General features: G+C 44.3%; 1 protein-coding gene, 1 long non-coding RNA gene and 1 pseudogene across 6 annotated transcripts; 2 read left to right on the top strand and 1 right to left on the bottom strand.

Moving 5' to 3' along the window:
- Window positions 1-55,373: 55,373 nt before the first annotated feature.
- AMOTL1 (angiomotin like 1) lies at window positions 55,374-287,668 on the bottom strand. Of its 5 annotated transcripts, none has more exons than XM_029602369.1 (12): window positions 286,883-287,668; window positions 189,235-190,144; window positions 173,354-173,633; window positions 146,040-146,184; window positions 144,239-144,328; window positions 100,521-100,666; window positions 90,316-90,465; window positions 86,289-86,479; window positions 80,999-81,124; window positions 76,693-76,946; window positions 69,052-69,324; window positions 55,374-58,172 (listed from the first exon to the last, which is right to left on the bottom strand). In XM_029602369.1, the coding sequence occupies exons 2-12, from the start codon at window positions 190,083-190,085 to the stop codon at window positions 58,066-58,068; spliced, it is 2,613 nt and encodes an 870-aa protein (XP_029458229.1). In that variant the 5' UTR covers window positions 190,086-190,144; window positions 286,883-287,668; the 3' UTR covers window positions 55,374-58,065. The 5 variants fall into 5 exon arrangements, with proteins under 5 accessions (XP_029458229.1, XP_029458227.1, XP_029458226.1 ...); XM_029602367.1 differs by lacking the exon at window positions 286,883-287,668 and adding an exon at window positions 262,583-262,719; XM_029602366.1 differs by lacking the exon at window positions 286,883-287,668 and adding an exon at window positions 260,732-261,125.
- On the top strand, window positions 193,049-193,168 carry LOC115093146 (annotated as a pseudogene).
- LOC115091966 lies at window positions 261,198-261,906 on the top strand. The gene is made up of 2 exons (XR_003856859.1): window positions 261,198-261,313; window positions 261,778-261,906. It is a non-coding gene; the product is annotated as an uncharacterized LOC115091966 (long non-coding RNA).
- Window positions 287,669-288,358: the final 690 nt, after the last annotated feature.

Here is a 288,358-nt window from a genome sequence, read left to right as displayed (position 1 = left end):
TGTGGGAGAGAGCCGAATAATCCTCTGAGCCAGCCAAAATGACTAAAAATGCAGTGCGGAAAATATCTCAAAATATTTATCCATTTATGGACTGCAGGAATTTTGTAGAATAGAGACCTATATCTAAATTTACCTGTGGTTAAACTATTAACTACTCAGCTGATGTCCATAAAGTATATTGCCTACTTAGTAATCCACCAAAAAGATACCATGGTACTATACATTATTTTCATGATGCGCTACAGTCAAAAGGAATCTTAAAAAGGTTATTTAAAACATGTTCCATCTATAAATCAATGAAATATCATTTTCTTTTTATTTCAGATGTATGAAGTAGGCATTTTATTTGAATAAGAACATAAGAATTGCCAAATGGATTAAATCAAAGGTCTATCTAACCCAGCACTAACAAGTGCATTAGACATAGGACAATTTGTAGTCATGGTTTAGGGACAACTTATTTATTTATTTATTTATTTTAAGTTTTTCTATACCGGCATTCGCGATAAATATCGCATCATGTCGGTTTACAATTAACAAGTAGATAGGGAACAAAAAGGCAATAAATAACATTGATCTAAGTAATAATAATAAAATAATAGTAATGGTAGTAAAAAACATTAAACAAGAGAAGGCTATGGAATGCAGTTACAATAAAACAAGGGAGTAATATAACTTGGATCAGAGAAAAGAAGCAGGGGTTTAAATATAGATAACATATATGCCAGTCAATGTGCTTATAGCGTTGAAGAATTGCCCTTATGAGGTAGGGATATTAATTACTATGATTAAGGCAATTAACTTGAACCCAAAGTGACACTCCTGAGTGAGTGGAATTGTCCAGTGGGCTAAGAACTGAGGAGCACATGGTTCAAATCCTGCTTCTTCAGCTGATGCTTTTACTTCAGCTTCAGTTGCAAGCTTAGGGGGTCATTTACTAAAGCTTTTCTCCCATGCTGTGGCTATTGGGAAGAAAGCTTAGTAAATAAGGCCCTTAGATTGTAAGCTCTCTGGAGTAGGGGACTACCAACTGTATCTGAGTGTAACTTACCTTGAGCTTGGGTTTGTAAATGTGAGTAATTAAATCTAAAATTCAAGTAGTCCAGGGGTAGCCAATGCTGGTCCTCAAGAGCCACAAACAGGCTGGGTTTTCAGCATATCCACAAAGAATATGCATGATGTATGTTTGCATACAATGAGGGCAGTGCATGCAAATCTATCTCATGCATATTCATTGTGTATATCCTGAAAACCAGACAGACCTGTTTGTGGCTTTTGAGGACCGGAGTTGATCACCCCTGAAATAGTCTATAGTAGTATGAGGGATGTTTGATCTATCTTCCATACATTTGTCTAATCTTTTTTTTAACTGAGTTATGCTATTTGCCTCCACAATGTCCAATGGCAATGAGCTCCACAGGCTATGTGCAGAGTAAAAGAGTGTTCATTGAATGTACTTGGAAATGTAGGCAAACAGAACATTCACAAAGGAGTGGTCACAGAAAAATGACAAATGACACTTGGTTCCCTGCTCGCTCTTTGAAAATGATCTCTTCCAGACTTATTGTGGGACCAAAGAATCTCTTGCCTGAACTAAATGTTTCCTATTATTCTTATAAAACAGGATGGTCACTTACAGAGCCAAATACATGTACATTAAACACTAGGGATGTGAATTGGATGCCCAATCGTTCCCGCTTTCGGGATCGTCTGGCCGTGGGAAAAACGTGGATCCCCGTTTTTTGTTTAGTGAAAAATCGTTTTTCGGGTTAGTATGCACTAACTCATGTTAGCACGCGCTAACAAAAATAGCAAAAAGTAACAAAAATAACAAAAATAAACGGTTTTTTGTTAGCAAGCGCTAACCCGAAAAACGATTTTTACGAAAATTTGGGGGGAAAAGTCTTTTTTTACCTGATATATTAACGAATTTAGAAATATTGTACGATATTTCAATTCGTCAGAAAAATGATTCACATCCCTATTAAACACTAATCATCTTTCATAGGCCAAGTGTGTAGGAAGTCGGATGACTTCTGGCCTTCTTGTAGTAGCAACTCATTATTGAAAACATATCCCGTGATCATGTCTGTGCAACACCACTCTTGTGGTCATGCCATGAACATCACATAATGTTCCTTAATGTCTAAATGATGCTCAGAGTAAGGCTACCTATCTCCACTCCCCCTACCCAAATATGTACCTCTCCATGAAGATCCCCCTCACCTTCCCAACCTAAGACAAGATCCCCTTTAAACTCCTCCCACCCCCCAAAAAAGCAACACAAGTTGTAGCCCGATGGGCGCTAACATAATACAAATAATGTTATGCTATTGGAATCTTTTACCATTGGGTTTCTATGTCCCTAGACCAGAAAACCCAGAATAATAAATGACAGCAGAGAATGACTAAGAATTAATAATATGCTTTTATTCACCGTCTTACATGAGACTTATAAACTTAGCTATCATGGAGCAGAAACCAATACATGTGGAAATATTCTCGCCATCAGACGTCTGCATGTGCTGCCTTGAATGGCCAGTTCTGGGATACCGTCACCAGCTTGTGATGCCTTGCTTCTGGGTCTTTTTCAGTTAATTAGTCCATCGGGTTTTTGTCCTCTTTCTTTCTTGATTTGTTTGTTCTCTAACATTTTATACCCAGCTTTACACCAGAAGTTACAGTTTGTTAAATTGAGTAAAACTAAATGCACATTTATATAATGATACTGGTTAGTGATTAGTTTTTCTCTAGATGTGAGAAATGTACCTATGGTCTGATTTTCATTATCTATTGGAATGTCTTTGTGCTTTATGCTTAGTTGTCTCTGTCAACATCATATCATTAGCCGGGCTCTTAATTTGATTGACTCTGTCTTCGCCACAAGGTTTATGGTATACAGAATGTATTTGAATTAAATTATTTATATTCTCATGTTTTAGAAACTAGGTCAGTGAGAATTCATGTAGCTGTTTCTTCTCTTTCATCAGTTTTCCAAGGCTATCGAAGCAGCTTTTGTTTTTCTAGATGCTTTTGCTGCTTCTTAGTTGGTTCCATAAAGCTATCCATTTAGCTGCAAAGCTATCAAGCTGTTAGAATAGTCTATTAGCAGAGTGTAGCCAATGGCTCTGGTCTACAATATCCCCTTCCCTATACTAATGGCAATCTCTCATCCTACCAATCCATAATTGTGTGTTTATTGGGGTGGGAGTGTGGAATAACTTGGGTTGGATTAGGGGGGTTGGAGGCTATCTGGGGAGTAATTGTGTTGGGCTGGAAGAATATGGCCATCAGTAGGAGGGCTCTTGGTTTGGGTTGGGTAATCTGCCATTGGGGGGGATGCTTGTATATAGTTGGAGTGATTGGAGGAGTTGGGGGACCAGCCATCAGGGGGTTCATATGTTTGGGTAGGGAGGAATTGGAAGGCCGGGGGACTCTTTCTCCATGCTAACCTAACCAATCCTTCACTTTGGACCAGTTAGTGGAGGGGGGTATATCCAAAAAATAATTACAGAGTATATATGTTGAAAGGGTCGTGATCATTTTAATAAGGTCCTTTGTTACATTAGATATTAAAGCCTGATATATGATGCACAATAAAACCAGCAGGTAATGTGCATTATCATGTCGGTTATAATGCACCTTGATATATCGGCCCTTAAATTCTAGGAACATGTAAAATAGTTGATGTGTCCTATCTGTGTATGGATAGTCTAGGTACAGAGGTAGGCACTCTGGTCCTTGAGTGCACTACCTGGTTGGGTTTTCAGGATATTTGCAATGAATATTCTTGAGATACAATTGAGGCAGTGCATACAATTGCATGTCATAAATATTTAGTGTAGTTATCTTGAAAACTCAATCGATTTGCCAACCCCTGGTGTAAGATTACAGATTAAAATATTATAAAATGTATTTATGTTGCATTTGTTCCTGTTTTTGCTTTTTATTGAAAATGATTAATTATACTTCAGAAAGAATATTTTTGAAATAGAAATGATATTGGCATATATATAAAATCAATAAGGCAGAAAAAGAAAACAATTATACCCTCCAATCATTTTGTCACCATAGAGAGGAAAGAAAAACTACTATGCCAATGTCCTAATTAGCTCACAATTAGGGATCCCAAATATGTTAAAAAAAATAGGCAAGAATAAATAAAAAGGAAATTACTACACAAACAAAAATTGTAATGGCTGAGAAGTCTGCATGGCGCAAACAGTCTAGTAATGAGATCAAATAACATATCACTATTACATATATATACCAATATATAATATTGCTGTGCTCAGATTGAGTATCTGCGGGCTGCTTATGTCAACAAGGACCCAAAGAACTTTATGAGTACTAAAGATTTATTACAGTTCAGACAATTTGCAACTTACAATAATAGATAATATGGTATAGCCCAAACCACTCAGGTGTGCACTAGACCCTATGCCTCGCTACCCATAGAAAAGGTTCTCTCTTACTCACTCGGCTGAATCCTCTCACTATGGCCACGAGCAGAGGGTCTGCTGGTGGTCTGGTTCAGGAACTGGTCTGCTCTCTGTTGCTGCTGCTCCTAGTGATGACGAGGCTGATGCTTCCTATTTATTCTCCTTTTATAAAAGGCCGGAGCCATGACTGAGTGACAGAGTTTTTGGGCATGGGTCCTATCTCATAGGCCCAAACCTGATATTGGGGTTATGACTCTAGTCTGTATCTTCTCTGGTTTTTGCTACCTGAACAGCTTACTTGGCCAGACTTATGGTCATATTAAGTGGTATCCCAGACCTTTTACACATGGCTCCTGGGCATTGGTCATTTGTTTTCAGCTAGAGGCAGTTTTCTCAGGTGTTTGTGAAATTTCTAAAATTGTTTGTACAGAGAGGCCTTACATAAGTTTTTAAAAAAATTTCTTTTGCAAAAACTTGTTTATGGGACAGAGGTTGACCATCTTCTTCACTTAGGACCATTCAGTCGGCTAAGCTGTCCGGGAGCTGAGTCTCCTTCACTCTACTTCTTTTTATCCTATAGCTCTAACATCCACCCAAGCTCTAACTATAAAAGCATATAATATGCAACCCCACAAACAGAGATACAAACAGCTAAGAACTTACACCCCGAGACGAATCTACCCTGCCATTAATAAAGGATCTCAGGTGTAATGGGTGATAAAAGACATACCTAATATCCTGCTATCTAACAAGGTGACCACCCTGGCTGCCAGCCAAGGGGGAGGAGGGTGCCACACCACCCTTTTGAGTCAGTCTGTGACTCTGCAAGCACAAGAACCTGAACGGGAAGTGGGATGCCAAAGGCAACCCTTGCCCGGGGCACTGTCCTGTCCAGCAACTGCCCCGCATGGCACCAAGTTCTCTTTTCCCAAATTTGCATTTCTACGATCATCCTCAAATAAAGGCTTCAAATCTATATCTATAGCATTGTACCGAGCAAGGCACCTCAGTTGAGTGGTAATAAAGTGTTTTCTGTTTGCCCTGACTTGATGAAAGGCACGTGGTTTTCTTTGCACTGAGTTTATTAAATTAGTCCAGTCAAAAGGTGGCACTTACAGCTCATTTGTTGAACCCTGTTTCTTTTTCCTTCATTGTAACTCTCCTCTGATGAACAGCTTCCTTGCATGGCTGTCTTGGAATTTTATTTTAAAGATTTATATTTTTATGACAATTAATTAATTTTACCAATCGTTTAATACAAAGCTTGAGTCATAGGTACAGTATCTTTTACTAGGTTTGCACTTGTTTTCAGAGTGCTCGGCACAAAAAGTTGACTAACGAGGAGCACAGAACAGAACACAATGGGGCAGATTTTTAAAAAGTACGCCTGCGCATACTTTTGTTCGCGCGACCGGCGCAAACAAGAGTACACTGGATTTTAATAGATACGCGCGTAGCCGTGCGTATCTTTTAAAATCTGGGGTCGGCGCGCACAAGGCTGCGCAAAATCAGCATCCTGCGCGCGCCGAGCCGTGCAGCCTGCCTCCGTTCCCTCCGAGGCCGCTCTGAAATCGGAGTGGCCCCGGCGGGAACTTTCCTTCCACACCCCCCACCTTTGTTTGAAAAGTACTTGCATGCGCCGGCCGCGCTATTCCCTGGCCCGGGAGCAGTTTCAAAGGCCTCGGCCACGCCCCTGAAACGCCCCCAGGCCAGAACCACGCCCTCGGCTCCGCCCCCGGATGACGTGCCACCGCAACACACACACCCAGCACGCCCCCAACACGCCCCCCAGGAAAGCCCTGGGACTCTAGCGTCCCGGGGCTTGCGTGCGGCGCCGAGCCTATTCAACATAGGCTCGGCGCGTGCAGGGGGAACGGTTTTCGGGGGGTACGCGCGTATCCCTTTGAAAATCTGCCCCTGTGGGTGTGGTAGCCCAATAAAGGTTGATTTCAATTGAGCTGGAAACCCAAAGAAGCAGGAGAAAACTACAATCGGGTAAAAAAAAAAAAATGCAATGCAATTAAAAAAAATCAGTAATTATAATTGCAGGGGTCCCCTAACTCCCTCATAACAAACCTTGGTTATAATAAAGTCGTGATCCCTACTGTGACACTTAAAAGACTAGTTGGGCATCTCTCTTTTCAGTCCTTGACAGCTGTTTAACCTTGGGGTTTTTTCTCTTAAAATAGGACATTGTGAATGTTCAGTAAGGCAGTTCAAGGTGTACACTTTCCAGCACACTCGCTGACAGTGCAAGACTCGCAGCATATCCACGTGACCCAGCTTCAGAAGGGATTTTATCCAGGCCTGGTTTTTGATCTTACATCCTAGTGCACTTTACTAATTACAACCCTGCTTCTTCCATTGAAAATCAGCACCAGGAATGGGGGATGTATGGAAAAAAAAAAAAATCCAGGGCTGGCTTCAAGCTTCCTACCAGAAACAGGGCCACTAGGAAGCTTTGCTTTTTATAGTATTCTGCTTAACTGCTTGTGCATTTGTGGAAATCTTGAACCAGTATCTTGTATTTGAGGTCTGAACCTCTTATTTCTACTTCAGACATTGCTATGTGTCTTCCACACTAGTCCGTTCCCTTCACATTAGACAGCGTGCATTTAGGCTCCGGTTTAGAGGCTGACAGGGAGACTGTAGGCCGTGGCCTTTCCCTTCTGCTTCGAGGTCCTCCAGCTGTCGTACAGGAAGCTCTGAATTCCGGGTGGGTCATCAGCTGCTCTCGAGATGTGCTGCAAAGAGCTGACTGATTTTCCAGGTAATGCAAAAAGCATGTGTGTGTATATCTGGCATTCTTTAGCCATAAATGGGGCGCTACACGACGTGTCTGGTCATTAGAGGAAAGCAAACGACTTAGGAGCCGCTTTGCTTTTCTTTTTATTTCAATGGTTTCCTACTTGTTGGAAATCAATCAGGGAAGGAGAACCTGTGCACCACCCAAAACAATGGCTCAAAGAATTTCTAAGTTGAATCATTTCGCACCGCACTTTCCAGGCCAGCAATGCAGTAGCTCTGATACTTCTGTCAATTATTTGCTGGCAGGGGAAGCATAAGGTCAGGTCTCCTAGCTATTGTCTTAAGGGGGGGCACTAGTGCACTTCCTGGAACTGGAATCTCTGCAGCTCACACTCAAGGCCTGAAATTCTTTCTGCATGATGTCTGCGAAAGGCTGAAGTTCAGGTTACTCTAAAGCAGTACTTAACATATTGTAGCTGAAAATATATATACAGTATATACATTTTTTGGCTGTGCCACTTAGCAAGGCATCCTCTTGGAAGACTGAAAATATCCCCATAGTGAAAATTAATGGCAAAAGACAGACCCGCCGTTTTCTGCCCTGGCTTACGCGTTCTTTCTGAACACAATTGATGCACAAAGCTCAGGATAACCTACAGCAGTGCTTCTCATCCTGGACCTCAGAGCACATCTAACCGGTCAGGTTTTCAGGATATCCACAATGAATTTGCTAAGATAGGTTTGCATGTACTGTTTCCATTGTATGCAAATCTATCTCATGCATATTCATTGTGGATATCTTGAAAACCTGACCAGCTAGGTGTGCCCCGAGGACTGGGTCGAGAAGCACTGACCTATGGGGCCAATGAAGATTATAAGGTTAGGAGGCAAGAGAATGGATTGAGGGGAAAGAGATGATAGCCAGACATGCTGTGGACTAGTTTTTTTTTGGTATCTTCCCAAAACTTCTCTCCTTCCTTCCAAAAAGCACATAGGGATGCAGATTCTTGGTTTCCTCCACAGAGGATTCCTGTCCATCCTAGCACTGACCACAGGGATTTTTATTCAGAGACACAAAAGGATAGATCTAGAAAAGAATAAGCCATGAAAGCAAACTAGAACTTTCTTAACTTGGAGATGAGGATGGATAGGCAACCCCATCTTAAGAAAGCAGACAAGCTGTTCCTGGGTCTAGGGAGGTACTGGGCAGGTTGCAGCCTATCGGCATGCTTCTCTCAGCTGCTTTGATGGTTGGTTCCAGAAGTCACCGCAACCCACCCTGCATGCCTCGACCAGCTGGTCAGGTACTGGGGTGGGTTCCAGGTCTCTCTTTATATCCTATGGCTCCACAACATTTTCTCTTCCTGATGCAAACCACTACTAACACCAAGTTCACTTTCCCCATTCCCTACATTCTTTATGTCACCTGCTATTCTGTCATCTGCACTGTCTACTGCTTTTGAAAAGTTTCCTTCCTCTCATCCAGTCATTTCCACTTTCCCTGACAGCATTCTCATCCTCGTCACTGGCGTCAAACCTCTACCTCTCTTCTACGTAGTCCCCCTGTTCCTCTTCTACTCTCGTCTGGGGATAACAATCCCAATCCTGGCCTTCCAAGGCAACTTTCACCCCATCAGAGCATGTCAAACCATTATCCCTCCAATCTTATCACTATTCCCCCCTTCTCCCTCCCTCTTTTCTCATGCTCTCTGTGGAATATCCACTCTATTTCCAACAAACTTGCCTCTATTGAAATATGTTTATTAAATTAAATTAACAAGAAAGTGCTTAGAATAGTCCGTCTTACAAATTCATAGCAGAGATCAGGAACAGTTCTTATGTTCTTAGAAGGTAATCGATCCATGAGTAACCCTCTCCTTCCCTCCAACACTCTCTCCCCCTCCCCAACCTTTGTTCCCATCCAAACCAAAATAAACCATTTAAAAAAATTACGATCAGCAAAATACAGTATCCTTCTACGTTTTGGCTGAAACTACCACGAAGAATGTGGTAACAAATAAAAATAGAGAAATAACATATATAGCAACCGTTTACCATTCACAGACTAGAAAGTCACATTGTTGTACAGTCCTTATGAAGAGAAAGATAATCAGTAAATGGACGCCATATTTGCTGAAGACGGGCTCATTTTTTCGCCGTTTCTTCCCAAACTGAAGTAGTCTCCAATAAATAAATGTCTGTGAATGATACCTTCCATACCGAAGGCTGCATCCAATAATGTAAAAGCAAACGTAGAGCAACTAAGCATCCTTTCATGAGCAGCAGATCAGTGGTATCAAAAAGCAGGCCCAAAAAGCAAAAAGCTGGGGACCAAGAGGGTGTGGAAACCTACAGAAGGGGGAGAGCAGCAGTCCAACACCACCACCACCACGGCCTATTGTGTGAGGCGTATAGGAGAAAAGTTAACCACCATGATAGAGAGCAGCAACTGAAGCAGTTCTCAGCAGAAAGCTATATCTCAGTCAAGGCAAGGAGGTGAAGAGTATGAGAGAGAAAGAGTTATGGGGGTCACATAACATGATGTTCCAGTGACGACATAGTCCTTGGGGATGTGTGAATGGGAGCCTGCCTGGAAGAGACAGAGGTGTGTGAATGGGAACCTGCCTAGGGGGGATATGATATGTGTGTGTGTGTGTGTGTGTGTTTGTTTTGGAATGGGAGTCTGCCTGGCAGGGATATGTGTTTGTGTGTGGGTGTGTGAATGGCAGTGTGCCTGGGGGGATATGTGTATGTATGTGTGAATGGGAACCTGCCTGGGGAGGATGGTGTGTGTGTGTGTGTGTGTGTATGTGTCAATGAGAGCCTGCCTGGGGGATGTGTGTGTATGTGTGAATAGGAGCCTGCCTGGGGGGGAGGGGGGCATGTATGTGTGTGAATGGGAGCCTTCCTGGGGGTGAAAAATTTGTGCCACCCCCACTAATCCATGACAAGCTCAGTGTAACTTGAAATCAAAAGTTTACAGGTATGGGAAACAAGTGATTTTTCCCTTCTTGTTTTAATTATTAGGTGTTTGATGTGTCTGCTGTTTTGAAATATTTTAATGCTCTGGAAATTTCTAAATCATATTATATGAGTTCTTAATTATTAGATGTTATTCTATTTGTATCTGTTTGGCAATATTCTTTATAATAGTATTTATTTATTTATTTATTTATTATTTTTGTTATACCGAGTTTCATGATAGGGATCACATCAACCCGGTTTACAAATAACAATGTGTGCAAAGTATAGCGTAACTTAATAAATATTTCCAATACAAATTTGAACTTTAAATACAGAGTATGGTTTATTAAATACAGAGTATGGTTTATTATGATTGATTTATATTTCTTGATTTTTTGTTTGATGATTTATGAGGACTGATGATGTTTCTGGTTTCCCATTGCTTCATTTCATATAGAATCTAGGTTGTTACAGTTTCCAGTCCAGTTTCTGTCTACTAATTTCTATTTGTATTGTATGGTCTCGTTATTCTGTATTTGGTGAGGGTCTGTCTGTATTCTGCATGTGTAAATAGGGTGAGGTATTCTGCTAGCATGTATAGTTTCTGTGTAGGAATTTAGAGCAGACTGGTTTGTTCTGCTTTCCTAATTGGAGGTGTTTTAGGCCCTAGTGTAATATTTGCCTTTTCATAGACAGGGTTGTTCCTGTTTTGAGTGCTTGCAGTTAGTACTCTTTTGGTATGGGAATTTACTATGTTGTTGTCATTCCGTTTACTAAAGGCTATCCAAGGGTCAAACCTACACCTAACACATGTTACAACAGGCCTAATACCATATGGGTTCCAAGCATCTACTTTTTGCAGGGTTTTCTGGTCTCACATACATAAAGCATCCTCCCTATCTCACATACACACCACACACACACACACACGGAAGCACCCTCCCTGTCTCACGTACACCACACACACACACAAGCACACTCTCTGTCTCACATACACGAAGCATCCTCCCTGTCTCACATACACACCACACACACACACACACACACACACACAAATACACACACACATCGGCCTCCAGCTGGCCTGGTTTCCGGCGGCAGCAGCTCTGATCTACAGCCCCACCAGCCTGGTCTCGGGTGGCAGCAGCCAGCAGCTCCAATTCTCGGCCCCACCGGCCTGGTCTCTGGCAGCAGTGACTAGCGGCTCCGATCTTCGGCCCTGCCAGCTACGGGTAGCACGCAACACACCTGCCAGTGCGGGTGACACACCGGTTGAGAATCACTGTGCTACACCCATATAATCCCTCTTCTCAAGTCACTACATTGGCTCCCTATTCATTCCCGTACACAGTTCAAGTTCTTCTTACTCACCTACAAGAGCCTTCACTCTGCAGCTCCTCAGTACCTCTCCTCTCTTATCTCTCTCTACTCCTTTCCTCATGCATTTCACTCTGCAGACATGTCACTCCTATCTATGCCCTTCTCCTCTACCGCCAATTCCCTACTCACTGCTTTCCACCTGGCTGCACCATGTGCTTGAAATAGACTTCATGAATTGGTGTGTCATGCTTCCTCTCTTGCCTTATTTAAATCCAATTTAAAAATCCACCTTCTTTAAGCTGCTTTTAAATCTTATCCTGACTGTCCAGCTTACAAGCTTCATTGATTTTTAGCCATTTTCTTAATAAATGAAATTCCAAAAGTCTCTTTTCCATTGTATGTTTGTCTTGATTAGATTGTAAGCTCTACTGAGAAGGGACTATTTCTTACCTGTTTTTGTACAGCGCTGCGAACATCGAGCAGAGCTATAGAAGTGTTAAGCCCGCTTTGAAAATGATCCCAACAAAACTATACACACATAATTACACCTGCTGTTTGGCTTTTGTAGTTTTGCTGAGAGAATTAATGTGCATCAAAATGTATGCACATAAATCCCAACCCTGCCCAGACTCTACCCATTGAAGCAGCTTTCCCTTATGTGCATATAAGTATGCGAGTATCGGTCGTGTGTTTTGTGTGTGCTATATCTTCTAAATCCCCACCAAGAGACACTGCCCAAGTTTAGGCACTGCTTGCTGGGTTACAAAGCCAAGAGATCTGGGAAACACTGGATGAACTGTGATATTTTATTCATCCAGTGATGGAAAGACAATGCCCCAGGGTCTTTAAGATCTGATGTCATCTCATTCCTGAGCTCTTTTATTGCTTCAGAATGTTGTTTACTATACTGAAATCTAGTTCTCACTTGTCTGTAAGGCCCTGACGCCAGGTACAGCTTTCAGAATAGACAACACATCCCTTGTTCTGCATTATTTTGTAGGAATGGAATCGTCATCGTGTCACATCTGAAGCAGGGGACCTATGTGATCTGAAAAGTTCAAGTTCTGTGCCACAGCATCTTTTCCTGCTGGTCCAGTCAAAGGTTTCACCACCTTCAGTGATTGCAATTTATCATAACAGAGCGAGAACCAAAACCCAGAACACTTCCTAAGAGACACTGGTAACAGTTTCAAAAGTTCATGTCTTCTTATACATTCATTTTAATACTGCAATGTGCCTTAACATTAAAATTAAAATTTTGCTATGTTTATTTATTTATTTATTTTTTCCAAAATAATTTTTATTGACAGGAAGATGATACACCTTCACAGGGATCACAGTATAACAGAACTCAATTAAGAAACAGTGTACAGTACAAACCGTGCGCCAAAACTAACAATACAGCAAGTGATCCCACTTTAAGGCATTTGAATTATGAATGCTTATGAAAGATGCATGGAAAGTCAGTAGCTAATATTGAAACCTTCATTATTGCTACTGCTCACAAGTTTCAAACTTGTATCAATGTTACTATCCCTTTGTGTGCCTGCTCTCATGTATCCTGTCTATGTATGTGTATTTTTCAACATAGTGACCAAAGGGTGCGTCGTGTTGAAATGGACATGTATGTCTATGTCAGGGGAAAGGTGAGTAAGAACTTGACTAAGGACTAAGAACCAATGTCAGGAAGTATTTCTTCACGGAAAGGGTGGTGGATGCCTGGAATGCCCTTCCGGAGGAAGTGGTGAAGTCTAAAACTGTGAACGACTTCAAAGGGGCGTGGGATAAACACTGTGGATCCATCAAGTCTAGAGGGCGTGAATAAAGTGGAGGCAGCAAAACACTGCACGGAGCGGTAGTAGCCACAGAGGCATTCACGGAGCAGGATGCCTGTGGCCAGTAGTTAGTGTTCCACCTTCACGGAGCGGAAGGATGGAGGGCTGCTATCTCCAACAAAACAATAAAAAAACAAACAAAAAAATAAAAACAGGGGTGGGTAAGAGTATGGGGCAAGGGGGTGGCCTGCTTGTTACAGCGGTTGCTACCCCTATTGAGCTGGATGTCACTTGGATGCAGATACGGAGCTGCTCTCTAAATTGGTGGTGGAGTGGAGGGGAATTAGGGCTGGAGGGTACTGGAAGCCAATAGTAACAGGTGGGAGAGAGAAAAAGGGAAAAAAAATGGATAAAGTGCGTAGCTTGCTGGGCAGACTTGATGGGCCGTTTGGTCTTCTTCTGCCGTCATTTCTATGTTTCTATGAAAGTACCAGTGGGGTTTGAACCAGCAATAAACAGGAGATGAAGAACTGGATCCTTAAGTAACAGAAACTAATAAGGGAACTGGAAATAAGCAGGGCCAAGATCATAAGAGACCAAGAAGGGAGAAGATTGCTACTTCCTCCAGAGGATCAGATTGGCCAGAGCTAGGCTAAAAGGATTGCTGGGAACAGGAAGCTGTTCACAACAACCAGAAGGCTACCCAAGCTCCTTTGTGAAGTGAACTTTCTCCTCCTTGTCTCAAGCTTCAGCTGCAGCTTCAAGTTCATGTTCTGGCTTCAGTCCTGCCTAGCTTCGATTCCTGCTCTGAGCTCCAGCTGCAGTTTCCAGTCCCAGTTCCTGCCTTGCTTCCAGCCTGGCCTTTCTCTAGGCTGAAGGTCCAGTTCCTGTGTCAAGCTCCAGCTCCAGTTTCCTGGACCAGTGTGTCTAGCTCCCATTCCCAGTGCCAAGCTTCCAAGCCCTGTTCCATGTCTCCAGTTCCAGTCACCAGCTTGGAGAATCAGTTCCAGTCACTGCTCCAAGCTTCCACTTCAGGCTCCTGCTTGGAGCTTCTGCTCCAGTCTTTGGGGCGGATTTTAAAAGGGTTACGCGCATAAGTTACGTGCGTAACCCTTAAAAAAAAAAACCCTTCGCGCGCCAAGCCTATTTTGCTTAGGCTCGGCGGTGCGCGCAAGCTCCAGGACGCGCGTAAGTCCTGGGGCTTTGCTAGAGGGGCGTGTCGGGGGTCGTGTCAGGGGGCGTGTCGGGGGCGGCACGATGTTCGGGGCATTCCGGGGGGCGTTCTGGGGGGCATGGTGCCGGCCCGGGGGCATTATGGGGGGCGTGGTCGAGGCCTCCGGACCAGCCCCCAGGTCGGGTGATGGCGTGCGCGAGTTACGCCTGCCTTGAGCAGGCGTAACTTTTGTGATAAAGGTAGGGGGGGTTTAGATAGGGCTGGGGGGTGGGTTAGGGAGGGGAAGGGAGGGGAAGGTGGGGGGAGGCGGAAGGAAAATTCCCTCTGAGGCCGCTCCCATTTCGGAGAGGCCTCGGAGGGAACGGGCAGCACACGCAGGGCTCGGCGCATGCAAGATGAACAAATGTGCACCCCCTTGCACGTGCCGACCCCGGATTTTAAAAGATACGCACGGCTATGCGCATATCTATTGAAATCCGGCGTACTTTTGTTTGCACCTGGTGCGCGAACAAAAGTACACGCTCGTGCTTTTTTTTTTTAAATGTACCCCTTTGTGCCAGCTCCTGCTCTGCATTCCAGTTCCAGCTCCAAGTCCCGTCTCCAGCTTCACATGCAAGCTTCAGACATCAACTCCTGTTCCGAGTTCTGGTTTCAGTTCCAGTCCTAGCTTCCAGCCTCAGCATGCTGGGACTCCTCCACCCCCAAACTCCTACCTGTGAGTACTGATGTGACTAGGGAACCTAACAGTTTGTTGTGAGCATCTTTCTACCCCCAGCACTGACTTGGAAAGTCCTGGTCCAGTACAGGTCATGGATATCCTGCACGGTCAATTCACAGCACTAGCTGCAGAAAACCATGCATTGAGAGAGCAAGTTGAAAATTATGAACTCCAGCAGTTTTCTGCCTCAGTCTTGGCAAGCAAACCCTTGACCTTATACTTATCTGAATGTTTTATGACCAGGAAAAGAATAGATATGTACCTCAAATTGTTCTTCTCCAAAGACAGGATTTAAGTAGAGTCTCCCCTACATGATATGTATTGAAGCACATTACCTGTATGCATTATTTCATTCACCTACTCAATTGTGGAGGTATGGAGCATCACCATCTACGTTTTGGAATACTTTATTTTGTTCATTTCCAAATTCTGATCAAGCAAAGATAGGCTTTACCTCAGAAGCTATCTTCATTCATTTTATGCACTACCAGCTGCTAGGCGGTGTATTCAAGAGCAGAATCACATCAGAAGAGATCAATTGTGGGAGGAGGATCTGACTGACCTTTGTGAGCCAAAAATACAGCTAAGAGGAGCTAAACTTTTTCATAAGTTGAGAGATAAAATATATGCAAGAGAATCATTTACCCATAGGTCAGAAAAGTTTACATAATAGAAAAACACAACACCTCTAATGGCTGTTTAACCAATGTATCATTGGAATTCTGCTTTCCAAATGGCGAAACACTAGTTAGAAGAAGTTGAAACACCATCACAACTCTCCAGTGATGCAGATGCAATACGTCAAAATCTGCCAGGGTCAGGCGGGCATGTGTTCCAACAAGGATTGTTTCGATAGACAATGCCAGCAAGCAAGAAATGTTTTATTAAATTTTGCAATAGAGCTGTTATATAAATCAAGAAGATTCACATGAGGAGGGTTATTAATTCAGGACCAGTACCTTAGAAGGCTTTGAAGAACAATTTAAATTATTTAATTAGATTTTATTTGCAAAAGAAAATAAGAAGAAAAAATTGGTTGCTATAAACAGAGCAAAGCGGTACTTGTCTTTTCCTTGAGTTCTAACCAAAAGCAGTTATTACCCACTTAAAGCAGTACCGGACATCAGATTTCGGCATAAAATATTGAATCCCTATTGTTTGTTTGTTTATATTGTCTATAGGAGGATTCACTATAGAGGCTTGTTTTTTTTTTTTATAGTGTTCCAAATACACGTGACAAATCAGGCCTGTTCAGCTTGGAGAGGAGATGACTGAAAGGGAATATGATTGAGGTTAATGAAATCGTGAGTGGTGTACAAGTTAATAGCAAATAGTTATTTACATTTTCAAATAATACCAGGACTAAGGGGCACTCCATGAAACTAACTGGTAGCAAATTTAAAATAAATTTAAGAAGTATTTTTTTCAGTCAATGTATAACATAAGATGAATTTGTTGCTGGAGGATTTGGTCAAAGCCAGCAAAACAGCTGCATTTGAAAAAGGGTTTGGACAAGTTTTTGGAGAACAGATCCATTAACAATCATTAGCCAGGTAGACAGGGCTGGTGTGACCATTAGGTGTACTAATGGTCACACCATTATGGATTATGGAACCCGCATGTGAGCGGGTTCCATAATCCATAATGGTGTGACCATTATGGCTAGTTGGGTTGGGTCGGACTGGGTGAGAGAAAGAGAGACAGAGAATGACGTGATGATGACATCATGATGACATCACCGCCTAGGGTAGCTGGATACCCTTGCATTGGCACTGCAGGCAGACTTGGGTATTGCCACTTCCTGTTTCTGGGAAAGACCAACAGAGAACAGATTTCTCCATTGCAATCTGCAGGTACTTCCAAGCCACCTGGATTGGTTACTGTTGGAAAGAGGATGATTTGCTCGATTGGTTTGACCCTATATGGACTTCTTATGTAAATTTCAGTTTGTGTAATACCATTGCTGTAAGCAAGTAGCATTACATGTCAAAATGCTTTTTTCTAATTAGAGCTTTAGTAGGCTGTGATACCTTTTATTGGATCAACAAGAAAGATGAGCTTTTGAGACCCCAAAAGTTCCCTTCTCAAATGTGGCTTCAAGGATGGAAGAAGAAAGCTTATATAGCTAGAGAAAGTTGTGGGTTAGAAATTTTTGACTCAGGATATATATCAGGGGTAGGCAATTCCGGTCTTCAAGGGCCACCAACCAATTAGGTTTTCAGGATATCCCTAATGAATATGCATGACCCATATTTGAATATAATTGAGGCAGTGTGCATAGAAATCTATCACATGCATATTCATTAGGGATATCCTGAAAACTTGCTTGGTTGGTGGCCCTTGAGGACAAAACTTGCCCACCCCTGACCTAACAGTATCATTTTAAAGCTCTAGTGGACCCTGGGCAAAGCATAAACTAGTAGCCCCCCTCCCTTGTTTACCCTAGCTTTTAAGAAAATACCATCCATTTTGATAAATTACATTTATTAGTAATAACAAATTAAGGAAATAAAGAAAACTATATTGAAAAAATGGTTGTATTATTATTTCAATATACACTTCATATTTTATTGTTTATTATTATACTGACAATTTTTTTTGTTCTGGTCTTGCAAACTCATCTGTGTTATTGATGAAGTTGATGAGTTTCAAAATATCATTATAAATTGATAGTAAAAACAAAACATTAAAATGTTGTTCTTGCATTCTAGAACATAATATAAGCTCTCAGCTATTAGAAGAATAGATTTTCCCTATGAAGTGTTACTGTTAATAAATTTTACCAATTCTCTCAACACATACCTCTTCCCAGTAGTGAGGCCAAAGAAATACTCTGCCTCTCTGTTTTTGGTGTGTTTAATAATAATAATTTTTCTCTGAAGACAGAAGGGAAGGATTAGCGTATAAAGAAAATAAAGAAAAATATGAATTAGATATTCTGATCTCAATTGAAAAAATAGTCACAACTTTATAAAAGTATGAAGTTTTATTTGAAATAAACTGGCAATAAGTGATGAAATTACATTTAAATTTTCATCAATATATGATTCATTATTAGTCAGTAAGCAAATAGGACATCTCACATATGTTATTTATTTCCTTTTCAATTCTAAGAATTATATTTATTCTATACATTATCTGAAAAGTAAACTTTTATACAACTTTTTCTGAAATTCATTAATTGCTCTAACCCAGGGGTGCTCAAACCTGTCCTACAGGCCCCCACCCCAGCCAGTTGGCTTTTTAGGATATCTCTAATGAATATGCATGAGATTTATTTGCATGTACCTATCAGCTTTAGAATCCTTCATAAGTCTCTCACTATCATTCACAAAACCATCCACAATCAGCACTCGCTCGAGCTAAAAATCCTGCTACGACTCCACACCTCAAAAAGACCAGTTAGAACTGCTTATAAAGAAACCCTACACATCCCCATCCCCATCCCCCCCCTCCAAATCCATTCTTCACACCTCCACTAGGGAACGTGCCTTCTCTGCGGCTGGGCCATCCCTTTGGAACACCTTGCCTCCTGACCTACGCCAGGAACATTGCCCACTGACCTTTAAAAAAAAGCTAAAGACATGGCTGTTCAAACAAGCCTATCCTTAACCATCTAATCGGTAACGTTATATTCCTCACTCGATATTTTATTTTGTTCCACATGTTTATTTTGTATATACTATTGTTATAACGAATTTCATTCATCTGTTCCTCTTACTGTTGGGATTCCATATATTTGTACTGTTAGTCAACCGTTCTTCTCTCCTTACTCTCTTCCAGCCTCCAAGTTCCAGTAACCCTCGTTCATGGTAACTCACCTCTTCCCTTAACTCTATCAGTAGCTCTCTAGCTACGATTAGTGTTAATGTTAAATATCCCATGTTTGATGTAAACCGATGTGATAGGACTTGTGTCATGAATGTCAGTATGCAAATATTTCTCATGCATATTCATTAGGGATATCCTGAAAACCCAAGTGGCTAGGGGGTTCCATAGGATCAGTTTGAGAACCTTTGCTAAAACCCATAAAGAATTTGATTATGTTCTTAAATGTTTTCTGCAATTGTTTCTTCTTGGAAATCAATTACTGAATGAAGAACCTTACAGGAAAGTATGGTTTGTTATATTTTCTTATATTAGTTCACTTAATAAGTAAAACTAAGTAACTTAGGATTTCCCTTTTCTCTGTGCATATGTATAACCACTTTAAGTCATAAGTATTTTGTATTCAGTTGTGAGGGTACAGCTCACAATTTGCAATCTTTTGGGAGAGGCGGTTGATAAATCTGAAAATGAATAAATAAACAAAATAAGTTTATAGCTGGGGTGCATAGGCCTGCTTTGTCTTCAGGTTCTTCCTCCTCCGAGCTGATCTATCTTTCTGTTCTGCCTGGAAGAAACCTAATATGCTACCTTTAAATAAATCATTAAGAGAAGCTAACTGCTCTTTCACAAAATTTATCTTCCACAAAATTATATCACAGTGCGTTCCCTCAGTCCACTAGATACCTTGCTTGTGTAGAAACAAAAAGGTACAAAACCTGTTTCCCTATATAATGTTGTGAATGCTAAGAGTGTGCAGGTAAAATGTATTAGTTTAATAAACCAGTCTCCAGTCTTTCTTTTTATTATGTCTGTATAGCTATTTTCTAGAAGAACTTGCCCGTTAGTGATAGAATTTCCAATAGTTTCCTTTGCATCACAAGCATTTCCGAGCTGTCAGTATTAAAACTATTAGAGTTCCACTCAGTCTCTCAGGCCCTCACTGTGTCCCAGCAATCTATCACATTGAGAGCTTTCGATTCACTACCAGCATTCAGCCTGTCACTTTCTGACGGTTCCGTTTGGTCGAGCAGAAGTTTATTTTGGGCCTGAAATTTGTAGTCTCACACAGGCTTCAGGAATCTCAGGAGATTTTAAGTCTCTCAAAACTGTTCTTTCACACTTTGATCCCTAACTAGAGCCATTTGCCTTTACATTCCACATTTCCAATGCGTTTTATCTTAACTACCTCCTTTCCTGTGAATATTTTACTACCTTGTCCTTTTCCAGAGAAGCTTTGTTTGTTTTTCAATTTCCATTCCACACTCATTCATTCGGTCACACAAACTGGTGTTTAGCACCTTAACAATTTCCTGTCACAGTCTTTCTGTCAGTAAGGTTTGTATCTCAGTTATTTCTGTGTGTAACTTGAAATTTAAGCACAGTGAAGCAGCAGCTTGTTCACATGGCTTCTGTATCCTTCTGTCTCCAGTCTTCTGTCCCATTTGTCAAATCTGCCTCTTTACCATAGATCTGGTGCTAGCTGACTTAAAAGAAATAGTGTAACAATCACAAATAATATATAAATAAACCACCTAGTGTTTCCCAAAAAATAATCTAACCCACACAGGCACTTTGTTAATATATTTTATGAGTGAAAAAGCCAGTTCATATGGATAATCTTACTGGCTCGAAGAGGCAACTATACATTTCAGTCATGGTTTGGCATAAAAAAACCTCCCATATTGTGAACTTACAAACATCAGTTGTAGTCTTTCATGAATATAATCCACAAGTGATACAAAAAATAAACATTTCTACATTAATAAATCACACTTAAAGTTTGCTAAACAAATCTAAGTTCCCCAACAAAGGTCCTTTGTTCTGCCTAACTCAGGCCTCCTCCAGGAGACCACTAATCGGGACACAATTTTATGCAATACTGAAAACATGATTACTTATCTTCAAAATGCCTCATATATAAGCTTTGTTTTCCGACTTGATCTTAAGAGGCTCCAAATGTCGTCTTAGCATTCTGAAAAACATAAACAGCATAATTATATTATAGGGAGTCTTCCCAGGAAATAATAAAACATCATAAACGTTATCTGGCAAATGAACCCCTTTTTATTCATTTGAATAGCCAGAAGCCACTCTCATCTTCTACACCTTTTAAAAATTCAAATTACTTTCCATAAAACTGCCCATCCCTCCTATCATTCAGGGAGTGATACTGACATCAATCTGATCAGAAAATATGTTAATCAAAAAAAGACCCGCCATCCCAAATCCTGATTTAAACCTCATGGAGACAAATTCTGCCAGGATATATAAATGTTTGTTCACGTTTTTGTACTCTTAATGAAATATCACCCAACTTAAATTAACTTGTTGAATGATCTAGCAGATGATTATTTTGTTGCCAATGTTCCACTAAAGAGGACTCTATTTTATTTCTGCCTATGCAGCTCCTGTGCTTAATGTTTCGTTTTTCTGATAGCGCAATTGTTTGCCCAATATAATGTAAGCCTTTTCACGTGGACATAGTACAACGTGTATGATGCGGTTTGTGCTACAGTCAAACCTGCCAGGTAATTCATAAGAAAACTTTAGTATAGGATGTACTGTTATTGCACACTGAACAAGATTGGCAGTGATAATGTCCTTTAATGATGGAGGAATAGGGTGACCACCTGCCCAGTTTTGGACTGGACATCCCGGTTTTGCAGCCTGTTGTACAGTGTTCGGTCACAAGGGTAACCGGACACTGTAAAACCCGGTCAGGCAAGGCCAGGGGCCAGTCGGTGGTGGCAGCCAGGCAGCGCTCCAATCACCTGCCTGTTTTCAGGGCTCGGTTTGACTCTTCTCCTCCTCCTCCGCCTCTCCCACAGCTGGGCCGCATTTGTTGCTACTTCACGCTGTCCTCCTGGGAGTGGGGCAGAGGAAGAGGAGAGTGGAACAGAGCCCCAAACATAGGCAGGCAGAACCTGCCTAGGAAAATAAAGTCAATGCTGGATTTGAAATGGAAAAGTGTCCGGTCCTGCTCCAAGGACAAGTTGGCAACCCTATGGAGGAATCTGCCTTACCAGAAGGAAGTATTGAAGGAACCAAAATGTCAATCAAATTTATGCCTTTTTATAGGCGAATAAAGGACAATTTTTACAAATCTTATAACCAGAGAAAAACATTCCAATGTCGCATCATTATAGCTTTAATTGATTCTATTCCAGCCATGTTTGAAAGAGCACACACCAATCTATCTGATGTGGATGCTTTTTGAGATTTCAATAAGAAATCAGGGTTGGCATATATAAAGCCCATTTATTCTCCAATTTAATACAGTGAATTAAATGAGAAATGTATCTCTCAGATATAATGCCTGGATCTTGAATTCTAATGATGTGCATAATCACTGTAATCTCAAAAAACTGTCCTACCAGGATATTTTTACGTATATGTAATGAGTGATGGCTGGAAAATCATAGCAACCAATTTCTATCAGCATCCTTGCTGAAAATGGCACTATTGAAGTACTCATTTGAGTTATAATATTAATATATCAAAAAAAATAAAATCTTAATCTGATGATTCTGTATTGAAAACTACAAGTTAACATCTAGGGTGTTAATCCATAGCATAAGTTTCTGTAACCTGTATTGATCACTAGTCCAAATGAAGAACATGTCATCTATAAATCTTTTCCACATTTTGATGTAACTCCAATATCTTGATATATAAATATGTAACTCTTCAAAATGAGATACATAGAGGTACACTATGGAAGAAACCATAGCAGAGCCCGTCGTGGTTCCTTTTGTCTGTTGGTAAAATGATTCTCCAAATTTAAAGTAATTTTGCATTAGTGCCACTGTAGTCAACTTACAAATCCAATTTTTGTGTGGTTCAATAATGGATGTAAATTGCAAATTATTACAAATTACACCAATAGCCTTCATTTAGGGCATGTTGGTGTATAATGTTGCTATATCAGCTGTCACTAGTGTTCAGGAAGGGTCAAAATTAGTCATGGCATCCAGTAACATGATAAAATGTGCTGAATCTTGACTTCTGAAATATTGTGGGATACGGGTGGCTGTAAAAATGTGTCCACATATTTGGACAATGGCTCTAAAATTGAATCAATGCCAGCCATTACTGGGCACCCCGAAGGGGCTAGTAAAGATTTGTGCAAGAGATAGTTTCAACTATAAAATCCTTCATTTTTCTCATTTATATCTCCTTAACACACCTAATAAAGACATAAAGACAATGAATAACATTTTTTAAGCATCTTAAAAGGAAATCAAATCCACTTAAAAACCTTTTAGGAGCAGTTTGTCTCCAGAGTATCCTTCCACCCGACGCCCCTGTCAACAATTGACCTTAAGGCTCATGTTATGCTAAACAGCTCCCCTTCTGATCTTCAAATTAATAATTTGCCAGGGGAATGAAATACACAGTGGAACCTTGGTGCTGTTCTGGTTTCCTAGGGGATCCTTTAAATTGCCACACTCCCTTGTGAGATGACCCAATGCTGGCTAAATAAACTCTTTCCTAATAACAAGGTTAATAAAACGAGGTTAATAAAACGGAAAATGTCATAATGCCTCTATATCGCTCCATGGTGAGACCGCACCTTGAATACTGTGTACAATTCTGGTTGCCGCATCTCAAAAAAAAAAGATATAGTTGCGATGGAGAAGGTACAGAGAAGGGCAACAAAATTGATAAAGGGGATAGAACAGCTCCCCTATGAGGAAAGGCTGAAGAGGTTAGGGCTGTTCAGGTTGGAGAAGAGATGGCTGAGGGGAGATATGATAGAGGTCTTTAAGATCATGAGAGGTCCTGAACAAGTAGATGTGACTCGGTTATTTACACTTTCGAATAATAGAAGGACTAGGGGGCACTCCATGAAGTTAGCAAGTAGCACATTTAAGACTAATCAGAGAAAATACTTTTTCACTCAACGCACAATAAAGCTCTGGAATTTGTTGCCAGAGGATGTGGTTAGTGCAGTTAGTGAGGCTGGGTTCAAAAAAGGTTTGGATAAGTTCTTGGAGGAGAAGTCCATTAAAAGCTATTAATCAATTTTACTTAGGAAATAGCCACTGCTATTAATTGCATCAGTAGCATGGGATCTTCTTAGTGTTTGGATAATTGCCAGGTTCTTGTGGCCTGGTTTGGCCTCTGTTGGAAACAGGATGCTAGGCTTGATGGACCGTTGATCTGACTTAGCATGGCAATTTCTTATGTTCTTATGAGGTTAGGGCTGTTCAGCTTGGAGAAGAGAAGGCTGAGAGGGGATGTGATAAAGGTCTTTAAAATCATGAGAGATCTAAAATGGGTAGGTGTGAATCAGTTATTTACTCTTTCGGATAATAGAAGGACTAGGGGGCACTCCATGAAGTTAGGAAGTAGCACATTTAAGACTAATCAGAGAAAATACTTTTTCACTCAATGCATAATTAAGCTCTGGAATTTATTGTCAGAGGATGTGGTTAGTGCAGTTAGTGTAGCTGGGTTTGGATACTTTCTTGGAGGAAAAGTCCATTAACTGCTATTAATCAAGTTTATTTAGAAAATAACCACTGCTATGACTGGCATCAGTAGCATGGGATCTTCTTGGTGTTTGGGTACTTGCCAGGTACTTGTAGCCTGGATTGGCAACTGCTGGAAACAGGATGCTGGGCTAGATGGACCCTTGGTCTGACCCAGTATGGCAATTTCTTATGTTCTTAATTATATGATGATAGGCACTTGCCCAAGATTCCCTGCCAATTATACTGGCTCCCATTTATTTTAATTTAATCCCCTGCAATGATCCCGGTGGTGCTACAACCCAGTGCTACTTATGGGTTCACGGCATCCCCTGATGCCATCACCACTTAGAGCTTGCCAGAAAGTGGTGGCAGCGGAAGCTGTGATAGTGGCAGCCTCTTCAGCCCTGCTCCTGCTCCTTTTTCCCTGGCTGGCCTAAGGTTTGCTCTGACAGAGGGAGATAGAAGTCAGAACTCTCACCGCTGCTTCCTGCCTGCACACGGCTTCCCTCTTCACTGGCTTGCTGTCAGTCCCTCAGGCCGTTGCCAAAAACAAGTAAAAATAAAAAATAAAAATAGCTTTGAGGCTTCTCTTCAGGGTCCATGGCAGCCCTGTTTGAACTGTCCCCATGGCTCTGGGTGAAGCTGGGGCTCTGACAGCTCTTTTCACAACCCGCCATGTGCCAGCCTCTGCTTCTTAAAAAAAACAAAAACAAAGCAGCAAGGGCATAAGGCACCATGGGGCAAAATTGCCCCCACTAACTAGGTAAAACAAAAAATGCATTTATTTATCCATTGATTACAATAATCATATCAACCAATGATGCACCATAGTATGAATTACAGGCCCAAATATCAAAAACCTTTCCAGTGGTTTACTATTAATTTTATCAATATAGTGAGCTATGATAATCAGTTGTTCAACATCACTTGTGTCAGGTGAGGAATTCACAGATACTGAAAACTATTTTGTGGCAGGCACTAGGCAGTGTGTGATACAAATATGCTAGGAATATCTCTTTCCCTGCCAGAGCATGCGAGCGCATGGCGAGGTGAAACTGGCAAGTGTGGTATCTTGTACAGGGCCTGCATGGCACCAGGCCATCCGACTCTATCAATACCTCATGACTGCTGCATACCACCCTCTCTGCTATCCCTGACTTCTGTATGATGTTTGCTGACACATGTTAACTCCAAGCTTTTATGCCCTTTGGTGTGCGGCAGGCAGGCAGGAATGCAGCAGGCAGTCTGTGAAGTATGTTTCATGGTATTCAAGCCTCGCATAGACCGGATTTCTCTGGAGTGGATTCAGGAATTTTGTAACAGATTCATTCAAGAGCATGTGCAGGGCTGATGTACGGAGCTAGGTTACAGGAACATCAGAAATCTCATGCAGGCTCCCCTTCCCCCTGTATTTCTAATTGTACTGAAAACTACAGCACTCTACTTTTTCTTCACTTGGGAACAGGGCTCAATTTGAGGGGAGAACAGCACCAGATGGAGTTCCTGAACTTTGTTTCAGACTTAAGAGACAGAGCAGCAGGAGTGTTTTGCTCCAGCCCCTCCCATCCGGATAGTGTGCAGGGAAGAGGAGGTGAGGGGGTGAATCTGGAGCAGACAGAGCAGAGAGCAATCGCTTTGCTTCCGAATCCAGCACCCCTTCCCATACCCCCCACCCCCCCACCCTGTTGTTGTCCCCTCACCTCCTCCAAAGGACACAAAAAATGGTTAAATTTGCACAAGTTTGAAAGTTGTGAGCAGTAGGGACAAGTGTCAAGGTTTAATCCTGGCCTTGGTGAATAGTCGAGTAGAACTGGTAGTGTAATTCAGTTCTGGCTCCTCCTTGGAAATGGAGCAGAGCCACTAGTGGAATGGATCATTTCTGTCCCTCCTCCCCCCCTCCAGGAAGCAAAGCAGAGCAATGAGTGTCTGAGCCAGGCCCGGATTTTGGCACAGGCAACATAAGCAACTGCCTCCAGCACAAAAGTTTGATAGGCCTCAAAGTGTCGCTGCTGCTGCTGCCACCATGCCAGCATCCAGGCCTGCAGTTTCTGTGCTCCTTCTTCATTCAGGCCGCAGTATTGAGCAAAATTCATGCAGGGCCGGAGTCAGCGTGCATGTGCTCACAAGTCCTCTCGCACTGGCTTCCTGTTACCCGAGAAACCTGGGCAAGAGGCGAGGCCTGTGAGCAGCATGGACTGGCTTCAACCCTGCACTGATTTTTGCTCAACACTGCAGCCTAGCTGAAGAAGGAGCACAGGGGATGCAGGTCCTAAGGTGAGGGCAGACGCGACACGGGAGAGGCAACGATCTGGTCAGGGGCCTTCATGCCTTCCAATGATTGCTGGCTGTAAGGAGGTACTTCCCTCCCCCTCCCAATGATTTCTGGGGGAAAAGGTAGACATCCATCCCTGTCACACCCTCTGATGATTTCTTGGCGGGGGGGGGGGGGGGTGTGTGTGTGTTATACATCCAATCCCCACACCCCCAATACATTTTGGTGGGGGACTTATCCCTCCCATTTTCTGATGAGTTTTGGTAGGGGATTCCCACCCTTTCCCAGTGCTTATGGGCACCCAAATTTTAAATCAGGCCCTGGTTGGAGCTGCAGACCCTGAGATGTGGCAGCCACATGACTTTGATTTTTGCATGTTTTCCCAGCACAGTTGAGGCTGTGAGGGAGAATGGCCAACGTTGAAGATAAATTGGGTAAATGCCTGTCAGTCCTCATTGTATCTGCCACTACTGGTTGTTGGTTTACTGGCCTGCTGCTTATCATGCTAACTTCCTATGTCCCATCCTGTCTGACCTTGATGACCACAATGGGGAAGGGGGAAGGAGCAAGAACCTGTGGCCACACCACCTTGAATGTGCCCGATCTTCTCTGATCTTGAAAGAGCATGAGATAACATGGGAGAGAGAGAGATAGTGATGGAAGAGAGGGAAAGGAGAGTGAGGGTGGGAGGAGAGGCAAGAGATTGAGTGAGAGGATAAAGGGGAGACGAGTGAGTGAGGGGATGGAGAGGACAAAAAGAGTAATAAAATAGATCAGAAGGGCTGTGGGAAGTGTGAAGGAGAGGAGGAGAGTAAGTGAACGAGGGAATCAAAGGTGCTGTGTAGTGTGAGTGAAGGGATTGGAGGGATTGAGGGGTGAGTGAGATGATCACAGTTGGGAGGGTCAGTCTGCGAGTGAAGTGATTGTAGGATCAGAGAATAAGGGAAAGGGTGAGTGAGGATAGCACGCCGTGCTGTTCCCTTCCTTCTTCCCCTAAGGAGGCAAAGAGTAGGCTGTGCTTTTGAATTCTAGGCCCCTCCAGTCTAAAGTAAAAGTAAAGTGAGTAAAGGGTGCGGTGCACACAAACCTGCTTTTAATCCCCAAGGCAGAGGACAGCCTGCTGGTTTTGGCTCTAAATGGAGGCCCGAACTGTATTGGCTAAGGAGGGAGAGGAGGAGTGTTGCTGGAGAAGGTCATTTTCGAATGTGTTGGTGGAGATGGCTCAGGAACTACCAGGGATTACAAGTGAAAACAAGCACCAGTAGAGAATTCATGGGAGGCAGTGAGGATCCCCAGAGCAAAGATGAGGAGGAGGAGGGAGGGTAGAAAGAAAGAGCCTCTCTCTCTCTCTACCCTCTTCTTCCTCCTTCTTACCCAAGAAATGGTCCATCCCCAGTCCCTACCAGTGCGCATTAAATGGCTGGGTGTTGAGCACTTGGGGGAGGGGGACTGGGGATGGAGGATCACTGAGATAAGGAGGAAGAGAAAGAGTATATTAGTGCATGTATGTGTGCGTGTGAGAGAGAGAGAGAGAGAGGAACATCACAAAATGCCCTAGCCTCATCTCTTCTAACAGATCATAATTAGCCCTGCTCTGTCTCTCCCTCTTCTCTCTCCCCCACCTCTGGTTCCATAGCTTCACTTCTTTTTTCTCTACAAGCTAAGTTAAGTATGAGAGGTATGTTTAGGTGAACCAATACCAGGGTGCAGAGTCCACCTATGATAGTATCTGGACTATCATAGGTGGATGATGAAGGATTCAAGTGCTAAAAGCTAAGTTGATTTTATATGCATAAATACTAAAAATCTTAAAAATATGAACACAGAATGCACAAAACTGAGTCCATTGTGACCGATGATTAAAGAGAAGGCAAAGAAGGCTGCTATTCTGGCCGGTAGTGCCTATTATGAATGGTCACTAAATAACATCAACTTGTATGAGAAGGATTTGTTGATTTACTGTTGGTATTCCTTATATCCTCTAGTGTGTGACACAGTGGTAAAATTGATATCTATAAATCTGTGCCACATGATTATGTATCTTTTGAAAGGACAGATGTCTAAACAGTTCTTTTCAAAGCCCCCCCTATATAGATTGGCTAATTCGGGGGCCATTGTGACCCCCATTGCAGTACCTTTGACCTTCTTGTAGAATTGATCAATGAATGTGAAAAAAATTTCTTTCAATGCAAACCTCGCCAATTCACAAAAAAATGATGTGGGTTCTCTTGACTGTCCTTCTCATCTCTCATATGTATCCTTAATTATCTGAAGGTCACTATCCTGAATACGCTCATGTATAAGGTGATACCATCAATGGTAACCGTACACAAATTTATAAAGGATTCCTGATAAAATTCCAACTTCAAATTTATGGGGTAGATTTTCAAAGGGTTACGCGCGTAATATACACGCGTAACCCCGAAAACCTACCCCTGCGCGTGCTGAGCCTATTTTGCATAGGCTCGGTGGCACGCACAAGCCCCGGGACGCATGTATATCCCGAGGCTTTGAAAAAGGGGCTGTCCGGGGGTGGGGCTGGGGAAGCGGTCCGGGGGCGATCCGGGGGCAGTCCCGAGTCCTCCGGCACAGCGGCTGTGCTGGGGGATGGTGCGCCGGCAGCCGGCTGGTGAGCGCAAGATACGCCTGCAAGAGGCAGGTGTAAAAAATAAAATAAGGTAGGAGGGATTTAGGTAGGGCTGGGGGGTGGGTTAGATAGGGGAAGGAGGGAAATGGGGGGAAGGATGTCACTCGAAAACGAGCTTTCTCGGTAGCGGGACCCATTCTGTGGAACTCCCTCCCCAACCCTCTTCGTTCAATTTCAAATTCTTCTCATTTCAAAAAATCACTCAAAACACATCTGTTTCAACTAGCATTTAAAACATTTACTCAAGACCAAACATAAACTCTTTTCCACCATCTCATTTACAGCCCTTATCACTCTAATTCATATCTCCTCCCTCCTTCCCTATTTTTTCCCTATTTTTCCCCTATTTTTTCTTCCATTTACCTTATTTTTAGTTTTGTACCTATCCTCTCTTTCCCCTCCATCCCATAACAATAGCAAGTCCCACGGCAACAATTTTATTCTATTTTTATTTACTTTAGTAGATATTTGATTTATTTCTAGCTAGAATTTGTTCCAGCTATTAATTAATTTTATGTATTTTTAATTTTTATTTATTTTTATCGTTTCTTTATAATTTTTATTTTCTATTTTTAATTTTTCCAATGTAAACCACTTTGACAAAACCGATTTTATAAAGTGGTATATAAATACTTTTAAATAAATAAATAAATAAATAAATAAATAAAGCCATCGGGGCTCCCCTATAGCTCGACACGCGCAAGGTGCACAAGTGTGCACCCCCTTGCGCGCACTGACCCTGGATTTTATAACATGCGTGCGGCAGCGCGTGCATGTTATAAAATCGGGTGTACATTTGTGCGCACCGGGTATCGCGCAGAAATGTACCCCGCGCATGTAGGATTAAAAATAGGCCCTTATGTCTTTTGAATCCTTGATATACCACAGTAAACTTGGAACAAATTGACACAGGAACTCGGAACAAATGTGAACAAGGGAGAGAGCCACGTGAAGATACAATTGACCTACTCAGAGGATTTTGCAAGGATATATGCTCCTTTGGTAGGACATAAAAACCGGCGTTACCAGTTGATCCACTTGTAGAAACTGATATTCTTTCAATGTGATCCAACCCATTTGAAATGCGTCGAATAGAATGTCAAAAATCTGTCTTCTTAAACTCTACATAAGGTCTTCTTCAAGAAGTAGATAAAACTCTTCATCCCAAAATTGTCATTTACATACAATTCTTTATTCATTACTACTATAGATCCACTCTTGTCTGCAGGTTTCACTATAATACTGTAGTCCTGCTGGAGGTCTTTCGATGCCGATTTTTCTTCGGATGTTAAATTATGAATGGGATCATGTCTTCCTTGTTTGCGCAATTTATCATTTTTCATTTCTGTTTGTACTTCTTATAATCTTCACCCTTTTTGATATAATCAATTATTACTTTTTTGGCAGCAGGTTCCTGTTTTGTGACATTCTGGCACAACATGCACACTAACATGTCACAATGGCTCCCGATATAGCCCTTCTATATGAGTCTGCTTATGAGACTAAATATGTATATACATCAAACTCTGCAGCTAGAATCCTTACAAATACGAATAAAAGAGATCACATCACCCCCATTCTCAAACTCCTCCATTGGCTTCCAATTAAGCAAAGGATTCTTTATAAAGTGCTCACAGTAATTCATAAATCAATTCACAATATCTCCCCACTTCACCTAAGCACCCAACTACGTCCTCACTCTTCAGCTAGACCCATCAGAGGAGCATATAAAGGCACACTCCATGTACCCTCAACAAAATCCTCGCTTCAGAAACGTGCCATATCTACTGCTGGCCCCATTCAATGGAACGCGCTCCCGCCAGATATCCGTCTAGAGATCTGCCACTCTACATTCAAAAAGAAACTTAAAACCTGGCTCTTTAAACAAGCTTTTACAGGACCATAAGCACTTTTTTCCCCTACAGCCAGCAAGAGTTCCTCACCATCGCATTCCCCAGGTTCTATACTACTACTCGACTCTGTATCCAATCTCTTGCTGCAGGACTCATGTGACATTTACTGTTTTGCTTTTATGTTTTTGTTTTTGTTTATACTGCTCAATGAGACTTGTTAGCCAATATGTTTACATTACAATGTTAATTTTGATCTAGTTTACCCTGTTCCAAGTTCCATAACCTTGTTCTATGTAATGCCTCTAGGCAAAAATTTATGTTCTGTTTCAATGTAAACCGATGTGATCTGTATTTCATACAGGAACACCGGTATAAAAAAATCTAAAAAATAAAATAAATAAATGTTTTTGGGATCAGATCCCTTTATGGTTGTGTTTTATTGATGATGTGTTTCTGCTATGGAGGGATTCCCATGAGACTTTCCTTGAGTTTTTTAATCTCTTAAATTCTTGGGATGCTAATCTTAAATTTATATTCACTGTGGATAGGAATCGGATTTCTTTTATGGATATGTCAGTGTCAGTTTGTTACAATGAAAGCCAATTTTCCATGACTCTGTAAACAAAGCCGATGGATAGAAATTATCTGCTTCATTTTGATAGTGTTCATCCAAAACATTTAGTGGCCAATATTCCAGCAGGTCAGTTTTTTCAGCTGTATCGTATCTGGTCTATGGTGGCTGAATATAAATTAAAAGTTATATTGGTGCAGAGGAAATTTTTGGAGCATGGGTTTCCAGGTGAGTGATTTGTCATGCATACAAATGGGCTTTATATATCAATCGGGACTTATTGTTTATTAAGAAGGTAAAGACTACATCTGATCACCTGGTTTGTGTCTTATCTCATACTGAACAAACCTCTCAAGTTGTCCAGATTATTAAATGTCATTGGCATTTGGTTCAAACGCACAATATGTTTTCTAAACATGTACCATTGTTTGCCTTTAAAAGAACACGTAATCTAGGGGACCAATTGGTGTCCTCACAGTTTGTTGAGGTCCATGGGGTTGACACACAAATTGGACATCAGGTTTGTGGTCAATGTAGGGTTAGTCCATTGGTCTTGTCTTTACGTACCTTTACATATCTTGTAAAAGGCAAATGTTATGTATTGTGATCTAATACTACTTGCTTGTCTTCTCAAGTTGTTTATATAATAAAGTGTCCGTATCGTCTCCTCTATGTTGGTAAGACTATGAGGCTAGTTAAAACTAAGATAATAGAATACTGTAGTGCTATCCTCTGTAATCAAATAGAAGCCCTTTTGACAGCACATTGGCTGAAATGGAACCTTGTAGAAGATATTTGTTTTTTCGTTTTGCACCAGATAAGGAATTCTAGTGTAGGTAACCTCGATCGCCTCCTAATCAAGAGTGAGCAGAGATGGATCTTTAAACTAAATTCATTAATGCCCTATGGATTAAATAATCAGGTGGAATGGAACATGTTTCTTTGATTTAAGTGTTTTTCTGAGCTCATATGCGGTGCATTCTTTGAAGTGGCAGAATTATTGTGTGATATGTATGTTTTGAATGATGTGTATGTATTTTGGTTCCAGTTAGTGGGATGTGGGATGGTGTTTGATATTGGAATTACAATGCTGTTTGTCTGAATGGGTTGCTTTGAATGGTGGATATGTGTTTTGATTGGTTGGTTCTGTTTGGGGATGTGTCTGAGAATTTGATTGGTTAGCTTGAGAACTTTGGTTAAGAAAGAATTTGATTGCTTAGTTTGAGTAGTCTAATTCTAGGATTTTAGATGGCATCCCCCATCAGTCTTATGGGTATAATCATTTGGATAGTGCAGTTCATCTGTATCTTAATATTTCTTGAGATGATGATGTAGTATTTTCTTTGATGGTATCACTTATTTGTTGGGTATGTAAGGCCATTTTACTATATATTGGGGGTTTTTTGTGTGTGTGTGTTTATTTTCTGGGGAAGGGTTGTTTTTCACTCAATGTTTGTTTTATTTTTGTGATGAATCTGCAGGACCCATACAATGACAAGAAAAGCTGCTGCTTTAGAGTTTGAACCCCTGAAGCTGTGATATCAGCAAAACATGTTGGGTATTTTATAAATGTTTTTGGATTAAAGGCATTTTAATGAGACTGATGAACTGTAAAGTTCTTCATTGCAACTGATGTTTTCACTTGTGAATCTGGTCAGCCTGTTTGAGAAAACATTGGTTCCCTTATGTGGGGAGAAGTGTGCAGCACTTTTAGACATAAAGGCTTCAGTATTTGAACAGCTTTCTTCAGTGGAGCAGATGATTCACAACATTGTCTAAAGACTGCTGGCTCTGTCTTTTGTATCTGGTGGATGAATTTCTAAAAATGTCTTTTTTTTTATTTGTAAGTTTGTGTTTTGTGCTGTTCTTGTCTTGTGTTGATTATGTTGTGTGGACCCTAGTCTTATATGATAGGTTAGTTTGGTCTGGAGCTTTGCTTATATTAAAAGTGTTGAAAAATATGTTGATTTGAAGTTAGAAAGTATAAGATGGTACTTATGATCTCACCTGGAATTGTAAATTTGTGGAATAAATTGTTTAGGATTTATAGTTGAGATGTTTAGAATTTTTTTTAAATAAATTGATGTTTTGCATTTCCCTCGGTTGTGTATAACATGCATACTTCCAGAATATACTGAACAAATGTTTTCTGATACTTATTAGTAACATGCCCTTCATTCATTTTGGTGTCAGTTTGTGGCCCACTCAGCCGCACAGTGTACTGGCGTCGATCTGGTGCTATAAGGATCAGAGTAGAAGACTTTTCAAGTCGATAGCTGTTAAATAGTCTTAATTGAGCTTTTCAGAACCTAGCTTAAGCACACTGCATGCATGCAGCCAAAAAGAAGACGCATTTGTAAACAACAGCACAATTGTGAAACGGGAACCTCTGCATGTTTATCTTATTTTCCCTTTGTCAGGTTGTAAGGTTTGGGACGTTGTGCAAGATTATCCTGTAGGAAAACTACAAAACAAAACCCCATGTACTAACCATCCTAGTATGGCCCTACAAGAATGAACATGACTGTGTCCCTTTAATAAATGCAGCAAGAAGCATTATGAAACACGGCAAGTCAATATCTATTGTGTGAGCAAACGAATCTCTGCAGGCCAATGAGTAGAATTGTTTGATGCCCGGTTTTCTAAAGATATTTAACCTCGATGCTAGGATTCCCTCACTCCCAGAAAGACAAGAAAAAATACCAAGGAAAATACATTTCCGGAACAAAAACCTGACCATTCTTTTTTTAATTGGTAAAAAAAAAAAAAAAAAAGTTCTAATATTGAGGAAACTGTGAATAAAAGGCTAGGACCTTTTTAAAATTCTTTTGATAGTACCTATGAGGCCAATATTCAAATACCTAGAAAATGGATAGCCTATCCGCTAAAGTTAGCCAGATAAATTATCTGGGATATTCGGTGGGATAAATGTCCCACCGAATATCCCTGATTAAAGTTCTCTGGCTAAATTTAACCACAAAAATTAAAACTTAACCAGCTATTTTTTAATATTGCCAGTTAGATATAAAGTTTTCCAGCTATGGTTAGACAGATAACTTTTGTCTTAACCTGCTATATTCAAAATAATATAGCTGGTTAAGTGGTGAGCTACAGGCTTGTATAAAAAAACAATAATTGTCAGGTCTAGGGCCCTATCACAGCCCTCCCCCCGCCATGCTTCAAAAGTTCGGCCCTGCATGACTGAACCTGCAGCCTCTCCACCCCAAACTCTTCTAGGGAAAAATATAAAGAACCCTGCTTTCCCTCTTCTGGGTCAAGCAAATTTAAAAAAAAAAAAATAGTCTCAAGAGCTCCTCGTATCCCTCCCAAAATTCTCAATACCTTCAAGCAGTAAGATCTTCAGCCTGGATTGCAGTAGCACTTCTGGTATCGCTAGGGGAAATATTCTGGAAGCCCCTTCATATTTGGCTAAATCTTAGCCAGATAATGACTTATCTCGCTAACTTTTAGCTGGATAAGAAAGGGGAATATTCAAAACTAGCCTTTTAGACAGATAACTTGTGAGTTATCCCTCTAAATGGCTTTGAATATGGACCTCTGAAAATCCTTTTGATCTAGCCCACAATATCTGAATGATGACTTGAAACAATGTTTTCCAACCAGAGTGTTAGGGTACTACCAGGATGTGACCTTGGTCCTCCCAACTCCTGCTGAGACTAAAGATGTTGCAGCTCTGAAATCTGTGCCTTTGCGCTGGGAGTTCCCACTCTATGGAATTCTTTAACAGAAGAGATGGGACTCAGTACATATTACATGCAGTTCAGAAAACCATGTAAAACCTGTTTTGTTTTGTTTTTAATAATTCATTTTTGACACCCGCTGATGAGTTTTTGATTTTTTAATTTTTGCTATTGTGTTTAATAGTTGGTCTTAGTTGGTTCTATTTGTCCATTACGAGGCCCTTCTTCAAAGCGGTTTGTCCGGTTATCTACCCAGAGATTTAAATTTCCATCCTTCTAGCTGCCTACATTTTACCCCGATAGATCATTACCCAGATAAAATTTAGCTGGATTAATTGAGGGCATTTTGGGACAAAGTTATCCAGATAACTCATTCTGATAACTCTGATAATTCTGATATTCAGAGTTATCCAGCTACATTATCTGGCTAAGTCGGCTCATGCCTCAGAGCAGTCCGAAAAGTATTGGGGTACCTGAACCCAGATAACTTGAACCCTACTGTATATTCAAAATATTGCTGATTAACTAAAAAACCCTTGCAGGCCAGAAGGTCTGCAAACCCCCTATCATTAAAAATATTTTAGAATATCTACATGCTGGATTGTGTAGCCAGAAAAAAGGGGTGGGTTTGGTGTGTTTTGGATTTTCACCATTCATTTTGTTGTTTTTGTGAAATCTTTCGGGGGGTTAATTTTGTAACATCATACAAGTTAATTGGCAAATATGCACTTGAGTTACATCAATTTTTCAAGAGGAGTTATGTGCGTAAATCAGCTTTGAAAATAATCCCACCAAATCTGCCCACACAAGATACACCTGCTAAAATGTTTCCCAATTCCTGGGAAAAATCTACATTCATACATTTGAAAGGTATGAACCTCACCCTGGTGAACACCTCTGCTCAGTTCAGGTAAACTTACATGCGTAAAGGACATCTGAGCATGAGTTTACCCACATATCAGGTGAGCAATTTTGTAAAAGGCTATTTCTGCAAGAAATACCTGTGGAAATGCCTTTGAAATTTACCCCTCCCTATAAGGTGAATTTTCAAAGGTGTACAGCACATAAAAATAGCATATACACGCATATCTGCTATTTTATAAACACTGAGGGGTAGATTTTTTAAAAAAGCGCGTTCGCGTACTTTTGTTTGCACACCAGGCGCAAACAAAAGTACGCTGGATTTTATAAGATACGCGCGTAGCCGCGCGTATCTTCTAAAATCCTGGATCGGCGCGCGCAAGGCTGCCGATTTTGGGCAGCCGGCGCGCACCGAGCCGCGCAGCCTGTCTCCGTTCCGGGACCTACGCGCGTCCCGGGGTTCTGTGCGCGCCGGCGGCCTATGGAAAATAGGCGCGGCGGCGCGCAAGGCCCTGCTCGCGTAAATCCGGGCGGATTTACGCGAGCAGGGCTTTGAAAATCCACCCGTGAGAGTATGTGCGTTATTTCAGTTTCATGCATGCATTTTACAGAGAAATAAAGGGGCAGTCTAGGCAAATTCTGGGGCAGGGCTCAGAAGTACACCCAGTTGATGCTGTTTTGAAAGAGAAATATGTTTACACATTATCAGACTTTTTTGTACAATTGTACACCTGCAGATTGACTCACTAAAGTGAAATTGGACATGTCTATTGTCTGCAGTTTTTGTGTGGGAAGTCTGGGTGAACTGGTGTTGGTTCAGGGTGAATGACTGGGTGAACTGGTAGAGGTATCGGTGAACTGGTGATTCCAAGTGCACGTGTACTTTATCAATTACCCAGTGTAATTCACACAGTGTCGCAATTATTTTGTGCGTAAACTAAATGTTTATAAACTGGGAGGAGAAAGTATGCATTTTCTCCCATTGGAAATATTTGCACATGCTTTTGGAGAAAATACACTCAGGGCCGGATTTTCAGAGATACGCGCGGGCGTAGATTTGTGCGCGCAACCCGGTGTGCACAAATCTACTCCCGTTTTTATAACAAGCATGCACTGCTGCATGCATGTTATAAAGTCCAGGGTCGGTGCAAGCAAGGTGGTGCACACTTGTGCACCTTGCGCGTGCCGAGCCCTAGGGGAACCCTGATGGCTTTCCCTGTTCCTTTCCGCCCCCCACCTTTCCCTCCCTTCCTCGCCCCCCAGCCCTACCTACCCCCCCGCCCCCGACTTTTGTTTTTAAAGTTGCGCCTGCCTCCGAGCAGGCGTAGGTTGTGCGCGCCGGCTGAGTGCTGGCGCGCGATCCCCCGGCCTAGAGGCCCTATAGAGGCCTCTGGCCTCGCCCCCGCCCCTTATTTCAAGCCCCGTGACATGCGCACGTTGCCGGGCCAATGCAAAATAAGCTTGGCGCGCATAACCCCCCTGCGTCCGTAAATCCAGCTGGATTTAAGCGCGCAGGGCTTTTAAAATCTGCCCCTCAGTATTTTATAAATGGGGCAGCTCCTGCCACAGTTTATATAATACCAGCATTAATCCCTGCACATCCACTTACGTGTGCAAATGCTGTACCGTGGATAGGTTTGAAAGTTGGGCAACCCTGTGGATGCTGAAATATCTGGTCCTTCACAAATAATAAATATATCTTTACAAAGCACTGCTTCCTCAGTCAGGTAATCCAGAGCATGGGAAAGTTCAGATGTGATGGAATGAGTTTTAAAAAGTGCTAAATGCATTTCAATCCTGCAACATGGAGAGCAGAGACGCTCTTCCCGCTCCCCTAGAACTCTCCCTCTTTAACACTTTACAAAAAACAGTACAACTTTCTTGGGTTAATAAAGGCCGCAGTTTATTTAATCAGAACCCGAGCCCGATAATTTAACATAATATCAAAACACCCCCATTTCCCCCCACACAAACCAATAGCCCCCCACCATGCCGCCAGTGGTAGGGCTAATCATTGTCCATCACTCGACTTACCCCACCTCGTCCCAGCGAGGGTAAGCACGCGGCCTTGAGCATCGATCCCCCTCTTGCTCATCGGCCATCTCGTGTAGCAGCCCCCAAAATACACGAGATTCCCCCCCTCCCCCCAATTCCCCTTTACAGTAAATAAACAACACGTAATAACATTGGGCTCAGGTTTACCACCACCGACTGTGACAAATTTTAAAACCAACACAATAACAAGATGATTAGATACGCCATACACACATATACTGCCATAGGGAGGGCGGGAGGAAAAAAAGACGCCGCCGCTGCCTTAGCCTGCCTGGACCGTCTGGGCGCAAAACACACAGAACAACGGTTAGCCCAGCAGCAGCACCCAATCCCAGGTGAGCACTTCAAAATGCCCCACTGCCATTGGGTGCCGCCGCGGGGGCGCCCCTTACCCCCTCCCCCCCCCCCCCCGTGTCCCTCCCGCTCCCATCTCGCTCTTCTCCTGTTGCTATCGGTGGTGCACAATGAGCATGCACCGCCTTAATTTACCTTGAAATATCTGATGAAGGCTTTTATCCATTAATTACCCCTAGCATACTCTGGTAATACACAGGCAAGTTAGACAGGTACAATTGGGTCTGTTTATTATTATTAAGATTTTAATCTGTTTGTTTAATTTTTGTTTGTTTAGTCTAGGCATTGTATTACTTTTTGTACTGTTTGTAATTGACTGTGTTTTTATTATGTATGTAATTCTTGTTTCCCACTAAGATCTGTGGATTAGTGGGTTACAAATTTGTAAAGTAAATAAGTAAATAAATAAAACCTTTGGCTGACTGACAAAAACAATATTAGCTGCAGGGTTCTTCTCCTACACACAAGTATGTACAAATATCCATCCAGCTGCACAAAAGTTGCACACCATCCATGCTGTACAACCATCAGCAGAATTTCAGTACTTTACAGCCAGTTACAGATGTCACCTGGATTGAACACAATCCAGTTCCACAAATAGAGTGAGGCATACACACAGACACATCTACCAGTCACGGGAAAATGCAGGAACACAGTTCCACTTGTTTCCTGATTAATGGTAAGCTGACCTGCCAGTAAGTGCTTTGCAGGAGCTTTGCCAGTTCACTGCTTTGCTTTTGAATAAACAATGTTCTTTTAATTGACACCAAAAAAACAATTCTGAATTTTTTTCAAACTCTTTATTAAAACAAGTATGCAGGCATACAATGAGATACAAAAATTATTAAAAAAAAAAAAAGCAGCATTAGATCAAGCTAGTAAATGTTCTGACAAAATCAAACCTTACGTTTACAATATTCAAGGTAAGGGCTCCAGGTCTGTTCGAATTTAAATAGATTATTGTTCAAATCATGGCATAACATTTCAATATCAGCAATTTCCCACACCTGATGACTCCAGTAATCCAAAGAGGGGTTCATTTTCCAGAAGGAAGCAATGGTAAATCTAGTGGCCAGTAACAGCTATCCCAGAAAAGCTCTAAATGTAACCGGCACAAAGAAGCCCAACCAATAACACAATAAGCCCAATTTGGGACTCAGAAAATTTGGGTATCCAAGAATGTTAGCAATTTTCTGAGGACTAGGGACCAAAAGTGTTGAGTAGCTTGGCAATACCACCACATGTGAATATATGACCCTCTTTCAGCACAGCCCCTCTAGCAGGCTTCGCTTGAGCCTGGAAAAATTGTGGCAAAATATACAGGTGTTCTGTAAGTTCTGTGTAATAGCCGAATCATCAGTGCAACTCGCCTAGCACAAATTGTACTGCGATGGGCCAAAACCCAGATGGATTTCCAACCAGAAACAGACCCAGGTCTGTGTTCCAAGCATCCACCAAGGACTGGGAGGTGGCCAACCCAAATTTACCTACCAAAGTACTATGATAAATTAAGGCAACACCCCGCATGTGTGTGCTTTGGGGTCCCTAATAAACTTCTCCATGCCTGTTAGGGATCACAGGGGGCTTTCAATATCAAATCAACATCTCAACGCCTGGCATAACTGCAAATATTGAGCTCGTGACTCAGGGCTGTTGCAAAATCTTCCACTAAGGTCTGGAAGTCCTCATCCCATAATTCAGCTAAAGTTATTAACCCCTGCCTTCTCCAGTCTTTGAAAACTGGGGAGAAAGTACAGGCGGATAGAATAGAATTACCATATGTGGGGGAAATAGGAGACAACTCTTCTGTAGCTAGCCCCAGAAATCTTTTAACCTACCTCCAAACCTGTAATGTATGTGCCAAGATTGGGCTTCGCCTACAAACCCTGCGACATTATGGTAGGTCCAAATGCAAAAAAGGAAGCATGGCCGGAGCAATATTATTAGCCTGTTCACGTTCCATAGACAGCCAAGAGTTATGCGGGCCACAGATCCACACCTGCAGACAAAGCTGTCTGGATGCCCAGTAACAGATATGTAACTTAAGTAAGCCTACCCTACTTTGCTGTTTGGACACCCAATTCCTCAATGTAATTCTGGCTAGTTTATAATTCCATATGAATTTCCCCATTAAGCTATGTAGATCAGAGAACATTTGTTGAGAAATATCATAGAGAACATGTTGGAAAAGGTACAAACGTTTTGGCAGAACATTCATCTTTAAAAGATTAATTATACCCAAGAGATAGGAAGGTCAGCCCACATCTGGAGCTGCACCTTAATTTTACCAATAAGCCCAGCATAATTCTTAAAGAAAAAATCTTTAACATTTCTAGAGAGGTAAATCCCCACGTAAATAAATCCTTCTTTAACCACTCTAAAGTTAGAGAAGCAGTCCAGGATGGGCATTCTGGGAACAACCAGAGGATGTGGTGAAAGCTATTAGTGTAGTTGCATTTAAAAGATTTGGACAAGTTCCTGGAGGAATAGCCCATAAACCATTATGAAGGTGGAGTTGCAGAAATCCATTGCTTATCTTTGGAATAAGCATCTTGGTATCTAAATATCACTTGGGATCCTGCCAAATACTTGTGATCTGGATTTGGAACAGTTGGAAACAGGATACTGGACTTGATGGATCTCTGGTCTGACCCAGTATGGCAAGTTGGAGAAATCACTTACCAGATAATTTCATTTTCCTTAGTGTAGACAGATGGACTCAGTACAAGTGGGTTTATGCTCCACTGCCAACAGATGGAGATGGAGCAAGCTGACATCACAGTAAATTTAACCCTGCAGTGACCCCAACCTGCCAGTATTCTCTTCAAAAGCACTGTGGACAGACTAGCAAAAAACTCGATTAAAAACATGATTAAAAACAGATAATTAGAACAGTACTCAACCAACCTTAAGCACTGAACTCACATAAGATTCTAGGTACCCCAAGCTAGGGACTAGATGAACACTTACCAGTAATCCCTTGGGACCCAGAGCTCCACAAGAGGACTATTGACACACGCATGCGGTAGCCGAGGGAAGGAAGCTGAGTCCATTTATCTACACTAAGGAAAATGAAATTATCAGGTAAGTAATTTCTTTATTTCCTAGTGCGTAGACAGATGGACTCAGGAAAAGTGGGATGTAAGAACATAAGAAAATACCATACTGGGTCAGACCAAGGGTCCATCAAGCCCAGCATCCTGCTTCCAACAGTGGCCAATCCAGGCCACAAGAACCTGGCAAGTACCCAAAAACTAAGTCTATTCCATGTTACCATTGCTAATGGCAGTGGCTATTCTCTAGGTGAACTTAATAGCAGGTAATGGACTTCTCCTCCAAGAACTTATCCAATCCTTTTTTAAACACAGCTATACTAACTGCACTAACCACATCCTCTGGCAACAAATTCCAGAGTTTAATTGTGCGTTGAGAAAAAAGAACTTTCTCCGATTAGTTTTAAATGTGCCCCATGCTAACTTCATGGAGTGCCCCCTAGTACCAAAGTTACTCCCCAACAGAGTGGGAGGTTGCCGCGGTCTAGTCAACACCACACATGCAAAGACTGCATCCTCCCGGGCCTGCACCTTCAGATGATAAAACCTGTAAAATGTGTGTAAGGAGGACCACGTCGCAGCTCGGCAGATATCAACGGGAGACAACAGACTATCCTCCATTCATGACACTGCCTGAGCCATAGTGGAATAAGCCCTAACCTGAGTAGGCAACGGCTTTCCAGCATCCACATATGTGGCCATGACCACCTCCTTAATCCAATGAGCTATGGTAGCCTGAGAAGCCAGAGCACCCTGCTTACTCCCACCATGGAGAACAAACAGGTGATCCGTCTTTCGAAAAGACTCAGAGACCTCCAGATACTGCACGACAAGACACCTAACATCCAAGGAGTGCAAAAGATGAAACACTTCTGCATTCCCGCCCTTATCCAGGGATGGCAAGGAGATGGACTGATTCAAATGAAAGTCCAAGACTACCTTGGGCAAGAAGGATGGACAGTACGCAACTGTAATGCCCCCAGAGTCACCCGAAGGAATGGCTCCCAGAAAGACAAGGCCTGCAGCTCAGAAATCTGACACGCAGAACATATAACCACCAGGAACACAGTCTTCAAAGTCAACAACTGTAAGGAAAAGCTATGCAGTGGTCAGAACATAGGGCTTGCCAAAAAGTCCAGCACCGAATTAAGACTCCACAATGGAACCAGTAACTTCAAGGGAGGCCTAAGGTGCTTCACTCCCTTCAAAAAACAGGCCACATCAAGATGAGATGACAAGGAAACACCATTCACCAGGCCTCTGAAACAGGCAAGAGCCGCAATCCGTACCTTCAAGGAATTAAGGGCCAAGCCTTTATTCGATCCAACCTGCAAAAAAACCAGAATAGGAGAGAGAGATCTTAACTGAATGAGGAAGAACACCCCGCTCCTCACATCAGCCTCAAAAACTCTCCAAACACGCACATAAGCCAAGGAAATGGAGAACTTGTGAATGTGGAGTAAAGTGGCAATCACCGCAGAGGAATAAGCACACTGTAATAGGCGAGCCCTCTCAAGGGCCAAACCATAAGACAGAATTTAGTCAGCTCCTTGTGAAGAACCAGTCCCTGCTGAAGCAGATCCATGTGTGGCGGCAGGCATCATTGGAAATCCGCATACCACGGATACCTGGGCCAGTCCGGTGCCACCAGGAGTACTAGCCCTCTGTGGCCTTCGATCTTGCAAATTATCCTGCCCAGCAAGGGCCATGGAGGAAAACCATAAAGCAATTTGTCTACCGGCCAGACCTATATGAGAGCTTCTATTCTCATGGACCACAGATCTCTTCTGCAACTGTAGAAGTGAGGAACCTACACATTTCGAGAAGTCACCAGCAGGTCTAGGAACATAAGGCGCCAGCAATCCACAATCAGTTGAAATGCCTCGACTGACAACACCACTATCCTGGGTCCAGACTCTCCCCGCAGAGAAAGTCCACTCTTACGTTGTCTTTTCCTGCAATGTGAGAGGCTGAGATCATCTGCAGATTACCTTCCAACCATTTCATCAGCTGATCTATTTCCTACAACATTTGCTGGCTCTTGGTTCCTCCCTGGCAATTGATATAGGCCACTGTCGTCGCATTGTCCAACATCATGTGAAACACTTGATTCCGTAGCCTGTGGCTGAACTGCAAGCATGCCAGCCGTACCACCCGGGCCTCCAGGCAATTGATGTTCCAGTGGGACTCTTCGACATTCCAGTGCTCCTGAGCCATTAACTCCAGACAGTGAGCCCGTGAACCATGGAGTTTCGCATCTGACATGAGTGCCAACCAGGCCAGAAAGGACAAGGGAACTCCTTTATCAGATGATCCTCCTGCAACCACCATTGGAGGCAGGAGCAGATTTCCATCAGCAAGTGGCGCCAAACCGCATAATGCTGAGACTGCGGATTCCAACAAGATAGTAGAGAGCACTGAAGAGGACAAATATGCACCCTTGCCCACAGCACCACTTTCAGGGTAGCTGACATTAAGCTAAGTACCTCTAGGTAGGACCACACTGTCGGGCATATAGGGTTCATCAACTGACACACTTGAGATATCAATCTTTGAATCTGAACTTATGGTAGGAAAACTCTGTTTTGTCTCATGTCGAACCAGACCCCCAGGTACTCCAACGACTGGGATGGTTGAAGATTGCTCTTGGTCATGTTCACCACCCAACTGAGCTCCTGCAATAAGGAAATCACCTTGTGTGTCACCAGGCAGCTCTCTTCCTGAAACATGGCTTGAATCAGCCTGTCATCCAAATACGGGTGCACCAGGATTCCTTCTTTTCATAAGGCTGCCACTATCACCACCATAATCTTGGAAAATGTTCTGAGAGCAGTGGCTAGACAAAAGGCAGCACCCGAAACTAATAATGGTGCCCCAACATTGCAAAGCGTAGAAAGTGTTGGTGTTCCATCAGATGGGAATATGAAGGTAAGCCTCTGACAGATCCAAGGAGGTCAGAAATTCCCCCGACTGCACCAACATTATTTCAGAGCTTAAGGTATCCATTTGAAAATGAGTCACCTTCAAGTGACAGTTGACCTCTTGAGATCCAAGATGGGATGAAAGGAGCCCTCCTTCTTGGGCATAACAAAATAAATGGAATATTGCCCCAAACTTTCTTGACAGGCACCGGAATATCAGCCTTTGAAGTGTGGACTCCACTGAAGCCTTTGAAGTGTGAACTCCACTGCCTGCCTCTTCTGCAGGGAAGTGGCAAGGGGACACCTTGAACATGTGCCGAGGAATACTGTGAAATTCCAGTGCAAACCCTTTGCATATCACCTCCAGGACCCACTGGTCTGACGTGATCTCGACCCACCTTCGATAAAAGAAAGAGAGATGTCCTCCTATTTCCTGTTCTGGAAGATGGTTTGGCAAACCTTCTTTGAGAAGCTCGGGAAGGTCCACCATCCGAACCTGCTCCTCTCTTAGGCTGCCGGGGATGAAAGAACTGAAACCTACTGAAAGGCCGAGTCCGCTGAAAGGACATTAGGGATGAAAATGCCTGGAACCCAGGAAATGACTCCTCATACCAAAGGGGTGCTATAACTGTTTCGTATCCTCCGGCAACTGAAGCACCGAAGACTCGCCCACTTACTGGCCAGTTTCTCCAACTTGCTCCCAAACAAGAGTGAGCCTTTAAAGGGCATCTTGGTAAGACTGGATTTAGAAGCTGTGTCAGCTGACCAATGTCACAACCAGAGTTGATTACCTGGCCACTATCACTGAATCCACTCCTCTAGCCAAGGTCCGGACCAAATCACAGCCTACATGTACTAAAAAGGTGGCAGCAGGCTCTTTAACCACTCTGGAATTCCCTCCAGACTCATCAATCTCCTGAGAGAGAAGAAGACAAGATCTCGCCACTACCTTAAAGGCTTGCTTAAGATTAGCCTCAATCCTTCTATCATGTACGCCCTCAAGGCTGCTCTCCTCCCTCTACAGGGATAGTCATCCACTTAGACAGAGCACATACCAGAGCATCCACTTTTGGAAAATGCAAACGCTCACTCATTAAAATTTGCCTCTGTGGCATCCCATTCCAGATCAATCAATTCCTGGATGGCATCCATCACTGGGAAATAACAAGAGGCTTTACATAAGAAAACCAAAATGGGATTCTTCCTCAGGTATGACATAGCATCTGAACCAGAAGCACCCAGCTGTTTCAAGGTCTGGGAAATCAGGGCCAGCAGTTCATCCTTATGAAAGAGCCACAACATGGTTTGATACAGTTCCAGCTCTGAAGGAAATCTCCATTTTCCAGGGAATCTGGATCCATTTCATCATCAGTGCATTCTAGATTCCTGTTGGGAACACGTTCAGGGAGCCAAGGCGAGCCCCAGCAGTTAAGCATAGGACTGGAAGAGGGAGGAGCCACTGGCTGAGGTTCCGACTAGACGGAAATGGGGGAAGCGGAGGACTGCACTTGAAGAAAGGCTTGTAAGCCTTGAAAAAATTCCACCCAAGAAAAAGAAGCCGGATTCAGATCAAGCCCAGAAGGAACTGGAGCTGGTCCCACAGAATTGCCCTTGCCAGTGGAAGAGCCAGTCAAGAGAGAAACAAGATCTGGCGTCCCCCGAATCAAGGCCTTGACTAAATGCACAACAGAATATTTATAGGAGGGAATTCCATGTGTGATGAGGAAGAGTATAGCGGTGGGGGTACAGTACCATCTACCCTGCCAAACTGAACAGACAATGTAATGTTAAGAGAGATTAGGGAAGCTAACAAGTTTGGCAGTACAGTTATAATGGGAGATTTCAATTACCCCACTATTTACTGAGTAAATGTCATATCAGGACATGCTAGGGAGGTAAAGTTTCTAGATGAAATAAATGACTGCTTCATGGAGCAGTTGGTCCAAGAACGATCAAGAGGGAGAGCCATTTTAGACCTAATTCTTAGCAGAATGCAGGATTTAGTGCAAGAAGTAATGGTGGTAGGGCTGCTCGACAACAATGATCACAGTGCGATCAAATTTGACTTGATGACTGGAGGCAAGGCATTACATAAATCTGCATCGCTAGCATTAAACTTTCAAAAGGGAGCCTTTGATAAAATGAGAAAAATAGAAAAAAAACCTGAAAGGTGCAGCCTCAAGGGTTAAGTGTTTACATCAGGCATGATCATTGTTTAAAAATACCATCTTGGAAGCCCAGACAGATGTATTCCACACATTAAAAAAAAGTGGAACGCCAAATGACTGCTGACATGGTTAAAAGGTGAGGTGAAAGAGGTTATTTTAGCTAAAAGAACTTCTTTCAAAAAGAAAATGAGAAAAAGCATAAACACTGGCAAGTTAGATTTAAAACATTGATAAGGTGGGCTGAAAGAGAATTTGGAAAGAATCGGGGGGGGGGGGGGGGGGTGTACTCCTTGAAGTTAGCAGTTAGCAAGTAGCACATTTGAAAAATATGGGAGCAAGGTTTTTTTCATTCAACACAGAATTAAGCTCTGACATTCATTGCTGGAAGATGTGGTTAAGGCAGTTAGCGTAGTCTTAGGGAATAGTCACTACTTATCACTGCATGATAGCAGCATGAGATCTTGCCAAATACTTCTGTCCTGGATTGGCCACTATTGAAACAGGACACTGGGCTTGATGGACCCTTGGTCTGACACAGTATGGCAGTTCTTATGTTCTTAAACATTGTTTTAATGCTTTTTATTTCTAGGCTACAAGGCAACAAAAGGAGAATATTTTAGAAGGGAGTGTAGACTTTCTATAGCCACTGTATATTTAGACAAACATTTGCACACACACATAGTTACTGCATAGCTATATGTAGTTGAGCGTATACAATATATATTGGAGTTTCCCAGCTGGTGTGCTGCCAGCCATGCACAAATATGCCACACGTTTTGAAAAGTCATATGTCTACCAACATTTTGAACTGTACACACTCTTTGTACACACAAGGAAGAAAGTTGCTAAATCAAGAAATTCTAAGTCACCTGATACCAAGGGTTTTAGCAGAAATATTTGTATTGTCCAACGCTATGGGTGAAGTAATGTAGCCAAAATGTAACTTCACAGAAATACAGAAATTTATTAACCCAATGGACAAATATTATAACTAAAGAGATTTTGTACGCCCACATCAATTGACATGAATGAAGCATCATCAAAACCAAGATTTAGGAAAGTTAGCGTGATGTGGGATCTATTTATTCCTTCTGCGATGGAATTTTCCAGTGATGGCTTTAACATTAACTTCCCAAACTAGGCGGCCAATTTAATACAGTGTGCTCAGCCTAGCGCACTGCTTGACGTGTGGTTGGATGTGTGTTTTGGATGCACTAGAATAACTCTTGATGCAATAATGGAGTTAGCACATCCAAAACGCACATCTAAACCAGTGCGTAGCTAATAGCATTCATCACACGTAAATGCCATGTAGATGAAGCTATTAGCTAGCTATTATCCCCGATGCAAAAATCCACTGTGTGCCGAACGTGCATCTTTTAATGCGCAAAAATTAATGTCAGCCATGAAGCTGGCACTAAGTCTTGACGCGCGTCAAGCCTCAACAAAAAAGCAAAAAATACTGCTTTTCTGTGGTTCCTCTGACTTAATATCATTGTAATACTGAGTAGGAGGAACCACAGAAAGCAGTATCATGGAAAAAAAAAAAGTCTTGATGGCAGTCAGGTTAGGAAAACAGATGCTCAATTTACGAGCGTCTGTTTTTCTAACCCACACACAGCCACATCTCCTGCGTGTCTGATGCCATGGATGTGCTAGGGATGCACAATTTATCCCTAGCGTGTCCATTTTAATGCGGCAGCTCATTAAAATATGCCTTTGTGTGTCCAAGAGATGTGGCTGGGTGTGTGTGAAAAAAAATGGGCACTCAATATGAGCGCCTATTTTACTGCGCAGCTTATTGCATCGGCCCCTAGGTATGACTCACACTTTGAAGACAAAGGTTGATGAAGTGCTATTAAACATGTTCTGGTTAATGCTGCCAGATCAAGATCCAGCAATGTCAGACTACGCTGTCTCCAGTATTTATAATGTACTCATGCTAGATACATTTTTAAGCCTGACATATATCAAGAGCAAACAAGGAGAGCACCCAAGGTTGATGGCACAAGAGTCAAGAGCAGCACTATTAACATCATCAATCCACATGGAATGACTTTGCATCAGGACAAGCTCAGATTCTTTATTCAAAAGGTATTTTTGAAGAAAAAATGGTATTAATCAGAGTGTGCTGTGCAAATTTTGGGATTAATCTAAGTGTGCACTGGACCAGAAAATGTAACATCTCTTGAGTTTATGAAATAGTGATGTAGGGTCACAGGATTTCTCTCTTTCAGCTGTGTACGTGCAGAGCAAAACAGCAGAACGCTAAACTTCTTCTGCCACCAATCAAAAAGAGCAGAGAAACTCCTGGCATTTTCCCACTTGTGACTTTTAAAAGAAATCTGCAGCGCATCTTATGGGAAACCCTGTTTATAGTTCCTGTCATTTTTAAAATGCTTTCATTGTTCTGCCTCTGTCCTGGCTGGCCCTGCATCCCATATCATCAGTGCAGTTCTTTTCCTCCTCTATACTCCATTAAGGATTGCGTACACTTTAAAATATGTAATGCAACAAAGGCAGCAAAGAACCCTTTGAGGCTGCAAGATGCACATTGAGCTATATTATGTTCTCAAAGGGCATAAACTGTGAGTTTTGTAATGCAAAGCTTCTAGCACTTAAATACAAAGATTCACTGTGGTGAATGCTGCTTTGTTGAATTGAAATGCAAAACTCCCCCATAAATAAAGAACATTTATACAGACACAGGCTTATCTACTATGTATGAGTGTATATATTCATTATATATCATACATACATATACACACACACACACACATACATATGTATGCACACAAACACATAGACTCAGATTTCTAATTAGACAATGTAGACAGTTGCCTAGGGGTGCCACTGGAAAAGGATTACCTTCTCCTCTATCATGGCAGCACCTTCTTTTTTTTTTTTTTTTTTTTTTTTACTAAGCGCTGTTCAGCCTGAGAATCCCATCAAACCTGCCTCCTTCAAAGTGCAGGTGTGGGCCAGAGGCATTTGGAGCACTATAGAATCACTGCTGGTCCACTCGTGTACGTTTAAGGGGCACATCTGACATAAGAACATAAGAACATGCCATACTGGGTCAGACCAAGGGTCCATCAAGCCCAGCATCCTGTTTCCAACAGTGGCCAATCCAGGCCATAAGAACCTGGCAAGTACCCAAAAACTAAGTCTATTCCATGTTACCATTGCTAGTAATAGCAGTGGCTATTTTCTAAGTCAACTTAATTAATAGCAGGTTATGGACTTCTCCTCCAAGACGGGATGCTACTACGCAGGCTGAGAGCCCGAGCAGCACTTGAGAGAAACCAGGCCACCCCAACGTGGCACTGCGTCCTTGAAGAGGACCTCCGTCCCTCCGGACCTCCCTCCCTCCCCCCACGCATGCCAACGGGTGCTGAGGAGGTAAAGATAGGCCTTGCACACACCACCTTTCAAATGAGTGCAGAAACTGAAGACTATTGATTGTTTCTCAGATGTTGTCAAGTGTCTCTTTTATTTGTGATTTTCCACTGGGACCCAAATAGTGATGAAACATTCATAGACAGCTGACTCATGGCTATCCGTAATTGTGCCTTTCAACTTTTTGTCAGCCAAATAAAATGTAGCAAAGTGTTTAAAACACTGGTGAAATGAAAAACCAAAATCCACTCCCCCCCCCCCCCCCCCAAATAAAAGCTGCAATAAGGAAGTGTCAAAATGTGAAACTCCTTACATTGCTTCACGCTAGGCGCTCTGGAAATGAATTAGAACGTAAAATAAATATTTGCTTTTAAACCTGAACTTCAGTGCTTAAGAGAAAGTGAGAAGCAGGTTGAAACGTGTAGCGTTCCCTGCTCTCTGAGGAGAAAGGACAGAGGGAAATGATTGCTGATGAAGAAAAATAAATGAACTTGAGGGAGCATGGCCATTACCTTGTGCTACAATCACACGTGTCGCGGAACCAACAAACAAGTTACAATTATTTTCACAAGTTGGTTAACAAAAAGAAATGCATTTTGTTTAGCCCTGATGTCATCGAGGACGTACAGTATTATACCTCAGTATCTGCCCATTGGAATAATAGGGTTTCACCCACAACTTAGTATCGGGCATTACTGTGATATTTATGGTTCAAAGGAAAGAATGGGGGGAACATTGGAAAGGTAAAACCTGATATATTTTGTGTTTCAAATTTGTTTATTAAAGTTTTGCAAAAGAAAATTACAGACAAGAAATGAAAAGGTATGCAGAGCATTGGTGTGCTCTTTCCAATGTCTGCCCTGCACAAACTGTACAACCTCCCCCAGTGAGAGCTCCCTGCCCCACGTTCCCTGTGCACATCTCTACAAAATGAATCCCCGCTCGGGGGAACATTATTAATCATTGAGAATTAGGGTTCTGGCCTGAGGCGAAAACGCCTCAGGCCAGAACCATACAAGCAAGACAGTTCGTCTACGTCTCAATGAAGTCAGCTTTTCCATAGATTTCTCGTTAACACACATGGTGTGTGTATCTGATTCTTCAATTGGGTCATAGTAGGAGGATTCTCCCCCCAGCCAGCATTGCAAAATAGCTCGGTTAGCCAGTAATGACACTTTTCGAATCCAAAGGCGGACATACTTGCGGCCTATGGCTACCCATCAAGCTATCAAAATGAATCACTGTGGCCCGCAAAGATACCCTGTGACAGTTTGTAAATATCGGACATTTCGCCAAAAGGTCTGAACCTTGGAACATGACCAAAACTGGTGCCCCAAAGTTCCAGGAAATCTGCTATATTTTAAGGGCTGTACCAAAGTGGAATACAATTTGTGCCATTGATATCACTAGTAAACAAATGACTCTTTTCAAGTTAGCTTGATTATACAGAAAAGTGATGGAATATTTTCTTAATGACGGTATATATATATATATATATATAACCTGATAAATAAATACATATAATTTTAGCTTGATTGCCTGGTCACACTGTTGCAGCTTTCCATAACCCACCATCCCACTGCAGTCTGAACCGATAGCAGCTTTCAATGAAGGTGATAGCATTTTGATAATCAGGCTTCTGCACGGTTTTCATTTGTTTGCATGCATGCTTGTTTGTTTTTTTTTAGCAAATCACCTGCTTAAGGAAAGATACTGGTGTGACAACACTGGAAAGAAAAGCCCTCCCTGTAGCCTTAGGACAGCGAACATAGGCAGTGACAATGCATAATTCCTCCCATGGCCCTCAACCCTACTTGGGATGGACCATTTCTAAAGCTGAGAGGGTAATTCAGCCTCCATACCTGTGCAGTCTTTGAACTTTCCCAATTAGTGCCAAATGGTGAAGGTGATGTTTTAATAATATGGATGCCTATCCACTGAGTACTGAACTGAGACCAACAACTCATTTCACACAGGCCACCAAACAACCTATTCATATCAACCATAAGCTGAATTTGAATTAGTGATCCAGAGGTGAAAGAGTCTGTAACACTATGTGCAATTCTTGAACCAATCAGCATTTCCCCATCTTGCAGCTCATGCAAGTAGTCTATGAGTACACTGTCAATGAAACTGATTGATAGGTAAGGATGACATCAGCCTGGACATCTGCTGCAACTATCCCAGACACTCCCTTATAGTATAAGATAGTTTTCTTGATTGGATTATCATTTACAGGCCTTTTGTGTGTATTATCAAGATCTCTTTAAATCTGAAGCCATTTCACAAAACTACAGTCTGTTGAACCTTCTGTGATTTAATATCCACCCCACTTTTGTTCATGAAAGGTAGTGTGTTATCATGCTCCAGCAGCCTCAGAGGGAACTTTCCTTCCACCTCCCCCTCCCTAACCCCCCCCCACCTTTGTTCCAAAAGTTATGCCTGCCTGAGGCAGGTGTAACTTCCGCACGCCGGCTAGCTGCCAGCGTGCCATCCCCCGACACAGGCCGCTGTGCTGGAGGACTCGGCCCCGGCCCCGCCCCCTTTTTCGAAGCGCCGGGACATATGCGCATCCCGGGGCTTGCGCGCAGGAGCAGCTTTTCGGGGGTTACGCGCATATGTTACGTCCGTAACCCTTTGAAAATCTGCCCCACTATGTATAAGGTAAATGATCAGATTCAAATCATCATTGTTTAGATTTAATACACCTCTTTTATATGCTGCTAATACAATAAGATTCAAAACACGTTCTAGGCACAACCTGGTACAAATGGTCCTTAATTTTTCCTGGGTGTCAGAGACAGTCCAATAAACACAACTATGGCCCACCTGAACTCAGTTCATCAATGAGACAGCTGTCACAGTCATCATGGCGAATGCCAGCCAAACACTTTGTAAGAATGCTGCACACGGCCCCCCTTATGATTGATCTAAATGTTTTGTTTTTTTAAAAAGCCATGTACCGGCGGGGAGTTTGGAAATCCTATACATTCCAACTAGCTGAAATTGAGCGCATCTTCAGGTTTGATTTTTTTTTTAAGTCTGGTGGTTCTTTGATGTTTGGGCAAAAACAGCACAAACAAGTCATGTTGATATCTGGTGTATCCCCATATTCTTCTGTTTGTGAAGATCCTTCATTTTTCTACAAAACATAATGTAAACATTAAATTAAAAACCTCTTCTAAACAAGGTATCTATTATAGATAGCTCCAAACCCCGTAAAATGCTTAATTACAATGAAAGATTTTCTTACCTTACACTCAAGCTTTCCCAGCAAATAATCTCCTTCAGCATCTAATGCAGTTTAGTGCAGCTCTATAACTGCAGAGTCCATATCATTTTCATTGACAAAGGCTGGTTCCTGCGAATCAAAAATATTTTGTCCCAATGGAAGTTCAACAAATTCTGGCTTTTGTCATTTCATCTGCGTGTCTCTTCTTGCAAGAGTACAATTTGTGCACTGGTGTATCAACTTCTGTTTCAACATCTTTCAGAAGGCCTCTTAGCTTATGGCACCTCTTTAGTTTTGGCTGCTGCTCACTTTCCATTTCCAGCCATTTAGGTGTCCCATACACATCCATTATTTTATTTTCAGGATCACAAAGCTAAAGCTTTTCACGAACAGCTACAGCCCTTCTCTCTGGAGATTACGTTCTCACTTGACCTCTATCACGTGCTTACTTCTACATAGGTCGTGCAACTTTGGGCATGCCTATGTAAATTACATTGCATGCAGCTCATCACCTTTTGTTTCTTTTACAATGTATCCTAGCAGATTTGTGTAGCTAATAAGCATCTTGATCTGTATGTCAATCAGTCACTTGTTTTTTGGTCACTGATTACATGTTTTAGCAGCCTGAAAAAGAGGATTTATACCAGCAAAACTACCTACAGCGCCTGGTTCATAATAAATTTTATTTAAGATCTGCTGGTGCAAGGCTCTTTTGTATGGCTGTAAACACAGAGGCCTGTTTTTTTAAAAAGAAAACTAAATCCTTGTTTTATTCACTTTTAAAGTCCCACAACTTCCAACACCCAACACCTTGCTGTTAATTATCCTCTGCTCAGATTTCACTCTGCCAGGTTAGGGGCTGTTGGGAGTTGGGGCATGCCTATCTAGTGAGGGGAGGAGGGAAGGGGGGAGAGTCTCCCTGTCTCTGTGTACTGAATGAGACACAGCTTCCTGCCATCTCACAGCTAGTAACTTTTAAAACAGAGGGGCTAGAAAAAAAAAGCATGCTTCTGGCTCTGTCATCATTAAAAAGTGACAGGGCCATTTCTGCTGATGTTCTGGGAGACTCATTTTTGGAAGGGTGGTTTGGGTTTTATATTGTATTTCCGGTGAGATCATAAAAAACAGCCAGAATCCATTAATTCTGTCATCATTAAAAAGCGACAGGGCCCTTTCTGATGACATTCTAGGGGGTGCATTTTTGGGAGGTGTAGTGAGGGGCTGGACTTCCAGTGATGCCATACCTGTGACATCATAGGGGAGTTTGGCTTGGGGCGGGGCATGGGAGGGGCCACCAGTGACATAATAGGGGGATTGGTTTGGGGGTGAGGTGTGAGGAGGGACCACTCCATTCACTTCTATTGGGGAAGGAGCATAGGCGGGGCCAGGGGTGGAGCTAGGGGGCAGGATGGAGGGCTACACCCCATTCACTTCTATGGGAGTGGGCATGGGATGGGCGGTGCTTAGACCAGAAGTTAACACTGATTGGCTGAAGTCATCCTTATCTCACCTATCAGTTTGATTGACAGTGCACCCATAGACTACTTATGCATTTTCACTCCCAAACCTAGAAGCCTGAAATTGGATAGTTGAATTGAAATGTGCAATTTGCTTCCTCTGCGTCCATATATGTTACTGGAGTGTGTAAGAGTAAGTGAATAGAAAACAAGCAATTTGTCTTTCATGAAATATACGTCCACATACTGTATTTCAAGCTAACAAATCTATAAGCTCAGTCAGCTATCAAAAGTTTGTAGAGCTCAAGGAAGTTTTTCAAAGATGTCACCAAGAAGCATATCAATAATGTCTTTCATTATTCCTGAAATTTAATACAACAACATAAGTTGATTAATTATTTAATGGACATTTGTTCCTGAGGCAACATTTGTAGGAAAACAAAATACCATTACCATATTAAACAACAACAGTGGTTTGCATGAAAATCTTTCCTTTGCAGCGTGCCAAAAAAGAATAAAATACATTTAACGCCCTGGGAATGGTTGGATGCAAAACATGCCAGACATTACATTATTCAGTTACTTTGTAATAGATGTAAAATGGTATTTACAGATAGCAATATGGCAAATGTTCACAGGTGCGCAGATTTCCCATACTCAATAAATACACATTTTTATCCACATTATTCCATTTCAGAAGTTGCTATGAGAATGGTTTGCTGATCAGCATTTTGCTAATTACATAATAAATTCAATGAAAAATATTAACGGTTTGCCACAATTACTACAAGAAGATAACTGAACAGCACTTGAGTTAATCTAAACAGGAGAAAGACTCAGAACTCTAGATTTAACTAATCGATGAATGGCAAAGTTTATAAGCCATTCTTCAACATTATCCAAACTAAGTATCTGTTGTGTCTTTGCCACTATCTGACTGAGGTATCAGCTCCAGTATATCTGGATTACTGTATGAGTTGTGGTCCATTTCCGACATAGGTATATAGCCTTAGCTTATGAAATATTGTTGGGTATGCAAATAAACACAATTAGGTAGCAATGGTCACTAATTATTGTTATTTTCCAAGAATCATATTCATCACAACATAAATCAAAGAGGTTATCTATGATTTCTGCCAAATTTCATCAGAGAAATTAAGGACTTTGTTAAGTTATGGTTATCATTAAGCCCAACAGACTAAGTCAGTTAAAGTGTATAAGTGCTTTCTTTTTCCTGCTTACTCAGTCTACCGTATCCTCGTTCTTTTCCTGCATTTCCTGTGCAGTTGTTACATCACTTCCAGTCCAATCCACTTGGTTGTTAAGTCCATGACTGAAGCACAGGGTACATGAGTGAGCAGCAACACAGGAAGTGCACCACAAAACTGGTAACAAAAGCAAAATAATTGCTAGTTATATTAGCTAAAGCGCAGGATAAGTGCTATACTTGAATTATTAGATTGACATATTTCTTATTGCATATATATCTATAGATATAGATATATAGATATTCCCTTTACACACTTCTACAATAATCATAATTTAAGAAAGAGTATCTGCTTCTTTTGTGAAGGGCAACACTACACAATGATTGTTTTTAACTAACTTAACTTATCAAATTAAAAAAAAAAAAAAAAAAGAGGATAAGCATATTGGCAGTGAATCAGAACTTGTGCATTCAGACCACAAGTTGTGAGTACATGTGTGTGTTTGAATCCAGGCAATGATTTTGTTCAGCTGTAGCTGACAATGGTGCTGTACAGTACAAGATATACATTATAGTCATGGCAACCTGAGGTAGCACAACAGCCAGCCTGCTTCAGTGTCACCACTGAGTTGTCCCTTAATAATGTGCTGTCATATAGTAAACACATGCTACAGATTGTTGTATTTCAACAATGTTTGGGTTTTTCTTTTTATCTTGTTGCCCTATACCGCAAACTATCCCCATTGCTCAGTTTGAACAATGGCAGAGCATGCCACACACTGTGAAACTAGTGGATTTAATGTATATACATAGACACATATATATAGTAACATGCTTATAGCACAGTGTAGTAAGCTCAGCTCCTGTATTCTGATAGGTTGATGAAACTGGTTTAGAATTCCAATGGGAGTCATTTGTTATACTAGCTGAACCGTAAACATCTGGGATAATTGTTGCAAGCAACAATACTATACAGTATTACAACTTTGTTTTGTTTTTTTTTAATTTAACAGTAACAAAACTGATAGATTAAGTATTTGTGGATAAATAGCCTGGACTGTAACTTGATTTGCAAGTCGCATGCATTGCTGTATGGCATAGGCTTGCCATCAAAACTGATACATACGTAGATACTCACTCTGACGTCTGTCAGCTAAGAAAAGCACCAAGTCATGGACTTCAGATGGCCTTGTAACATACACATTTCTCATGCACAGCATACGTAAGCTGACAAATAGTTTCTGTGTCCAGTACATGGCTTTAGTAGCTTGATCCCCTTTATTTAACAGACGGTGCAGGAGTGCAGGTTTTACTGTGTGTGTGTGTGTGTGTGTGTGTGTAACAAATACTGTACAGCTACACAGAGTTACAAAAACTCACAAGTTCTGGTGGTTACAATGAGGAACCAGATTAGGCTCTTTTAAATAACTCTTAACATGTGAACATGAAAAATAAATCATATCTAACACAGAACAAGCTCTGTTTTGGCAGTTAACAAAAGAGTAAAACAATATTTTTTAAAAAAAATGTGGATGCAGGTTCTATACTGTAGATTCCAAAGAGATATTATCTCTCTCATTGCTGGAGAAGACTGTTTTTTGTAACGTCTCTTCCTTCAAGCACTTTTTCCTCTACCCAACAGCCTTCTCTCATCAAAATATTTCAGCTGGCTGGACTGATCTTCAGCACCTTCACATCCCATCATAAACCGCCACACCAGTCATCCTTGTCCTGTCACAAACATTCCTAGTCCATCTTCCGATATACTGTTTGCACTGAAAGGTCTATGCAAATAACAAAAAAAAAAATAAAATCCACGGGCTCTTAAATGTACACATCAAGGAAGGTAACGGGAGACACGAGCTTTGCTAAATGAGGACTTCCATCATATCTCCATCCGGGAAGTCGGGCTTGTGGTTCAAAGTGCTGGCTCTGCCTTTCTGATCGTGCGGCTTACCATGACTGGCAGGGTTATCTGTGGAACAGAAAAAGAAAGAGGGAGAGAATGGCTGTTAAGACATTAATCAGGAAAAACTCTTTGCACAGAAAATTTCTAACATAGGGTACTGAGCAAAAAAACACATAAGCCGGCTGCTTTCGGGTCTTCGGTGCACTGTGCTTCAGCGCGATCACATATATTGACAGTGACATGGCATGGATGCTGGTGGAGCCCAGCATGGTTGGCAGGAGGTGCTGCTATATTCATGGCATCCCAGATGGTGGTGAAGCCCCGCAGGCCTTGTTAGCCTCTACTTCAAAATCACCCCCTCTGCATTTCCCCCACATTATAACAACATCTTCCAGGCACTTCATGGGGCACAGTCTTCTGCATTATTTACATCCTCCCTTGCAAAGGTCTCAGGAGGGGAACTGCAAATACATTTTCTTTATCTGCATCCCCTGACATGCCTTAAAGGGGCAGCTGCATGCATTTTAACTCCAAAGATTTCCCTGTTCTTGTTTCTGATGTCATTGCAGAAATGAGGTTCCATGTAACATCAGAAGCCAAGATCCCACTGTCACGGTACAAAAACAGATGTGGTTTCCAAAGTCACAGTCTCTTATGGTAAGTGCTCATAATGTTCGTTTACAGAAATATTCATTAAATAAAACCTGCTGGTCTACTACTTTAGTAGTTAATTATAAACCTTGCTAGAGAGTTGGCCTTCTAGAATTAAGCGAACACTCGAAATTTCTGTCCAAATGTTTCGACTTCAGCAGGAACCCTGCCTTCCACAATATGCCTAAAAGACATTATTCCACTTGCAACGGCTCAGCAGCATAAACAGAGGGGCCAGTTCACCCAGTCTGAAGCTGGAAAGGAGTCTGAGACAAAATACCTATTCGTGAAGACAGGAAGAATTTTAAAAAATGCTATTCAAACCTTCAGAAGAGATTGCCCAGGAAGCCAAACAGCAGCAAGCAGAGTGATAAAAGGAGGCATTTGGGGATGTCTTGCTTTAATTGATGAAATGTAGTCAGCATTCAATATATTCAATACCCTCCTTGCCCCTTTTCTGACATACAACGTCATTCCAGTGATGTCAGTCAGCGGAGAGACTGCACTGAGTACACACAGGAAATGATGTCAGCACAAAGTGAGGGTCAAGAAGCCAAAATGGCTGCCTATGCTTCAAGCTCCACAACACCTTATTTGTATATCTTCTGCAACATTTATTGATTTTTTATTTATTAAAACATCACTATGCCGCATTATAAAATATTCTAAGCAGCTTACAAAAATAAATACACAAAAAGTAACCAAATAAAACAAGTTTATTAACCACAAAGAAAACTCTACCAACAAATACAAATAATTATCTAAAAATACCAGCAGGTCTGTGTCTGGTTGAAGCAGTGATTATTTTGCTAGCACTACAAAAATGCTTATTCACTTCAGTTCTATAGGAATCAATGGTGAAAATCCAGCACTCTAAAACAGATACAAAACCACTTATGAAAGTGAGAAAAAAACTGCAAATGTCTTAGCAAAGTACAGTGCATGAGAAACTGTTGGCATGCAAGGCCAGCTTACATGAAAATGTCAACAGACAACTCTTACCATCTACACATTCCTCATTCTTCATCTTTCACTAACAGCTTTCATATTCAAGAAGGGGCAACATTCATTACTGGCCATGCATGACTTTCACTTACACATACCATGAGTGGGGCAGTGACCTAGTGTTCCCCTATTTACCAGTGCAGGACCAGGCTAGACACCTGGTCCACCTTAAATTCCCTAAGGACAGTATGCAGGATCAGGGCTCAGAGGATGTAACCAGAGCCTGGGGAATAAGAGCTGGGATCTAGGTGGGGATAACCAGACCAGGCCCAAGTCTCTGGGAAGAAGGCAGCTCCTGTAATGTAACACTGTCCAAACCTTGAGCTGAGATGGAGCAACTTACTGTAAGTAAAGAGAGTACCCTGTTTGAGGAGAAGACAATCTACTATGGTGCATGTGTGAAGTTATAATAAAGTGTTACTGTTTTAAGAAGGCTGGAGTCAGTTTAGTTTGTCACCAAGCCTGTAGGAATCACTGCTTGTTCCCACACATGGTGTTATGTGTGGGATTTTTCTAAGCTTTGCACAGGAAAACCCCAGCCTACAAGAAAGTATCTTTGTGGAGTGCAGAGAGTTGTGAAGAGGACTTGTGGTTTTAAATGCTTCATGAACCCAGGGGGCCTGTGGCTCTAAAACTAAGTACAGAGCACAGGGAATCCAGGAGAGCACTGTGGTTTGTGAAAGGGTGTTGCAGAAGCTGCACAGAAGAGAGAAACCCCCCCACCCAGAGTTTAGAGTTTCAGGCAGAGAGGAAACAGTATGGTGGCCTGGTTGCAAGGACAGCCAGGAAGTTTTAGAGTTGAACCAGCTAAAGGGAGAAGCCCTGCTGGGAGATAGACAGGGTCGAGGAGGCTTTTTTTTTTTTTTCCACTTTTTGCCTGCTGGAGCTTCAGGAGGGTCTTCTACACTAGTGGAAGCGGAGGAAATGCATACAGGAGGCCCTTACCCCAATGGTGTGCAAAGGTGTCTGGAAGCCGGCTCGCCGCTCTCCCTGATCAGGGAGCAAAACCAAGCTACCTTCTTGTTGCAGAGGGAGGTGAACAGATTCACGTCCGGTATTCCCCAAAGACGGAAGATCCAATCTGCAACCTTCTGCTTTAGGGACCATTCGTGGGGATGGAACCAGTCCGCCACTGACCGCCACTACAGTCTCTGTCCCTGGAAGGTACATGGCACAGAGCAGGATGCCTTGGGACAGAACCAACAACCAGATCTGGACCACCTCCTGGCATAGGAGGAATGATCTTGTGCCTCCCTGCTTGTTGAGGTACCACATTGCCACCTGGTTGTTGGTCCGGATGAGGACCACCTTGTTGGCTAGCTGCTCCCAAAATGTCCAACATGCATATCAGATCACCTGGAGCTCCAGGAAGTTTATCTGATGTTGTGCTTCTTGAGCAGACTAGCGACCTTGGGTGTGGAGACCTTCTATATGGGCACCCCAGCCGAGGTGGGAGGCATCTGTGGTGAGCACAACTTGAGCAGAGGAGGTCTGGAAGGGTATCCCTGTCTCCAAGTTGGAAAGGGTTTTCCACCATGACAAGGAGACCCGGAGTGGCTGAGTAATCCAGATACACCCTCAAAGGTCCTGGGATCGGAGGTTCCACTGAACCCTGCGCATGTGTAGACGAGTGAAGGGAGTGACATGGACGGTTGCTGCCATGTGTCCCAAGGACCGCAGCATATGGTGTGCTGAGACTTGGCGACTCCGAGAGATTGCTCCCGCCAAGGCCACTAAGGTAGGTGCACAGTCTCAGGGTAAAAACGCCCAAGCCTGCAAAGTGTTGAACCTGGCCCCAACAAAGTCCAATTGCAGTGACGGGACCAGATGAGACTTCAGATAGTTGATCAGAAAGCCCAAGGTCTCCACTGCCTGATGGTGGAGTGCAGAGACAGCAGAGCTCCCTCCTGCGTGGCACTCTTGATGAGTCAGTTGTCCAGATAGGGAAAAACCTGCACCCGCAGCCTCCACAAGTAGGTACTTGGTGAAAACGCAGGGTGCAGATGCCAGACTGAATGGCAACACTCAGTACTGGAAGTGGTTCCTGCCCACGATGAACCGCAGGTACTTCTTGTGGGCACGGAAAACTTCTATGTGAACATAGTCAGCTTTTAGCTCAAGGGAGCAAAGCCAGTCCCCTCTAGGGCACTGAGAGAGACCATTTTGAACTTTTCCTGTTTCAGGAATTTGTTCAAGGCCCGCAATTACAGAATAGGATGAAAGTCCCCTTTGGAATCAGGAAATATCTGGAGTAGAAGCCACTCCCTCGTTGCCCTGGGGGGATGGGTTCGACTTCCCTGGCCATTACAAGGGTGGAGAGCTCCTTCAAAATTTTCTCCTGATCCACCAAGAGGCCACAAGTGGGGTGTGGAGGAGATTCTGGTGAATTTAACTTGTACCTCCAACAAACAATGGATAGGACCATCTGATCTGAGGTGACTGATGACCAATGGTCCGCAAAGAACCATAGCTGACCTCTGACTGGAGGGCCCACCATCGAGGGTACCAGTGACTGGCTTACACTCCCTCACAGTCAAAACCCCGAGGCAGAGCCTCGCTGGGGTGCCGGCTAAGGCCTAGGAACCTATGTTTGCCGAGGGCGAGTTCTAGGGCCGGCCCGTTGAGACCTTACTCTGGCTGCTGGAGGGTAGTACTTTGTCGGTCAGTAAAAAGGATGCCTAGGCCTTTGCTTTGAGGAATATTGGTCCGAGGTGCTGGCTGAGAGGTGCTGGAGTGTCTCATGATGAGCCTTCAGCTGCGCTACTGCCTCCTTAATCTTGTCAACGAAGAGATTCACTCCAGTGCAGGGCAGATCCGCAAGTCGTTCTTGAATCTCCAGTCGGAGGTTGGAGGCACGGAGCCAAGCCATACGGTGGGCACCGATTCTGGCTGCCGCCAACCTTGCCACCGTCTCAAAGACATCATAGGCAGACTAGACCTCATGCTTGTTACAGTCCAACCCCTGCTGTAACACCTGCAGGAAGTCTTCCTGCAGTTGCTGAGGCAGGTACTCAATCAGATCCTGGACTTGTTTCCAGAGATTCCTGGAATATTGGCTCATATTCAGCTGATAACAGGCAATACGAGCTGCCAGCATGGAGCCCTGGAAGACCTTCCTTCCTAGGGCGTCCAGGGCTCTGTGTACTCAGCTTGGGGGAGCGGAGGCATGTGTTTGAGAACACTTTGCTTTCTTTAGGGTGGACTCCACCACCACAGACTGGTGCGGGAGCTGACACCTCTCAAATCCCTTGGTGGGCTGAACCGGGGATACTGATATAGGGTGCTCCCAGATCCGGACAAACAAGTCCTTAAAAATATCATGAACTGGGACAGCCACCACCTCCGTAGGTGCATTCACAAACTGAAAGATCTCCAGCATCTTGAGGCTGGATTCCTCCTCCATCAGGAGCTGGAATGGGACAGACTCCGCTATGGCCCGTACAAAGCCCGCAAACATCAAGTCCTTGGGAGGGTATCGTCGCCTCTCTTCTGGAGGAGATGGCTCCAAGAGCAGGTCCTCAGAGTCCTCTGAGGAAGACTTGGACGTGTCATCTCCCATGGGTTGTACAGGGCATCCTCCTCACTCAGGTCACCCAGGGACACCGGTCGGGGAGCCCAGACTACGCCCTTGGCCTGATAGCACAGAGAGCATTGGGAGCCCCGGGAGCTTTGAGGGACCCAATAGGGGCTCGGGCAACTCTGGCCGCAGGGCTGGCCCCAAAAGTGGAACTATTGGTCCCAACAGCCCACCCTCGTCTAAGGAATGGGGCTGGTGGCTCGATGCCTTGTAGGGCTCGTCTGACTGCCAACTGCACTCTGTGCTCTAACTCCTCCTCAAATGCTGCCGAAGACAGGACAGTCGAAGGAAGAGGAGAAGGCTTGACTTGGACTCCCTTGGGGACTGGTGTCCAGCACCGGAATTGGTGAGGACTGCCTCGGGCCTCTGGCTTTGAAGGAAGGCGACTCCTCCTCAGGTTGGGGCCACTTCAGGGGCATCTTGGTTAGTGCCGGTGCCTTCCTGAGCCTGGTCTCATGTGAGGACGGAGACTGTTGACAGTGCTTCCTCGATTTCCGGTGCTCGGCCTGGTCTTTTCCTGGCGCCGAGGGAGATGAAGATGGCTCGGACCTGGAACAAGAAGAAATGGAAGTCGGTCTGTCCCCAGCACCCAATTCTGTCTGGGGACCTGTCAGAGGAGAAGACAATATGGGCCAGAGGCCGCTGTCTCCCCTTTCCTCAAGGATGTTGAGGCCCCCGATGTCAATGCCGAGGGACCAGATGTCCTGGGGCCGAACAGATTCTCCCTTTTGTCAAGGCATGCATGGTGACCCTTGGGGGTTATTTGGGCACAAAAGTGACACCCCCTGACAACATACGACGCCCCTAGGCACAAGATACAGACCTTGTGAGGGACTGAAATGGATATGGCCTGGGGGCACAGGCAAAACCCTGATGATGTCATTTCAAAAAGTAACCAACAAGCAGTCTATGGTCAGCGGTCACCGGGAACCAGCACCATTGGGGACTGACCGCAAGGAACACAAAATCTCACAATGCCCACTAACTAGGGCCAGGCGATGTCAAGGGACCCGGGTGCAGGAACAGAACTGAGAGAAACTTGAATGTGGAAAGTTTTCCACAAAACGAGAAGAAATGGAAGTCGGTCTGTCCCCAGCACCCAATTCTACCTGGGGACCCGGCAGAGGAGAAGACAATTTGGGCCAGCGGCCGTCGTCTCCCCTTTCCTCAAGGATGTTGAGGCCCCCAATGTCAATGCCGAGGGACCAGATGTCCTGGGGCCGAACAGCTTCTCCCTTTTGTCAAGGCATGCATGGTGACCCTTGGGGGTTATTTGGGCACAAAAGTGACGCCCCCTGAGAACATGCGACGCCCCTAGGCACAAGATACAGACCTTGTGAGGGACTGAAATGGATATGGCCTGGGGGCACAGGCAAAACCTTGACGATGTCATTTCAAAAAGTAACCAACAAGCAGTCTATGGTCAGCGGTCACCGGGAACCAGCACCATTGGGGACTGACCGCAAGGAACACAAAATCTCACAATGCCCACTAACTAGGGCCAGGCGATGTCAAGGGACCCGGGTGCAGGAACAGAACTGAGAGAAACTTGAATGTGGAAAGTTTTCCACAAAACGAGAAGAAATGGAAGTCGGTCTGTCCCCAGCACCCAATTCTACCTGGGGACCCGGCAGAGGAGAAGACAATTTGGGCCAGCGGCCGTCGTCTCCCCTTTCCTCAAGGATGTTGAGGCCCCCAATGTCAATGCCGAGGGACCAGATGTCCTGGGGCCGAACAGCTTCTCCCTTTTGTCAAGGCATGCATGGTGACCCTTGGGGGTTATTTGGGCACAAAAGTGACGCCCCCTGACAACATGCGACGCCCCTAGGCACAAGATACAGACCTTGTGAGGGACTGAAATGGATATGGCCTGGGGGCACAGGCAAAACCCTGACGATGTCATTTCAAAAAGTAACCAACAAGCAGTCTATGGTCAGCGGTCACCGGGAACCAGCACCATCGGGGACTGACCGCAAGGAACGCAAAATCTCACAACGCCTACCAACTAGGGCCAGGACGAATTCAAGAGACCCGGGCGCAGGAACAGAACCGAGAGAAACTCGAACGTGGACAGTTTTCCACAAAAAAAGAGCGCAAGCTCCACATCCATGAGTTGACAGCTCCGCGAAAGAGACAGAGAGACCCCACGGGGATGCGTGGATAGTGGCATGCTGGGCATGCTCAGTGTGCCGTTCAAATTTTCTAGAAACTTTGACAAAAGTTTTCCGTGCCGGGCTCCACCTGATGATGTCACCTACTTGTGAGGACTACCATCCAGCTTGTCTAAGGAGAACAGACAATATAGAGAAAGAAGGAATTACTTATTAAGGAATGATGGTGTTATTTTAACGTTTCCGAATGACGGTATATAAAACTTCTTAAATAAATAAATAAATAAATAAATAAATACTTAAAATCCAATTTCTTTATAGCAAATCAGATTCTTATCTGCAAGAATGTGCATTTCAGTTAATGCCTTTAATTATACAGTAAATTTATTCAGCTATATTTCCTTTTTATGTGTTTGATTTATTTCTGGAGGACACAAACACACAATCTTAAGTGCCCAACATGCTGCAGGCAGAGTTCTGCCCTGTACAGCTCCAAGGAAGCCCTGCTAGTCAGCACCAGAGGCAAGAAAAATCATCCAAAAATGTGTTTTCAATAAAAGATGATTTTTCCTTTATTTTTTAGCACACAACATCAAGTCCAATGCCTTTGTTTAAATATCTTTGGATGGTACTGCCATGCAGACTGTTTCGATTCCCAGATCAAGGCTTCCATGCCCTGGGTCGGCTGGGGACTGGGAGATGGAGCAGAGGCCACGCTCACAGCCTCTGGGGAGCAGGGAGTGGAGTTATGGTCATCCATAAGGGTGACACCTGCTGGCCAGATTTACAACCCATGGTCCAGGGTTCCAGAAGGAGCCGTAGAGCATGACTCCCAGCTCCAGGATCCTTTCTGCAATCATACCATTCTCTTCCATGCACCACATACAAGTTCTGCTCTAACAGGTATGCTGTTGAGAAAAAGAGCTTCAAAGGCCTCGTTATTATGTCAGCTATTTCAGAAAAATAACTTAAAAAGCTTGTCAGTAAGTTGACGGTTGATTTTTTTTGCAGAACCACTATTGGCAGATTGTACTACCTCTGTCTGCAGTCTTCCCACAGTAACGAAATCAGTACAAATCTATGAAGGTTCTGTATGCCATGCATCATATCTATTTCCTCTTCTGTGAATGCTATGATGTGTTACGGTTGTCTGTTTTGCTATATATTGTCTGTAATATTGCAGCCCAGCTAAAAGCTAGCCAGTCTGATTTGCAAGCACACATATCTGATATAAAAGGGGGTTAACATTACAACACATTTTATTTAGATATTGATTCTGGCACAGGGAATATTCACTTCTATGAGATATATCACTTGCATTATTCACATAATTGCCAATAATGATCAGAGATGGATTTAGGATTTTGCCGCCCTTATGCACTATTGGTGATGTCACCCCGAGCCCCCCTTTAAGGTTGGACAACAAGGAGAAGAAGGTCCAAGGCACAGCCCCCTTAGTTTCCTGCAGCAGTTCAGGAGCTGCTCTCTACTGCGCATTTGCGGGCCGTTGGTCAGAGCCCATTTATAAGGTAGATAGCTGTTAAGCCCATAACAACGGGCTACATTTAAAACATTTTTTTAGGTCCATTTCCTTCCCCCTCATTCTCCCTCCCACCTCTATTCTCCCTCCCACCCTCTCATCTCCCCCCTCTATTCTCCCTCCCTCCCTCTCACCTTCCCCCCTCCCATCCCTCTCTCCTCCCTCCCCTCCCCCTCTCCTCCCCCCTCTCACCTTCCCCCTCCTCTCCCTCTCTCCTCCCTCCTCTCACCTTCCCCCTCCTCTCCCTCTCTCCTACCTCCCCTCACTCTCCTCCCCCTCTCCTCCCTCCCCCTCCATCCCCTCTCTCTCCTCCCTCCCCCACTCTCTCCTCCCTCCCCCCCCTCCCCTCACTCTCTCCTCCCTCCCCTCAGTCACTCCCCCTCTCTCAATCCCCTCCCCTTTCAGCTCATCCACAACCGGCAGACAGAAGATCTCCGGGGGGAGGGGGTGTCCCTCCCTCCCTCCCTCGCATGCGCCGCCGCTACTGCTCCTCGCCGCCACTACTGCTCCTCGCCGCCGCCGCCGCTGCTCCTGCTCCTCCCAGCGCCATTTTTTTTTTTGGGCACGCTCCGCTCTGACCGACGTGCTCGCCCGCGCAAGCGCGGTAGAGCTGCTCTCTACTGCGCATTTGCGGGCCGTTGGTCAGAGCCCATTTATAAGGTAGATTTTTTTTTTTTAAAGTATTTTTCCAACCTTCTTTGTATCTGTATAATTTTTCTTTTTTTTACTGATGCGAGGAAAAGGGATCTCAAGTATCAGTACTGGAGGGATATTTTAGGGAAAGGGAGAAGAGAAAGAAAGGGGAAGAAGATCAGGGATGGAGAGGGAAAGTGAGGAGGACCAGGAATGGGATGAGGAGAAGGTGACAGGACTAGGAATGGGGAGAGGGGACTAAGCATGGAGAAGATGGAACAAGGGCGAGGAGAACAAAATCAGAATTTTAGGATGGAGGAAGAGAAGGGAGAGGGAAGGAGGCTCTGGGATTAAAGGGAAGGAGGGAGCAGGGAAGATTTATTTATATATTTGTTTCCTCCAAGATCTGGGAAGGAGGAGGAGAAAGGAAGGAAGGGAGGTTTCAGGATCTGAGGGACGGAATCCAAGATCAATGGAGACTGGATCTCAGTTGCAGTGGAAGCAGGGGAGGGGTTGGGGGAGGAGGCGGCAGGTGTCCCTACAGTGCTCCCCCTTGCATCCTAACATCCCACCTAATCTGGGACACACACATACCTTCTCTCTCATTCATACACACACACACACACACAAAACACTACCCCACCTCTGTTCCCCTCTCTCTCACATGCACGCACATTACACAAACACCGCCCTTTTTCTGTGCCCCTCTCACACACAGGACACACGCCCACCAGCTGATCCCTTTCATCCCCTGGCCTATTCACGATTCCCCCTCGATTCTCCTAACCTCCCCATAATGATCACCCTGTGCTCTATCTGCTCCAGGCTCAGGCCCTTCCCTGATGTCCCTGAATATCAGAAGGGGGGGGGGGGGGCTGAATTAGGCTGCAGAGTAGCTATGCCTGCTCCAGGCTCACCCCTTCCCCTCCTGTTCCCTGCACTTTGCCCAAGAGGGGAGGGCCTGGATCACGAAGCAGACGACTGTTCTCTGCTGAGTGAGATTCAGCACAGCTAGATGACAGCAAATCTTCAGCCAGCCTGCTGCCCCCAGATTTCTGCCGCCCTAGGCACAGACCTAGTGTGCCTACTGACCAATTCAGGCTTGAGGTTTGCCGCAACTCCCTTACTAAAGGACAACAAAAACATTGTACTTGGTTTTTTTCACCAAAATTGGATACGAGTGCCCCCATAAAACCAGGCCCCGACAAAGAGGATCCTGGCAGGACTAAAGGAGGCCTGTGCCTGAACTTTCAAGGAAGCCCACCCCTCCTTTTCTCTCGTGATCATGTTCATACTTGTCTTAGACGTCAACGTGCAAACAAGTCATTTTCAATGGCCAAGTAGCTACAGTTGCTTTGCTGAACATCAGATTCCAGCTATTTGCTTTTGAAAGACAATAAAAAGCCAGATTGCTTGGAAACACCTTACCTGGTTTATCTCCGTTACCCTTGCTGGCAGTGTGCCGCAGGAGAGGACTGCTGGAAGGGGTGGTGCTCAGCCGGCCTCTCCCTGGGAAAGAGGCAGAGTTTGGCCAGAAGAGCTCGGGGTTTTTGTCTGTCTGCGTGCTGTTGTCCTTGCTTCCTGTTTTTGCGTGGGAGACGTTTACTGGTGTTAACGGAGCTGTTGTTGGTGACAGGGAAGATGACGGAGGCAGCAAAGAAGCTGGCGAATGTTCATGATGCTCTTTCCCCAAAAGCAGTCCTACAAATACATTACACAATTATTATAGTATTTCTGCACATCAGAGCTTCACTCGGTGGAATTCATTCAAGGCTGCGAATTGAGAGAGATTTGAGGGGGAAGCATCATATTGCTTTATAAGCAAATGCCAGTCAAACGCAAATTAAAACACTACCAGCATGTCCTTTCCACGGGCAGTCCTGGTGTCCAGTCAGGAGAGAGGTGAGGTCCCTGGCTAAACATTAGATACAGAAAGGGTAGTCTGTTGGTAAACAGATATGAAAATCCTGCTCCTCAATTCACATCCATTCTCTACCAGCAGCAGGAGATGCAATATTGATTTGTCCACCACATCACTGGAAAGAGGGGCATGCAGACATCATGGACTGCTCCTGCTGCTGGCCACAAAAGGGATACACCCAGATGCCAAGGGAAGTACCGAGGAGATGTTTGTTTTTTCTTATTGTGCTTTTTTTTTTGTTGTTGTTGTTGGTATTTTTTTTTTTTTTTTATTATTATTGCTAGTGATCAGCCAGGGAAACACTCTCCCTTGCTGACACTGAGGCTGCCTGCTGGAAGGATGCAATAGTTGTCCTTCATACAATAATCCAGATGCTGGCCCCTAGCAGATAAATGTGCTGGTGGTATTGAGGATACTACAGTTAACCAATAATATCAATTCAAGTATTTTCAATTACATCACATGATATAACCTTGTTTTATGCCTCTCTTGTTTATGTAACTCCATGTTACTAAATCGATTTCTCATATCAAGGTTAACTTTGATAGATGCATCCATACAGGAAATAACACCTAACAAAATGATTATGCATCTTGCCCTTGTCCTCTTCCAGTCAACCTTCTATTCTTCACAGTGTGTAATACGCTAATAATTTCTAGAAATCTTTTCTCTTAGTGAAGACAGCTACCTTAATTTAATTTTGGTCTTATATTCCACAATCTCTTGATTAAAAAGTATATCGCAGAATGCCACACTAGAATCTCACTAGATGCTAACCTAGGGTGGGGAAACTTTTTTTTTTTTAAGCAGAGCCACGACTGTGGCTCTCACCTGCAGCAGGGGCCCTGGAAGCTTTAGTTAGGGAGCAGGGAGCGGTGGGTGGTCCCCTTTTAGCACATCAATTAGGAAGTGAGGGGGGCAGAGTCAGGCTGTTTCCCCAGAATTGTAACACTCTCTCCCAGGGCTGCCTTTGGGGTAAGGGGAGCAGGGAGTTGCCTGGAGCACTGTGCAACAAGGGACGCCACTGGCCCGGGGTCACCACCAACACTGTTCCCTGTGGTGTGTGCATGCATGGTCGAGCAGGATTCCTCAAGCAGCCACACAGAAGAATCAGAGCCAGCCCCAGGGGAGATCGGGAGGAGCAGCAGGAGCCTGTACCACTGCTGCCACTGTTCGTTCCTATCCATGCTGTTTTTTTTATTTATTAGCTTTTTTTTCGTAATGTACATCACGCTGGTTCACATTATAACAAAAGTAGTGAAATTACATAATAACAGGGAAAAGGGATGGGGCAACATAGTGAAGCACAGAAGTACAGCTCAAATGCAACAACAAAACGTATCAAGAATATAACGAAAAGTAAGTAACGCGACTGATACCCTTCATGCATGTTCAAATCTCGTGGCCTTGCACTTTCTGCATGCTGATCTCATGAGGCACAAGATCAGCATACAGGAAGTACCTGGGGCAGGAAAAGGGATCTATTTCTTTTGTAGTGCACCATGAGGAGAATCTTTTCCATTTGGAATGATAAGATCTCCTAGTAGAAGGCTTTTGTAAAGCTACGAGGACCTGGGACACATTGTCAGAAAGGTTAAGAGATTGTAGTATTAACCTTTCCACAAGCCACCAAGCACAGCAAATACGTTTAAACCTCTTGTGCGTCCCCCCCGATGCAGCCCCTGGCGAAACACGGGTCCGTGTCGGGGGACCCTCTCGCTTTAGAACATGTTTATATATACACAGTGGAGTTGCCGCTATAAATAATAAAATTACTTTTGGATTTACAAATTGTTTTGAATCTCTGGGACTGTGGAACCCTATCTCAGCACTCATTTTTGGTGTGGATAGTATTAACCTTTCAACATCCAAGCTGTCAGAGACAGGGAGTGAAGGTTCAGATGACGCAACAGTCCGTTGTTCTGCGTTATCAGAGTTGGATCTGTGCCCGGGCGAATTGGTTGCTGGGCTGAGAGGTCGCGTAGGATGGGAAACCAAGACTGACGCGGCCAGTGAGGGGCTATGAGGATCATACGACTTGCCGTAACTTCACGAGAGTCTTGCTGATGAGTGGAAGTGGAGGGTAGGCATATAGGAGAACCGCTGACCATGAATGGGCGAGTGTTGTGGCTGCAGTGTAGAGAGCAGAAATTGTCCACTTTGCGGTTGTGAATTGACGCGAAGAGGTCTTTGTGTGGGCGGCCCCACTGGTGAAAAATTTTGTTTGCTACAGTGGGATTTAGGGACAATTCGTGGGGATGAAAGGTCCGACTGAGGTTGTCCGCCATCACATTGTCCACGCCTGCCAGGTAGGTTACTCTCAGTAGCATGGAACAGGTGAGAGCCCAGGCCCAGATCTGCGCCGCCTCTTGTTTGTTGAGGTTCTACATTGCTACCTGGCTGTCCGTTTGAATTAGGATTACCTTGTTGGAGAGGCATTCCCGAAAAGCGAAGAGGGCATATTGAATTGCTCGGAGCTCCAGAAAATTTATCTGGTGCTTTGCTTCCTGTGTGGTCCAGTTTCCCTGGGTTTGGAGGTTGTTGACATGGGCTCCCCAACCCTGGTTGGATGCATCTGTTAGAGTAATTTGAGGTTGCGGAGGCTGGAAGGGTAGTCCTATCTGAAGATTGGACTCCTGTATCCACCAAGCTAGTGAGAGACGAAGCTGGTTGGTGACGTGGACAATGTGGGATATGTGTTGATTTGACTGAGACCACTAGGACTTTAAAGTTCATTGTATTACTCTCATGGCTAGTTGAGCCATTGGGGTTACAAGAACCGTGGATGCCATGTGACCTAACAAGGTTAGTAGATGACGAGTTGTAGTTTGGCGAGTCTGCACTGCTTTGGCCAAGATTGATAATGTGCGTGCTCGGTCCTTTGGGAGAAACGCTTTGGCCTGGATAGTGTCTAGATCTGTTCCTATGAACGAGAGGGTGCATGATGGAGACAGATGTGACTTGGGATAGTTTATTAGAAATCCCAAGGATTGTAGTAGGCTGATGGTGAAATGGAGTGGAGCATTTCCTGTCGGGATGGACCTCTGAGGAGCCAATCGTCTAGATACGGATACCGTGGATGTCGTTTTGTCGCAGGTGAGCTGCGACTACTGCGAGGCATTTTGTGAATTCACGGAGGGCTGATGCTAGGCAGCACTCGGTATTGGAAATGATTGTGGCCTACTACAAACCTGAGGTATTTTCGATGAGGACAGTATATGGCAATGTGGATATAAGCCTCCTGAAGATCTAGAGAGCAGAGCCAATCTCCCCATTGCAGTAGTGGGAGCATGGTGCCCAAGGTTACCATTATGAACTTTTCTTTGCGGAGATATTTGTTTAGGGCGCATAAGTCCAGACTAGGACGAATGCTGCCTGATTTCTTTGGAATTAGAAAATACCGAGAGTAGAACCCTAGACCCCACTGCAGCCGAGGTACCGGTTCGATGGCATCGGACTGCAAGATGGTCGAGAGCTCTGTCTTGAGAAGTGAAGTGTGTTTGGTTAGACCCCCACGCTGGACAAGGTGAAAGGTTTGGTGGTAGCATGAGGAAGTTCAGATAGTAACCATGGTTGACCACAGAAAGGACCCATTGGTTTGTTGTAATTGGAAATGCTGATACTCTTGAGGCAGTTTCAAAGATGTCGTATGCTGCCCTGACTTCATGCTTTCCAGCATCGAGTCCTTTCTGAAGGATTGTGGTGAGCCCTTCCTGATATTCATCTGGTAGGATTTCAGAGAATTCTTGGACTTTCTTCCAAAGATTTCTTGAGTACTGAGTCATGTATAGCTGATAAGCCGCTATATGTGCCATCAGCATAGAACCGTGGAAGACTCTTCGTCCGAAGGCGTCCAAGGATTTCTGTTCTTTACCTGGAGGGGGCCGAAGAATGAGGCCGGGATCTTTTGGTTTTCTTTTGAGCAGACTCAACGACCACAGATTGATGGGGTAGTTGGCTTTTTTGAAACCCTGGAGCTGACTGGACCAGATAGGTGGCATCAGTTTTTCTGTTCACTGGTGGAACTGTGCCAGGGTGTTCCCAGGTGCATTATAACAAATCAAGGAGCACTTCATATACTGGAACTGCCATGACCTCCTTAGGGGCATCCACAAATTGTAGTACCACAAGCATCTTATGCCTGGCATCCTCCTCCATTTGCAGTTTAAAAGGGATGGTTTCAGACATCTCCTTAATAAAGTTTGCAAACGTGAGGTCTTCAGGAGGGGAATGGCGGAATTCTTCTGAGGGTGAAGACTCTGATAGGCGTTCATCCGAGTTCTGAGTGTCAGAAGAATCATCACCCCAGGGGTCATATGATGTATCTCCAGCACCATGTGGCTCTGCAGATGGAGGTACGGGTCCAAATCCAGCCGGATCTGGTGGTGGGACCGATGGGAAAAGTGGAGGCACTGATGTGGGCACTGAGGAAAGTGATGCCATCAATGGAATCGGTGCTTTCGATGGACATTGGGGAGGCAACAGACAGAATGGTCCTGGAACTGGCTCCGGCATCGATAAAATTTGTTCCTCATCCAAGGATAACGGAATAGGTATCGGTGTCGGTGGTCTTGGAGGCACCAATGGCAATGCACCGATTAACGCATCCAGGCGACTGAGAAGCGGAGCCAGCATGGTGGGCATTGGTTCGGGTGTCAGCATGGGAGCCAGTGCCGGTGGAGATTGGAATCCCCAAAGTGCCTGGAGTACTGCCTCTTGGACCATCCTGTCCAATTCCTCCCAGAAGGCTGGCGTTGGTAGCACGGCCACTGGGGTTGGAGGCTTGGAAGGCATTGCTGGAGGGTCCACATGTATCAGTGGAGTCTCGGCTCCTAGCACCGGTGCCGATGGGGAACACCTCGGTGTCCCAGGTCCAGAGGGGATGAGGCCCTTCTCCCCGGGACTTCTTGGCCGGTGGCTCTCTTGATGCCGATGTCGATGGCTTTTCGGTGGCGGCATCGGAAGAAAGCTCACATCGATGGCGGTGACGGTGTTTTTCTCGATGTTCGGTCCGGTCCTTCTCCGGGACTGAAGAGGAAGATGTCAATGCCTTCGAACATGAAGAAGCTGGTGAAGGACGGTCACCGGTATCTCGATGGTGCTGAGACTTCGATGGCGACGGAGTCGTTGAAGAGGAAGGCTTCCGACTCGGTGTAGCCTTGGCTGGAGTAGACAGAGACTTTCGCTTAAAAAGGTGCTCCATCTTCTCCAAGTGGGCCCTGCAGCCTTTTGGCGTTATCTGGGCACAGCTAGAGCACTGTTGGATGTCGTGAGCAGGCCCCAAGCACAAGACGCATACGTCGTGAGGGTCCGTAATGGACATGGTCCTCGAGCACTCGGGGCACTTTTGGAACCCGGTCATCATCTTTTTAGAAAAAATAAGAGCGGCGCATGGTCGGTGGCCATTGGGCACCGAAGAAAGCACCACCGGGAACTGACTGCAAGGGACGAGGTAAACTTACCGGCGTCATCGGAGATCAGTGGTCGATGGGGGACCCCTGGATGGGGCAAAATGTTTAAATTTTTGAAATAAGTTTCTGTGAGGAACATTTGTGAGGAATTCTCACAGAGCTCCAGAAATCCGTGAGGCTACTGCTGCGCGGAAAAAAAAGAGACTGAAGGGGGACCCCTGTTGGATGTAGGGTTGGTGGCATGCTGGGCATGCTCAGTGTGCCAGTCAAAATTCTAGAAACTTTGACAAAAGTGTTCCGTGATTGGGCTCCATCCTGATGATGTCACCCGCATGTGAGGACTACCATCCTGCTTGTCCTGGGAGAAATGCTGTTCTATATCGTTGCTGAGATACGGCCTCCAGAATCAAACACCGTACTCCAGGTGAAGCTTTGCCAACGGACTTGTAAAGAGGCATCATTATCTCTATTTTACTACTGGTATTGCTGCTTCTTAAACACCCCAGCATCCCTTTGGCTCTGGTCACCGTCTTATCACACTGTTTGTCTACTTTGAGATCATCAGAAGCTGAGTGATAAGACGGTGGCTAGAGCCAGAGGAATGCTGGGATAAAACAAAGCTCAGCCTTTCCTAGATGACACAAAAGCTTTGGGAAAATTTTACTGAGCTTACCGTGGAAAAATCTGAAGTTGACTAACAAGCAGGGCTTTTATTATTTTCAAGGAAATTTGGCAAGGAAGGAGATAAATCTGCATTGGATCAATTAGATCAGAGTAGTCTGGATAGCAGAGTTCTGACAAATTTAGCTGTTCTAACTGATTGCAATAAGAGCTTGCTTGCTTTCCTGCTATTACAAATGCGCATGCTTACCATTCTACATATATCCACACTTGCAGTGGCAAATATTTTTTACACTTACCTGATGGTACAAACACTAGTGCATAAACCAGAGTTTTCATGTATATCACTAAGTTTTGTTAACATACATTTTCTACATCGAGAGACCTTCATTTTTAGTTTTTATTTATTGTTCCTGGAAATTTATCAGTGTTTATTATAAGAACAAAAACAAGAGAGATCAGTGGGAAAAAAATGATGCATCACTTTCCTGGGTAATAATCATTTTTGCTCTTGTTGCAACAAACACTGAGAAATTCCCAGGGGAAATTAAAATAAAAAGGGAAAACAAAAGTCCCTATTCATATTTATTGTGAAAGTCAATTATGCGATAATTCTATCAAGGGAAATAATGCTCACCACCATTATATTTTGCATTCAGTGAAAATAAAAGGACCACTGACGGGGACATTCTGATGGCTCAGTGGCAGCACCCTAAAGGGAGTGTTCTCAGCCATCACAGAGTGGCTGCATGCACACCGAGCTCTGGAAGGAGCCACAGGCCACAGATTCTGGTCAAGGACTGTCATTCCCATGGCTGGGCTAGACAGGAAGGGAGACTTGAGAATGGTGGGAAAATAACTCTTGGAGCGTTCCAGATGAACGCTTGCTGCTGTGGCCTCCAGGGCAGTTGATTCTGGTTGAGCTGGAGGTCCAAAGAAGCAGGAGAAAACTGCCAGGCAGAGAAAAACAAGAGAAAAAGATGGCTCCTGTAGGGCTGCCTGGTAGATCAAGACAGACCATATGTTCATTTGTCACATTGACTAACGTTGAAAACCAGTCACGTGACCCTTGTAAACGTAATTCTTTTCTTTGTAATCTTAAACATTTGAGCCCACCTATGCTTCCTTTCCAGGTCTTCTCCTCTTTTTTTTCTTCTGCTATCTGTGTGCAGGTGAGAGACGTCTGGCGGGAGTGAGCTCCCGCCCCTGTGGAGGCAGCAGCAGCAGCAGCAGCAGCAGCGATGGAGGGGACAGACCGAGCTGGCCGTAAAGTAGAGGCATCCGTTTTCCCGGCCACCTTTCGAGAACGCTGCTGAAGAACGTTAATCATGGCGTCTTTCTCAATGATCCTCGCATGAAGATTTTTTATTCTGTCAAAACAAAGAATGGTTTGGGTTTTTGTTTTTGTTTGGTTTTTTTTACTAGAATCTTTTTTTTTTTTTAAGGGAATAAACTGAGACAGACGTTCCATAGATCCACTGGTCATAGCTTTCAAATTTGTATCACCATTAACTACTAATCCCTCCTTCCTGCTTTAATGCAGGTGTCTCTCAGAGGACCTGTATCCAGACTTTCTACACACTAGAAAGTTGTGTTGCTTTTGGACCATTAGATCAGCTCCCACTTTGTGTTACTGAGTCTGACAGTATTTCCCCCTAACTCTGAACCAGTGGCAATGGCTCATTGCAACAGAATGGCTGTCTCACATTGCAATAGCGATCAAAATAAATGCTTGAAAAAAATGACTGAGGCATGCACTTATCTCAAGCATTTCTGCCCAGATTAGTTTTTTGTAAAATGTACAGTTTTACTGCTGTATGTACTTCTCTGAATTCGGAAACTGAAAACTTAGCAAAAAAAAGTAAATGAGTACAAAGGACCAACAGGGTCATTCCTCAAATCGCGTTAGGGCATTATCATGGGCGTTAGAGCCCTAACACCCGTGATAAAAAACGCATTGTGAGATGCGTATGCAAATTTTTAAAATTTAGTCAAAAGGGAGGAGTTTTTGAAAATGAGGGGTATTTAATGTTGCATGCCATAGCATGATGATATCACTGGAAATAACTACACCTTTTTCCTGGTGTTATGCCTGAAATGTTTCAGGCAGAGGAGGGAGAGGGAGAGAGAATTTGGGGTGGCACACATACTACCACTGTAGGAGGATCAACTAGTAACCTGAGGTGCAGTTTTGGTGATGGTCTAGGGCAGTGGTTCCCAACCCTGTCCTCGGGTCCCCCCAGCCAGTCGGGTTTTCAGGATATCCACAATGAATATGCATGAGAGAAAAGTTGCATGTTATGGAGGCAGTGCATGCAAATTTTCTCTCATGCATATTCATTGTGGATATCCTGAAAACCCGACTGGCTGGGGGGGTCCTCAGGACAGGGTTGGGAACCACTGGTCCAGGGTATGGGGGGCAGTTTTACATGCACAGTCAGTTGTATGAACAGCACAGTACACATCAGTGAAGATCTGATATCATTTGGAAGAAGTTATAGAAGACAGAATCTCTTATTTGGGGCCTCCTTGCAAGAAAAAATAAAAGAGAAGGGATTTGATTAACCTGGATAATCATATCCAAAAGCTTAATCGGGTGCTGACATCTGGAATTAGAATCAAAAACAAACAATTCAAATCAGAAGGAAGGAGGAGAAAGCTCACTGAAAGGCAAGGGTTTGTTTCCAGTGGGACGAGGTTAAGTTACGGAATACCATAACGTTCCAGTGGGAAGAGGTTAAGTTACGGAATACTATAACTTTCCAGTGGGAAGAGGTTAAGTTATGGAATACCATAATGTTCCAGTGGGAAGAGATTAAGTTATGGAATACCAATGAAGACAGTTCTAATTACGTCAATAAACAATTCTAAAATCAAGCTGAATGAGCGCATGGAGGTTAATATAGTTACTAGTTTTTATTCAAAAGCTAGCTGAAAGGTGCTGATGGAGGGAATTATTTTAAACTACTTCTTTGCATTAATAAGGAGCTTCCTGTTTTTGGAACACAGACCTTGTAAATCCCATGGGTGGGGGGTTGTTGCCATCTTCTGAAAGATCATATACTAATTGCCCAAACATTGGTAATTAGAAGAAGGCTGAGCCTGACAGAATGAGGTCTTCTTGCAATTCAACTAAACAATTGCTATGTAACAACCATTTATGTCAATTAGTTTAAAGCACTTTTTTTTTTTTATAAATTTGGGAAGAAGGGAAATCTTTCAGTTTATGAAGGTTTAAATTTGAATTGGTAATCACAGCCATGAATCTGGCTAGCACACCTATACACAGAGAGCATACTAAAAGTACATTTACAGTAAGCTCCTACAAAACTGATAACATTGTAATTTCTTTAAAAACATCTACATGTATAAAATTGTCCATTTGCATTCAGGCTGCGTGGGAGTAGAAACAGGATTACAGATTTTAACTTTCCGTCCCTAAATAAGAATTTTGCTGACGACCATGCTGTGCGATAAGAAAGAGGCACTTGAGTATAAAAAAGGCTCTCTCTAGTTTTGAAATAAAAATTTATATTGCAGAAGGTTCTGTTTTTATCTCTTTATCCCCAAACGTGAACTAAACCCTAATAAAAGGTGAAAATGGGATTTTCATAACAAATAGTCTTCTCTTTGTGGCCGCAAGGTGAAGTAGAACGTATATTGGGCTACCACCTTCCTCCTTAAGGGTCTCACAGGCCCTCCAAAACTCAACCACTTCTCTGCTAATGGGAGGCCATTGCTGGGACCATGTAACACCAATCCTATAAGCTTTATACTGGCTCCCAGAGAAGCAGCGCATAAAAAATCAGGACTAAAGCTTGAAATTCTAAGCCTTGAAGCAAAATGGTCCCGCTTATTTATCTTTGTTGTTAAATTGTTAGACTCCTTCTCGTATCTAGCGGTCATGAGGAATATTTTTATTAACTGTTCCATCACGAAAGGTCGCTCATCTACAGGAAACTCGGTCTAGTGCCCTTTTTAATATAATATATTCCTTATTGTATTAATTGTCTTAATGTTTTAGCAATGTTTTATTTTAATCTAGTTATTGTTTTAATAATGCGTGTTTTTATGTTAATGTATTGAACGTGGAAACTACAGAATACAAGCAGGAATAAATAAATAAATAAATAATTGGACCTTTATTATGAAATGGTTTATTGGACTATTTAAGAGCTCCAGATGATGTAAAGTCCTTTCGGATGCAGTTGCAAGCTCATTCGTTTGGGTCTGCATTCAGACCATCTTGATTGCTCTTAAAAAGCATTCTAGTTATTGGGGGTCAGGACATATTGTTTAAAGTCTGGCTGTTTTTATTTGTTTTATAAGTGTTTTTATTTGTTTTTAATGTATTGTTGAATGTTTTATCAATCTTGTAATCTGCCTAGCCCAGGATCCTGTTACAGGCAGAATATACATATTTTAATAAATAAATAAATAACAACAATAAACGATGACACAATATCTGTATCTTAACATTGAGAATCTTCCCGCAGTGGAGGGTTCACTGAGAGTTTAGAAGTGTTCTGAAGTGTTCCCTATGTACCTGCTACTGGGAACTTTCTGACACAGGAAGTTCCGGAGGAGTTCAGGGGGGTTGTACATATAATTTACTGGAGTGACAGGGAGGTTTTTCTTCCAAAGGCCATAGGACAAAGAGGGGAGGCACAGCAGGAGTTTTCGCAGTTTGGAGTTGGAAGCTGTTGAAGCTGGTGTTCCCAAGAGCACTGACAAAAGGAGTTGGTTGTGAGTTCCAGCAGTAGAAGAACTGGTGTACGCTTAGTAGAGAAGCAGTAAAGTGAAAGGAGCTGGGAGAAAAGGAAGAATAATGAAAATTTCTGTAGAGTGTCCGAAGAAGGGAAGAGAGCCCTTCTGGGGTTATTTTCAGAAATGAGAGCGGGAGCATCTGACTACCAGAAGAGGGGAGGATTCTCAAGCATCCTGCTGTGAGTACTACAAACAAGTATTAGAGAGAATCTTTCTTCTTGCTGTGAACAATGCAGAGCCTGGGAAAGATTTTTATGGACTGTAAGATTTGAAGTTTGGAGGATAATTTTGAAGGAATATGGCATTGTGTATTTCTGGATTTGGATTTTCTACTGGTTTTGCTGTGGACTCTTTTTGTTGTGTATCTGCTGAACTGGTTATTGTGCAAGTAAACTTTCTTTCTGAGTGATTTTTTTTTTTAGGTAACCTCTGCCCAGTTTGGCCTTGCAGGAGTTCCTGCCCCCAAGCCATGGGACTCGGAGACTTTTTTCCCCCCACCCTGGGAGAGTGAGCCCAGTGCTCTCCGAGGATGGGAAGATGAAGGGGGGGGGGGGCCTTACATTATCATATATCCTGCCAGGATGCAAGAATTAGGTTCTTTGCCTATGCAGCTCATGGCTAGTCCCACAGCGACAAGCTCAATGCTATTGCCTACGTGTACTCCATGTCTTGGCACCTCCTGTTGGCCTGCATGATCTCCTCTTCCTCTTGCCAGATACGGACTTCCGAAGGGTTGTCATTGTAACTGCCATTCCGTGAGTGGTTGATGATAGTTGTATCCCTAACAATGAAGAAACAAGAAAAACAAACAGGCACATCTCTTAGATAAAGAACAGCTCTTTAGGTGAAGACTTTCACAAAGCAATATGCAAACAAAAAAACGCACTGACTGGGATGAGGGCATGGCAGTCCCCAGCCAAAACCTTTCTTTATTAAATCATATTTTCATCTCTAGGGGTAGTGCAATGCAATGCACTACAAGAAAAACACAGTTCAATGAAGGGAAGGTCTTACAGACTGCAACACAAAAAAAAAAAAAAAAGGAAAAATTCTTGATTTCTGATGCATAGTCAGATTTTTTTTTCTGATGCTAATTTAACCAAAAAAAAATTACAAAGCAACGAAATAAGGTGGCCACAAGCTTCCACAATCCTTCACACAGGATGGTTTATCACCCTGTTTTGAGCTGAAGGAGACAGGCTTGAATATCAGCGAGACAGCAGAAAAGAAAGTATTAGACAGTTGTGTTTTGTGCAGTTATTTATTTAGAAGAATCTAAAGTCTTGAAAATGTTCTACAAAGCTAAAATACATATTGTGATAGTGTCAACCAAACTGGCACTCCGTGCTGAGCGCCCGTTTTCTGAACGTGTGCCCAGCCACCTCTCCTGGGCAGGTGATGCAATATTTAAATTAGGGGTCACGCTAAAAAGAAGGCGCTAGGGAAAATAGTGCATGCCTAGCGTCTCCTCGGCAGCGGGAGCATAGGAGAGGTGGCTGTCAGTACAGGTTGGGAAAACGGACGCTCAACTATGAGAGTCCATTTTCTCCTGCTACCGGCATCTACACGCACAAGATACACGGCCTGGACTGTGTATCTTGTGTGCACATTGGGCAGCCAACCTTTTTTTTTTTTTACCTAAATCTGCTTTCTTTGGTTTCTCTTAGTATCATGACGATACTATTAGGAGAATCAGAAAAAGCAGGATTTTTCTTTTTTTTCCAATGCCTCCTTGAGCGTGGCATACCTTTATCGTAGCCCCGGGCTGGCGTAAAATTTGCCGTGTTGCAATGTTCACATTGGATGCACGGGAAATTTCTGGCATCACAGGGATTAGCTAATAGCCTTATCTACATGGGATTTACATGTGATCAGCGCTATTACCTACGCGGCGATTTGGACGCGCTAATCCCCGTGTTGAATCGGGGGTTATGGACGCGTGTCCAATCACTTGTTAAGCCGTGTGTTAGCCGCTGCACACAGTACTGCATCGGCCCCATAGGGTCTTGTTCAAAAAAGATTTTTCGCCATTCTGTGCCTATGAAGAAGATCTGTCTTGAATAGGGCCTGTGGTCTGGTGCTTTTTCTCAGACAGAATGCATAGGGGTTGGTTGCCTATAAAGACAGAACTGCACCGCAATCTCATGACGACATGGAGTGAGGCGAGTAACTTGGCAGCTCCCTTCGCATGACAACATTATGGGCCCTGATTCACGAAGCCTTTTTTTTCTTCTTAAGCAGAGAATGGGAGAAAAGCATTTGTGAATCTGGCCCTAAATGCAGTCAAATATCAACAACATTGGGACCACTACGTCAAAAGAAGCCAAGAATAATTTAGAAAATAGTAACACAGTAATATAGAAGCGATGGCAGAAAAAGACCAGTTGGCTCATCCAGTTACTCCTGTCTACGCCTCGAGGATATACCCCGGCTGCAAGCCTTGGAAGCATGACTGCTTGTAGGATATCATGCCTTATCCAAGTCTGTTTTTCTTTTCTTCTTGCTTGGTCCTCCGCCCTCCTGGATAAATGGGCATGCTGCATCTCATATTTAAGTTAAAACCCAGGCCGCCCTCACCACCATGCACCCAAGCTTTGAAACAATCTAATAACTGCCAAAACTGGCGAGGCTGTTGCCTGAACAATTCCGCCTCCTAGGTCCCCCCTGAGCCTTGCTGGTCAGTAACCAGCCACGACCAATCTGCCAGCTCTGACATGGTTGGCTTCAGGGGCATTGCACCCTACTGATAAAAGCCTGGGTACCCCATGATCTGCAGTATCATTTGGACATGTTTCCTTCTTTCATCCTTCTCACCTCTCCCCTTGCCTCTGGTCTCCAGGGCACGAAGGGTGAATTGTCTACATAAGAACATAAGATATGCCATACTGGATCAGACCAATGGTCCATCAAACCCAGTACTCTGTTTCCAACAGTGGCCAATCCAAGTCACAAGTACCCAAGCATTAAATAAATCACAAGCTACTATTGCAATACTGCAACCTCCCAAGCTTGTTCCTGCCACTCTCAGGCTCACCCAGACTGCCTCGCTGTGCAGTGCCACAGACCCCCACCTGTTCTCCGACCTCCCCTTCACCCTCCTGCCACTAGGAATCATCTGTTCTTATCCTGTGCTTTTCGGAATTCTCCCCAAACTTGAGAAGAAAAATGAAGATACTTCCAGAAAAAAATATGACCATATGCGACATTCACTCCTCTGATGAATGAAAGCTAACAGGATAAAAAAAGAAAAATCATTGCCTTGCACAGTAACTCAAAGCCCTGTTCACTTTCCACCCACCTGCTTACAATCTAACCGTGGTGCTTACATTGAATTACGCCTTGGTTCTCTTCCATCGACTGGCTTTATTCAAAACCTTTTATTTTGCAATGATTTTATTTATGCAATCTTAACAACATGTTCAAGAAACAATCTTGAATAAAAATAAGGAATGAATCGACGAACAGATTTCTTTTCTTGTGCTTGTGGTATCCAAGTAGAAGAAAAGAAATTTTCTTTGGGAAAAAAAAAAAAAAGCCACAAGAAAATCAATCAGTTTGATTAATGCCCTACCAAGCCATCAAATAAGGGCAGAGACCAAGGGAAAGAAAAAAAAAAACCAACTGAATTAAATATAAGAAAAAAAGAGAGAGAGGAGAAAGAGGCACGATTACAAGAAAGTCATTGCAGAGCTATAACAAGGCAAGCCATGTGTGCAAAGGTTCATGTCGGCCGGCTCCTGGAACCTCTGCGGGAGGGCATCCCCCACCAGTACGAAACTGAACGCTTGCAGGGAAACACAAACACGTTCATAAGGTTATATTCAGACTAATTCTGGCAGAAAAGCCTTTCCTGCTGCAGGCATCGCACATGCGTCTGTGCTCGATCCCGGGGGCGGCGTTATGAAGCAATCTGCCAGGCAAGCAGCAGGAATTTCAAAAGAGAGAGCAACATTTCCCACCCGGCATGGTACCCTACAGCTCCAGGGTTCATTAGGGACTTAACTTACCCCTCCACTTTACTTAAGTGGATAAACAAAAGATGTTCAAGCTTTTCCCCGGTTTGCAATCTCTTGGGGGAATCTGCAAGCCAAACCGGTCTCTGAAAGGGGGGCACTGTCTTACTACCCCCCCCCCCCTTATTTATATTACTAATGTTGCCCCCACCCCCACCCCTCTCGATCGGCTCTTGAGCACCAGGTCTCACTGGGAGCATCACGGCCTAGGGAGGAACCTACACAGGGTGGGAATGAAAAAATAAAAAATCTCTTTCGAGGGTTTTCTCGCACTTCTGCTCATCAGCCCAGTCACTCTAAAAATCGCCACGCTGACTCCAAGGCCATTGTTCAAAAATAAAAAGTTCTTTGCAGGCACCGATGGCAGGTAAAGCAAAGTCCAAAGTGAAAAACCGATGGCTCGTGCACCAGATACACCCGAAAAAAAAAATAAAGTCCAGAGCACAAGGAGAACTCTCCCGCTCTTCAATAGATTCCCAATGCTGCACAACTTATCGGGGAAGCTTGCCGGAAGAGGGACCCCCAGGTTCCTGTGCCTGGATGCAGCTCTCCTCCTCCTCCTCGCTCCCGGTAGTTTCTCTCACTTTTTACACTCAGAAGAGCCCCTGGCTCATTCCCTTCATCCGCCTCCAGGACCTTCCTCAGGGGGGGCAGTTTCCTTTCCTTCCTGAACTCCCGCCAAGGACAATCCCCCCCTTTCTTCTCCAGACTCGTCCACGTCCTCTCTCTCGGGACTTAAACCTCTCTCCCTTACTTCTCGGCTTCAGCAACCTTTCAGGAATCCACCCTCTTGAACCCCGTGACGTCTTCCTTCCCTGAAGGTCTGGGAACACCGACCTTGGGCCCCAGCCACCTTCCTTGGAGAGGAACGCTTCTTTTCTGGCACCCCCTTTACTGAGAGAGGGCCCCGACACCAGGTCCTTTTCTTGTGGAGGGAAAGAACCTCTCCTCCCCCTCCCTCCAACCAGCATCCACCCAGTGGGAGAGTTATAACTTCACCAGCACCTTCCTGTTGGAAAGGCACTTTCAATTCATGAGAGCACAGGAATTTTATTAAAGCCAGGGCACCTCCCTAAACACTACCCCATCCACCCTGACATCACTACTGGCAACCAAGCCTGTGAAGGCCACTGCTGCCATGCTTATCAGGGGCAGATGCGGGGGTCCCCCTGACGTCGGTGTATGTCAACAATGACCGGGGAGAAAAAGTCATCTCTCTGCCTAACCTCAGTCCCCAGGCCTCTCCGTAACATCCCCCAGCAACCCGTTTCTGTGACGGGCATGAGGAATGCAAAACGTCCGCATGTTCTTTCATTACCCGCATGCTTTCGACAGCGGGCCAGCTTATGCCTGCTATGTTTTGCATGTGCGCTGTGGACCTGCAGCGTGTGTAACTGTGGCTTCTCTGAACAAAGTGTGTGCGTTGCTCCAGGCCTGGACCCACACGAAAGCGCTGAAATGATTTCTGCCTTAATTCACATTCCCATAGGACAATTTTGGGTGGGAAACCATGAGAAAAGCTGTCAGACCTCATATCAGTCACCAGATGCCCCACAAAGTCCTGGCAAATAGGTATTTTTGAGCGCGACCTAAAGGGTAAAAAACCCCCCAGAAACCTTGCAAATTATATATACGTATATATGCTAGGATTGCTCCTGAGAATCCCCATCTCTGTTTTTATCACCAGCAACTTGATATTTTGTCATTTATAAACAAGTACGGTCATGCTAAGAATAGAACTATATGAAATTGCATCTCAGCACTGGATGACATTAACTGGTACTTTCGGAAGTGCTGTTTTTGAAAGGAATTATCAGGAGAAATCTCTGCGGCAGGCACTGTACGGCAGGAAAGGAATGCTACCTGAGGACATCAGTTATTTATGCCTTCATCTGCTGCCCGGGGGTAAAGCAGCTTTCCTTGGCTCCCTACCTCTGTGCAGCAGCTGTGGCAGCAGCATCCATGGCAAAGTGTCTCATCGCACTCTCCTCCAAGTATTTCTGCTCCCACTTGGTCATGTCGGCCTCCAGGGCCAGAATGGTCTCCTCCTTTTCCCGCAGCAGGTCCATCAGTGCCGGGGCGTTGTATTCCGGGACACTGACAGCGTGACAATTTGGATGTCTCTGAAGGGAGCAAAGAGGGGGAAAATGAGCAAGGCAGGCCTAAATTACAGGGCAAATACATTAAGGATTCAGGCAGCACACTCATATCTTTTGACCAAATTACAGGGCACCTTCCAAGAAAAAAAGTTTTCTACAATCTGAAAGGTCCGTAAATTGCACACGACATGTTGATTTGATCTTTTCTTCTCTCGACTGGGATGTCTGTAACGTACCATCAGATACTCACTTCTTGCAGCAATAATATGTGGTCAGCTCGCCTGCCTCCTGGCTGGCAGCCTTTTCTCTAAGTGTGATTTCTATTTTATCCGAACCTCTTTAATGTTTGTATAGGTTTTTCAGATAAAATAAAGATGTGCACTGTTTTACTTGTCTGACCCCCCCCCCCTTCTTTCTTAAAACCTCCTTCTCTGCAGAAGCTCTTTAGCAGAGTGGAGGAGTAGCCTACTGGTTAGAGCAGGTGGCTTATGAACCAGGAGACCAGGGTTTGAGTCCTGCTGTTGCTCCTTGTGACCTTGGGCAAGTCACTTTACCCTCTATTGCAGGGGTCAGGAACCTATGGCTCGGGAGCCAGATATGGCTCTTTTGATGGCTGCATCTGGCTTGCAGACAAATTTTTAATAAAAAAGTAAAAATCTAACAAAATCCCCCACCCTCCTGACGCCCCCCAAGACCTCCAAAATTAATTTACTACAACCCCCACTCTCCTGACCCCCCCAAGAACTGCCAAAAGTCCCTGGTGGTCCAGCGGGGGTCCAGGAGCGATCTCCTGGACTTGGGCTGTCGGCTGCCAGTAGTCAAAATGGCGCCGACTGCCCTTTGCCCTCACTATGTCACTGGGGTCGACAAATGGCGGCGGTAGCCCCTGTGACATAGAAAGGGCAAAGGGCCGTCGGCTGCCAGTAATCAAAATGGCGTTGACGGCCCTTTGCCCTTACTATGTCACAGGGGCTACTGCCGCCATTGGTCGACCCCAGTGACATAGTGAGGGCAAAGGGCCGTCGGCGCCATTTTGACTACTGGCAGCAGACAGTCCAAGTCCAGGAGATGGCTCCCGGACCCCCGCTGGACCACCAGGGACTTTTGGCAGGTCTTGGGGGGTGGGGGTCAGGAGGGTGGGGGTTGTAGTAAATTAATTTTGGAGGTCTTGGGGGGGGCGTCAGGAGGGTGGGGGGTTGTAGTAAATTAATTTTGAAGGTCTTGGGGGGCGTCAGGAGGGTGGGGGGTTTTGTTAGATTTTTACTTTTTTATTAAAGATTTGTCTGCGAGCCCTGGACCCCCGCTGGATCACCAGGGACTTCTGGCAGGTCTTGGGGGGGGGGGGGGGTAGGAAGATGGGGGGTTGTAGTAAATTAATTTGGCAGGTCTTGGGGGCATCAGGAGAGTAGGGGGTTATAGTAAATTAATTTGGTAGGTCTTGGGGGAGTCAGAAGGGTGGGGGGTTGTAGTTAGTATGGCTCTCACGGAATTACATTTTAAAATATGTGGCATTCATGGCTCTCTCAGCCAAAAAGGTTCCCGACCCCTGCTCTATTGCCTCAGGTACAAACTTAGGCCTGGATTTATCAAAATGCAATAAGTATCACATGTGTCAACCACTGGGGAACCATCTTGAGAGCACCTAGCCATAATTCTCTCTCTCTCTCTCATGCTTCAAACCTAATAAAACAGGCCTTTCAGGAGATAAGCCCTTAATGCATGCAAAAATGCCTTAGTGCATTTTGATTTGTAAGCCCTGTGGGGATAGGGAAATACCTACAATACCTGAGTGTAATCCACTTTGAAGCGCTGCAAAAAGTGGAATATAAATCTAAATAAATAGTTAGTGGTTCATGCTGCATATTTTGGTTGTAGCACGGTGATACCGCCCTAGATTTTTGATGCATAGTGGGCATTTAGACCCATCGTGAGGTGTGGAGGTGCTTTCTAAAACTGGAAACACTTAACTTTGCCACAAATATCAAACGAGAAATGAGATTAAACGAGCATTTTCAGGCTTTTATTTCTACTAACGTCTAAGCAAATTCTTCAACTTGCATTTTATTCAAATGACATTTCATAAGACTTTTATTCCATTTGTAACCTGTGTATCAGTATTTATCACACAAAGTTATGAAACTTGGTTTTTAGTCTTTGGCTCCCATTCCAATGCATTCTGGTACTCAAATTCTATGGTTTCTATTAAAAATCTAATGACATCAAGTGGCCAGGCTCAGAGTGCATGGGTAGCTTGAATGAAAGCTTAAGCACTGTTGCCCAGGTCAGGTCAGGTCAGTTCTGATTGAGCTAGAAGCCCAAAAGGAGCAGCAAGAAGCTTTCAGAGTGTAAAAAACAAACAAACAAACCAGCAGGGTTCCATTCGGAATGAACCAAAAATGGCCTCTCACATATGGGAGGGGGGGTGAAGTACATTCCTTCTGTTATCCGCAGTTATTTGTATATATTTCATTTGCGCTTGTTATACCTCTTCAGATTGCAATTGTTTGGAATGTTGTTGATGTGTAAACCTGAATAAAACTTTAAATTAAAAAAAAAGGTTCTCTCACGAAAATACCTGAAAATTTTCAGGTATTTTTGGTTTTGTGCCCCCTAATAAAAATGGCTTCCTTGAGCCCTTCCAACCCTCCTCAAAGACTTGAGGACTGCCCTGGCCCCTCTGACCCTCTTTCTGCCCTGGAAATCCAGGCTCAGGGTCCAGGCCTACTCAGCGGGGCTGCCAATTCCAGCCGGCACTTTCCCTGGCCCCCCCCCCAATAGCCCTGAAATATGTGCCTGGGCCGGGGTTACCCCTTCCATTCAGAGGGATCGCCAAGAAAGGGGCAGGAGTGATGCCTGTTCACTCCTGCCCCCACCGAGTCCTTAAAAAAAAAATGGTATCGGTTGCCTGAAGGATGCACCAAAATGATCATAATGGTGCCGGCTGCACCTGAGATAGGTACCACATGACGTCACTTTAGCGCTATCCTCCAGACAGCCAGAGCCTTTTCTTAAAGGGCTCAGTGGATGCACGAGTGAACCAGCATCGTTCCTGCCCCTTTCTTGGAGAACCCCCCCCAACAGAAGGGTTAAGTGGGGACTGGTGAGGTCCTGGCCCTGGCACTTATTTCAGGGACTATCAGAGAGGTCTGGGGAGGGCCCGGCTGGGCTTGGCTCAGCGCAGCCGGGTAGACCCAGGCCATGAGCCTGGATTTGCAGGGCAGGAGGGCAGAGGGGCTGAGGGGCTGAGGCTGGCTCTGGCTGGGCTCGGCCCAGGCCCTGAATCTTTGTTGAGGGGTGGGACTGGGTGGAAGACTTCAGGGAGATCAGTTTAGATTCCATTTTATTTGGGGGGGGGGGGGGGTGTTGTTGTTTGTTTGTTTTTTTGGTTCAGGAAACAAAGTAAACTGAGAAAAACATTCAACAACCGAAAAATGGAAAAAAATAAATAAATTCTGGAACGTAATACAAAACTGAGATGACATTAATGGGCCTGCATATCTCCAGTGACACAGGTTGGAAAAAAGCTGTGCAAGGCTCTCATTCCCTAGGCAAACAGTGCAGAGATATGAATGTCAGTATCTGAGCTCTGTTTTTTTAAGTTCTATTAGTGCCGGAGGAAACAGGAAGGCGACGCACAATCCTACATGGGGATGGTGAGAATGAGTCACAGGATCGGGGGGGGGGGGGGGGGGGGGGGTGGGTGGGCAGTTCCTAAGTGAACGTACCCCTTTAAGAAGTTAGGATTTTTAAAGCTTAGTTGTTTTGTTTTTTTTGTCCAGTCTACTCAGGTACATCGATAAAGCGAGGAGCAGTTTAACTGAAGAGCCCTGCTAACCATCCAGTTTCAATGGACAGCTCACCTGCTGCGTCCTCAGCGACTCCAGCTCTCTCTCCAGGCGGGTGCGCAGCCGCCGCTCCAGCTGTTCCCGCTTCTCACAGGCCGCCTGCAGCTGGGTCAGTGCTTGCTGCAGCTTCTCCACCTTTTCCACGTACACTTGCTTTTTCCGTAACTGGAAGAATGGTGCCAAAGCCATGGTATGAATGAGAAGTGCTGAACAAATTTAAAGGGGGGGGGGGGAAATAAGTGTACAGGACAAGGGGCATTAGACTGATGGAGCTACTGCATTTACCTTCATGAGCTAAGCACAGAGTGCCTGTGAGTGATTAAAACAGGAAAAAAAAAAAAGAAGTGACTGAGCAAATGGGTCATGGCCTAAAAGCGAAGGCAAATAGAAAAAGGACAAAACACATTTTTATCCAGCTTTTGGCTTTCATACTATGTCTCTCTTGAAAGTAAATGCAGTTTCTGTGATGTTCTTGTAGATTGTAAATACATGCAAGCCGTGCTGTACAGATAATACAATAAGCTACTCTGCACGGTCATCATGAAGAGGCAGGTAACGGGAGCGGCGGCAGACATGAAGACAGCCGTGATGTCCCAGGAGGACGTACTATAGTACCAAAGCAAAACTAAGAGCGTTTCACAGATGCAGAAAATGAAAGAATAGTCTCGGAAGTTTGGCATAGGTGTGACCTTACAAAAAGGAGAATGCCAAAGATAGGATAGCAAACAGAAGCAAGATAGACCAGTACCTTTTTTTTTTTTAATTGGTATGAATCAATTTTGCTAGATGCAATTTCTGATCTTTTTTTATCGTAGAGATACTTTCTGCTGTGCAAAATCTTTTGAACGGCAGAGTTGAAAAAAGCACAATATTTGGAGTTGAATCTTGCTGGAAACCTATCTACTGATAAAAAAAAAGATCAGAAATTGCATCTAGCAAAATTGATTCATACCGATTTTTTTTTTTTTTAAAAAGGTACAACATTTTCTAAAAAAAAACAAGTCCCTGTCGTAGCCGCTCTGTTTAAATATATGAGCCAATAAATATCTTCAAGCTAAGGCGACTGGTCTGTCTTGCTTCTGTTTGTCTTCTGGCTTCGACAGACCGTCTTCCGGTCTGCTTTGTGGGACCAAAGATAGGATAGCTACAGTATATGACTCTGTTAGTATCTTGGCCAGTTTGCTCTGCAGCAGGATTGTCCAACTTTATCACCATGAGGATCACACTTAAGTTTTTTTTTCATTCACAAGGGCTGGTGAGCAATTTTCAGAAAGATGGTCATTAAAATAACCAAGAGTTTGCATATATTTTAATATCAAAGAATGCAAATTTTATCGTACAATATAAAAATCACAAGTACCCAGCAGATCCCTAATAGCTGATCTATTCCTTGTACCTCACTCTCAGGGTATAAGTGCTGACTTTTCCAGTTCTACCCTTGGTCTGATCCAGTGTGGCACGTCTTATGTTTTTATGTTCCAACCTTGCTTTTGTGTCTGTATAAATTATTTTGAGGATTTTTTTTGACTGGTAAAAAAGGATCTCAAGAATCAACACAGAGAGGTGATCTCAGAGATAGGGAGGCCGGGGCTCAGAAGGGTAGAGGAAAGGAGAGAGAGAGAAAAAATCAGGGAAGGGGTTAAGAAAATGTGAGGGAGAGAGGACCAGAAATGGAGAGAGAGAGAGAGAGAGAAAGCCCGGCGATGGGGAGGGGAAGGGAGGTGAGAAAGAAAGAGAGGACCATAGATGGGAGGAGGAGGACAGATGGGTAATGGAGAAGACTGGGGGAGAGGAAGGTTTCAGGATCTGGAGAACAGAAAGGGAATGAGGAAAACAAAAGAATGTTCCAGGATCTGTCGGATATAATGCAGGATAAAGAAAGAAGGGATGCAGGTGTCCTGTTCCCTACTCAGTTCCCTTTACATCCTTGCCCCCTGTCTCACCATCCATTCTCTCACCCTTCTCATGCATGTTTTCTCTTTCTCTCTCATAGACACACACTCCCCAAATCGTTCCCCTGTCTCACGCCCTCCAGCTCAACAATCACATCCCTCCCTACAAGCCAGCCAGCCAGCCAGCTCCCCTACCCTCCCCAGCCTGCTAGCCAGCCAACCCCCCAGGTAGAAAGCAAGGTTGTCAGTCCCCACCTCCCTTTGCTATCAATGCTGACCTGGAACAGCTGAGAACTTCCAATACCACGTAGTTCTCAGAGAAGAGCCAGAACTCCCAGGTTATTTCATTTATTTATTTTTTTTTAATTCTTACGGTCTCATGGTAAGGCGCGAGTTTTGGGAACAAATGGCTCACACTCTCTGAGAGTTGCGCTGTGTCAGAAGCTATAAGCTGCTCTGGTGGCGGTCGGTGAAGAATCGGTCTCCAGAGTTAAGGTCCAGGCTGCACAGGAACCACATGCAAGCTGGAGTCTGGCCCAAGGGCCGTGTGTTGGACACTTCTTATCTTCATGAACGATCATCCACATTTTCCATCTTAATATGAAGTGATGTGAGACATAGATAAAATAAGCTTGTCTTTGCACTGTTAGGATGCAATGTTTGAATGGCCACCCAGGTGCAAAGCCCGGGGGAACTTCGTACCTAATTCTCAAAGAGAAATTACATGCTGGTACAAAGGACGCACGAACTCTGCACCTGCTTTTTCTGCAGGCAGATTTTGGCTGGAAAATTACCTGCATAGCTTGGAAAATACAAGCTAGGCACGATGTTTCCCAATCCTGCTCAAAACAGGTTTCCCAGATTTACCCACAATCCACGTACGTTTACCCACACTGAAGCAGGCAATTTTCAAATACAGCAATCTAGACTCATCACTACTTTTCAACACACCGAGATTGCTTGGAATATTGTCCCCTTAGTTTACCGGCAAACTAGCAATATAACCAGGAATCCAATTTTATCATGACAGTGGTTTTGTTTGGGGACAGAGGAATAATTCATATTATTTTTGTTAGGATAACCGCCCCCCCCCCCCCCCCAGAAAAGCAGCCTCTCTCTTTCTCTGCTCCACCCCATGACGATCCCTCCCATCGGCCAGCAGAAAGAGATCGGTGTTTTCACGCATCAGCCTCCTCTGCCAGCCAGCTTCAGTCTACACAAAGATGCTGATAGGTTTTGCCAGACTATGAAGCACTGAAGGTAGCCAACAGAGGAGGCAGGATTTCCCCTGCTCCACACCTGATGGGGTACAGAAATAATAGGGAGGGTACATGGGGGGGGGGCTCAGAGCTCCTGATCAGAGGGGGGCACGAGGTCATCAGCCCACAGTGGCCTTTGAAGAACTGGGGTGGGGATGATGAATAGATTTCTGTTATCTTTTAATGTAATATTGCTAAGGCCTTCATGCCCTTTAGTTCAGTGGTTCTCAATCCAGGCCTCGGGACACACCTAGCCAGTCAGGGTTTCAGGATATCCACAATGAATATGCATGAGCTAGATCTGCATGCACTGCCTTCACTGTATGCAGATCTACTTCATGCATATTCACTGTGGATATCCTGAAAATCTGACTGGCTAGGTGTTGCCCAAGGATTGGTTTGAGAACCTCTGCTTTAGTGAATATTGCATTAAAATCAATGCACTAATGAGCTTTAGTAAACAGCCCCAAATTACCTTCAAATCTACAGAAGAAGATATTTTAACATTTAAGATTCGTTGTGTTTTTACTCAACGTTTTAAAAATTCATCCACTGTAGAACAGTGATGAGCTGGAGGGGCTCCCATGGGCTATTAAATTATCACTTGATAAATTATTTTTGGAAACCAAGAGTATCTCACAAGACACAGTAGGGATGTTAATAGCCTCTATAAAAAAAAAATAAACTGTTAGCAATGAGAACATCTTGACAAAGAAGTGGTAGTATCAAGAACCCCAGATAAAAACTTAATACCACATCACTGACATCTTATGCCTTACCTGCAGGAAATACTTCTAGTCCAAGTATTATACTAAAATATAGGGCCACAGGTCCCAAGGGAGAAATCCTTTAATATACAGGCCCCTCAGACCTTCCTCCCATTGCAATCCCCAAGAAAAGGGGTGAGAGGGAGGGAGCAGTGGTTGAATGGGGGAAGAGAGGAGAGTGAATGAGGGAGTGGGTGGGGGTGGTGAATTAGAATAAGTGGGGGTGAGGGGGTGAGGACTGGACCTGGGTGATGGGGGAAGGGAAGCTGGATTGCAGCAGGCGGGGCAGAGAGCGGAGAAGACGACAGAAAGAGCTGCATGGGTTGGGTGGGCAGGAGCACACATATCAGGGAAGAAGGAATTCATTCACTCCATACCCTGCCTCCCTCAAAACAAGTTATTGGAGGTGGTCACGTGATGCAGCTGCACTGAGCAGTCGCAGGTCTCTCCCGCTCCCAGCCCGAGATATTTTTGGCAGCTTTACCTCCTTGAATCGGCGAGCTAAACATGGCAGATAAGGTGGCTAAGAAGTTCCTCCTGATGATTTGGGGGGGGCCCAAACGATAAGGGCAAAACGCACCCGCAGAACATCAGCGGCTGAGCGTACGACTTGCAGCGAGGAGTCAGGGTCTCATGAAGACAATATGGCCGAACGGTCACTCCGAGTGGATGGAGTAGAGGCGGTAAGAGTGGTGACTGAACAGCTGAGAGACCAGATTCACTCAAGCCTCGATGCTAAATTCGAATCGGCAGTTGACCGGGAGTCGCAGGTTGTTTCCACGGTTGGGGAAACAACAGCCCGTCTGGATAATATCACAGATTGCGTGGAGGAGCTTGAAATGTCGCTTACCTCCACACGGCAGCACCTTGAGACCCTGGAGAGAGCGCATAAAAAGACCGTCGAGAAGCAAGATGACTTGAAGAATCAAAATCGGCAAAACAATTTGAGAATTGTAGGCATGCTGGAGAGTGCAGAAGGGTCGGATGTGGATGCCTTTTTTTGCCATGTGATTTCCGATGCTACTTAACATTTCGTTTAAAGGCAGCAAGGTGAAGCTGGATCAGACTCATTGAGCCCTGGCCCTTGTAACTAAAGTGAATAAGAGGCCTCAAGTGGTTATTCTGCGGGTGCACAATTTCCGAGCCCAGTGCCAGTTAATGGATGCAAGCAGGCAGCAGAAGGAGCAGAGGTTTAAGGGCCAGCTCGTCTTTATATTTCATGATTACTCAGCGGAAGCACAGAGGTGCCGAGTAGAATTTGCTGAGATCGAGTGTGAGCTGAGAAACCAAGGCCTTAAATATGCAATGCTATACCCGGCTCGTCTCCATGTGACACATGAAGGAAAGTCGGTGGTGTGTGACATCCCAAGCATTGCTGCAAAAAATCAGAAGGGCTGCAGTTGGTACTCTGGAGGTTGCCTCTTAATTCAACAGATGCCTGATATCCTTTCCTCTTTTTGTTTAAAAGTTTAGGAAGAGCGCCTAAGGGCTTTATTTTTCAATTAGGATTTGTAGAGTTAAACTGTAATATTTTCCTAAAAGACAGGAGGTATAGCTGTCATTTATACTATTCTATTCAGCTTCCAGAGCATAGTTGGGGGTAGGGGGGGTTGAGAGGGTTAATGGGTTGGGTTTTTTTGGTAGTATAATGGGGGGGGGGGGGGGGGGTGTTGGGATTCAGATATTTTTCTTGCTCACTGCTCTTCAGAAATCCTTCTCTTACAGACCTGTTGGTTGGCACAGGGGAAGTGGGCCACTAGCAAAGGATGAGACAAGGGCCCAAATGGATGGAGGTTACCAGTTTTGACTGTCCAGTTGGCAGGGGCTGCAGTGTCCATTTGAGGAGAAGAGATGAACTGTTTTTGGAGTTGGATGATGGAAGTGGGCAATGGACAAGACATCCTGGACTCTTGTATTGCAAGAGGGGGTAGTACAGTGGATAATGTCTAGATGTTTGGTTTCGGAATAGAGAGAATCGGTGGTGGGTTGAATTTCGAAAACAAGGGCTGGTCTCAGGGCATCCCTCACCTGTCCTAGGTTTCTCTGGAGGGGGTGAGGGTTGGGTTCAGAGTTGGGGTTGGTCATCCTAAGATTATCTCTAAAAGGGCTCCTGGATGGGGTTGTTCTTGGGGTTGAATTTGAATGGGTGGGGAAAGGAAGGTGGGTAGGATTTTTTTGGCTGGAAAGTTGGGATAAAAGGGGGTTATTTTCAATTTTAAAACCCTGATGACTGCAATTGCCATGAATTGCTAGTGGGATGGAGCTTAATTATGTGTTTGGTAGTAAATTATGGTTAATGTCTCTCTTAACCTTATCGCTCTTAATGTGCAAGGTATTGGATTCCCAATTAAAAGAAGTAGAATCTTCAGCTACCTTAAAAAGAAAGGGGCACAAGTGGCCCAAATGCCCTACTACAGGAAATTCATCTATTGGATGTGGAGCATGCCAAGTTGGTGAGGGATTGGGTAGGGCTTGTTGAGTTGGCTTACTTTAACTCAAACAGTAGAGGTATCTGTATCCTTATTCATAAAGCTCTACTTTTGGGGATGCATAAGGTGCAGAAAGATCTGGATAGTAGATATCTGCTACTGGAATGTTTCCTATATGGTGAGCATTTTGTCTTGTCCAATGTATATGGGCCTAATGTAGGCCAAATGGAATTTTATGCATACTTGCTGGTTATAATTGAGGCTTTCTTTGCCTTCCCCATTGTAATGGGAGGAGACTGGAATTCCTGCCTAGACCCCAGTAAGGACAGATCTTTGGGGGGTGGGGGAATGGCAGTTGGGTGGATCGGTTGAACCACTGCAGGGTATGCAGATGCGCCTAGATTTAATTGATGTCTGAAGGGAGCAAACCCCCTTTGGACGAGACTATACCTGTTTCTCACCTCATTTTCAGTCTATTGTCAAACTGATTTCTTTTTGTGTTCTTAATTGTTTTCAGACAAGGTAGGGTTGGTCGATACTTTTGCTAGTTATATTTCAGACCATAATCTGGTTTGGTTGCCATTCAAAATACGCGTAACCCAGTTGGCGGGTAAAAGTTGGAGGTTAAATACTTTATTATTATGCTCAAAACCTTTCTGTGCATTGAAAAAGAGCTGGTTAAAGAGTTTTTTGAAATACACAACTCTAACGAATACTTCTCTGTTTTGCTATGGGAAACACTGAAAATTGTATTATGGGGGCGGATTATTAGCTTTGCTTCATTTCATAAGAAGGACAGAACACATCATGAGCAGTCCCTAGAGAAGAGAATAGGCCAGTTAAAGAGGGAGCATAAAAGGACGGGATCCTATCAGACGTATCAAGTGTTGGAAAGGAGTAGGGCAGATTTAAGAGAACTGCAGATCTAAGAGAACTGTGTGGTCAGATGACTGTGTTACTCTTGACGGCGGATCTATGAACATGGGAGCAAGGCAGGGGCCATGTTGGCTCAGCTTCTGAGGCGAAGGAACCAGAAGATGTTGATTTCAGGTATTTGGAGGTCTGATGGGACAGTTGTTTGTTCCAATGAGGCAATTAATGAGAGGTTTAGGGAAGTTTTTTCAGATGCAGATGTGGGGGTCTCAGGAGGGAATCCTTAATTATCTGGAAGGTGTATTCTTGCCAAGCCTGTCTTAGTCGTAACGGGATAAATTAGCAGTGCCCATTTCTACATCCAGCGCCTTCTGGGTAAGAAGAGCTCAGGGCCAGATGGTTATCCTGTAGATTTTTACAATAGTTTTTTGTCAGAGCTGGTGGGTCTGTTTAAATATCTATGTGACTACCTGCAGGTGCATCCGGACCAGACAGGCAGCTTAATGGATGCTATGATTGTCTTATTACATAAACAGGGTAGGACGCCTTAGAGTGAGAAGCGTATAAATCCATATCTTTGTTGAATATGGACATGAAAATACTGGCAAAAGTACTGCAGCTTAGACTGGAAGATTGCATGGGGTCTTTAACTGGATTGGATCAAACCAGTTTCAATAAAGGTCGTACCTCAGTGAATAACTCTAGGAGATTGTTCGACATAATGGTTCTAGCTATGCGAGATTAAATTTCAGGGTTGATAATCAGCTTAGACACTGAAAAGGCCTTCAACAGGCTTCGATGGTACTTTTTATTTACTATTCTTGAGAAATATGGAGTGCTGGTACAGTTCTGTGGTTGGATCCGGGCACTATATGATAAGCCTAAGGCTTGGATCCTTACTAATGGATGTTTGTTGGGGGGTTTCTCTATCAGGAAGGGCACTAAGAAGGGTTGCTCATTGTCTCCGTTGCTTTTCGGTTTGGCAATAGAGGTCCTTGCAGTGAAATTACACGCTAACCTGGAAATACAGGGTTTTTGTGTGGGTGTGGGTGGAAAGCAGCATCTCATCTCTTTAAATGCTGATGATGTGTTGCTGTTTTTGACTAACCCTAAGAAATCGGGTCTTGAACTACTGGCTGAATTGAGAGCATTTGGGTCGGTAGCAGGGTATAAAGTTAACTATAAAAATCTGAAGTGTTTCCTATAGGATCTTGTAAGACTGAGGATATCCCAGGATGTTCCTCTCCCTTCAAAAAGGCATTGTCATATATTAAGTACCTGGGCATCAATGTGCCTGATAATTTGGGGGAACTATATAAGCTTAATTATGCTCCTGTATTTATGAAGATTACGAAAGACTTATTGGATTGGAAGGGATTCTACCTTTTGTGGGGAGAAAGGGTTAATATGGTGAAGATGAATATTCTTTCCAATTTGTTCTATTTATTTCAGCATGTACCCTATTTTCTTCCAAATAGCTTCTTTACCTCTATTAATAGTATGCTTTTGGACTTCTTGTGGGAGAGCAAACTTGCTAGGGTGAGATTAAGTACCTTGTGGAGGCCCAAGGAATGGGGTGGCATGGCATTTCCGAACCTGCATGTGTATTTTTGTGCAGCAAAATTGGTAGGGATATTTGCATGGTTAGTTAAGGATCAAACCTCTCCCTGACTCACTATTGAGAGAAACCTGGCTGAAAGGGGTGGATCTAGTCTCATCGATAACAGAGAAATGCATCTCTCCTGGGGGTAGACGGGCATGCCGTAACTGTCCCCTGATTGCATGCACGATCAGGGTTTGGAAGGCAATGTGCAAAGGGCTAGGGTTCTCTGGCCTTTTCTCCCTTTTGGAAAAATCCAGCACTAATGATTCATACATTTAGTCCCCACGCTAAGCAATGGTGGGAGTCGAACTCTATTGCCTAGGTCATCTATATGATCATCTGAAAAATGTGCTGGTCAGACTTGGGAATGAAGGTTGGAACTGGGTGCAACCTATCCCAGTGGAACATGCTTCATGAAGGGATTAATTAAATGGAAAGTATGTTCGGTGCTGTATCAAGCGATTACTCAGTCTTATATTAACTTAGAGCTCACCTTAAAGGTTGAGAGGCAGTGGGCGAGTGAGCTAGGGTTACACCTGGAGAGGAGGGTTTGGCAAAAGATATAGACAAGGGCTCACAGGTCTTCTTTACGTGCAAAGAGGGCTGAGCTCATGGTGAGGCTCATTATGCGTAGTTGCAGATATCCAGTGCTTTTCTCAAAATTTTCAGCTTCTGCGTCACCGCTTTGTTGGCGAGGCTGTGGACAGAAGGGCAAATACCTGCACACATGGTGGGGATGTCCATATAGTTCCGCTTTTTTGGATGAGGGTTGGTTGGCTTAAAAGGCAAATCGTGGACTGTGCCCTATCTCTAACTCCAGAGTTATGTCTCCTTGGGTTATGGGGAGACCAAGTGTTCAGGAAATTAAAAAAGCTCCTGATAACAGCAATTGCTGCATGCTGCTTGTTTCTCTATTGCATGGAAGTGGAAATCTGTTCCTACCCTGGAAAACTGGCAAACCCAGGTACACTCTGCTGCTTTATTAGAGAAGTTAACTTTCATACTTCGAGATAGGTCATTTTATGATCAGATCTTGGATCCAAACTGGAAAGTTTATAATTCTGACTGACTGCAAGTGTAGAGTGGGGTTTCATTGTATAATAGTTTGCTCTGTATGGCTTGAGAATTTACTAAATTTGGCTTTGTGTGTTGTCTGGTAACAAAATAAAAAGTTAAAAAAAAAATAAAGTTATTGGAGGGGGGAAGGAGGCTAGCAGCAGGAGTAAGTGGTAGGTGCATTTCATCTCTGCTAAGTACATGCTGAAGGTAAAGGATGCCTTTGAAAATGATGTGAACTCACGCTGGCTGAGGTAGGCCAGAAATAATGATCCCATTCAGTACTCATTAAAAAAAAAAAATAAATAAAAACAGGAGACAGATGAATGCCCTCATCTCACCTCTTCTTCCAGTTTCACCACCTTGGCCTGGGCATTGCTCAGGGCCTGGTCTAGGATTTCAATGTGCCTTCGCTGATCCTCGCTGGCAGAGCGTGCTGCTGCCAGCTCCATTTCCAGTTTTTCTCTCTCCTTCAAGTGCTCTTTGTCTGGAAGAGAGACAAGACCAAGACTGGTTGCATCAGACCGCTTCCCTCCCGGAAACCAGGATAACTCTGGCAGGAACTTAAAAAGAAACCATGCAGAGCAGCAGCTATGTCCCTTACTAAGGTACTTCTGTGTTCACAGTGTTAGTAGACTGTGAAATATCACCAGTACAAATGTAGTGTTTCAACCTTATGGATATTAAAGAAGAAATGTAAGTTTTGAGCAATTCAGAAGTGTAAAAAGCGTGCAAGTGAGCTTGCTTGTACCATTTTGAAACAGAGTGTCATTTATTGAAATTCTAGAAAGGAAAAAAAAATCATAGGATCTGATGGCAGGTAAAGCCCATTCAGCAGGTCTGGTTTGCCCATCCACATCTCCTGCTCAGCTTTAAAGTCCCTTCCTATCCCTCAGAGATCATCTGTACTCATCCAATGGTCCTCATCTTCACCACCTCCACAGGGAGGCTGTTTCCCGAGTCTTTCACCTTTCTGTAAAGAAATACTTCCTTAGATCACTCTCAAGTCTATTCCCTTTCACCCTCATTCCAGGACCCCCCCCTCGTTCAAAGCCTCCTTTCCGCTGAAAGCGGCTCATCTCTCATGCATTTATTCTTTGGAGTTATCTAAATGCCTAGATTATGTTCTTCTTTTCCTTCAGGGTGCACATGTTTAGATCTTTAAGCCTGACTCATATGCTTTACGACTGTTGACCATTTTAGTAGCTGCCATCTGGACCATCTCTATTTGGCTTATATCCTTTTAAGAGAGTGCAGTATCCAGAATTGTACACAGTACCCCAAATGAGGTTATACAAAGACAATATTACCTCCTTTTTCCTGCTGACTATTGTTTTCCTTATGCATCCAACCTTCCTCCTTACATTCTGGAGTTGCAGAAATCCACTGCTTACTCCTGAGATAAGCAGAGTGGAATCTATCTACTCCTTGGGATCCTGCCAAGTACTTGTGACCTGGATTGGCCACTGATAGAAACAGGATACTGGGCTTGATGGACCTTTGGTCTGACCCAGTATGGCAAGTTGTATGTTCTTACCTACTTGCTTGACTAATTTAAATAATAATAATATATTTATTTATATACCATCAATCTGGTGTACAAACTTGGCGGTTTACGATAAGGTTAAAAAGAATTACATAACATGGTTAAATCATAATTAAAACAAAGTTCAAATCTACAACAAAAACATATTAAATTAATCAAAAAAGTTCAAAAGCTGGGTTCCATCAATTTTTAGCTATTATGCTGTATGTGGAGGCTGAAATGCAATTCTGAATAACCAAATAATCAGATATGATCATTCCAAGATCCCACTCCTGTTTTGTGCATTGAAGTTCACCTCTTAAACCAGGGCTGACCAACTACAGTCCTTAAGAGTTGTAAACAGGCCTGGTTTTCAGGGATATCCACAATGAATTTGCATGAGATAAATCTGCATACAAGGAAGCCAATGCATGCAAATCTATCCTATGTACATTCATCATGGATAACTTGAAAACCAGGCCTGTTTGTAATTCTTGAGGACCAGAGTTGGACACCTCTGCTGTATAGTGTACTGCTCCCTTGGGCATTTCCAACCTATATGTATGAAAGCTTTTTTTTTTTTAGCATTAAAGCTTACCTGCCAAACTCTAGACTTTCCTTGACTTTCCTATAGATCTCTTCTTGTTTTCCCCACATTACAGGGTATCTTCCCTGTTGCAGATTTTGGTATCACCTGCAAAATGGCAAACCTTTCCCAATAATGCTTTTGCAATATCACTAACAAAACAGTTGAAGAGAACCGGCCCAAGGACTGATCCTTGTGGCACACCACTGGTAATCGCCCTTTCCTCGGAGTAAATTCCATTTACCACTACCCTTTGTTGCCTCCCACTCAACCAGTTTCTAACCTAGTCAATCACTTTAGGGCCCATAACTTGGCTGTTCAGTTTGTTTATAAGTTGCTTATGAGGAACCATGGCAGAGGCCTTGCTGAAATCCACTATATCTAGCGGGTCTTGCTATACTGGGAAATTATAGGTCGGGATAAGCAACTCAAATCCTCAAGTGCTGCAAGTTGGTTGGGTTTTCAGGCTATCCACAATGAATATGCATAAGACACATCTACATGCAATGGAGACAGTGCATGCAAATGCATCCTGAGAATATTCTGTGGGGATATTTTGAAAACCTTAACCAACTTGCAGCATTTGAGGACTGGAGCTGCTTATCTCGATCTATAATTTCCCAGCATAGCAAGACCCAAAATTAGACTTTTTCAAAATTGGATGAATTGTTGCTATTTTGAATGGACTAGGGACAGTGCCGTTACACGAGGCATTACTACTACTTTGAAAGGGGACCAAAGGTCCCTCAGCTGCACCCCGAATTACTTCAGAAGGATCATTTGGTTTAGCCTGGGGAAACCTTTCATCCTCTTTGTTTGACAACAGAGGATGAAAGGTTTCAAAACTGGCCCCAAACATAAATGCAATACCCCTACTGTGCAACATAACATGATATAATGGTACACAAGAAAGCATAATGGAAGCAGGAGGTTCTCTTCTTATTTCCCCTAAAACAGACCTTCTCACTGAGGCAGCCACGCTACTCATGTGACCAACATTTATTTATTTATTTCACAATTTTTTATTTTTTTTTATAGACTGCCTTCCTGGCCTTAATCGGGCTGTCTAAAGCAGTGTACAATCAAAACAATAACGCAGTGTAAAAACGTAACACATAAAATGTCATGACATATAAAATTTGAACAGATTCACCCTCTCCACCAATCATAACGTTCCCATCAATGTCATAACGAACATATAGCCTCTTCCTACACAGCAACTTATCCTGGAAATAGCCAGGTTTTAACTTTGTTTGCAAAAGGCTAGATAATCTATCTCCTGCTTTATCTCAAGTAGCAATTTATTCCACAGCATTGATGTAGCTATTAGAAATACTCTAGCCTGAACTTTTGCACCCTTTACCTCCTTGAAACAATGAAATCTCAAGTAACCTGTCTTGAATAAAACACAATTGTCTCCATGGCTGGTGCCAACTTAATTTATTCAATTTCCCCTCAAAACCCTGAAAACAAGTGTCAGAATATTAAACCTGACCTGGCATTCTTCCAGACGTCCAGAGACTTCTCATGTCTAAAACAGTCTGTTTAAAAAAGGAAGGCAAACGAGTCTGAAGATGGCACAAGTTCACCAACAGAAACAATAAAGTCACAAGAAGTTTGGAAAGCAGATGATGTCTATAGTTCAATCACTAAATCTGAAATTACATATTTGATTAGCCAGTTGAAGCTGGGGAAATCCCTGGATCAGGATGGTTTTGGACCTGAGTTTTACAAGATGTTAAAAAGTGAAGTGGTTTGCCCTCTCAAAGAGATGTTTAAGGAGGCATAGGAGGTGGGACACTTTGATGTGGGGCATAATCTTGTTTCTGTGATTTTACCTCCTAAGCAGGGTAGGAGCCCTCTGCTTCCAGAGTCTTATTGTCCAATATCCCTCCTAAACCAGGATATAAAAATATTAGCTACTGTCTTGGCTAACGGTAAATGCAGGGATTCATACTGTTGTTTCCACTGATCAAACGGGGTTCATTAAGGGGAGACATTCCTCCTCCAATTTCTTAAAGGAAATTCCTGCAGTTCAAGGAGTTAGAGCTCTCCAATCTGGATGGGATGTTGGCGAGTTTAGATTATGAAAAAACCTTTGATAGGTGGAATGGTGGGCTTTGGAGAAATATGGTTTTGGAGGAATATTTTTACAATGGGTTCAGCTCCTATACAAGTCACCTATAGCACAAATACATATGAAAAGGATGCTCTCTAACATAATTCAGCTATTTATAGGAGCCAGGCAAGGCTGCCCGCTTACACCCTTGTTAAATGTTTTAAGTTTGGAACCTATTGCTCACCACTTGTGTAATATAGAACAATTTGAAGGCACTGTTATTGGTCGGAGGCAGGTCAAGTTAAGCCTCTTTGCTGACGACATCTTTTTCATTCATTAGAAATCCTAAAGACTTCTTAAGGGATATTATTGCAGCTTTAGAGAAATTAGGAAGTTTTTTGGGTATTAAAATAACTTATAGCAAATCAAAGGCTTTTCCCAAAGATCCGTCTCAAGAAGATAGTTGGGAGCATTCTTTCCCACTTAAGTGGAATGTGGGTAGTGGGAAAGAATGTGGGTAGTATGAGATATCTAGGTGTGTGGCTGGCTCGAACTAAAAAAAAATCTTTACGCTCAAATATTACCCACATTTGGAGTCAGTGACCGGCTTCGTAGTAGATAGATGGCTTATACATTATCTTTGTTGGGAAAATGTGCTCTGGTCAAAATGGCAATATTTCCAAAAATCTTGTATAGTTTACAAATGCTCCCTTTGTGGATCGGAAACAAAGAGCTTAACAATTTTAAATCATTAGTAACTTCGTTTATTTGAAAACAAGGCAGAGTGAAAATAAGTTATGTGACTCTATCTAAAGCAAAATACCAGGGAGGCCTTGCTCTTCCAGATCAAAGAACATATAATATAGTTTCTCTATTATGTTACATATAGAATTGGGTGGCTATAAAGAATACGTTTGAGCCATATAAACTGTTGGAAGAGCTGGCAAGACCCTATCACCCAGTGAACATCTTCCATTTTGCTAGATCCAAACTTCCAACAAAGGGTGCATGGGGATTTTGATTCTCAGCATTCAAGAAAGCTTGGAAAAGCTGCCAGCATCTTGATAGTAATATTTCTCCATTTTTATTATTGGTGGGTAATCTTGTATTACCAGGGGGCATGGATCATGCCATCTTTAAAACATGGAAACATCAGGGGCTATATCGTTTAGGGCAGTTCATAGATCCTGACCTCAATCAAGTCTATACCCTCCAACATCTGAAAGAGGAATGGCCTATCACCAGACAAAGTCTGTTTGCTTACTTTCAAGCTAGGCGTTATTGTTTAAGTTGTGGTGACCTAAAAGCTCTGGCATTTACTGACGGTGATGAAACCTTTATAGAAACCTTACCTAAATTAAATTTAAAAACTGCTGCATGGAATCTAACTGGAGAAAAGGGAGCCAAGTTGAAGTTATGGGAATCAAGCATCTGTTTGAAATGTAATTCCCAAAGTGGAACTTTATGTCATAAGTTTACTGACTGCCCTAAATTACAGACCTATTGGGGACAAATACACACATTGTTAGAAGATTTGTTGGAGAGAATGATACTGTAGTATGGTAAAATAATATATTTGCATTGGTTTGAGAAGTCATTGAGTCTCCCAGCAGGGAGTCCGAAATTGTTAAGGATTTTATTTACTATTGCTATAAAAGTCATTTTATCCCATTGGAATGCTGATACTTTACCTGCATTCCACACCTGGAAAGCAGAAATGTAGGCTTATGCATTAATGGAGATACTAAAATTTAGAGACCTACAGGGGCATACGTCTCTATTGTACCAGAGTACTGTGGGAGCATTTGGAGAAAGTCTTTCAAATTTGAGACTCAGACTATTTCTAATGTGTTGTACAGATGGTTGGATGTTGTGTGACTGTGGTGTGAATGTGATATGTGTGAGTTATGGGAACAGTTTTGAGATTGTAAATTTGAGGGCTAAAATGTTAATGTGAGAATTATGCTCCTGATACAGTTTTTCTTTTTATTACTCGTCATATCGCTTACTCTTCTAATGTGCTGTATTGCATTTCACACACATTGGTACTTCTCACATTAATAAACATATATACAAAAAAAAAAAAGAAGATGTCTATAGTTCCGAGGCCAACTGGAATAATTCCCTAGGTCTATTCTTTGATTGAGATAATCTACCAGTGAAAAAAAAAAAAAGATTTCTTAGCTGCTCTAATGGCAATAAGGTAGGCTTTCAGAAGGGATTTAAATGGCAGTTTATCAGAATTCTCAAATGTAGCCCGCCATGTCTTCTCTAGCCTCGGCTTTGCAACAGGTCCAGATTTAGGCATAAGGAATGTAGGCAACTGCTTCTGGTGCCAAATCCTGATAGGCGCCGGAGAGTTGTCAATGCTGCTGCCATCCAAGCCTGCCAACACTTTTTCCTGTATCCAGGACTGCAGCAAAAACTTGAGTTAAAGTCAGCACTGGGACTGTCTGGTATTTACACTCCCAGACCCTGCAGCGCCTTGTCTCGTGCTGGAGCATGGGGCAGGGCGCTGCAGGATCTGTGGCCACAGTCGCTCAACACAGCCCACGCTGAATTTAACTCTAGTGTTTGCTGCAGACCTGGACAGAGGAAAAAAAAAAAGCTTCGGCAAAACGCAAGGTGAGACGTACCTTAGGAGGTTACGGGGAGAGGGGAAGATCTGGGCAGGGGGTCTGCACCCTGCAATGTTTTTTTTTTGGGGGGGGGGGGTCTTTTCTGCCCTCTCTCTGAACTTTCTGGTGATTTATTTGGGAACCCACACACCCTCCGATAACTTCTGAGGAGAAGGAGGTACTCCGTCTCCCATGCACCGTCCCAATGATTTCTGGGGAAGGGGAGGAATTCCCGTTTATTTTTCCATCTGATAGAGACTTGGTTCTCAAATTATTTCTATGTAATAGACAGGTCTTAAAGTATGGACAGAAATTATGGATCTTCCTGGATATTGTAAAATCTACGCAGCAAAGAAGAAAGGAATTTCTAGCTCTTTGCCAACAAGCTAGACAAATAGGAGCCCAGATTACCAATTGACCCTAAATTTGAAGAAAGAAGAACTTGTTTCACTTATCAAGTATTTTTAAAAATCATAGCTACTCAACCACTCTTCTCATACTCATGAGGACTAAAGAAAGCCTAATAACTTTTAGGGCAGGCCTAGAATAACAAAGAATCAGCTATTGAAAGCCAAGAATCATTAATACTCTACATAATATAATATACCACAGTACCTGAATGTAATCTGCTTTGAAGTGCTGAAAAGCAGAATAAAAAATAAATATAAAAAAATATAAATATAATACAAAATACATCAGTTACAGGCCATGTGTACTAAACTTTTATTTATTTATTTTAGATTTATATTCTACCTTTCAGATACTTCAAAGCAGAAGAAATTCAGGTACTGTAGATACTTCCCTGTCCTCAGAGGGTTCACAATTTATTGTTTATACCTGAGGCAATAAAGGGTAGAGTAACTTGCCCAAGGTCACATGGAGTAGCAGTGGGATTTGAACTCTGATTTATAGCCCACTGCTCTTAACATTTAGGCTACTCCTCCACAACCTTTACACCACAGGCACAATACAGGAGATACCGTTTAGTATATTTGGTCTAAAGTCTCAATGATTTGGTAGAGGGCTCATTAAAAGTTCAGAGTGGCCTAAACTTTGTTTTATCTGTTAATATGAGGATTCTTCTGGCAAAGGGAGTTCAGAGGAAGTTCAAGGGGGGTGAATATGTAATTTGGTAGAGCAACAGGGTAGGGGACAAGCCAGGGGGTAAAAAAAACTTACTCCTGGGGAAATTCTGCGTAAAAAAATTTAAAATTCTGCGCACAAAAACTTAAAATTCTGCAAACTTTATATTGGTCAAAATAACACAATTTATGACAGTGTTTAAGTAATTAACTCTCCCAATCTCCGCTAAAAGTGAGACCCAACTAATATATATGTATCTCAATATTAATCTCACCCTCCTGTGCCTAACAATATTTTATGTATCAATTTTTATTTAATTTTAATTAAAAAATAATATGGAATGGAAAAAGGTAAGTTTCATACTTATGAATGCATGCCTCCTCGGCCTTGCTTCAATTTTGTGGTGTAATCATAAACTTACCAACCTTCCGATCCCTTTTTGTTTGTGTATCTTCTTTATTTTAATCAATTTATTAATAAATAATAAAATTATTCACTATATAACGCCAATAGTGGCTTTTCACTTATTTGCTTGTTTTTGTATAAGATGTTTGTAATCAAAACGCCATTATTGTTGCTATGAATTTATGTCAAAAGACTGTGCTCAATAAATTTATAATGTAAACCTCTTTAAGGTAAGAAATTTGTACTTAGAAAATATCCTTAGTAAACGCCATGATAGTAAAATGTAGAAAACATGTAACTTATCTTAAGTAATTACATTTGAAATTAATACAGAAAAAAATTACTTAAAGATGCAGAATTTTAAATTACTTTGAGCAGAATTTCCCTAGAAATTCACTGTCAGAAGAGCCAATATGGTGTCCTGAAGGAGAGATGTGCTAGGACTAGCTCAGCTCTGTATTGATGTTTTTTTCCTGTTTTCTTCCTAGCTGCTAGGTAAAGCATGCCACATAATAAGCACAAGGGCAAACTGCGGGAGGTAGCCCCAATTCCCACCCCAGCGGGCCTGGTTCAGCAGAGAATTGAGGGCTTCTTCACCGCTGACTCCGGACGAGCTCCAGTCATTGGAAGCGCTGTGACCCCCGCCTTAGAGTGAATGGCGGCGTCACTTGCTTCGTCAACCTCGCTGAGCCCTGGAGCGCTGATAACTCCCTCCCCCCCTTTTGGTGACTTGACCTTTGGATTAGACCGACCTGAGGAATGCCTGGGAACAGGTTGGCTATTCCCGGAGGTTGTTGAGGCGAATCACTCGGTCTTGCCTGAGAAACCCAAAGTAAGTGAAAATATTAACAACGCTCTTCACCCATCAAGTCAACATGCTTCAGGGAGAGAGTTAGAATGCCATGAGTTGGTAATGGTGTCGACTCCTAGCGGGGTTGGAGGAACCGCTAGTGCCCACAGTAAAGTGTTAATTCCTAGCGGTTTGGACTTGGTTGGCTCTATTCCTGAACTGACTATTGTTAAACCTTCAGTTATTACATTGGATTCAGTATGGTCTGCGATAATAACTTTGGAAAAGTCAATTTCTTCTTTAATTTCCTTAACTGTTGATATAAATAATCGTATACAAACTACAGAACATCAGGTTGCCTCGCATACCATAGCGCTGGAAGAAACGGAGCAGAAAGTGATTCAAATCCAGAAGGTCCAAGCTGGCCTGATACAGGATATGACATGACACAGTCAAAGAAACTTGAGAAAATTGAGAATGAAGTGAGGTACTTGAATTTAAGAGTGCTGAATTTCCCCCAGATCCAACCTGTCTCTCCTCGGGATCAGTTAAAAAAATATCTTCAAGAAATGTTAAAGATTTCACTTGAAGCGCTGCCACCCCTTGCAAAAATTGACTTTATATCTTTTGATAAAAGAGATGATATATCACCTCAAGCTCTGGGCTCGGAACCCACAATTGCTGACTTGTCTGCTTTTTTGGAATCTTCGGGAGTAGAACAAGTTGAAAAACGTGGAAGGTTACTGGTTAAGTTTATTTTTCCATCTGATAGAGACTTGGTTTTCAAATTATTTCTATGTAATAAACAGGTCTTATAGTACGGACAGAAATTATGGATCTTCCTGGATATTGTAAAATCTCCGCAGCAAAGGAGAACATAAGAACATAAGAAATTGCTATGCTGGGTCAGACCATCAAGCCCAGCATCCTGTTTCGAACAGAGGCCAAACCAGGCCACAAGAACCTGGCAATTACCCAAACACTAAGAAGATCCCATGCTACTGATACAATTAATAGCAGTGGCTATTCCCTAAGTAAACTTGATTAATAGCCGTTAATAGACTTCTCCTCCAAGAACTTATTCAAACCTTTTTTGAACCCAGCTGCATTAACTGCACTAACCACATCCTCTGGCAACAAATTCCAGAGCTTTATTGTGCGTTGAGTGAAAAAGAATTTTCTCCGATTAGTCTTAAATGTGCTACTTGCTAATTTCATGGAATGCCCCCTAGTCCTTCTATTATTCGAAAGTGTAAATAACCGAGTCACATCTACTCGTTCAAGACCTCTCATGATCTTAAAGACCCCTATCATATCCCCCCTCAGCCATCTCTTCTCTAAGCTGAACAGCCCTAACCTCTTCAGCCTTTCCTCATAGGGGAGCTGTTCTATCCCCTTTATCATTTTGGTTGCCCTTCTCTGTACCTTCTCCATCGCAACTATATCTTTTTTGAGATGCGGCAACCAGAATTGTACACAGTATTCAAGGTGCGGTCTCACCATGGAGCGATATAGAGGCATTATGACATTTTCCGTTCTATTAACCATTCCCTTCCTAATAATTCCTAACATTCTGTTTGCTTTTTTGACTGCTGCAGCACACTGAGCCGATGATTTTAAAGTATTATCCACTTTGATGCCTAGATCTTTTTCCTGGGTGGTAGCTCCTAATATGGAACCTAACATCATGTAACTACAGCAAGGGTTATTTTTCCCTATATGCAACACCTTGCACTTGTCCACATTAAATTTCATCTGCCATTTGGATGCCCAATCTTCCAGTCTTGCAAGGTCCTCTTGTAATGTATCACAGTTTGCTTGTGATTTAACTACTCTGAATAATTTTGTATCATCCGCAAATTTGATAACCTCACTCATCGTATTCCTTTCCAGATCATTTATATATATATTGAAAAGCACTGGTCCAAGTACAGATCCCTGAGGCACTCCACTGTTTACCCTTTTCCACTGAGAAAATTGACCATTTAATCCTACTCTCTGTTTCCTATCTTTTAACCAGTTTGTAACTGAATTGAGTTCCAGAGGACATAAGTTGCTGAGCTGACATTTGGGCTGCCGGAGACGGAACCGTTACCGGAAGTGGTAAAGGTAGTTTGGGCTGTTTTTCATACACCAGCAGGAATGGAGATCTCCCCGTGGATGAATGGGTATGATTGTTATACGAGAACTCAGCCTATGGTAGCAGGGACACCCAATTATTCTGTCTCTCTGTTGCGAAGGTCCACAGGAACATCTTCAGTGAACGATTGATACGTTCCGCTTGTCCATTACTCTGTGGATGAAATGCGGAGGTGAGATCCAACTGGACCCCAAATTTCTTGCATAGTGCTCTCCAGTATCTTGCAGTAAACTGCGGACCCCTATCAGATACAATATGCAGAGGCAGGCCATGAGCTCGGAAGATGTGCTGCGTGAAGACCTGGGCCAGTCCCGGGGCAGATGGTAGTTTGGGTAGTGGAACAAAGTGAGCCATCTTAGAGAATCAGTCCACAGTGACCCATATGATCGTCTTTCCTTCTGAATTGGGTAGATCCACTACAAAGTCCGTGGATAGATACGTTCAGGTTTCCACTAGGATTGGCAGGGGTTGGAGAAGACCCCAAGGACAATCTGGTAAAGGTTTCTGTTTAGCACATGTCGGGCAGGAATTTCTAGCTCTTTGCCAACAAGCTAGACAAATAGGAGCCCAGATTACAGTTCGATATCCTTGCAAATGCATTATGAAAATCAGTAATGTTAAATATATATATTTTGAACCTTTGGATCTAAAGTCCTTTCTAGCTTCTTATGTTTTAATAGGGAATACTGCTAAGTAGTTATCGCATTGCGGTATTAATGAGGATACTCTCCTTATTTCCTTATATTTTGGTAAACGCTCTTTAGAATTTTGGCTCCCCCACTGGGATATTAATATTGTAATATTGTATTAATATTACGTATTTCCTCTTTGGAATACTGGCTTCTTGCTTGATGTTATATTAATGTCCTTATTATTGACATGCTTTGTTTCTTGTCAAATTGTTATTATAATCAATAAAGAGAAAATTATAAAAAAAAAAAAGAAATTCACTGTACGAGTGTCCCTTCCACTCGCTCTCCCTACTCCACTGGCCACTTTAGCCTCTCAGGCCCCAACTCCTCCACCTGCCAGTATCTCTCCCCTCCACCTCTAGGCTCAACCCTTTCCACTCTATTGCCAGTCCCAGCGTTTGACCCCATTCTCAGTACTGCCCCTGACACAGGCTCCCTCTGTCCCTCCCTCTCTCTAGTACACATACACACCCTCATACAGGCTCTCTCACTCTCTCACACACACACATCCCCTCATACAGGGTCCCTCTCTCTTGCATACACACCCACACAAGCTCCCTTTCTCTCTCACACATACATCCTCACACAGGCTGCCTAGGTCTCTCACGCACCCCTTTACACAGGCTTTGTCTCACACATACACAAGCCCTTCACACAGGCTAGCACCCTCATATACACACGATCCCTTTTTCATACACATGAGCTCCCAATCTCTCACACACACATATACACTCCTTCACAATCTCCTCATATTTATTTATTTATTTAAAATTTTTTCTATACCGTCGTTAAGTTAAATACCATCACAACGGTTTACAGAAGGGCACGATAAAGAGAAATATGGGTGGTATAGATTACAAATTACTCGTGTGCCATCATAGTACGGTAACAATTTAAAATAATAAACTAGGTGTGTAAGTTAAACCTGATTGTTAGGAACAAATTAGGCAGTTTGATTTTAACATTAATGTGCTTATGTAGGTTACTAAAAACTTCTAGCTTGGTGCATCCTTATCGCTCAACTATTTTTTTTTTCTCCTTCTCTTTATCTTTATAAAAAGCTTGTTTAAAAAGCCAGGTTTTCAAATTAGTTTTGAATAATTTCAGATTTGTCTGTAGTCTTATTTCGAGTGGCATGGTATTCCAGAGTACAGGATCAGCCAGTGACAGTGCTCTTTCCCTTACTTGCGTGAGATGTGCTGATTTGACAGAGGGGACAGTTAGTAGAGTTTTATTTGCAGATCTCAGGTTTCTTTGTGGTACAAGCACGCACAGTGCCGTGTTAAGCCAGTCGGCTTTATCATCGTGGATTAGTTTATGGATTATACAAAGTGCTTTATATTGTATTCTTTGTTCAATTGGAAGCCAGTGGAGTTCAGCAAGTGTTCCTGTAATATCATCACTCTGACACCCACACTGAAGCATCCCCTCCCCGCTCTCTCACATACCATGCTCTCTCTCACACCCTCCTGCTCACCCCCTGCTTTCTTTCACCATCCCCTCCCCTCTCCTCTCTCTCACACTCCCTCCCCTCTCACACCCCTCTCTCCCTCTCCTCTCTCTCACTCACACACACACACACACACACATTCACTCTAACCGGGGCCTTCATCTTTGCTGCGAGCGGAGCACACTCCGTTTGCAGCACACGGGAGCCTTCCATCTTCGCCGCGAATGGAGCACACTCCCTTTGCGGTACAAGGGGGCCTTCCATCTTCGCCCTGAACAGCGCGCCGGGGCCTTCATCTTCGCCACGAGTGGAGCACGTCTCGCAGCACATGCGGGCCTTCATCTTCGTGCGCTCCGTTTGCGGCATGCTGGGGGTCTTCTCTGCTACTTTCTGCACAGAAAATGGCAATTCTGTGCAGGGGGGAATTCTGCGCAAATTCTGCACTCTGCAGTAGCGCAGAATTCCCCCAGGACTAAAAACTGTCTTCCATGAGGCACAGGCAGGTAGTTTTAGAGTTTTGGCAGAGAGATTGATGGAGTCTTTTGCAGTCTGTGTTTCCAAGAGCACTGGGGTTGGAGTGGTCTGAAGATTTGATATTGGTAGAGATCTGTGAAGCGGTGATGGGACCAGCTGTTTTTGCACCTGGGGCAGATATTCAGAATTACGCCCCCCTTCCCTTTTACTTAGCAGTGGCTGCTCTGGCATAGCGCTGTGTACCTGAAAGGTTTTAATGATGCACAATCAACAAACCTTTTCCACTGGAAAGAAATCAATAGAACTAGGGGTCACAAAATGAAACTCCAGGGAGGATGACTCAGAGCCAACGTCAGGAAATATTTCTTCACGGAGAGGGTGGTGGATGCCTGGAATGCCCTTCCGGAGGAGGTGGTGAAGACAAAAACAGTGAAAGATTTCAAAGGGGAATGGGATAAACACTGTGGATCCTTAAAGGCTAAAGGATGGAAATGAAGAGTGTATTGGGGTAACTTTCTGGTGTGGCAGTCACTACCCTAAACCAATAAACCTTCGTATTGTTGATGCAACTCCATTATTGCTCTCTGCTTTAATGGTAGAGGGAAAAGGGGAATTACATTCAGACAGCAACCAACAAGGACACTGAATTTTATGGTCTGAGAAAACAAGTAGCTTGCTGATGCAGTTGATACTATCCTTGACCAATAAGCCTGATACTTTTGATGCAACTCCAACATTGCTCTCTGCTTCAGTGGTAAGAGATAATGGGGAATTGGACTCAGACAGCAACCAACAAGGGCCTTGACTTTGATGGTTTGGGAAACTAAGGGTTGGGGATGATCTGTATGGAGTGGCAGATGCTACCATAGGCTTGTTGGGCAGACTGGATGTTTGGTCCTTTTCTGCCGTCATAGTCTGTGTTTCTAAGTTGTGAAAAAAAACACCTATCCCTCTGGTAGCAGCAGTTCCAGCAAAGCATACCTCTCTCTTTTCTCTCCTACCAAGCATCCCACTTTCTCACTTTCCCCCACCTCTTGTCCAGCATCCCTTTTCCCTTCCCCCATTCCTCTCCTGTATCCCCTTGACCACCATCCACTCCTTAACCTACATTCCCCTTTCTCTCCCCCACCTACTCCTTGCCCTGCATCCTCCTCGCTCTCCTTTTCCAGGATCTCTTCTCTCTCTCCCACCCTTGCCCAACAGCACCCCTCTCTACCACATATCCCTTGTCTAGCAGTTCCCCCCCCCTCTCCTCCTCACCCCTGCCCAGCAGTAGCCTCCTCTCCCCCACTCCCTGCTCAGAAGCTCTTCTCCACCAACATCTACTCAGCAACAGAAGCCCCCCCTCCCTCCTCTAGAAATCCTTATCCAGCAAATTATGTTGGAGGAATTGCGGACATGTGGGAACATATGATGGAGTTGTGAGAAGATTATATAGATTATGGGAGGTGATAATACAATGGGTGGAAGGGTTATTGGGGCTGAGCAATTTACTGGATGTGGGTTTTGTACTGCTTAACGTCACCAAACAGACACTGAAGAAGCAACAGATACTGTTTTGTCAACAAGTTTTTATTGCAGCAAGAAAAGCTATAGCAGGTCACTGGAAATTGGCAAACATTCCATCACTTCAAATTGTAAAACTTCTATTGTAGAATGGAGGCCACCTCAGCTGCTCTATAGGATGGCACGTCTAAATTTCATGCTATATGGAGCCCCTATTTACAATGGGAGAAAGCTACTCATGTTTAAATGTTCAGGATTCTAGGCACTGTTTCTTTAAATCTTGACATTCCTTTTTGAACTTGATGGGTTTGAGTAATCCTCATAACTTACTGTTTGTGAGTTCATGGAGGGGAGGGGGGGGGAATGCTTTAAACTGAAAGTCAACTTATCTGTGTACTCTTGTTATTGTTATATACTGCTTGACAATCAATAAAATCTTCAATTAAAAAAAAAAAAAAAGAAAAGAAATCCTTACCCAGCAGCAGTAACACAGTACATAGTAATGATGGCAGAAAAAGACCAAACGTTCCATCCAGTCTGCCCAGCAAGCTTCCTATGGTAGTAAGTGTCACTCTGTGCAAGTTACCCTCATGTTTCATGCAGGATACCTACAAGCCTTATGTTAAGGGTAGTAATATTAAAAATCAAAACCAAGCAACTGTCAAACCCACAACAAAATTACTGCTAGCAACATTTTTACAGAGTGAGTAGCTTTTCTGATAATTCATGTAATGCTGCTGCTTGAACGTGCTTTGCTTTTAGACTTGGCCGTAGAAGCAGTCCTGCTCCTTTTTTCTAATGTCTGCATATCAGTACCCCGGACGGTAAAAGTCAGGGCCCAGCATTGGTGGTTGTGTGAATCTAATTCCCCTTTTTTTCCTGCTTTTGGTGCCTGTGTGTATTTTCTTATGTCGCTAGATATTTGTCTTCCCAAGGAAACGTTTTCCACTGTCACTCACCTGTGTGGATTTTCTGGTGAGATATTAGTGTACACTTGCTAATGAAATGTTTCTCACATTCAGAACATGAGAATGGTCTCTCACCAGTGTGTATCTTTTGATGTCCTCTAAGCGTTGCCTTCTAAAAGAAGCTTTTCCCACACTCAGTACATGTAAATTGTTTGTTGCCTGTGTGAATTATCTCATGTTGTGAGAGATTTGTTTTCCTATTGAAACCTTTTTCACATTTAGTACATGAGAATGGTCTCTCTCCTATGTGGATTTTCTCGTGATCAGAGAGGTATGTTTTCCCAATGAAACATTTTCCACATTTACTGCATGAGAATGGTATCTCCCTGTGTGGATTTTCTGATGCAAGATTAGTATATAATTAGTAATGAAGCCTTTCCCACACACAGTACATATAAATGGCCTCTCTCCTGTGTGGATTTTCTGGTGTTGTGAAAGGCATGTCTTCCTAATAAAACATTTTAGATTTAGATTCTGCTTTTTGCACTTTTTTCAGCGCTTCAAAGTGGATTACATTCAGGTGCTATATTAATATATTATTCTGATTAAAGCTTTTACCACATTTAGAACATAAGTATGGTTTCTCTTCTGTGTGGATTCTTTGGTGCAAGGTTAGTAGATTCTTAGAAATGAAGCTTTTCCCACACTCAGAACATGAAAATGGTCTCTCTCCTGTGTGGATTTTTCTGATGTTGTGAGAAGTATACCTTCATAGTGAAACTTTTATTGCATTCAGTACATGAGAACTTTTTCTCTCCTGTGTGGATTTTCTGATGTCGTGAGAGGTTTGTCTTTCTACTGAAACGTTTTCCACATTCTGTACATGTAAATGGTTTCTCTCCTGTGTGGATTTTCTGGCGCAAGATTAATATATTCTTACTAATAAAGGTTTTCCTACATTCAGTACATGAGAATGATCTCTCTCCTGAGTGGATTTTCTGGTGTCATGAGAAGTTTGTCTTTGTAGTGAAACATTTACTACATTCAGTGCATAAGAAATTGTTCTCTCCTGGGTGCATTTTCTGATGTCGTGAGAGGCTTATTCATTACAGCATCCTGAAAACTTGAATGGCTAGGAGACCCCAGGACAAGTTTGGGAAACCCTTCCCTAGGGTTTTCATCCTTTAACCTTATGCCCCCTCCTTAATTAATTTTCAGGCCCATAGGCAATCCTGAAATTTTGATAAACTCATTCATTATGTTCCCAGCATAAACCTTTCAAGAACAGTCCTGTAAACCACATAATTGGCTATCATACTTTTACATACTGAACTTTGTGTTGTATGTATGTATACAAATACACAAAAATACAAAACAAGGTTTAATATTTATATGTAGTACATATGTGTGTGTATCTATCTATATAATATATGTGTATATACAGTATATCATATACACATAAGTTTCAGAAATAATATCACAATATCTCTGATTTTTGGAGATAGCAAAAAACCAAAAATCTAAAGGAATACCTAAAGCTTTCAAAGACCTTCATATTACATTGGCTGAAATTAATCTCTGAAATGGCTGGCTGAGCTAAAACAGGAATTTTCTCCCTTTACTACTCACCATAGGAAAAACATTCAAATTATGTTGTCAGTTTAGTAACATTTACCCAAAGTCCCTCCATCACCAGGCACTTTGTGAAGTAACACAAAACTCTGCAAAAAAGTCACTCAGAACTTATATAGCAAACCTGCCACACCAAACCAGCATGAACTCCCAGAAATCAAACAGCAATAACTCTGTATGAAAAGGCAACACAGCAAATGGCCCTAATACACCAATGCGCCTTCTAATGGGAAAACAGAACAAGCTGGACTGCCACAGAACCCTACAGAGAACGTACACACTAGCAGAATAATTTACCTCTGTCACACATACAGAGCACAGACCCTCACAAAACACAGAATAAGGGATCAAAGATAAGAAAGTCAGATATGCAGACATCCAGTCCAGCTTAACCCCTTCCCCTCCACACCATTCCTGTTCCCTGAAGTCAGGAGAGGAGGGGTGAACAACAAAAGAGGAGGCACTGGATCAGGAAGCAGATGGCTCTTCTGTGCTTCTGCACTGTGCTCTCCCTTCAGGCATATCTCCTTCACCATCATGTTGCTTGCATGATGCCTGGGAGGGGAGAGTCATTGTATGCTTCTGCTCATAAGTAAAAGCAGCCTTGCTGACGATGCCCCCTTGAGCTTGACACCCGGGGCAGCCACCCACCTCGTCCCCCAGTCCCAGCTCTGCTGTGAAGGGTGAAGAAGGAAGGGAGGACAACCAGGAGAAGTTATCCCCTGCCTGACTTGCCAGCTCTGGAATAGTACTTTGAAGAAAGGGAACCCGTCTCTGGAATGTCTGGAATACGGGAAGTCTGCAACTAAGAGAGAGAGTGGAGGGACTCTCGCAGGTCCATCTACTAAGTGTGAGCACTGTGTTCAAGATCAAGAGACTGGGGCCGCAGAGGAAAAGGAGAACAGAGGGCAAGCTTGGGAGTGACTTACAGTGTATGAGACGTTTGAAGATGTAACTGGAGAAGTGGATGTGATCTGACTTTTGAAGATGTAACTAGAGGAGAATTTCGCTGTATTCTTTTTTGATCTGGACTTTTCTACTACTGTTTGTTGTGCACTTTATTTTTGCATTGCTGAGCTGGTTATTTTTCAAAGTAAACTGTTTTTTGGGGGGGGGTTTTTGCTGTTTGCCGAACTGTGTGTTATTTTTTAGGTCTGCCTAGCTTGGTCTTGCCAAAGATCCTGCTCCCATTCCACAGGACCCAGAGACTTGAATCCCTCACCCCGGGATTGGGCGAACGAAATGCTCTCCAGGGCTAGGAAGGTTGAGGGGGCGTTACATTGTAAATTCCTCTCAAAGAAAAACACTTCCATTATCTCACTTCCTTATTTGTCCCACACTGTTAGTACACCTCTTTCTCAAAAATCAGCATATTAAAAGCCTATAAAGAACCACAGGAATTCCTTACGGTCACAACCTCAATAATTCATGACTTTTCCCAGGCCAGAAGTATTCTTGCATGGCCTAACCCATGAATAACCTATGTACTGCCAGTTTATAACCATTTGATAAGTTCAAAACAAAGCACAGGCAGTGTAAGAATGGCAAACATTTATTTATTTATTTATTTATTTAAAGCTTTTTTTATACCGGCATTCATGATAAAATCACATCATGCTGGTTTACATAAAACAAGGGGAGTGATAACTTTGAAAGATAAACAGGTGTTAAGAGGCAGAAAAGTAAGTTACAATAAAACAAGGGAAATTGGAACTAGGAGAAGAAGAAGAGTAGTAAGAATAATTTAGGCAGTAACAATGAGAGGAATTATTTACATGGTGTTGACGGGAAATTTACAAGTGGTTGTAGTCTGTCTGGTGAGAAAGTTAGGAGAGTCAGTTGTGATCAGGAAAGGCTTGCCTAAAAAACCATGTCTTTAGCCTTTTTCTGAATGTTAATAAGCAAGGTTCCTGTCTGAGACGGACATGGGACGGACTAGGCTGGAGGGCGAATCACATCGATGGCAATGCTAACTCAGTAGCTTCCTTCTCTTCATATCCTGCTGCTGCCCCAATATATCCCAGACAATGGGCTTTGAAAAGTGTCCTTGTTAAGGGCAAGATGTATTTTTATCTCATTGACATATTAATCTTAATCATTCTTCTAGCACTTTGCCCAAAATAAGAAGCATGAAGAGTGTGCATTCAACAGATGCCAAAGGGAGTTTCTCTTCCACTAGTTCTCACTGGAGTGCCTCAAGCATAGTGTTAGTTTTTAATTGTGCACCTCTGCAAATAAAAGTACGTGCACAGGATCATCTGTTCTCCAACTCCCTTGGTGGGGGCATAGGGGTGGAAGCAGTAGTTTAGCCTCTTATCTTGATAAGAAAATAGTTATGTCCGCTCTTGAAATTATAAAGTCCACAGGTTGATTTTAAAAGCATTGCTCGTGCAAAAATGCCCACATACATGCATATGTGGGCCGTGTGTAAGCAACACAGATTTTAAAAAGCCGCAAAATACGTGCCATGTACCCGTGCACGCGTAAAGAATAAGAGGGTGGAAAAGGGGCAGGGCACAGGCAATCTGAAGCGGGGACAACACTTAACGCAGGTAACTCCGAATTTTAAAACCAAAAGCCGCAGCGCACATATGCTAGATATCACATAACTTTACTGCTGCTCCTGATGGACTTATAGAACAGGATGAGTGGTCCGGGTCAACTGGGGGGCGAGTAGGATGAAAAACCAGAGAGGTCTGAAAGATCTCGATAATAACTGGACAAACTGGTGGACTACCTGCAAAACTGGGAATGTGCTGTCTTAAAATTCACTGCCGTACGCGCATAAAAGCCGACAAGGTCCCATGGAAGGCAAATGCACTCTAGCTGTGCTTGAGTAATCTTTTAAAATTAGGAGCATATTTCCACACAATTGGTGCACTTTAAAACATATACGCGCAAATGTGCACACAATTAAAAATCCCAACATATCCTGACTCGTGTGCTGACATGCGCATGCATGGCCACGTGCCCGTGTTATAAAATCAACCTCAACATGGGGAAGGTCACCTTACAAAATCATACCATCCCAACAGCTTCACATAAAAATTGTGCATATTTTATTAAATTCCTGAGAAATCTGATTTACATCAACATATGAAGATCACATCATCACATTCACATTTCTCAGGAGTTTAATAAAATAAGAATTTCTGCACAATATGATTTTGTAAGGTGACCATTCCCAGTTTGTGTACTTTAAATGATTACAGGTATGGGTTTGGTAGTTTATTTCTCCACCATTTTTATTTCTCCATTTGGAGAAATACCATAAAGCTGCAACTGAAATGGTTATTTATTTATTCAAAAATTTCTATTCCGCCAAATTTCTAGACCTCCATTCTTGGCAGATTACAAAGAAACAAACAATAAAACAGACATACAATATATGTAAATAAAATAACAGTACTGCGGCACAATACAAAAATCTTAAAAATTAATGAAAAGGACTTAAATAGCAAATTACATTTTAAATGCATCCGAAAACAAATGGGCTTTCTAATCAATTTATGCTCAAGAATTTGTCAAGGAGAATGCGGAAGCTTGTTCCATAAATATGGACCTACTGCAGAAAATGAGCGATTACTCATCTCTTTTAACCGTGCAGCTTTCTCACTGGGTAAGGCCAGCAACTGAGAATCAGCAGATCGCAAAGCACGTGATGACTGATACCACTGTAGTAACTGTTTCAAATATACAGGGCCATCTCATAGAATGTGCAATGAGCTAATGCTAAGACATTGGACTGGATCCCATATGAAACAGACCTTTAAAACAGGAGAAATATGTTCTTTAATTGGGCATCCAGAGACTAATCTGGCAGCTGCATTCAACAGCAACTGTACTGCTCTCAACTGGCAATCAGGTAACCCTAAGTTTAGAACTATAGCCTATCATGGATATCACAAAGGACTAAAAATATACATTGGATAAAAAGGATTTAACTTCCAGTTTCCTCAGTCTAAAAAACCCATTCCTAATCACCTTTTTCACCTGTAAGCATCAAGAAAAATTAGGATCAAACTGAACACCCAGATTCCTAATTTCTTCAGTAACTAGTACAATCATGCCATCAAAAAGAACTGCAGATGTGGGAGCTACCACAGAAGGACGAGATATCCACATAACCTCTGTTTACTCACATATAAGAGCCGAGTTTGTTCACTGAAATGTATCTTGTTGCCAAGATCCGGCTTGAGGCCTCTCAGACTCGCAGAACGGGCCTAACCCTACACCACCCACAATGAGCTTTTAGCAGGGTCCCTAATGAGTCAAGCACTCTAAAGCTTATCGCTTGCTTTCATGGTGGTCTATTAAAATTTCTCCTATTCGTCTGCCATCCTATATCCTGTTCAGACCTGCATCTTTAGTACTTCATTTGGTCAGCACGGTTACATAAACAGGGATCTCTACACAGCCTCCGTTAAGGTTAACATTACATAAATCTAAAATAATAAGTGCATACTTGCAGCCTCTTCTTTCTGAGCAATAAATTAATGGATGTGCATGACTGGTCCGTATCAGCTATTAACCACTGCACCGAAACCAAAAGATTGCCTTAAAAACAGAGAATTCCAGTTTCATTTCAGACTGGTTAAATTCAGAGAAAATCCTGCAGTTGGGGGAAATCTGGATCCTGATTATTCTTCCTTACTGTGCAGAACAATTTCCAAAGCTTAGCTAATTAGATCTTTTCAACATCTAAACTAGCCTCTGAATTCCAGTTATGATGATAAAAATGAAGCAGAAAAAGACTGACTAAAGTAGTGCCGTATTAGCTTCAGTAAGTTACACAAACACAGCACCAGTGCTTTTCCTTCTTAGCACTTTCCAGCCAGTAAAGTGATTCCAATCGTACATTTGTCTAGCTGGGGGCCTGAAAATGTACTGATCAGATCCAAACTTGGAGGGAGGGTGAAACCTGGCCCTGGACCCCACTCTAGTGAAAATGACCTCGCTCCAATAAGGGTGAGGTTATGTTCAATAGGGTCAAATTTGAAAAGTGCTAGAAAATTCCTGATTCCTGTTTTGCACTACTGCCTACCTCCAACTCCTAGGCTTCCAGTACAACGAAAAACGTGTCTTCAGTCCTGGCTTTTTTGCCATGCTAGTGCCAGGTTTCCCAAACTTGTCCTGGGAGCCCCACAGCTCGTCAGGTTTTCAGGATACCCCTAATGAATATTCATGTGTTCATGAGATAAATCTGCATATACCTCCAGTGTATGCAAATTTATCTCATGCGCAGTCATTGGGGGGGGGGTATCCTGAAAACTCGACTGGCTGCGAAATCCCCTGTCCCAGTGGCAGAGGCGGGCTTGCTCCTATGGGACGTCACTTATGGCTGCTCATTCACTTCTTCCCATAGACCTGAGCACCTTCCTCTCCAGCTGCAGCTTCTCACTGCCAGTCCTGGGATTAGGGATTAAAGCTCCTGTTGGGACTCTCTTCAAAAGAGATCTGGGCCTCAATCTCAGGTCTCCATTAGGAGGACCATCAGATCGATCCCATTATCCGCCTTCTACTGACATCTGGATTTCTTTCTCCGGGTGAACAGTAACCTACAATGTTGAAGACTACATACAATTCAGAGGCTAAACTTTTTATTTTCTGAGAAGAAAATCAAAATTGAAACGTAACCAGAAATAATAACAGATGAATTTTTTTGGATGTGACTGCTACCTATTTTAGTATATAAAGTTGTAATGTCATAATACATATATTGAGTAAAATACACTGCATATGGGAAATTAAGACATTTATTTATTTCAAATATTTATAGTCTACTTTTAAAAAATTAGGACATAACTCTCTTTCCTCCTCCACATCTCCACCTTAGAAGTTTTCAAATGTTGCTTTACATTTCTAAAACAGAATTTGAAAGAGGGTGCTGTCCTAATCTCCCATTGAGCTGCAACTTTGGTAATGTATATTTAAATGAATAAGCATCAAAGAATATTCTCTTAATTTCAGAGCAACCTGATTGGCTGGAAAATAGGACATTAATTTCCCAGAAATGCCTTATTTCACAATCTTAAATGTCTGGAATATGTGTGCCATCCGCTTCTGAAAACGTAAAAAATCCTTGGAAACTTCTTAAAAACAAAGAACTTTTGATTTATGGCTATAAGTGCCATGTCCAGAAGGGATCCATTCTGTCCTTAAAGTCCTGCCTGGAGTCACTTCAGGCCGTCACCTCCTTCACTGCTAGCAGATGCTCTATGCCTTGGGAAACAGTGGGCACATAACACACTTTGGAGCAATTTAAATGCCACAGTACTGCTGCATGTACTTGCGTATTAGAAAAATTAAATGCACTTTATATGGGGGAAATTGGAATCTCAGTTCATAAACAAGTTTATATGCCAAAAAAATCTAAGGGAAGACAAGGAACATACCCAAGGGAGATGGCAGCGGAGAAGAAGCTATAAGTGGTTGTGTACTGGAAATTTCAAAGTTAGCTAAATCCACATTTGGGAAGCGAGGAGGACATTGGTTGGATTGCCTAATAAGCAGAAAGTGACCATGCAGCTTTGGTGTGAGGATTAGTTGGACAGACTCGCATCAGTGTTACTGTTCTGACACCGCAAGCTGCCCAATGAGTCTGCAGATGTACAAAAATCACCGGTCCAGCTGTGGGGAATGACTGATTCACCGGAATGTACATTCGGCAACAAGATACGGCTCCTTCTGCCCTTTCAGCTGCACCGCAGTCCAGGCAGCTGAATATGAGCCGGCTGAGTCCTAGCTCCATCTGTACCAACAACTGTCAGGCTTTCAACTGACAATAGGTATGTAATGCCTCTTCACTGGGGGTCACCTTCAAAGGCTGCTCAACAGGGCTGGTGCAAAAGTATTTGACTCTAGGCAAATCTTTGGTCATGCATCCCCCTTCCCCAACACACCACCAGCACAGCGCTCCCTCCTACCAGCGACAGTGGCTCCAGCACATCTCTCCCTTCTTTGGTGGCATTGGCACTGGCACAGCACCCCTCTAGGCTCCATGCAGGTGGGATTTTTGTCCCCAAATATTTCTGCCTCTAGGTGACCTAATGGAAATACCCGCCCTGCTGTTGCAGGCCGCTAGAAAAATGCATGGATTGGTGCTGTAGGAAGCAGGATTTATCTGCAGGGCCCAAAGGAAAACCAAACAAAACCAGTCCTGAAATTCAAGTCCTCTCCCTCCTGCTTGTGAAATTTCCCACAGTGGTGTGAGCTTTCTTTCTGGGCCGTAGGGTGACAAGAGAGTAGCCCAACCTGAGGGATTTGCTGTGGGAAGTTGCTGAGAAATGGAGCCAGAAGTAGGGTGCAGGCTAAGACATTGCCAAGGTCGACTCAAGAGGAGAAGGAGATTTTGGAAGGCCCACCAGCAAACATGCAGTACCTTTTGACCCAAGGAAAAGTGTTTCCCTTGGATTAGGCGTAAGTGCTTCTACCGGTTCTTCAGCAAAGACTTTTATGTCGAATTTGAGCACCAGGCCATCTCTGGCTAAGCCTAATACTGTCGCTACTGAGGCTGTTTGGTCTTTTCTGGCTGATCTGAAGCAGAAGTTTCATCAATGGCTGTTTTGATGGTAGAAATGAATTCTTGCTCTCAAGCGCAAGAGTCAAGCTTAGCAAATCACCAGGAGACAACTGAACAGTGTACCCTACAGTTGGCCTCAATGGAGGTGATGCTACTTTAAGACAAGAACTTAGTTCATCGGAAGTTAGAGAATTTGGAAACCTAGAGCTTTCAACTTAAGGGTACTAAATGTTCCAGTTGTTTCATTGATGTCTCTGGTTGAATTGTTTGAGCAATACCTGAGTGGAAATCTGGGAATTTCTAGAAAGGCTATCCCTCTTTTTAGCAAGCCTTTGTTTCTGCCTTCTGATAAAAGGAAAGAAAATCAAACTGGAGAACTATCTATTGATTGTTTGGACTTGACTGGACTCATAGATCAGTGGTGGGCAAACTACAGTCCACATGGGCTAAATCCGGCCCTTAAAGGTTTCTATTCTGGCCCACCTATCACTTGGACATTCTCCAATATGTGGGGCCTGCTGATGCTCCGACCTGCCTGCTGACATCATCATCAAAGGCCAAGTATTCGCCCTTGATGACACTTGAGCAGGAAGGTTGGAGCATAGGTGTATTTTAATGCTGTGCTGGGTGGGGTCACACCCCCCCCCCCCCTGCCAACAAGGAGAGGTCCCATTCTTCAGCGAGTTGGCTGGGTTCCACCCCTCACCAGTGAGGAGAGACTCCATTTGGCAAAATTGGCAGGGGTTCCCACTCCCCACCAAAGAGAGACCCCAATTTTCTATGCTAGTGGGATTTCCCATCCCCAGTCAGAGAGCAGAGACCCATCGCATTGGTGCTGGTGGGGTTACACCCCCCGCCAGCAAGAGGAGACACCATTCATTGGCACTGCCTGGGTGTCCACCCCCAGCCAGCGAGGAGAGATCTGGTGAGTAGGCGCTGGCAGGATTACCACCCCCACCAGCTAGAAGAGATCCCATTTGTTGTTGTTGGCAAGGTTTCCACACCCCCACCAGTGAGGAGAGGCTCCATTGGTGCACTGGCAGGTTTCCCACCCCTGCTTACGAGGAGATACCCCTTTGTTGGCTCGCTGGCAGGGTTTCCATCCCCCAACAGTGAGGAGAGGCCCAGCACTGCTGTAAGGAGTGGTAAGTAATAGGGGAGTAAGGGAAGGGTCAGAGAAGAAGATGTGGGAAGGGACAGAAAGGGAAGAAAGGGAAACTGGTGAGGATGGTGAGAAAGTGAAATGGAAAGGACATGAATGAGTGGGAAGGACAGGGTGAGTGACAGACGGAGGTAGTGAATGTCAGGGACGGGAATTAATGAGTGAGTGGGTAGGAGAGAGGGGCAAGTAACTGAGTGGAAAGGGGTGAGAAAGAGAAACAAAAGAAGGTGAATGTGAGTAAGGGGGTAAGTGACTGAGAGGGAAGGGGATTGAATGGCAGGGTGAGTGACAAAGAGGAGTGAATGGGAGTAAGAGTGAGTGACAGCGGGAAGGAGAGGAATGGGAGTGGAGGGAAATGAAGGGGGTAAATGGGAGTGACTGAGGGGTGAGTGGGAATCAGGGGTGAATGACTGAGAAGGAAGGGTAACGAAGCAAGGGAAAAGGGTGAGTGGAAGAGAGAGGGTGAGTGACAAGAGAAGGTAAGGGGATTGAGAGGGAGGGTGAGTGACAGAGGGAAGAGGGTGAGGGGGTTGAGTGACTGAGAGGGAAGGAGGGTAAGTGAAAGGGGAGGGGTGAATTCCTGAAGATGAGTGAGAGGAAAGGGAAACTGGAGGAAGTAGAAGGGGGGAGTGAGAAGAAGAGAGGGTAGAAGGGTGCATGAGTGTGTGTGTGGGAATGAACGTGTGTGAGGATGAGAGAAAAAGGAGGATGTTTCGTGTGTACCCTTCTCTCCTCTACAATCTCAGAGTGACTGGAAATGAAAAGTTTCCAGGTATGGAGAGGGGGGAATTTTTTTTTATCCTTCTTAGTTTTAATTATTGGGTGTTTGATGTGTCCACTGTTTGAAATATTTGATTGATTTGGAGGAAATGTTTAAAGTTTTTTTGTATCCTTATTCTTCTTAACTGTTAGGTGGTGTTATATTCATCATGTTTTGAAATATGCAGTACAGAAAAAGTAAGATGTAGAAACACTTTCACCGTGTGGTCAGTCATATCACAGCAAGTCCAAGACCCCATGCACTTCAACTCAACAGAACTGCTGAACTACACAAAACTCTCGAAAGTCACATTTTCCTCAATCCAAGACAGCGTTTTAAATTACTTAAAGAGGTCCATATTCAAAGGGCTTTGTCTGGGCAACTCTTCAGGTTCCTGGACATAAACCTGAAACTGAACATTTCTTTCTCTCTTACAAGCTCAACTTTATGCAGGAGACTTTTTACCTGGGTAAAATTGAGCTGGTTAAAAAGATGGAGAGCCAAGGATGACAGGGATTAAAGGTAAGCCAGACAGCACCAATACTGAGTGCTACCCTGCTAGACTTACACAGGCAAAACCAGTGGCCTAAAGTTAGCTGGGCAATGTTAGGCAAGAATAGTCAGCGGCAGTCTTACCTGGGCAAATCCCAGCAGAGTAAAATTATCCAGATAAATTCCTAGGCCTCACGCTACTGAATATGGACCTCATCTAACCTATCACAACGATACAGTCCTTACGTGATCTCCGGCTTTACCCTCGCATCCCAACAACTAAGGATTTTTTGCTTTCTTGAACGTCAGCACTGGGTTTGTCTCCATCACATTCATTGGGGCTGATGTAATAAGCAGCCTTGAAGCTGCTGGGGGTTTTTGCACCGGTTTCTGCGTGTATTTTTCCAGCGCTAGATTCATACGGGTGTGTAATAACTGTCCGGCATGGGAAAAACGCTTGCGTATACCCATTTAAAAAACCCGCGGCAGGTCCTGCCCATGTATTCCCACCCCTCCCAGTAGCATTCCACTGGCTCTGGCCACTGCCTTGTCATACTGCACGGCAGCCTTTCAATCCTCAAACCACCATTACAGCCTTCTCCTGTTTGGAGCCCCTCCAACCCTCACCTTCCTATCATGGACTATTTTCTTGAGTTTCTGCACCCCAAAAGCAGGACCCTGCACTTTTTTTGCATTAAAACTTAATTGCCAAACTCGAAGCCATTTTTCACGCTTTCTGTGGTCACTCATCATGTTCCAATTCAAATGGCAGGTTCACCCTGTTACTGGTCTTGTAGAGGGCAATTTTCAGCAGCAGTCTGTAGGTAGTTGTGTGCCTGAAAGCTGATTTTCAAAGGAAACTCCGCACTGAGTTTTCCTTTGAAAATCTACTGGTGGACCTACAGGTGCAAAGTAGGCGGTTTAAAATCAGTAAAAACATCTGTTTACCTGCAGAAATCCCTTTGAAAACTGCCTCCATAATAGTCTGCAAAACGAATACTACTAGCTACTCTGAAATATCACCTGAAAATACGGATCAGAACTGGGACCAAAACTGATCCCTATGGCACTCCATTAGCAACCCTTCCATTCTTAGAATGACTTCCATTTACCGCTACCCTCTATTGTATATCTCTTAATCAGTTTCTGACCCAGGTTATGACCTCAGGATAACCCCTAGCCTGCTCAATAATTTATGTCTCAATAATTTAGGTCAGGTTAATTGGTTTGTAGAAAAAATCCAAGTTAAAAGCTAGACAGACCCATACTTCATTTTCAATGCATTATTTGTTAAAAAAAACAAACAACAACTCAGTAGACTGGCACAGAATGAAAACAGAGATGGGTCAATTTAACCTGTAGCAGCAAACTGGATCGCCAATCACTGTTCACTTATTTATTTATAAAATGTCTATCCCGCCAATCCACAAATCTCAGCGGTTAACAGAAAATACACACATAAAATACGATCAAACAGCAATAAACAACTAAACATATCAGCACACAATACAGAAAAACAAGCCAAAAAGAAACTTAAAGCGGTTGTGTAACCAAATGTTGTTTTACGGCAAAAGCCATGGCAAACAGATGAGTTTTAAGTTGTTTCCTAAAGCGAAGTAGGTCATTTTCAGCTCTGAGCCTGTCAGACAGTGCATTCAATAGGATCAGAACAGCTATACTAGACATACATTCTCTGGTTGAAGCCAGGAGAGCATGTTTCACCGAAGGCACTTGCAGGAGGTGCTGAAGCGAGAAGCGGAGGGCACACGTGGGAGCATATCAGCGGATGGCAAGTTGGAAACAAGGAAGAGTTAGGAATCAGATCAAAAATCTTTTTAAAAATTACAAATTGGATGGCAAAATACAGGAATACACCACAGGGTGAGAGAGGCAGACTCACACCATTATAATGGAGCGCGTGCTGCACGCATACTTCCAGAATTACAGTTGTAGTTCATGGGGAAACCCCTATGCATTACATAGGAAGAATGGGCAAGGCCAAGAGAGAAGACATGTTTTAATATTATTTTGCTCTCATTCAAATGTATATTTTGTTTTTGTCCTAGTCTGGCTAAAGTGCAGCACAAAATATTTGTGAATGTTGAAAATCTTTTGATCAAATCAGGATTAGATTTTTTTTTTTTTTTAAATACATCTTGCTCATTTCTTGAAAACAGCATACTGAAACTTGCCTGGCCAGGAAATTATGAGTATGACTTGTCACAGCTTTTAAAAATTTTTTATATAGGCACAATAAGACAAAATCCTTGTCAACATGATGTCTTATTTGTTCAAGATACTTAACTCTTAAGGACACCATTGCTGGTCTTGTTTCCATAGATTGCTACCTGCATACCATGGGCACTTACAATAGAGCAAATACCTGCAATTGTCCACAATATACAGTTTCCACTGTAGAAGAAATGAATCAAAGATGCCCTCTAAAATACAGAAACCAAATAATGACCACCCTCAAAATAACTTCATAGTTCTGGAATTATGTGCATCATCCACTATGATCCGACTTTCATAACACACAGTGAATATATATTACTAATTATTGTACCTGCATTGTGGTTTTACCCAAAGCGCTGTGCACTTGTATCAGCAGGGGATACGTACAACAGAATGGAGCAGAGATTCTTTTTCCAAGTCTAATTCAGTTCTCTCTATAGGGGGTTTGACTGATAGAATAGTCTGTGCTGGAATTTAGCCATGACACCAGGATTAGCAACTCTGATTTTGTGAAAAAGTGCCTAAGATTATGTAATGTCCAAAGAGTACATAAAACTTTGGTTTATTGTCTCGTTGAAAAGAGAAAAAAAAAAAAAGCAAACCACTAAGAACATAAGAACATAAGAAAATGCCATACTGGGTCAGACCAAGGGTCCATCAAGCCCAGCATCCTGTTTCCAACAGTGGCCAATCCAGGCCATAAGAACCTGGCAAGTACCCAAAAACTAAGTCTATTCCATGTAACCATTGCTAATGGCAGTGGCTATTCTCTAAGTGAACTTAATAGCAGGTAATGGACTTCTCCTCCAAGAACTTATCCAGCACCATTACCGCAGTGTTCCCGTCCTCCCTTGCTGGCATTCTGGGGGACTGCTTCAGTACCGACACAGAGCCGCACCAGCACTTCCCGTGACACTCAGTGGGCTTTATTCACTAAAGATTTTTTCCCCCACTGAGGAACAGGTCTTTTTAAAGACAGCCCCGGTGTGTCCTATAGGGTCACCATGCAGGAACTGGTCAAATGTCACCCTGCTCAGCTTCTACGCTCTCACAGGCTCAGAAAAGCAGGACAGTGTGGCATCGATAGAGAGAGTAGAGAATGTAACAGCTTGCTTATAACACCAATGAGAGGTCCCTGGCTCATATTCTAAGCATGCCTGCTACTTTAAGGGAGCAATTTTCAAAGGAATTCTCCGGGAGAATGGAAGGGGCCATGATGGAGGTTGTGCTGGGACTGTCCCAGTGAAGTAAGCACAGGGTGTTTATTATTCCCAGCACATGCTTCCCAGTAAGGAGCAAGCACCTGTAAAGCTCTGTGTATACTTTTGCACTCCATGGGGAGTTTTCTTTCAAAAATGAGCTTGCAGACCTACAGAGGGACTGAAAACAGCCCTTTCCATGTCATATAAAAATAGATTTAATCATGAGCAGAGAATTAAAACTGGCACAAGTAACCCCTGTCATTTATGGTTCAGTGTGAAGAAAAGCAGCCACAGACAGCATTTTTCCAGTGGCTAACACAACTTCAAAGATTTTCTCTACTTGGAATTTTCAGTGTGAGAAACTATTTTAAACAGATGCAGGCAGCCAAGTCAGGGGTGCCACTCTTTTGGTCTCCTTGCTAAAAGGATTTTTAAAGTAGTAAGCAGAGTAATCGCCAACAACATGGCAAAAGAGGGGGGTGGCTGTCCCCTTTCTCACACACACACACTAAGTACCCTAGCACTGTCGAAAGAGTGATAGCCACAGCTTTACTCAATCATAATACTATCCGAGCCCTCCTAATACACATAATTACATGAGCTGACCCCCACCCCTCTCCCCGCAGAACCAGGAGAGATGTGAGAAGAGCCGCTCTAAAGGGGGATCATCGGGAAATGGCTTCTGGAGCAGTTGATCTACTGTAAGCAAACAAGGCCGTGGTCCTTCTGGGCAGGAGTACTAGTCAGGTGTTACCGGGCAGACTGTCTTAATGCAAGCAAGGCTGCCAGCCCTCCGGGCCATCACACGGCAGCAGCAAGGGTCACCGTGCCGTGGGAGTCTTTGGTTCAGGTAACCCCGACCTCCCAGCCAACTAAATCTCTCACTGGTTTGGAGAGCTCCACCCCCACTTCATGGTGACGACAGTGTTGTGTGGAACACAGAATACAAAGAAAATATAAAAACATTAGTGCCGTACCTGGCTGACTAACCCCACGCAGTACAAAAATGTTCTATTCTCAAACTACCTCTGCTGCCCCAGTTGCCATTACATGTAGGAGGGTGAGTGGACACCTCGCTTGTGCTGGTGTTGTGGGAAGCAGAAGGATGAGACCAATGGCCTGCTTGGTCCCCCCATCCTCCTTTCTCCCTCTATGCCACGCCACCCTCTCCCCCGTGACAACAGTTCTCTGGCCGGTGAATCCAGAATTGCTGGGTGAAGCGATTGCCACATGGCCTCATGGCAGCGAGGCACCATGGGCAACAGCATCTGTCTACAAGACACGGCAAGTATGGTGATTTGTGCACTTCAGCACATAACCACACAAGGCGTCGGTCATCTTGTCTGACTACAGTTTCTATAATTAAATCTGCTAATGTGTTAGAAAAGATGGAGTTCTCATGCTAATTAATGTTCAGGCTATAAAAAAACAAAGGTTTATGTCATACATGATTTGATTTTGCAAAAGAAGCTGAATTTTTTCTATATCACTGAAACATGGCTGTTACATTCAGACCATGTTACCCTTAACCAAGTTTGTCCACCAGGTTATCGGATAATTTCCCAGCTGAAAAAAAGGGAGTGAAGTGGAGGCCTAGTAGTGATATTCAAAGACTGTTGGCAAATGTCTATTGAAAACTTAAGTAGCGAATCTCCTTACAAAAGGCTAGTGGGTAAATCTACTGCAATCTGACTTGTCATCCTTCTTTGAGTAGTTAGTTCTATCTAAAGCAAACTTAAACAATATGGTTGTTCTGGTGATTTCAATCTTCATATTGATGTTGTTTCTTTGCCACAACCATGCTCCTCATTCCTTAACATTATGACTTTGTTAGGATGGAGTCAGCTTCTACACAAACTAGGATGTTCTCTTAATTTAGTCTTCATCAATTCTACTTTAGTTAATACTCAATCTATTAATCCTGTATTTTGCCCAGACCCATAGTCCAACCACTCATTGATTTCCCTTCAGATTTACTTTTCCAGCATGTTCTCACTGACTCCAAAACCCTCTACTGAATTTTTTGTGAAGAGAGGTCACATAGACCAAGAAAAATTCTCCGAGATGATAACACATAAGCTAACCTCTTTTCGTCCCACTGACGCTGAATCAGCTGTCAGTGACTGGGATACTTTACTTACAAATATTCTAGACGCTATTGCACCTTATAAATCTGTCCCTTACCATCAAGCACGTGAGGATTGGAGATGGATAACACCTGAATTAAAAAATGCCTGATGCCAGATACGGAAACGAACACACTTGGCGAAAATGTTGTACTAGCCAACATCTTGAATCCTTTAGAAGACAACTACATGAGTATAAGAATCTTGTTTCATCAGCTAAGAAATCTTTCTATTCCATTCTATTCTATTTCTTTCTATTATGAAATTGGCTTCAATACTAAAGCCTTTTTTGGTATTGCAAAAAAGCTTACTAGCGATTCATTATTATAAAATAAGAGCCAAGGAAGTCCTTTAAGCAGTATTAGTCGTGATGACTTTAAGAACTATTTGAATTGGAAGGTCACTGACCTGTTAGTTACTTTTCAAATGGTGCCTTCATGGCACACAGCTACATAACATCCACCAATAGCAGTTTGGTCTAGGTTTAGTAATAGATCTGTTATTGAGGTCTCTAACATTATAGTTAAAATGAATTCTTCTTTTGGCCCTTTAAACAACTGCAGCGTGCCTACTATTAAGGTATCTAGGGAACTAATTGCTCCATCTCTTACCACCCTAGTTAATCTTTCACTTCAGAAGAAATGGTACCCATGGGTCTAAAAAAAAATCTCAGTCAGGCCTTTATTAAAAAAGCCTGGGCTAGACCCTGTAACTCCTGCACATTTTAGGCCGATCCCCTCCTTATCTTTTATATCCAAACTTCTAGAGGCAGTGGGTCTATAAATAATTAGCTGAGTTTATAGAAGAACATCAGATTCTAAACCACCATCAGTTTGGGTTTAGGAATCTTTAACACTGAAATTCTTATAGTCTCGCTACTTGACATTTAGATGCAGCCTAGATTGAAGTCATAGCTATGCTCCTGTGATGTTGGGCACATCGTAGGCCTTTGACACCACAGATCATGAAATTTTACTTTATCAACTAAAGGAATGTGCCATCTCCGGCCAGGTACTGGCCTGTTTCACGTCCTATCTTTCTGACCGATCCTCACAAGTCAGAGAGGGAGGTAAAAGTTCCTCTTGGTGTAACAGTCTTACTGGTGTACCCCAAGGCTCTACTCTCTCTTCACTTCTCTTCAATATATATCTTGTGCCCATCTGCAAAATTCTAGTTAACTTTTGTGAAGGATATACAATTTTTGCAGATGATATCCAATTCTTCATCCAGATACTTCCCACATGGTCTGACACAGTTCAATTGCCATTTTGTTTGTCAGCCATCAATCAATGGTTCTATCATATTAAATTGGCACTATATATATATATATATCTCAAAACCCAAATTTATAACTATCTGACGCTCAAATAGCATTGCTATTCCCTGTTCTATAGTGTTGGACAACTATAAATTTCCAGTACTATCACATACCAAAAGTCTTGGGCATGGTTAGACTATAAATTGTTTTTTAACCACTACATTTAAAAAGTTATAAAAAAGTGGCTTTTTTAAAATCAGGGTACTTTGTAGTTTAAAGAACCTACTGGAACCTGATGACTTTAGACTAATTGTCCAGGTGAAGATATTGCCCACTCTGGACTATTGTAATGCCATCTATCTTGGACTTCCTGACATTTCGTTGAAGCTTTTACAACTACTCTTGAATTCCACAGCTCATCTGATCAGTGGCAGAAAACACACTGATCATATTACACCTACTCTTTATCAGCTTCAATGGTTACCTATTCACCTTCGAGTTCATTTGAAGGTACTTCTTTTAACCCATAAACTTCTTAGTATCACTTCTTTAGTCTGGACACATGTTTTGCTACGCATATACCAACTGACAAGAAATTTAAGATCTCAAGAAAGAGGAATTCTCGAAGTGCCGTCAGTAAAATCAGCATATCTTTCGGTGACGAGAGTCTGTGCATTCTTGGTAGCTGCACCTGACATTTGGAACACTCTACCTATAGTATTGAGACTGATGGAATGTTCCAAAACATTCAACACACTTTTGAAGTCCTTTCTGATGGGACTAGCTTTCGGCTAAAAATGATATGCTCAGAACTTTGCTAAGACTGTAGCTTTTGAATGATGCTTCTGGAGATAATTGATTGATTGTTAACTTAATTTATGATCTTAAGTGTCATTGTTGTATGGTTGTTTTAGATGTTAATTATTATGTATATTTTATCTATAAATTGCTTAAGGGTAAATTTTAAAATGGGCCTTGTGCATAAAAAACAGGGGTTACGGCGCGCATCTTCAAAGGGGCCCATTATGCGCATAACCCCCATTACGTGCCAAAGTGCCGGGCCCAGATAAAGGGGCGGTCTGGGGGGCAGGGATGGGGCACGGCTGGAGGCCAGGACAGCGGCTATTTGCTGCTGTGCTGGGGAAACACGTGCCGGCAGCCTGCCGGTGGGCGCAAGTTACTACTGCTCCGGAGGAGCAGCAGCTTATAAAATAAAAAACAAGGTAAGGTAGCATAGGTTTAGGGGGTGGGGAGGAGAAGGGAAGGGGAAGGAAGGTTAGATGGGGGGGGGGGGAGGGGGGAGGGAAGTTCCCTCCCAGTCCGGAACTGGGGAAGGCCGGGATCCGTCACCGCACGGGAATTGACTAAATCTTCCCCTCCCCCATGCACGCATGGATTACAAAATCCAGCTTACATGTGCGCACGGCGCAACAATTTTATAACATGCGTTAGAAAATCTACCCCTTAGACATGAGTGATTAGGAAGTTTAATAAATAAAAATACAAAATACAAATCTAGCTGGTCGGGCAGCAACGTTGGCCCAGTTATCAAGCACAACTGCCTCAGCCCTTTCCCACCTCCAGCACTGGGAAGTAACTGATACTTTCCCCCTGCTGGATGTGCTGGTGTCACTCTTAGTTATACATGGTGCCCGTGCATTCTGTTTGGCACTGTACATGTTTTGAGCTATATTCCCTTCATCAATAGCAACTGATACATGCACTGCTACTCCTTATGAGCTTGGGAATGCACTTTACTGTATTTCCCCTTACATCAGGCCCCCACATATATTCTAAGCTCTTTGGAGCAGGGACATATAGTGCTAGGATTCTAATACTGCTATAAGCCGCCTTGAGCATCACTTGGAAAGGCAGGTAAGAAAGAAAAAGACCAATTGGATGATCCAATCTGCCCAATTATTCTTGCCCACATTGCTAAGGATATACCCCAGCTGCCAGCCTGCAATATATCAGTCTTTATCCAAGTCCCTCTTTGGTTCTCTATGTCTACCATACTATTAGGATAATTCCACCTAATCATGCAAGCATGTCAACTTTCTTGGTCCTTTATTTTCAAAATATCTGTATCAAGCGCAGGTTTAAAATGGTAAAGGAAAAATAGGACGTTACCTGGTGGTTGGTACCTTTGAGAAGGGAGAAGAGTTCCAGAAATTGAGTTTTAAATGCTCCCTGCTACTAATTAATGGTAATTTCAAGCATTTTTGGATTTAATTGGCTGATATTTTAGCAGCAGTTTCTGCTGATAATATGCTCACTGGAGCACAGAAGTGTGCAACTCTTGAAACAGCTGCCAAGACCTACCTGCGCTGCTATACAACCTCTTCTCTATTTTAAATTCCATTTAATATCTAACGCTACTTGGTTAGTATATTTTTCTGAGATACAGCTTATGGTGAATAATTTTAGAATGACGGGTTCTGAAACATGGAATAAAATAGCCTTGCGAGAAGAAGTTCTGAATTAAGTATTATGCAAGTTAACAATTTCTCTGTACATACAAGGAACCTATATCTAAAACTTCCAACAGAAACTTACATCACTGTCAAAATATAGGCCACAAGCTCACAGAAATAAAACCAATACAAAAATATTTCACAGTCTAGAAATAATATCAAACTATACTTCTTTGGGATTAAAAATAATTATGCAAATAAAATAACTATAGTACAGTTATGTGTAACCAGTAATTTTGTCACTCTGAGTTGCACTGTGTACATTGTTTCTGTGGAAGATGGTGAGATATTTTGTTTTATTACATCTCCCAGAATGAATGAGAAAAATATTATTACATCTGTATTTGTATTTTTATGCATCTAAGGCCAAAAAATACATTCTCTCTCACTTGCATCTAAGAATGGTTAGAAGTGTCTCTTTACGTTTTTGTTTCTTTTACAACAAACATTATTGATTTCTTAGTCCTTCTAATTTTTATTTTATTTATTATATTTTTAGATACCTTTATCTTTAGATTACTTTTAATTTTCGTCTTATGTACTTTATTTTACTTTCATCTGAATTTTAATTTGTGTCTGTTTTAACTAATTTTATTGTATTTCTCATTATCTCTTTGTTGTTTTAACTGTACACAGTCTAGATTGTTTTACAGATTGATGGTATATAAAATAAATAAATAAATAAATAAATAAATAAAAAGTACGGTATTTAGTGATGTTGACTTAGTCTTGACAGATATTCCAAAACTCATCAAATATCCAATAAGTTGTATAATGCATCTATCTATAATATGCTTGCTGGTAGTCCTCTGTGCTGTTTTGGCAGTGGCCACAGAGAGGTGCTGTGCTGGTGGCGCATGTTATGTGCTTCACAAATAGCATGCAGTATCTGAAAAGGATGTGCGTTGGAAAGCACATAAAAGTAAATTTTCAAAACGATACACGTTTCAAAACCAAGAGATGCATGTGCATCTGTTGCGCTGGAGGTGGACCCTTGGGCCAAGGTCGGTAGGGACCTACAGGTCCCCACCATCAGCAGGCGAAGTGGGCTGATGTATGGAGGCCAGCTGGCGCTTCACCAATACCAGCCCTCGTTCCCCACGGGTTGAACCTTTGGGTGCTGGGGCCGGCTGGACTTAGGTGGGCCTCCGTATGTTGTCATTGATGGGGGGATCGAGGTCAGCCCAGAGACAGCAGTAGAGAGATGGTACAGTCTGGTACTGGATGAGGTAGTGTCCCAGAAACTCAGGCGCCAAAGGAACAAAGTCAGACAGGGGGCGGCCGAGCAAGAGCAGGCCGAAGCCTGAATAGGCCAAGTCCAGGACGTAGGCCGAAGAGCCGTCGTAGAGCAAACTTGAGTCAGGGCTGGCGGCAATCTGGAAGTAGTGGCAAGCAAGGCTGAAGTCTGATCACAGAGATAGTTAAATGTAGTCAGGCGATGCAGAGGTCTGGGTCTGGAGAGAGGCAACGGAGTAGTCTTGCGATGCAGAGGTCCGGGTCTGGAGAGAGGCAACAGAGTAGTCTTGCGATGCAGAGGTCCGGGTCTGGAGAGAGGCAACGGAGTAGTCTTGCGATGCAGAGGTCCGGGTCTGGAGAGAGGCAACGGAGTAGTCTTGCGATGCAGAGGTCCGGGTCTGGAGAGAGGCAACGGAGTAGTCTTGCGATGCAGAGGTCCGGGTCTGGAGAGAGGCAACGGAGTAGTCATGCGATGCAGAGGTCCGGGTCTGGAGAGAGGCAACGGAGTAGTCATGCGATGCAGAGGTGTGGGTCTGGAGAGAGGCAACGGAGTAGTCATGCGATGCAGAGGTGTGGGTCTGGAGAGAGGCAACGGAGTAGTCTTGCGATGCAGAGGTCTGGGTCTGGAGAGAGGCAACGGAGTAGTCATGCGATGCAGAGGTCTAGGTCTGGAGAGAGGCAACAGAGTAGTCATGCGATGCAAAGGTGTGGGTCTGGAGAGAGGCAACAGAGTAGTCATGCGATGCAGAGGTGTGGGTCTAGAGAGAGGCAATGGAGTGCGATGCAGAGGTGTGGGTCTGGAGAGAGGCAACGGAGTAGTCATGCGATGCAGAGGTGTGGGTCTGGAGAGAGGCAACGGAGTAGTCTTGCGATGCAGAGGTGTGGGTCTGGAGAGAGGCAACGGAGTAGTCATGCGATGCAAAGGTGTGGGTCTGGAGAGAGGCAACGGAGTAGTCATGCGATGCAGAGGTGTGGGTCTGGAGAGAGGCAACGGAGTAGTCATGCGATGCAGAGGTGTGGGTCTGGAGAGAGGCAACGGAGTAGTCTTGTGATGCAGAGCTGTGGGTCTGGAGAGAGGCAACGGAGTAGTCAGGCGATGCAGAGGTCTGGGTCTGGAGAGAGGCAACTGAGTAATCAGGCGATGCAGAGGTGTGGGTCTGGAGAGAGGCAATGACGTGGTCAGGCTAAGCAGAAGTCCAGGCTTGGAGAGGGTCAACGACATGGTCAGGCAAAGCAGAGGTCCGGGCTTGGAGAAGGTCAACGACATGGTCAGGCAAAGCAGAGGTCCGGGCTTGGAGAAGGTCAACAACGTGGTCAGGCAAAGCAGTGTCAAAGTCCGTGTCGGCAATCCGAGGAAGGATTGAAGAACAGGAATGAAGGAAACAGGAACCGGGGTCAACAAAGAACAGAAACACAGGAACGAGACAAATCTCTCAGGAGGTAATGAGTACTCGACCAGCGAGGAGGCCTGTTGCAAAGGCAAAGCTAGGGAGCGGAGCCTGGGCTTAAATACCAGTGCTCCACTGACGTCATCATCCAGGGCTGTGGCTCGGTTCCCACTGCAGGCCCTGCTTAAGGTTTAGTAATGCGCACGCCTAGGGAGGGGTGCGGCGCCGAGTAGCAGCGTCTCTCTGCGGGCCACGTGGAGAGGCCCGATGTGGAGCAGCAGAGGTGGTAGCAGGCCTGGAGACACCAGGGTCTGTAGCTGAGCCGGAGGCACCAGGGGTGGCCCGAGGACAGAGCTGGCAGTCTACTGCCGCCAGAGACGAGGGACCAGACGTTGGAGTTCCTGAAGAGAGCGTGTGTCCGTTTGATTTTATAAACCTGTGATATACACATAAAGGTACCGATGCACGAATATCTTGCATTGGGGAAAAAAAGGAGAGGAATGTTGGTGGGGCATGAGCATTCCAGGGTGGGGCCAAGAAAAATACATGTATGTAGCTATGCACATGGGCGAGCATCCAGGTCTATTTCAATGTAAAGTTACTTCTGCTATTGATGAGGTGTAAGTCTGAATAAAAACTATTTCTAACCATATAAGAACTGCTTGAGGGGTCTGCGTTAATTGGAGGAATGCAGGCTAAAGAACCAGAGGGGTGTTGACGACATAGTTATAGACTGGGGCAAACTGGTGGACGAACTGGTTATACTAGTCATTTCCTGGACGCTCACATGTTATAAAATTCCCACACTTGTGCGTGAAAATGCTGACATTTCCCTGTTGTGCGCACACATACACACGCCAGGCCTACTTTATAATATGTGCATCTACCTGCGTGCAGGATACAAAATTCCAGCGTATACGGCTGCATGCCCACATACACATTTATATGGGCGTGCACGCACACGTTTTAAAGTTACCATCATAGTGCTCGCTAAAATAATGTAGTGCACACTAAGGGGCAGATTTTAAGAGCCCTGCTCGCGTAGATCCGCCTGGATTTATGCGAGCAGGGCCTTGCGCGCCGGCGCGCCTATTTTCCATAGGCCTGCCGGCGCGCGCTCAGAGCCCTGGGACTCGTGTAAGTCCCGGGGTTTTTTGTCGGGGGCATGTCGGGGGCGGGGCCGATCGACGCGACGTTTCGGGGGCGGGATGCGGCGTTTCGGGGGCGGGCCCAGGGGTGTGGTTTCGGCCCGGGGCGGTCCAGGGGCGTGGCCGCGCCCTCCGGAACCGCCCCCGGGTTGCGTCTCGGCGCACTAGCGGCCCGCTGGCGCGCGGGGATTTACTTCTCCCTCCGGGAAGCGTAAATCCCCGGACAAAGGTAGGGGGGGGTTTAGATAGGGCCAGAGGGTGGGTTAGATAGAGGAAGGGAGGGGAAGGTGAGGGGAGGGCGAAAGCAAGTTCCCTCCGAGGCCGCTCCGATTTCGGAGCGGCCTTGGAGGGAACGGAGGCAGGCTGCACGGCTCGGCGCGTGCCGGCTGCACAAAATCGGCAGCCTTGCGCGCGCCAATCCTGGATTTTAGCAGATACGCGCGACTACGTGCGTATCTACTAAAATCCAGCGTACTTTTGTTTGCGACTGGTGCGCCAACAAAAGTACGCGAACGCGCATTTTTTGTAAATCTACCCCTAAACTGTTAAAGAATGTGCTAATTGCCAAGCTATGGAGCCCCATGGGCTGGGGAAAAAAACACAGCTGTGCGGCTGCAAGGAGTCAAAGGTAGCAGCCCATGCGAGCTGGAGAAGGGACTAGGCAGCAGCCTCACAGGTAAAATGGTTAATGAGGGATAATGCTTGGGTCAGCCTGAGGAAGTGATTAGCACCTAAAATCTGTAATCCGGTGGTTTTGCAATGAATTTTAGCTAGTTGCTATATAAAACTCATTTGTCTACCTGTCCTATAGGGTGACTGGGAACAGCAAATGTGGTGTTGTGAAGAATAATCTACATACTTTGGCAGTGTGGGATAATTATTTAAATGTGCCTCTAAATTACACTTTTTTTTTTAAAACAGTGAACATTGTATGTCTACGACTGGATCCTTTTATTTCCCCACCAGCACTGTGGGCCTGAGGAAGTATTTTATAGTCAGAAGATTTTGATTTATATTAATAACCAATTAAGAATTTTACATCAATTCATCAACTCAATCAACATAACCGATGTCATTGAGATCTGAGTCTTCTGCTTAGGTAAAGTGAAAACTAAGAAGGGACACCATAGCTTTCAATGTTCAGATCAAATGAAAAATACAGATATCTTTATATTGCTCTTCATATTCTTGTTTCAGGAGGGAGAAACTAAAGTGCTCTACCTTTCAAACAGCAAAAAATATAAAGGATGGCTCCAAAATGAATTTATTTACTTTTATTTACATACACTAAATTTCTTTTCCACCCTATCTAAATTAGTTCAGGGTGAATTACGAATTGTTTTACTAAGAAAGAAAGCATAAGATACAATGAAAACCATAAAAATAATAACATAATGCAAAATCATAAAAACCAATTCATAATAATAAAAACAAATAACTAAACACAAGACATTTTGACAAATCACTCAGCTCACCCTATGTATACGGATATATAAATAATAATCATTTTTCTGCATTCATTTACTATGTTACCATCTAACTCATAAAAAAAATCACATATAAATTTCACACATAACAGATAAGAAATGACCAATCCAATGCACAACATAAAATCAAAGCATTAAAATATAAAGGCAGGCTAGAAACTAAATTAACCTTAAACAGTCCAACCTCAGCCAAATCTTCTCACAAAAAGCCAAGTTTTAACTGCCCACCACAACATCACATAATTATCTGATTTCTTTTGGAAGAGAGTTCCAAAGTCAGGCGCTGCATATGAAAAAGCCCCACATTATGTAATGGAAACAATTATGTCATAAAAACATATAAAATCACATGAATTCCAGATACAGAAACCCCATTCATCAGGCTGATGCATGATTTACATGGTTTTTATTTGTAAAATTATATTAACAAACAAGGGCTTTTCCAGAAACTGGCATATGAGTTGTTTTACAAATGGTTTCTAGCAAAAACAGTAAGGTATATCTGTAGTCAAGTATAAGTGAACCGTGAAAACTGGTTCAGCTTTCACTGGAGAGAAACAGTTAAGAGCTTCTTATTCCTTATCACTGCTCTCTCTCTTTCTCTCTTCAAACAGCCAGTGTATCCCTGGTTTATCCATATGCTGTCCCACATAAGCAGTAACCAGCACTCCTTGAGACCAGATGCAGCTCTCTGACAGCTACTTCTATCATAGCCCTTTAGCCTATTAGCTGTCGCCGTAAGAGCAACATTTAGCTCAGACCCCCACACTTTCCTCAGTGTTAAGAACATAAGAACATAAGAAATTGCCATGCTGGGTCAGACCAAGGGTCCATCAAGCCCAGCATCCTGTTTCCAACAGAGGCCAAAACAAGGCCACAAGAACCTGGCAATTACCCAAACGCTTTAGTTACATTCTCCCTGCCCTGGAGATTATTTAAACCCAGACCTCCAGAGAGGCAGCTCACACCATTACTTGACCACTACAAAATTTATTTTGTAAATTATGTACTGAAGGATGTTTTGAAATACTGCAATGCTCTCTGTGTTCATATTGCATTCATTTATAGCAGGACCCTACTGCAAGGTGTCATTGGACCGTCAATGTCCCTGTTGAATATTCTCATGTGACATTTTATCCCAAATCACATACTGACCCATATTTGACTACATTAGCAAGGTCTATCCCTAGATTTAATCTTTTCTTCAAAGAATTCTAAGTTTATTCCTACTTTAATTGTCAATAAAAATTTCTGTTTCACAATGGAGCTAAGACTCATTACAAGAAGTCACAGCTTATTCCCCTAGAACCTAAAGCAATCTTTATCTGGTTTAGTTCCTTGAATCAGGGTCCAAGAGCAACCAACTAACTCTTAAATGACCTTCTAGCTTCCCTGTAGATAGAAAAACTTAAAACAGTCAGGTCTTCAATACCTATGTGAGACTCATCAGATGAATTTCCTTTAGAAGTTGGTTTCATAATGTGGGGATTGCACTAGTCCAGCATGGATTAGGCCAAAGCCTTAATAAATCAGGACCTTTATCTGCTCAGGGTGCACATCTGTGGTGAAACTTTCAATGCAGTCAACTTTCAAATCAGTATTGTACTAAACAGACTACTCACTAAGTTTATTGGCTAAAACTAGACCTAGAAAGCAATGCGTAAGAAAACTTTACTTAAGTATAAAATGTTCAATACTCACTCTGTTGTATATAATGTCCTTCTGTGGCCTTATCTTCATGCCCATCATACTCTCTGCAGCCAATTTGCCTATTTGCAGTCTCAAGTCGGTCTACATTCAAACAGGACAAACTCTAATCAGAAGTGATTTACACGTATAAATACATTTGCCATTGCCAACAATGTAAAACACATTAGACGTATGACAGCTATACACTATTAATAGGTTCTTAGAGGGAGAAAATTAAAGGGTTGAAATTCTCAAATAACGACAACCCAATGACTCATACAAAGGTGCAATCCTCTTCTTTCTAGTAGTAGCAAGGTCAGAAGGATGATTGTTACCAATTTTCTGTGTTCATTGTGTGCCTCGAAGCTACTAATGCTTGGCCTCTCATTAAATAAAAATGTGTTAGCAAACTCAAGACTTGTCATTTACTTATGCAAGGCAATCCTTTGAAGAACAGTGAAAGACATTGGTCAAGATTACTTTTTCTTTAAAAAACGTTTAAATCTTCCCAATGGGAAGGTACCAATTCTGAGAGAAGCAACAGGGATTCTGATAAGACACAACTCTGTGAAAGAACCATTGAAAGTGTATTTAGTAAAGACAAAGTATGTCTCCTGTGCATCCTCAGCTACTGCTTCCAGCAAATTTGGGCGTACGACAAGGGGTTGGTCCAGGAATAGGCCAACCCCTTGTCTTACCCACCTGCTTCTGTTCCATCATTTTCTACTGCTAGGCGAATGTTATGTTCTGAGAAGGTCTGATGGGTAACAATGTGTACCATGTAATTAATAAAGCTGTACCCTGTAAGAAACCCTTTGTCAGAACCTCCCAGTATATCCAGAAGAGGAATCAACCACGGAGGAAACAGGAACACTAAATCAGGGGACCACCACTGGATCCAATGGGGTAGTTTGACAAAGCTGGATTCTGTCTAGGGTGTCCACTGAATAAAATCTTCACTGAACATCAATCTGAAATGGAGGAATAGCCTAGTGGTTAGAACAACAGGTTAGAAACCAGGGTTCAAATCCCACTTCCACTCTTTGTGACTACCGTATGAATTGCCAAAACATGGAATATAAATGATGGATCCATAAGGAGTACTAGATTCTCACTGGCCCTTTTTGGCTGATTCAATGGAATGCTACTCTCTCTTACAGGTGAATTGTAAAAGGCCTACACGCGCCAAAGCTGGGAGATAAGCGAATATCTTGGGCTGGCATGCGCCACATGGATTTTAAGAAGCACTCGAGTGCACGTGTATATCCCAGTACGCGCACAAATGGGAAAGACAAACAAGGGGTGGTGAGCGGATGGGACATGGGTGGTCCGGGTCTGTAACATGAAATGTGCGTGTATGTATTGTGCGCCAAGGTCCCCTACTGTGTAACTTTACTTCTGCTATGGATGGCGTGTAAGTAATGAAACAAAAAAAATTAGGCTAGTTAGCGGGGTTTTAAGGGTTGGGGCTAAAAGAGTAAAAGGGAGGCATATTAACTAGGGGGGTTAGGAAGTTCTATCCTTTCCCTGGGCAAACTGGGAATGGACTGGGGAAACTAGCAATTACGCCTGCGTGCGTATCTAATAAAATCCCCCCACTTGCGCGGTAGAGCCCACATTTGCGTGCACGTGCGTGTGTCCATATAAAATTGCGTACACATGTACGTGTGTCACAGTCCGTTTTATATCATGCGCGCATGTTATAAAATCGCCATGTCCATTGGCAAGAGCCACATACGTGTATACATGTGCGCCAACATGGCTGTTTGAAGGCTACCATCCCCCGGAAAAACTGTGTAAGCACTTCATATACCTCTGAGATCCCTGTTGAAATCGTGTAGTCTCCTGATTTCCCCTTCAAGCTTATTTCGCAGAGCTTTGTCCAGAGATTCTTTCTTGGTGGTGGTCTTGACTAGGTTTTCATAGGCTTCTGAAATCTTCTGAATTTCCATTTCAAACTAGAAGAGTCAGAAATGAAAGCAGGATGGAGAGGCATGTCATTCTGGTATTCAATTGAACTATTTCAAAGGGGAAAACTGCGCATCAAGGCATTACAGCGCTTTAAAAGTTAGACAAAAGCATGCGGTTCTGTAATAATAATTCTCACCTCATTTGCATATATTTGAACATTTATAATAAACCGAGCAATCAATCAACTGGCAGAACCTGTTGTATAATTTCCATTGAGCTGTTAGTTTTCGGTATAGGTTACAGAAACTCCACAAGCTATTTTAGATATCCTGAAATACGAAAGAAAACATTAAGGTCCCTGAAGAAGCATGTGTGTACTCTAAGAGCCTGGGATTGAGTAATATCAGAAGAGACATCTCTTCTGCCTCAAGACTGAGCACCAACATGGAGAGAATAGATTTCCTGACCAACACTTTCACAGGGCTTCCTTTCTAATCCCAAAAGCCATGGTGAGCCAACTATAATAAGACTGCTAGACTCTCACAATCAGACTTTATTGTATTTCAAACTGCAGTCCTTCCTGGCAAATAGACAATTTAAGGTAAAGATAAACAACAAAGAATCTCATCCGGTCCCATCCAACCAGGGGGTCCCTCAAGGATCCTCCCTCTCCCCAACCCTCTTCAACATTTACCTCTTACCTCTCTGTCGACTACTTACTAAATTAAATCTAACCCACTACCTCTACGCGGATGACATCCAAATACTCATCCCAATCACAGAATCTCTACACAAAACCCTGATTCATTGGAACAATTGCTTGCAACAGATCAATCATCTTCTCTCTAGCCTTAACCTCATTCTTAACAACAACAAAACCGAGATCCTAATCATCAATCAAGACATCAACAACAAGTTGCTAAACCCAGCTAACCCACTCACTTCAACCATTCCTATATTAAATCACTCACCACATGTACGAGACCTAGGCGTCATTCTAGACGATCAGCTTAACCTTAAAAAATTTATAAGCACCACCACTAAAGACTGTTTCTACAAGCTACAAGTCCTGAGAAAGCTGAAACCTCTTCTTCATTTCAATGATTTCTGTTTGGTTCTTCAAGCCATTATACTATCAAAAGTCGACTATTGCAATTCGCTCCTCTTTGGCCTCCCAACCTCATCCATCAAACCCCTCCAAATGCTACAAAACTCTGCAGCTAGAATCCTTACAAATACGAATAAAAGAGATCACATCACCCCCATACTCAAACTCCTCCACTGGCTTCCAATTAAGCAAAGGATTCTTTAAAAAGTGCACACAGTAATTCATAAATCAATTCACAATATCTCCCCACTCCACCTAAGCACCCAACTACGTCCTCACTCTTCAGCTAGACCCATCAGAGGAGCATATAAAGGCACATTCTATGTACCCTCAACAAAATCCTCGCTTCAGAAACGTGCCATATCTACAGCAGGCCCCATTCAATGGAACTCGCTCCCGCCAGATATCCATCTAGAGATCTGCCACTCTACATTCAAAAAGAAACTTAAAACCTGGCTCTTTAAACAAGCTTTTCCAGGACCATAAGTACTTTTTTCCCCTACAGCCAGCAAGAGTTCCTCACCATCGCATAACCCAGGTTCTATACTACTACTCGACTCTGTATCCATTCTCTTGCTGCAGGACTCATGTGACATTTACTGTTTTGCTTTTATGTTTCTGTTTTTGTTTTTGCTGCTCAATGAGACTTGTTAGCCAATATGTTTACATTACAATGTTAATTTTGAACTAGTTTACCCTGTTCCAAGTTCCGTAACCTTGTTCTATGTAATGCCTCTAGGAGTATCGCATCTAAACCTTTGGTCGATCATTCTCTTGAGTACAATCATAAATTTGAGCAATATACTTTCTGTGTTATCAAACAATCTAAATTAAATTGGAGAGGTGGAAATTTAGATAGGCTATTATTACAAATTGAACAGAAATACATATATGAATTTAACACAATGACTCCAAATGGGCTGAATTTGGAGACTGATTTGTCAGTTTTTTTATGATCTATTTATTCTTGTAATATTTATTTATTTTTTCCTCCAGGGTTAATATATTATTCTTTTTATGATTATTTATGATGTTTAAATTTTTAATACATTTTTGAGTTTTTATGTGCATGTGGTGGTTGGTATATCTTTTATATAAATTCATAAGATTCATGAATAATTTCATGATTTTTTATGATTATATGGAAGTGATAATTTTTTCAAAATCTATTTCCAAATATTAGCAGTTTTATCCTTTGAATGAATCCTTGTATATATTTGTACCATATACTGGCTCCTATTGTTGAATTTGCCTTTGTATAACTTTGACACGCCCATAAGAATGATTGACATATCCAGAATTTGGTTTTGTTTGTTTTTTATCTAAAGAGCTTTATTTATTTGGTTGTTTTGCAAGAAGTAGATTTAGATTTTTTAGATTTTTAATTTGTTTGATTAGATTAAAATATAGATATATCTTGACAGCTTTTTCTGATTTTTGGCGCCAAAATCGCTATTTAAAATGGTGGATTCAGCGCGCAGAGCCCTGATTCAATGTGCAACTGAGTGCGGTATACCACCCGAAACAGTAAGTTTTTAGATTTCCTTGATTCACTCGCAATTCTTTAAGATAGCGTTATTCTGAGTTGGTAAGCCTTTACTTAGGTTTATAAATATCGGATTGCTTTAGATAAAAGATTTTTTAATTTCGGTACTGATCTCTTAACAGTGGATTCAGTGCGGTATGATTCTATTCTTTTCAATCTCAGTGTAGTATACGGCAATGGTTTTAGACAGCGATATCTTGAATCGACATATTTTTAGCCTAGCCTAAAACCAATTTGATCGTTTCAATTTGTACTAGAATATGGTTAGGTTTAGGCGCGGCTGGTTTTTGTTCGCCTGTCACCCGACATTTTTTCTGTGCTAAACCTGACACGATAATGTATTTTCTGAAGAATCCGACTGCACATTAATCATATATTATTGAGATATATTAATAAAGTGTGAAAAATGAATGTATCTATCGCTGCCTATATAATTAATATATTCATATATATAACCGATTTTTTGTTGCATTCATATAAGTTATTAATTTTTGAAAATTTTTTAATTAATATTTATGTTTTGCATCACTAATAGGAGTATTCACTCTATTTTTCAATTTTTCATTTCTAACACGATTGGTTTTCAACAGGCATATTTATTGATCTAATTAATGTCTTATAGTGATGCTGTCAATATATATATATTTCATTAGAGGAATATATCTTTTTGATATGTTTTTTAATGGTTCTTTTAATGGTTTTTTCTAATGGATTTTTAATTGTTTGAATCCATATACCACATGTACATTATAATTGATTAAATGTGTTTTAATGTTTTGCATTATAAATAATCATTTTTTAGTTGATCATACATTTGCTGTACGTCTGATGAAACTTACTGTGTGGAGTTCCACCTAGAATTTGAAGTGTTCAAGGTAAAAAATGTTTTTTGATATTTATTATTTTATATTAAGAATGTAGTTTTTAATTATAGGTGTTGTCGTCATATATTTTATTAATTGTAATTTTTTGATATCTGAGATCTTAATTAATGTTTAAAAAGATTTTTGATTATTTAAAAAAACTTTTTAATATTTATAAGATCTTAATGATGTTATTTATTTATTGTTGGTTTTATTTTGATTATTAATGTATTTTTAATATGATTCTTGTTTGGTTTGATTGTAGCCCCTGAGGCAGCGGCCAACGAGCTGCGAAACTCGGCCTGAGTCAGGCATTTATTGAGCACATCTCTGTTCTAATAAATATTGAATAAGACTGAGGCATCTATTGTGTTTTTGTTTTCCTGACTGCTATCATAGATCGCCTACCTCTTTGTTTTTTTGCATCCAATGAGACAGTGCGCATGCAAATCTCTCTCGTGCATGTCCATTAGTGAAATCCTTAAAACCTGACTCATTTGTGACCCTCGAGGACTGGAAGTGAACGCCACCATTCTGAACACTCACCATCATCACCCCTGCATATGCCCGGCACAAAAGCAGCCTGGAGAACTAGGAAGAGAAAATGGTTAAAGAGCAGGCAGCCCTCCATCTCTCAAGCTGAAAAATTTCTAAATCTAAAATCAATAATCAGAACAATAAAATATTTTTTTCAAATGGATGAAGGGGCTAAAATATTTCAGGCAAGAGTAATCTAAGAAGATTAGGAATCCATTTCTATTTTTAAATATTTTGGCAATTTTGTCAGCTAATTCATATTGGGTTGTTTTCCATTTACATTATAACTAAGACAAATGGAAATCTGTAAAGGGAAAAACTGTAAAACTCTCTAGTGCTATTTTACTAAAATCAGTGTCAAAAATCCATAGGAAGCTATGATCAAATGCGTTGACAAATTAAATTATTTGAATGTGTTCAGAATCCACCAATGGTAAGAAAACAACAGAAAAAAAAAGTGGCAAAAGGCTGTAGTGAATCTAGTAACATAGTTCATATCCCAGAGGCTAGCAGCAGGAATCTTAGGCCAGCCCAGAGGATCAGTGGTCCCAGGTTCAGTTTCTGGATCGGGGGTCTGCACCCCGAGTTGGTGGGGGATGCTGCAGAAGCAGTGCCCACAGTCCTTGAGGTCATTGTTAAGGGTGACACTTGACGGCTGGATTTAGAGCCTATGAGGCAGGGTTCCAGAAGGGGCCTTGATGCATGACTTCCGACCTCAGGACCGTTGCTGCAATGACCAGACTGGGGGGAGGGGGGGTGTCTATTAATTTAGGGGGAAAAATCCCCGGTTAGCTGTGAAGAAAAGCTCATGGTGCCAGATTTCAGCTCTGGTTCCACTTGAGCTGTAAGAAAAAAGGAGAAAGAAGAACCTATCAGGCCAAAAAATAATGTAGTATGAAGCAAGATGAAAGCCTAGATTGCTGACTTTTAATTATGCAGCAAAATTAGCAATTACAGTGCAGTCTCCCCTTACTGTTCCTTCAAATGAAGGTGACATGCATTCCATTTCAGATTCAAATGCATTGTAAAACTCGAACTGAATCCATTTCATATTCAGTTGTGGGAAGGTTTCCCCGACATCATACAGCATGGACCGAAAGAAAGGAGATGTGTCAGAGTGGTGACATGCTGAGGTGAAAGAGGAGGGTGGCAGCTGCACCCAGGAATGGAGGATATCCCCGCGGGTAGGAGGAGGAGGTGCAATAACATTGCAGGAAGAGCCAGAACCAGCTTCATAATTCAGTGGGGAGAAATGGGCAACATTTCAAAGTAAAATTGCACCATATGGCCAAGTGTGACTGACTAAGGCCGCAGATAGCCGCAGTGAAATATAACTAGGCTCCTTCATTTTCAGTTGAAATTGATTTTTCCCCTCCATAAGTTCCTAGATTTTTTTCCAGGGTGACAGTCGGTTTAAACCGATATTCACCTTTGATTTTAGAACGATTAGAATGCAGCTCTGGAGCGGCAGACGCAGTGTTTCAGGCCTCCAGCTACTGTCGGAAGCCAGTGTGGGCCAAAGTGCATGCTGTGTATATCGAGTCCCACCCTCCTCCAGTGAAAGCGCTCACCTTCCAGTGACACCCGTGCCACGTGTCAAAGTCCCTCCTCCTCGCCCCCCCCCCCGATGCAGGCAAAGTGCTTGCTGTCTGGTGCCACAAATGTGCTTGAGGCAGGCCCTGTCCACTTCCCAGCAGGATCCCTGGCCCTGGACAAAAGCCAAAGGAGTGAGGAGAAGCCCAGAGCCACCACCGGTAAGAGTGAATGCTGTCGAGGTGGGAGAGGGGAAGAGGGAGCTCCTTGGAGGGGATGGGGGTGTGTGAAAGAGAAGGGACATGCCAGACAGGAGATGGGGATGCTGCTAAGTGGGTGGAAGAGTGGGAGAATCTGCATAAATGTTTTACCGTCCTGGCTTTTGTCCGACAAAATAAACGATGATGCTTAACCGGAAAAATGAGTCTTTTTCAACTGATTTTCTCCTGTTTTTGTCATAATAAATTCCCAGGAAAAAATAAAAGAACAATAAAAACCAAAAATGAAGGTCCCTGTGAAAGAGAATGTACCCAAGAGTCTTGGAACACCTTAAGGACTGGCTCTAGTTATCTGGCCCAGGCCACCTTAAGGCATAGTGCCACAAGGAAGTACAGGGAATAAGCCTGCAGGCCTGGGGGAGAAAGGGAAGCCATGGGGACTCTAGAAGTAGGCAGCCTGATTGTAACAGGGGAGAGGCAGCCCCTCAGAACAGCTGGCCTATATTTTGTGTGCAATATAAGGGAAGCCAGCCCCTGCAATATAGCTGGCCCATTTTTAGTTTGTATTAAGGAGCTGTGATTTACTAATCGTGAACGCTGATAATTTTCCATTGTAAATAAAAGCATTTAAGGAAAAAGTTTTGACTGCTCATCTCTGTGTCACATATGGTATCAGTTTGGGGATTTTCTGAGCTAAGCAGTGCATGGCTAACAATCTATGACTCAAGAAGAAAAGAAGTGTTTGCAACTGTGTTAAAGAAAATCCTGAGAGGTGCTCAAATCAGAGAAAAAAAAAAAAGAAAGAGAACATTTTTTTTCTGTGCAAGAGATTCTGGACCCAAGCAGGGCACGGGCCAGACACGCAGTGAAGCAGCATTGAGCTGTGCTCAAATCAGAGAAAAAAAGGAGATTTTTTTTTTTTTTATATGTGCAAGAAAATCTGGACTTGAGCAAGGCACAGACCAAAAAAGTAGTGAGGGAAAAATATATACACACACAAAGAAAAGAATTTCCCAGGGGCCTGGATGCAGGAGTAAACTGAAATGTTTAAATTTACAGTGGGCTACAAAAGGGAGTAGTCAGGAGACCAGTGAGTGAGTTTCAGCCAAACAGACAGGAGTTTATTTCGTGTTGTGGAAAAAAAGGGATAGGGAATTTTTTCTGCTGCACACCTGAACAAGCAAGTTTTGGGTTTTTTTGCCTGGAGACTAAGCAGGGCAGGGCCCTAGGAAAACAAGCCAGCCGCATCTGCACCAGCCTAAAATTGCAGGACTGGATTCAAGAGGAACTCTTGAATCCAAGAACTCCTCAAGAGGAACCAGATTTTCTGGGCTTCTGCCAAGAAGAAGACTGAAGCAGGGTTTGCTCTCCTAACCTCCAGCTCTCTAGAAGCATAGACAGAGAAGGACTCGGGACACCTGGAAGCTGAAGAAGTGCAGCAACCCTGGGAGTCACTGGAGTGGGGAGGTACCCTCCAGAAGCACAAGAGCTCAGAAAGGCAAAAAGAAGAGAACGTCTACCTGACGGAGGCCCAACAGGATCGTCCCAGAGTGGCCTGAGGATGGCACTACTGGGAGGCCTGGCAAATCACTAGTGGTGGCAGTGACTGCACCGGTGGAGCAAACGGTGAAAGTGCACCCAGAAGTGCAAGAACAGGCCCAGTGGAAGGCAGAAGAAGAGCATGGAAGTCCGGTGAAGGAACTCACAGTAACCGGGACATCTGAGTTTGCATTACGGAGTCGGGATTACTGATTGTGAATGCTGACAATTTCGCACTGTATATAAAAGCACTTAAGGAAAAAGCCTTGACCGCTCATCTCTGTGTCACAGTCCCTAAATATAACACAGAATCTCATGGCTGTGCCAATATGGATGGAGACTGCGGCCGAGGAACGGAACTGCAGTATTATAGCAGGGCCTTTTTCAGGGGTGTTTGCTGGTACTGAGTACTGACACCTTTTTCTCCACCTACTTGATTGAGCCTGTGGTCCCTCAGAAAAACACCATGCATCCTGAATGTGAGTACCTGCACTTTTTTTTCCCAGAAAGATAGTACTGACTAAGTCAATAATGCAAACTTAGAAGATAGTTACACAATGTTAGGTTCTACCTTAGGAGTTACCACCCAGGAAAGAGATCTAGACATCATAGTGGATAATACATTGAAATCGTCGGCCCAGTGTGCTGTGGCAATCAAAAAAGCAAACAGAATGTTAGGAATTATGAGGAAGGGAACGGCAAATAAAACGATGGATGTCATAATGCCTCTGTATTGCTCCATGGTGAGACCGTACCTTAAATACTGTGTGCAATTCTGGTCACTGCATCTCAAAAAGGATATAGTTGCACTGTAGAAAGTGCAGAGAAGGGCGACCAAAATGATAAAGGGCATGGAACGGCTGCCCTATGAGGTAAGGCTAAGGAAGTTAGGGCTGTTCAGTTTGGAGAAGAGACGACTAAGGGGGGGATATGACAGAAGTCTACAAAATCATGAAAGCACTTGAGCAAGTTAATGTAAATCGGTTATTTACTCTCACAGATAATAGAAGGACCAGGGGGCACTCCATGAAGTTATCAAGTAGCTCATTTAAAACAAATTGAACAAAAATTCTTTCTCACTCAGCACATAGTTAAGCTCTGGAATTCATTGCCAGAGGATGTGGTTATAGCAGTTAATGTAACTGGGTTTAAAAAAGGTTTGGATAAGTTCCTAGAGGAAAAATACATAAACTATTAATTAATAAGCAATAGTAGCTTGAGATTTATTTAATGCTTGGGTACTTGTGACTTGGATTGGCCACTGTTAGAAACAAGATACTGGGCTTGATGGACCCATGGTCTGACCCAGTATGGCAATTCTTATGTTCTTATAGAACTATTAGACTTTTTTTTTTGTGGTAAAAGAATCCCTTTTTCCTGCTACTTGTAGAACAGGACATGTTCTTCAGAGACTATTCCAGTTTGAATCCAGAGGGATTCTGCAAGATTTCTGCACCCATGCGTTTCCAGTAAACTTATTTATAATCTCTGGGAGAACTAATTCTTTTTGACAGTCTTGTTTACATTCTGTGGCAAACCAAAAATGTCGCCTCCCTCCCCCGTATATAAATTCAGCACGAGTTTTCCCATGTACTCTGTTGCAGAAGTTCAGGAGGATTACCATGTTCTGCACGTGGCCCAGTCATTCCTATGACAGAAAGCAGACTCATTCCATGATAAAAAAAAACACAAAAAAAACGGATTTCCATCAAAGCTGCTTTTGTGTAAAGAGAGAGGAAGGGGTGGGAGAGGAATACAGTCAAATCACACTCAAGTTTCACAGGAGCTTTGCCATTTTCTTTCAAAAATATTCCTTCTCTTCATTGATTGATTCTGGTGCTAACCCACTCAAAACAACCCACGCTCTGAGACGGCAGCAGAAACCATGCCAACCTGTTAATTATGCTTTAGAGGAAACGTCAAAGGCAAAAAAAAAAGGAAATGTTGAAAAAACAGCAACCCTCTTTTCTCTTGGGTGTTATCAGCTAGCATTTTAAACATTGCTAGAGTTACGCAGTGGCTTGTACAAGCTCACAGTAGATTGGTTCACATCTGGACTAGGATGTATCTGTCTTGCCTGTTATAATAACAGTAGAGTTTGTGGATTACACAAGGGTAACTGCTACCTTGTTTAAACTTTTTTTTTCATTGCAATTTTTATGTCGTAATTACTTTGTCGCAGATATAGCAATTGCTCACCTGTAACAGGCGTTCCCCCGAGGACAGCGGAATTTCGGCCCTCATGCGTGATGTCATTCGAGGGAGCCCTGTTAGGTGTGATGATTGCGTAGCTTTCTAGAGCTTTCTTTATGCTCTTCTGAGCACGTGCATGTTGTCCCATGTCACGGTTGTCACGTGGGACACCCCCCCTTAGTTTGGAATATAGACATAAAAAGAGAAGGCAACTCCTAAGGGAGGCAGGTGAGTTCTATGTGGACACCCGTTACAAGTCAACAACTTCTGCTGTCTCCAAGGTCAAGCAGGATATAAGGGTCCTCCCAGGTAGGCAATCCCTAGCTACAGGTTATCCCAAAAAAAAAAAAGGGGGATACAATGACAATTGCACCAAGTGGCAAAGCAAATATTTTTGTTTTCAACATGTCATTTTCACATATTATGAGGGGGGGGGGGGGGGCGTTAGGGCAACCTGGAAATTAAAAAAACTGGCCTGAAGGGTGGGGGGAATGAAGTCTCAAAGAGACCTTTCAGGACAGATTGACCAGGCCTACTGTCATGCAATGTGCATGCACGAAGGGAACGTCCATGTTGCAATCTTGCAAATCTCTTCCCTGGAGGCTCTTCTCAGCTGGGATACTGATGCCACCATAGCTCTAATACTAAGAGCCTTGACATGGCCTTCTAAAGTCAAACCTGTCTGGGCATAACAAAGGGATGCAAACTGCTATTCAATTTAAAAAGTCTGCATTTAACTACAGTAATGCCAGATCTATTTGGCTAAAAGAAAAAGCTGGGGGGACTTTTTAGGACTTCAGTCTGTTTCAGGTAGAAGGCTAAGGCTATTTTGCTATCCAAACTATGCAGTGCGTGATTACCTTTGTGAATGTGTAGCCTGAGGAAGAATGTTGGAAGGACAACAGACTGGTTGAGGTGCAATTATGGATATTACCTTAGGTAAGAAATTAAGATGTACGCACAGAACCACCCTACTGTGAAAAACTTGGCTTAAGGCAGATAAGTCAGGGATCTTTCATCATCTGGGTCAGCACCACTTTGAGGTCTCAGGACACAGTAGGAGGCTTGATTAGAGACTTCAATTGAAGAAAGCCTCAATCTAATAAATAATGTCTGTATAGATATGAGTTTATCCTTTACCACTCCCCTTCTGTCAGAGACTTAGGGGTGCGTCTCGACAATCAATTCAACCTTAAATCCTTCGTTATCAACACAACTAAAGAATGTTATTTCAAACTTCAAGTGCTAAAAAATCTGAAACCACTTCTCCACTTCAGTGACTTCCGTCTAGTAGTCCAGTCTATAATTCTGTCTAAGTTAGACTACTGCAACTCTCTACTGCTAGGTCTTCCGGTCTTATCTACAAAACCCTTACAGATGGTGCAGAACGCTGCGGCGAGGTTACTCACCAACACAAATAAAAGAGCCCACATCACACCAATTCTTCACAGCCTTCACTGGCTTCCTATAAAAGCCAGAATCACCTTCAAGACATTATCAATGATCCACAAGGATATTATGGGCATCGCCCACCTAAATCTAAACTCGCAACTCCGCCCTCACACATCACAAAGACCTATCAGATACAATTACAAAGGTTCCTTATATGCTCCCCCGATCAAAACTTCACTAACAAAACGAGCACTCTCCACAGCCGGGCCCACCCTCTGGAACTCATTACTGCCGGATCTACGACAAGAGACATGTCATCTAACTTTTAAGAAAAACCTAAAAACGTGGCTCTTCCGGCAAGCCTATCCAGAATCTCAGGAACACTCCGACACCGGTCAAAGAGCAAAATAGTCCACTATAAGTTCCATGATCGCCCATATCCCTTCAAGGCCCGATTACGCCTTATTTGGACAGCCCACTTGTTTTGAAAGACTCCTTTGTTGATGCATTAGTTCTTTAGCTCATGCATTACTCATGTTTATGCCCATCAACACTGTTCTCTGTTACCTGTATATCCCAATTTAGCCTACCCTCTTTTTAGCTATTCCCTACATTTATTCACGTTATTTGACAAGTTATTGTTGTCTATTTAATATTTATGTTCTTATGTTCAGAAACTCTGTTTAATGTAACGCCTTAACCGCGACAGTTTTGTTCTATGGAAACTGACCTGATTTGATATTTGTATCGAGAATGTCAGTATATAAAAATTCTAAATAAATAAATAAATAAATAAATAAATAAATACATACATACATACATACATACATACATACATACATACATACATAGTGGTAAAAAGCACTAGTTGCTTTGAGGTAAACCCTAATAGATTTAGTCTTGAGACTGGACTTAGAAAGATGCAGAAGGTATTCAAGACGTTTTTGTGTGGTGCAGGAGAAAGGGTCTAGAACATAGGTGGCCAACTCTGGTCCTCAAAAGCCACAAACAGGCCTGGTTTTCAGGATATCCACAATAAACAGGAATGAGGTAGATTTCCATACAGTGGAAACAGTGCATGCAAATCTAGTTCATGCATATTCATTGTGGATATCCTGAAAACCAGGATTTTTTGTGGCTCTTGAGGATCAGAGTTAGCCTCCGCTGATCTAAAGACTTTGCCTTACACTATAAGACAAGCGTCCTCCACTTGAAGCCATAAGACTTCCTAGTAGAATTTTCTTAGAAACCAGAACAATATGAGAGACATCATCAGGCAGATCCAGGGAATCAAATATTATCCTCTCAACATCCAGGCTTTGAGAGATAGGGACTTGACATTTGGAAAGAGTAATGTTTCCTGGTTCTGCAAGATGAGTGTGGGGGAATTTCCCAACCAGATTGGTTCCCTGATGGATATCTCCTGTAGCAGTGGGAACCAAATCTGTCTTGGCCAATTGGGGCTATGAGAACCATAGTCCCTTGGTCTCTTCTGAGTTTTGCTACTAGAGGAAAAAAAGGATATATGTACAAAAGAACCTTACCCCAAGCTAGGGAGAACGTATCTGAGGCTAGTTTGTCTTTCAACTCTCTCCTCGAACAAAGCTAAGGAAACTTATTGCTCAGAAAAGACACAAATAGATCCACATGGCTGTACCTCACTTGTGGAATATCTGATTTGCAACTCCTGCGTCCAAGGACCGCTCATGTGATTCTAGGTACCAGCTTGGTTTGTCTGCCAGGGCATTCTCCTTGCCTGGTCAATATGTGGCTGAGAGTCATCCCCTGTGAGACGGCCTAGTTCCATATTTTGATAGCTTGCCAACAAAGGAGAAATGAGCCTATTTCTCTCTACTTGTTTGAACACAGCTACCCAATTATCTGTTTGGACTAGGGCAATTTTTTTGGTCAACTGATCTTTGAAAGACTTTTAAACACTTATGATTGTCCTTAGCTCCAGGAAATTTATTTGGTGAAACTCTTTCTGAGCAGACCAAAGGCGCTGAGTGTGGAGCCCCTTTATATAAGTTCCCCAGCCCAGGCTGGATACATCCATGATTAGGACAATTTCATGGGAGGTATTTGGACGGGTATTACTTTTGCCAGAATTGATTGGCTGAATCACCAGGACAGAGAGTACTTGAGCTGCAGGATAAGAACATAAGAACATAAGAAAATGCCATACTGGGTCAGACCAAGGGTCCATCAAGCCCAGCATCCTGTTTCCAACAGTGGCCAATCCAGGCCATAAGAACCTGGCAAGTACCCAAAAACTAAGTCTATTCCATGTAACCATTGCTATCAGGATGACTGATACACTGTCTCTTGGATGACTTATAGCCACTGTGATCATAGGGTCCATTGGGCTTCCCTCATGTAGAGATGTGCCAAGGTGGTTGCATGTACTCTTACTGTCATTAGGCCACATACATGTCCCATGCTGATAGCTGATGACCATTCTTCATTTCTTTCACTGCAGATATCCGAGTGATGATCCTTTCTTGTGGAAGAAAGGCTTTTGCTTGAGTAATGTCTAACAGAACTCCTATGAATTCCAATTGAAATGATGGGCTCACGTATATCAAACCTTAGCAGCTCCAACATCCCAATGGTTTTATTCATTGATTATTTTGTATCTTCCTGAGTAGTGTTCTTGGCCAGGCAATCATCAGATAAGGAAATATGTGCAACCCCAGTTTGCAAAGTTGCGCTGCTACCTTTGTTAAACAATTTGTGAATACTCAGGGTGTTAATGCTAACCAAAGGGCAGTACTCAAACCCTCTTACAAATCTGGGATAGTTCCTGTGGCATAAACGTAATTCTGCATGGATGTAAACATCCTTTAAATCCAGGGAACATAACCAGCCTCCTTTTTGAAGGAATGCTATTAAGGTGCCCAGGGAAATCATCTTGAACGTTTCTCTCACAAGAAATTTGTTCAAAGCCATTAGTTCTAAGATAGGACAGAGTCCTCCTGTTTTCTTTGAGATAAGCAAATACTTGGAATTAAATCCACTCCCTCTTTCCCTTGGTGGACCAGGTTCAACTGCGTTGGTCTCCAAGAGGAAGGAGAGTTCCTGATGCTGAAAGGTGCAGTGATATTCTCTCCAAAGAGAGAATATCACTAATTCTTTTTGACAGACTTGTTTACATTCTGTGGCAAACAGAAAATGTCACCTCCCTCCCCCTTATATAAATTCAGCACCAGTTTTCCCATGTGCTCTGTTGCAGACATTCAGGAGGATTACCATGTTCTGCATGTGGCCCAGACTTGCAGGGCACATCAGCAAGTCTGTCCTGAACATCTGGTCTCCCTTGTGAAGCCCACAGCCATAAGAGTCTATGGGCACCAATTTCTATGATAGAGGCTGTCAATGCCATCTTGAAAACATAATACGTGGATTTGATCAAGTGTTTTCTGCACCACTTACCCTTGTCCATTAGTGACATCAGATTGTCCAACTTTGTTATGGGAAAAATTTGGATAAATCCTTGACCTTTTACAGAATGTTATGCACATATTGGCCCATGAACAGCTAGAAGGAAATGAGCCTATGCTGATAAATCTTTCTCTCAAGAGTGTCAAGTGTGTGGAGTTCTTCCCAGGGGTACCAAGAATGATTCCTAGACTTCTTGCCCTTTTGAGAGCTGATTCAAAAACAGACTGATGAGGAAACTGCTGTATGTGAAATTCTGGAACCTTCTATATATGGTACATTGAGTCTGTTTTTCTGTTAACAGAGGGTACAGAGAGGGGGTCTCCTACATTCTAATCTGTATATGCTTGAGGATATCATGGACTGGAACTGCCCACCTTATGCTTCAGAGGACATCCAACATTTTTACCTCGGACTCATCTAAAACTGATAAGGAATATCCTCAGAGATTCTTTTAAATAAAGTCAGCAAAGGAAAGGTCCTCTAATGGGAACTTTCTCCTTTCCTGTGGAGGACAGGGGTCTAAGGGAAGACCTGTTGACTCTTTCTGATCAGAGTAGTCCTCAGATCCATATCTGTACTCCTTTGAACACTCAGACTCCAATTGCTAACTTTGAGCTGGAGAGATAGACTGAGTCCACACGTATCTGGTAGCCAAGACCCTTGAGAAACCCTCAATTAATTGGCAGAGAAGGGCTCAGGAAGCTTCTTCTCCCGATGTACTGCAAATTGATATTGGGGTGGATTGCATTATTGTGCTCCGAGTTTCTAGAATGTATTGGATATCCATTTGAATCAATGTCAATACCCTCAATGACAATGCACCAATAAGAGACATATGGAGGCCCATTGTCTCCTGAATTTTTTTGTTCAGCTCCTCCTGAAAGACTACCATGCTAAAACAGCCTGGAAAGTAGGTCACATCTCCCTGGGTCACCTGAGGTGTATTAGTGGCTGTGACACAGGCTTAGGATGTTACGCTTGGGCTGAGTTCAGGGGTAGTGAACACCACCCAAAGGGGTGGCTCCAGGTGGAGAGAGACAGGGATGGCTGGAAACCGTGGCTGGGTCAGGGCAGACAGCAAGAAGCAGTGTCTGGGTCTAGGCTGGGTCAGGGCAGGCGGCAGAGCAAGGCAGGTCAGAAGGCCCGTAGGCCACACACACACAGACGGCCCGTAGGCCAGACACCGTAAGCGGGGCAAGGCAGGTCAGAAGGCCCGTAGGCCACACACCGTGAGCGGGGCAAGGCAGGCCAGAAGGCCCGTAGGCCACACCCACACAGAAGGCCTGTAGGCCACACACCTGTAAGCGGGGCAAGGCAGGTCAGAAGGCCCGTAGGCCACACACACACGGAAGGCCCGTAGGCCACACACAGTAAGCAGGGCAGAGAGCCCGTAGGCCAAACACACACAGACAATAGAGCAGAGGGCCCGTAGGACCGCATGCACAGTAAGCAAGGCAGGGTAGGGCAGAAGGTCCGAAGACCATACACAGCACAAGGTAGAAGGCCCGAAGGCCGCGCAGGGCAAGGCAAGGCAAGACAAGGTAAAAGGCCCGAAGGCCGCGCAAGGCAAGGCAAGGCAAGACAAGGTAAAAGGCCCGAAGGCCGCGCAAGGCAAGGCAAGGCAAGACCGAAGGCCCGAAGGCCACCAAGACTAGGCTAGACAAGACAAGGTAGAAGGCCCGAAGGCCGCGCAAGGCAAGGCAAGACAGAAGGCCCAAAGGCCACGCAAGGCAAGGCAAGACAGAAGGCCCGAAGGCCGCGCAAGGCAAGACAGAAGGCCCAAAGGCCACGCAAGGCAAGGCAAGACAGAAGGCCCAAAGGCCGCGCAAGGCAAGGCAAGACAGAAGGCCCAAAGGCCGCGCAAGGCAAGGCAAGACAGAAGGCCCAAAGGCCGCGCAAGGCAAGGCAAGACAGAAGGCCCAAAGGCCGCGCAAGGCAAGGCAAGACAGAAGGCCCAAAGGCCGCGCAAGGCAAGGCAAGACAGAAGGCCCAAAGGCCACGCAAGGCAAGGCAAGACAGAAGGCCCGAAGGCCACGCAAGGCAAGGCAAGACAGAAGGCCCAAAGGCCACGCAAGGCAAGGCAAGACAGAAGGCCCAAAGGCCGCGCAAGGCAAGGCAAGACAGAAGGCCCAAAGGCCGCGCAAGGCAAGGCAAGACAGAAGGCCCAAAGGCCGCGCAAGGCAAGGCAAGACAGAAGGCCCAAAGGCCGCGCAAGGCAAGGCAAGACAGAAGGCCCAAAGGCCGCGCAAGGCAAGGCAAGACAGAAGGCCCAAAGGCCGCGCAAGGCAAGGCAAGACAGAAGGCCCAAAGGCCGCGCAAGGCAAGGCAAGACAGAAGGCCCAAAGGCCGCGCAAGGCAAGGCAAGACAGAAGGCCCAAAGGCCGCGCAAGGCAAGGCAAGACAGAAGGCCCAAAGGCCGCGCAAGGCAAGGCAAGACAGAAGGCCCAAAGGCCGCGCAAGGCAAGGCAGAAGGCCCAAAGGCCGCGCAAGGCAAGGCAGAAGGCCCAAAGGCCACACAAGGCAAGGCAAGACAGAAGGCCCAAAGGCCACACAAGGCAAGGCAAGACAGAAGGCCCAAAGGCCACACAAGGCAAGGCAAGACAGAAGGCCCAAAGGCCGCGCAAGGCAAGGCAAGGAAAGGCCCGAAGGCCACGCAAGGCAAGGAAAGGAAAGGCCCGAAGGCCACGCAAGGCAAGGAAAGGAAAGGCCCGAAGGCCACGCAAGGCAAGGAAAGGAAAGGCCCGAAGGCCACGCAAGGCAAGGAAAGGAAAGGCCCGAAGGCCACGCAAGGCAAGGAAAGGCCCGAAGGCAGGGCAAGGCAAGGCAAGGAAAGGTAGAAGGCCCGAAGGCCACGCAAGGCAGGCTAGAGCAGGGAGCCCAGGTGAGCTCGATGCCGAAGCACCGAGGCAACTGTCAGGCAGGGTTATAAGGGCACACCCAGAGCATAGAGTGGACAGAGGAGATGGACTGGGCCTGTCAGGAAAGCCAGCTCTAGAGGGGCCCCTGGTGGTGAGGCGGTTGCACAGCAGCCACAGCCGTAACAGTACCCCCCCCTCAAGGCCTCCCCCTCCTCCAGGGTCCCATTTTTGCAGGGGGTACTCAATAATAAAGTCAGACCCCTCCGGGGGCGATGCGGCAGGTTCAACTCCTTTCTGAGGCAGCAAGGCAGTCCCTAACCCCTCCTGGGGTGATAAGGCAGACACAACCCCAACCTGGGGCAGCAAAATCATCCATAACCCCTCCTGGGACAAGGCGGCAGAGTTAGACCTCTTCTGGGGCAAGGTGGCAGGTTCCATTCCTTCCTGAGGCAACAGAACAGTCCATAACCCCTTCTGGGGTGACAAGGGGAACACAAACCCCACCTGGGGCAGTGAAATAGTCCATAACCCCTCTTGAGACGACAAGGCAGGTGCTAACCCCTCCTGTGACGACAGCAGGGACGGTCCGGACCCTTCCAGGGTCGGCATCAGGGCCGGCACAGACTCCTCCCGAGTCGGCAGCTGGATCGGTACAGCAGGCTCAAATGGTTGAATAACAAAGTCTGTTGGCAGGACCGGTTCGGACCCCTCCGGGGACTGCAACAGGGCCGGTTTGGACCCCTCCGGGGACTGCAACAGGGCCAGTTCAGTAGGCTCGGATGGCTGAGTCAGAAAGTCTGTCAGTAGGACCGGTTCGGACCCCTCCGGGGACGGCAGCAGGGCTGGTTCGAGCCCCCCTGGGAGTGGCAGCAGGGCCGGTTCAGTAGACTCAGATGGCTGAGTCAAAAAGTCTGTCAGTAAGACCGGTTCGGACTCCTCCGAGGACGGCAGCAAGGCCGGTTCGAGCCCCTCCGGGGGCGGAAGCAGGACCGGTTCAGACCCCTCCAGGGGCAGCAGCAAAACCGGTTCGGACCCCTCCGAGGACGGTAGCAAGGCCGGTTCGAGCCCCTCCGGGGGCGGAAGCAGGACCGGTTCAGACCCCTCCAGGGGCAGCAGCAAAACCGGTTCGGACCCCTCCGAGGACGGCAGCAAGGCCGGTTCGAGCCCCTCCGGGGGCGGAAGCAGGACCGGTTCAGACCCCTCCAGGGGCAGCAGCAAAACCAGTTCAGCAGTTTCAGACGGCTGAGAGACACAGTCTGTCAGTAGGGCCGGTTCAGATCCTTCCGGGGCCAGCAGCAGGACCGATTCGAGCCCCTCCGGGGGTGAAGCAGCGGGCTCGGACTCCACTCGAGGCGATGAAGCAGGCTCGAACACCTCTCCGGGCGTTGTAGCAGGTTCGGACCCCTCTCGGGGCGATGAAGCAGGCTCGGCGCCTTCTCGGGGTGATGAAGCAGGCTCGGCGCCTTCTCGGGGCGATGAAACAGGCTCGAACACCTCTCCGGGCGTTGTGGCAGGTTCGGACCCCTCTCGGGGCGATGAAACAGGCTCGAACACCTCTCCGGGCGTTGTAGCAGGTTCGGACCCCTCTCGGGGCGATGAAACAGGCTCGAACACCTCTCCGGGCGTTGTAGCAGGTTCAGGCCCCTCTCGGGGCAATGAAGCAGGCTTGGCCCCCTCTTGGGGTGAGGCAGCAGGCTTGGATCCCTCTTGGGGCGATGAAACAGGTTCAGGCCCCTCTCGGGGTGATGAAACAGGCTTGGACCCCTTGCGGGGTGATGAAACAGACTTGGACCCCTCTCGGGGTGATGAAACAGGTTCAGACCCCTCGCGGGGTGATGAAACAGGCTTGGACCCCTTGCGGGGAGATGCAGCAGAGTTGGACCCCTCTTGGGGTGATGAAACAGGTTCAGGCCCCTCTCGGGATGATGAAACAGGCTTGGACCCCTTGCGGGGAGATGCAGCAGACTTGGACCCCTCTTGGGGTGATGAAACAGGTTCAGGCCTCGCATGGGGTAATGCAGCATGCTTGGAAGGCAGAGCAACAAGGTTAGAATTAAGGCGCAGGGAGGACAAAGATTGTACTGCCGTGGGCTTGATACTTTGAGTCAGAAGCTCCTGCTTTTGTTTCTGGAGGGGCTGCTTAGAGAGGGCACAGGCAGTTCTAGGACGTCTCGGGAAGGTGCTCGTTAGTGTCTTAAGTGCAGCTGTGGGAAGCAGAGCTCTGCTAGAGTTAATTACTTCTCTCAGCTTTCGTTTCTGAGGCTCTAGCGTGGAAGTTATAGAAGGCTTCTTAACCCGGTGAGTTCTAAGATTTTCAGAATTAATACTTGTTTCCTGGTAGCAAGTTTTTTCAAAAGTGTCCAGAGATGAAGTGCTAGAATGCTTAATCCACAAACTGCTACATGAAATAATGTTGCTAACTGGGCCAGAAGCTGAACGCCCGGTAGTAGAACTAGCTGAGCTTTTGGGAGAAACAGATGGCCCGTTAGCTTTGCAGCGGGGGCAGGGTTCGCCTGGAGGCAAAAGGCACGGAAGACAGGAACATTTCCACCATCCTGGCTGTGGAGTAGAACAGTTTAAACACTCTTGATAAACAGAGACATTTCTCTTATTGCAGTTACTGCACAACCAGTGTTCCTGACCAGCAAGTTGACAGGCTAGACAGTTCTGATAGCTTAGGTAATTCAAGGTCTGACAGGAATTGCAGGTATAAAACTTTGAAGGAGGCATCTTGTAATAGGGAAAAAAAAGGTTGACTCACCGGTTTAGCACACAGAGCTATCTCTTCCCCTGGAAATTTATGGCTTCGGCATACTGTTACGCTTGGGCTGAGTTCAGGGGTAGTGAACACCACCCAAAGGGGTGGCTCCAGGTGGAGAGAGACAGGGATGGCTGGAAACCGTGGCTGGGTCAGGGCAGACAGCAAGAAGCAGTGTCTGGGTCTAGGCTGGGTCAGGGCAGGCGGCAGAGCAAGGCAGGTCAGAAGGCCCGTAGGCCACACACACACAGACGGCCCGTAGGCCAGACACCGTAAGCGGGGCAAGGCAGGTCAGAAGGCCCGTAGGCCACACACCGTGAGCGGGGCAAGGCAGGCCAGAAGGCCCGTAGGCCACACCCACACAGAAGGCCTGTAGGCCACACACCTGTAAGCGGGGCAAGGCAGGTCAGAAGGCCCGTAGGCCACACACACACGGAAGGCCCGTAGGCCACACACAGTAAGCAGGGCAGAGAGCCCGTAGGCCAAACACACACAGACAATAGAGCAGAGGGCCCGTAGGACCGCATGCACAGTAAGCAAGGCAGGGTAGGGCAGAAGGTCCGAAGACCATACACAGCACAAGGTAGAAGGCCCGAAGGCCGCGCAGGGCAAGGCAAGGCAAGACAAGGTAAAAGGCCCGAAGGCCGCGCAAGGCAAGGCAAGACCGAAGGCCCGAAGGCCACCAAGACTAGGCTAGACAAGACAAGGTAGAAGGCCCGAAGGCCGCGCAAGGCAAGGCAAGACAGAAGGCCCAAAGGCCACGCAAGGCAAGGCAAGACAGAAGGCCCAAAGGCCGCGCAAGGCAAGGCAAGACAGAAGGCCCAAAGGCCGCGCAAGGCAAGGCAAGACAGAAGGCCCAAAGGCCGCGCAAGGCAAGGCAAGACAGAAGGCCCAAAGGCCGCGCAAGGCAAGGCAAGACAGAAGGCCCAAAGGCCGCGCAAGGCAAGGCAAGACAGAAGGCCCAAAGGCCGCGCAAGGCAAGGCAAGACAGAAGGCCCAAAGGCCGCGCAAGGCAAGGCAAGACAGAAGGCCCAAAGGCCGCGCAAGGCAAGGCAAGACAGAAGGCCCAAAGGCCGCGCAAGGCAAGGCAAGACAGAAGGCCCAAAGGCCGCGCAAGGCAAGGCAAGACAGAAGGCCCAAAGGCCGCGCAAGGCAAGGCAAGACAGAAGGCCCAAAGGCCGCGCAAGGCAAGGCAAGACAGAAGGCCCAAAGGCCGCGCAAGGCAAGGCAAGACAGAAGGCCCAAAGGCCGCGCAAGGCAAGGCAAGACAGAAGGCCCAAAGGCCGCGCAAGGCAAGGCAAGACAGAAGGCCCAAAGGCCGCGCAAGGCAAGGCAAGACAGAAGGCCCAAAGGCCGCGCAAGGCAAGGCAGAAGGCCCAAAGGCCACGCAAGGCAAGACAGAAGGCCCAAAGGCCGCGCAAGGCAAGGCAAGGAAAGGCCCGAAGGCCGCGCAAGGCAAGGCAAGGAAGGCCCGAAGGCCGCGCAAGGCAAGGCAAGGAAAGGCCCGAAGGCCGCGCAAGGCAAGGAAAGGAAAGGCCCGAAGGCCACGCAAGGCAAGGAAAGGAAAGGCCCGAAGGCCACGCAAGGCAAGGAAAGGCCCGAAGGCAGGGCAAGGCAAGGAAAGGTAGAAGGCCCGAAGGCAGGGCAAGGCAGGCTAGAGCAGGGAGCCCAGGTGAGCTCGATGCCGAAGCACCGAGGCAACTGTCAGGCAGGGTTATAAGGGCACACCCAGAGCATAGAGTGGACAGAGGAGATGGACTGGGCCTGTCAGGAAAGCCAGCTCTAGAGGGGCCCCTGGTGGTGAGGCGGTTGCACAGCAGCCACAGCCGTAACATAGGAGGCTGTTGTAATCCTCTAGATTCTGTTGAGGATGAGTGGCCCCCTCTGCAGGGATGCTTGGGAGGATGTATGGCTGTTGCTAGTAACTCCCTGCTCTTGACATTGTGCACCTCCGGGACCAATGTGAATGCCTCTTTACCACTGCTTGATGCTCCACATCAATTTTCCTCATTGTTGATGCTAATGAAGCAGAATCCTTCACTTCTCTTAGATGGGTGAAGCTAGATGATGGCCTAGCTCCATGGCCTCTATCGATGCTCACCCCCAAAGTGTGATCTTTCAGAGATATCAATGCATTGTCAGCGTTCACTGCAGCTCCTGGCCCTTTGATCTTGATGCCTCCAATGCATATGGCTAGGATTTACTGTATATATTCCAAAGAGCTTTTTCATAAGCTCTAGGTAGGATCGATGGACTCCGTTGTGTTCAACTCCCCAACAAAACATATGCATGTCATGGGAATCCATGACAGATATAATGCGTTTGCACTGTGGGTACTTGATGAAACCACTGGCCCTCTTCTCTTTGATGAACATCAGATGAGAAATAGTCACTGTGAACTCAAACGACTTGATTTTAACAAAAACCCAACCAATGCTACTTGATGCACCAATGCCGATAAAATACAGAGCTATGCAAAAAATACAGGAAATTTCTACAATGATGGAAAAAAACTGTCTACGAGTTTAAAATGATCGGAGAAGGTTGAACTGAGACAGGCCATGCGAAGATGACACAGTAATAAAGGAAAGATTCGTGCGTGAGATCACTCACTGCTGACTGTAGAAAAAGTGAAACTGAGGGGAGCACTATGGGATGACTTGTACATGCTCAGTACAGTATGAAGAAGGCTCTAGAAAGGAATGCGATCATCTCACTGACCAGACTCCTTCGGATGTCACTCTCTTGTGAAGGCTACATATCATGCTTGTCCTCAGAACTTGCACCTTCACATTCAATAAAAGTATCAGTTAAAAGAACACCTTCCTGGTAGACGTCCTCAAGCAGTCTATTATATATACAACAATTACAAACATATTTACAGGAACAATAAATGTACCTTTAAGTAAATATCAGCTAAAAATAGGGAGGGTAACTTTCAAAGGGACTTCTGTGGGTACAGTAGTAGTACAGCCAACATATGCCTGTACTTTTATGCACATAGGAGAGAAAAGGGTACTGGGGTGGAGTTGGAATTATGCATATACTTTTTTTATTTTAAAATATATGTGCATAAATTCTCTCTACCTGCTGTTTAGTATGCAAAGTTTTGTATAGTCAGGCCTGTATTTGTCAACAGGAATACTAGATCTGTGCCTAGGGTGGCAATCATCTGGGGGCATCAGGCTGGCTGAAGATTTGCTGTCTTCTGGCTGTGCTGAATCTCACTCAGCCACGAATAGTCTTTTGCTTCCTGATCCAGTGCCTCACTTCCCAGTCAGCACACAGGTATCAGGAGGGGAGAGGGTGAGCCTGAAGCAAACATACAGGCCGATACAGTAAAGCGCGGCCGCGGTTACCCTGTTTCTAACCCGCTTTGTACCCACAATTTGACCGTGTAAGTCTAACCCACGATTCACTATCCGTTTTTACCAATCCTTACTGCTTCCTGAAACCAATGCGTATCCCTTTCCTCCCGCGGCATGTATAGGATATGTAAACGATCGGATTAGCTATTCCCTCCGATACAGTAACAAGCGGCCCGATTATCGCCTTTTTAACCCGCTGTTTTGCCGCGTCTTTAACCTGCTAATTTACCGCCTACCCTTACCTGGCGTTAGTGTGGTGAACTTAGCAGCGAGAGCACCCTTTCCCTCCCTATCACTACCTTCCTCCCACACATCCCTTTCTCTCCCCTCCCCCCTCTACACTCCCTGCTCTCCTTACCATAATTTATCCTCATCAACAAGCCATTTATGTACATATGTTATATACTATAGTCTAATGTTCCATGTACTCCTGTTAGTTCTGTTACAACTTGTTATATTTATTACCATGTTATAATGTAAAATATTCTTGTTATATTTATTACCATGTTATAATGTAAAATATTCTTATATCTATTTAATACCATGTTATAATGTAAAATAGGGCTGTTATCACCCTATTCCTTTAGTTATCTGGAAACCGATGTGATATCTCGATCGAATGTCGGTATACAAAAGAAATAAATAAATAAAATAAATAAATAAATTCAAAAATGAACAGTGTTAAAGCTCACTGCAAAGGAGAAATAATTACTAAAGTGGCAGCAATACTAAAGCTGAAATGATGCTATTAAGCTGTCAGCCAGGAACAAAAGAGAGAAAACGACTCGACATGTTATTAAAGCAAATAGTGAATAAATTGTAACAAACTTACTGCATGTGAATTTTCTTTTGAATGACAAACAGATACGTCGCCAGCAGAAACAAGAACTGCTCCGGAGCAGCCCCAGTCTTCTCTCCCCTCCTCCCGAGGCGCGCACCGCGGCTCCCCTGCCTCCCGGGGGCAGCCGGCGGCGAGAGCGGCTTCAGCAGTCCGAGGCGGATCGGGCGCTCCCCATGCGAGGTGCGGCTTCCAGCAGCCCCCGCCGGTGAAGGTGCATGAGCGCACGCCGTGACCTGAACGCCCGGCTGGACGACCAAGGTCACGGCGTGCGCTGAAGCACGTACAGGCGGGCATTCATGCACCTTTGCCAGCGGAGGCTGCTGGAAGCCGCGCGTCGCATGGGGAGCGCCCGATCCGCCCCGGGCTGCTGCTGAAGCCGCTTGGGAGGAGGGAAGAGAGGACTGGGGCTGCTCCGGAGCTGTCAGCGCGCCCACACGGGAGACTGGCACCCATGGACGCCTTCTGCTGCTGGGGGCTTGCGTGGCCGTGGCCAGGGCAGGTGAGCGGGGGCTGGGGGAAAGTTTGCCCGTGAAATTTCGTCTCTTGCCCGTCTGAAGGAGGCGGAAAATCGGAGCTGCGCGCACAGGTGAACCATCCACTTCCTGGTACCTGTCATTTCAAATGACATTTGAAATGACAGGTACCAGCGCAACCAGGATACTGTATAGGCGCTGTATAGCGCTCTATTCAGTAAAATGAATTGCGCTTCATGGACACGCTTTGGACGTGGCTTGTATTTGCGTGTCATTTAAATACTGTATCGAGCGGTATGTGATCTAAACTGTGCGTGCGGCAAACGCGGGTGCGCCCGGCACTGCCGCACTCTTTCTTTCGCGTCCTTACTGTATCGGCCTGATAGATAGCAAATACAGAAGAGCTATTCTGCTCCCTATTCTAGCCTCTCCCCTCTTGTCATTTAGGGATGGAGAAGTAAGGGCATGAGCCTGGAGCAGGGAGAGCAAAGGGGGATCATTTTGTGGAAGTTAGGAGAGGTTGAGTTCGAGATCATTAGAGGGTGAGGAGAGAGATGCTGGGGCATAGGAGTGGATCAGCTGGGTGGAGTGTGTCTGTATGTGTGGGAGAGGGAGGCAGTGTCTGTGTATGTAAGAGAGAATGGACGTGAGCGAGTGAGTGTGTGTGTGTGTGTGTGTGTGAGTGTGTGTGTGTGCCAGATTGGGTAGGATTATAGAGAGGGATGCAAAGGGGAGCAGGACCAGAACACCGTAGGGCAGTGGTTCTCAACCCTGTCCTGGGGACCCCCCCAGCCAGTCGGGTTTTCATGATATCCACAATGAATATGCATGAGAGAAAATTTGCATGTTATGGAGGCAGTGTATGCAAATTTTCTCTCATGCATATTCATTGTGGATATCATGAAAACCCGACTGGCTGAGGGGATCCCCAGGACAGGGTTGAGAACCACTGCCGTAGGGCCACCTGCATCTTCTATTCTTCTCCTCTACAATTTAAATTCTCTCTCCCTTGAGTCTAGATTCTCCCCCCCCTCCATCTTTTCCTTCTCCCCTGGAACCCCCATCCTCCCATCCTCTCCTCTCCTTCCTCAATCTCATAACCTCCCTCCCTCTCCCTCTTCTTCAATATCCCAGATTTCAGAAATTCCCCATCCCCCTTCCTCAGTCTCTCTCAAATTCCATTCACCCTATCCCCGGTCCTCTTTTCCTCTCCTTCCCCCATCCTCAGTCACTTTTCCTTTCTACATTCCTCCCCCATCCTCAGTTCTTTCACCTTCTCCTTACCCTATTCTTGGTCCTCCTCCCTACTACTCCCCATTCTGTCCTCCTCTCCCCATCTCTGAGATCCCTTCCCTGTACTGATACTTGATTTCTTTTTCTCACCCAATAAAAATAAAATAAATTTCACAGACGCAAGTAAGGTTGGAAAACGACTTTATTTTAATAAGATAAAATAAAAGATGGAAATGTTTGTCAATGAGCTTCAGAATTTTCAAATAATATTTGCCACAGAATCTACTCCTGAGTTACCCCAAGAAACTATGAGGTTATACCTTATATCTTCTGCTCCTTGTTGCCTGAACTTCCAGGGAGGGGAAGGTGGAGGAACACAGCATCGACATCACCTAGTGACGGCAAAACCCTAAATCCATCACTGGGCGTAACTGTGTGCACATACTTTTGCTGGGATTACTTTCAAAACAGTCTTATAAAAATGATCGCAAGCTTGAAAATTTGTGAAACCTATGTTAGACGTTACAAAATTACCCCCTACATGGATTGACGGGCATAGGTGCTGGAAATTAAGGGTGTAGCAGTTTCCCTGGGTTGACATAAGAGGGGGTGCTGGTTTCCATGATATATAGGAGTCAAAACGGGTTGCCAGCACCCCGCTACAAAAACTGGTCCAACGTCTCTTCCAACAAGGCATCAACCTACAATAAGATATTAGCAGTGAAAGAAACAGATGCATACATTTTTCTATTTTGCACATATCAAACCAAAATATACTGTGATTTGAATAGGATGCAGGCAGAACCTTCCTTCTATATTCATTCTCTTTGACTGTCCCTCATCCTGTCACAGTTGAACCCCTGAAATTGAAATGGGTAAACTTAAAAAGAAATATATATTTTCATGAATACCATGAGATTGATCTGGAAACCATTTTGTCCTATTTATTTGTGCCCTATAAGACCCTTTTTATGAATCAGCAGGCCGCAGAATGAACTCCTGTAGATGAACTAGCATTCAGAGGGTAACATTGTGCAGGGCTGGATTTAAGAATAGGCAACATAGGCACAAGCCTAGGGAATTAAATTTTGAAGGCGTCCAAAAACTAGGATCCCCCTTTACTGCTCTTTGATTTCTGTGGTTGAACCCTCCCACCTGTGGGGGCCTCTGACAATGGGCACGATAACTTTAAATCCAGCCCAGCCCAAAAGCCAACCTACCGGACACGGTGGGCTTCCTATGTTCCTTTCTCTTGTGGAAAAAAAAACACAGGGCAAGCTCTCAGCAAAGCTTCGCGCCAAAGGGTTGCACCTACCTTTTGGAGTCTGTCTGTTTTTTCATAGTGTCCTTCCAACTGCTGGCGCAGCATGCGGTTGTCCTTTGACAGAATCTCGACCATTTGCTGCGCTCGCTCTACAATGCCGAAGGCATCTGGTGGAAGCTGCTGGCTGGGTGGCATGACGGGCGGAAGCTGAGTTGCTAGGGCCACTGGTGAGGGCACGGAATGCAGCAGGCCGGTTACGGAGGAAGCTTGGGAGGACATACGGCTGTGATGCTGCACTGGCATCGATTGAAATGGCACGTGGCACTGGCGACTACAAACAAACAGGAACAATCATTAGGGTCATAGGAAAAATGCTGGGTGCAAGAAATCTTTAATTAGAGAGCACTGCTATCAACAACCTTTGAAATCAACAAAAAAACGACTACTTACAAATTCATGAATGACTAATCAAAATGTATTAATCAAGGGACCTCCTCTGCATGTCTGGTAGCATTGGAACCAGAATGAGAAATTACTACTTACCTGATAATTTCCTTTTCTTTAGGACAGTCAGATAAATTCAGAACAAGTGGGTTATGCACTTCTACCAGCAGATGGAGACAGAGCAAACTAACGTCACAGTATATATATTCTCCTGCACTGACATCAACCTGCTAGTATTCTCTTCAAAAGCAACTGTGGACAGACTAGCAAAAGACTTGATTAAAAACAGAAAACCATTTCAAAACGTATTTTACCTGATAGAAAGAGAGATTCAAATGCAAACTAAAAACATGGCTATTCAAAAATGCGTATAAACTAACTGAAAACACCAGAAAATAGAGAGCCACAAAGAGAAGAATGACTAAATCGAAACTCAAAAATGTATCCAATGAGAGAATAAATGAAGTAGAAAATTATCATTTGAATTCCCTGTACTCCTTGCTTTAAGTACTAGACCAGTTATTGATATGTAATAGAAAACTCTCTAGACAAATATTAATGCCTGAATAGGAATACCTCATCTGTAACCAATAATTGTCTGTTAAGTTATAACTATGAATGTCACTTTGTAAACTGTTGTGCTCTATATATGGAATGACGGTATATAAAATGTCTAAACAAACAAACAAACAATACTCAGCCAACAGGCAACAGTGAGCTCAGACAAGAATGTAATAACACTAGTAAAGGGACTGGAGTAACACCAGTAATCCCTGTAACACATAGGCACACAGGAGGATCAATGTGCAATCATTTGGCAGCCAAGGGAGGGAAGCTGGATTCATCTGACTATCCTAAAGAAAAGGAAATTATCAGGTAAATAGTCATTTCTCATTCCTTAGCATTCAGTCAGATCAATCCAGAACAAGTGAGATGTACTCAAGCTACTCCCTAATATTTATTTATTTATTTATTTATTTATTTTGTATACCGACATTCGATCGAGATATCACATCGGTTTCCAGATAACTAAAGGAATAGGGTGATAACAGCCCTATTTTACATTATAACATGGTATTAAATAGATATAAGAATATTTTACATTATAACATGGTAATAAATATAACAAGAATATTTTACATTATAACATGGTAATAAATATAACAAGTTGTAACAGAACTAACAGGAGTACATGGAACATTAGACTATAGTATATAACATATGTACATAAATGGCTTGTTGATGAGGATAAATTATGGTAAGGAGAGCAGGGAGTGTAGAGGGGGGAGGGGAGAGAAAGGGATGTGTGGGAGGAAGGTAGTGATAGGGAGGGAAAGGGTGGTGTGAGATGCTTGTGTAGGGAGGGAAAGGTGTGGGGCGAGATGCTTGTGGAGGGGGCATGGAGTGGATGGTGCGATTGGACAGGAGGCTGCCTCCTGTCCAGTCAAAACCGCACGTGCAAAGGCCGCGTCCTCCCAGGCCTGAACATCCAGATGATAATACCTGGAAAAGGTGTGTAAGGACCACATCGCAGCTCAGCAAATGTCGACGGGAGACAAAAATCTAACTTCTGCCCATGACACTGCTTGAGCTCTAGTGGAATAAGCCCTAACCTGACTAGGTAACAGCTTCCCAGCATCCATGTATGCAGCTGTTACTACCTCCTAAATACAATAAGCTATTATAGCCCACGAAGTTGGCTCTCCCCGTCTAGTACTGCCGTGAAGGACAAACAGGCGATCTGTCTTCCACAAAGGCTCAGTAACCTCTATATACCTGACAATATGTCTCTTGACATCCAAAGGTGGCAACAGACGATACTCCTGCATCTCTCTGTCCAAAGATGGCAGGGATATGGACTGATTCAAGTGAAACTTAGTGACTGCCTTCAGTAAAAAGGAAGGAACAGCTCACAGCTGTGCTGCCCCTGGAGTTACCTGGAGAAATGGCTGACAAGACAAGGCCTGCAGTTCAGAAATCCTATGCGCAGAATAAATTGCCAAAAGGAACACCGTTTTCAAGGTCAGCAAACGCAAGGACAGAGCATGTAGCGGTTTAAACATAGGGCCTGCCAAAAACACCAAAACCAAATTAAAACTCAATAGGGGCACCGGAAACTGCAAAGGAAGACAAAGATGTTTCACTCCTTTCAGAAAGCAAGCCACATTAGGGTGAGCCGACAAGGATCCACCATTTATCTGACCCCCTGAAACAGGCGAAAGTCGCTACTTGTACTTTAAGGAATTGAGAGCCAAGCCTTTATTCATGCCATCCTGCAAAAATTCCAAAATGAGCAGAATCTTGACCAAGGAAGGAAGAGTACCCCAATCCTCACCCCAGGCCTCAAACACTCTCCAAACCCGCACATAGGCCAAGGAAATGGAGAACTTTCTAGCTCTTAGTAAGGTCGAAATCACTGCTGCAGAGTATCCATGTTTCAGCATGCAAGCCCTTTCAAGGGCCATACCGTAAGACAAAATCAAGTCAGATCTTCATGAAGGATAGGTCCCTGCTACGACAGGTTTCTGTGTGCTGGAAGTCGAAGAGGCAAATCCACCAGGAGCCTCCACAGATCTGCACACCATTGTCTCCTGGGCCAATCTGGAGCAACCAAGAGCACCATCCCTTTGTGGCGCTCGATCCTTCAAATCAATCTGCCCAACATGGGCCATGGAGGAAAGGCATACAGTAACTTGACTTCCAGCCACTCCTGCACTAGGGCATTGATCCCCAATGATTGATGCCCTAGTGCAGGATCTCTTCTGTGGCTGAAGAATTGCGGAACTTTCACATTACGCAACATCGTCAACAGGTCTAGGTATGGGAGTCCCCAGCGATCCTGAATCAGCTGAAATGCCTCGTCTGACAACACCCACTCTCCTGGGTCCAGACACTCTCTGCTGAGGAAGATTGCTCTTACGTTGCCTTTGCCTGCAATGTGCGAGGCTTAGATCACCTGAAGATGTACCTCTGCACATTCCGTAAGTTGACACTTGTTGGCTTGCTGATTGATGTAAGCCACAGTTGTTGCAATGTCCGACATTATTCAGACTGATCGACTCTGCAGCCAGTCACCGAACTGTAAACAAGACAACTTGACCGCCCTGGCTTCCAGCCGATTAATGTTCCAGAGAGACTCTTCTGTACTCCAGCGGCCTTGCGCTGTCAGCTCCTGACAATGAGCTCCCCAACCAAGAAGACTCACATCAGTCATCAGTACTAGCTAGCCCGGTGGGGAAAGGGAAACTCCCTTCCATAGATCTGCCTGCAGCCACCACTGCAGTTGGGAGGAGACCTCCATCGGCAGGTGGAGCCAAATCGAATAGTCCTGAGATTGCAGATTCCACCGAGACAGCAGAGATTGCTGAAGAGGATGCATATGCACCCTCACCCACGATACCTCTTCCAGGATCGCCACCATTAAGCCAAAGGCCTGCAGGTAAGACCATACAGTCGGGCGCAGAGTGTTCAACAACAGATGGAATTCAGCTAGCAACTTCTGAATTTGAACTTCCAGCAGGAACACCTTGCCCTGATTCATGTCAAACCAAACCCTCAGGTATTCAGCAACTGAGTAGGATGAAGGCTGCTCTTGGCTAGGTTCACCACCCAGCCGAGGTCCTGCAACAGGGAAATCACTTTGCGAGTCACCAAGTGGCTCTCATCCAGTGACCTGGCATGAATCAGCTAGTCATCCAAATATGGGTGGACTAGGATTCCATCCTTTCTCAATTCTGCTGCAACTACCACCATTACCTTGGAAAAGGTTCTGGGAGTAGTGGCCAGACCAAAGGGCAGTGCCCGAAACTGAAAGTGGCATCTCAGAACTGCAGGAAGTGTTGATGTTCTAGTCAAATGGGAATGTTGAGATATGGCTTGGACAGATCCAGAGAGGTCAGAAATTTCCCTGACTGCATGGCCATTATCACAGCACACAATGTTTCCATGCAAAAGTGCTTCACTCGCAGATGATGGTTGATGCCTTTGACATCCAGGATGGGACGAAAAGAGCCCTCCTTCTTTGGCACAACGAAATAAATTGAATATCACCCCATATTTTCTTGAGACATGGGCACTGGGACTACAGCCCTCTGACTGAGAAGCCCTGACAATATACCCTGCACTTCCTGCTTCTTCTGCTGGGAGTGACAGGGAGACTCCATGAACACATCCTAAGGAACACTGCGAAACTCCATCACATATCTGATGTGATTTTGACCCACCTCTAATAAAAGAAAGAGAGGCGTCCCCCTATCTTCTGTTCCCAGGGGTGTGTCGGCAAACCTTCATTGGGAGGTTCAGGAGGTTTCACTACCTGAGCCTGCACCTCTTCTGAGTTGTAAGGGTCAAAAGGACTGAGACCTACTGAAGGGTCGAGTCCTCTGAAAGGTCACTCCTCTATTGGGTCAAAAACGACTGGATCCTCTAGCATGACCTCTCATGTTAAGGGAGCATTCCGCCTGCTTCTTATCCTCTGGCAAATGAGGACCTGGAGATTCGCCTCACATACTGGCCAGTTTCTCCAACTCGCTGCCAAATAAAAGCGAGCCGTTAAAGGGCAATTTGGTGAGGTAAGTCTTGGAGGTCACATCGGCCAATTTCTGAACCATAACTGATGCCTGGCAACTACTATCGAAGCCCCCCTTCTGGCTGAAGTGCGCACCAAATCACAGCCTGCAGCTGCCAAGAAGGCAGCAGCTGGTTCCATAACAGACCTGGAGTTTACCCCAGAGTCATCGACCTCCTAGGAGAGAAGCACACAAGAGCGAGCCACCAAGGAACAACAAAAATCGATCTGCAAGGTCATTTCTACTGCTTCAAATGCTTGCTTAAGGATAGTCTCAATCCTTTTATCATGAGCATCCTTCAAGGTTGCTCCTCCATCCATGGGAATAGTGGTCCACTTGGAGACTGCACACACAAGTGCATCTACCTTCAGAAAACACAAGGGCTCTCTTACCACTGGATCCAGAGGATACAGGCCTTCCAAAATCCAGCCCCTTTTGAAATTAGCCTCTGGGGCGCCCCATTCAAGATCAATCAATTTTTGAATGGCCTCCATCACAGGGAAAAAAACAAGAGATTTTTACGCAAGGAAACCAAAATGGGATTTCTCTTTGGCTTGGGCACAATCTGCCCCAGGAACTCTAAGCATTTTCAAGGTCTGGGAAATCAGAGCTGGCAGTTCATCTCTATGAAAGAACAGTAACATAGTTGAATTTCACCATCCTCAAGAGAGGCAGGATTGGCGTCATCATCCATGCTATCCGGATCTCTATCCAGAGGTCTCGCAGTCGCTCTAGGAGTACTCTGGCGCTTAACAGAAGGTCCAGGTAAGGTTCCTACATGTGCCTCTGCTTCAAGGGCAATGGACAGGGCCAAGGACTGTGCCTGAAGAAAGGATTGCAACCCCTGGAAACATTCTACTCATGAAGAAGTAGAGGTATCCAGACCAGGAGGTACCTGAGGTGTACTCATTGAGCTATCTTCCCCTGCTGAGGAACCAGTTAGGGGAATTCCAAAATCAGGCGCTCCACCTGAGTTGTCTTTACCCAGACCCACATCTGGCTGGGAAGAACCAGGCTTAGTGAAGTCAGAGGAAGACAATTCTTCCTGAGCCTTCAAACAGCGCTGGCACAAATCAGCGGGCACTCCTGGCTGTGATGCCCAAATATGACAAGCAGTGCAAAGAAAAAGCCGCTTAGACTTCTTAGGAAAAGGCATCATTATGACCAACATTACGCTGAGCAGCAGCCGGAGGCGTGCGTCTAGCTGTTTGCCTTTTTTTTTTTTTAATATACACTCAACTAGGTGCCCAAACATTATGCGTCCAACACTTTGGCGCACACACCTAGGTGCTTACCTAGGCGTCCAAAAAATAAGCGCACAAAAAAACATAAGCACACAGTACCACTTGTGCCCAGAGATAAGCATGTGGCCACTACAGCGTCACTTAACATGGGTGCACAGACTACAAGGCCCGACTGTGCGTCCATAAACTGGGCACACAATCTGGATGCACAGCTAGACGCACACGCCAGACCGACAGTCCTGTAGAGGGCAGCCTTAGAAAGTGCACGAAAAGCCATTGCAGTCTACCACATAGTACACAGCAAAAAGCCTTGGAGCAGGGCCTAGCCTAAGGAGGCTGCTCAACCCGCCAGGCTACCCATGTCCCTTGAGCTCCCATGGAGTGGGATGAATGTCGGATCAGTGCGCCAAGGGCGAAGACCAGGGGAGGAGAAAGCCCTGCACAACAAAAAACCTCCTTCTAAGTCTCTGTTAGGGTCAGTAGGGCTGTCCTTTTCTTGACTAAAATGGAGGGAGGGCTTGGTGTACCTAACTTACATTGGTATCATGCAGCGGCACAATTGAGACCTCTGGTAGTGTGGCACAACACTAGCGAGCCAAAGCATTGGGCCCAAATGGAGCAACAATTCCTGGCAGGCATGCCTCTCTCCGCAATACCCTGGCAGCCAAGGACAACATGGAGGGAGTGCACCACTATGTTGCACACAACAAGGTCAACTATGCTTTATTGGGATAAATGGAAATGGAAAATAATGGGTAGTAAGGCATACTCTCACCTTACACATCTATTTCATAATAGGCACTTCAACCCAGGCCTATCTCTTCGCTCTTTTGAAATCTGGAAGACTAAGGGATTGATTTGTTTGGAGCATATGTGGGAGGGGAGCACATTTATCCCATTTCCTAATTTATGTAGATATTATGGACTGCCAGGCACTGAAGCACTGGCATACAAGCAAATCCCTCATTTTTATCGAGGCCTTCATGTATCCCAATTTTTGACAATGGGGAAATCTTTGTTTGAAGGGTATTGTACTACACCTAATGCACATAGCAAGTTAATCTCCAAATTGTATAAATTGCTTAATAAACCGTTACCCATGATGCCTTCTTTTAGATTACAATGGGAAAGGGATCTTTCGATGGAGTTGGAACCTGAAAAGTGGTCTAATATATATACTCAAATTAGCAAAGCCTCTGTATCTTCAACTATAGTGGAAAATGGATATAAGCTTTTGTACAGATGGTATTATACACCAGAGTGGTTATATAAAATGTCAATTCTCGAAACAGATAGGTGCTGGAGAGGGTGTGGAGTAACTGGATCCTTCATGCATATGTGGTGGTCGGGGGATTGCATTAAGCCTTTATGGAGGGAATTACAATCTTTGGTTTCCAGGATCCTAGAAGCAACGGTAGTTTTGTCAATGGACTATGCATTGCTGTGCAATACAGAGAGAGCAAGTGGAACATCAGCACATCCGTTGTGTTTCCAAGTCTGCATTGCTGCCAGATTGGAGATAGCATATGCATGGAGGTTGCCTAAAAGCCCACAATTGGCAAATGTTATCCGAAGGTTGGACTCTGTGTGCACCATGTATAAAATTACGGCTGCCAAATGTCAAAAGTTACAACTCTTTTACAATACATGGGATGCTTACTTACGCTGGCGAGAATTGAATGATGGAACATTATAATGTGGAGGTTGGGAGAACTTGGTAGTTCTTGAAATCTGAGAGATGCATAATTCTAATGTTCATTTTCTTTTCTTTTCTTCTACTGCATTTAAGGTACCGGATAGTAAAAGGGGAGGGGGGGGGTGTCTTATACTTAAAATCTTAAAATGTTACAATGTAACGTTTGGTATTGTATTATTTGTATAAGGTTGTTTGTTGTTTGCGATTGATGCCAATAAAAAATAAATGATAAAAAAAAAGAAAATATTAAACCTCACCAGACCCCCCCCCAAAAAAAAAAAAGAAAAAAGAAAGTGCACGAAAAGCCATTGCAGCCTACCACATAGTGCACAGCAAAAAGCCTTGGAGCAGGACCTAGCCTAAGGAGGCTACTCAACCCGCCAGGCTACCCATGTCCCTTGAGCTCCCATGGAGTGGGATGAATGTCGGATCAGTGCGCCAAGGGCGAAGACCAGGGGAGGAGAAAGCCCTGCACAACAAAAAACCTCCTTCTAAGTCTCTGTTATAATCCTTTTCTTTTTTTTTTTTAAACTTACCTGGCTGAGTACAGAGACAATCTCCGGCTGCTGTGGGAGAGGATATGTGCCATCACTGCATGCGTTCGGCTTCCTGCACCCGCTGCCTGTCAGTTGCTCGAGCAGCTAAGTGCACGCCGGCTGAAACATCAGCTAATGGACCAAGGCACTCATCTGAGGGACCACGGAAATCACCTCAGGAATTCTCAACTGGGGGAGGGACCATTTGGTATCACCGCAGGAGAGCTGGGCAATCAATTCTCCTTTTTTTCCTTTAAAATACTCCTAAAATCTGAAGCAATGCCCAGTAGGGAGATGCACATCCACCATCTGCTGGAGATGGAGGATACTAGCAGGCTGATGTACGTGCAGGGGTATATATATATATATACTGTGATGACAGTTTGCTCAGTCTCCATCTGCTGGTAGAGGTGCATAACCCACTTGTTCTGGATTCATCTGACTGGACGCTAAGAAAACAAAGATCTCTGACTTGCCCTTATAAGCACTGTGTATGACATAACTTGAACCATAATACAGATCAGACACTATCTCTCTGCAGAGAGACCTATCCAGAGGTCAATAAGCAGAGACCAGCAGATACCAGCAAAAATATCCAGGGAAAGTTGCGTGCATATCTTTTCCCAGCCATTCGGCAGGACGTAACTACACACTCAAGCACTCAATATGTGCGCTTACCGGCAAAAGATTAGATCAAATACCTCCATCGATGTCCCTTTTTGCCTGGATGAATTCTGTATGCATACAAGCTGTGTGTTCAAAGTTTATGTGATCAGCAGGGAGAGATAGTGAAAGCTTATTTCTGAGTCATGTAACGCGAAAAGTTACCCGCACAAAGGCTTTAAGTATTGACCTCTTTGAAACCAAATATCATTGGGTTTATTGCTTTATTTTCTCTGAATTCTGTAGCCCCGATTTCCATCTTGTGATTCAGGAAGAGTAGGATAGCATTTGGTACTTGAACCAAAGAAAATTAAGGGGAGAGGGCACATTTTCAAAGGTATAGAGGGGCCCTGTATGCATGTATAGGGCCGGCAAAACACCTTTTTTGTTGGGAAGGCCAAGCCGGAAAAGCTTCACTTTCTCTCCACCCCCTCGTCAACCCCCTGTCCCCCATCGTCTCTCTCTCTCTCTCCCCCTGCCCTTCTTCCGTGGCCCTCAGAAAGCCATGAAACCTCCCTTACCAAAACAACATTAACTGCCAGCACTCAAGCAGTAACAACCCTATCTATGCAAAGGTGATATTGCAAATATTACACCAGGCCTTAAACACCAATACATCTCCTTTTAGGAAAAAAGAACAAGCCAGGCTGCCTATATACTTAAAACGACTGTACAAAAACTTTTTAAACTACATAGGTCCCTTCTTCAGAAGTCAGATCAGAGAAATTCTATCTAAAGAAGGGTCCTACAGTGTTTTAATACTTCACATACAGTATTTTGGGATAGTTCAATACTTACAAAGTCCAATTAAAACAATCTTAGCCTGCCAAGAATACCGTTTACTCCAAGAGAAAAATCTGCTGTATCAAAACAATACTAACTCCCAGGACTCAAAGAGCAATAACCCTACCCAGGAAAGAGCAGCACTACCAATATTACAACAGGCCTTAGAAGACTACTGAAGACAGAACAGGACGGACTGCTTTAGACCCCTACACAGAAACTCTACACTAGCAGCATCCCTCACCTGGATCACACAAACAGAACAGAGAAAGACCAACAATAAAACAGTCATAATAATAAAACCATACTAATACAAATAATATTTCAAAACAGCTAATGAATAGTTAAATAATTAAAACCATAAAAATGTTTAGAAATTTCCCAAAACACCAATGTATTCCAAAACAGGCACAACAAATATATCCAATAATGAAACTAATACAGATTTAAAAAATCTCCTGCACTTCATAACTATAATTTTTTTTTGTTTTTTATTTCCAGTCACCCTGAGTCTGTTGTGGATTGGGGGGAAGGGGCCACGTAAACTTTATCCCCACACACACACACACACACACTCACTCTGGCTCTCATACACACAGGTTCTATAGTTCTCATACACACACACAGTCCCCAGCAGTTGTGATCCCCAGTCCCTTCTCCTCTCCCAACTCTCCCAGTTCCCAGCAGTCGTTCTGTCCAGTCTTGTTTCCCCTCCTAGATCTTCCATCCCCAGAAATCCTGTTCCCCAACCCCTCTCCCTTCCCATACTCTCTCACTGTCACTGAACTTTTTCTGCTCAACTCAAATGTCAGCACCGCAATCCTAAGAGAAATGGCTGCACAGAACACTTATCCTGCTACCACCTGCCCTTGAATCAGTACGGGCACAGAAGATTGCTCCGAAGGTCCTCTCTTAGTCCCACCTGAACCTGCTTCATGCACGGGGTAGAAGGCTGGACTTTGCTTCCAGCTAAAGCAAGGCCCCACCTTCTGTCCCTACTGTGCTGCTTTTCAATTATCATAATGGGCCAGAGCTGCTCCTTGCCTTCCTCCATGATTAGCCCCAACGATGAGGCTCCCTTCCTGCTCCGCAAGCCAACTCCTTATTGCCCCCCCCCCCCCCACCCGTTATGCTCCTGCAATCAGGGCTGCAAGGCTGCTGTTTCCATTGGCCACGCAAACGGGTGGCTGAAAAAAAAATATAACAAAGATCAAGGACAGGGGGGGATTCACTGAATCCCTTGAGGTTTCTGACTGCATGCCATGGCTATTGAAGCACCTCTTCCCCTTCATCTTTCTTTCTCTCTCTTCCAACTCTGTTCCGACTCGCTCTTCCTTTCTCCCCCCCCCCCCCCCCTTCACCGCCACTGGCCTCTTCCTAGGCTGATGAATGATAGGGGTGGGGGGAAGGGACAGCAGCAGTGCCTGAGGCCACTTCCTCCTCCTCCCCTGCTGCCTGACCCCTGACTGCTGTTTTGAACCCATGTGAGCCGTAGAGCACAGTCGGGCCCCAGAGCTGTAGAGGTGGAGGGTGTGGCTGAGGTCCCGCTGCACTGCCGCGGTCAACCCAGCCCCAGATCTCCCGCAGCAACTCTGTGCTCAGGATCAGATTCTGGATGTCCATGGCCTGGGGGCCCATCCCATTCCGATGCCTACGTGCCATGTAAAGTGACCGAATGGCTTAAGTGGATTTTCAGTCACCAAAGAACTATGTGAATAACCTTGTAATGCACATAAAGTTATTGTTTTGATTTTGTGTGTTTAAATATCTTTACTTTTTTGGATATTTTTAAAATGATTATATGAGGTTTTTATACTGTTCCCACCTTAAATTGTGGAAAGCATGGGAAATAGATTGTTTTAAATAGAAAAAAAAGAACCAAACTTGGCCACAGGAAAAAAAAAAAAAAAAAAAGAATAATTCTTGTGATGTGTTACTACTCGACACATCTACCTTTAATTTTCAGGCATGAAACCAAGCACGCCAGTACCACACATCGCTTATGCCACTGTTTAGAAACAGGTAACATTCTGCGTGTACACTGAGCTGCGAAACAGCGGGTACCCTGTGTTTGATGACCGGGTTTTTTAAAAAAATGCGCGCATACGCTCTGCTGCCAGGTCCAGGAGACCTGGAGGCCGAGCTCTGCAAATCTCCCTCCTGCCGCGCCCGGGCAGAGACAGCCATTCTGTCATTTTGGCGGCTGGAAAGAATGTAGCGGCAATAGCTTAATCCATTTCGGTCTTGACAAACAAGAGAGTGCACTCATCTATCACGACCCTGGCTGAGCCATGTACCAGGCTTACATTGTTGATGGTACTCTCTCTGGTCTTCAGCATCTGTGGTAATAGGTGTAAACCCAACTCTTGTTTTTTTTGCATGCAAGTGGATTACGAGCACTACTCGGGAGAAATGACTTTACGCAGTACTAGATTAAAAAAAGATTTTTATTTTTTTTGAAAGAGAAAAAAAAAAAAGAAAAGCTTTACTAAGCACAACAATGCTCTTAGCATGCCCTCCTCACCGCATCATTTGCTCCCCTCAAAGATGGCTGACATTCTGCTGAAGAAGAAAATTCTGCAGAATCTGCAGTGCTGCTTTCTTTGGAAAAAACAGTGCAGTGCTGGACCTTTATTTGACCTTGCACGCTCTTTATGTTTCAGAAGAGTAGTGTCCGCTATCCTTGGACGTTTAAGACAGAATTACAGTACCATATATTATATAAAAGTCTTTAAAATAAGATGATGGATGAAATTGTTTAATGTTTACTGCATACTAGCTATTACTTTGTAAAATAGATAAATACATAAACTTGTTTTCCTCGCCTCTGAGTATTCACGTTTTTTTTCTCATTCCCATAGTGACACTGATGAAAGAATTCCCATCATAAAGCTTCACATGCTGCTTACTGAATGCTAGTACATCGTGCACTTTTACCTCAAATAATTGTCTCTCTCTTTCTTCGGTCTTCCTTGCTCTCTAGTTTTACTGTCCTAATTTTACTTTGCTCTGCTCAAGGACTTGTAGTTTTTATTGAGATGTGAACACCAATCACATTTTTATTTGCTATAAAAATGGCCAAGATTTAATATCTTACAGTCGAGCAAAGAGCTAAATGGAGTCGGGTGAACACGGTGCTAGGCTCTCTGGCTGGTAGAACGGAGGAAAAACAGTGCAAAAAAAATGAGAGTAAGGCAACTCAAGCTGAAATGCTGTCCCTTCGGATTTCACGTGAGCAGCTCTCCCTCCTATCCATCAGGCCGCTACAGTACAGTGCACTCCGGTGGAGCTCCTCTCCCCTTTCTCCTCCTTCCCTGGGAAGGGGAGATTGGGGGCGGGGGAGGTTGATGTGTGATCAGAAGATGGCAGACAGTACAAGTTTCAGGCTCACAAAGGGTTAAGAAACCTAGGTCTCTGCTAAATTCAAGGACTTGATCAGCCATCAAGCTTGCCCCCTTCCTTCACACCCTCGTTGGGATGCCTTTGAGTCATTTCTATATTTTCGGGTAAGGTCATCTTTTGCTCATTCCATTCGGATCTGAGGAAGGGGAATACCAGCTCATGAAAGCTGGTCAAAAGTAGGTTAAGTCAGTCCGATAGAAAGGTATCGGCTTATTTCTTTGTTAATCTTTAGTTCCCTGAATTCAGGTGCATGTTGCGGGCGCTATTAGTCTCGGGGGGGGGGGGGGGGAGTTGGCCACGCGTTTTCGACGCGCTATTACCCCTTACTGAATAAGGGGTAAAGCTAGCGCGTCATGGCAATATCAAGTCGGAGGTCCCAAAAGTTTTTAAAAAAAAATTTTTTTAATGGGCCCGCGGCTTGAAAACCGGATGCTCAATTTTGCCGGCGTCCGGTTTCCGAACCGGTGGCTGTCAGCGGGCTTGAGAACCGATGCCGGCAAAATTGAGCGTTGGCTGTCAAACTCGCTGACAGCCGCCGCTCCTGTCAAAAAAGAGGCGCTAGGGACGCGCTAGTGTCCCTAGCGCCTCTTTTTACCGCGGGCCCTAATTTAAATAAATTAAGTTACTGAATCGCGCGCACAGGAAAGTGGGCAATTTTTACTGTACGGGCCCGCATGTGTGGTCTCCCTGTGTGTGGCAGGAGGAAGAAACACCCCCCCCCCCAATGCCTAGAGCAGTGTGGACACCGTCTCAGTCCACCTGAATTCAGGGAACTAAAGATTAACAAAGAAATAAGCCGATACCTTTCTATCGGACTGACTTAACCTACTTTTGACCAGCTTTCACGAGCTGGTATTCCCCTTCCTCAGATCCGAATGGAATGAGCAAAAGATGACCTTACCCGAAAATATAGAGATGACTCATCAAAGGCATCCCAACCAGGGTGTGAAGGAAGGGGGGCAAGCTTGATGGCTGATCAAGTCCTTGAATTTAGCAGAGACCTAGGTTTCTTAACCCTTTGTGAGCCTTAAACTTGTACTGTCTGCCATCTTCTGATCACGCATCAACCTCCCCCCGCCCCCAATCTCCCCTTCCCAGGGAAGGAGGAGAAAGGGGAGAGGAGCTTATGGCAAGGGAAGGTACATCTTGGGGGGGAAATCAGAAGGGAGGGAAAGGAACTGATGTCAAACTATAGCAACAACATAAGAAAAAGGTTTTACAGTAAGTATATAAGCAGGCCGCATTCCAGCCGGTGACCTCTGCTCATGTCTACTTTTTAATAAGCTTCCTAACAAAGGGCCTTCCAAGTCGCTGCGCCTCTGACTTAGGTCTCCACATTTCAAGACATCAGTTTTAATCACTAGAACTAATGTGTTTTTCTAATCGTACAATCAGTCAGCTGGCTATTGAGAGCTTCGGAGTGACCACTGCGGGCCTCCTAAACAGAGATTACCATCCATCCCTGTTTGCTGTCTGACATGTTTTGTTGGCCTAAGGTCTTACAGCTGGAACTCTGCTATACTTCCTGAGAGCATAACCTGAACTTGACCCTCTTATCTTGAATTTCCCATTCTGTCAAGTCCAGCACAAACAGGGAGCTCTACTGGTTTGGCTCTCACAAATCGTAATTTTCCCTGGGAAAATCGTCTCGGGGTCTCCACTGCTGAGGCCAGCATGGTAAGTTCAGAAATATATTCTGGGAGCCTGCGTTCCCAAAGGACACATGACGTTCAGTCTCTCGCGTTTCAGAATGGTTGGACCTTCAGTCCGTTATAACCAGCTCAGTATGGAATGCACACGTTAATTAAAAAAGAAACATTAATTCTCCATAATTGCTTTCAAAACAATCTTGCTAAGTTAAAATACTAAAAAAAAAAACAAGCACATACTACTGAGCCACCTCACTAGTAAACCAGCCCTGCAGCACGTTCAGCTGGAATACTTCATTACTGAATCTCTAGTATCTGACAAATGAAGGAATCCGATTCATTGTGTGCCGGTGCACACCTGGCAGCCCGCAGTGTGCCATTCTGTCACTGCACAGTATGAGGGGGGACACTGTAAGCTGCAATACAGTGAAATTACAGGCTAGGAGGCCTCCAAATAATATCCTTCATTTCTGAGGCCTAACTAAGTTTGTCACAACCCATACCTAATGTGACTGATGGTTAAAACTTGCTGTAAATTTGGCACACGCTCTTGGAATTCATCAAAACGGCACCTCCCAAGTACTACTACTCTCACTTTTCCTGCTTTATGGTTTGGATGGAGGTTTTATAGTTATTAACACTGCCTGCTATTCTTTTGGACTACATGTATAACACTATTAATTAATGTTTTTCCTGTGTAAAACTTTGATATGATTCAGTTATTTGAACTGAATTCTTTCACCAAAAAAATCCTTTTTAATGTTTTGGGTTTTTTTTAATAATTACAACAGATGAAATTTCTACAATAGTGACTTATGCTCCTGAATACATCTTGCTAAAGAAATACGAAAACAGGCCCTTTTCCAGATGTCAAAAAAAGCCAGAACAAGTTCTTCATACGCATATTTTAACAAAATCAAATTATCCAAATAAAACGTTCTGCTTACCTTGTGACACCATACTCGGGGGGATGCTGGTATCTCAGGACTGCCACTTCTGTTCTTGCAGGCTGTGGGGCAGGGTAGGGTTTAAGAATATCTTGCACCAACCCAGAGGGTTGGTCATTATAGAAAAGCCCATGGTCCTGAGTCTTGTTCACTGGCGACATTACCTGCTTTGCCTTGAAAGGATAATCTGGAGGAGGACCCCGGGGGTCTGTACCTTTACCACAGAACTGAGCCGGTGACGGCCCAACGGCTTTTAAGCCTTTGATGCTCCCTGAGGTGGGGGGATGCTGCTTAGCACCATTTCTCTCCAGCGAAAGCTGCATGATCCTTTCACTCAGGGAACGAACGTGACCTTGCTTAAGTTCCTTGAGAGCCTCGTCTTTATGCGCCTGCCCACTATTGGCCCGACTGACTGTTGGTCTCCCTTCTGTTTTCGACTTCTGACTGCCCACCATTCCTGCAGCGTAATAACCTGGGCCTACAGCAACCGGCTGCTGCCCCCTGAAGAACTGGGACTGGGCCTTGGCCTCTTCGTAGGTGGGGAGCTCCTCGTTGTTCTGCTGAGGCTGGGAGGCCCTCAGCTGCTTCTCCATCACTGTGTTGTCCCCCTGATGTTCTTGGCCCTGAGGTTCTTGACGTGCCGACTGGTGGACCATTTGTGGGTCTTCATGAGCGAGGTTTTCTGTGGACGAAAGCGTGCTGGCAGTACTGTTCGTAGGTCCCGCGCTCCCTGTGGCCTGATGCTGAATCGCCAGTAAGTTCATGTTCTCATTGGGGTTGCCATAGCGTAGCTGCTCCTGGATCAGTCGCTGTAACACTGTGCCAGCTACAGCTTCCTCTGACCCTCTCATTTCCACTTTGGAGATCTTGAGAAAATCTTGAGGGTGGAAGTTACAAGGATGCTCCTCAGCTGAACAGAAACAAACAGAAAAAGAAAATAACAATGTCAATCACCGTTTTACTGATTATCTCCACAGTTTATAACATTTTGTTAATTTTCTCTTTTGCACGATGAACAGTAAGATACAACTTCCAAAACTGAAAAGATATAGTTGCAATGGAGAAGGTACAGAGAACGGCAACCAAAATGATAAAGGGGATGGAACAGCTCCCATGTAAGGAAAGGCTGAAGAGGTTAGGGCTGTTCAGCTTGGAGAAGAGAAGGCTGAGGGGGGATATGATAGAGGTCTTTAAGATCATGAGAGGTCTAGAACGGGTAGATGTGAATCGGTTATTTACTCTTTTGGATAATAGGAAGACTAGGGGACACTGCATGAAGTTAACAAGTAGCACATTTAAAACTAATCTGAGAAAACAATTTTCACTCAACACACAATTAAGCTCTGGACTTTTTTGCCAGAGGATGTGGTTTGTGCAGTTAGTGTAGCTGGGTTTAAAAAGGTATGGATAAGTTCTTGGAGAAGTCCATTAACTGTCATTAATCAAGTTGACTTAGGGGTAGATTTTAAAAGGAGCACGCGTGGCCTATATGTGTGCGCGCTACTTGGCACGCGCACATATACGCCCGATTTTATAATATGCGTGCACATGTTATAAAATCTGGGGTCGGCGCACGCAAGGGGGTGCACAATTGTGCACCTTGCGTGCGCCGAGCCGCACTGGCTTCCTTCATTCCCTCCCAGGCCACTCCGAAATCAGAGCAGCCTGAGAGGGAACTTCCCTTGCCCCTAGCCTGACCTTTCCACCCCCTTCCCCTAACCTTTCCCCCCCCCCCCAGCCCTACTCTAACTCCACCTTGATCTTTATTTTACCTTTTGCACCTGCCTCCAGGCAGGAGCAAGTTGCACGCGCCGGCCGATTGCTGGCACACGATCTCTGACACAGCGGCAAATGGCCACTGTGCCAGGAGCTGCTGACCCCGCCCCAGCCCCGGACCACCCCCGCCCCACCCCTTTTTTTAAGACTCGGGACTTACACACGTCCCGGGGCTTTATGCACGCCGACGGGCCTTTTGAAAATAGGCCCGGGGCGCGTAGGTCTTTCAAAATCTGCCCCTTAGAGAATAGCCACTGCTATTACTGGTATTAGTAGCATGGGATAGACTTAGTGTTTGGGTATTTGCCAGATACTTGTAGCCTGGATAGGCCACTGTTGGAAACAGGATGCTGGACTTGATGGACCCTTGGTCTGACCCAGTATGGCAGTTTCTTATGTTGAAGATAGTAGTATAAGATATGCTATCTGAAGGTCAGTTCAGTAATAATATAACAAACAAACCAATTCGCAGATCTGATGTTGTGATCGGTTACTAAACAGTAAACAATGGCACAGCATCACTTTGCTAAAGGATACAGACACGTGAATCTAAGGCCCCAAATTGCCTGGAATCTTGGATTCCTAAATGCTTTTGCCGTGGGGGTATTTTGCAAATTACATACCTCAACGCACAAATGCACCATCTCTCTTTTGCATTGTTATCACCATGGTAGCTGTGCAGGAGTTTTAGGAAGGGGGGCATAGACTATGGAATTCAATGGGTTTTCCATCTGTTTCATCGGGAGGGGTGCGAGCTAACTCAGAGCTGCCAATGCATAAAATTTTGACATGCAGCGCACAGTTTGCCATGCAACCACATGGAGAATCAACAGCTTCACATGTTGAGGAAAACCACCTGGCTTTAAGATGGCCCACTGAGACCCCAGAGTTTACTTCTGGTTTGGAGGGGAAACATTACGATGTTCAACACAATGTTATGACAGACTGGCAGGCACCAGAGCAAGATGGCAAGCACTGGTTCGTTTGAGGTTGGTTTCATTAACCAAATGAGATCAGTTGTTGAAATGAATTACAGGAAATACTGATAATGTCCACAAATGTCCTCAGCATATCTGTAAAATAATAAATATCTAAGAGCAGAAGAGGTAATGGACATTTGGATGGCTCGGGGCAGAGATGCACACTGATGTTTGGGAGACCTGGGTTTGATCCCTGAGCCTGGCTGGGACTGGGCCTACTGCAGACACAGTGTTTTCAGATCCTGTGGGGAAGGGACCCTTATCAAACAAAGGCAAGAACTTGTGGCCAGATTCAGGGTGCACACTTTCTGGCTCTGGAGCAAGCCTAGCCTAGGACTATCATTGCAATAACTCGGCTGGAAGGGGGGGGGGGGACTAGCAGAGCCGTAGCGTACCTATGGCTAATATGGCCTCGGCTATAGGCGCCGCTACCTGAAGGGCGCTATAGAACTGCTGGAGATGTCACTCTGAGCAGGAGCAACACCACGGCCCTGCCGGAATCACCGGCAGGACCTGAGGAGGAGGAGAAGGATTGGCACGACACACTCTATAAGAAGGAGCTCTAGGCCGGAGCTACGTTGACCCCAAGAAGTAGTCCTTTCCTGTTGGCTGCGAGGGATGAAAGAGACAGCTGCTCTATTTCAAGAGGGAAGGGGGAGTAAGAATGTGTGTGTATGTTTGTGTGTGAGAGAGAGAGAGAAGGGGAGCCTGTGAATATGTCCAAGAGTGTGGGAGAATGAGAGAGTATGTGTGTGTGTGCATGCGTGTGTGTATGTGTGTGCATGAGTATGTGTGAGAGAGCAGGTGTGTGTAAGAGAGAGTGAGGAAGAGCATGTGTGTGAGAAGAGAAAGTATGTATGAGTGTGCTTGTGTCTGTGAAAGACAGAGTGCATGTGTGAGAGAGAGAGCATATGTGTGATAGAGCGCAGAAAATGTGTGTGGAACAAACCTCCTTCCTCTCTTCCTGCTAAATAATGACAATCTCAGGACATCTGGAGATCAAAAGTTCCCAGGTATGGAAAGCAGGGGATTTTAAAAAATCTTTGTGTGTTTCAATTATCGCTTCTTAGCCTTTTGGCTAAGATCAAATTTGTATCTGTTCTTATCAGTTTAATTATTGGGTGTTATTTAATGTGTGGACAAGTGCAAGGTGTTGCATATAGGGAAAAATAACCCCTGCTGTAGTTACACGATGTTAGGTTCCATATTAGGAGCTCCCACCCAGGAAAAAGATCTAGGTATCATAGTGGATAATACTTTAAAATCGTCGGCTCAGTGTGCTGCAGCAGTCAAAAAAACAAACAGAATGTTAGGAATTATTAGGAAGGGAATGGTTAATAAAACGGAAAATGTCATAATGCCTCTATATCGCTCCATGGTGAGACCGCACCTGGAATACTGTGTACAATTCTGGTCGCCGCATCTCAAAAAAGATATAATTGCGATGGAGAAGGTACAGAGAAGGGCAACCAAAATGATAAAGGGGATGGAACGGCCTTCCTATGAGGAAAGGCTGAAGAGGTTAGGGCTGTTCAACTTGAAGAAGAGATGGCTGAGGGGGGATATGATAGAGGTCTTTAAGATCATGAGAGGTCTTGAACGAGTAGATGTGAATTGGTTATTCACACTTTCGAATAATAGAAGGACTAGGGGGCATTCCATGAAGTTAGCAAGTAACACATTTAAGACTAATCGGGGAAAATTCTTTTTCACTCAACGCACAATAAAGCTCTGGAATTTGTTGCCAGAGGATGTGGTTAGTGCAGTTAGTATAGCTGGGTTCAAAAAAGGTTTGGATAAGTTCTTGGAGGAGAAGTCCATTAACTGCTATTAATCAAGTTTACTTAGGGAATAGCCACTGCTATTAATTGCATCAGTAGCATGGGATCTTCTTAGTTTTTGGGTACTTGCCAGGTTCTTGTGGCCTGGTTTGTCCTCTGTTGGAAACAGGATGCTGGGCTTGATGGACCCTTGGTCTGACCCAGCATGGCAATTTCTTATGTTCTTATGTGTGTTTTGAAATATTTTATTGGTGCTTGGAAAATGTTTATATGAGGTTTTAATTATTGGGTTGTTATTCTATTTGTTAGCTGTTTTGAATTTTATTCTTTATTCATGTGGTTTTACTACTATTAATGAAATTTACGCATGTAACTCCTTAGAAAATTTACTTCATAGCTGAGACACGCATATACTTTTAGCCACAAACAGGGTATGCAACAACCAAAGAACCCATTTCTGCTGGCAAAACACCGTTTTACCCAGGGAAATGCCTTTGATTATTGTGCTATACCCAACGGAGGTGGGGATTCCAAAGGAGGGCGATGGGACAAAAATTCTAACCTTTTTTTTTTTTTTTTTTTACCAAAACCGTGTCTCCCTCTTTAAGAGTGGGTAACACCTGTGATTAAAATACATTCTGTTGCTAAACAGGGTCCTTATCAAATAGCCTTATGAGCAGTAAGGTCTGTAAACGGTGCACAGGCAGACTTTACTGAGCATTTTCAAAGCAAACATCCATGCATAATTTTGCTGCATGAGCACAGCAAGGGTGGAGGCTTCAGAAGCCGTGCTGACGATATGATCCTGGTACAAGTATTCGGTCCTCACTGTCCTCATTTTCCCCCTATGACTGTGGTTTTAAGTAACACAGGAAGAGGAAAGCAATTTCCAGTTTCCTCTGCATGGCCTGGCAGGTGTGTGTACAGCAGAAAGGAGGAGCACGTGAGGAGGAAAAGGAAGCCTATGGGGTTTTATCCCATGTCCTAAGCAGGCTTTTTCAGCAGGAGCAAGTACTAATCATTTGGATTTTCAGCTCCCCTTTCCAAACGATGCTCAAGGCAGCTCACAGCATTATTAGAATTCAGGTACAACAATTATCTGTGCCAAGGAGTTTATAATCCTGAGGCAAAGGAGATAAAGTGACTTGCCCAAGGTCCCAAGTAGTGTCAGTAGGGAAAGTGGAATTCCAGCTCTGGTTTCCGAGGCTCTCAGCATACTGCTCTAAGCACAGGCTGGATTTTCTACATTCAGTGACTTGAGAGGAGGTGGGAAAGCAGAATTACGGTGCAATTTTAGCTGACCGTTTCCTTTCCAGTTATTTGAATCGCTACATATACAACAATCGTCTATAATTAGAGAATGAAACAGTGACGCAATTAGATGGATCAACGGATAGGAAAATTAAGTAGTAATTGTTCCATTTTTTAGCTTAGAAAATTATGCCCATAATGACAGAGACATAAGAAAAATGTTCTCCATGAAGGTGGATTTCTTTTAATTAAGCACCAAAGAGATTATTTAAATGATTTATTTATTATAAAATGTATGGATCACATTACATCCAGATCTCAATGTGATTTACAAACAAGTAAGACATTAAAAATAAGAGCAACTAACAACAGTTTCTCTATTGTAGTACTTTACAAGTGGACAGCTTGGCAAACAGCATGTTTATATGTCATGTTCTTTATCAGAATTACTGTGGTGGTATTTTACATTGAGATAGTGCACATTTGAATAAAATGTCAGATTTAATTGGTACAGGAAACATACACCAGTCTGTGTGTCAAACTGATAACTACTGCTGAAAGAGCAGTGCTTGGCGGTCTGCCACAAGGTAGGCTGCATGCAAAACCTAATATTTCAAAAGTTATTACAACTTTCAATGTTAAACTATTTCAGCACTTACACTGCAGAACGTACTGTGTCCATTTTATGAAGGGTTGGGTTTTTTTTTTTTATAGTACCATTACTATATGTTTAAAATCAGTTCCATGTCTCTTAACTCTATGGTGGAAGACATTGTAGTAAGGATCTTCAAGGGAGCATTGTTTGATCTGCTGTAGTAAAATAAATTGCAGTGTGGTTCCAGTAAAAGGAAGAGCCAAAAACCCACCAGCTGCACGTCTGACAAGGCATTACAGAGAAGGTACAGAGAAGGGCTACCAAAATGATAAGGGGAATGGAACAACTCCCCTATGAGGAAAGACTAAAGAGGTTAGGACTTTTCAGCTTGGAGAAGAGACGGATGAGGGGGGATATGATAGAGGTGTTTAAAATCATGAGAGGTCTAGAATGGATAGATGTGAATCGGTTATTTACTCTTTCGGATAGTAGAAAGACTAGGGGGCACTCCATGAAGTTAGCATGGGGCACATTTAAAACTAATCAGAGAAAGTTCTTTTTTACTCAACGCACAATTAAACTCTGGAATTTGTTGCCAGAGGACGTGGTTAGTGCAGTTAGTATAGCTGTGTTTAAAAAAGGATTGGATAAGTTCTTGGAGGAGAAGTCCATTACCTGCTATTAAGTTCACTTAGAGAATAGCCACTGCCATTAGCAATGGTTACATGGAATAGACTTAGTTTTTTGGGTACTTGCCAGGTTCTTTTGGCCTGGATTGGCCACTGTTGGAAACAGGATGCTGGGGCTTGATGGACCCTTGGTCTGACCCAGTATGGCATTTTCTTATGTTCTTAAGGTGAAGTGCACTTATTGTTTTCATTTTGCATTACAGAGTCCAGGGCACACATCAGCGCTCAGTAACGCAGCTGAAGAAGCCTGAAAGGTCCCTGAGCAAACGTTGTGCCATCTACGTGAAGAAAGATTAAGGAAAGCAAAGAGAGTGACCGTGCATAGGCGGATCAAAGGGCTTGGTCCAGGTCGCACAAGAGGGTGGCAGAGATGAGGAACCCACAGGGTCTCTCTGTAGCACCGGCCCCCGCCTGCATGTCATTTCAGGATATTAATCAAAGATAAACCTTAATTGGAACTAGAGACCTCTGACAATGCCAGCCCCCCATAGACTTCCATAAGATAATACTCCCACTCTAAAAAAAAAAAAAACAAAACCAGCCTGAGCGTCAAACTTCATTAGTTTCACTAGGATTAAATCGCCTCGGAAGGACCATATGCTTTTCTTTTGGGAACACAGGGAAGCTGCAGCACCAGAGACGATCAGGCCCATGCAGTACAGTACGCGGAGCCGAGCGCACTGTTTAACCCGTGGTTGGATGCGGGTTCTGGACTCGCGTCCACAACCCCTTATTCTATAAGGACGTTAGTTTCTGAGCAGCCCAAAAATTGTATGGAAAAGCAGAAAATACTGCTTTTCTGTACATCCTCCAACTTAACATCGTGGCGATTTTAAGTCGGAGAAACAAAAAGGACAGAAAGTGTAAAAAAAAAAAAAAGGGTGCCAGCGGTCAGGTTAGGAAAAGGGACGCTCAATTAACGGGCGTCCATTTTCCTAACCCGTGGCTGTGTACAGGTTAGGAAAGAACGGATGCTCGCAAAATTGAGCGTCCGTTTTCCTAACCGGCTCACAGCCACCTCTCCTGGGCGCCCGCTGCCAAGGAGGCATTAAGGGCGCGCATTTGTCCCTAGCGCCTCCTTTCTAGCGCGACCCTTCATTTAAATATTGTATCGCGTGCCCAGGAGAGGTGGCCGGGCGCGCGTTAGGAAAGCGGGCGCTCAACGCCGAGTGCTCGTTTTCCGTGCAGGTTTATTGGATCGGCCTGAATGTAAAGGGGCACTTTCTCTTGAGTCACTGTTTTAGAAAACCAAAAAATTGTGGTTGGCCACCTTCAGCTGCACAATGATAATTCTAAAACTGGCTGAAAATGGCTATTTAAAAAAAAAAAAAAAATTAGGAGTATGCTGGCTTGACTTTGCCATACATATTATTTAAAGTTTCTTATTGCACAAGATAATGCTTGGATTCCTCTTATTCATGATTTTTAGATGAAAAATGATAAGATCTCACGTTTTAGAAACCATTTACAGAAATTTCGTAAATCCAGAAGAGAGTCTAGAAATATAACAGACCAGCAGTAATGCAATGCGCCTTTCACATCAATCAAAAGGAACTAAATTAACATTAACAGTATAGATATAAGGCAGTAATGCAGACTGAAATTGTAAGTACACAAAGAAATTGTGTAAATGTAAGAAGCCAGTGAACAAAAAGAAATGATCGTTCTTGGAGGAAACGGCAAAGAAGATCAACATCCAGAATTACAAAGCCTGAGAAACCAGAGGTTAATGTTGCACATGTTTTGAGTTTGAGCTAGAGTATCTACAACATGCATTTAAAGTTCTGTATAATTTACTATAATTAGTCAAAGGCATGAAAGAGTAAATGCTGTTCTTTCTAATTGCTTGCATATGCTTACGATGCTAAATATGTCTTCATTACGTAAGCAATGACTGACATAAAAATTAGGTTTTGGCACTTGGTGCCCTTGCCATCTTCCCCCCACCCCCGGATGCTCTTCTCGGGAGCCTAACCATTTGCTCAATAAGAGGTACATCATAAAAACTGTGTTTATATTTATAAAATATTTGTAATATGGTTTGGGAGCCAAATTACAGTAGCCTGTTATATTAGGGCCTGTTTTGCAGTACAGAGCCTTTCAAGGAGGCCGATGTCCCACAATCACTAAGAGTGCATTTTAAATGGCATATCAACACATTCTGTTTGCCCTTTTAGCATGCAAAATGTATTAATTACTGGACTTTCAAACAGCTATATAATATGCATAGTTTTACTTTTGGATTTTAGATTTACTGACTTGCCTTTCTAAACCTGAGCTCAAGGTGAGTTAGAATTAGGTACAGTTGGCTTGGCTCTTCCCCAGAGGGTTTACAACCTAAGGAGTTTATCTACTAAAAGTTTTCTTCCATTTTGTGTCTATGGGAAAAATGCTTAGCAAACAGGGCCACAAGTTTGGACCTGAGGCCACAAAAAGCATCAGTGGGAGAAGCAGGATTTGAATGCTAGCTTTTCTGCTTCAAAGCCCAGTGATCTAACCACTCCACCTTTTAGCGAGCACAATCTAACTACTGGTTTCACTAGTAACTATTTTGTATGGCTAGCTTAACTTTTGCAAAAATTCCATGCAAGTTCAGAGCTAATGAAGGAGCTAATGTGATGCAACAATTATGCAAAGCAGCTAATTAGTTATGAATGCATAATTAAAAGTGGCCATGAAAATATCTTTGGAAACCTAATTTTGTAAACACTGTGTCTACATCTCATTTGCAACACAGTAGAATAAGTACACACACTATTTTGCTACCGGGTTTATTTGCATAGACATCCCGGAATCAAAATAGTACGTGCTGTCTACTAATGTGCGCACACAGTTCAGCACACTTTAGTACATCGGCCTCAAGGAAAGCTATATTCTGGGTGTATTGTGCCGTGTTTCAAACCTATACACAAAAAGCAATATCCCTATCTTCTATCAATTATGCATTTTATTTCTATATCAGTAATCTTTAATTTCAGGCTTTCTTCCCTGCAAATCCCTTGCACTCCTGGAGTAGCCATACTCAGGACGGAGTCACATGGAATGGCATCTGATTGGTCCATGCTGAACATGCACTACTTTTTGCGATAACACAGCCAACTTGAACCAACAAAATCCACTACACGTGTTAACTTGTAACTCTCTTGGCTTCTCCCAGAAGTTCAGGAGCATTGTAGGAAAACAATTGGACTATTTACAAACTAATGACATGGTGACCTTTGTAATTAATGTGGGTTTCCTGTCGTGTGCTTCTGAAATTTTGCATAGTGCACAAAGGGTACAATTTTTATTTCAGTGAGAGTTCAATGTTCCTCTCCCCCCCCCCCCCTTGTTTTTTTTTGGTTTTTTTTTATCAGGAAATAACAAATGGTATCATCTTGGCAACTCAAAGCATACATGAGCCAGCACACTACTAATAGGCTCCAATCAAATTTTCACAAAGAAAATGTTAATTAAAAATATCTAATTAGAGAAAGTGGCTCAGGGATCATAAGAATTGCCAAACTGAATCCCAAACCAAAAGTCCATGTAGCCTAGCATCCTGTCTCCAACAGTGGCAAAGCAGTGGGTGTTCAGAGGAAGTGATTCAGCGACCTGGCTAGTAAGCATCCAGTAACTAAGTTTCCCAGCAAGCTGCAGAAGTGCTGCTTTAAACATAGTAATCAGGAGAGGAGTTAGGGAATGGCAGGGAACCAGGTGGGAAATGAAGTTCTCATGCCGAAAATATTTATAACTTTTGTAATGTTGATGTGGACTACATTGCACAGAAGAGACAACAGGGCACTGTATATTATTTTGTTCCCTCTGATTTTCAATAAAAAGATCTGAACATAAAAACATAGCAATCAAATCTCAAAACCGTATAAAGGTTGATCTTTCTTTTCTTTTCTGTCTGCTAAAGCCTGTGCTAGTGACTCACTGGAATGCAGATTATTATCTCAATACTCTGTTACAGGCTGTGCTTAATAATAACACCAGAGAAGAGTTCCATTTTGGTAAAGATATTGAATGTTGCTGTTTCAAAATTCCATCCCCATTCTAACAGCAAGCTAAAACTTCAAAGGTGCTTTTGTGTCTAAAGTTGTTCTTATTATAAAATCACTAATGTTAATAGACGTTTCTTGACCTTGCTTTCTAATGTATTCATCTACTCAGAATGTTACTTCCCTGTTATAATCTTCTGGCTATGTCCCTTTAAGGTAGTGGTTCTCAACCTTTCATGACCACTGTACTCCTTTTAAGTGTTTGTCTTTCTTCTGTTAGGATTGTGGATCTTTTGAATTGGGGTGAGGCTGATGCAACCTACAGGGAAGACTCTGTAGATCTCAACGTCAACTGGTGGAGCAGACAGTGCAGAGACTGGGCTGGAGCTTCACCTATACCAGTTTCTTTCTCCGTGGGTTGAACCTTCGAGTTCCAAGGGTCGGCAGGTCTTAGGTGGCAGTCTCAGATGTGGGCAGAAGAGTAGTTCCAGTGGCTGGTCAAGTTCTAGGCAGGTGGCAAGCAAGGAGGGTTGTAGTCCAAGCAGAGGTTGAGGCAGCTGGCAAGGAAGAATGGTCATGGTCAAGGATGAGGTTGTGGCAGGCAGCAAGTAAGGATGGTCGTGGTCCAAGTTGAGGTCAAGTGAACGAGGCACAGGCTATGGTCAGTTCTGAGAGATCAGTCTGAGGATAGGTAGGCTAGGAAAGAGGAAGGTAGGGCAAGAAGATGATGACAAGGCTGGGCGAGGCTGAAGACAAAAAAGGCAGGCTGGAGAGACAAAGGCAAGGCTCAGCAGGCAAGTCCGGAAGGCAAAAGGCAAGACTGGAAGGGAGAAGACAAGGCTGGAGATGCGGAGGAAGCAGCAATTTGTACTATCAATGATAGTCGACCCATTGCTGAGGTCTCTTGGCTTTGCATGGCCACAGTTCAAATGCCTGGCCATGCGATGTCATTGGGGAGTGCAGGAGGACTGTTTTCCCACCGCAGAGCCTTTAAATGTTGGCGCACACCTAGGAGGTGGCCCAAAGATGGAGGACAGCGGAGATCCCAGCTGCGTGGAGCGGCAGTGTCTTTGGCTGCACAGAGCGGCAGTGCTGGGCTGATCAGGCAGTAAGCCAGCTTATGTGGTCAGCCCACGAGCCAGTACACATAACAATACCCCCCCCCCCAAGACTCCTTCTCAAGGTCCAAGCCTTGAGTTTGGAAGGAAATTGCCTGTGGAAGTCCCTTATTAGATGTGGAGTTTGGAGGTTGGTGGCAGGCTCCCACATGTTTTCTTCTGGGCCAAAATGCTTCCAGGTGATGAGATATTCAAGTTTGCCTCCTGCGAGAATCCAAGATCTCGCCTACTTCGAACTGTGTGTCTTCTTCCACTGTCACATCTGAGGATATGGGAGGCCTTCTGGAGGGCCTGGAAAGAATCAACAGTTTCTGTAGGGACACATGAAAAATGTTGTGGACACTTAGGGGTCGATTTTAAGACCCGCGTGCGCACATACATGTGCGCACAGTTCCCGGCAAACGCACATGGAGGAGCTGATTTTATAAATTATGCGCATCGGCACATGCATATTATAAAACCCGGTTCCTGTGTGCGCATTCTATCGGATTTTAATATCTGTGTGCACATGTGGGTGGGTGGGCTCTTCTGCACACAGGGGGAGGGGATTTTTGAAATTGCGCCCCATGACACAATTTGTCTTTTTCCCAGTTCCCTCCCAGTCCGCTCCAATAAAGAAGTGGACTGGGAGGGAACTTCCCTACCTGGCTTTCCTACCTTTTCCCCTCTCATCTCCTCTCCGACCCCTAAACCCTTCATAACTTTCTAAAATTTTTTTGTGTTTTTACTTACGTGCTCTAATGAGCAGACGTAAGTGCCGCGTGCCAGCGCACACTTCCCCAAAACAGGACTAATGGCCACTGTGTCGGCTGGCCACACCCCACAGCCTAGCCCTTTTCCCTCGGCCAGCACTTCTGCACGTACCAGGGTTTACGCATATGGCTAGGCCTGTTGTAAAATGCATGCTGCGCGCAAGGCCCAACCACATGCGCAAACCCCAAAATTTACGCATGTAACCCTTTTAAAATCCGAGTTTAGTGTATTGGGAAGCTTCAATTGGTAATTAATGGAACTCAGTTGCCATTGGATGGGGTAGGGTCCAATGAACTGTGGAGCTAGGCAAAGTAAGGGGATCTGGAGATGAAGATGCTGAGAGTTCAGCCATACCAGATCGCTCTCCTTGAACTGTGGTGTTGGTCAGCATTTGATGTCTGTGTATTTCTTGGCTCAGGAAGCTGCCTGTAATATCAGTTGGGTGGTCTGGGTTCAGAGACTGGGTTCTTTGACCGTGAGGTGAACCGCTGGGAAGTCCATGGTGAGGAGTAACGGAAGCCGTATCCATGGGTGTTTTCCATACACAATCTGAAATGAAGAGGGACCAATGGCACTGCTTATGTAGTTGTTATGGGAAAATTCTACCCACGGGAATAGAAGGGCCCAATCATTTTGCCTTCGGTTGACATACAGTCGAGGAAGGTCTTGAGGACCTGGTTGATTCTTTCAGTCTTCCCATTGCCCTGGGGATGATAGGCCATAGTAAGTTCCAGAGAGATGCCAAACTTGCAGCAGACAGCCTTCAAATAGCGGGCTGTAAATTGAATGCCTCTGTCAGAAAACATGTCGGAAAACATGTTGAACGAAGAGGCAGGCATGTTCAGGAGCTGAGGGTAGCCAGCGAGAGGTACAAAGTGAGCCATTTAAAAAAAAATCTATCCACTATAACCCATATCACAGTAGAGCAGTATGAGAGAGGGAGATCCACATTGAAGTCTGCGGATATGTGGGACCAGGGTTCCCTGGGGGCTGCAACTGCTGTAACAGGCTGCATAGTCAGGCACGATCAGCTTTATTATGAGCATAGATTGGACAGGACCTCACATAGACCTTGACATTTTCACATCACCAATAGTGACGCTGAAGAAACTTGAGAGTTCGGGCCATTGCAGGGTGTCCTACATGAGAACCATGCGCTCACTTCAACACTTTTCCCCAGAGCCTCTTGGGGAAGACAATTTTCCCTGCAGGGATGGAAGTGACAGAAGCAAGGATGATCCTTGCAGGATCGATAATATGTTGAGGAGCCTCTATGGTATCTTGGGTCAGAAAGGATCAGGAAAAAGCATTTGCTCAGAGATTCTTCTCTGCCGGTTGGTAGTGGAGCTCAAAATCAAATCAAGAAAAGAAGAGGGATCAGTGAGCCTGCCTGGGGTTAAGGTACTGGGCCTGCGGAAGATATTCTAAGATTTTATACGTGATCTTGTATTTATACCCTTCTAGGAGGTGTTGCCACATCTCAAGGGCTAGACGTTCTCTGTTTCTGATTGTGTAATTCTTCTCCGCCAGTGAAAATTTCCTGGAGAAGAATGAACATGGGAGAAGCTTCCCCTTTGTGCTGGTTGACAGAGGACAGCTCCAATCCTAAGAGAAGAGGCATCTACCTTGAGTACAAAAGGATGAGATGTGTCCAGGTGTCAGAGACAGGGTACTTGGGTGAAAGTTTGTTTAAGCATCTGAAATGCTTCGGCCGCTTCTGGGAACCAATTTCTGATATCTGCGCCTTTTCGTGTTAGGGCAGTGAGTGGTCCTGCAAGGGTGGAGTATCCATGATGAACTGCCAATATCCTGCAAGGGTGGAATATCCATGGATGAACTGCCAATAGTAATTGAAGCCCAGAAAACTTTGCAGCACTCACAGACCTGTGGTCTGGGGCCATTCTAGAATGGCCTTCTGTTTTTCAGGATCCATGCATAGACCGGTAATTCTTGCTCGAAGAGACATTTTTCTAACTTGGCATACAGATGGTGTTCACACAGGTGCTGGAATACTGCTTTACATGGGATCTATGAGCAGTAAGAGACTTGGAAATAAGGATGTCATCTAGATATATACCATGAAAAAGTACAGGATGCCCCAAAAGATTTCATTCACCATTTTTTGGAAGATTGCTGGAGCATTGCACAGGCCAAAGGGTATTACTAAGTACTCACAGTGCCCATCCCTTGTATTAAAAATGGTCTTCTGTTTATCTCCTTGCTTAATTCGTATGAGATTACATGCTCCCCGGAGGTCTAGTTTGGTAAAGACCCGGGCTCCCTGCAGTCAAACAGCTCGGATATCAATGGTAGAATGGTAGGGGATAGTGATCCTTTTTGGTGATAGCATTAAAGCCTCTGTAGTCTATACAGGGCTGGAGCATTCTGTCCTTTTTTGCTACAAAGAAGAAACCCACTCCAGTGGGTGAGGAAGATGGACAGATGAAGCCACTAGCAAGATTCTCTTAGATACATTCACTCCTAATCTTGGTCTCAGACTCAGAGAGGAGGGTACACTGTGCCTCACTGAGGCTCCTTGCTAGCAAAGGAGCTTGATCTCAAAGATATAGGAACAATGAAGAGGCAACGTCTCAGCCTACTGCTTGGAGAATACGTTGAGATATTCAGCATATTGGGGAGGTAGCCCCATCTGGGTAGCAGCAATGATAAGGTAAGCCGGAGGAGCGACAGAGGCAAGGCAAGTAGAAGAACAAGATGGCCCTTACCGGGCTTGTTCCAGCGAGGACCAGTTGATAATGGGTTGATAATTTTGAAGACTGGGTGCCTCAGAATAATAGGATTATCCTCTCGGGGTAGGACATAGAAAATGATGGTCTCGGAATGAAGCAAGCCAGTGTGGAAGATTAGTGGAACAGTACTCTCTGTGAGTCTCTCCAAAAGGGGTCTCCATAGATTGAGGAAATAGTATGCAGTTGAGCCAGGGGACCATGGGTATACCATAGTGCACAACCAGAGCCTAATCGATAAAATTCCCTCCAGCACCAGAATCCAGGAATGCTTTCGAGATGAGGTGGATTTTGCCCAAGGTGATGTATACAGGAACAAGGAGTTGGAAAGCAGAGGAATTCCAGCCTAGAGTTGTCTCCCCAGTCAACCCTAGGCATGGAAGTTCCCCTGTTTCTCAGGGCAATTAGCCACGAGGTGTCCACAACCTGCGCAGTACAGGCATAGGCCCAGTTGTCTACGACCAAACATTTCCTCAGCAGTCAGTGACTGTGCCCTAGCTGCATGGGTTCCTTTTGGGTTTTAACTTCTGAGGTCCGAGGTGTGGGTGAAGAGAAAGAATGCTGGAAGTGAGGCACTAAGAGGATGGAGCATCATGCCCTAGGCTCATGGGATGTTTCTTGGAAACTTCAGTCAATGTGTCCAGATAAGGCAATAAGGTTATCCAAGGAGATGGGAACTTCCTGAGCTGCAAGCTTGTTCTTAATTCAGCCTGCCAGCCTCTGAATGGCTGTGAGACTATCCTCGCCCCAGTTCAGTTCAGAGGCAAGGATTCAGAATTCTATAGTATATTCCGAGAGGATCCAGAAACCCTGGCAAATCTGCAAGATGTCAGTGGCTTGGATGGTGTCTCTTCCTGGTTCATCAAACACAAGGCGGAATTCGTGGAGAAAACTTGCAAGGTTCTGGAGCATGGGGTCTTTATGCTTCCAGAGGGGAGAGGCCCAAGCTAATGTGGTACTGCCCAAAAGGGAGAGGACATGGGTGACCTTAGTATGATCATCAGGGAACATTATGGCCTGAAGCTGGAAATGCATCCGGCAATGGTTAATGAAACCGCAGCACTATGTGGGATGCCCCATGAAATGCAGGGGCATCAGAAGCTGCAGTAAAGTTCTGGCAGATGCAGGCAGCACCTGAGGAGAAGGAACCATCAGTGTTAGTGAGGGGGGTTGGCCTCAGGATGTTCACTCTGACGGCTAGTCTTTTCAAGGCCTCAATAACTTTGTTGAGTAGCTGCTGTTGTTCCTGTAGACACTGTACCAAGCCGGGTATTGCTTAAACAAAGACTGGGCCGCCAGGTCCATGGCCTCAGCAATCAGTTAGGATTGTTGACCCTTGTTTTGGGGTGAAGAGACGCAACCTACAAGGAAGGTCCTGCAGGTCCCCACTGCCAACTGGCAGAGCAGATGGTGCAGAGACTGGGCTGGAGCTTCACCTATACCAGCCCCTTTCCCCTCAGGTTGAGACTCTTAGGTGGCAGTCTCTGAGGCGTCGGAAGAATAGCAGTTCCAGTGGCTGGTCGAGGTCTAGATGGGTGGAAAGGAAGGGTCATGGTCCAGGCTGAGGTTGAGACAGGGGGCAAGTAAGAGTAAACAACGCACAGGCTATGATCAGTCCTAAGAGATCAGCCCAAGGGCAGGTAGGCTAGGGAAGAGGAAGATAGGGATGGAGGATGACAACAAGGCTGGGCGAGGCTGAAGATACAAAGGCAGGCTGCAGAGATGAAGGCAAGGCTGGGCAGGCTGAAGGCAAGGCTGGAAGGCCACAGGAAAGGCTGAGATGTGGAGAAAGTAGCAACTTGTACCATCAATGATAGTCGACCTGTTGCTGAGGAGTCTTGGAATTGCACAGCCAGGGTTTAAATACTCGGCCATGTGCTGTCATTAGGGAGTGCTGGAGGACTGGTTTCCCATTGTGGGGCCATTAAACGTCAGTGCACACCACACACGCATGCCTAGAAAGGCAGTCCCAAGATGGAGGACGGTGGTGTTCCCGGCTGCGTGGACCGTCAGCGTCTTTGGATGCACGAAGTAGTAGTGCCGGGCTGGTCAGGCAGCATCGAATACATTTGCCAGCTCACGGGGGCAGCCCATGAGCCGGTAAACATAATTTCTTCATCCATCTTTCTTACCTTGTTTCTCAGATCATTCTTTAATTTCATTTTTTTTTACATCTTTCTTCTCCAATGATTTCTCTCTGCTTTACCTCCCTCCCTCTTCTTACCCTTCATCACTTCATTTCCCTCCCTTCCACTATTTACTCCTAGCCCTGCAGCTCTTCTTTGCTTGTTCTGAGGTCTCCCTCTCTATCTCCCTCTCCTTGACCCTTTCCCCACACTTCCCAGTCATCCATCTCCTGGTCTCTGGTTTGCTCCCCAAAAACTCCCAGCCTTCAATCTTCCATGCTGTGATTCCTTTCCCTACACCTTCCATGCTGTGATTCCTTTCCCTACACCTTCCATTTCTCTCTACCTCTTCCCTCCATACCCCCAGGGCCGATGCGACCATTAGGCAGGACTAGGCAGTTGCCTAGGGTGGCATCAGTGGGTGGGGCACTGCCGGGTATGCAAGAGCATCATTTTCAAAATGTGAAAGGAGGAGATGAGGTCACAGAGCACTTGCTAGGTTTGTGGAGAGAGGGGGAGGGGGAGAGAGAGAGCGAGCAAGCAAGAGAGAGAGAGAAAGTGAACATAACTATATATCTACCACTGTCAGAGGGGCACATTTACCTCAGGGTGTGGGGGCAGGGGACAGTGTTACATTGTTCTTCCTAGGGTGCTACAGCCCCTTGTACTGGCCCTGCATACTTCACATCTTCCTTTCTCCAAACCTATTAGTCTTTCACTTCCCTCCAATTAATCTCCCACCACTAACCAGCTTTCCTTTCAGGCCGATACAGTACCGGCATTTGGACGCGCGTTTTCGACGCGCTAGCTTTACCCTTGATTCAGTAAGGGGTAATAGCGCGTCGAAAACGCGCATCCAACCCCCCCCGAAACTAATAGCGCCCGCAACATGCAAATGCATGTTGATGGCCCTATTAGTCATTCCCGCGCGATACAGTAAGTAAAATGTGTAGCCAAGCCGCACATTTTACTTTAAGAAATTAGCGCCTACCCAAAGGTAGGCGTTAATTTCTGCCGGAGAAGTGCACAGAAAAGCAGTAAAAACTGCTTTTCTGTGCACCCTCTGACTTAATATCATGGCGATATTAAGACAGAGGCCCCAAAAGTTAAAAAAAAATGTAAAATGGGCCCAAGGCTCGCGGGTTGAAAACCGGACACTCAATTTTGCCAGCATCCAGTTTCCGAACCCGTGGCTGTCAGCGGGTTTGAGAACCAACACCGGCAAAATTGAGCGTCAGCTGTCAAACTCGCTGACAGCCGTCGCTTCCGTCAAAAAAGAGGTGCTACGGACGCGCTAGTGTCCCTAGCGCCTCTTTTTACCGCAGGCCCTAATTTAAATAAATTAAGTTACTGAATCGCGCGCACAGGAGAGTGGCCTGTGCTCTCCCCCGTGGTTTACTGTATCGGCCCGAATATTTGTTCTCATGATTTCTCTTTCCAGTCCTTCCTGTTTGCTCTTTCCAACTCCCAGCCACCATCTCTAATCTCCACTCACTCCATTTCCCCAGTTTTGGCATCTTTCCTGTGGTAACTGGAGAGCAGCAACAGGGCAGCCACCTCATGCATGGGTAGTGGGACTCAGGAGAAGAAGCCGGCAAGAGGACTAAAGCAGGCTCATCAGATACCGCAGGGGACAGTGAAAGTGCTGCATTTCCTCTCTCCACAGCTGCTTCCTCTTCTTCCTACCCATTTCCAATCAGGAAGTTCATGCAATAGCAAGACAAGGAAGAGGAGACAGCTGTGGGGACAGAAAGCACTTCACTTTTACTGTCCCCCACTCTGCCTGCCACCTCTGTTCTCCTTCCGGCAGCTGATGTGGAGCCCAGGGTCTCTCGCTTGAGGTTACCATTTTATGCAACGGGGTGGGTTGTTGCTTTCTGCAGTTGGGAGCCCCCTCTCCTGTGTGGTGGTGATCTGGTTTTGTATCCCCTGACAGGCTTCCATGTATCCTCTGGCTCAGAACTACTGCTTTAGGGTTATATGTACTATGAACATAAACACACACGGATACTTCTGAACCTTGCTGAAAGAAAGTGTAGAAATATTGATGAACTGAATAAATCAGTCAAAGTATTTTACACAGACGTGTAAATCTTTTTATTGTTCAACTAAGAAATTTCAGAGTCACGTTGAGCCATCAGACAGAAATAATCTGCTAAGGCAGCGCTTCTCAACCGGTGTGTCGCGACACATCGGTGTGTCGCCAAACACCGGCAGGTGTGTGGCGTCTCCCGGTGTCCCACTGCCCCGTTGTACTTTCCTTCTCCCTTTTTCCAACCCCCGTGGGCCAATTGGAAGCCTCCTTTCTTCCTACCCCCACTGCCCAATGGGAAGCCTCCTTCATTCTGCCTGCCCCCATGCAGGCCAATCAGAAGCCTCCTCCCTTCTACCTGCCAGTGGGAGTAGGAAGAAGGGAGGAAGCCTTTGATTGGCTGGTGAGGCAGGCATCACATAGCCCGGGGTTGGATGGGAGGAATGGCAGTGTCGAACCCCGGCAAAGCAAGGCCGCCATGGGAGCTCATCCTCGTGATGGTGAAGAGGAAACCCGACCAAGCAAGGCCACCACGGGAGCCCATTCCCGTGGTGGTGAAGAGGAAAACCCGACCCCGACCAAGGAAGGCCGCCATGGGAACCCATCCCCGTGGTGGCGAAGAGGAAACCCGACCCCGACCAAGCAAGACCGCCACGGGAGCCCATCCTCGTGGCGGCGAAGAGGAAACCCGACCCCGACCGAGGCCACCTTGGGAGCCCATCCCTATGGCGGCATAAAAAGAAGGCCCGCCTGAGTAAAGCAGTGGTGGAACTGGAGCCCATCCCTGCAGTGAAGGAAGAAGAGGTTTTTGGTGAGAGCTTGTGTGTGAATGAGTGCCTGGGTGAGAGCTTGTGTCTGTGGGTGTGAATGGGTGCCTGGGGGAGAGCCTGTGTCTGTGGGTGTGAATGGGTGCCTGGGTGAGAGCTTGTGTCTGTGGGTGTGAATGGGTGCCTGGGTGAGAGCTTGAGTGTGTAGGTGTGAATGGATGCCTGGGTGAGAGCTTGTGTCTGTGGGTGTGAATGGGTGCCTAAATGAGAGCTTGTGTCTGTGGGTGTGAATAGGTGCCTGGGTGAGAGCTTGTGTCTGTGGGTGTGAATGGGTGCCTGGGTGAGAGCTTGTGTCTGTGGGTATGAATGGGTGACAGCTTGTGTGTGTGGGTGTGAATGGGTGCCAGGGTGAGAGCTGGTGTGAATGGGTACGAGAGCATTTGTGTGTGATTGAAGCTTGTATATAAGAGAGCATGAATGTGATTGAGAGAGAGAGACTGGTCAGGGAGGTGATGTGTTTCTGTGTGAGAGAGACTGGTCAGGAAGATGACTGGTGTGAGAGAGACCGAGACTGGTTGTGGGGTCTAATTGTGTGTGTGTGTGTGTGTGAGACTGGTTGTGGGTGCTAAGGAAGAGGACTGTGAGGACAGAGCTTCAGTAGCCCTTGTGCTTCTGGTGAGTGCTATTGGCCTGGAAAGGAAAGGAGTAGGAGAGTTGCTGGAGAGGGTAAGTAAAGGTGGCTTTTTAAATGTATTTTTCTTGATTGACTGCCATTTTAATTATTGGGTATTATACAATGCCTGCTGTTTTGAAATATTTTATTGATATTTGGACATGTTTTAATAATTTTTATGAGTTTTTAATTGTTGGATATTATTCTGTTCAGCAGCTGTTTTATAACATTTTTAGTATAGCTTTACAATTATTTCTGTGTGGGGCTCTGTAGCAGCTTGGCTTATTCTGTTTTCCAAATAAGAAATGTATTAGTGTTTAGGGCCTGGTTTAATAGTTGTATTTCTTAGAATCGGTTGTTACTGTTTTGAGTGTGTTCCATAATACAGGTGTAACTTTGTGTGGATTAGTTTGTGTGCATTATTGCAGATCCTGGGACTGTGTTAGGTGCTATATTTCTCTTTCCATTTCTCCAGGTTCGCACTGCATGCAGAGTGGCTTTTTTGGTTTTCCATTCCAGTTTCTGTCTCCATATTTATAATTTGTGGGTTTTCTGTGCTTGGTGAAGGTCAGTTCTGGGTGTGTGACCGAGGTGAGGTATTTTACTAGCTTGTAGGCATTTGTATCAATCTTATTTGTTGTGGTTTCTCAATAGGACATGCATTAGTGGTAAATTATTGTCTTTTCATAAGGAAGGCTATTGTGCCTGGTAGTAAAAGGAGTTTGTTTTGCTTTTACTGAGATGTCATCAGAACCAGAATATCTTTTTTGTATGGTGAGTTGTACAGGGTAATGCCCTAGATCTGCTCTACACTCATTGCTGGGGATTGAGGGGATTCCTGTGGATGCAGAGTGCATGTTTACATTTAGCCTGGTGATGGGCACATGTTCAGTGTGTCCCGCATGTGAAAACCAAAAAGGTTGAGAACCACTGTGCTAAGGTATTCACTAAAGGCAACAATCGAGCCCTGATATCCCGTTCACATGCTAGAAACACTGCAACGTATTTGATATGAGCTCAGTTCACAGAGAGTATTTTGGTTTTGCCTTCCTCCCAAGGACTTTCAAGCTATAGGACTGCGAGACTATGTGGTGCCACTCTTGAGATACTAGCTCAGTGTTTATACAGTTCTCACAGGCCTCACGCGGTAACAAATTCACTGCACCAGAAAAGTAGCATTCCTGCTTCCCTTTCCAACTGGAAGTAAATCATGTTCTGTTTCACCTGAACATGATGTGTGTAATATCTCTAGTGCTCAAAGTTCATTGAAAAGAAAACTGATTACAAAAGAATTTTCATCAGCATTGCTCAGGTTAGGCAACAAGACCTAACACAGCAAAACCATTATCAGCCAGATAAGGCCTTGGAAGAAAGTAAAAATGGCTACAGTGATTGGACCAGGCCACCCTGCACCTGGAGCACCCAATGAAGTGACAGCAGTATAGCCTTCTCACCTCTAATGATGGCATTAGCGCATGCCTAAAAATCACTGAAGGATTTATTACTTGTCTAAAAACAAAGTTAAACTCACTGTATTTGAATTTTAGATTTTAAATATTTGCAATTCCAAATCCAAGCAAGTTACAAGTTCAGGTATAGCACCTGAATGTAATCTGCTTTGAAGTGCCAAAAAACAGAATATAAATCAAATAAATAAATTATTAAATGGTAGGTCTCACAATCTACATTAACTAAAAGCTTTCCCCCATTTTGGGTATGTGAAAAAATGCTTGCCTTATGTTTGTATCTGAGACAATGGAGGGTAAAGTGACTTGCCGAAGCTCACAAGGAGCAGTTGAGGGGATGTGGGATTTGAACTCTGATTTTACTGGTTTATAGGCTGCTGTACTAATCCTCAGGGTACTCCTTCACTTCATGATGAGACACAGGGAGGGTAAATTTCAATAGTATGCGTAAGCCAGCACACATATGCATAAATTGGTATGTCAAAAGTTACCTCTGTGTTTTATAAACTGTGCAGCATGAGCTACAGGGTTTATAAAATACCATGTACCACAACCCCAAAAGTCTGCACATTTGATTCAGTTGTTTCCCCTTTTTTAATGCAGGGATAAGCATTTATATATACAATGTGCTTAGGAGAAAGTGGTGTCTGTCTGTAGCAGAGGACTGGAAGGCTCATCTGCATACTTCTCCCAACAGCCGCTGCAGAGCACTCCAGAGGATACCATGAGCTACCTAGGTTTCAGCTTCCGCAGCCCTCACGCTGTTTCCAACAGCAGAGAACAAGAAGGTTCCTAGCAGTCCCAGCAGAGGATGCCAGAGGATATTGTGAGCCCTCTAGGCTTCATCTTCCACAGCCCTACACTCTTTCCAACAGTAAAAGACTAGAAGGATCTGCATATTTTTCCCAGCAGCCCCTGCAAAGGACTCTAGAGGATACTAGGAGCGCTGTAGACTTCAGCTTCCCCACACTTTTTCTAGCAGCAGACAACTGGAAGGCTCATTTACATACTTCTCCCAACAGCCCCAGCAAAGGCTCAGCTTCCACAGTTTCTGCACTCTTTCCAGCAGCAGAGGACCAGACAGCTCATCTGCATACGTCTCCCAGCACAGAACACTGCAAGCCTTCTAGGCTTCAGAATCTACAGCCTCTGAACTCATCGGCAGAGAAACAGAAAGCTCATCTGCATACTTCTCTCCTAGCAGACCCAGTAGGGGACTTGAGAGGACATCACAAGCCCTCTAGGTTTCCACTTCCTCAGCCCCTGTACTCTTCCCAACAGCAGAAGACTAGAAGGCTCGTCTGCATACTTCTCCTAGCAGAGGGCTCTGGAGGACACTGTGATCTATCTAGGCCAGTGCTTCCCTGCCCTCTCCTGGAGGCACATCTAACCAGCCTGGTTTTCAGGATATCCACCATGAATATACATGAGATAGATTTGCATACACTGCAGACCCAGGGTCTGCAATTCTATCTCATCCAATCTCCTTGTGTGCCTCCAGGAGAGGGCTAGGAAAAACCGATCTAGGCTTCAGCTCCCACAGTCTCAGCTTCCACATCCTCTACCCTCTTTCCAGCAGCAGAGGATGATAAGGAATGTGCCAAAACACCGCTTCCTACAATTATCAAAAACAGATTTATTTATTTGATAAAATAACAGGGATTTTTTTTTTCAAAAACAAGAATCAATAAGGTGTGTAATCAAGTAGTTATAAGTAGATTAATTGTAGTACTGGCAGAATCACTGATAGACAAATATAAAGTAAATAAATAGAGTAAAAGTACTCTAGATTAGTTTGAATAATCCTACTCCCTTAGAAATTTTAGATCACTATCAGCTGAACAAACTTAAGATGCAGACTGTAGTCCAGCAGTGAGGGGGCGGGGCGCTATCCAGTCTTTTGCATCGAGTGCCACAGGCATGATTCTCTACCATTTTGTCAGAGGCCGAATGTGTGCACTCGGGGCAAAGAGCTCCCAGCCTTCGAAGAACGAGTCCGATTTCAGGAGGCTAGAGTAGCTGGGGCTCGGGCTCACAGAGAGCAGGCGGTGCTGGGGCTTGGGAGAGGGGATGCTGGCAGTGCTGGAGCTGCTCAGGGGAATTTCCATGAATGGCTGTGCTGTGCTGCTCCTGGGGCTGCCGAGGGGGGTAGGCTGTGACGGGTCTGAGTGGGTTGTACTAGGGCTCAGAGCAGGAGGGCAGGGCAATTCATACAGGGTTCTGGGGAATTTCCACGAGTGTCAGTTAATAGTCTAATAACCTATGTTATAGAAGTAGGCGCATATATTTTATATATTAAATAATTGTAACAAGTGCATGTAATAAACCTCAATTTATGCACAGAGGCAGCTATTTTCTACAGTTGGCTGATGTATGCGTGTATCTCGCTTTTGAGATGTACTTATTTATTTATTTAAAGATTTTTATATACCAACAACCGTTTGCACATCGTATCGGTTTACAGAAAACTTAGAACAATGGTAGCTTGAGTATCATTTAGGCATGGCCTTTACAATGAACAAGAACAGGAAAAACATGAAAATAGTTAAAAATATTCAACTGGGAGCAGCTTAACTGGGAGAAGGGGGATACAAAATTATGAACAGAAGGCTATGTACAAGATTCGAATACATGTTCGTTGTAATCAATGAGTTTTTTAGGGGGGAAAAAAGAGGGAAAATTGCATGGAATATAGGTGGTACTGCTTAATTTAAAGGATTTGACATAAGGATGTACTTATGGATATGCTCTCGGAGACCTCCACCGACTGACCTTGCCTTTATCAGCTCACCCACACCCAAAAACCGAGAAAGAAAGAGAAGTCAGATTTAATATTTGTTACTTGATTAGCAGATGCAAAAGCATGTGCACGTCTCATGATGCATGCACTTACTCCGTTTATAAAACAAGTGTAGACGCACTTCCAAAACCTGTCCTGGAATGCCCTCAAAGCGCTCCCTTTGAATGCCCAAGGCCAAATTCAAGATTTTCTCACCCATAGGCAGAGCCTCAGCAGCTCTTTAAACTGTGCTGGCACAGGGTCCTAAAGCAGGCAGAGGCGGGCTCCTCTTTGGTCTGCATATTTGGTGGTTTCAAAATCTGGCGCCCTAGGCAGTTGCCTCTGCGTGTGCACGACAGCGATAGTACATGTGTACTCCCGCTCTTCTGATAGTTCACTTACCATGCACGTATAAGCGTCTATATGCTGATTTTAAATCCACATCTCCTATGGAGGTCTTTGAAAATTACCCACGTACTGTATATATTTCCAAAGTTGAAGAAAATAACTGGTTGGCATACGCTGAAATGTAATTTGTGATCAGCGTTTTAAAAAACTTGTAGAATATATGAACCACAATAGCAGAGATAACTGAGCTTGAGACTTTGGGAGTAACATGTAGCTCTTTCAGCCTTTCTGTAAGATGGTTTTACACCAACGCATTTCTAAAACATTATAGAATAAAATGAAATTCATGCCAGAATTTAGTGTTACAAGAACATTTGAAGCTGAGACTCTGACTTTGTGAAATGGCTTAATAAAAAAAAAAAAACCATACCATAGCTACACTCCAAAAAAAGTAAAAATGTATCTAATGACTCTTTGGGAATCATTATGAAATGGCCCTAGTTCTAAAACCCTTTAGAGTTAAGAGTAAGGAGTGAGGTAGCAGAGGGAGGGGTGCGCCATAGAGAACACCTCCTCCACTGAGGTTACTGGAATGGCCAGCCCCTGCTGTTATAAAAAGCAGCCTGTGGTATAGCTAGGAGTAGCATTTTTTGGTTACAAGTTGAAGGAGCTGCTTTCTTGAATTAAAAGTTGTTCCCCTACTCTTTGCACTAGGCCTCACAGCCCAGAACACTATCAGGAGCAGGAAGGGGATCAGCACCCAGGGGTTATTTAAAGATTTTGGACTTATCATGTTGAGGTTATCTTCCTGCGAGAGCCCTAGGACCCCTGGACTGGAGGATTTTGGGGAGTCCAATAGCCTGGTTAGATCAGGAGATGGGGGAAGATTCCCCTGCTCTTCATCCCACATAAAAGCAGGATCAGGGGTGACTCGCTGCAGGAGATTTCCAGATTTTGCCATTTTTGTGAAGAAACTTTGCCTTGAATTTCCTGGGGGGGGGGGGGTTGCTGCCACCCTTCCTGCCCTGAGGAGGGGACATTAAGAGAGCTGTTATGTTCCCTGGACCTTGTGTCTGTGTCTAAATGGGTATATGTTAGCACATTACTTGAATTTATATCCTAATAAGAGATGGAAATGTTGATAATTAAGGGATAATTCCTTTAGAGTTTTCAATGCTCATTGTTTAGTCCTGTGAAGTTTGATTGTCATCTGTCCCATTTTTCACACAAGATAGTTAACTGAAATGTTCTGAATTGCTACAAAGGAGAAATCAGTAGAAAGTTCCACTGTAGGATTTTGCATATGACAGCAAAAAAATGTAAGAGTGAACTGGTGATTCACAAGACACTCAGTAGAATGGAAATGTTTAGTTTTATTGAAGTTCACTAATGTGATAAGAATAACTTTCATGATTTTGTAATAATATTTGGTTTTACATTTTTATACTTTTTTTCAACCCAATGTGAACAGGTTTGGAGGAAATTCATAAATAAGACCAGGAAGGAGTGTGGCAAACAGAGCACATTGTTGAATCCTTTCTAGAGGGCATACAACTTCCAACACTCTGAGGATGAGATACACTGTCTATTGGCAGTTATTACTACAGTGGAGGTGGAGAAACTATCAGGGTTCTCAAGGGAGGGAACAGTCCCAGACCAGATGGCTATCCAGTCAAATTTTACAAGGCTTTCCTGGATATGCTGACCCCCATATTGGATGAATTATTTAATTATTTGCATACTCCGGGTGTCACAGTAGGACATTTAACAGAAGCATTGCTAGTATTAATTTACAAAGCATCCAAAGACCTGTTAGACTGTATTTCTTACCGACCTATTTCCCTCATCAATACAGATGTTACGTTCTTGGCAAACATATTACAGTTTCGATTGGAAGACCAGAAGTTGTGATGAATTGCAGAAGGATCTTGCGAGACTGGAAGTATGGGCTTTCAAATAGCAGATGAAATTTAATGTGGACAAGTGCAAAAAGTGATGCATGTAGGGAAAAATAACCCTTGCTGTAGTTACACAATGTTAGGTTCTATTTTAGGAGTTAAGGAAAGAGATCTAGGCGTCATAGTGAAATCATTGGCCCAGTGTGCTGTGGCGATCAAAAAAGCAAACAGAATGTTAGGAATTATTAAGAAGGGAATGGAAAATAAAATGGAGGATGTCATAATGCCTCTGTATCTCTCCATGGTGAGATCGCACCTTGAATACTGTGTGCAGTTCTGGTCACCGCATCTCAAAAAGGATATAGCTGCACTGGAGAAAGTGCAGAGAAGGGCAACCAAAATGATATGGGGCATGGAACGGCTGCCCTATGAGGAAAGGCTAAAGAAGTTAGAACTGTTCAGTTTGGAGAAGAGACGACTGAGGGGGGATATGATAGAAGTCTATAAAATCCAATAGGGAAGGGAACAAGACAGGGATGCCACTGTGCAGGGGAAGCGCATGCCGGCAGCCTGCCAGCGCATGCAAGTTGCTACTGTTCCTGAAGAGGAGCAAAAGGTAAAATAAAAAATTTGGAGCTAGATAAGATAGGGAAAAGGAGCAGGGAGGAGACGGGAAGAGGGAGGAAGGTCAGTTAGGTGGGTTGATAAGTTCCCTCCCAGTCCGCTCCTTAATTGAAGCGGACTGGGAGGGAACTGGGAGAGGCCCAATCTCGTCGCCGCGTGTATTTTTACAAAATTAGCCCCCCCCCCCTGCACGCATGTTATAAAATCAGCACGTCCATGTGTGCATGCCGGGAAGCACGTACACATGGATGCGCGCACCTTTTAAAATCTACCCCATAATTAATTATGATGAAGTGGATGACTGTGAAGGGGTGGAGGGTGTCTTTTGTTGTAAAGTAAGACCCAGGTGTTTAATCTCAATCTTGTACATCTCTATCTGGTCCCAGCTTGGGGAGGTTACAATGGCAAATCAGCTTATTAGACAGTAGAATACTAGTTTGGACATTCATTTAGATGCCAGGGATTGGAAAGCTATCTGAAAAGCTGCCAGGACTATTTCTATATGTAATAAAGGGTATGAGGTGCTCTATAAATTACTGCATCGCCTATACCCTACACCTGTATTTTATGCTCGCTTTAGTAACACCAGCTCATTATGCCGGAGGGGGTGTGGGAGAGAAGGATCAGACCTTCATATCTGGTGGGCTGCATTGAAATTCAATTTCTATAGTTTGCAAGCAACCGTTGACAGTTGATGCATCCTTGCATTTGTTGGGGAAATGGGGTAAAAAATGGGAAACGAGAGGGCATAAGAAATTGGTTGGGCATGTGTTACACGCAGCCAGCCTAATGATTACGCAACAATGGAAATGTATTCCCTCCAGGCATTGATGGGAGTTAAAACTTGCTGAGACAGCTGTATTAGAGAGAATAACCTATATGCTTCAGAATAAAATGGAGACTTATAAGCAGATATGGGATCCATACTGGAACAGGCGAGAAATGGCAATGGATACCTGATCTTAACTCAGCCGCTATGACTGAAATGAACATGTAAGGTCTGGGTTAATTGTAGTTTATTGATTGCATGATCTGCACTCTTACCCAATTTTGTTCTTCAGTACAGTACATCATTATTGCTTATGTTTATACAAATTTCTATAAGTTAAAAGATTTAAAAAAATGTAAAAGTTCTATGTTAGCTCACAAGGTCTGAGAGACTTCAAAGGAGCTTTCATCAGATTGGGTAAAACCATGTTATTGTCCTATGACTCTGCACAAATCTTTAGATGTTTCAAATGAAGAGAGCTCCACATGAAACTGGCAACTGAGGCTAAACAGACAGCGTGTTTTCTACAAGGTGCTTCTTTGCCCCAATTAAACAAAGATGAGCTTTGGCTGAGTTGGTTCTGAAAGCAGAGTCAAAGATATGGAAGGTATCCAAGCAGTTTTTGTGATACAGAGGAGGAAAAGTCTGTAGACTTGACTCCATAACAGAGGGGAATCTTGCTTCACTTCACTTATCATACCTCCTGATGGACACTTCCCAGAAGCACTTGTGACACCCTCTAAGACAGACCAAGAGTACGTATCATTACCTTCTCAAAATCTTGGTGGTAAAGTTCAAGACTGACTGGAGGGACTAACAAGTCTTGATACTGAGTTACTAGGCTTCATGAGGATCCCAGACTGATAGTTTCCGGAGACCAACATCTCCAGAAGAAGAGGGAACCAGCTAGTAAAGCACTATGAGGGTCACAGACACTATGATGAGGCAGTTTCTTCTCATAACACTATACTCTCCTCCTCTCCTCTGGACACTCTTGCTTCTTCCTTTCCTGTAAGGTAAACTAAACCCCAGTCTTTGCTCATCTCCAGAAATTGCTTTGCCCAATCTGCAGTGGGTCTCTGGCTAACATCATGTTCCCCTTCTGACTTCATATATTTCAAATTCATGCGCACTTCCTCCCAACTCTGCTATCACACTCCCCAAGCAAGACTACGATGTTGATCTAAAAAATGTCCCTGCCTCCAACCCTCACTGCTTTTGAGTAATACTTAATTTCAAATGCAATACAGACAAAAATGAATATTAAAAAAATCAACACATCTAATTTTTTGTGCAGAATTCCCTAGGAGTACTGTAACAGGACATCATAAGGCCCAGCCCCCTAGCTCACTTGCGCTCTATCCCTCCCACTGGCTTGGCCACCTCTCCTCTTTTTTTTTTCTCCTCTGCCCTCTACCACAGTATCAACCTCAATTCTCTCTCTCTCTCACTCTCTATCTCCCCACCAAGACTTAATCCCACAGATTCTTCTCTTCCTCTCCATCCCTCAGGCTTGACACCTGATGGCTCTCTCCCCAACATTGTCACACCCCCCCCCCCCCAATATCCGTCATCCCCATTCCCCCAATCTCGACCATAATGCTCCCGGCCCCAGTCTTGACCCTACCAGTTATGCTTGCTCTCTCCAACCCTCCCTCCAAGCTCCTCCTCACTGCATTCATTTTATCCCTCTAGAGCAGTGGTTCTCAACCCTGTCCTGGGGACCCCCCCCCAGCCAGTCGGGTTTTCAGGATATCCACAATGAATATGCATGAGAGAAAATTTGCATGTTATGGAGGCAGTGTATGCAAATTTTCTCTCTTGCATATTCATTGTGGATATCCTGAAAACCCGACTGGCTAGGGGGGGTCCCCAGGACAGGGTTGAGAACCACTGCTCTAGAGACATCTTCCCCTCCCCAGGCTCAATCTCCATCAGCTCTCTTGCCCTCCCCAGGCTTGACCACACAGCTTCCTTTCCCTGTCTATCCTTTCTGCTCTCTGCCCAACTCAGACTGAACCTGCCCCCCCCCCCACACACACACACACAAAACTCTCTCACCTTGCCCTTACGCTTCACCCTGCAGCTTGTAACCCTTCTATGCTTTGTCCTACTACTCATTCTCTCTGCCTCCCCTCTCCCTTCTGCTAGGCTGGAAACTGACCCCACTGCACCTGTGCCCTCCGTCCCAGCAGGTCTGACCACCCTGTGCTCTCTCCACACCAGCCCACACAGGCCCACCTCTTCTGGTAATGCTACAGCCTCTTCCTTTTGGACCCATGCAAGTCACCGCAGTACTTCCTCCTGCTGGGCCAAATTCTGCTCATCGCTGAATATTCTGCACAAGAGGGGAATTCTGTACTGTACAGTTACATCGGATTTTCCCAGGCGTGCAGAACAGACTATGGCACATGAATATTATTAAAAAAAAAAAAATTATAAAAAATTATGCATTGCTCCAAAATCCACATTTCTTAAAACCTCAAAATGAGAAAGTGGGATACATTTTCAAAATTATAATTTGAAGGAGTGTCAAACTTTTGCTGTGGAATTTCTCACAGTGTATATGCAGAGAAATATAATCTCACCCAACAGAAAGACTTTTTTTATTTAATATCCAAAACTTTTTTTTTTTTAATTGTCCTCAAATAATTAATGAAAAAAAATGTTTATCTAAACTCAATTAATGAATGTTGAAAATCTATTGAAAAAATAAAATCACAAAGGTGAGTTACCCAGCTAAATGCAAAAGGCATTTAGCTGGGTAACTCACAATAAATGGCAGTTTTTAGAATTATCGAGTCACTTATCTGGCTATATTGTAGCTGAATAAGTCATTATCCGACTAAAATTTAGCAGGATAAAAAGGAGGCGTTCTAGGGGATATTCTGTGGTGGGGGTAAAGTTATCCTGCTGACTTAGCTGATTTTCACCTATAACTGGCTAAATGAGCTGGATACCTTAAGACCTGCCTCAGCACAGATCTAAGGTTAAACAGCCTTCTGTGGCCAGATAACCCGTCACTTAACCAAAAGATAAAGCGGCACTGATCTGCTTAAAAAAAAAAAATGTTGATCGCGGACCTCCCTACCCAGTTCCCAGCCCCCCCCCCCAAATTTTTAAAATACCCCTGCAGTTTGAGCCTGCCCCCTCCCCCCCCCACCAATCCCTCCAAAAGGAAATTTAACAATGAAACTTAAACTATTGGTGCTGGCCCTCAACCCCTCCCCCCCTTCCTTCCCAGTAAATCCAACAAAAAAGAGGACCCCTCCTCTCTCTCCCGTGCTCCCTGACCCCAAGCCCCAGGCCTCCCAGCCACCCAGAACCTGCGAAAACCCTAGAACTCTGTTTCCAGTGCCAGGATCAGTATGTGCTTACAGTTAACTAAAACAATATTTTTTCATAAGAACATGCCATGCTGGGTCAGACCAAGGATCCATCAAGCCCAGCATCCAGTTTCAAACAGTGGCCAATCCAGACCATAAGAACCTGGCAAGTACCTAAATACTAAGTAGATCCCATGCTACTGATGCCAGTAATAGCAGTGGCTATTCTATAAGTCAACTTGATTAATATCAGTTAATGGACTTCTCCTCCAAGAACTTATCCAAACCTTCTTTAAACCCACCTACATTAACTGCACTAACCACATCCTCTGGCAACAAATTCCACAGCTTAATTGTGCAATGAGTGAAAAAGAATTTTCTCCAATTAGTCTTAAATGTGCTACTTTCTAACTTCATGAAGTGCTCACTAGTCCTTCGATTATCTGAAAGAGTAAATAACCGATTTACATCTACTCGTTCTAGACTTCTCATGATTTTAAAGACCTCTATCATATCCTCCCTCAGTCGTCTCTTCTCCAAGCTGAACAGCCCTAACCTCATTATTAGGAGGGAGTTTATTTAGCTAGCACTGGGTCATCACAGACGGGAGTGTAGCAATTTAAAGGAGCCCCTAGGAAACCAGAACAGCAATAAGGTTCCATTGTGTATTTCATTCCCCTGGCAAATGCCTGTTGGTGGCAACTGACCTCGAGTCGCTGTGTGCAAATGTACTCCAGGATTAGATTACTGGTGCTACTAAAGAAGACAGCATGAAAGGACTCGTACAAGGTTACCATCAGGGTGATCCAGTACCGAGCGGTAGGAAGAGCTGCGTTAGTGCCTACGGCACCCGCGGTTACTGCCCGCACAGTGCAGCTCACCTACCGCTCGATCCTGAAGCCTAATTATATGTAAATGTAAGCCGCGTCCGAAAAGCCTTAGTCCCGCGCAACCCAGGATACTGGATAGAGCGCCTATACAGGATCCTGGGTGCGCGGGCCTAAGGCTTCACGCCACGCTGGTATCTGTCATTTCAAATGTCATTTGAAATGACAGATACCAGGAAGTCTGGTCCGATCGGATGCAAAAATAAGTTGCTTCGCCGCTGTCATCTCTCTCCTCTCCTCCCGAAGCAGGCCTTGCTCCGGGAGGTGGAGAGAGAGATGACAGTGGCGAAGCAACTTACTTTTGCATCTGATCTGACCCGACAGCGCTTCTCCCCCCCCTCCCGGAGCAAGGCCTGCTTCGGGAGGAGGGGAGAGAGATGACAGTGGCGAAGCTTTCCCCCAGCCCGGACCCGACCCGGACCCCCAACCTGGACCCGACCGGACCCGACCTGACCGCTGTCAGTCTGTTCTCCCTCCTCCCGGAGCAAGGCTGCTTTCGCGCCCTGCTCCGGGAGGGGGGAGAAGAGGTGACAGCGGCGAAGCAAAAAAAAAAAAAAAAGGGGAGCAAATTTTGTTTTTTTTCAAAAGCGACTTACTTTTGGGATCTGTCAAGATCCCAAAAGTAAGTTGCTTTTGGACGCCGGCAAAACTTATCTTTTTTGCAGCCATCAGCAGGAACACGATCTGGCTCCCGTAGCTCCTCCCAACAAGATGGCCGCCTGCACGGGGAAAGCGTACAATTGGCCGCTGAAGACGTGACGTCACGACATCACGTCTTGAGCGGCCAATTGCACGCTTTCCCCGTGCAGGCGGCCATCTTTGTCTTCATCGGGAGGAGCTACGATCGCATGTGTTACTTTTCTGAAGCCATCATCAGGAAGTTGCTTCATTGTTGCTAGTGTCCCCCCTCCTCCCGGAGCAAGGCGGCTTTTCGCGCCCTGCTCCGAGAGGAGGGGGGACACTGAAAAGTCGCTTCGCCGCTGTCAGTGTCCCCCCTCCTCCCGGAGCAAGGCAGCTTTTCGCGCCCTGCTCCGAGAGGAGGGGGGACACTGAAAAGTCGCTTCGCCGCTTTCTTCGTCGTTGCTTCGCCGCTTTCTTCGTCGTTGCTTCACCGCTGTCAGTGTCCCCCCTCCTCTCGGAGCAAGGCGGCTTTTCGCGCCCTGCTCCGAGAGGAGGGGGGACACTGAAATGTCGCTTTGCCGCTTTCTTCGCCGTTGCTTCGCCGCTGTCAGTGTCCCCCCTCCTCCCGGAGCAAGGCGGCTTTTCGCGCCCTGCTCCGAGAGGAGGGGGGACACTGAAATGTCGCTTTGCCGTTGCAGTCTCCGTGGCAGCCCCAGTCCAGACATCAGAGGGGGGCTGCAACGTTTTTTACGCTTTTTTTTTTTTGGCTTCGGGAGCAGGGGAGAGGACTGGGGCTGCCACGGAGACCGGCACCCATGATCGCGGCCGGGGCAGGCGAGCGGGGGCTGGGGGAAAGCTTTCCACCTACCCTTACCCATGCCTCTACCGCCTGGGTCAGGGTAGGCGGTAAGTTTCCAGGTTAAACGCGCGACAAAACGGCAGGGAAAGGTAGCGATAGTCGGGGCGCGGGTTACGGGATTGCAGGTGAATAGCTAATTCGCTCGTTTGCATGCAATATACATACCGCGGGCGGACGGGGTTGCCCAGGGAATTTAGGACGCGGTAGGAGTAGGTTAAAGGGGATTCGGGATCGCAGGAAGGGCTAACGCGGCCGAAAACGAAGTTAAAAACGGCTTAGGAGCAGGGTAAACGCAGCCGCACTTTACAGGATAGGCCTGCATGTGATTTGCTGTTGCTGGCTCTTAGTAATAATTTTTTAAAGCTGTATGGTTGATTTTATCTGCAGATTAAAGGGACAGCCACGGCCCCCAAAGTATCTAATCTCTACGTTTGTTATTTTAAAGAAAAATTGATTTATTTAAAAAAAAAAAAAAAGTAGATTTAGAATTCTCCATGTAAGGCTCATATTGTGGCATCGGTCCATTAATGATGTAATAATGATTTTGAGAGGTAATTTATAGGAACATAACACATTTATAATTTGACTAAATCAATGTGACTCTAATCTGAAATGTACCATTTTGTTAGCAACCGGGGCCCGTGCTAGCTATTTTGCTGCCCTGTGAGACAATTATTGTGCTTCCCCCACACACACTTCATTCAGTCTCTGTCTTGGGCCTGTCAAAAAAAGCCCAGCTTCTTCCAGCGACCTAAACTTTAAAACTGTCACCCCTCTACCCTCCGGGGCTTCACCCCCTCACCTAGAACCCATTTCTGGTGCAAGAATATTAGGTGCCCTAGATAAATCTTATACCCTTGCACCCAACCTCCTGCTCTCTCCATGCACACAGTTGAAAATTATGTATTCATTATTCAGGTTTTACATGAAAATTAATATTCAAAGTATAGTCTTCTGAGGTAAAAAAAATGTCACAACTATTTGCATCATTTCTTTGGTGCAAAGCAGAAAACCCTACCAAAAAAACCCCACACACTTGGAACCCATATGGCATTAGGGCTACTGTGATGTATGTTAGGTGTGGGCTTGACCCTCAAAAAGCCATAAGTAAATTACAATTAAAATATAATAAATCTACCACACCAAAACAGCACTAACTGCCAGCACTTAAAAAAGTAACAACCCTACCTATGAAAAGGCAACACTGCAAATATTACACCAGGCCCTAAAACACCAATACATCTCCTATTAAGAAAACAGAAGAAACCAAGCTGCTATAGATTCCTACCCCCTAGCAGAATACCTCTCCTCGGTCACACATGCAGAACACAGGCAGACCCTCACCAAATACAGAATAAAGAGACCATAAAGTATAAATAGAAACATGCAAAAACTGAATAGGAAAACCGCAACAAGACAGACTATGCAGTGCAACACTGGAAAAACAGAAACCACCACCAATCCTCAGACATTAAAAAATAAAATCAGGAAACATAATAAACACATGAATAATAATAGTATAAACATACTAAGAAAAATATTTCAAAACAGCTGACATCAAACAGCATCCAAAAATTAAAACTAATAAGGATAAAATAATTCATGTTCTCCATACCTGGAACCTTTTCATTTCCAGTCACTCAGAGAGTAGTGGATTAGTGAGAGAGGATTGCATAAACTTTCTCCTCTCTCTCTCATAGATATATATCTATACATACACATACATACATATGCTCTCTCCTCATACGCGCACATGCTCCCTCTTAAATACACATGATCACATGCACATGCTCCCTCTCTCTCACACATGCTCACATATACTCCCTCCTACATAATCTTGTTCAACACATGTTCCCTGTTACACATACACACACAAGATCCCTCTTTTTTTCACATATACAAACTCAGACACACACATGAAGAGAACATCCTATGCTTCAGTACCTCAAACTTGCCCAATATAAACTGAAGAATTTACTGCTGAATCAAAATGTATTATTTAGACCTCTTATTCCATCATCCCTAGAGCTTGCATCTGTCTCAGTGCTCCCTTACGTACACATGCTCAGACACCCACCCACACACACACACACAGACACACACATACATGCTCAGACACATACATACTTACACCATGACCGCTCCCAGCAGCCCCAGCCCTCCACTTCTACTGCAAGGCAGGTTAGGAACTGCCTCAAGGCAGGCTGCAGCTCCTCATCTTGGCCGCACAGCTGTCCAACTCATCTGGCTGAGCAGCCCTGCAGCTCTTCCTCATCTTCACTGCACCGCCAGCAGCCCTGCAGCTCTTCATCTTTGTCATGTGGCAGTTCGGGCGCTGCCACGTGGCCCTGCAACTCTCTCCTCCTCATTGTGGGGCCTTGCAGATCCTCCTCCTTGCAGCAGTGCCAGTAGCCCACTCAACTCGATGGTGGCTCCTGCCCGCTCCATGCTGCCACCCTGTGAAAGTGCACGGATTGCATAGTGGATTGCACCGGCCCTGTTAGCAAGTGTTATGTTCCGTTCTTGGATATCTATTGTTAGCAACCGGTTTGAATTTTCCACCTTTCGCAAACCAATGAGCAAAAATACATAGTTACATTTTATCAGTCTGCAATGACTTAAAGAAAATTTGCGGATGAGCCAGTTTTTAAAGGCTTCTTCAGCTCTGTTCTGACACCAGCGATTTTAAGGTAGAGACTCATGAGATGGCCTCTTGCTTCAATCAATGAGCATATCCTCCTAAAATTATCAAGCAGGCTGATAAACAGGCTTTATATTCCAACCGGGACTTATTGCTAAAGAGAACAGACTGGCCAATTAATTTGTGTTTTACCCTTGTTTGCTGGAACCTCTGGTGTCAAAACAATAATTCAAGAAATATTGGCAGGTTTTAAGTGCTGACCCAGTTTTTCCAGATTTACCTGTTTTGCATATCATTGGGCCCGTACCCTACATGATACATTAGTTTATTCTGAATTTAGTTCCTCTGGGCACATAGGGGCTGCTTTACGGGCTATTGCTCAGTTTGTGCACAATCCTGTTCAAAAGCTGAGTTTCCCATTGCTGATGATCGATCACTCGCTTTCACTAAGGGTATCTAGCACTTGCGCTTCAGCTGGGGTCATTCATGTCATCAAATGTCCGTATCATTTGCTATGCAGAGGTAAAACTATGCAGCCCCCTCCAAACACACATTACAGAAAATCATAGCTGCTTTCATAGTTTGAAAACAGAAGCACTCATCGCAGCTCGTTGTCTTTCTAAAACTCAGTCCTTCATTGAATTGATTTTTGCAGCAATTAACATGGTGCAGGCCCATATATGAGGAGGCAATCGGGACAAGGTGTTGATGCATCCATCCTACAATGGATTTATGAACCTAATACTGTATCTTATTTTCGTCTCAGTAATGATTTTGATCTGACCATTTTTTCTATAGATCCACATATATGTTTGGTGAAATTTTTCATTGGACGTTCACAATGATTTATTCCTAGACGTGCTTGTCTATTAAGGGATTATTCAATGATTAACCTTGGTTGACAGACACACTTTCCTACAGGCAGTTTCAAATTACACATTTTGATTGAAGGCTTCAGAGAGCCAATCATAAGAGAGTTCACTTGGTTTCCCGCCTTTATATATTGATTGTGCTGTGTTCTGTTCCCAGAGTAAACTGTTGTCAGAAGGCGGTTTCAGCCTGGTATGAAGTGCTGTGTGGAAATAGACAATCCTTTCTGTAATTTTGGTGAAGTATTCCCCCCAAGGAAAGCGACAGGTTGTTGCTGTAATGCTGGCGATTATTCCTGATGGAGTTCTATCATGTGCCTCACCAGAGAAATCGTGGATAACACTGCTGGGAGGAACCCTGTGGATGCCATATTTGAGCAGATATTAAAATAAGTTTCTTTGTGAACTTTTCAATAGATTTTGGGCACTCATTAATTGTGTTTGGATAGCAATTTTTTCAATAATTATTTGAACATGAACATGGAAAATTGAAAAAGTGTATATTTTCTGAATAATAAATAAAAAGATTTTCTAGATGATTATATTTCTGTGCATATATACTGTAATATATTCCACACTGAACTTCTGGCATGATTGTATGGCACTTTATAAATTCCACCGCAAAAGTCTGATACAATTGTACGACACTCCTTCTAATTATAATTTTGAAAATGTATCTCACTTTTGACAAGGATAATATAGACAACAACCAAGATATTGCTATGAGTAATTGTTTAACAATCAATTAATGTATATACTTTTTCTTCTTTCTCAATATATATTGTATATATAAAACAGTAGAGGGTTTTGCATGGCTGTCTGGGTTCTTGGAGGGAAATTTTGTAAATCCATAAAGTCTCGCAGACCAATCAGCACAACCACTGGATGGCCAGTTAAGTTGATTGGTCAATAACACAATAGGAGAAAGGCTAGGGTTGCTAACTTTTAAAATCACCCAGAACCAGCATACTCTCCCTGCAAACCCCTGGCTCCTGACAGAAACAGAGACACAAACACTCAAACACACAGCCATACAAACAGAAACAAAAACATGCACACTTAAAGACACAACATAAACACAAAGACACACATACACATATACATGCAAAGAACGGGTAATTCTGCTAGTGTGAAATATTTTTTAAATTAAGATTAGGGCTTCTTTTATAAATTACAAATTTAGGTGTTTATTTTCCAGCTAATAAGGGGTTTTTTTGAGAGTACAAAAATCAGGGTTCATCAGTGTTTTCTCGCAAAGTTACTACTGCTGGGTACCTTTTATGGCTGAATTAAATACATATATTTGTGTGGCTGCAGAGTGATCAGCATGGAAGAGGCACAAAAAAAAAGAGTGCAGGATCCAAGACAGGCAAGGGAAGAGGTGAGCTAGTACTAGGGGGAAGTGGTGTTTTTCCGGTGTTTATCCAATAAACATCTTTTTTTTTTGCATTGGGGATGTTTTATTTGTGTTTATCTGTTAAAATCAGAAGCCCTAATTATAATTCTTTCAATCTTCTACTTTATATTGTAGACTTAAATTGAAGCACTATGAAAATGTAAGGCCTGTATTGCATACTTATTGCCTTTACTCTATTTTTCCTTATCATGCAAATATGTCAGGATAATTATATTTTACAATATTGCATTTAATATAAAAAGAATTCTTCCAACAATGACCCACAGCTTTATTTAGTTTGAAGAATTCAACACAGTATTAAAGCAATGTTTCACTTTTTGAAGAACAATAGAATCTGAGATGGCATTTTAATTTTATTGTTCAATATTTTATGTCATTTTAATGCAAGATTATAGCTATCATAGATGCCAAAACTGGTAGCCAGACTTTGAAATTTCAGGAGTGGCTGTATAAGGGTATTTCTGAAGTATTAAATTCTAAAGCTTGATTGAAACTATTGTAAGAAATGCAAGTTATTCTCAGATTTTACTACTAATACTATTTATGATGGTTGCTTTTACTGTTTGTTGTTTTGGGTTTTTTTTGAGCCGGGGGGGGGATTTTGATTGAACGAATCAGCTTCACTACAATATGCATAACCCTCATTATCCCTTTTCACATATGTGTGCTTGTCTTAATGTCACCAACATCTGGAATTAGGCAGCAGCAGCAGCACATTGAACATGCTCCGATTGTGATGTGACCATGAACTAAAGGAAAGAAGCCAGAAAGTTTGCCCGTGCTTTAGTCATCAACTCCCTCATTTAAATAAGCTCAGAAACATGTGTGTGTGGCCCAACTCTGTAAGAATTCATAAGGAAAAAGGTCAAAGGGAAATTTTTCATTCCTGGGAGAGAAAACACTGTCATAATTAGAAGGAAGTTAAATAGAATGCTACACAGCTGTTTGGAGAAGGCTTACACTGTATGTATTGTATGTAAAAAAAAGAAAGATCTATCCCAGACTTTGCATGCTTTACCCTCAACTTCATTATTAGCAGCACATCAAGAAGAATCATTCCTTTCACAAACTACCCATTTCATGCCAATGAAGCTTCATTCTTCACCACTTCTAGGGTAGCATGCGCTAATAACTCTATACAGCATAATACTGAAAACCCTAGCATGAGAAGCATAGGGGGAGTGGGAAACACATGACTATCCAGAACCACCCACATGAAAATGCAATTTTGCATAAGTAAACTAAGGGCCTCATTTTCCAAGCAGTTTACCGCGTGCGATAAATTTGCAAATCGCGCTAACAGCTGTTAACGTGATTTGTGAGAGAGAGAGAGAGAGAGAGCCTATAATGCCTATGCCCTAGACAAGTATTTGTATCCCTATGGGAGGGCCACCTAGTAACTCGAGGTGGGGATTAGGTATGAGCGTCGGGGGTTGGGGGCCACTTTCGCATTCCACATGAGACGTACGGAAAGAACAGTGGTCTCTAGTGAAGATTTGCTGGCCGGAGTGAGGAAACTCACTCCAAGAAGAGATTTGGGCAATGTTCTCTCCACCTAGCTTGATGGACACTCTACCTGGGCAACAACAAGCTAGGTGGAGAGAATGTAGCCCAAATCTCCTCTTGGAGTGAGTTTCCTCACTCCGACGGCCAGCAAATCTTCACTAGAGACCACTGTTCTTTCCGTACGTCTCATGTGGAATGCGAAAGTGGCCCCCGACGCTCATACCTAATCCCCACCTCGAGTTACTAGGTGGCCCTCCCATAGGGATACAAATACTTGTCTAAAAATTCCTTATTTGCATAGGACACGCCCCCTCATGCGTTACTGCTGCGATATTGGAAAATGAGGCCCTAAATTAGGAATGACATAGAGGCTGATATTCAGCACTTCTTAGCCGGATAAGTAGGCAGAAGAGAAGGTAGGAGCAGGCAGCGAGTCAGGGAACATGGACCCTCGAGGAGCGAGTATCAGTTTCCTGATAGCGACCCGAAAAGCAAGTGAGGCCCCCGAGGAGCGGGTACCCTGTTAGCGTTAAGAGTCCAATGGAAGACTGGAGAGGCAGAGTAGCTGGGTAAGGAGAGCGAATCCAATCCGTAAGATTCCCCTTGCTAACTCAAAGGCTAGCAAACAACGTAGGCTTTAAATATCCGGGCAGCATGATGTCATCACAGGGGGACCCCCCCTGAGATTCGCACCAAGTAGGAAATAAGTGTGAGGGCTACGTGACACGCGCACCCTAAAGGTACCAGCGGAGCATGGCAGGAGGCAGCGCCCATGTCGGTCCGGGGACGCCGGAGAGGACGGCAGGCAGACGCCGCGGCAGCCAGGCATCCATCCATAGCGAGAGGAGGTGCAAAGAAAGAAAGGTAGGCGGAGTGAAGCCGTCGGGAAGGAACAGTTGTAACACCGCCATGGTGTGAAGGCTGCGGGCTTTCTTAGGCCCGCCCCCCATTTTCGCAGGATTCATCATTCTGCAAAGAATGATGAATCCAGGCCTAAGTACTACAAGGGTTTGACAATGACAAATCCTTTATCCCAGTACTAATCGATCTTACAGCAGTCTTCAATACCATGGATCTCACCCTACTGTGCCACAAGTTGAGAAAAAATGGAATAGGCGGAAAGGTCAACGACTGGTTCTCTTCTTTCCTGGCACATAGATCATTTCAAGTAAAATTAGACAATCACTTATCCAACACTTTCCCAATCAACACAGGTGTTCCACAAGAATCTGCACTCTCAGCTATACTATTCAACATATACATGCTACCCCTATGCCCATTATTAGTGGATCTAGGAATCAACTTTTTCCTATTGCAGACATACCATTCAACAAGTCATTTGAAAAAAACTGCTTTATCCCTGTTCATCTTCATGAAGGCAATACAATAAAACTAACGCTAAATTTAAAAAAAACTGAAATTATGTGGTTAAGGAGAAACTCCACGGTAATCAAACCACCAACCTTAAACCTAGGAAATTTTAGCATTACACCCTCAGACTATGAACAAGATCTAGGGATTCAGATTGACGAGAACCTTTCAATGAAAAAACATAAGTAAAGTAATTAAATCAGGATACACCAAGCTGAGAATATTACACCAGCTGAAACCACTGTTAACAATACAAGACTTCCACACGGTTTTACAAACACTAATATTTTCAAACAAAGATTACTGCAACTCCTTATTACTAGGCTTATCCACAGGACTACTAAAACCACTACACTTACTACAAAATTCCTCAGCTAGACTTTTACTAGGGACAAGGAAATTTGACCACATCACCTCCTCACTGATCGCACTGCACTGGCTTCCTGAACAATCCAGAATTCACTATAAAGTATTCTCTCTAATTTTTAAAATCATCAACATCAACTCATGTCTAATAGGAGTGACACTTCAACCTTACATCCCGCAGAGAGCCCTAAGAACACAAAACAAAGAACTTCTAAAGGTGCCCACAATACAGAACACACACCTAACACAATTAAGAGACCGAATGTTTTCCATAGCAAGCCCTAGACTATGGAACTCTCTTCCAGAGCTGCTATGCCAGATAACAGAAAGAAAGTGTCTCAGATGAGAACTGAAAACATGGCTCTTTATAAATGCACACGAACTAACATAAAACTCCAATTTGCTAATAACATAGCTGTCGGAACATCTGACTATGCTATCAGACTGAGTAATAATTATTGAGTGATGTATTCTGAATATAACATGAAGGATAACGTAATGGAAATCTTAGGTTATAATTCTACTTCAAAGCACCTCAATTAATGTGAATCTATCGACCCAGAATAGACCTAGAAAATGTATTTGCTAGAAATGTACATGCTGTTATATCAACCTAGAATATGAGAATTGAAACAGAATGGGAATGTTGACCCAGCAATCATAAGCCAATATTGTAAACCATTGTGATCTGATTTTGGAATGAAGGTATATAAAACAACTAAATAAATAAAAATAAATAACTTAGATGTTAATCTTTGAATATCTACTCCATAATATCGCAGTACCTGCATGTCTTATACTGACAAGCCTTCCTCTCAAGAAATGACTCATCAGCTGTGTGAACTGATCTGCATTTTGCAGGAGATGATAAGGCCTTTGTATAAATCATTGGTTGCCAAGAAGGGGAATATATATATGGACATAAGAGTGCCCCAATGGCAGAGGTGTTTGGTCAGTGCCTTCAAGGGATTTGGTGAATCCCCAGCCCTGGACCTTTTTTTTCGGCTGCATTTCTGTGCGGTCAATAGAAACAGCAGCTTGTGGCTGCCTGCAGGCTGCACCTCAGAGGGAGCCAATAAAAAGAAGGCTTGGGCAGAGCAGGTAGGAGGCCTCATATGGGTGGTACCAATTGCAGGGACTGGATGCAGGCAAGTGGCAGCTCAGGCACTGAATGAAGCAGCCGCACAGCAGGAGGTAGAAGGTGGGACCTCACGTGAAAAACCAGCCGGCAAGGAGTGTGGGATGGGACATCTTCAAACTTGGATTTAGCTTCTACGCCCATGTGGATCCAAGGGCAAGCGATAGGAGGAGGATAAGTAAATGCTGTTCCATTATTTCTTCTAGGATCTCAGTGCCAGTGACTGAGCTGAGCTGATAAAAAGTTCAGTGAGCTATGAGTGACAGTGAGAGAGGAGAGGAAGGGAGGCTGGAGAACATGACTGCTGGGGACTGGGGAGGGATCTAGGTGGGAGAAGGGGCTAGGGAACCTGACTACTGGGGGGTATGTGTGAGAAGATGGACTGGGGACTGAAGGGGCCTGGGTGGGGAGAGGGAACGGGCTGCAGAACAAGACTGCTGAGGACAGGGGACTGAGGAGCATGACTGCTGGAGGCGTCCGTCCGTGGGAAGAGGGGGCTGGAGAGCAAAACTGCTGGGGAATTGGGTGGGGAGAGGAGCTTGGGAGCATGTTTATGGGAGCCAGGAAAGGGAGTACACTGTGTGAGCATTTGTGTGTGTGCATGAGACAGACAGAGAGGGAGTGTGAGTGAAATCATGTAAGTGTGCATGTGTGAGAGAGGATAAAGTTTGTGAGGCTCCCTTCCCCCAGTCCATGACAATCTCAGGGTGACTTGGAGTCAAATAATACCATATATGGAGAATAGGAGATTTTTTTAATTCTTATAAATTTCACTATTGGATGTTTGATGCGTCTGCTCTTTTGAAATACATAAACATTTTTATGAGGCTTAAATTATGGAATGTTCTATTCATCAGCTATCTTGAAATATTTATTCTTTTTATTAGTATGGTTTTATTATTATGATTGATGTTTCATATTTCTTGATTTTATTGTTGGTCGGTCTTCCAGTGCGACCAAGAGGAAGGGTCTATAGCAGTCTGGCTTGTTCTGTTTTCAATAGGAGGTATATTGGTTTTCTAGGGTCTGGTGAAATGTTTGCAGTGCTGCTCTTTCCTGGGTTTGGTGGTAACAGTTTGAATCTTGGGAGTTAGTGTTGTTTTGATATGGCAGATTTGTTTCTTGGGGTAAACTGTAGTCTTAGCAGGCTGTGATAACTTTTATTGGTTTGTGTTTAAGTATTATGTGAGTTATTGAGACAATATAGGACCTGTCTTGTGACTGTCTCTGATCTGACATCTGAAGAAGGGATCTATGTAGTTAAGTTTTTGTACAATATTTTTAGATACATGTATTTTACTTTACAGATATTTTTAGGCAGCCTGACATGTTCTGTTTTCTTAATAGGAGGTGTATGGGTGTTTAGGGACTGGTGTAATATTTGCGATGTTGCCTTTTCATAGATAGGGTTGTTGCTGCTTGAACACTGTTTTGGTATGAGAGGTTTACTATATTGTAATTCCTTATTCATGCCTGAGGGCTAAGCCCATACCCAATACATTTCATTTGTTTGTTTCCCCATTCAAGTCTATGATTGTGCTGTCACAAATAAACAGGTGTATGTAACTATAGCAACCAACTCTTGTCTGTGTGACCTCACAGTCTTTTTAGAGCTGAGGCAGGACAAGTTGGCAAGGAAACCACACAGAGGACAAATCACAATGCAGCATCTTTTTAACTACTCTATAGCTGCTATCTGGATCAAGTGATACTGACTTACTCCTGCTGATCATTTGCAAGAAACTCAATTTCCTCTCTAGAGCTGGCACAGAAAGATGTTTTGGAGAAGCCTTCTCACAGTTCAAAAAAAAAAAAAAAAGGCTAGAAACTTCTGGGTTTGGTACTGCCACACCTCCAAGCCAGTCTCATACCTTAGGGTGCTTCCTCCACTGCTCTGGCTGACTTTTTAATGCTTTCCAAATCCCCTTCCCCCTACAATACTTGCTGACTCTTGGTCTTGCCCTGGCCATCCGTTATGTTGCAAGCTTGCTGCACCACTCCTCAGGTCCTTCATGCTGCTTCAGGTCCCACTTTGCCCTCTTGGTGCCTTTGTCTTTTGATGTTATTCTTCCTCCTCCTGCCTCAGACCTTGAGGTATACCTTGGGAGGTATTCAGCTACTCTGTGTGTTGCTCTGCTCCTACCATTTCTGTTTTTAATTGCTAGTGCCACTGCTGCTGCTCCAAACCAGTTTTGATACCTTACAGTGCTTCCCTCTGCTGTTCCAGCTGTCTTCTTGGTGCTTTCCAAATTTCCTTCTCCTATGGTACTTACCAACTCTTGGTCTTTCCCTGGCCATCTTATGCTTTACACAAGCCTTACCCACCAAGTTACTTAACAATTTCATGCCCTCTTGGACATTTTCTTCAAAGTCTGTTTCGTTATAGGTCTTATTATTATTATTGGTCTCATCAAGTATTTATTTATTTATATTCTTTTTTATACCGAAGTATAGCTGAGTGCCTTCACCCCGGTTTACAGTGAAACAACTTTATACAGAAAACGAGTTATACAACTTCATACAGAGAAAGAGTTATACAACTTCATACAGAGAACGAGTTATATGTTAAGGATAATTATAGATAATAAATATAACATCTCGGCAAAAAGGCAGAGTAACAAGTAAAAAGTATTTAACCTTCAATGAATTATATGACAGAAAAAGGAAAGGGCTGCAGATAAGCATCACCCAGAATAAGGACCATGTTCCTCTGAACTAATGGAGGCAGTATTTGCAGAAACTCATTCAGAAGAATCATATCCTGGATTCCCTGAATCAGAGGATATTAAACAGCTAGTAGCTAAAGAGCATTTGGTGCTTTTAGTCAGTAGCATCTCAGCCTCTGGTAAAGGCCAACTCCAAGCCCAAACAGGCAGCTCCTTCACCTAATGATGCCATATGGAAATAACATTAGGCCTCCTCTTGGAATTTTCTCTGACTTCTGATTGTTTAGTAGAGATGTGAATCGTGTCCTCGAATGTCTTAACAATAGATTTCGGCTGGGGGGGGGAGGGAATCGTATTGTTGCCGTTTGGGTGTGTAAACTATCGTGAAAATCGTGAGCCAACCCCCTAAAACCCACCCCCGACCCTTTAAATTAAATCCCCCCCCCCCCCGAACCCCCCCCCCCCCCCAATGCTTTAAATTACCTGGGGATCCAGCGGTGGTCCAGAACGGCGGCGGTCCGGAACGGCCCCCTCAATTGAATCCTGTTGTCTTCAGCCGGCGCCATTTTGCAAAATGGCCACCGCAAAATGGCGGCGGCCATAGACAAAAACGATTCAACACAGGAGGTTGTTCCGGACCCCCGCTGGACTTTTGGCAAGTCTTGTGGGGGTCAGGAGGCCCCCCCCAAGCTGGCCAAAAGTTCCTGGGAGTCCAGCGGGGTTCAGGAAGCGATTTCTTGCCGCGAATCGTTTTCCGTACGGAAAATGGCGCCGGCAGGAGATCGACTGCAGGAGGTCGTTCAGTGGGCGCCGCTGAACGACCTCCTGCAGTCGATCTCCTGCCGGCAATTGAGGGGGCCGTTCCGGACCGCCGCCGTTCTGGACCACCGCTGGATCCCCAGGTAATTTAAAGCATTGGGGGGGGGTTCGGGAGGGTGGGGGATTTAATTTAAAGGGTCGGGGGTGGGTTTTAGGGGGTTTTAGTGTGCCGGTTTTCTTGCCCTCCCCCTTCCCCTGATTTACGATTTTTTAACGATAAATCGGGGGAATTGGTATTGTATCGTGGCCCTAACGATTTTTGACGATTTAAAATATATCGGACGATATTTTAAATCGTCAAAAAACGATTCACATCCCTATTGTTTAGGGCTTTCTACTAATTTGGTTGGTGCCCTTTGCCACTCATTTGGAGTCTTGGGATATTCTTGCCATTCTGATGGTTGCTTTGCACCTCTCATGAGCCTATGGGTCGTCATACCACTTTCTCACTTGATTTGACCCTCTAATCCAGGGCTTAATTTGTAGATTCAAAGGAAGTGGAACTGTAGGGGGGGGGGGGGGGGGGGGCGGCAAGGGCCAAATGTGTGATCTGTGCAAAGGGGTGAATGTGAGCTTTCTCTCTCACACACACACCCAAATACACTTTTCATACTCTTCACATGCTTGTTGAGCATTGGTAGGCAAAGAATGGCTGGGGATTGGGGATGCAGGGCTAAAGAAGAGAAGACAGAGATAATGGAGGTCTCTCTCTCTAACCCCTCCTTTCTGTCCAGGTGATCCTGATTCCCCCCCCCCCCCCCCCCAATCATTTCCTCAGTGGTCCTTGTCTCCCCTGCAGTGTCCTAAAGCCCCTAAGTCTAACCCTCTATTCCTGGTGACCCTTGAGCCCCTCCTCTCCCTGGAAAATCACTTTCCAGCAACTCTCCTGCTCAGCCAGAATAGTACAGGCATCCGGATCAGCTGGTTCACCTCTGCCTTGCGGGACGGGAACAGACTGGTGTGCACTGTCCACTGTCTCCTTGGACAGAGGTGTGGGGCCTGCTCTTTGCCTTCTTGGGAGTGGAAGGATGGGAACAATGCCATGTGCTCTTCTCACTCATTCTCTCTCCCTCCCTCACCACACCCAATCCTATCCTCTCCCCTCCTTCACTCTTTCTCCATAGCCTTCAATTACTTTACTCAGGCTACCCCCTATTCTGATTATCTCATTCTCATAGTTCCTCCAATCCCCTCACTAACATCATCTTTGATACCCTGACTCACTCTCCCCCCTCCACCATGCAACCCACAGCCTTTCTGATCTTTTCAAACACTCTTTTGCCCTTCACATCCCATCACTCACTCTTCTTCTCCTTCCTCTCTTCCCCCAACCCCCTCATTCATTCTTTTGGCCCTTTTGCCCTCACCAGTGTGGTCACCAGGGGCTGGGAAGGTGGCACAATAAGCAGGATGCCAACACGCCCAGGAGCGGAAGAAGCAGTGGGGGTGACTGGCATTCACCTTGACCTCCTAAATTGTGCTGAGAAATTGCACACAAATCAAAGCCATGTGGCTGCCCTTGTCTCAGGGTAAGTAGCCCTAACACTCTCTGCTCTTCTCTGCTCCCTCCAAGGGCTGGGGTGGGGAGAAGCGCAGAAATATCCCATGCAGCTACTGGCTCTGGGCCGTTTCCTCAGGAGAGCCACATCTGGTGTTCACTGCTGGCTCTGTGCCGCTTTCTCAGGTCCCAGCAGAAAAGGTGGCAGAATGCTACTCTGTGTTGTTCTGCCAGAAATTAAGCCCTTGGTAATGAACACAAAAAAAGGGGCTGAATTAGCACAAAGTTTGAAAGTTGTGAGCAGTAGTGCATTCATCAAAGCAAGGGGGGGTGAAGCCTTGACAATTGGCAGAACTGCTTGCAAGTTTCAAACTTGTTCAAATGCAAACCTTTTTTTTTTGTGTCTGTTCTTTGCTCTGCAAAGTCTGTTTCAATATCACCCCTTCCCCTTCTGTTCCCTGCAATACAGGAGGAGAAGTGAGGGGAGGGGGAATGGGAGGGTCTGGATTAGGGAGCAAGGTGGCTGCTCTCTTCTCTGTGTGCTCCACGCTCACCTCCTCTCCTTCTCTTTCCTGCAGGCTTCCTGGAGGGGAGGGGCTGAAGAACATCCCTGCTGTGCTGCCTCTTAAGCCTGAAAAGAACTGCTGGAGCTCTGGTTCTGGCCTCTCCCCTGCCTCTCTCACTGCCTTGGGGGATCTTCTGACTCTTTTGGTGCTTTGCTGCCCCTTCATGGTGCCTTGAGCTATCCATCCCTTCTCTCCCCCCCCCCCCCCCCCCCCCCCCCCCCCCCCTCTGGTATCATCACTTCTCTTCCTTCTCCTCCACAATCCCATCATCACCTTCCTTTGCCTCTACCCTCACCTCCTGGCATCATTTCATTCTCTTCCCTCTCTCACCTTCTGGAATCATCACCTTCTCCTCTCTCTCCACCCCCTGGCATCATCTCTTCCCTTCCCTCTCCCTCCCACCATCACCTCTTCTCTCTCTCTCTCTCCCTACTCGCTTGGTATCATTGCCTCTATTCCCTCTCTCCCACCCACTGACATCATCCCCTTCCTTTATCTCTCCTCTCACCCTCCCCCCCCCCCCCCCCCCCCCCCCGGCATCATCACTTTCTCTTCTCTCTCACCTTTCCTTCCTCTCCTCTTCACCCCCTTGGCATTATCACCTTTTTTTTCCCTTTCCTTCTTCCCCCACCCCCTTAAAATATCACCTTCCCTTCCCCACCCCCACCCCACTCCTGAAGCAATCTGCCCCTCTCCCCACCACCCTACGGACATTCATTTTCCCTCCATCTGTCTCTCTCTCTCACCTTGCACCCCCCCCCCCCCCAAAGCATTCATCTGTCCCAACCCCTGCATCCTTTGTGCAATCATCTTTCCCTTCTTACCCCCCCCCCCCCCCATTCTCCCCCTCCCCCTGTGATTTCCTCCGGCTGGAAAGTCTGGCAAGCAGCGCTTACCTGCTGCTTCTCCCTCTGCCAGGTTGGCTTCCCTTTGCATTTGGAACTGCGCGGGATCCCGGGATTTCGTGAGACCCTGCAGCCCCAGAAAACCAATAGAGGAGGAGGAGGTGGCAGCAGGTAGGAGCTGCATGTTGGCTCCGCCTGCCAGATGAAAAGAACTAAAGATTTTTGCCATGGCCAGCAGTGCCGTCCCTACTGGGCCAGCCAATGGAAAAATTTCACTGCACTACCCCCGCAGCACACTGGCTGGGAAAGGCTGTTCTAGAGCAGCGGTTCTCAACCGGTGTGTCGCCAAGCACACTCAGGTGCAAATCGCCACACTTCCCAGTCCCCCGCCGGCTCAGCTGCTCCCCCCTGCCCCAGCGAGATGCAAACTCTTCCTCCACCCGGGCTTAAAATGCTGAAAGGCCCCGGCGGAACTCCGCAGGAGAGCGGGAAGAAGCTCCCGGCGGTACTAGCAACATAGTCTCTTCCCCCACCCCCCCAACGGCCTGGAAGAGGAAGTGGTGTGCAGCGGCCGCGCACACGGGAAGAGGAGACCATGCTAGGTACAAGTGCGTGCAGCATCGGCCCCTAGGAGAAGGGAAGCGCGGCCCAGAGCAAAAAGAAGAGCGACGTCAGCCCCCGTGGCCGATGGGACTCCTTTCTCGAGGCCACGAGGGCTGGAAGAGGAGGCGGCTGTTGCTGCCGCTAATTGGTCTTCGGTTGGGGGGGGAGAGGGGAGAGAGTAAGAAAGCATATGTGTTAGAGACTGCATGTATGTAAGTGAGTCATTGAGAGCCTGGATGTGTTCAGTGTGTGACTGAGAACCTGTAGATGTAAGTGTATGTATGATTAAGAGCCTGTGTGTATAAATAAGAGAGAGAGCGTGTGTATGTGTGTGTGACAGAGAGAGGGCTTGTGTGTGACAGAGAGAGGAGAAAGTTGAAAGCAACATCTCTCTCTCATCCTTCTCCTAATTCACAACAATCTCTCTCGAACGTTTCCAGGTATGGAGAGCAGAGCATTTTTTTTATCCTTATTATTTTTCATTATTGGGCCTTTGTGTCTGCTGTTTTGAAATATTTTATTGGCATCTGGAAATTTCTGATATGAGTTTTTACATTATTGGATATTTCATTCATCAGCTGTTTTGCAATAAATCTGTTCTTTTTGTTAGTATGGTTTTATTGCTATTGATTTTATATTTCTTGATTTGTTTTGAGGACTGGTGATGTTTCTCTTTTCTCTTTGTTGCACTGCATACAAAGTCTCTGGCTTATTGCGCTTTCCAGTTCAGTTTTGGTCTGCGTGTTTCTAGTTCTGCTTTATGGTCTTTTTATTCATTGGGGCCGATGCAATAATTGTGCACAGAAAACGGGTGCTCAGTGTTTACTGGATCTCTGGAGTATGTGAGAACTCACTTAACAGGAATCGCAGTGCTTTTAACCCCAGGTGATCTGTGTGTACCCTACTGGGAAAAAAAAAAAAAAAGATCAAACACCACCTGGCTTATGGTCATTCACTTAGGGACAGTTACTACATTAGCTATATACATTCAATTTTCCAGGTTCCACATATCCTAATTAGCACTTCCAAACATGTGGACTTTTAAATACTTATCAGAAAAGTCTGAAAAACAAAGAACAATCTTCCATCACTATAATGATTAAAAGGCACGGACAATCAAGGTCCAGAACTGAAGAGGAAAGAAAGAACTACTCTGAATAACCCTTCTGATCAGATACCAATCTGCCTCATCTCACAATACCTGGTTATGTCTGGCTCGTGGCTGTGAATGGAAAATGGGATTGCAATTTGTGTTTCCCGTAGCAAAACATGGAGGCTCCATCTGAGAATGTTTTCACCACTTAAGACTAAGATGATTGTTTTACCTGCCCGGATGAGGTCTTCCGATGGGTTAATCTTGTGCATACTTTGACAGGAGTGAGCCTCACTCATAAAGCAGAGCATGTGGAGTATGACCTCAATCTCTCAAATTCCCCACTAATCCCTTTCTTAATACAAGCAGTGGGACAAGAGAGCTTCCTTCTGGAGTTCATAAGATGTAATATGCACAGGCAACATGCCTAGATGCGCCTCAATTTTTTTTAATCAGGCCAGTGGCACCCAATTCAGTTGGAACTGCTTCTGTATCTTTCTACCGCACGTTTTTGGTTTCTGATTGCATCATTTGATACACGAGGATCTTTTTTTTCTCTGCCTGTGAGTCCACAGAATATTTGCTATCGGCAATGCTGTTTTTGTGCTTTTCTTCTTCACCACTATTTCCGGTTTTCTTGAATCAGGCTTTTTATCAGGGTTGTGATCCCGGAACTTTCCTGGTTCAGAGATGTTTTAAGGTTTACACAATTTTCAGTGGAGCAGGCAGGCCACCTTATTAGGGGGCTGATGAACAGTAATAAACCTGCGCTAAAACTGGAGTTAAATTTTAGTGTGGATATCACTTAACGCGTGCATTAAAATCAGGGGTCCCTGAGGGATACAGATAGCTAATGGGATGTAAATCAAACAGGAGTTAATAAAAAAGCATGCTAAAATGGAGCTATACTGAAAAATCTGTGCTAATGCAGAAAAGTGCTTCAAACCAGGAATAAGGAGGTAAGTGGAGGAGAAGTGTGACCAAAATGAACTTGCATGCAAGACTGGGCCTGGATATCCCACCCTGGGCATAATCTCACATGCAAGACCATTTGGGCAAGGCTTACCAAGAGAGAGAAATCAAAGGGTAAGCTCTCTAGAGAAGGCACCTACAGTTGAACAATATGCACTTTGGTGCTGTGCATCTCAAACGGCTGTTGTCGCCTGCTCCAGAGAGCTTACTCTTTCATTTCACGAGGCAAAATGGCCTTGCATGTGAGATTGGCACTGGGCATCCTGACTTGGACACAATGTTGTATGCAAGTTTATTTTGGTCACACTCCTTCCAACTCTAAGTGCTTACTTTCATACTTCTGGTTTAATACGCGTAAGTGGATTTTCAGGTTAACACCTTGGCCTGAGGTAGAGAAAAAAAGTTAACTCACATTTCTGGTGGCCATGATATTCTATTGCTGTGTCCATGTGATAGCGCCTTTCTATCTGACTGGGTGCAGCAATAGAATAACTTTGGCCACCAGAAATGTGAGTTTACTCCACCTCAGACCTAGGAGATAAATTTCCAATGTCAACTCTCTGAGACAAACACTAGTCACGGGTCTTCTTTGTTTTCCTGAACAGCTGGATAGCACTCGCATATGTAGTGCTGTTCAGCTGTTGGTGCCCACCGAGACAGCCTATGCTTTGCTCATCTAGTTGTAAGTGCTTTCCCCAGAGAGCTTATTCTTTTATTTTACTAGTCACTCTATATCAAAAATGGCCTTAATAGGAGAATGTGCCCACAAGGTGGGATGCCATTTTGGCAAGGCATGGCAAGTAAAATCAAAGCCTGAGCTTTCTAGGATGGGCACCTAGAGCTGAACAGGATGCACGTTGGCTCACCCAGACACTTTACACTTTGATTTTACGGTTCTTGTCACTCTCTGCCAAAAGGGCCTTGGATGCAAGAATTTGCTGTTTGGAGTGGGCACTTACAGCTTAAGTGACCAAAGCGTAAACTCTTGGGCGTGGGCATCTACAATTAAACAGTGTGCCAGAGTTGGATGCACAGTGCCGGTGCACATTTCAAGTGCAGATGCTCTCCCGAGAGCACTGGAAATTAAATTCCTGGGTCCAAGGTGCAGTTAGCTCACATTTCTGGTGGCCAAAAGTTATCCTATTGCTGTGCCCAGTCTGGTACACTCCCACACTGGGCACAGCAATAGTATAATATGGCCACCAGATGTGCGAGTTACGTTCTACTTCTGTTCTGACCCAGGAGTTAAGTTTCCAGCAAGAAGAAAATGTGCTTTAAGCTGTCTGCCCTATAGCGCACCTGCTGAGGAATAGCTAACGCCTTCTTTTCCAAGGGATTTGCAAACGCCTGCACTAATCTTAGCGCTGGTTTTACTCCTGTTTTAGTAGGCATTTTGTAGGGGTTAAACCCCCTGTTATATACCAGCATTAACTTATGCCAGAAACGTGCAAGCTACAACAGGAGTAAAAGCCTGCGCTAATTTTAACATCCCTGATTACATGGGCCCCCTATGCTTTTCAGTAGTCAGGATTTCTAACATCTTCATCTCTATGTCTGTTTTACAGAATCTGCATGCATTTGCTTTTACCATCTTCTTCTATGCTGGCTGTAAACCATCTTGTCCATAATCCATTATCCTGAATGTCTCATCTCTTCAGGTTTTTTCCTGTTGGTGCTGCCAATTTCGAGTGGTTCTCTCCTTCCAACTTGCTTCTGGACCTTTATATCCTAATTGAGATGGAATATTTTTTTTCTTCTTTCTGTCATGTAGTTGGGAGGGGTGTCTATGACTCTGGCATACAGCTGAATTCTTGTACCACTTAGGCCGCTGGGATATGATGACACACTGTCTGTTTACACACAATGGTGCACGGGTAGGCTTGCAGCCTTACCCGGTTTAAGTCTTTAGATTTCTTCCAGAGGACTCACTTTCGCATTTTGAGTCCACCATGCCCCTTGGTTATTAGTCCCAGTAACACCTTTGAGCTTGCGTATATGCCATGTTGCACAATACAGCTAGCAGGCGTTTCCCGAGTGTCCCTGTAAAAGCAAGCAATGCGTGAAAAGCCTGCACACACTCAATGGGCAGCCTAGACAGAGCGTGGTCCCACTGACAGGAGACTGCACCCATTGTGCTATAAGCCTGAGAGAGAGGCATCTCACCCCCAGGCAGTGCACCGGGAAGGCGTATTATCCCTGGGCAAGGAAAAAAAGCTCACCTTTTGCAATCCTCGCTCTAATCCTGTCTGAAAGCTTGAGGTCTTCTTACCCCAGAGGAAAATGTCTGCCTCTCATGGTAACCAATACTGACCTGAAGAGCACGCACCCACAGAAAAGGCAGTAGCCCACCAAAATTAAGAAATTAGGGGTTAGGAGAGAGCGCAAAGGAAGAAAAGAGGGTGCAATGCGAGGGGAAGACAGGAAACGAAAGGAGGAAGGCAGGTTGGAAACGGTAGGAAAGTTGAGAAGAGGCAGAGCAATATTCTAAGAATTCTCCGACTATACAAATACCATAATTGTTTATATGTAGAGAGAGAGAGAAGCAAAGCAGATATTTTATGTGAATTTAAAATATATCGATAGTGTACTCAAGTGGTTCTCCAGCCACTCCAATAAATCTGGTTTTCAGGGTAATCAAAAGATGCTAATTAAACTGCCTCTTAAACAATGTAAATTCATTTCACAAATATTCACTGAAGACGTCTTTAAAAAAAAAACCAAAACAGACCTGTCTGGGTATCTTGAGGACTGGGTTTGAGAATTATTGGTGTACTCTGTAGGTTCAAATCTGCAAAATTCACTGATGGACAAAAATTCAGCTGGCAAATAAAAAATTCACATTAAGGGTTTGATTTTCAAAAAGATTTGTGTTCTTAAAGCTCGGCTTACGGATGGTAACTTTCAAAGTGGCACGCGAGCGCACATGTTTGTGTGTTCGTTGGTCCGCATCCAGGGATGTGGCTATTTTATAACATATGTGCATACATGCGTGCATGTTGTCAAACATGCCTAGCTGTGCGCACAAGTGCACCCAATTTTAAGTGGACGCGCACCTGTGTACACAAGAGTTGCTTCTACCGCGTAAGGGGGGAAATTTTAAAAAGGGAGACGTCATTGCCTGTTTTACCGGGTCCTCCCCAGTTCACCCGGTTATTTATTTAGAATTTATTTATTTAGAATTTTTATATACCGACATTCTCGATAGACATATCGAATCAGGTCGGTTTCCATAAAAACAAAACAGTCGCTGATAAGGCATTACATAGAACATGAGAACGTAGATATAAAACACAATTTCTGAACATAAGAACATGGTTATTAGATAAATATCAACAACAAGTTACCATATCAATAACGGTTACCAGCTAGGTCCACCAAACCCCCCCTGGGTCGATAGCTTGTACACCCCCGTTATCCCAGACCCTTTAAATCCCTCTGAAATAGCTTCTTTTTTTTTTTTTTGGACTTACACGCCCTCCATAGCAGAAGTAAAGTTGAGTGGCAGGGGCCCTCGGCGCACACCAGATCGCAAATTTCTGTGCAAATTTCTGGTTAAAGTCCTGAAACGCCCATGCCCCGCCCACGCTCCATCCCTTTTTGAGAAGTTCTGATACGCGCGCGCAGCAATATTCAGCATGTGTCCGGGCAGCTTTTCAAATCCGCTTCGTGCGCGCGAGCCCAACATATTCGCCCATCCCCTAATTTTGGAACACGTCAGGCTTTTGAAATCGACCTTTATGTGTGTAAGTGGTCTTTTGAAAAGCGCTACAATATATACTATTTTTACGTATGTTAATTTGATTGAAAATTAGCCCCCTAAGTGTTGCAGAGTGGGGCCAGAAGGGTACTACACGTTTGAGAATTATCACATATGTAATGTTTCAGTAGCTCTATATATACACACATATATATGTACAGTAGATAGATAGACACACACACACATAATCATAACTGAAAATCAACCTTGTTGGTGATTTTAACTAGATATATACATCAGCAGATGCAATCCAATGAGGTTTCCTTGAGTAAGCAGGTACAGAAGATGGAACAGTCAGAACAACAGGTTATCCAGATAGGGCTGCTCCAGAGAAGCTCGGTTCTAGCTTGGAAAGTGGAGAATTTTGAAAATTATACAAGATATTTGAATATTATGTTTTACACGTCCCAATAATTATCACCAGCTCTCTACTGGAAATATGCCCATGATATATTTTGGAGATTTTAAGAGCTCCTTTAAAGGCCTTTCTGCCCATTGGTAGGGCTGCGGAACAGAGACAAGGAGCTCCTTTAGAAAAAGGTGACTTGTCCGCGGTTGGAAAAGTTGAGTGATGAAGAAGAACTAGACACGGGGACATCACTTGCCTCCTTTGTATTGTGGAAGAATATAATAATAATTTAGAGAAATATTCTTACAGTACTCCGCGAAGCAATTGCACTAGGAGCAAAGTTTGTGATTTGTTTTCCCTGTAAATGTTTTTTGGGTTTTTTTGCGCCATCATATCCCAGATTTTTCCTGGATTCTAAAAAGTTGGATGTGTCCTGAATTATATGAGATTTGTGATCAGAGGAGGATTGCATTAGGCCATTATTAGGATATGATGCTTGCCCCTGCAATATAGATTTCTTTCTCCATTTTTTCTTTTATAAAACGTCAAGCCTGGGAGTTTTCCTTGGATCTCCACTTTTTTGATTTTTTTTTTGGAAGGATGCTTTATTAAAAATAAATCTTCAAACGGTCTATGAAAAGACAAAGAGGTCCACATTCAGCCGCTATCCAGCTGGGCAAGTTGGCAAGATAACCCCAAGCAGCTAACTTGGCTGGAATAGCCAATGGCACTGAACATACCCGGCTATCTAATAACTGGATAACCTTAGACCTGCTCAATGGCAAGTCTAACTTATCTGGCTAACTTAGCTGAGGCTTAAGGGCCTGACTGAGCAAGGTATTTTCCCATAGACACAGAATGGGAGAAAAGCCTTAGTAAATCAGGCAGTAAGAGAGCCAGATAAGTGGCTCCACCCCAGAATGCTCCCATCCCATCCCACCACCCCTCCCCCACCCCCAACTTACGGGCCAATACAGTTAACCCGCCATTGGACGCGCATTTTCCCTTACCCCTTATTCAGTAAGAGGCCGAAAACGCGCGTCCAATCCCCTGAACCTAATAGCGCCCGCAACATGCAAATGCATGTTGATGGCCCTATTAGGTATTCCCGCGCGATTCAGAAAACAAAATGTGCAGCCAAGCCGCACATTTTGCTTTCAGAAATTAGCGCCTACCCAAAGGTAGGCGCTAATTTCTTCGGGCACTGGGAAAGTGCACAGAAAAGTAGTAAAAACTGCTTTTCTGTGCACCCTCTGACTTAATATCATGGCGATATTAAGTCGGAGGTTCCAAAGCTTTCCAAAAGTAAAAAAAAAAAAAAAGAAGTCGGCCCGCAGCTGTTGGGTCGAAAACCGGACACTCAATTTTGCCGGCGTCCGGTTTCCGAGCCCATGGCTGTCAGCGGGCTCGAGAACCGATGCCGGCAAAATTGAGCGTCGGCTGTCAAACCCGCTGACAGCCGCCGCTCCGGTCCTAATTAGCATACTGAATCGCTTGCACAGGAGAGTGGCCTGTGCGCACGCCGGGAGACCGGGCATTCGCCTGCTCTCCCGTGGACTTTACTGAATTGGCCCGTATGTTATTATTTTCTTTTGGTTTATTCCTGGATGTTATCTTTGTTTTCTAGTGCAAATTATTCTTATAAGATGTTTAAATGTTAATTAAAAGCCAACAGTATAATTAATTAATTACCTAATAATAAATTCCCATGCTTAAACCAACAGTAGCTTTCCCTTTCCCTCTTCCCATCCCGTTCTCTATCACTTCCGAACATGTTTAGATTCCTGCACAGTGCTGGCCTCAGCTACCTTTGCTGGTAGATTATGCAAGGCCTTGTAAGCTTCCTCTTTGGCTCTTGCAAGACCCACACGTAATCAATCACCCAGGCCCCTCCCATGTCTTTACCACCAAGTTTTGTAATAATGTGTACAGCCACCAAAACTAGTGAGGCTTCTGTGTGAAACCAGCCACCCCACGCTCGTTAATGTTAGGGTTATAAACATGGCCGCTTCATTCAAGTTACCTCAACTTTCTTGGACGTTATGATGAAGCCATATTACCACTCCCTGCCCATTGACATGTACTTCCCTTTCTTTGGCCCTCTAAAAAAGTTTCAGATTACATTTTCTTTGGTCTGGCACTTTCCCCGTGCTACTTTTTTGGGGCTTTGAGCCAGAACTATAGCTACCCTAGGGCCGATATGGCCTGGGCCATAGGTGCCACTGCCAGAAGGGTGCCGTGACACCGCTGCTTCTGGGAGAACAATAGGAAGGGAGGGGTTGGATTAGGGAACAGAGTAGCCCTTCTTTGGTCTGCTCTGCTCTGTCCACTCCAAATTCTCCCTCTCTCCTCCTATTTCTTGCAAGGCAGGAGGGAGGGGATGAATTAGGAAGCAGATTCATTTCTTTTCATCTCTGCTCCAGGATCCGCCTCACCCAACCCTCCCCTACCCTGTAGGCTGCCTGGTAGAGGAGGGGTTGGAGCAGGAAGCAAAGGGCCGTTCTCTGCGCTGGGTGCGTATGGCTAGGGACGGGGAGAGCGCTGGCACCTGGGGAACGGAGGAGGGTGCTGGGGTATGCCAGACAGAGAATGTGCGAGTCAGAGAGCAGGTGTTTGTGGAAGGGGAGAAGAGAGAGAAAGTTGATGCACGCACCCCCCCCCCCCCCCCCCCCAATCATCGATGACCATAACTCAAAAATCCCCAGGTATGGCAACCGCAGACTAGGTGGGGAAAGGCAGTGAAAGGAAGGATTGCTATTTCAGACTACAAACAAACATCATGCACTGGAAATGTAACCGAGACTGGCAGTGTCATCAGAAGTGGATAAGTGCTGATCCCATTCATAAAAAGAAAAAAAAAAAAAAAAAAGAAGAGAGATTGGGTTAGAAAACTAATCAGCTGTGAAGGAGAAGCATACAGCTGATAAGACAGGTTGGGCTTGTGACAAACAGAGGAATCTAGTGAGAGACTAAAGCAAGGAAAATGTTTACAGAGGGGGCAAGTGGGTCAGCCAGGTGTGTGGGGGTGTTTTGGGTGGTGAAGGAGCCTATTGTGAGAAGGGCTTTAGCTAACAGGAGCCGTAGGCCCTGCAGAGAGGGTTGATGCTGTGTGTGTCCTGGTGTTCGTACTGTTTTACAGGCCGATGCAATACAGTGCACTCAGCCTAGCACACAGCTTACCGTGCGGTTGGACGCGCTAGAATAACTCCCGATGTAATAATGGGATTAGCAGGTCCAAAACACGCGTCCAAAGCCATCCACATGGCTAATAGCGCTCATCACATGTAAATGCCATGCAGATGAGGCTATTAGCTATTCCCCCGCCCCCCCCCCTCCCCCCATTAAAAAAAAAACAAAAAACACCGTGCACCCAACGCGCATGTTTTAACATGCAAAACTTAACGCCAGCCCCGGAATTGGCGTTAAGTCTTCACGCGCTCCAAGTATCGGGATGATACTAAGTACAAGGAACCACAGGAAGCAGCATGAAAAAAAAAAATCTTGACGACGGTCAGATTAGGAGAACGGACGCTCAGTTTACGAGTCACTGTTCCCTGACCCGTGGCAGTGTGTGGGTTAGGAGAACGGACGCTCAATTTATGAGTCACTGTTCCCTGACCCGTGGCAGTGTGTGGGTTAGGAGAACGGACGCTCAATTTATGAGTCACTGTTTCCCTGACCCATAGCTGTGTGCGGGTTAGGAGAACGGACGCTCAATTTATGAGTCACTGTTTCCCTGACCCATAGCTGTGTGCGGGTTAGGAGAACGGACGCTCAATTTACGAGTCACTGTTCCCTGACCCGTGGCAGTGTGCGGGTTAGGAGAACGGACCCTCAATTTACGAGTCACTGTTTCCCTGACCCATAGCTGTGTGCGGGTTAGGAGAACGGACGCTCAATTTACGAGTCACTGTTCCCTGACCCGTGGCAGTGTGCGGGTTAGGAGAACGGATGCTCGTTAATTGAGCATTCATTTTCCTGACCTGCACACAGCCACATCTCCTGGGTGCCTGATGCCATGAATGTACAATTTATCCCTACTACATCTTTTTAACGCATCAGCTCATTTATGGATCGCATCGGGTGACCGAGAGAGGGGGATGTGCGCACATTGAATGCACCCAGATTGTACACACGCTTTTTCACGCTTGATATTGCATCGGCCCAATAGTACGTAACGTTTCTGAGTGTACAATGTACCTGGTAAGTGGATGGAGGGAGTTTGCTTTGCTGTTAATGAGATCTAGAACCCAATTAGTTTAATTTAATATAAAAATCATATAATTCAATAGAAGGAAAAAAAAGAGCAGGACGTCATCATTGCTTAAAGTCTCACACTCCCTTTTCAACCCCTACTGCTTAAGAAGGTAGAAATTACTAAACAGCTGGGTAGAGGTTACGGTTCACAGCCATAAAGCCCTAAGGGTCAAAATTCTGAGCCCACGGTCAGACTTGTCTTTACTTATAGGTTATAAATAATAGCATTATGTTTTAAATGTAAATGAACCCCCCCAAAATATGTCTCCCAGAGTGCTGTATACAGGGTGAAGGTGCACTTTCCCCCTTAAGCCATAGGCACCAAACTGCCTGGCTACAGCTCTGCTTTCAGCCTCTTAAATTATGACACAATGAAGCTGAAATCACAACTCTCCAGGATTTTTTCCCATGTTTTCATATCTCTTTCCTTACAGTTCATATCTCTTTCCTTTGCCACTAAGACATCGGGCCAGCCCAACAATGTCAGATAACTGGGGCTTTCATTTTCAAATGTTAATTGATAAATGCAGATGAAACACCCCAGTGCAAAAAAAAAATAAATCGATGTTTATTGGATAAGCCCCAGAAAAACACCGCTGCCCCTATTATACTCTCACCCCTCTCCTTGCCTGCCTTAGATCCTCCACTCTCATTTTGTGCCTCCTCCATTTATTTTATTTAAAAACACTTCTATACCGCCATTCATAATAATATTGCAGCGGTGTCTAATAGGAGATCACACACACAATACACTATAATTCTGACCTGGATTCTATTCAAAACTGAATGCAAAATATTCCTTTTTTTTTTCTGGGACCCCATGTTAACCTTCCCCTCCAAATTCCTTCTGAAACCGACACATTTTGAGAGATTTTTTTTTTTTTTTTAAAGGTAGCTCTTTCTCACTCTGTGTTCCTAATTGTTCTGGCATGTTATTCCAGGCACTGGGTCCCGCCACAGAAAAGGCGCAATCTCTGATCTCACCCAAAAGTGCATTCTTAATACACGGAATTTCCATTAAACCCTTCTTTTGGGAGCAGAGAGATCGAGAAGGAGTATAGACTCTCAACGCTGAACCCAACCATTCTCATTTTGTTTTGTTGTTAATCAATTTAAACATCAGCACCAACACCTTACAGTCGATTTGCGCTCTCATAGGGAGCCAGTGTAACGCTGGCAGCACTGGCGTAATAGGATCACATTTCTTACACCTTGTTAGCAGCCGGGCTGCTGAATTTTGGAGCAACTGCAAAGGCCATAAAGAAGAATTTGGGAGTCCCAGAAACAAGGAATTACAGTAATCCAAGCTCGACAATAGTAATGACTGTAGGACAAAGGGCGTCTAAAAATGGTTTAAGTCGCCTCAACATCCGAATTTTAAAATACCCTGAACAAATAAAAAATGTTATTTGTGAAAACATAGAAAGATGAGAATCCAAGAGAACCCCAAAGCCTCTTACTGTCACTGATAACTCAAGTTTCACAATCTCTGGAACCTCCTTTGTTCTGGACAGAAACAGAAGTTCTAATTTCTCTAAATTCAAGATTAAATGATGTTGGGACATCCTTTTGCATTAAAGTAGATTTTTTTTAAAGATCTAGAGCAGAATTTAAAGAATCTTTGATGGGTAAAAAAAATTGTAAACTGTCTGCAGAAATGAAGACATTTAATCCCAATCCCGTAAACAATTTAAATAATGGAATTAAGTAAATGCTGAAAAGCATTGCTGACAATGCAGAGCCCTACAGGACCCCTGTATGAATGTTGTACCATTTGCATGAACTGTTCCCAAGATGAATTTGCTGCATTCTATTCCCCAGAAAAGTGAACCATTTCAAAAGGCTGGCCGCTTACCCCCTAACTCTATAAGATGGTTAATCAAAACCCGATGGCCAATCGTACTGAATGCGGCCGAGATATCTAGCTGTCCAAGCTTTTACCAGGTGATGGGCCTACATTCCCCCCCCATCCTCCACCTGCCAGCAACTCTGCACCCACCAGCAAGCAGGGGGAGCTTGTGGTATGAGAACAGACTGAGCAATGGTGGGGAGGGGTGGGAAGATAATGTGATGGAGAGATAATGTGGTGGGGCTGGGGTTGTGTGGAAGGAAGAGAGCTGGGGCAGTGCGATGGAGAGCGCTAGATGAAGGGGTATGTGCTAAGGCCTGGGGGGAAGTGAGTGCTACTGCTGGTTACTGATAGAATGTGAGCATGTTGATGTGACAGTGCATCTGTGTGCATTTGATTCAACCGGAAAAAGGCACCTAGTGACTTATACTTCAAAAACATTGATTTTATTTGTAAGAACATAAGAATTTGCCATACTGGGTCAGACCGAGGGTCCATCAAGCCCAGCTTCCCGTTTCCAACAGTGGCCAATCCAGGTCACAAGTATCCTGAAAGAACCCTTAATTCGCTGGAAAATAAACACCTACATTTGCAATGTTTAGGCACCTAAACATAGAAGCCCAATGCAAACACTCAGACTCCCGCTCTCATTTCTTCTACTGGTTACCTCCCACCTGCCTTTACCACTGCATTCTGTCCCAAGCAGGGTTAAATTCCCTTATGGTTTTGGTTGCCAGTAAGCTGCTTCTGCTTCCTAGGATCCTTCCTCCCTGCACCTTCAGATCAGGAACAATTGGCCTTGAATTTCCTCTTCTATGGAAAATGTTGCATTCCCATATTTTATTTAAGCCTGTCAAATATGTAGATGTTTCCATCACAACCTCCCTATCCCTTCTTTCCTCCAGTGAGTGTATTTTGAGTCTCATAAGCCTTTCTTTGTAGGGTTTGAGTTACAGGCCTTGGGTCACTTTAGTAGACCTTTTCTCAACCACTTGCATCACCTCAATGTGCCTACAAAGTTAGAACCTCCAAACAGAGTACTCAAGATGGGGTCTCACTAGTGACCTAAACCAGGGCAATATTGGTTTTTCCCTGCTAATGATAAATCTACTTATGCAACCGAGCATGCTGTTAGCTTTTTCAGTTGCTTTATTACATTTACTGACTATCTTGAGGTCATCTGAGATGATTACTCCTAGATCTCTTTCTTGTTTGGCAGTTCCCAGTTCCTGTCCTAACTTTTATAAGGCTAATGAATTTTTGCATCCCAAATGCACAATTTTACACTTTTTGCAGGCTCAACGAGAGGAACAAAATGAACTGTTATGTGCTTTAGTGACTGCCCAAGAGAATCAGCGGAACTGATTAGCAAGGGAGACCCCCGGATGCACCGAGTCAGCCAAATGTGTGTGAATGAAGCTCCGGCAGCCGTTCAATATTTTTTTTTCTTCATTTATTTCTAGTCATTATTGGATTTCTCTGGTCATAAAATGATAGCTAAGGAGCTTGATAAATGATCTAGCTGAGCTTTCTCAGCTGAACTTTCTGCCAGGCTCAAAAGAATCGGCCTGAAAACGTCATTGGAACTTCGGGGGTCTGCTGAAAACCTTCACTCAGACAATCAGAGCTAGGCTGAGGCAGCAATCACATGAATGCTGCAGACTATGAAGATTTGCATCTTCTTATCTTGATGCGCTAGTATTCTTCTTAATTTTAAGTGGCCCGCTTGAAATTCTATTAAAATATTAAAGAGATAAAAAAAAAAAAGATGGTGGCTCATCCATGCCTACTGAGTTTTTGTTCAACATGTTTGCTGAAATATTCCATTTTGAGTGTCCGAAGCAGGGCCAGGGCTTCCATTAGACAAACTAGGCAGTCACCTAGAGTCCAAATCTTGAGGAAGGAAGGCAAAGTTCTACCAATGCAGAGCCCATCCCTTCAGAGATCCAAGAGGAGACAGAGGTTCAGGGCCTTTAGTGAAGCCAATCCCATCAGTGGCTGAAGAGGAGGAAGAGGCTCGGGGTTGCCAGAGGAGCCCATCCTGCCAGCAGCTAAAGAATGCAGGAAGAGGTCTAGCATTAGGAACATAAGAACATAAGACTTGCCAAGCTGGGTCAGACCAAAGGTCCATCAAGCCCAATATCCTGTTTCCAACAGTGGCCAAGTCAGGTCACAAGTACCTGGCAGGATCCCAAGGGTTAGATAAGATTCCAAGCTGCTTATCCCAAGAATAAGCAGTGGATTTCTGCAATTCTGCCTTAATAATGGTTTATGGACTTTTCCTCCAGGAAATTGTCCACATTTTTTTTAATACAGCTACACTAATAGCTTTCACCACATCCTCTGGCAATGAATTCCAGAGCTTAATTATGCGTCGAGTAAAAAATATTTTTTCTTATTAGTTTTAAATGTGTCAACTTGGAACTTCATTGTAGGTATCCTAGTCTCTGTACTTTTTGAAAGCATAAATAACTGATTGTTTACTCGTTCCACTCCACTCATTATTTTATAGACCTCTATCATATCTCCCCCTCAGCCATCTCTTCTCCAAGAGGTATGATAGAGAAGGGGAATGAGAAAGGGAAATGAATGCTGGGTAATTGTGGAGGGTACTGGGCAAGAATGGGGTAGAGAGAGAGGGAGTACTAGGTGGGTAGACGGTAGAGAGATAAAGAGGGAGCATGAGATGTAGAGCGAGGGAGCATGCTGGGGGTGGGATGGCGAGAGAGAGTGTGCATGCTAAGTGAGTGGGGGTGGAGAGAGTGTGTGTAGAATGGGTGGCGGTGGGGAGAAAGAGAAGGTACTGAGCAGTTGGCAGGATGGAAAGAGAGGGTGCTGGGGAGTTGTGGGTGGGGTGGGAGAGGATGTTGGCACTGCAGACAGAGGGTATAAAGGACTGGGATGATTGTAGTGTGCTAGGCTTGGAGTGGAGGAAAGAGGAGAAATCTGTAGGGGAAGGAAGAAGAAGAGATGCTGAGCAGAGTGTTGAGAAAGAGATGAAGGGGAGATGCTGTGCTAGAGCCAGGGCCTCCAAAGACAGGAGCACTATGCTAAGGTGGGTCCCTTGAGGTACATAAGAACATAAGAAATTTCCATGCTGGGTCAGACCAAGGGTCCATCAAGCCCAGCATCCTGTTTCCAACAGAGGCCAAAACCAGGCCACAAGAACCTGGCAATAGGCCACAAGAACCAGGTACATTTTGTCTAGGGTACTTTAAACCCTTACACAAGCCCTGGTATGTAGATTTAAATAAATGTTTTAGCTAGCTTTATAGGGAACGGGAAATCCTCCCATATTAAACTAAGTATGCTCAAGTAGACAAGAGACAGTGATGGAATGCCCCTTTCCAAATAAAAAAAAACTTTGTTACTAGGTTGCTAGGACAGTCTGCCACAGATCTTCCCAGTCAGTCAAGGCAGGTGAGTACTCACTCTCTTCTTTCACACACTATGGATATATGGGTTTCTATTTGTAAATTTTGAAGAAAACACTTCAGGATGTCCTCTGTTCTATTTTTCCCTTACAAAAGAATCCTGTCTCCAGGGGCTTTTCATTCCCCTGATATAGCCCTACGGCATAACAAGGGGCTTCAGTTCTTCAGGCAGTTTTGCCAAAGTACAGCTGTTGGATCCTTCACCGAGTTATCCTCGAAATACCAACTAAGGCCTGGATTTATCAAAATGCACTAAATATCGCATGCGATAGGAAAAGGGGTGTGTTTTATGGTAAGAGGCTGCTTATTGCAGTGTGCGCTATCTTAGTGCTTCGCATAGGTATTACCGCAGACTGTGATAACTTTTTCGCACTTTGCAGTAAGTACCACAATTGTTGCAATTTCTACCTACAACCAGTGTGTATGGGGGGGGGGGGGGGGGGAGAGCGAGAGAGCCTAACTATAAGGCCCTCATACTAGGGGAGATTTGTGCAATGTTCTCTCAACCTAGCTTGATGTTACCCAGGTAGAGAGTCCATCAAGCTAGGTTGAGAGAACACTGCACAAATCTCATCTTTGGGTAAGTTTCCTCACTCCGAAGGTCATCAAATCTTCACAAGAGTGCACTGTTCTGTTCGTACGTCGCACTCTGCATGTCAAAGTGGCCCCTAACTCCTACACTAATACCTAAACCTCACCTCGAGTAGCTACGTGGGCCTCCTTGGCCAGAATTCCCACCCCAAACTCCTCCCCTTTTCCTAATTTGCATCACACCACGCATTATGGTGTTTTCAAATGCATTAAAAGCCTTAACGCATGTAAAAATGCCACTTTGATAAATGACCGCCTAAGCTACACAGATACATGCTGGATTGTGTTGAGCTAGGACTGAAAGGTCATCTGTGCCTTACAACTAAAGTAATAATGAGGTTACAGCAAGAACTGACAATGAAGGGTTTGGGTGATTGCATAGTTGCTTTAATTATCCAGGAGGCCCCACGTGTGCGCGTGAATCTCCCCTTATGGGCCGGGTCGGGGGTGGAGCGGAGTTCATTGACAGAACATCCGATGATAACGCTGCTTTTCCTGCACCCTAAATGTCTTCTTCAAAACCGTTTCAAACATATGTTCACCTACCCAAGATAACTCATTTTATGACTGGTGAATTTGGAAAACCCCAAACATTTGCTGCAATTGGTCAAATGGAGACCCAAAAAGTGGTGGAGTTGGATCAGTCCCCCTTAATTCCAAAGGTCTTATGTTCCTGAGTAGATCTGAAGGTCCCTTATAGCACCCTGATCATATGGTCAAAAGTGAAATAGTCTGGCCCAGAAAGTTGTTCACATTTGTGCATTTAGATCTTATCAGCCTTATCTCATTTTGCACTGATGACGACAGTATAACTGTCAAAATTTAATCAGGTTAAAAAAAAACACCTTGCAACTAGCTTGCTGGCCTACACTTCTGCTTTCCTGCTTGATTCTCAGGCACTAAGTCAAAGGAAGAAGGAATTCCTGATCTGAAAAGCAAAAGGACTTGTACACAAAAAATGTTAGCTTGGAAGATGTGAGAACTGCGTGATGACCAAACAATGTTGGCAAGTCAGAGACTGAGGAGATGGAGTTTATATATGCCAGGTGGGAGTGAATCTTGAGGTTTGGGTAATTACCTTATACCGTAATGCCATAGTGGCTGATGTTGGGGCAGGCTGTAAAGCAAAATTGTTGTCTGGAGCAGCAGAGTGCCAAGACTGCTACCAAAAATTGCACTGTGATTAAAAACTTATTTCTGGTTCTCAAGATTGCTCTCCAGGTTCAGGCCAGCCCTTCCATTAGGCTATCCAGGCAGTCACCTAGTGGGCCAAAATTTTTGGGGACAGCGAAATCCTCATTGCTGACCTTGTTCATTGCAACATCGGTAGTCAAAACACCAAATGTGCTGGCCAGCGAGTATTAAAATTGTTTGCACTGAGCTGCTAGTGGAGCTCATCCCACCAGTGGCTGAAGACTGTAGGAGGCCTGGAGCCGTAGTAATTCGGAGGCAAGAAAGAGAGGGAAATAAATGCTAGGTAGATGTGGGGGTGAAGTGAGAGAGTACTGGGCGGGTGAGGGTGATGAAAGAGAGGGTAAGGACAGAGAAAGAGAAGGTGCTAGTGGTTGGGAGGGATTGAGTTGAGCAGGTGAAGAGAGAAGGTGCTGGGTAGGTGATAGGATGGGAAGCGAGAGAGGAAGTGGAGAGAGAGAAAAGATGGGAGAGAGAGTGCTGGGTAGCTGAGGGTGGGGTGGAGATAGAGAGGGTTCTGGGCACTGTAGAAAGAGAACAAAGAGATTGGGTGGCACTGGTATACTAGACAGGAAGCACAGGAAAGAGAGTTCCTGTATTCCCTGTCAGGAAACTGCTGTGATGGCGAAACAGAATGACGGTATATAAAACTCGATAAATAAATAAATAAAATGTTAAGGGGGGGGGGGGGGGGAAGTGGAAGAAGAGAAGAAATGCTGTGCAGTGACAGAGAGGGAGGGGATGCTAGGCCGAGTGTGAGGAAAGAAAGGAATGGTATGCCAGAGTCACTGCCACCACAGAAGGCAGCGCTGTGCTGGAGCCATCGCTAGTAAGAGCAGTGGAGCTGCCACTAGTAGGTAAGTTGCTGGAGGGGGTGTGCATGCAGGGATGAATGTTCGCCTAGGCCACCCGACACCCTTATTTCTTTACCTTTCAGAGGGGACCGTGCATGCTCAAATTTCAGGGAGGGCTACTGCATATTCACATAAAACTATCTGGAGGTATAGTCTAACGATTAGAGCTGCAGGCCGTGAACCAGGGAAGCCAGGGTGCCAATCCTGCTGCTGCTGCTGCTATTTGTGACCGTGGACAAATCACTTCACCCTCCATTACCTCAGGTACAAAATTAAGATTGTAAGCCCTCTGGGGATAGGGAAATACCTATAGCACCTAAATGTAATCTGCCTTGAAGTGGGTGATCAGAAATTAAATGTGGAAAGAAATGTCCAAAGTCATTTAAATTGGCCTCACTTATCTGACTAAAAATACATGCAAGTTTCCATTTTTAGCAAGATGAAAATGAGGCATCCCTAAAGGATTTTTTTTTTCTTTTTAGCTCAGGAGGAGTAAACAGCACACATACCTTTGCATTTTCATCCCCCTTCCTCCCCCCCCCCCAACTCCAACTGTTTTACCATCTCATCCATCCACTGCCCACACACTTTTTTTTTTGTGGCTAGATGGGCTGTTGGACATTGCCTTCCTGGTCACTCGAATACCTTTTAGTTAGTATGTCTTGACGGAGGTCTACCAGGTGCTGCTAGGCGCCTCCAGGGATGTCAACATGTTCCTGTGTCTTCTCTTCCCTCCCCCTCCCCAACTCCAACTGCTGACATCTCGGTTCCTGCACACAATGGAGGCTTCTGTCGCAAAAGTAGCCCAATTTCCAAACGATGCTAAGTCACAGCCCAACCTGGCCTCATGCTCACGGATTGGCACTTTCAACTGCCTGGACCACTAAACCGCCTTGGATTTAAAGCATGAGAGTGTGGAAAAAACAGGATGGTTACATTCCTGAGGGAAGACCTCCTTTCAAAACAACAGCTTCAACATTCAATATGAAGGTCGGTATAAAAAAGTGTTAAATAAATAAATAAACATGCAGTAACCAGAAAGGTCAAGTGGGACTGGGTGCAATTATTTGAAAGGTCTTGAAAAGCTGGCAACCCTATGTCATGCCGCTATCTCTGTACAGTATAAACAATACAGTAAGTAATGGCAAAGAGCAGAGGTTTGCAGTATCATCTGGTAGTCATGAACCTTGCATGTTGTCTCTTTAAACACAAAATCACACTCTCATAAGGGCCTTGATCCAGTCTGGCCTTTGTTAAGCATGGGGAAATGATGACACACGACCCGTTGAGATGGGCTTCATACACGGGAAGATTAAGTAATTTTACCAGCTACATCTCCTGAACGTATTGCATTCTGAAATCAAACTAAACCACTGGAAAAGATACGTGGAGTACCACAATCATCATATGAGGGGCCCCAGCGATACAGGGGATTCCGGAGTAAGCACCATCCTCCGAATACCATTCTCCCATAAATTTACTTTCTTAAACTTTTTACATGAGTTTTAGATTTATTGCCCTAGCCATCCCATTTGGATGAAAATAAAAACAAACTCTGAACTGCGGTTTCAAGTGTTTTGCCAAAAGCCGACTCCTAATTACAGCTTTCAGCTGAGTTAGCCTTCTTTGGCACTTAAAAACACCAACTTCTCCCTCTCATCCCGTGCTTCTTCTGTTAATTGCACACTGCCAAAATATTAAACAGAGCCTATTCATTGAGGATCTCTCATGCCCAGACACATCTCACATAGAATCCATGCGAGTGTCTTTCAGAAAAAAGCCAACAGCGTCCTGATTTTCCTTGAGTTTCACCCTCCGCACTTACATCGGCGGCAGGGGGGGGGGGACGGGGGGGACTCCAAGTTCGGAGCGTTTACAGAGAAAACAGATGATCGCAGCCAGCGATCACGCAAAAGCCATCAAAGAACAAGTCTGCTAAGTGCTGAACATAAAGGGGCCGGCGATTAATCGCGTTTACACAAAAGAATTCCTTTTACCTTTCAGTTCTCGCTCAGAAGTTCCCAGAAGAAGCCTTTAATCCAGCATGAGACGACCATCGCCGAGTCCCGTTCCCCCCTTTCACCCCCTCACCAGAAGGCTCGAGTGAGTGGCAGAGAAGAGGAGGCTACAACGTGCTTGACATGATGCGCGGAAAGCGGAGAGAAAAGCTCGGGTCCGGGACGCAACAATCGGCCCCATTCACAGAGGAATGAGAGGAATGTCAGAGTTTTTAACCTACCGGCGCTCCAAGCCTCGGCCGTCGCCTTCCGGGTCCTAAAGCCTCTCCGCCGCGCTCGGCTCCCCCCAAATCCGCTAAGGGAGGGAGGGAGGGGGAGCGGTGGAAAGGCCGGCGTGTAACCTTACACGGCGCTCGGCGGGGGCTGCTCTGCCGGGGTCCTAGCGCCCGCCCCAGCTCTGCGTGTCCAGCGGAGCGCCACCGCTACGAAGCTGGCAAGAGGTTACCACAGGCAGCTTTTACGAGCCCCCCCTCGGAGGGCTCCCCCGGTCCACCGTGCAGCGCGCGGATCAGGGCCGGACATTCAGCGCCGCTGCAAATTCCTAGACCCGCCAGCTGGATGGTATGTCAGTTCTTTTCTGGAGATCCGACGACTGTACAAAGAAGAGAGAAAAAAAAAAAGAGGGACGCGCGTTTTTCTTGGCATGCACCCTCCAAACTAGAGCCAGTTGCTGAGAGTTTCTTTCGTGAATCGGAAACGGCCCGTTTGTGCCGAAGTTCCTCTAGCTACGCGGAATTTCCAAAGCGCTGCAGTCTGACCTCGCCGCCATGCTCGGGAGACTTCTTGGAGGCTTCTCCTCTGCCAAACGGAAGAGCTTACGCCAGCCGCGGGCTCATTACACAGAAGCCTGTCTATCTGCTGCGGGCAGCCCTGCGAGGGCAGCGGTGCCCCGCGATGCCAGCTGCCTGTGGCACTGCCAAGAATTGTTCCTGGCTTTCTGCTGAGCTCTGAATTGCTTGTTTGCACATATGCCTTCTACTTTGTTTCCACATAAATCACAGCCTTCTTGCATTCTTTCTTTCCAGCCACAGGTTTTTATTATACAGCAGCAGAGCTGAAAGTGAGCAGAAACTCAGAGCCAGAATTTATTTCCCCGCCTCCCTTCTTGCCCTATCCAAAAAAAAAAAAAAAAAACTACCAAAAGAAAAAGGAAAGCACAAAAGAGAACAATGAAACGAGATTTGAGAATGAAGTCATGAATGAAATAAAGTTACATAAAGTAATGAACAATTTTAGGTTAATTTGGTACTACTTTCGCTTCTCTTTCTTGGGGTAGCGTCTCCAAATTTGGTTTTATTTTGCAAGGAATGAACCTCATTCATAAGTCCTAGGGATAGATCTAGGTCTCTCAAATGTACTGCTAGAGCTGACCTCCATCTTTGCATTGTGCCAAAGAAAGCCTTCTTCTGGAGTTCATAGCATGTAATCTTGAATTCCTTTTTTTTCACTTTTAAAATGAAAATTCTGATGTTTTAGGGCCTCAGCATCCCTCACCGCAATAACCACCCATTGTTTAGGAGGGTAGTGCAGTAACTTGAGACTCAGATTCTGGTTTTGTTTCTGGCCTGTTACTGCAGTTGCATACCTTTGCTGCTACTGCTATAAAGGAATATCAGTGATCTTCAAATTCTCATTAACTTCTTGGGGTCCCTCCTATGCCACAACCAGTTTATGTACTTAATGGCCAGTATTTTTCATTCAGTGGCAGTGAAAAATAGGAACCTCTGTCAACGCAAAGAGCATTTAAACTCCAGGATCATATAATCTTTCAGCCTTTTTCAGAGGGGAATGTTCAGAAATCTATTTAAAATATTTTGACTGCTGAAGTACCTGGGTTTCTTGTATCCCAGCTGTCACTCAGGTTTCTGTTGCATCTGTCATGGCCTGCTCAATAATTTGCCTACAAAATAGCTTACTAGTTTCTACCAGCTCAGAGCAGCCTTTCCTCCATCTCAGCTGTCACTGTCACCATCTCTTTCCTTTTTGTTATACCCACCAGAGCTCAGCTGCTGTCCCATCTCCAATAATTAGCTGTCTCTCTCCCTCCCCTTTAGAGGGTTTAGAATTCAGTCTCTGATAAGCTGTCAGGCCATGATGCACAGCTCCCAGGTTTGTTCATCAGGCCAGCAGGAGCAGCACATGGCTAATTAGACTAGCGAGGCGGGCTTCATGGCTCAGTCAGTAGCAGTGGTACTCTGTTGCCACGTGGAAGCGTTTGATTTGATTCTGGAGCCCAGCTTCTGTTCCTCAGGTCAGCTGTGGCTGAGGATGCAAGAAAGGCAGCATTCACAACCCCTGGGGGTGAAGGGGGGGGGGGGAGAGAGGTTATGGAGCCCTAGTCATGCATAATGAGAGCCAGACTGAGTGTACTCACCCTAGGTGCATTAAGAAAGGTATCACTAGGTGAAACAGGGAAGTAATACCTCTCTGCAGGTCTCTAGCGAGACCCCTATCTTGAGTAGTGTGTGCAGTTCAAGAAACCACATCTCCAAAAAGACATTGATGAAGATAATTCAAAGAAAGGCTCTCTAGAAGGAAAAAGATAATATACAAATATTCAAATATCTGAGTATCAGAATGTAGCATTTTTCATTCAATGATAAATTCAAAGAAAATGAAGCAGAAGGAATGGGAGGCTGAAAAAAATGTGAGAAAATATTTTTATTCCCCCTGGGCACCTGGAATAGACTTCCAGTGGAGTGGGTGGGGACCTGAATAGTGGCAGAATTCAAGTATGCATGGGAGAAACACAGAAGATGCTAGTGGCAGGAGGAGGGAGAGAGGATACAACAGATTTAGCCCAGCGCGGTAGGCAAACACAAACAGACAAATTGGGTGGTTCTGCCAATATTTATGTTTCTATGTAGAAGCAAACAAAAGGTGTGGAGTAGTCAAGGGTCCCCCACATGCAGATAGAGCAACAACGAGAATGCTGCGGTGTCTGGAGATTTTGAATAAAACAGCATCTGATGACTTTACTATTTGCCATTTATCATGATAACATTTAAAAGTTCATCCCAGTGACGTGTGCGCTCTGTAGAAAGCAGCCTGTCGTTTGAGACCTCTGATTGAGGACTGTCACTACAATGGCTGAGCTACACGAAAGGGAGATTAAAAACGGGGGGGGAGTTAGGTCGGTGTAAATGAAAGGTCATTGAGCTATCGCCCCAGAATATGCCAGTTCTGCCTGGCATCTCTCCCCACCCCCCAAAAAAAATCATACACGTCTATATAACCAGAAGCACTAGACAGATTCCAGACTTGCTCAGAAAAAGGATATAAGTGACAGTAGTCCCTTCAAGACAGGAGACTGCTGGCTGTCGGGGCAAGGCCCAGTGGGTCAAGGAATTTCTTTTTGCATAATTGCCTCAGTTCCTGGTAGACTGCCACAGAACTGTGGCTTCCCCAAGGGTCTGAAAGTCAAGGATCGGGAAAGGAAACAGCTAGCAAGCTGCCATACAGTGCTGACACAAGCTACAAAGCGAAGAAACACAAAGTTGCACAAAACTTGACAAATGTTTTCTTTAAATCCATCATCTGTGATGGCAAAAAAGTGCCTTTCATATGGGAACACATTGAGAGCGTTAATAAAATCCAGATAGAAATAGAGAAATGATGGCAGAAAAGGACCAAACGGTCCATCCATCCAGTCTGCCCCGTAAGCTTATGGTACTTTGTGCTGTGCCGTGTGGGTTACCCTATGCTTAGCTGTTTCACAGACCACAAAAGTCGGGGCCCAATTCCCCGCTACCCCCATGCTTATCAGTTTCCCACATTAGTCCTCGTTGATTGCAGCTGAATTCAATTCCTTGTTAAGCCTTACCCTGTTGGAGTTGCATCAAAGTATCAGTCTTATTGGTTGAGGGTAGTAACTGCCATATCAGCAAGTTGCCCCCATACTTGCTTCCCCAGACTGTAAAAGTCTGGGGCCTTTTGATTTGTGATTATGTCATTTTATTACGTTTTTATCCTTATATATTTATTGATGATGTTATGTTTTTATTATTAGGTATGTAATTTGTACGCCACCTAGAACAGAGGATAAGCAGGTTATATATTTCTAAATAAATAAATAAGTACATAAGGGCACTACTTTTGAGTAGGACTTGATTAAGTTTTCTAGGATTACTCTCGCTCTTTCCCTTTTTGGAGAACCAGTTACATGTTCTTGGAATATCCCCAGTTTCCTCTGATACATGTCACCATGAAAAGTTAAAACAGTAAAGGCCTTTGCAGTTTTTAGACCCTGAGAACTCTTGGATTTTCCTTTTTGTTCGCTGCCTCCGTGGTTGGGATGTCTTTGACTCCATGCAGTATTCTTTCGAAACATCCCAGTGGAGATGTTTGCAGTCTGGGCTGGCCTGGCTGACCCCAGAAAGTCTCAAAACTGGGGATAAGCTCAACCTAGAACAGGGTATGGCAGTTCGGGAAGTATACCCACTTCCACCGAGGCTTACCCCGCCGAGGTTGTTCGTAAGACCTGACTGATTGTGTACTATAGTTGGCTATATCGATATAACGATTATGGCCTTTTCCCCATAATCGATATATCCACTATGGGCTAGGTCTTTATGGAGGGAGCCTTTCCTCATCCTGAATCCACCAGGGCTTTAGCTGTAACCTGAATCAGCTCAACTGAGATCATGAAGTCTGAAAGTCCCTCACGTGGACCCATCCACTAAATTACAGCTTTGCATCTTTGCAAGAGTACGCGATCACTTGCACTCCCACTCTTCCGTGCCAAGTTAGGGGGTAGTCCTTGACAATGTGCTTTTTCACTCCACAATGGGGGGCACTCCCGCGGGACTTGCTCCACTATATCCGTCGTATTTCCCATGCCATGTTGGCTGCTAACCTTCGACAATAAAATAAAATAATAGAAAAAGTTGGACTTGCAGGATCTGTTGCTCCTGAACCATCCCGAATAAAACTAAACATTCCTTGTCTTCTCGTTTATGGATGCGCAGTCCTCTTCTCGTTCAGAATGGCTTTCACCATTTTCTCTGGACCTGATGTTAGACTAAACCATCTACAGTTGCCTTGTTTTGATTTAGATCTCATTTTATGTGTTCTTTGTGTGCTAGGTAGGGAGTGTATTAATAGGAGGAGACCATTTCTGTCTGTCCGGTGCATGTGTAAGTGGCATCATCTGCATATAAATACCGGCAGCTGAGGAAGCGCACAGGGATGGACATACATGTGGAACTGTGAGGAGCGCACAACATGGGAATTTCTGAGTACCCCAAAGTACACTTTTCTGACTTTACTTGCTTGTGAGGCCTGCATATGCCCAGTGCTAGTCCTGAGGACTCTGCCATGCACTGCAGAGGCAGCATTCATAGCCACTAGGTAAGTGTGTGTGGTGGTGAGGGAATTTGCCTGTTAGGGTAGTGGATCCTTGGTCCAGGACGAGGGATGATACCCACCAGCAGTGCCAAGTGTGCTCGTCTCCGGAAGGTGGAAATGTACTTCAGCACAGTGAAGAAAAGTTCCAGGCGAGGGGTCCGAGGCAGGCGGCAAGCAACAAAGTCCGAGTTCCAGGCGAGGGGTCCGAGGCAGGCGGCAGGCAACAAAGTCCGAGTTCCAGGCGAGGGGTCCGAGGCAGGCGGCAGGCAACAAAGTCCGAGTTCCAGGCGAGGGGTCCGAGGCAGGCGGCAGGCAACAAAGTCCGAGTTCCAGGCGAGGGGTCTGAGGCAGGCGGCAGGCAACAAAGTCCGAGTTCCAGGCGAGGGGTCCGAGTTCCAATCCGAGTCAAGCCAGAAGACAGGGAATCCAGAAGAAGACAAGCAGGTAACCACTGGAACCTTGTTGCAAAGGCGTCTTCCTGTCTTTAGGGAGAGGTTTAAATCTCCCTGGCTGATGATGTCATCTTCCAGGGCCGGCCTGGTTTTCGTGCTGCTGCCCCTTTAAGAGGCGGGGTTTGCCGCGTCTTCCCCGACGCTACTCCCCGACCTCCAGAAGCTGTTGTGCTGCGGCCCGTGCACTGCTGGCTGCCCTGATTGGGACCCTGTGCCGGCAGCATAAAGAAGGTAGGGGGGCCTGGCCACGGGTAAGTGCGGCCGGGAACCATAACATTGCCTCCACATGTAAGTGGCACCTTCAGGTTGGATTCAGCAGACACAGGCACTGGGTTATGAAAGGAGTTTGTAGTCTGGGGTCCCATATTGAGCAGTATCACTGAGATAGATGTGTGACAGAAGGAAGAGGATAGGCTGTAACCAGGGAGAAAAAAAACCCAAAAACCTCCTAGCGGCATTGAATAAAGGCCTCTGGTTCCTCAGCTTCCCTTCCCATCCCATCCATATCTCATAAATGACAATGAGCAGGTTCAGACAGGTCGTGTGTGTGTGTGTGTGAAATCTCATATGGCTCAGTGAAAAATATCTGAAACAAATGGCCTTTAAGTAAAACAGGAAAGGGATAGAGGAACTCTTAGCCACAAGGTGTGTGATCAGAGAAACTAAAGAATGAAAGAAATATTACTCCCAATAATAAAGCTAATCCCAGAAGGCTCTCCCTGCATATTAATAACACAGAATATGATAGTAACCAAGGCCCATCTAGTCTGCCCAAGTTATTTCCTAGTGCATGCATGCATGCAGTTGGTCACAAAAAGATGCAGAGGGATTCTATAAATCCCTTCATGGATTAAGCAGAAAACAAAACTATGGAGTGTAGGGATAAAATAGAAATTGCAAATAATGTTTCTGCTTTAACACTTACGGTGGCAACGCCACTTGAAGATAATAACCAAACCGGGATGCTTCATGCAAACAAGAGGCACAAAGAGGTTTGTATAACACAGGAGGGGGCAAAGGAAAAAATTGGCCAATGGTAGAGTTAAGATACCATGACTAGATGCAATTTATCCAAGATATTATGAATGAAGTAATGGCGTTACTGGGGTATTTAATAACATATATATATGTACCATACATATATTCACATACATACACTCAAACATATATATATACCCTTTTTGACTAAGATTGTGTAAATTGAGTGATGAGCTGAGGTTGGTCCCTTCCTGGCTTCTAGTTGAGGCTGAGAACCTGTGTAATAATATTTATTTATTTAGATATGTTATATATAGTTGTTCCATGTAATGATCACATATGTAACAGTTGTAATTATTAATCAACAAATCTTGACGGTTTATATAGGCAGTATTCAAAAGCAGAGCTTAACACATCTCAAATGAAATGACATGTTCCAATGCATATCACATTGCTTACTAAAGATCTAAGACTTAAGGCAAGAGTTTTATGATCTCTCATTCTTCCTCGTGCTTCAATAAATATCTCTCGTCTATCTTGTTATTGTAGTTGTTTACATTCTGCTGATCTCAAGTTAGCTTATATGCATTTTTGAATAGCCATGTTTTTAGTTTCCATTTAAATCTCTTTCTATCTGGTATCACACGTAACAGCTCGGGTAGAGAATTCCAAAGCTTTGGATCTGCTATTGAAAACACACGATCTTTTACTTGAGTCAGATGTGCATTGTTGTAATGCCACACCGATCATAGCAGTGTTTACTAGGATGAATGATTTTAAATATTAACATTAATACTTTGTAATATCCTACCATGCCCTCCCCCTCCGATGGGGGACAGGAGTAGCAACATGAAACCGTTTGTACCCTTACCAAACTGGCAGGATTGAATCTTCAGTAAATACATTTTGTAAAAAAAAAAAAAGGACTCAGACTTGTAAAGTACCCTGTCTTATGTGGCAGGAGAGCTAGACTCTGGTTCATGATCCTCCCTCCTGTGACAGGATCACAGCTCTCTCTGACTGCCTTCCTTTCTGGAAGCCAACAGGGGATGCTCCTGAAGGGGAGATCATGGGAGGAAAGTTACTCATAATACAAATGAAATTTTGTATTACAGAAAACAAATATTGTGCATCAGATCTGCAGGATGAGAAAGGGATAATAGTAACAAGTGTTCCCTGTATATGAGATCACTCTGCAGCTGGCATTTTACCTGCAACCTAAATGAGTTTCAAATTGCACAATGAAAGGGATTTGAGAGTTTGATATTTGATTTTACCTTCCTCCTGGATGAAGTAGTGTGGTTGCAGTGTTAGTCCACTTGAATGCACAGAAATAAAGGTTAACAAATAAAATAAAAAAAGATATATATCAGGTGATACCTTTCTATTGGATTAATGCATTTCTTGACTAGCTTTCCAGAGTGAAAACTCTCTTTAGATCAGAATTCAAATTCAACCCTGAAGAAGAGACTTTGTTCTCCAGAGTTGTCAAGAAATGAATTAAGATAAAGCCAATAAAAAGATAACACTTGATATATATTTTTTGTTTTTATTTTTAAACTTTTATGTATTTATCTGCCATTATTTACTATGTTACTATGTATTGTTCAGTCATTGGATGGTTATTTTATTGCTATTGTAATTTTATTGTTATAACCCACTTTGCACAGGTTTAAGAAAAAGCAGAATATACATCTGTAAATTAAATAAAAAATGTAGTTGATTAAAAAATAAGCATTAAATGATCAGGTTCATGTTGTGCTCTTGTTGCCAGCTAGTGCTAAGTAGCACCCTTTTATAGTATAAGATCAGATGATGTTTCTCATAGCACACTAACTTATATTACAAGTCAGAAACAGGTCAGTGTAACTGTAAAGCTATTATTTCCTTTTCTAGAGAGGTGATAATAATTCTTTGCAGGAATTTTCTAGTATATAATGCCCTGTCAGCTTCCATTAAGAAAGTTTACTTCACATGTCAAAACTCTATTCAATGCATAATTTAGTTCTTCAACTTTGCCCAGGCCTTCTTTAGCGTATCCGGGCCCCCTTAAATATTTTACAGAAGGGTTCATTGCTAATCCACGCTCCTTTTTAAAGTGCTATTCTTGAAATGCAATCCATAACCACAATTCGTGCAGGTGGGTGGAAGAGAGGCTTCAAAGAGGATCACTGAGGTCCTATGGCAATGCTGGGGAAACTCAAGAACTGGAGAGTACCAAATGTATTCTCAGCTTGGGGTTTGGAGTAAGCCTTCACTACCAGGAGACCTGACCCAGAAAGCTGCTCTAAGCCCCTGCGTTAGAAGTTCACTCTCATCGTCCGATGCTTGGCCTTGGCGGCTCTCCATGGCAAGCTTACGCCCCAGGACCCAATGATGAGTTTAACCATAGGCATTCCCACGTCATTTTAGCCTACAGCAGCCTCCTCCTGCAGGGAATCTGTAAACTCTAGCCTTATCTTCTTGGCGTGACTGCCACTTACTGGCAACTCGTAGGTAAGATCATGGACAAGTTGGAATAACGAGAGCAAATGTGTAACAAAGGTGTTCACAGCGTTCACAAAAGAATCCAAAATGGGAATCCGCTAACACAGCTGTGCTTGCAGCTGTATGGCAAAGAACAAGCTTCAGAGCCCGGGCTGAGGCTCTCAGAACCAAACGGGTTTTAATTCTCGCTCTGCCTCTGACTTTTCTGGGCAAGTGATTTTCTCTTTCTATGCCTGGGAATAAGTGAAATTGAATAAATGCTTATATGATAAACTTGGCTGAACAGGATGATGTTACAATTACCATGGGCATGATTTGCTAATGGTTTTCTCCAGGTCTATTCTATTGGGAAAACCTTGGATAATGGAGGCCTAGCACTTGTCTGTAAAAAAGCATCCATCAATAAATCTGCCCTACCATTTGAAAAGTACCAAACATTATTATACCTTACACGTCAGCTTTGATTTTAGTTATATTGTTTATATTAGATGTTTGCATTAACAATCATTAAGCTAAATGGTTTTAGATTGCACACATGCACTGTGCTCTGGATTAAATCGATTCACCTTTTATTAACCCTAGTTGCACAATTCCAACTATCTGTGTAGAAGAATCTAGCTACCAAATGCTCAGTGATGTTCAAACGCACTGCATGTAAAATCATGGCTGCCCGGCCATTTTGCCATTGGTGACGATTATAGTATTCATCAGGTCCCATAAGACGTGTGCTCAGCAAAAAGCAGGCAGAAGAAGAAAGCATCGTCCTCAGCACATCTGGTTTTCCTATTCCCCTCCTCACCCTCCCTCCCTCTTCTTTTTCTCTTTTAGCAATCTGACCTGTTTCATTGCTGGCCAGAAACTCTGTGAAGCAGAGGCTTGAGTGCTGCTAGCTGGGAGCTCTCCCAACCAAAGTTGAGGTTAGAACAGAAAAAAAGAAAGTCTAGGATTGTGTGGCAAATTAAAAGCACATGTTTTATGGTAATTTTCCAAAACCAAGAGGGGAGGAGTATTGGTTGCTTGCCACGCCCACAACCCCTAGTTACTTGTATACATCTTCCAGGCTGTTTCCCCCTATACAGTCTATGGCACCCTCTCTGCTCCACTCCTGAATGCTCTCTCCCCATACGTTTGCTCTTACTACTACTATAGTGCCACGAGATATATGCAGAGCTGTACAATTACATAGAAGACTTTCTACACTCCACCATGCTCTCTCCCCCTACAGTCTCATACCCCCTCCACCCCTCAAGCTTTTTCTTTGCTCACTCCACCCCTCCGCCTGCACTCTTTGCCCCCTTTATCTGTCTCCCCACTCCCTACACTCTTCATACCCTTTCTTCTATCTGCACTTTGTGTACCACAGGACTGCTGACATGGCAGACTGCAGTGAGGAGTCAGAAGAGAGGCAGTGGGGCAGGTAAGTGCAGAGTGGTAGCAATGGAAGGGGCCACACACGCAGACCAATGCAATATCGACACACTAAATATATGCGTCCAAATTGGACGCACTTTTTTTTTAACGCACACACAATCACGTCTCCTGGGGATAGATGCCGAATGTCCTTTAAAAGTGTTTATTACAGTGGAGACGTATAAAAATGCCCTTGCGCGCGCATGTTATAAAATCGGGCATCCATATGTGCACGCCGGATAGCGCACACACATGGACGCCCGCACGTACATTTGAAAATTTACCCCATTCATTTAATGTATGGGTGCTTGCCAAGTACTTGTGACTTGATTGGCCACTGTTGGACACAGGATACTGGGCTTGATGGTCCCTTGGTCTGACCCAGTATGGCATATCTTATGTACCTTATTCCAAAAAGCCAATACTGGCTATTTCTTACATACCCTCTGCACCTCCAGGTAATTCCCAAGGAGATCCAACAATGCAGCCAGACCAAGGCCAGTTTAAGATATTTTGGGGCTCAATGCAACACCCAGATTTGGAGGTCTCTATGTACACACAGACCGAGATCAGTGTTACACATGGATTCCTGCAAAAAGTGATGTTAAACAAAACTATCAAAGATGTAGCTAGCGGAAATACATTGAATATATGAGCATGTATCATGATAATTCCTGCCACACTCAGCAATCTCCTTCATCCCACTTTTTGTGGCAAATAAAATTAAAATTTCATCCCTCATTTGGCAGGTCCTTCCTCTTTCAGCCATCCTCTCCCCACTTTTTGATTAAAGAAATAGAAAATCTCCTCCCTCACCTTGCAATGCACTTCAGCTCTTCTCCTTGGTAAGCATGGCCATTTTCAGCACCCTGTTCCTGCTACAGGGCAGCAAAACTCGCTACCCTTTTTTTACGCTTTGCAGAATGGAAGTGAAGCAGCACAGCAAAGAAAGTATTTGGTTTTTTTAGAACCCAACAGGGCAGAAGTAGCAGGTTAACAGCGACACGGACAAAGGAGACTCCAAAGTTGTTGAATCTCACTGCTGCTCCATGGCGGAGAAACACTAAAGAACAATCAGCTAGCTCAAGGCCCACAGGAATGGCAAGGCCCAATGCAGTTACAGTGTTTGCTATAGCCTTAAACTAGCCCTGAGCCCAGGGCTGGTGCTTCCATAAGGCAAACTAGGCAGTTACATAGATCACCAAGATTGGGGGGGGGGGGGGGGGCACAGCAAAATCCTGCCAGTGTGATATCTAGAGGGGGTGCTCAACCACAGCCAATACCATCAAAGAAGGGAATGCTGTGTGGAGCCACTGCCACCAGTTGTTAAGTTGGTTGGAAGGGAGGAATGAAAAAAAGGTTTGTCTAGGGCACCAAATATACTTGCATTGGCCCTGCCTGAGCCAGACTGAGGTCTCCTGTGAAAGACTGCTGCAGTCACTCAAGGCTGTAGAAAATCTGCATCCAACCATCCCCTAATACTCGCTAGTCTTACTGTTATGATATCGAGGTGTTTGGTGGATTCTTAGAGGCAACAGTGATAGTGACTCCCACGGGGAGGAGCCCCGTAGGGAACTCTAGCACCAGGCTAGACTCAGATGCACAAACACAGAGAATATATCTTTATTATGCAGCTTGTATGGTTCACCAGAGGTGGCAGTAGAGAGTGGATTAGATAGTAACGGTCTGTGATCCTCGGCGGAGGAGACCCGTCCCACAATGGTGGTATAAGGCCCCAATGCAGATATCCAGTGAGGCGCTGTAGGAGAGACAGACTGGAAGATGTTATACACACTCCCTTGTAGCTGAGTAGATAGAATTTCCAATAAGCAGTAGAGAGAAGATAGGTAGCAACAGTCTGTGATCCTCGGCAGAGGAGTCCCGTTCCACAATGGTGGTGGAGGGCCCAATGCAGACAGACAACAAGGAGCTGTAGATGAACAGACTCGGAGAAGTAGTACTCACTCTCTGTAGCTGATAGGTAGTGTTCCAGCAGGTAGAAGAATTGGTAGCAGGCACCAGGATAGACATACAGGTCCTCAAGGAGCGAGTACCTGGATTTAGGATAGGCACCTGGAAATAAGCAAAGGGCCCCCGAGGAGTGGGTACCCAAGTTAGTAGAACTCCGGAGGGTGAAGATAGCTTCCGGCAGAGCAGCTTCAGACCGGAATGAATCCGATCCGTTGCTAACTCGGTGAGAGTCGGCAAATGGGCAACCTTTGTAGTCGGAAGCAGTGACGTCACTTGAGGGGGATGCCCCCGAGGTATGCACCAATATTGCTATAAGACGTGAGGAGTGCATGCGCGCGCCCTAGGAGGCCTCAGGATATCATGGCGGGACGCCACGCCAAAGCCGCTCCAGGGACACCGGAGGGTGCGTCAAGGAGACGCTACAGATGCCATTCTCCCGAGGCTGGTGGAGAAGGCTGAAATAGAGGTGAGGCATGTCAGGCGAAGCCGTCTGAGACTGAGGGACGCAACAGTACCCCCCTTCAAAGGACCTCCTCCAGACCCCCTACCTGGTCTTGGTTTCCGAGTATGTGAACGATGATACTGGTTCAGCAACTCTTTGTCCAAAATGTTAGACAAAGGTTCCCACAAGTTATTTTCTGGTCCATAGCCCTCCCAAGACAGGAGGTATTCCCATACTCTGCCTCTCTTCCTTACATCAAGTATAGAGTCTACTTTGTACTCAATGTCCTCTTCTGCATCAACAGGAGGGGGATCTGGTGTCTTGGTGCTGAATTTGTTGAGAATAAGCGGTTTCAGTAATGAGACGTGAAACGCGTTATGGATCTTCATTGCTGGAGGAAGTTTGAGTCTGTAGGATAATTGCCCAGACGTCGGAGGATGGGAAAAGTCCTACATAGCGTGGAGTGAAGTGAGCAGATGGCAACTTCAATCTGAGGTGCCTTGCCGTGATGAATATCATAGTCTCGTTTTGCTCGAATACCAGCTTTGATGAGCATCTCCTTTGTCTTTTCCAAAGTTGTTGAATCTCATCGGCAGTGGCTTGTGCTGCTGGAGATGACACTGAAAGCAGAAGTGGCAAAGGTGGTGAAGGTAGTCGTCCATATACCACTTCAAATGGTGTTGATCCAGTAGATGTTGCTGGATGAGTGTTGATGGAAAACTCGGCCCACGGTAGAAGTTCAGCCCAGTCATTCTGGTGTGAAGAGACATAGGCTCTGAGGAACTGTTTGAGGGTACGGTTCATCCTCTCAGTTTGGCCGTTGGATTGCGGATGGTAAGATGAAGTGAAGTCGAAAGTGATAGCAAACTTCTTGCAAAGAGCCTTCCAGAATTTGGCTGTGAATTGTATGCCTCTGTCTGAGACGATGTGCTTCGGTATTCCGTGCAGGTGGAATATGTGGCTGATGAAAAGTTTTGCAAGTTCACTGGCAGATGGTAAGCCAGGAGTGAGCCATCTTTGAGAATCTGTCCACCGTTACCCAGATAGTGTTTTTGCCCCTGGAGAGGGGTAAGTCCACCATGAAGTCCGTGGCGATGTGAGTCCAGGGCTCATCCGGTATGGGTAAAGGTTGTAGCTGACCCCAAGGATGTCTGGGCAGATGTTTTTGTCTGGCACAGTTGGTACAGGCCACTACATAAGCAAAGGCGTCTTCTCTCATAGACGGCCACCAGTAGAATTTTTGCAGCTTTGCCAGGGTTCTCCGTTGACCGGGATGTCCAGCCAGTTTAGAGTCATGAGCCCATGCTAGTACTTTCTTCCGGAGATTGATAGGCACAATCATTTTGCCAGCAGGTACTGGGTGAGTAGCTGATAGAATGACTCTCTCAGGTTCAATGATGTGCTGCGGAGCATCAGGCACATCTTCAGATAAGAAGGCGCGAGATAGGGCATCCGCTCTGACGTTTTTATCTCCAGGTCAGTACTTCAAGATGAAATCAAACCTGTTAAAGAACAGGGACCACCTCACCTGTCTATGGTTGAGGCGCTGGGCGTGACGAAGGTATTCTAGGTTTTTATGGTCAGAAAAAACCATTATCTGGTGTTGAGTACCCTCGAGCCAGGGTATCCACTCTTCGAACGACATCTTTATTGCCAACAATTCTTTATCTCTGATTCCATAGTTCCTCTTAGCCAGTGTGAATCGTCTGGAGAAGAAGGAACATGGCCACAGGATTTTGGAGTCACTGGTTTGACTTAATACATCTCCTACGCCAACATCAGAGGCATCCACCTCGACAATAAAGGGGCGGGTAGGATCCGGGTGATGGAGACATGGCTTGCTTGAGAAAGTGTCCTTCAGCTTTTGGAAAGCGGTGACAGCCTCTATAGATCAATTGGCAACATTGGCACCTTCTTTGTCAGAGCTGTTAAAAGGCACAGTCAGTGAGGAGTAATTCTTAATGAAGGTTCTATAGTAATTTGTAAATCCCAGAAACCTTCTGAGAACCTTTAGACCAGTAGGTTGGGACCATTTCTGAATGCTCTCCAGCTTTTGTGGGTCCATCTGGAACCCCTTGTTAGACACTATGTATCCTAGGAATGGTACAGACTCCTTATGGAATTTGCATTTGGACAGCTTAGCGTATAGACAGTTCTCCCACAGTCTTTGTAACACCCTCTTGACATCCATAATGTGGGTATTCAGATCTTGAGAGAAGATCGGGATGTCATCCAAATAGACAACGACACATTGGTAGAGTAGGTCGTGCAGGATGTCGTTCATCATGTTTTGGAAGACAGCTGGGGCATTGCATAAGCCGAAGGGCATCATCATCAAATACTCAAAGTGTCCGTCCCTGGTGTTAAAAGCTGTCTTCCATTTGACCCCTGAACGAATGCGGACAAGGTTATATGCTCCTTTAAGATCCAGCTTGGAGAAGATCTTAGCCCCCTGTAGGCGGTAAAACAGCTCTGAGATGAGTGGTAAGGGATAGCGGTCTTTGACCGTGATCTCGTTTAGACCACGATAATCAATGCATGGACATAGGGCTCCATCCTTCTTTCCCAGAAAGAAAAACCCTGCTCCTGCAAGAGACTTGGATGGCCTTACGAAACCATTTTGCAGATTTTCTTGGATTTTTCAGACATTGTTTTATTTTCCACCACCGAGAGGGGGTAAACTCTTCCCTTAGGTGGTTCGGTATTCAGTTTCCAATTGATCACACAGTCATAAGATCTGTGTGGGGGGAAGTATATCAGTGGCTTCTTTGAAACGATACGTATTGGGGTGGTAACCCAGGCATCAATGGAGTCGTAGGCATACAGGGTAATGGTGAAACTTCCTTCAGACATTTGCCATGACAATCTGGGCCCCAAAGTGAAAGCTCCAGAGTAGCCCAGCTGAATTGAGGCATGTGCTTTTGTAGCCATGGTAACCTGAGTACTACGGGGTGCATAGTCTTTTCTAGCACGAAGAAGGAAATGGATTCCCTATGAAGAACTCCAGTCCTTAAACTGACCGGTTTCATTTGTAGGGTTACTTCACCCAGTAAGGGCTGCCCATGGATAGAGGATAACAGAAGTGGAGGCTTCATAGTCATAGTGGGGATATGCAGATGTTCCACTAGACGTCTCAGTATAAAATTCCCTCCTGCCCCGGAGTTCACTAGGGCAAGAGTGTGGAATTCAAGAGGTCCGTTTATCAAGGAGAATGGCAGAGAGAGTGGAGGAGAAAGTGCAGTTAGACCTAAGAAGAGTCCTCCCACAGGACTTAGGTCTGACCGTTTCCCGGACAGATAGGGCATGTTTGTACCGCATGGCCTGCTCGACCACAATACATGCAGAGGCCTAATCTTCTCCGCGTTCTTCTCTCCTTAGAAGTCAGGTGACTACGGCCTAGTTGCATAGGTTCTTCTTCGCCAGCAACCGATTTAGACTGAATAGGCTTAGGTATAGTTTTGACTCAGAGTTCTCCCTGGCTAGATCTCTTGGAACCTTTACCCTCTTGAAACTTATCCCGAAGTCGTTGGTCAATTCTTGTGGCTAACTTCATCAGGTCCTCCAAGGTCTCAGGCATTTCTCAAGCCGCTAATTCATCTTTCAGCTGGGAGTTCAGGCCTTCAAAGAAAAGTGTCTTCAGGCATCTCGAGTCCCAATTCAACTCTGAAGCCAAAGTCTTAAACTCGATGGCGAAGTCTGGTAAAGGTTTATTACTTTGCTGTAGATGAACCAAAGTAGATCCTGTGGTTGTGTACCTGGCAGGGTCATCAAATACAGATTTGAACAGTTCCAAAAATCCAGCAAGGTCCTTCAGGATAGGGTCATCTCGCTCCCACAGTGGAGAAGCCCAAGCTAGTGCTCTTCTGTCCAGATAAGACAGGATATACGTGGTCTTGGCATAAGCTGTGGGAAAATTATTAGGTTGAAGTGCAAAATGCATACAGCATTGGTTGAGGAATCCCCTGCATTTCCAGGCTTCCCCTGAGAAGTGAATAGGAGCGGAGAGGGGTACAACTGTTTTAACCATCACTTCTGGCGGTATTTCTTCTTTACCTGAGGTAGTAGAAGCATTCATCTGTGAGTGCAGTAGATTAAAGGCCACAATCAAGCTATCCAGCGAGTTCTGTTGTTCGGTGATTCGCTGGGCCAGGCCTAGAATGGCCTGCAACGCGATGAGCTGAGATGAATCCATGGAGTTAGCATGCTGTTATGATATCGAGGTGTTTGGTGGATTCTTAGGGGCAACAGTGATAGTGACTCCCACGGGGATGAGCCCCATAGGGAACTGTAGCACCAGGCTAGACTCAGATGCACAAACACAGAGAATATATCTTTATTATGCAACTTGTATGGTTCACCAGAGGTGGCAGTAGAGAGTGGATTAGATAGTAACAGTTTGTGATCCTCGGAGGAGGAGACCCGTCCCACAATGGTGGTATAAGGCCCCAATGCAGATATCCAGTGAGGTGCTGTAGGAGAGACAGACTGGCAGATGTAATACACACTCCCTTGTAGCTGAGTAGATAGAGTTCCCAATAAGCAGTAGAGAAAGGATAGGTAGCAACAGTCTGTGATCCTCGGCAGAGGAGTCCCATTCCACAATGGTGGTGGAGGGCCCGATGCAGATAGACAACGAGGAGCTGTAGATGAACAGACTGGGAGAAGTAGTACTCACTCTCTGTAGCTGTTAGGTAGTGTTTCAGCAGGTAGAAGAATTGGTAGCAGGCACCAGGATCTCAAGGAGCGAGTATCTGGATTTAGGATAGGCACCTGGAAATAAGCAAAGGGCCCCCGAGAAGTGGTTACCCAAGTTAGTAGAACCCCGGAGGGTGAAGTAACTTCCAGCAGCAGCAGAAGCGGCAGAGCAGCTTCAGACCGGAACAAATCCAATCTGTTGCTAACTCGGCAGAGTCAGCAAATGGGCAACCTTTGTAGTCGGAAGCAGTGACGTCATTCGAGGGGGACGCCCCTGAGGTACGCGCCAACTCTGTTATAAGACATGAGGCGTGCGCGCGTGCCCTAGGAAGCCTCAGGACAACATGGCGGGACACCGTGCCAAAGCCGCTCTGGGGATGCCGGAGGGTGCGGCATGGAGACGCTACGGACACCATTCTCCCGAAGCTGGTGGAGAAGGCTGAAATAGAGGTGAGGCATGTCGGGCGAAGCCGTCTGAGACCGACCGACGCAACACTTACCATCCAATAATAACCCTTTAGATCTATTGTTATCCCTAAGAGTAAAAGGAAATAGATCTACTTTATGAGATCTGCCATGTTCTTGTGACCTATACTAGCCATTGTTAGAGACAGGATACTGATCCAACTTGGTATTTCGTAGAGTGACCCATTCAGTATTCTTGTATAATCCAAGAATTACATTCCAACATATCATCTTCAGTGATGATTACGGAAAGCTCACTACTCCAGTATGCTGCCAAAGCTTTTAAGATATGGTAAGATGTTATCAAGTGAAGGAATTTATGTAAAGAAGATGAAGTATATTTGCCTTTTTGGAAAACATGTAGTAATCTCTGAAAGCTTCCAGAAGAATAGTAATCTAAAGAAGGTGCAAATGTGGCATTTATGAAACTGTCAAGTTGTAAGTAATAGAGAAACCCTTTGCTGCAGCCCCATATTCTCTTTAAAATAGGTGTTTTATCTTGAGATTAACAAAGGCCAAGAATGCCCAATGTCCTGACCTCACCGGTCTTTTAAAAATCTCATACTCTCTCCCAGGAGTAAACAAGGGATTGCCAATCACGGGCAGGCATAAATACCTATCCCATCTGAGACCCATTAGCTTTCCAAAACATTTTCCAGACAAATTGCATAGAAAATGTTAATAGAGATGACCTCAAATAGTCAGGTAAACTGTTCCTTCCAATATGTAGTACATATCGTAGATCCAAAGGATGTACCATGGCCCTCTCTACTAGATCAGAAAAAACATTGGTATCCCACAATCGGTCTCCCAAGAAATGAAGCAGATATGCCAAAAAGAAAAACTAAAAGATGAAAAGCTCAAGCTACCTTCACCCCTATGGACACAAAGCTTATCTACCAGCATTCTTACTTTTTTCCCTCTGGAAATAAAATGAGAGCAAATCTTATTCATTAAATGACAGTCCCATCACTCACCCCAACTCCAGCAAAGCTCTCCCGATGTGGCAGGAAACTCTGCGGTGGCGCTACAGCCCCAGTCTCTGATGCGGCTCTGACACTGCCAAGCACATCACTGCCATGCTGCTCATACCTGAGGACCCACAGGATCCCCCTGCCTGAACCTGACCACTCTTGCTAGCTGCCTGCCCCGATATTGGCCTGTCTCTGTGAGTCTGCTGCCTGCACTGATCCCGGTGAGCTTCTGGACTTTAGTTATCTTCACCACCCTAGGGACCTGCCTAAGTCCTGCTGGCTGCCAAAACCCAAGGGCTCAACCTGCAGGGGAGGTGGTTGGTAAAGGTGAAGCTCCAGACTGTCACCAGCTCCCAGTGTAGGCCTCATGAGTTCACCCTCGAGACTGAATCATTTACACTGCAGCACAAAGAGCTCACACACCCACTATCCTTCACGCGGTCTAATTGGAAGCATTTCGAAAAATGGATCGTTTTTATGTGCGTTATTCTACCTGTTCATGAGACGGGCAAAGCCACCCAACTCAGAGATTTCTGTTTAAATTCTTTAATAATGAATGGAATATTGTAACGTTCAGGACAACCGTGGGAAGTCCCGAGACTGGCTGCACCTATCCTGAGCATCGCCAACTTTTTCAGCAGAATGCTGTCGACCTCCCCCGATGCCGTCTGCCTCTGGGACCTCCTAGGTGCATGTGCGTGTGGCGCGGTGCCTTATCAAGGTGCCACAGCGGGAAACTTCAAACTAGCACTCTCTGAATGACATCAGTGGGGCTGGATTCTTAAGCTTTTACCATGCTCCAGTTCGGCATCTCAGCAACAAGTCCTCCTGCTTTGTGCAGTGCATGTTGCTACGACCGGAAGCCTCGTTTCAGTCTGCCCCGTTGCAGACTGCCTTGCTCCAACCTGCCTTTCTCCAGTTTGCCTTGCTTAGCGTGTCTTACTCCAGCCTGCCTTACCCGGTCTGTCTTGTCCAGCCTTTCTCGTCCCAGCCTGTTTCGTCACTACTTCCTGCCTTGCCCTGTCCCAGTCCTACTCTTGCCTGCCTGGTATTGATCTCTGCCACAAATCTGGACTACTCTTTTGCCTGCCGCCTGGTACTGACCTCTGCCTCAAACCCCGACTATGCCTTGCTTGCACCTACCCAGACCCTTGGCCTTAACTTGATAACTCTCTACTTGCCACCTGCCCTGGCCTCAGCTTGTCTTTGGACATTCCTTCTCTGACCACCTACAGGAACACTCACCTAAGTTCTGCTGGCCCCTGGAACCCAAGGCTCAACCTACGGGGAATGGGGCTAGTACAGGGGAAAGTGTTCGCCAGCTGTCACATGGGCCTAGTAGGTTCACCTCCTAGGCTGCATCAACCACACCACAGCACAAGGGCTCCATTAGAAATATTCTGGTCATACCCAGGTAATTAATGTGCGTCATAGCCCACTTCAAAGGGAAATTCAATCACTTCCCTCGAAGCATTCTCAGATTATCTAGAACCCCAGATTTTTACAAGTTTAATTTTAATCCTGATATCTGACCATATTCCTTGAATAGGTTCAATATTAAAGGGGGATTCACTGTTGCATCTAGGAGCAAAAGCAGAATAACATCTGCAAACAAAAATGGCATTCCACCCTATCACTGCCCGTGCCTCTTCTGAGGTATTCAATAAGACCTCCAAGTGATATGGCTCCATTGATAAAATTAATAATAAAGGGCAAAGGCAGGACTCTGCCAAGGGACAGAAGAACCATGGATGATGTTGAGGCAAGCAGAAGCAGTCGAAGATAGGCTCAGATCAGGGCAGGCGGCGTTCAAGGAAATCTAGTAACAGGCAGTGGTTAGTGGCAAGCAACTTTCAAGGAGAGTCCAGACGACAGGCCAAGGTCAAAGCCGAGAACCCGTCCATGGGAAGGTGGGATGGGTAGGCAGGACAAGGTGAGGAGCATCACAGGAGGACAGACAAGACGAGATGCATGAGAAGAGAGAGTGTGTTGGCAGTGTCGGAGTGAGGCTGTTGGGGCCTGGCCCGTTGGGTGAGTGCAGCAATTCTCGAGAGGAGCCTGTGAACTGCCAAATGCAACAAGTGAATATGGCATGTGCAAAAATTTGGACATCCTTTCAGTTGATTCAATACTACTTTTTTTTAGAAAAGGTTTTTAATAAGGCTCAAAAAGTTGGACTTCTTAGTCCTTCAATTAGTCAAAAGAAGACAATTCCATGGCTGAACAAATACTCTGACCCTTCTAATCCTCATTGTGATTACTATTCTTTCAATAATCATGAGCTCTTCTAAACTAATGTGCCTTCAGACCTGATCAGCTGTGCCATGGGAAAGTCTGATGCTCAGATCCAGGCCAGTACCTGGGCTCTGCTCTCAGCATCTCGCAGCACCAAGAGACACTGGCAGTGGCTCTTAAACATGTAGGAGCTCTTTTCTGAGAACGTGTAATCATGGGCCCTGGAGAGTGGTAATTAATGGGCAGCATGCAGGGAACTGATAACTGGGCGCTGCTTTGTGCAACACACATTGACCATAGCACCTTTTCATCTTTCCCCTCTGGAGCCTTCTTTGAGTCCTTCCAGCCTCTATTTTATATACCCAAGCTGAGATGGGGACAGTGTGTACTGAGTAATACATGTGACTCACTCTGAGTGACGGGAGCAGCAAAAGTGGAGGAGCTCTGGCAGGCACCCGCTGTAGCCAAGGTAACCAACCAAGACAACTGCCCCCACCACACTGATGTCTCCCTCTCTTCTCCTGCACTTGTATAGAGAGGAAGCTGGTTCATTGTGACGAGTTCATGTGTTTCTCTGCCTCCTCTCTGTTTTAAAATTTGGAAGAGAGACTGGCAAAAAAAAGGAGTCCACAGATCACTGCAAATGTGACCCTGTTGAAAAGTTTAGCTGACACTGGAATAGTTGTCCACAGGTCCCTAGCAAAGTGTTGCTTACACAACAATGATCTGTTTGGGAGGGGTGTCAGGAAAACTTTTCTACAACCTCATCACAAAAAATCATCATCTAAAGTATGCAAATCAAAACACTGATATATCAGAAACTTTTTGGAACAAAGTGCGAATGAAAATTGAACTTTTTGACCACAACCACACAAGATACTGTAATGTCTATTTATTAACAATGTTTCTTGAAAGTTGAAGTTGCTAACTGGAAGTATTTAGAGATTTTTTTTTAAAGCCTTCCTGTGCTTTGTAAGAGTTAATTATAGGCATCTTCATTTTACAAAGCTCAAACAGTTGCTTAGCAGTGTTTCCCAACCTTTTCAAGCCCAAACAAAAATGTGGTTTGGAACACCAAACTCCTTGGAGCAGGCAGTGCAGACATAGAGGGCTCATATGGTAAAAGAAGATCTAGGGAACAATTACAAGTCCCACCAGTTTCTCTTTCAAATTTTAAAACAAAAGGAGAGGAGGGGGGGAGGGGAGAGGTGGAGACATATATGAACTATTCATAATGGACCAGTCCCCCTTTATACAAATGCAGAAGGGAAAAGTAGGTATGGTACGGGCAACCAAATCAGTTCTTTTTTTTGCTATTGCATGTGACTGCTACAGTTCCTCCATTTGCTGCTTCTCCCAACACTCGGTGAGTCACATCCAGTGCTCGGTGCATTCTGGGGATGAGACAGAGTTTGAAAGGATCCAAAAGAGGAGGTTCAGGAGGAGGAAAAGAAGGTGCTGTGTGACTGCACATGACTGCCCAGGGCCTGGCTAGCCATGTCCTCCATGCTTCCCATGAATTCCCATACTGCAAGGCTCAGGCTGTAGCTAGGAATGAGAGAGGCATGCTTGGCTACACTTGATCTCAGAAAGGAGCTCCTGCATGTTTAAGAACCACCACCAGTGTCTCTTGTTGCTGCAAGGTGCTGAGAAAAGAATCCAGATGCTGGTCTGGATTTGAGCATCAGACAGTAGTGACTTTTTCACTGTAAACCTGATCAAGGCTGATGGCACACATAGATGAGTTTAGGGGTATTATTTGTACCCTCTGTGATTTCAGATATTGGAGCACTTTTTTTTTCTCTTTTTTCAGTTATGCAGTATAGATGTCATTCCTTACCTAACACATTATGGGCCGGATTTTAAAAGGGTTACGCGGGCCTATTTTAAAAAGGCCCGGCGACGCATGTAAAGCCCCGGGACACATGTAACAACCGAGGCTTTACAAAAGGGGTGGTCCGGGGGCAGGGCCAGAGGCCTCCGACAGAGCGGCCATTGATGCTCTGTTGGAGGACCACGTGCCGGCAGGCTGCCGGCGCGCGCAACTTGCGTCTGCCCAGAGGCAGGCGCAAAAGGTAAGAAACATTTTTTGGGGGGGGGGGGGGTTAGAGCAGGGCTAGGGGGGGAAAGGTTAGGGGAAGGGATGGAAAGGTCAGGTTAGAGGGAAGTTCCCTTCCAGGCCACTCTGATTTCGGAGCGGCCTGGGAGGGAACGGGGGAAGGCAGTGCGGCTCGGCGCACGCAAGTTATAAAATCAGGCGAATATGTGCGCAAGCCGGGTAGCGCGCGCACATGTAGGCCGCATGCGCTCCTTTTAAAATCTACCCCTATATTTCAAGGAAGATCTGTGATGATGAAAGTCCTGCATCAGGCTTGCCAAGAGAATAGCAAGTAGGCTGCTCATTAAAAATCTTAAGAATATGTATATGCAGTCTTTGACTGGGGTAATAATGTCTCTGAATGGGTTAATTTGGTACATACCTTAATAGGAGTGAACCTCACTTGAAAGCCAGGGTATTTTGACTATGATTTCAATCACTCAAGTTTACTGATAATGCCCTTCTTTATACTTGCATTGTGCCACAAAGAGCTTCCTTCCGAGGTTCGTAAGATGTAATATGCACAGGCAACATGTAGATGTGCCTGAAAATTCTTTTTAATCAAGGCAGTGGCATCCAATGCAATTGAGACTATTTCTGCATCTTTCTGATACTTGAGGATCTTCTCTCTCTCTCTCTCTCCATACAGTCCACAGAATAGTCGCTTGGTACTGACACTTATATTAGCAATGCCCACTATATCCGATTTTCTTGCATGACATTTTTTTTATCCATTAGGATGGGGATGTCCCAGGTGATCACTTCTTCATGCTCCATAGTTCTCGCAGGGTCGTGTTTCCAATGCTTTTCTGGTACAGTGATGTTGTAGTGTTTACACAATTTCTAGTGAATGAGGCATGCCACTTTCTTATGCCTTTCTGTATACAGGCCTTTCGACATCACCACAGCATCCAGCAATGAGGTGTATAGCTGTTTCTAGTTCTGTTGTATAGAATCTGCATTTAAATATGTTTACCATTTTTTCTATGCTGGCTGTAAACCATCTTGACCCTAATACACTATCTACTTCTCCTAAACCATTTCTGAGCCCAATCTTGATCCACAAGGGGTTTCTGAAGTAACTCTGTATTTCCCACTATATTTGTGCTTTTGCCACTTGATTTCCCTTACCTGCTGTTCAGATTCTTTAGAGAATTTTTTTCTTTCATTTTGCACAGTCCATTGCTTCTTTCTCAACATTTGCCGGTAAATTCTCTCTCATTCCTTCAACTTGCTGAAACGATTGTTCAAGCTTATGGAAACCAGTTTTAGCCATTTACTTTTCATACATCAGTACTTTTTGAGTATTAGGATTGTTGATGTTGTTAGGTATGCTTGAAGGTCTATAATAAATAGCAGTTCCATATATATGTATAATCTATTTCTGTAAGGCCCAACCTACAGCTCTTGGAACGCACAAGCTCAGCATACACTAATGCTTATAGATTACATGATGCACATGAAGCTTTCTTGTTCTTCCATTCAACTGTTTAAGGTCATTAGCAAGCCAGTCTACTATTCCAAAACTTTAGGAAAGTGCAGGAACTGATTGATGGCCTGTATCTTATTTTGTGTTGTTACAGCACTTTTCAAAATCCATAGACCTGTTTGTCTAGATTTGTGTCTGGTTTTGTTTCTCCCCTTCCCCCCCAAAAAAAGTTAACCTAAATCTATATATAAAAAAATCAACAGCCCCTTCCCACTCCAGTAGACAAAGAGAACTCACGGGACCTAGGATCTGATAGACTTCCCAGAGCCCACCAACCCCTATAGTTCTCATACCCACCTCTCCCACATATATTCAACATTATACAAAGTACTAGGTAGAACACAACTCTGATCCCAGCACCTCTCTTAGAACTCAGACTGTGGTACTCTAAAAAGACATCTTGTGTCTTGGACGACCTGGCACACTGACAATGCTCATGGCCAGATTATATTGCTACAGAATTGTCATGCAGCTGAGTATGTTTTATTGTTTATATCTAATTATCACCAGGATGACTTTGAGTCCCGTCTGATGACCTGGAGACTTGAACAAAAAGCAAATTTGTCTCTGAATGGATGATGCAACAATATGAATAAAAGGAAAAAGAAAAGAAATCACAATAAAAGAAAAAAAAAACATTAGCCAGATGAACATAGTAAAAAGGAGACTTCTGCAGGTTTGTAAGATGCCTTCATCTGTTGTGTAAGGTACTGCAGGGGCCCTGTGACTATAATCAGCTTCCAAAAATACCATGAAAATCATGACTTAGAAAGTCAATTACTCTTTTGGGAGGAATGAGACGCCAAATATGAACTGAACAAAAAATTCAGCCGACTCTAGTTTCAAATATGATCAGTTTCCCATTATCTATAACTCTGAGTCAGGAAGGATACAGCAGAGCATAAAAGAACTCTGTTTTAACTCTCTTGATTTGTCTATAGCTTTCTTATGCTGTAATTTCTGTGAGATACCTTGAAAAAATAAACTTTCTGTTCATGGTAGTAGACTTCCCCAAGTGATGAGCAGCATTATTATACATACTTTGCCCCTAAAGTAATAGAGCCGCAAAATTAAGGTGCGTAGCCTACCTTCCTCTGCTGGGGCCGATGCCAGTGCCCTATGTGCTCTATTTTTATCCAGCTATTTTTGCAGCTGATTTTAAGCAATTTGGGGATCAGTTCTGACACGAAGCCTCTGATATTTGGACCTTTTGCCTTCTCTGGCAAGCCTATAATCATAAATTATTTCTTCTTCTCTGATTCTCCATGACCTCTTTCTTGCTGAGGACATTTTTAAACTTTCACAGCACTCCAATCTCATTCATCGCTATGGTAAGTGCATCCTCTGCTCTCTTTTCTCCATTTTGTCAATATATTCTTATTGCTCTCTGACCATTAAAACAAGCTTAGCTACTTTTTCCATCATAATTTCAAGTTTGGCGCCAAAACGTTTGAAGCTGGTTTCTCCATTACCTCACAGATAGTGTTACATAGTAATATAGTAAATGTCCGCAGAAAAAGAACCAGTCTGCCAGAAGACTGGTGGTTGATGCTGAGGTGAGCAAAGTGCTTGAGCAATCCTCTTCCCCTGACTGTATGTCCTCCGAGGAGTCCAGCGATCCTCTTTCTCTGACTGTATGTCCTCTGTGACGTCCTGTTTATCCACTTTCTTTCCACTCTGCTTGGGCTTCAGGAATTGTTCTGCTCATTTAACCTGGATATATCTTTTAACAACTTCTTTTGCCATCACAAACTGATAGAATTGATACATTTTCACCGGTAATAATATTAAGCAGTTCGGGGAGCTCTACAGAAACACATCCCCTCTGATCACTGCATCACCTGATCCATCACACAATGTCTACTTGAGCTAGTGACAGTGATAATTTTAAAATGAAATTTCAAAGTGACAATGAAATGTCAGAATCTGTAGCCAATAGCCAATACCAGTAAATGCACTGAGCAATGCATTATGACTTCACTTTTACCCAAACTCCTTTGTGACAGAAAACACAAGGAATAAAAATGGTGATTCACAGGGAAAACAGAAAATGACACCTAAAAGTCCTTTTGATGCAGAGATATCAGAAAATCAGAAACCATAAAAACAAAAAAATTGCAAGTAAGCCAACAAGTTGCATTAAACTTTTTAATGTTTTAACATTTCCTTTAAATCTGCTCTTCAGCTGTTCATGCTACACTTATCTTTTATTTGCCTACAGAGAGATCTGTACATATCAGTGCCCAAATCTGGATTATAAATAATAGCAATGGCTAACTTGAATTTTCAAAAACTTTAAGAACTAATATCTCTTTAGGAATACAAATAAGTGAAGGTGTACTTTAATAACTTTGCTTTAATTACCAACTATCTTAATAATCACAATAAAAGAATGTGATTGGTTCTTGTACTCCTGCATTCACACAGTGCCACTACTCCCTAGGCACAAGATTGTGAGCTGCAAGAGGGTGGCAGAGGGGGGAAGTACAGTACTAATGTGTTTATGTTGGGAAGAAGTGGGGTGGTTGAAGGGCAGATATGATATCTTTCCTTCAGTACTTTTA

Source organism: Rhinatrema bivittatum, chromosome 5 (genome assembly GCF_901001135.1).
Source record: "Rhinatrema bivittatum chromosome 5, aRhiBiv1.1, whole genome shotgun sequence".
In the NCBI taxonomy this organism is placed as follows: Eukaryota; Metazoa; Chordata; class Amphibia; order Gymnophiona; family Rhinatrematidae; genus Rhinatrema; species Rhinatrema bivittatum.
This window is presented reverse-complemented; position numbering and strand designations above follow the sequence as displayed.

Coding starts and splice junctions, on each gene's coding strand:
- AMOTL1 (XM_029602369.1), bottom strand. CDS start 190,085: ATGAGAGGGTCAGAGGAAGCTGTAGCTGGCACAGTGTTACAGCGACTG. Junction 86,480..90,315: donor AGTCGCTGAGGACGCAGCAG/GTGAGCTGTCCA, acceptor TGCTCCCTTCAG/AGACATCCAAATTGTCACGC. Junction 76,947..80,998: donor TGCCAAGACATGGAGTACAC/GTAGGCAATAGC, acceptor TTGTTTTGACAG/AATAAAAAATCTTCATGCGA.